The following is a 288,358-nucleotide window of genomic DNA, read 5'->3' on the forward strand; positions in this document are numbered from 1 at the left end:
CCAGCACCCTAACCCGCCTCCCACATCCCCTCCTGCACCCCAATCCCCTGTCCCAGCCCGGAGCCTGCACCCAGCACCCAAACTCTCTCCCAGAGCCCACACCCAAACCCTCTCCCAGAGCTTGCACCTCAAACCCTTTCCTGCACCCAAACTTCCTCCCAGAGCCTGCAGCCAAACCCCCTCCCGCACCCAAACTCCCTCCCAGACCCTTAGGCAGGTGGGCGGGGGGAGGAGAGCAGGACTTGAACCTGTTCTGGGCCCCACCATAAATTATACAAACCTGCCAACCCTGGGTAAGGAAACTGTTTCTGTGCTTGTTTCATTTAAATTAAGATGATTAAGAGGAGCATTTTTCTTCTGCATAGACGTTTCAAAGTTGTATTAAGTCTATGTTCAGTTGTAAACGTTTGAAAGAACAACCATGACGTTTTGTTCAGAGTTACAAACATTTCAGAGTTACAAATAACCTCAATTCCTGAGGTGTTCATAACTCTGAGGTTCTACTGTATAGAGGTTAGCGAGGTTACATGACTTGTCTAAGGTCACATAGTGAATTGTGTAGAAGTGGGACTAGAAACTAAGCCTGTGATCTAGCCACTAGACAATTGTGCCTTTCTGTCATGTCTGATAGTGCAGGGGTTCTCAACCTTTTTCTTTCTAAAGCCCCACAACATGCTATAAAAACCTCTATGGCCCACCTGTGCCACAGTAAGTGTTTTTCTGCCTATCCGGTAGATTAAAAGCCAGGGCTGGTGTTAAGGGGTAGCAAACAGGGCAATTGTATGTGGCCCCACACCACAGGGGGCCCTGCAAAGCTGAGCTGCTTGGCTTTGGCTTCAGCCCCATGTGGCTTGGGCTTCAGCTTTTTACCCTCACCCCCAGGGATTTGCTCTCTGGTTTATTTTGGTAGACCCCTGAAACCTGCTTGCGGCCCCCTGGGGGCCCCGGACCCCTGGTTGAGAACCGCTGTGATAGTGGGTGATTTGATTCATTCTTTTAACTTTGCTATGTGGGCTAACTTGTATTTCTTTGTTTTAGAACTTTCCATTTAGCACGTTATATAATGTTTTATGGTTGCTGCTTTCACTTTTAAAAAAGTATGGAAAAATCTGATATCTTTTAGGTAAAATTACTGTGAATAGTTATGAATAAGGCTACAATTTAGTCATGGGTATTTTTAGTAAAAGTCAGGCCATGGACAGGTTATGGGCAATAAACAAAAAGTCATGGCCTGCCCCGTGACATGTCCATGGTATGTACTATATAAATACCCCGACTAAAATGTAGATGCTCAGGGGAGGGACCTCCGGCGGTGGCTGCTGCTGAGGGCAGGGGATGGCTCGGGGCCCTACCACTACTGTTCAGCCCAGGCCCTGACGCTGCTACTGCTCCTGGACCGCTCCTCCGGGGCAGCGCCTAGGACCAGCTGCCTGGGGTCTCCCGAGCAGTGTCCGGTGTGGCTGGCCCTGGGACTGCCCCAGCGGCCCTGGTGTCAGACTCACCGGCCACTGCAGAAGTCATAGAGGTCCTGGAAAGTCACGGAATCCGTGACTTCTGTGACCTCCGGGAAAGACTCACAACCTTAGTTATGAACATAGGAAAATATTCCCTTGTAACTTTGATGTAACTTTTAGCTAAAATTAATCTTGTATTATCCCACAAACTCCTGCTAAAATCTTAGCATTTCTATTTGATTATCACTAATATATTACATAAACAAAAATAGATCTGGGACTAGGGTTTTTGATTTCAAAAGGGCTAACTTTAAAGAATTAAGGAAATCAGTTAGGGAAGTGAATTGGACTGAAGAACTCGTGGATCTAAAGGCGGAGGAGGCCTGGAATTACTTCAAGTCAAAGTTGCAGAAACTATCAGAAGCCTGCATCCCAAGAAAGGGGAAAAAATTCATAGGCAGGAGTTGTAGACCAAGCTGGATGAGCAAGCATCTCCGAGAGGCAATTAAGAAAAAGCAGAAAGCCTACAAGGAGTGCAAGATGGGAGGGATTAGCAAGGAAAGCTACCTTATTGAGGTCAGAACATGTAGGAATAAAGTGAGAAAGGCCAAAAGCCATGTAGAGCTGGACCTTGCAAAGGGAATTAAAACCAATAGTAAAAGGTTCTATAGCCATATAAATAAGAAGAAAACAAAGAAAGAAGAAGTGGGACTGCTAAACACTGAGGATGGAGTGGAGATTAAAGATAACCTAGGCATGGCCCAATATCTAAACAAATACTTTGCCTCAGTCTTTAATGAGGCTAATGAGGAGCTTAGGGATAATGGTAGGATGACAAATGGGAATGAGGATATGGAGGTAGATATTACCACATCCGAGGTAGAAGCCAAACTCGAACTGCTTAATGGGACGAAATCGGAGGGCCCAGATAATCTTCATCCAAGAATATTAAAGGAACTGACATGAAATTGCAAGCCCAGTTCTTAGCAAGAATTTTTAATGAATCAGTAAACTCAGCGGTTGTACCGTACGACTGGAGAATTGCTAACATAGTTCCTATTTTTAAGAAAGGGAAAAAAGGTGATCCGAGTAACTATAGGCCTGTTAGTTTAACATCTGTAGTATGCAAGGTCTTGGAAAAAAATTTGAAGGAGAAAGTAGTTAAGGACATTGAGGTCAATGGTAATTGGGACAAAATACAACATGGTTTTACAAAAGATAGATCGTGCCAAATCAACTTGATCTCCTTCTTTGAGAAGGTAACAGATTTTTTAGACTAAGGAAACGCAGTGGATCTAATTTACCTCGATTTCAGTAAGGCATTTGATATGGTTCCACATGGGGAATTATTAGTTAAATTGGAAAAGATGGGGATCAATATGAAAATTTGAAAGGTGGATAAGGAACTGGTTAAAGGGGAGACTACAACGGGTCATACTGAAGGGTGAACTGTCAGGCTGGAAGAAGGTTACTAGTGGAGTTCCTCAGGGATCGGTTTTGGGACCAATCTTATTTAATCTTGTTATTACTGACCTTGGCACAAAAAGTGGGAATGTGCTAATAAAGTTTGCGGATGACACAAAGCTGGGAGGTTTTGTAATACAGAGAAGGACCGGGATATCATACAGGAAGATCTGGATGACCTTGTAAACTGGAGTAATAGTAATAGGATGAAATTTAATAGTGAAAACTGCAAGGTCATGCATTTAGGGATTAATAACAAGAATGTTGGTTATAAATTGGGGACACATCAGTTGGAAGTAACAGAGGAGGAGAAGGACCTTGGAGTATTGGTTGATCACAGGATGACTATGAGCTGCCAATGTGATATGGCCGTTAAAAAAGCTAATGTGGTTTTAGGATGCATTAGGCGAGGTATTTCCAGTAAAGATAAGGAGGTGTTAGTACTGTTATACAAGGCACTGGTGAGACCTTATCTGGAATACTGTGTGCAGTTCTGGTCTCCCATGTTTAAGAAGGATGACTTCAAACTGGAACAGGTACAGAGAAAGGCTACTAGGATGATCCGAGGAATGGAAAACCTGTCTTATGAAAGGAGACTGAAAGAGCTTGGCTTGTTCAGCCTAACCAAAAGAAGGCCGAGGGGAGATATGATTGCTCTTTATAAATATATCAGATGGATAAATATCAGGGAGGGAGAGGAATTATTTAAGCTTAGTGCCAATGTGGACACAAGAACAAATGGATATAAACTGGACACTAGGAAGTTTAGACTTGAAATTAGACGAAGGTTTCTAACCATTAGAGGTGTGAAGTTCTGGAACAGCCTTCCAAGTGGAGTAGTGGGGGCAAAAGACATATCTGGCTTCAAGACTAAGCTTGATAAGTTTATGGAGGGGATGGGATGATGGGATAGCCTAATCTTGGCAATTAATTGATCTTTGATTATTAGCAGGTAAATAGGCCCAATGGTCTGTGATGGGATGTTAGATGGGGTGGGATCTGAGTTGCTACAGAGAATTCTTTCCTGGGTGCTGGCTGGTGAGTTTTGCCCACATACTCAGGGTTTAACTGATCGCCATATTTGGGGTTGGGAAGGAATTTTCCTCCAGGGAAGATTGGCAGAGGCCCTGGAGGTTTTTCGCCTTCCTCTGCAGCATGGGGCACAGGTCACTTGCTGGAAGATTCTCTGCACCTTGAGGCCTTTAAACCATGATTTGATGACTTTAATAACTCAGACATAGGTTAGGGGTTTGTTACAGGAGTGGGTGGGTGAGATTCTGTGGCCTGCATTGTGCAGGAGGTCAGACTACATGACCATAATGATCCCTTCTGACCTTCAGTCTCTGAGTCTACATCAGGGGTCGGCAACCTTTCAGAAGTAGTGTGCCGAGTCTTCATTCATTCACTCTAATTTAAGGTTTTGCGTGCCAGTAATACACTTTAACGTTCTTAGAAGATCTCTTTCTATAAGTCTATAATATATAACTAAACTATTGTTGTATGTAAAGTAAATAAGGTTTTTAAAATGTTTAAGAAGCTTCATTTAAAATTAAATAAAATGCAGAGCCCCCCGGACCAGTGGCCAGGACCCAGGCTGTGTAAGTGCCACTGAAAATCACCTCGCGTGCCGCCTTCGGCACCCGTGCCATAGGTTGCCTACCCCTGGTCTACATAAATGCAACTCAATACTTTAAATGTTAGTAACATGAACTAAATCATGAACATTTTCTAGTGCTGCCACTAGATGATTCCCTATGCTCTGGAAAGAAAGTAATAATGATTCTAACAGCAATGTTTTTTAAAAATACCCAGTCAGTCAGAAGGGGAGTTTGGCAAGTTACATGGCCACAGAAATGCTGTGATTGCAATAAGAGCAAACCCACAAAGATATTCTATTTATGCTGTCCAGTGGAGCAAGGCTATGACTACCTCAGTTAGCATAATGCTCATGGATTTAGTATGAGAAGGAAATTATAAATAATTATGACAGTTACATTATGAAATGATACAGCTAAGTCTTCAGTTCTTTTGTAGGGCTGTAAATTACCAATGCCTGAGCTGCACATAAAGTTGGAATTTTAGTATAAAAAAAAAAAGATACTGTATTTAAGAATCTGTTAGGGCCCACTTACACGTCTGCAAGCACACAAAAGTCAATGTGGTGACAGGTGTAAAGGTAAGCAGATTCTGTTTCCTTTGTGTGGGACTCCAGTCAAAGAGCAAATAGAGACATTTGGTATGAATGACTTTTAGTTTAAGTGAAAAGCTACACAAAAAAGAAAGAAAAATCTCCATGAGAACGAATAGCATGTACATCATCTGACAATCCATAAGGAGCTCAGCTCCAACAACAAACTAGCAACTGAACTATGAACACAGGAAGAGTGGTTCAAAAATTTACAAGTGCACTACAAGATGTCACATTTCAGGGCAACTGCACCTGTATTTCCCCTAAGTGGTCTGGCAAAGGCACCCACTTCTAGGCTTCCTGCTCCCCAGCCATTGCCTTTCCTGGGTGGAGATCCACATCTCTCTCCCTTCTGACTGGGGTACTTCCAGGCTGCACAGTTCCTTGGCTTCACTGTATTACTCCCATCACAGACAGGTTGCCCAAGGACACCTGCTCGCTTTCTCCTCAGAGGTGGTTAACAGATGTAATTGCTACAGTTATAAGGCACCACACAGCTCTTTTTATGCAAGACTAATTTTATTATTAGGGTAAAAGCACTACAGAGAAAACATATTAAATACAATTAAAAACCCTACACACTTGCTAATAAGCTCACCAGACATCACCCCAGCTCTAACAGGGGCTGTAGCAGGAGTAGTCCTTCAACACTGCACCCAAGGAATTTTCTTTGTGGTCACAAGTTCATCACAGCTTCAGCTGAGAACAAGTACTCAGTCCGTTCAATCCTTCCAACCCTACCCTAAGGAATGGGGCCCTCCATGGATCAGGGGTCCTGTTCATTTGCTGGACAAGGAAGAAGGCCCTGAGCCAGGCTATTTATCCAACAATTCTTTCTGTTAGTTCCTGAAGAATACAATTTGAACTAGTATATGTGGACCTTTCCAGGGGCGTGGCTGATAAGGGAGGAATTACATTAGCATCCTTCTCCCTACTGGAGAAGATAAATACAATGCCACAATAACACATCCACAATTGCATTTTTAATATAATGTAAGCCAAAGTTATTAACCCTAATTCAATAAAGTTTATCTTGATTCCATCAGGTTTATTCAGGATATTACAGTATATTGTCACTCTGTCACACAAGGCATAACTCTAGCTATAAACACTACACTTTAACATTCACCTTAATTTGTTCTCAAACTGGGGGTCGGGACCCCTCAGGGGGTCACAAGGTTATTATATGGGGGGTTGCGAGCGGTCAGCCTCCACCCCAAGCCCCGCTTTGCATCCAGCATTTATAATGGTGTTAAATACATAAAAAAGTGTTTTTAATTTATAGGGGGGGTTGCACTCAGAGACTTGTTGTGTGAAAGGGGTCAGCAGTACAAAAGGTTGAGAACCACTGCTATAGCCTATCCAGCCATTGCGTAAGTTATGGTATAGTACGGGGTGGCCAAACTGTGGCTCACGAGCCACATGCGGCTCTTTTACCGTTAAAGTGCGGCTCGCGGAGCCCCCCAAGGCCCTCCCCTGTTCTCTGCCTATTAAACTGGAGGGGGAGCTCAGGACCCCGGCCTAGCAGCAGGGTGCTGGAGTATGGGCTTGTGCCCAGCAAGGAGGGGAGTCTCAGGGCTTCAACCCTGTGGGACACACTGCCTGGGGCTTGAGGCTGAAGCCCTGAGCCTCAGCCCCCGGCAGGTGTGCCCCGGCTTGTGAACTTCTGAAGATTGTCGGATGTGGATTGGCGGGCCAGTCTGTTTGACCACCCCGATATAGTATGTAACACTGGTAGGACAAGCTTGTTTAGGATGAGATCAAGTCAGAAGTTCAGCCCGAACTCTAAATATATAGTGTATTTATTTTACAGATATACTAGTATATCTGTAAAAGTTATTGGTTTGATCTGGATGTTGCTATGCAATTTTTAAAATCAATGTAATGATCATGAAAGATGCCCGATTCTTCACAGCTGTAAACTGAAATAACCTATCTACTGTAGGCAGTTGCAAAGTTCCTTGCACAGCTCCATTAATGTGCCTTAGTGCTGTTCTTTATCAGACCACATCTAGGACTCTGAGAGTGAGTCAGACTGAAAATCCGCTGAGTCTTAACTGGCCTTTCTGCTAAGACTGCCAGCAAACTGGCCAACTGTAATCTGTCCATTGAGAATGGACTCAGGCCATTAACTAATTTCACATAGGCCCCAGATAAAAAGAGCCATCAGACAGTAACAACTTTCAGTCACTAACAACAATTTGGGTCAGATTCAAATCATTATTCATGAGGTAAAAGGGTTTAAATCCCACTACCAGTTCCCTAAATCACACTTCACCATTTTGAGAAATGATATCACTTATTCAATACACTTGTCACTTGTATTTATTGGAATCATGTCTCTATGAATTAAAACTCTAAATTATAGGGGCTATTTAGAAATGCATTTTTTGGCCTGATGTCCATTACAGACTATTGATTAAATCACTCTTAGTTCATGAATCACTGACCAGATAGATCGCAATGACTCTGAATGGTATGAAGGCGAATTGGTCACATACTTACAATATTTAACATTTTGTGAAAATTAAAGAAGTGACGCACATATAATAGCCAATTTTTAAATCTCAGTCTCTCAACATTCTAAAATGGCTTTATTATATACCAGGAAAACCTTATCATCATATTCTGAACTAATCTCTAATGAAAAGAAAACGTATAATTATTTAATATTTATATTATTGTAGTTGCCATAAAATCCAGTGTGAATCAGGACTCCCTTATACTAGGTGCTCTACAAACATATATGAAGACAAAGCTGATATTTATATTACTATATAATGCCTTCCATCTGCTGATTTTAAAGAGCCTTAAAACCTTGACTGAATTAAGCCTTACAACAATATTGTAAACTAGGTGGGGATTATATCCATTTTACAGATAAGCAAGGTGTAGGTGTCAAAGTCTTTGACAGCACCAAGAATAAACTCAGGTCTCTTGGTACCAGTTCTTTGCTATTTTCAGGGACTGGATGGCTCAGAGGGTGGTTATAGATCAATATTTTCAAATGAGGGTACCCAAAGTTAGGTACCTAAATACATATTTAGGTGCCTAAATAAGAGACTGATTTTCAGAAGTGCTGAGCACCTGAAATTCCCTTAGACTAAGACCCTTGTTCAGTAGTCCATCTTTATGCTTACCTTTAGGCATGTGCTTGTCTCATTAACTTCCATGGAACGTAAGCACATGCTTAAATGTTCTTTGCTGAAATGTGCCCTTATGAGATGCAGGGTGCTCAGCACCTCTGAAAATCATGTCACTTTTATTTAGGTTTGCACTACTGTTGCCTTGTTATATGGATACATTATGGATTTGGATCTCCAGGGTTGTCAAACCAGTAATTTCAGGAGCAGTAAATTCACTAAAAACCATGAGCTTTTTTGTTTTAATGAATGCCAATTTTGGATTATATAAACTAAAAAATTACAATAATAAACTGCTAATTGTGCTAGAATATCCTAACTGATGTTAAAACAAAACAAAATAAAAAAACACCCCAAAACTCCTTAGGAAAAATATTTGCTTCTGTCCTAAGTCTCTGTGTCAAATTAATGTTCACCCGGAAACAAATTTTTATACAATTTCTATAAGAGCATGAAAAATGGGGTTTATAATAGAAGTGGTGACACAACCGTAACTGTGGAAGCTAGAGTTCACCACTATAATCAGTCTCAAGTGCTAAAACTTTTTTGATTTTCCAAACTTTTATTCAAGGATTAAAAAAAGGCAGACATTTTCAGTTATTCCCCAAACCTGTAGAAATAGACTGTAACATTAAGCAAACTAGAATGTTCAATGTTCCATAATTTATGTGTATGGATGATCATTGGAAACTTTTTCTGGTCCACAAAACTGGGTGCTGGCTTAGTCACTGTAAGCTATAGAGTAATATAACGTGTTAGCTCATGCTTGATGGCAACAGGTTTGTTTTCCATAATTGTGTAATCCAAATTCCTTTTCAAAGAGAAGATTTTTGAAAAGGACTATTAAATGCAATCATTAACGAGCACATAGGGCACTAGACAAGTAAACTTGTCTTAATTATGGTAAGCTTAAAAAAAATGAAAGTACCAATTTACAAAGTACAAATATGATTTTAGGACTAAGAAGCTTCTCCCAGTATACTGCCTAAGCTTTTGTCTTCATGACAATTACAGCCAAGTCAGGATACCCAGCACATGTCCCAGGTTTTAGAATAGTTAGGGAACACAGTTAAGGTCATATTTACACTACACATTGGAACTGTGTTGCAACTGTGTCCTTTGATTTGATTGTAATGTAGATGGTTGTAAAGCTAATTAAACCTCATCTACTGTTCTCAGAGCAAACCGCCAGATGTTGCTTAAGCACAGTTTAAAGGGAGTTTTGTTGAAAACAGGTTATGACATGGTTTTACCAACAAACAAGGACTGAACATTTTCTGTGTTATAACAAGATTTTAAAAATTGCTTTAGCCCAGGATAAAGATTTTGGAAGTGTTTAAACACAGGTGTTACTAGGCGCTAGAACTATTTCAAATCTCATTGTAAACTATATCCAAGTCCCATAGACACTGTACATTTTACTGTGCAGGGACCCAGATAAAAAACAATAATCCTCTGATATAGTTGACACACTATTCGTTCATTATGGATGGTACTGGATTATGTTTTCACTATCTTTTTGAGCCATGTTACAGCTCTGCTTAGTGCCAGACTTTAGCATGGTTTAGGAACAGACTTAAAACATGATTCAGTCCTGTCTGCGCTGCAAATCCAAACTGTATATTAACTTTGTTAGGACTACTCTGCTGCAAAAGGATCCCCAAACAAAAAAACACTTTTTCCAGGGCAGATGGGATATTAGAGAGAGAAACTCCATAAACCACCATATAAAACCACTAAGTCCCATCTGTAATAATATTTTAAATGATGGGAACACCTTTCTAGCAAGTGTTATATTTAATCATGGTGTCTAGGAAGCTGGTAACATGTTTTCTTAATCCGCAGGGCTGTATGCTCCTTTCCACTCTGTTTTGGAGAACAAAGGAATGGCAACAAGAATACAATGGGTCCTACACATGCTGAAGGTGAGAGTGGTACCAAAGTGACATACCTCTGCTCAGAAGCTTCTCTGTATTAACAAATTGTGTATTTCTTAAAGCACCTCTCTCCATAGTATCTAGGAGCCAAATACAGGTATTAATATTTGTATTAAGTCACACAATAGGCAATGCTTTTCACCACGCCTTGGTTCAACAGCTTTTACTTATTTGGGCAGGTTTTCTCTTTGTGCTACAGCTTGCCATCGCAGGCAGAGCTTTGTAAAAGGGTCAGCTCTGTAAGCTGCTGTGTTTTGGGGCATATTTTTATCTTCTCTTGGACTCTTCAATATTTCAGAGACTGTGCTGGGACAGGAGAGGCAGGAGCTGGGATTCAGCTCCCATTCAAAACTAGCAGAAATTTGAGCCAGTATTTGCCACTGTGTTAGTGCTGCTTGCAACATTACCATATGCTTGCACTTAAAACTCCTTGAAAGGAAGAGCTCTGTACAGGTGCAGTGAGGTCTATAGGAGGAAAAAGGGGCCAGGAGCAGTACCTGGGGCCCAACAAAACCGCAGAGGTGGCTAACACCCTGTGGTGAGGCATTAAGATACGCCTATGAATGCCAGCCTCCACGGTGTTTAGAAGTGAAGTCTTCTGCCTGCTTGATAGGACCTCAAAGTTGTGGAGAGAATCCAGCAGAAACTTCAGGAGTTTCATGCCCACTTTCCCACCCCATCCTCTGTGTTTTTCTACTTATGAGGTGGGAAAAATAAAAAAGAATCTTACGGATCTGGAGTAAGGAAGCTCTAAACTCCTCTGTGTTCTCCTGCTTTGCTACCAGCTGTAGCTACTCTGCTCATGGTATGCTACCTACTGCTATACTGTGACTGAATGTGTCTTTGTAGTTCTGCAGTTGGGTGCTATTCACAGCTCCATATCTGTCTCAGTGTGTGACCTGGAACAAGAAAAACCTTTGAATGCAACAATTTACCATAAAAAATAATGAGGATTTCTTGTGGCACCTTAGAGACTATCATGGCCTAGAACCCACTTCATCAGATGCATGGAATGGAAAATACAGGAGCAGGTATAAATACATGAAAAGATGGGAGTTTACTGTCAGTGACGCTTCTCAGCATAACCATCTGTAAGATGTGGATACTATTTACTTACTTCACTAAGCCTCACAGCACCTTTGTTAGAGCGTTTCAGATAAATAGGACTTTCTCTGCAACGTGTAATTACATTTTACAATGCCAGGGGTAAGGCACAGACTTGTGACTCCACATACGGTACTTAAGCACAATTATGTATCTAAATTGAGGAACTGTGCTATTTCTCTCTCTTTTAAGGGCTTGATCCTATTACCTTTACTGATGCGAGTAATGCCCACTGACTACTCATGTACTGAATGAGTATTGCAGGACCAGGCCCTTCAATGAGGAGAAAAGTATGTACGAATATGAAAATGTGTTACATAAATGTAAAACAAACAAACAAACCTCCAATTTTCACCCATTTTTTAGAAATGACTGCTATTAGGCTCTCTAACTCCAGTGTAGGGAATTTTACAGTTTTAGGAGCATATTCTGTGCACGTCTCTAACTGACACCAAGAGGAATTCTGTGCCCTATTCTAGGGTTGCTCCTACCCTCCATTTGATTCTCCCCTGCTCTGCTAACTCAAAAATGGATAAACAGATTTTACTCAAACTACCCTCCTAAACAATCTCCCATGGCCTGAAATCAAGCATAGAAAGGTGAATTCAAGAGCTAAAAGTGGTTTAATATAAGGGTTCAAAATCTGGGTTTAGGTAATTTCCTCCTGATTTTCAGTGTTGATTTTTAGGCAAACAAGAGCTCTTTTTAAGAGTAAAAATTTTGTGAATTTATTTTAATGATATATTATTTAAATACCCAACACGTGTAAAACTCTATAAATATCTGGGGAATTGTTTGTAGGGTCTACATATTCTTAACACCAGCCAGCGCCGGAACCCTTATTACATACATTGGTGGAAGAAGGAAAGAAATCCATCTTGACAACAAGATTGGTTGAGTTCAGAAGAATGCGAGTTAAGTGAAATGGCTTTTTTCCTATCAAACCTGCTCAGTAGAAAATCACTGAGATGACAATATTTACATTGCAGAGTAGAACTAGGGAGGTGGTGGAGTCTCCTTCCTTGGAGGTTTTTAAGGCCTGGCTTGACAAAGCCCTGGCTGGGATGATTTAGCTGGGAATTGGTCCTGCTTTGAGCAGGGAGTTGGACTAGATGATCTCTTGAGGTCCCTTCCAACTCTGATATTCTATGATTCTATAACTGATTCATCATCTTGGCAGAAGCTGCAGCCTGGCTTTACAATGTGACCCAACCATAGGGTTACCATATTTTGTGCCTCCTAATGGAGGACACTCCCGGGGGCCCCGCCCCCGCCCCCAGCCCCGCCCACGTCCCCCGCCCCAACTCCGCCCCTTCCCAAAGTCTCCGCCCCCTCCCCTGCTTGAAGCCTGAAGCAGGTAAGGGGCAGTGGGGGGAGGGGAGGAGGCGCGGCCCAGGCTGGCCCCCGGCGGCTCCAGCCTGGGTCGGCTCGGGCCCTGGCCGACCACCCCCGGCGCACCCCCCGGCTCCCAGCTCCGCGGGCCCGGCTCCCGGCTCCCCGACCCCGGCCCGGCTCCCAGGGCCCGGTTCCCGGCTCCCCGACCCCGGCCCGGCTCCCAGCTCCCCGGGCCCGGTTCCCGGCTCCCCGACCCCGGCTCCCGGCTCCCAGCCCCGCGGGCCCGGCTCCCGGCTCCCCGACCCGGCTCCCGGCCCCGCGGGCCTGGCTCCCGGCTCCCCGACCCCGGCCCCCGGCTCCCAGCCCCGCGGGCCCCCGGCTCCCAGCCCCGCGGGCCCCCGGCTCCCGGCCCCGCGGGCTCCCGGCCCCGCGGGCCCGGCCAGGCTCCCGGCCCCCGGCTCGCGGGCCCGGCTCCCGGCCCCCGGCTCCCCGGCTCCCCGGCCCCGGCTCCCGGCCCCCGGCTCCCCGGCCCCGCGGGCCCGGCTCCCGGCCCCGCGGGCCCAGACCGGCCCGGCACTGCGACCCCGGCCCAGCTCCCGGCCGGGCACCATGCCCCCGGCCCCGCACAAAGAGGCCCCGGCCGAGCCTCCCGATTTTCCCGGACATGCCCGGCTTTGGGGGATTTCCCCCCGGACGGGGATTTGAGCCCCCAAAAGCCGGACATGTCCGGGAAAATCCGGACGTATGGTAACCCTACCCAACCATGTTCCTCAGCCAACCTTAGTGCAGCCACTAGACAGGCCCTTCCTGAGTCACCAATTGTTATGCTTCTGGCATGACATTCCCATCTGTGATACCCCATCGCACATCTGGGGGGCTGCAGGGTTTCTTCTGCTGTTTCTCCTCCAATTACAGTGGTGCCAGCGTCGCAGGTAGCCAGGGTGCGTTCCATCTGCTCCCCCTGGAGGATCCGAGCATATAGTTGGCAAGGAGTTGGGAGAACTGGCAGCAGCTGGATTCCCCAGCGCCCTGCAACTGGACAAGTGTGGGGGGCAGAGCAGAGGAAGTGGGGCTGAAACGGGGAGGCGGGGCACAGAAGCTGGCCTCCAAAAGACTCCCCTGGGCTGCCTCAGCCCCCGCAGACCGAACACACACCCTAGGACTGACTCAGCCCTTTCCTCCCCCTCAAACATTCCCGCTCCCCACCCCCCAAACCAAACCCTTCCCTTCCCTGTGGACTCAGACTCTCCCTGTTCTCCCAGCCCCCGGGTGCCCCTCGCTCCCTGCCCCCTCTCTTTGGGCCTGTCTACACGGGCTGGAAGAGCTCGGGAGGAGGAACTGGGTTGCAAAGGTAGCGCAGGCAAAAGGGCGCGGCGGGACTAGCGCAGACAGGGGGCTCCGAGGGGAAATCAGCGAAAAACCCGTCCCGCGGCTCTGTCCCGACCTTGGCAGAGTTGCAGCAGGCGGGATCGCCCCTCCCCTTCCTCCCGCGGACTGGGTTCGTTCCTCCTCTTTTGCAAAGAAAACAAAACAACAACAACAAAGCCCATGTCAAGTCCCCGACGTCTCCAGGCCCTGCAGTAGCAGCGGCCGCTCCGCATTCCTGGGATTCCAGGGCTGTGACTCCGCGCTCCAGCCCCACGCTCCGCACCGACTCCGACACGCACTCGCTCTGCAGCCGCCGCCTCCGGCCCCATTCGCTCTCTCGGGACAACAATCCCCTCCCTCTCTCCTTCCCCCACCCCCGCGGGCTGCAGCGGGAGCCCACGGCTCCCTTCCCCGCCTGCAAACTCCCCTGCCGGCCGCAGCGTCCTGCCTCCGCCTCCCCAAACTCCTTCAAACTTTCCCCGCCGCAGCGGGGACAAGATTATTGGGTGGGGGCGGGGGTTTAGTTTCCCTCCCTCTCCTCCGGGAGCCCCCAAATCAGGCACCACCCTGATTTCCCCTCGCCCCGGGGAGCAATCAGGTCTTCCCAGCAGCGCCGGTTCCTACTTTGTCCCCTCCTCACCAGTTGGGATCCCTCTCCTGGTCAAGACGGAAACCTCCTTCTCCACTGGGAAACCCTCCTGGGGGATTTTGAACGAAGCCTGAGCTACCGAGCCTATTCCCATTGCCACTGCCCAAGAAGAGAAGCGGCCTCGACATGTAAACGTAGGTAAGCAGCAGCAGCAGAGTTTGCTGAAGTTTGTCCGGTTTGTTTTAATTTAGACCTTGTAGTTGCTTGTACCGCTGATCGCAGCGCCCGAGCGGTAGTGACTTTTTCAAAACAGTCTTGACATAATGTATGGCGTATGTGTGCGTATAAAAATCTGTTCCCATCCATTATAATTTATCATCCGCTGTAACACAATTATGGACCCATTACTGTATGTGTATATTTATCCCAACTAAACGTGATTATGCTGCTACAAATGAATGCTAATCCGTGAATTATAATAAAACACGGTCACTTTATGTAAATATAATTATAAAAGTCCTAATCCAGAAATATACTGAAGCAAATGTCTAAACAATATATGCTTTATAGATTCAGTATAAATATGTATTTGTAAACAGATGGGGACAAGCTAAGCTTTCTGCTTTCTTATTTACACTGCAGCATGACTCTGTTTAGCTTTCAGGATCCTCCTCTCCCCTACCTCATCCCACCGGATGGATTTACCTTGTTCTTTGTTAGTTACAAGTCAAGTCTACACGGGCCATTCCTCTATAGCAAATGCTATAACAAGTTGGGCAGAAATTACAATATTACAAGACTATGTGAGCATTGTGACATCTCTTCTCGTTTCTAATGTGCCAAAGTCCATGAATCTTAAAAGATTCAAAAGTAATCTCCCTTATTAAAATCCATTTGGGGACATACAGTAGGTATTTTGTGTCTGCATGTGTGGGCATTACAGTGAACTCTGTAGTTTTGGTTGCAAAAGCAGTTTCAGTATAAGCACCTCTCTATCTATAGTGGCTTATAACTTTAACTTTATAGAAACAAATAGTTACTGGTAAACTGGACAATAACAGTGAATGATCACTCAGAGATTGTTCCTGAGATTGTGGTATATGGCCCGAAATCAAGGGCAGTATTCACAGTTGATTGGATTGTTTTTACTCTGTTTCTGCATAGACATTTGCTATTAAAATGTGTGAAAACTAATACACTTACTGTATGCTGAATTCTTTAGTGCTTGTGACTTCAGTCTATAAAATGGCTCCCTTAAGCAGGAGCTCTTGAAGCCACCTGTCCACCTTGTGACCGTGGGAGAGATTGAAGAAGACAACTACATTTTTAGGAGACACTTGCTGGAGGTTATCACCGTTGTCTGGTCTCTTCTGACCATTTATTTGAAATTGCCTGTATCAAATATCATAATGACATACAGACTCCAGGGTTTGCTATTGCCCTTTTAGGAAGGCTGTTGCTCATATCTACATTGGTCATTGGTTTAAAATATAAGAGGTTAATGTAGTTTTTATATATGCATAGAATGGGATTTGGGCAGTGATCTGTAAATGACTGTGAAGATGGACCTCCCTTGATTTCAGTGGGTCTCTGCACAGACACAGGGCGTTTGCCTGAGCAGAGTTTCTTGCAGGATTGGGGCCTAAATCCAAACCCAGTGGGCATGATATAGAAGTTTTTGAGCCATGCAAACTGCTGATTTGGGCCCAGTCCCAAAGTCCTTATTCAAATGATAGTCCTTTAAATCCATGGGATAACTCCTGGGTCCACAAGCCTGCCATCACATCTGTATGGGAAAACCCTTGTGCCCATGTAAAGGTCCGATGGCTCTGTATAATTACAAGAGGTCTGTCTGTGCAGTTCTGACCTCAGGATCAGGGCCTGCATGGATGAAGATGGCAGGATGGAGCCCTTAGTGCTGCTTTGTAAATACAATGTGTCTGAAAAAGAGAACATTTAAAATCTGTGACTTTCAAATGTTTGCATCCCAGTTGTTACAGCTATTATAATGCAATGGTGTTCCTTGAGGATTAATTAGCCACTGTTGTTAATGGCTATTCATGTACTTCTCAGCTGGTCATTAAATGCCTGCAGATGCCTTGTGCCTCAGTTGTTGTTGCTTAAATATGGAACAGTCTTCCATGAATTAGGGTTTTTTTTTGTTTGTTTGTTTGATTTTACTCAAATTTGCTCAAACTTCTAAAAAATGGCTAAACCAACCATGGAGAAAGTTTCATCCCGAAGAAGGGTCAGAGGTGCTTTTGAAAACTGTCTGATACCAGTGTAGTCAAAGGACCACAGATATTTTTTCATCTTATTTGTCCTTACTTTGGGTCTGGAATTGATTACATAGTGCTAAAGCACAAGTATATTATTTGACTCTGTAGCATGAAAGGCACACTTAAAAAAATTAATAAATCAGGCTCCTTCATTGGTACAACAGAACTGACTTGCCAAAGTTGTAGTTAGGTTGTTGATATAAATAACTCTTGTAAGAATGCAGTTATTTAATATGTCTTAGAAAGTTTTTCATTAGGCTTTCATACTCAGTATTTTAATTATAGGTCCCAGTTCTTCAAAGACTTACCCATGTGGTTAACTTTATGTAAATATGAAGTATGTGCATAAGTTTTTGCCATAATAATTAGGATGTAAATAGTATGATTGTGTGTACTTATCAAGCACAATTACCAAAATAGAGATTGTTATAGTGTAGGGATACTATAGCAATCTTGATTTAATCCTCTTGTGCCTGAAAACATTGATGTCAACAGAAAGTTTCATAAAGGCAGTTTTTTATTGTTCTTGAAACAAGCTCTAAAGACCATTTCTCCGGTGAGAAAACTATTGACCATCTGTAGACTTTGAGGGAATTTTATAGAAAAGCATGTAGTTTTGTATTAAAATCTGTGGGATATTTAAGATAATTCTTTATTAAACAGGTGGTTCAGAGTAATTTCCATAGAACCCTATTGATTTAATCTCCATTAAGTTCTAAAAGACTCTTTTGTAAGATATTGTAATAAATAATTTTTATTTTTATAATACTTTCTATTTAGGGATCTCAAAGCATTTTACAAATACTGTTGAGTTAAGTGTCACAGAGCCTCATGAGGTAGGCAAATATTATTGTCCTTAGTTTATAGATTGGGAAACCGAGGTACAGATATTAAGTGACTTGCCCAAGGTTACATCCTAGTGTGTGGCAGAGTCAGGAAGAGAAGCCCAAAGTTAATTCTAGAGCACAGGATTGTGCCCTGACCTCTTAGTCCTACGCTCATGTCTAATTTTCCCCCCCCCCCATGGAACAGGGTGGGGCGGCAGAAATGAAGCCAGTTCCAAGGGCCAGCCATAGGTGTCTTGCCAACCTAAATAAAAAGTGTTTTTGCCCCTTATTCCCACCAAGTAACTGAGCCCAAAAAAGAAAAAGGTTGAAGGAGGTCCCCCCCATATGCTGATTTGGCACCCCTACAAGTTAGAACCCAGGGTGATCACCCTGATTACCAACCATACCAGCTCCCTCTCCTCCCAGATGGATTCCCTCCTGCAGGTATTTCTTTCTCCTCCCAACTAGACTATTCTCCTGCTTTGCTCCTACTGAACCAACTAATTGAAGCCTGTTAAGGAGACCAATGTGCCAACACTCCTCATCTCTATACTCCATTAGCTATAGGATGCAGCAGAACCGCAGGGAAGTTTGAGATGAATCCCTCTCACACACACCTTCCCCCCCTACCCCCCCGAACAGCACTGAGTTATGCCACAAGTGATTTTTCACCAATGGTTTCCCAACCCCTTGAAGCATCTTGTGGCCTGCCTAGAGACCCCTGGAGAATGAGGAAAGTTCTGGAACTCCAGGAGTGTGGACTCCCAAGTGGATGCTTTGAGGAGGAAGACTCCTGGCCCCAAATGAAGGAAAACAGTGAGAAGAGGGCACTCCAGAAGACAGGTGGGAATAGGTTGGCCAGATAGCAACTGTGAAAAATTGGATCACTTTTTTTTTTTACAGAGGGGATGGGTGGTATAGTTGCCTATTTAAGACAAAGCCCTGATATCAGGACATCTGGTCACCTTAGGTGGGAAGGACTGAAGAGATTGTGGTTGCAGATGTTGTGGAATAGGAGGGAGGAAAGAATTTGGGAGGGATGGTGATCCAGGGAAGGTGAAGGATAATAGCAAATGTGCATCGGTCTGGCTGACTTAACAAAAGTGGATGGAAGAGCTGGGAGAGAGTGAGTGTGGGGTGATTCAGGTGAGGGAAAGCCCAGTGAAAGAGTAAAGAGTGAGTGTAGAGACTACCCAGGAGCAGTCCTTCACACGCTTTGAGCCAGTTTGTGAGTGTTTTTTCCCAGCCTGAGCCTGCAGCTGTTTTATGAGGTGGGCAGGCTGAAAGGAGGGCACTTAGGGCTGGTGGTTGGCATGTGCACAGAGGGGAGGAAGGGTGGGTTTGGTTCTGGGAAACTAAATACTGGGAGATAGGGTTGTGGGGGGGAGTGTAGCAAGTTTGTATTTCTGAGGTGTTGCATACCTATTGTTTGGTTATTTTCTGTCTGGCTATTGATAGTCTTTTTTTTTTTTTTAGATTGTTCTTTGGGGCAAGGATTATCTTCTCTCTCTCTCCCTCCCTCTCTTTTTTTGTTTTGTTTTTTTTTTGTTTAAACAATTGCCTAGTGCAATGGAGACCACTTCAGATTTAATAATAATTACTAACACTAATGGTGGGAAAAGCACAGAAAACAAGAACAAAAATAATAAAACCACAAGAAGAAATCATTAAAGCATATGGAAGTTTTTCAAATAAAAAGATCTGTAATAAAAAAATGGCCTCTTCACCGACAATATTATTCATGGACTTTTTCTTTGTTTTACAATTTTTTTTATCAAAGTTGTTAAGGAAATTTATATACATTTTTCCTTTATTGAAAATTGTATTTAACTACACTAGAAGGTCTTCAAATGCATTCGCCTCTTTTTAGTATGGTTTCTGTTCTATTTCCACCTCTTTTTTAAAAAAAATAAATCTCTTGATTATGTTTGTTACAATTTATTATAAATTGAGTGATAAGCAAAAAGAATTGTAAAGTTTTGTGGTGAAAACAAATTCTGTGAAATTCAAAAAGATAAAAAATCGCTCCATTTCAAACACTTTGAAATGAAAAAAAACCCTGAAATTTAAACTTTTTTGTGAAAAGTTTTCAATTGTTTTTCCACCTCTTAAAAAAACAAGAAAAACAATTTAGAGATTAAAATAATTAATAAAAAGCTTAAAGAAAATAATTACAATAAATAATATATCAAAATTTTGTTTAAACCAGGGCTTCTCAAATTTTTGTACTGGTGATCAGTTTCACATAGCAAGCCTCTGAGTGCCACCTGCTTATAAATTAAAAACACTTTTTATATATTTAACACCATTATAAATGCTGGAGGCAAAGCGGGGCTTGGGGTAGAGGCTGACAGCTCGTGACCCCACATGTAAGAACCTTGTGACCCCCTGACGCGTCCCGACCCCCAGTTTGAGAACCCCTGGTTTAAACTGAAGAGATGGAAATAGAAAAGGACCGGAAGAAAAATGGAAACATACATTGAAATCAACCTAGAATAGATAAACAAATGCCTATTCACCTCGTTTAGTCACTCCATTGGTGAGCTACTACTGTTACCCTAGAGTTATTGCACTTGAATAGTTCTGTTCCATTTTATTAAGTCATGAGTCACTGGTATTTTTGGCAATGGTGCAATACTCTTAGAATTTTACAGATTTCTGAAATGAACATGGGAATCAAGATCTCCTGATTACCAAGCCTGTGTTTTAGCCAGAAGAGCAAATAGGCAGTATGCATTCAGTTTGTGTGTGTATTTTCTCTCTTCTTTGTATGTTTCACCCATATGGCAAAATAAATATTTGCTTCTCAGTGAAACTATATTGTCATAGGGTGCTGGACCTTCTGATAAGTGATTCCAGTGAGTAGTAAAGGACAACATGGAACTATGACTCGGAATTTCCTTGGGCTTTACAGTGTTATGTCTTAATATAGTTTTATTGATACATTTCCTTTAAGATAGTGCAAATGGCACATTTTTCTTTTGAAATCATAATACAGTCTCCATTGACTTTATCTGATATGTTGGATTTGTACTGGATAATCTACTATAACATTGGTCATTTTAAAAATCATTCTCATTGAGTTCAAGGGGAGTTTTGTGAGAGGAAGGACTGCAGGATCCTGGTTATTATAGTTGTCTTTACTTGCAATGACAATGACATGATGATATTGTAATGAAATTAGATCTACTCTAGTGAATTAGCAACATTGGTAAGATTAGTGTGACATAACTGTGTGTGCACAGTGGTTTGCCTTCCAACCCCTTCATGGGGATTGACCCTTTTGGATTTTGTAGATTGCATCTACATTTATAAGTTTCTTTCCTATGCTTGGGCTTTGTATTGTGGCATCTCCTCCTGTTCAAGACCACATCCATCTCTAATCACTGCTTAAAGTAACTGAGAGATTGCTTAAGGACAAGAATTTTAAAGCTCCTCTGGCTCAAGTGTTCATCCTCCACTGTTTTTCCTACTTCTGCTAGCCTGGTTTTGAAAAATTGTGGTTATTTTCAAGCAGCTATTGAAAAATACTTTGTTTGATAGTTAGGAATTTAATGAAATAGTAATCTTAAAACAGATCCATATGAAAGACATTCCTCTTAAGGGAGTCAGCATGGTATTTGAAATGTCAAACCTTTGGTATTCGAGAATTAACAGAAACCTTGAGTAATTTAATCCCAATTTGACATTCTTTAAGGGACTTTCCTGGTGCTCTGCTAATGTGAGGAGTAAAACCCAAACTTTGAAAAGTTAACAGACTGCCCAGGCTGCTTTCTTCTCTTACAATTTTTGTGAAAAATAAACCAACATATATATTTCTATTATTATTTATTATGTTTATTACTCTAGTGCCTAGGGGGTGCCAAGATTGGTGCCCACCATTAGTTAGGTTTTTGTAGTAGTAATAGAATTATGATAATAGTCTAATTGAATTAGACTCTGAGCAAAAAAGAACTCTGGAGAACTGTTGTTTAATGTTAGGTTTCAGAGTAGCAGCCGTGTTAGTCTGTATCCGCAAAAAGAACAGGAGTACTTTTGGCACCTTGGAGACTAACAAATTTATTAGACCATAAACTTTCGTGGACTACAGCCCACTTCTTCGGATGCATCCGAATAAATTTAGATAATAAATTAGTTAGTCTCTAAGGTGCCACAAGTACTCCTGTTCTTTTTGTTGTTTAATGTTGTTAGTGATCTAATAAAGAGGCTGAACAGCAAGGTGCCAAAATTTACTGCTGATGCAAAATTATTTGGGTTAGTCAAGACTAGAGAAGACCAAGAGGACCTAACAAAGCCAGATGAAAGGGCAGCACGATATCAACGTTGAATTTCATCCATTAAAGGCAAGATTATACAAGTTGGAAGGAATAGTTGAACTGCTCATACATGTTACTGGGTTTTAAATTTATTATATCCACTAGGAATAAAAGACTTGGGTTTTGATGGGTTCAGTGAACTTTCTACATCTACTTAATGTGTTGCAGTGAACAGAAAAGGAAATAAAATAGGGATGTATAAAGACTAGGATAGAATTTAACATATTTAAATCAGTGGCCACATTCTACTCAGAATACTGGTCACTCTATCTCAAAAAAGGTATAGTAGAATTAGAAAGGGAAGTAATTAAGAGACTTCCATATGAAGATCAGTTGAAAACATTGGGACTGTTTTAGGGGGAAAACGAATAAGAGGGGACATGATACGGATATAAAATAATAAGTAGAATAGAGAAGGTAAACCAGGTTCTCTTATTTACCCTTTCTTATAATGCATGATTAGGGGTACAGCCAATGAATGTAAAAAGGAAGAAATTTAAAACCGATGAAAAGTTTTTTTTTTTTTAACACAATGCACAATTAATCATCGGAACTCAATGCCACACGATATCATTGAGGCCAAGTAGGATTTTTTTTTTTTTTATAAAAGGATTTTATATATACTGTATGTCAACCACTCTCTGACCTGGTGTAGGAAGAAACTTCCCTTAGGGGTTATTCCATAATTGTCCACTGTGAGATTGCCTGTACCATCTTCTGAAGCGCATAGTATATAAACCACTGTCATAGACAGGATACCTAGGTGGACGGCTGGTTTGACACAGTATGACAATTGCTGTGTTTCTGTGTGATGATGGTTTTTAGTTAAAAAATAATGAACCCGTAATGAGAGGACTTAATATAGCTATACCAATGCTGGAAAGGAAAGCCTATTTTGGGACTTCCATTTGTGGTCCTGAAATAAACATAACGATGATGTAAGATAATATTGTATTATGTTTTATGTATTATGGAGGGCACACTGGGCTGTGGTGAGGATTAGCAGAGAGGGGAGAAGAGCTGGCAGTTAGGTTCTATTTAAAATACCATGGGGGCAATTACCATTGGCACCTGTCACTGAAATCATGTTATCTACTTGGTATAATTTGTTCATTTAAAAAAAAATTCTATAAAACTTATTGTAAACTACTCATGTATTTAACATATGCATAATATTCCTGAATTCTCTCTTGAAAAAGAGGATTGGGATAATTGTTTACATCTGGGTGACAGTGGTAAATGTGAGAAACATTCTAAATGTTAGAAACATGTGAGCCATTCTCTGAATGTAAGGAGCAGACCGTGGTGTAATTTAGTGAGTGTGGGTTTTTCAGAAAAATAATTCAATAGTTATAGCAATAGAGAACACTTCTTACTCTGCTGAATTATCTCTGAAATTTTAATACAACTACAGACTTTTTAAAATTCTGCATCTATGTCAGATGTGAAAGTGAACAGAAACAGTTTAATTATTACGTCTCCTCACTTCTAATTTGTTACATTATTAAGAATAATTTTTTCTGTGCATATTGTAACTTTTAAAAAAAGTACAAGAATAAGAAATATTTGAAAACTGTATTGGTGTACTCAAAAGGAAAACAGGAAGTGCCAAATCCATCCCTTTATCTGAGGGCAGAAATACCCTTTTTAAATCAATAGGAGTTGCAGCTGTTTCTGCAGACAGATTGGGTCAATAGTACATAACTGCTTATAATACCAGTAAATCAGGAGTATAATGTGTTAGACACTTATATGAAGACTTACCAAGAGATCTGTTCAGTGCTTCAGAATAAAGGACTTGGCTAATATTTGCAAAGATTTGTCAAAGTTCCTGTATCTGTCCAAACTGTGGAGTGTGCTAATTCTGCAAAAGAGAAGGGATAAGGGTTCTTACAGATTGAGGTAACATGAACAGTGCTGCCTGTTCATGCTGCCAGAGAAAGGATTCTGTTTGAGAACTTACCTATCATAAAGTGTATCCTATCTAGCCACATTCACAAACTCTGCAAAGGTCCCCAGAGCCAAATGGAACTAAGAGGATCTGCTGCTAAACTGTGCCCTGCTGAGTCCACTGAATAAATGCTTTCTCAGTATCATGGAAGAGGGGACTCTCCCAGGCTTTCCTTCCAATTCCCTTATTTTAACATTATTCACAAAATAAAAGTGAAGTTTGTTTGCTGACTTCATGTTGGCGGTGAGGATGAAGCCCCAGGTATTTATTAAGATGAATATCTACAATATTTGCCTTAGTTTCTAGTTTCCTGAGTTTGGGAGACACCAGCATTCCTGTACAAATCTGAAGGGTGCTTGTCCTCCTTTTAGGATGACATCCTTTTAAAAACTATGGACCTTATCCAAGGCATATTGGCTTCAATGGGCACGGGAGCAGGCCATAACCCAGGATAAATCAGGCAGAGAGGGTGAGGTCAACAGTAATCCTTCTAGCTTTGTGCTTGTGTGTTTTTTCTTACCAAGAAAAAATAGTTTACATTCTTCAGGTTTCTTAGATTAGCTCTTATCACAGGACTTCGTCTTTTGAGAAAAGACACACATTGACTTGTAGATAAAGTTGGCTGCAGCCTTTTATTGATGAGGATGATAAAGCTAGCTGTTTGGACAGGCCTGATCATGGGGGTTTGGCAGTCTGAGATTCGGCTACTAGTAGCCAGTTCCCTGCTCGAGTTTCTTAGTGCCTACTGTATGTTCTCTCCCCTTAGAACTTCCCCTCACAAGACTGGGCAACCCTACTGGAGAAGCCTGCATTAAACCCCCAACCAATGGGTAAGGCTCACTTCTGGGGCTGGTGAGACAGCACTTACTTCACCTACATTGCCACAAGCTTTGGCCTCATTGTTTACTGTGACACAGAATAAACTGCTAAACATTAGAGCTGGGACTTTCAAAAGCACTAACGGTTGGCTTAATTCTGTTCCCACTGCAGTCAATGGTAACACTCTGCCATTGAGAGTAGAGGTAGGCCAGTGTTGAGTGCTTTTGAAAATCACACCCTAATGTAGATGAGGAAAGCAAACTCCACTCTTTGTGGGAAAACTACCTGATTGTTCAGTATAGATAAAAATCCCTGATGAACTCTGAGGTTGGTTGGAAGTTAGCTAGAGGGGTTCTGAACATGCTTCATTTATGACCCTCCTGGATCTTTCTCTTGGCAGGCATCTTTCATTAGTTGAGTTTCCCAGCTACTGGGTTAGAGCCACAGAGTTGGGTCAGCAGTTTGGTGACTTCCTACCCTCTGACCAGTATGTTGAAGGTTTAAGCTATCTAAGAAAACCTCCTGGCCAGTTGGTCCACTCCAACCCATAAGAACTCTTGTAATTAACTTATTGTAGCTCCTGTTACTTGCCACATTGGACCCTTTGTTTGCAACAACTGATTTGCGATAGCTGTGTGAATGTGCAACATCAAGGTAAAGCCAGACCACAGCACTGTAGCCTCTCTACATATGCTAGTGACTGCTGTTGCTTTGCAGTAGTTATGCTTGCCTCTGGCACGCCGAGAACAAAGAAAAGAAGTGGTGGAATGATTATCTCAAAACTTATTTCTTGCAGATGCATGCAGTTTAATCCCTTTCCTCTCCATAGTTCAGTGACACTTAGAAAATTCATTTGTGCTTAAAGTAGTGTCTCAGCCATAAAAGTGAAAACTAAAATATTACAAGAGAGTATTATCCAGATAATGTAGTGTGTAACACCAGCATACCAAGTGTGTTCGTTCTTTGCTGATGGTTGGGTTTCAAAAACTGGTTTTATGCAGTTTCGTTATGAAATTTAGGAAATATAAACTACTCTTAAAGTATAACATCTATCCTAGACACTGCATTTTATCTCTTGTGGATATATTTTACATGTAATATTATTGTATTGCAGCATTTTCTTGAGAGGCATGTTGAAAGAAGAGTTATTGTAAGGAAAAGAGTCTTATTTTGCCATGTACTCTATGTTCAGATTTCCTTCTATTTTTCTTATTTTGAATTATTTTTATATTGCAGTAGCAGTCAGCAGGTACCGGGCACTGTACAAATATAAAGACATGCACAGTCCTTATCCCAAAGGGGGGTGGGGGAGAGAGAAAAAGGAAGAGTATAGGAACGAATACAACAAGCAGGCAGGGTAAAAGCTGGCACGTGTATTTTAGTTTTATAGGTTTGTTTGAATAAATTGTCCTTGTCTACTCTTCTCATTAGTGATTAGCTGGCTAGTTTCGTGAAGGTTTATTGGTTGGAGAAGTAATTTAATGATAAAACTATTAAATGTACATTTAGAGTTGCGTATTTTTACTGCAATATATTTTGATTTCAAATTAAATGATTTTGGGGGAACATGGCTTATGAGAGAAATTATTTACTGTCATAATGCCTGGTCTTGTGAAGGGATGAGCACATTTTAAGGAGTCCTGACCTCCCTCAAATTCCTCTGAAGTCATTTGGAGCTGTGGCTGCTTTGCAGCCCTCAGGAGGCACTCAACATCTGAGGCCTTGGCTACACTTGGCAATTCACAGTGCTGCTGTCGCAGCGCTGTGAAGCGCGAGTGTAGTCGTGCCGCCAGTGCTGCGAGAGCTCTCTCACAGCGCTGTAAGTACTCCACCTCTCTGAGGGGAGTAGCTTGCAGCGCTGCGAGCGAGCGTGCAGCGCTGCAGGCGCTGATTACACTGGCGCTTTATAGCGCTGCACTTGCTGCGCTCGGGGGAGGAGGGCGTTTTCACACCCCTGAGCGCAGCAAGTTGCAGCGCTGTACAGCGCCAGTGTAGCCAAGGCCTCAGAGGATCTGGCCTGTAACTTCTTACTATTCTTTCTTCTTCCTACCAACCATGTTCTGCTTTGCTGTAGTTCCTTCTATTATCTCTTATGTCACTGACATAACTAAAAAAATATTTAAGTTACTATTATTACAGTACAACTCCATATTTTTGTAACATAAAGTTGTGAGTTTGTAATGCTGCACTGCTGATGAAATAAACAAGTAACGTAGATGAGCTATATTTCTGCAACTTTCTAAACTTTTTGTCCAGTGATGGGTATGATGTTACCTCCGACATACAAATAATTTTATCCACAGAGGTTATAAATGTGGTTTGTATAGGTTTCTGGAAAGTCTGAGTTGGCTTTCTAGATTGTCACCCAGGTAGTAATTAATCTGTGAAAATATCTGACAAGGGGTGGGCATGAGTTTGAGGCAATTTGCACTTCTTTGTTGTTTGAGTCAGTAATGTTAACCTCTGTTAATGTGAATATAGGATTTCCTGGCATGATTTACAAATGCTAATTTTGGATTTTAAGCTTGCGATACAATAGAAGTTTGTTAACACATAGCTTAGTCCTCTGGTCATGCCTGAATGTTTAGTATACTCAATAACTGTCATTAAGTCTCTGGGAATTGCTGTGAAATTTCTCTTTCAATTCTTTTAATATAAAATATATTTGAAGTAAATATTCATGTCTAGTGAGACTGTGTATTCAGGCCAATGGAGCAAATGTCATGTAAGTCCCTTTTATATTACAGATTTAACTGCAAAAGCTAACTTCAAGGAACAGTGCATATTATTACATGCCACTTAGCTTTGGTTGTTCTTTGCTCCTAAGTAGCCTCATTTATATTTAGGTTGGCAGAATTCAATTTTTATTTTTTTAAATAATTTCAACAGATATCAATGTTTATTTTTATGCATTCTTAAATTTTTATCTATTTAAATTTTCACAGTTGCACAAAATTATGTGTTTTAAGCATTTTGTTATCAATTTAAATGTTCACAGTTGCAGGAAATTATAAGGGGGTCAGACAATTATTTAATGGCAGTAGCCGTTGAGAATCAAAAAGTTAGTTTTATAATAATTAAAACCTATATTTTGACATATGATAATGACAATTTACTAAGTAAATATCCTTAAATCAAATTCTAATAAGTTCTCAAGCAGCATCTTTTTTACTTTGCCTGTCTGTAAATTTTGCTTATTGTCAAATAAGCAAATATTTTTCCTTGATTTGTGTGTGTCTACGTTAATGTTTACCAACATTTACTGATAAAAATCTAATCCTTCCAAGCCTATTGGAAATCTAATCTTTCCAATGAAAAAATGTAGCTATAAAGGGGATGGAAGTGAATGTACTTCTCAACATCTCCATGTGGTGTTTTGCAGTCCGTCAGAATGATATGCTACCTTCCAGATACCAGTATGAAGGATATAACAGTAACAGTAAAGGAAGTCATTAATTATCCTGGAATATTCCAAGGATGAAACAAATAGTGTGAGTGAGGGAAGATTTTATGAAATCAGGGATAATAACTTCATTCATGGATGAGTTTGGAGAGTCTTCTTGTGTCAAGTTCAATTGCAGGAAGAAGATAGATACGAGAGATCGAGCAATAGATTTTTTTTTCAATATTGTAGAGCATGATTTTGAATTCACTGAGCATGGGGAAGCCTTTTTTAGAAGCAGAGTGACTGTTTAGAGTATAGTCTTTACTTTAGCAGATGTAGTACCAAGCTTCTGGGTTTACCATATGCAGGACTTGTTAGTTGTGCTATAAAGGAAATAACAAAACACGATTCAGTTTAGAAAAGAGGTACACTAATATGTCTAGGGAAAATAGTCTGAAACACATTCGGCAGAAGGGAGAAACCTGTGAAACTGTAATGTTGGCAGAGACCTAGTGATGAAAAAGAATAGAAAATAAAAGGTGTTTCATGGATATTAAGAGAGGCAACCTAAATTTCTATCAGGCAAAACTTCCTGATATCAGCTCTATTAGGCTGTGGAATAATTTCTCAAGAATGTCAGAGGGAATTCCATTACCCACAACACTAATAACAAGACTGGACAAAGCACCAGTAATTCCATACTGGAAGAAAGATGGAGTAGGGAACCTAACAGGCTTCTAATTTTTGTAACTGAATAGGTCTCCCACTTGGTGGTGGTGTTGAGAATATAAAACAGATTTTATATGACATCTGTGTTCACAAGCTTTGATAATTCTTACCATATGCAAATCTATAGCAGTGAGGGAGATTCATATTTAATAAGAGACTGGAATAACCACTTATAATAACAGTATAAAACTTAGCAGGAGACACTTAAAGTACATATTTATAGGTAGTCCAGTTTCTTGGTGAATCAAGCAATCTTTTTAGTAACATAATTTTGTACTTTTGGTTACACTTAGAAGTTTGGTATGCGACTACCATTTGGACTGCTTAGCATGCCTTGAACAGTTCCATAGAAATGCTCCCAGTGGTGCACAGGTGACCACATCTCTGTTTTGGATTAGACTTGCTTTGAGTAAAGTTCTTAACTCCGCTGGTGTAGTGCTGTTGTGGACAGAAATCGATCACACAGTATCACTTACTGTACAAAGAGTCTTTTAATCACTGTCCTGCAGTGCACTTCACTGCTTAAGTGACCTGTGTGGTCTACTTTGTTCACAAGAGTCAGGTCTGCCCAAAGCCACTTACCTGTGGGAATAGCACTGCTCACACGCGGGCAGTTTGCTTGCTCTTTTTGCCCACCTCAGGTTCTCAATAGCAATCCATTCCAGGTGTAGCAAGCATGCCTTGGAGGAGGTTTTCTTATTAACTTGCCGTCCACTGGACGGTAGCAGAAATGCATAAACAGGATTGCCCGGAATTACTGTGGTGATCAAGACAAAGTTAATATTCTTAAATATACTTACTTTCAGCAAGTATAAATAGCTGCTCAAGATGCAAAGAAGTGGAGAATTGGGACCATTATATTGTTGATAACTCCTATAATTTTATTAGCAAAAAGAAGAACAGGAGTACTTCTTCTTTTTGCGGATACAGACTAACACGGCTGCTACTCTGAAACCTATAATTTTATTGCAAGTTGTGTGTTATTTGTTTGTAAGCCTTGTCTACACTACAGTTTTGTCGACGCAAGTTATGCCAACATACAGCCACTGCTGTAATTAAACCACTGTTGCATGTCCACACTATGCTCCCTGTGTCGGTAGAGTGCATCCACACTAGCAGCTCTTGCATTGGCACAGAGAGCAGTGCACTGTGGGTAGCTATCCCAGAGTGCAACTGGCTGCAGTGCACTTTGGGAAGGGTTTGAAATGCCTCATGGGGGCAGGTACAGTGTCACGTGATGGTTTCTCAATCCCATCGTTCCATGGACATTCTGTTAGATTGCCAGCCGTTTTTCAACTGCCCCGGTAACATGGATCCTGCGCTGCTGTTCAGCATTGTGCTGTGCGTTATGAACACAAGGCTATAAGAGGAGCCCAACAGGGGGCTATTCGGCTGGGAGATGTCTTGAAGGAGCATATTAACACTGAGGGCTTGTCTACACTGGCAAGTTTTGTCGCCAAAAACTGGCTTTTGGTGACAAAACAGCGATAGCATACACACTGCAATGTATCAGGAGATAGCCGTGTTAGTCTGTATCCACAAAAACAAGGAGTCCGGTGGCACCTTAAAGACTAACAGATTTATTTGGGCACAAGCTTTTGTGGATAAAAAACCTCACTGCATCTGAAGAAGGGACGTTTTTTACCTACGAAAGCTTATGCCCAAATAAATCTGTTAGTCTTTAAGGTGCCACCGGACTCCTTGTTGTTTTTACACTGCAATGTGACTTTTTTCGGGGGAAAAAACACCTACTTTTGGCGACAAAAAACTTCCATCCCTGCAAGAGACTTTTGTCTTTTCGCCTCCCTTTATTGTTGACAAACATGCAATGTAGATGCTATGGTTTTTATTTTATTTTATTTTATTGGCCTCCAGAAAGTATCCCACAATTCCCATGCTGCCGCTCTGGTCAGCGGTTTGAACTCCGCTACCCTGCAGCCAACCCGCCCGTGCCCGGGAATTTTAAATCTCATTTCCTGCTTGCTGACTTCCCAGAGGAGCTTCCCAGGTGAGCATGGCTGGCTATCACACCAAACGTGCTCCCGCTTGGACCACCGCTGAGTTGTTGGATCTGATCAGTATATGGGGAGAGGAATTTGTTCAGACGCGGCTGTGAGTGACCCATAGGAATTGGGACACATATGGACAAATTTCTAGAGGCTTGTGTAAAAAGGGCTATGATCGAGACATGCAGCAGTGCAGAGCAAATATAAAGGAGCTCAGGCAGGCGTACCATAAGGCAGTGGTCTCCAAACTTTTTTGATCGCACACCCCTATCAGTAAAAAATTTTTGAGCACGCACCCCCTGCCGCACCGAAGCTCCTGCCCAGAAGCAAAAAAAAAAAAAAAAAGCTGCTCGGACTCCCGCCCGAACTGCCAAAGCAAAAAAAAAAAAAAAAAAAGGTGCTCCTCCTGCCACGCACCCCCAAGGATCCTCTTGCGCACCCCACTTTGGAGACCACTGCCATCGCTCTGGTAGTGCACCTAAGACCTGCTGCTCCTATAAGGAGCTGAATGCTATCCTCGGCGGTGACCCCACCTCTGATAGCCCTGTGGATACTTCACATGCAGCTGAAAGAGGGGGTAGCCCTCAGGCTGAAATTCTGGATGAAGAATTCGAGCTAGAAGAGGATGTGGAGCTCCGAGCGGGGTCTCCCGGTGGGGCAGGCAGCCAGGAACTTTTATCCACTCTAGAAGTGCTCAATGGGGAGCAGGAAGCAGATGAGGTGCCAGGTAAGTGGCTGTGACTTGTGTAGGGAATCGAAAAGTGGGAGGCAGGTAACGTTTTCTGTGAGCTGGACATTGCCCTGTGTAGCTAATCTGCGTGGCCAAGCAGGGTGTCGACGGACATCGAGACCTGCAGGGAATCCTCCAGAGAGCTCTGGAAAGTTTCAAAGAGGTACTTTGTTAATCCTCTGCCACAGAGTCCAAGGGATTGCAGCCTTGTTAGTTTCCCCCATTGTAGGAAACTGTCCCATGCCATTTAGCAATCACTGGAGCTGGGACCAAAGCGGCACATAGCTGAGCTGCATATAGACTGGGGTGAAAGCCGCAAACATTCAGCAGTTGTGCCCTGGTTTCTCTGGTCACCCGTAGCAGCAAGATGTCAGCCAGCAGGCTGGCTACCTGTGAAAAAGTAGGGAATAATTTTAGAATGAGTTCCCTGCAAAGCTGCCCTGCAAGCCGTGACCTTTGCACAACCACCTTCCCCCCCACTCCTGACACTCCCCATTATTGGGGTGCTCGCGGAGCTGTGTGCCTGCCTAGAATCTCAGAGAGAAAGTGATTTCTACTAGCAAAAGGCCCTTTTTACTAAAATGTTTCAGTCATTCGCTGGAATGTAACAATCCCTCTTCTGTTCAGCACAGACCTTGAAGAACACACCACGCACCCCGCGGACCGGCTTTGGCAGATAAGAAAAAACCCTAGGCGCAGCAAAGAAGACATGTTCTGGGAGGTGCTGCAGCGCAATGAGAGACACACCAGGGAATGGAAAGAGTGCTGGGAAGCCGAAAGGCAGGACAGAAAAGAGAATGCTGCTTTTGCTAGGCAAGCGACAGAGCGGATGATAAAAGTTATGGAGAATCAGACAAAGATGTTCAAGCCTTTGATTCAGCTGCAGACCGAGCAGCTCCATGGTCAACCTCCACTGCAACACATGCAGATGCACAATTCTTTGCCAACCCCACCCCCCTCTATGCCCACACATTCCTTTTCACTTCACAGCACTTTTGAGTTTCCCCATCACTCCACCCCCTCTCACAGCTTGCACAATGATAGCTGGAGCTATACACAGTTGTGAGGTTTTACCCCCTTTTAACAATAATTAGAGCTAAGGTATTTAATGGTACAGCCCTTTTATTCTGTGTTCTACAAAAGTGTATAGCAATCACTTCACTCTTGGGAACAGGCTTCTAAAGCATTGTGTTGCACGGATCTTGGGCCCCAAAATTGTGCATGGATGCACCAGGGAAGCAACTCCAAAGCAGACGTGTTACTGCCCATCATTGTCAAAGTGGTTCCTCAAAGCCTCTCCGATGTTAATAGCAGCCCTCTGGGCTCCTCTGACAGCCCTAGCATCTGGCTGTTCAAACTGTGCAGCCAAACGCTCTGCCTCAGTGCTCCACACCTGAGCAAACATTTCACCCTTAGATTCACACAGATTATGCAAAGTGCAGCACGTGGCTACGACCACGGGAATATTATCCTCGGTAAGGTCTAGCCTGCCATTTAAACATCTCTAGCAAGCTTTCAAATGGCCAAAGGCATATTCGACTACCATGTGGCACCTGCTCAGCCTGTTATTAAGACGCTTCTTGCTGCTGTCCGGGTTCCCTGTGTAAGGTTTCATGAGCCAGGGCTGTAAGGGGTAAGCCAGGTCTCCCAGGATTACTATGGGCAGGGGCGGCTCTATGTATTTTGCCGCCCCAAGCACGGCAGTCAGGCAGCCTTCGGCGGCGCATCTGCGGGCGGTCCACTGGTAACACGGATTCGGCGGCATGCCTGCGAGAGGTCCACCGGTCCCACGTTTTCGGCATACCCGCCGCCCAATTGCTGCTGAAACTGCGGGACCGGCAGACTTCCCACAGGCATGCCGCTGAAGGCAGCCTGACTGCCGCCCTCCCAGGGACTGGCAGGCGCCCCCCTGCAGCTTGGCACCCCCCTCCCCCCCCCCGCAGCTTACCGCCCCAGGCACGCGCTTGGAGTGCTAGTGCCTGGAGCCGCCCCTGACTATGGGCATTTCCACATCCCCCACTGTGAACTTGTGGTCTGGAAAGAAAGTCCTCGCCTTCAGCTTTCTGTACAGGCCTCTGTTCCTGAAGATGCATGCATCATGCACCTTTCCAGACTAGCCTGGATTGACGTCCGTGAAATGCCTCCGGTGATCCACAAGCGCCTGCAACATCGTGAAGTATCCCTTCCTATTGATGTATTCAGAGGCAAGGTGGTCCAAATTGGAATGTGTGTGCCATCAATTTCCCCGCCACAGTTAGGGAAACCCATCTCTGCAAAGCCATCTATTATTTCATGCACATTTCCCAGAGTCATGGTCCTATGCAACAGGATGCGATTTATTGCCCTACACACTTAGAGTAATACAGCCCCAACAGTGAACTTTCCTACTCCGAAATGATTTGCAACTGACTGGTAGCAGTCTGGATTTGCTAGCTTCCACACAGGGATTGCAACTGAAAGGGCAGCTCTCAATCTGGTGTCCTTGCACCGCAGGTCAGGGGACAGCTCATCACATAACTCCATGAAGGTTGCTTTATGCATTCTAAAGTTCTGTACCCATTGGTTGTCATCCCACACCTGCATGACAATGCAATCCCACCAATCAGTGCTTGTTTCTCTAGGTCAAAAGCAACGGTATACCATGTGCAGCTCCTTTGTGAATGCACAAAACATTGATAAATTGCTGCTGTCCATATCACACTCGGGTGCCTGCGGTTCATCCTCTGCAAACTTTGCAAGTAATTCTGCGAGTAACTGTGCTGCCATGTGCGATGTCCTCACGACAGCTAACAGCACATAGGAGAGAAGTGCAGGATCTATCCTCTCTCACTGCAGATCCTGGTGTGCACTACAAAAGAATGATAGTTGGGAAAACGGCGCAAAAGGAAGCCAGAAACCTTTGGAGGGGTGGGACACAAAGCGGTGCATGACGGTACATTTTGCACATCCCAGGATGCGCCGTGTTTCCGCATTCCCACAACACCTAGCGACGGATGGTGTTGCCAGGCACTGTGGGATACATACTCACAGTCCATTTCTCTCGCTATCGACAATGGTGCCCCGAATGTGGACAGGATCTGTCAACAGAGGGAGCAAATGTAGACACACTTTGGCGACTTTGCTTTTGTCAATTTCCCTCCTCCTCCCCCCTTGGTGACATTAGTTTCATCGAAAAAACTTGCCAGTGTAGACAAGCCCTGAGCCAAAGTAATGTGTGTTGGTGTACATTTTAAATCACTTTTTAAAGTAGCACTCAGTAATGTGACCAGACTGACACAGCTGAACATGCATACTTTTGCTGGCTTCTTGTGTTAATATGTTTTTGTGGTGTGTGTGTGTGTGTGTGTGTGTGTGTGTGAGAGAGAGAGAGAGAGAGAGAGAGACGGGGAAGTGTGTGCCTTGGGGGAGACTGAGTGTATCAGCGTGCTGTCTCTCTAAGTTCAGGCAGCAGCCGGAAGCAACCAATCCTGAGGCTGAAGCTGGTGCACAGATAGTTGGTGTCCCCCTGTTCCCCTTTCCCCCCCCACCTCCAGCTCAGCAGAGACTGATACACCAGCCGGGGGAGAGGGACACCCCAAATCAGCCCCTGCCTCTCTCCTTGGCCCTGCTTCTCCCCCCTCCCCTGCCCAGAGCAGCAGCCTACCCTGCCTGCTTGCCACTATGGTCCTAGTGCTGGGAAGAGCTGGATTCCGCGTTAATGTTTTGATTCCGTGACTCCCTCCGAGTTCTCCCACATTCTCCTCTCCCCACAAACCAAGGAGATCCACCCCCTCCCCTGTAGTCCATGCAGGAGTGTGTTTGCTGCTGGGAGCTGGCATGCGCAACTGAGCAGTAGCTATGTGAGCTCTCCATGCTGAGCAATTTCAAAACTTCCTGGGGCTTTGAAAGGGGATGGGCGCATGTCTGTGTAGTTGGATGCAGGACAACAGAGTTCAAAGCTGTGAGCCCAGCGGTCATGGTGGATATTGTGGGATACCTCCTGGAGGCCAGTTATGGTGATGTAACGAATGCAGTGTCTACACTGACACTTTGTCGATCTGACTTTGCCACCAAAAGCTCTATGCCTCTTGTCGAAGTGATTTGATTTTGTTGGCAAAGCAGGAGAGTTTTGTCGGTGGGAGGAGCATTGTAGTGTGTGCATCTCCACTGTTTTGTCAACAAAAGCTACCTTTTGCCGACAAAACTGTGTAGTGTAGACAGGGCCGTACTTAAAGCCTCACCTCCTGGAGATGAATAATTATATGAGAATCCTTCTTTTGTTTGTTTTTTGTTTAATACGAAAGCTAAGTCTCTGGACCTCATGGCTGAAGAGAAAAACTTGGAAATGTCACCTGCATGCCTCCTAGTGGCTCAAAAACCAAAAGGCAAATAAACTTTATTTATTACTCCTCTCTTGATTGTTGAACATGTAGGATTGACAATATTACCAGTATATTTCATATATCCACCGAAACCCAGAATGCTAACTGTCTCAACAGTGCTGGGTTGTTTGAAGCGTCAGTCCTGCAATGAACTCCATGCAGGAGGAGACCTGTGCCTGCATGGAGCCAGCGAAGTCAGTGGAGCTTTGTTTGGTCACGGGATCGTCTGTGTGCAGAGCTCATTGCAGGATCAGGGCTTTATTTTGTATATTTGATACCTTCTCTTCTTCTGCTTCGGTAAGAGAACAGCTTGTCAATGTTGGCAACTACTTACCTTTTTTTTAATTAAAAAAAAATTAGCAACTATTTTGTGCGGTAGGAGGAAGCTTCTCATCTAGCAGCTGTTTTATTTATTTTTGTGCCTTCAGTTTATGTAGCCAACCATATTTACTTGCAACACAAGCCTTTGTTCTTTTCTATGTTTTTTCATAAGCCTGCAGACTAAAACATTTTGTTACAGACTGTAGGCAGTAATATTGTTTGTGATAGCAGTGTCATGTTGCCTATTGACACACTCATTGTAGGGTTCTGCCTTGAAAAAGTAGTGTCTAGACTTGCCCAGAAAATATATCTTCACAGTTCTATTTCCTCTGCTTGGGATCGTAAACACATCAGATAATGAAATAATCATTTTTTCTCTGTGTGTGTAACCTTGAAATGTTAATTAAAATTATCACATTGGATTTTATAACATATATGCCCCACTAACATGCACACCACGTTTAAAGGCAGAGTGTCAAAAATGCACTTGATAGCAATACCTCTGAGTTTCCTTGCCCTTTGATCTTTGTTTAAAAAAAAAAAAAAACCTGTAGGAATAAATTACAACGCTGTGTGAAATTGGTGGAAGTGTGGGCAAAGGACATTGTCAAACATCTGTGGTAGTAGTTGGTGTACAGAGCTTATTTAAACACAGATGTGTTGGTTGACATGTAGTGAGAAATTACAAGGACACACTCTAAGGGCCAAAGGTGGTGGTGGTGGAGATGATGATAATAATAATAAATCAAACCAAATACCTGGCTTTCATGCCTGGTAAGCCTGAAAAACTGATTATTCTGTCCTTTTCCTGCCACTGTGGGGCTGCAGCCCGCTGTATTTTTGTCCAGTCCTAAATGAGTGACCAGTAAGAGTGTGAGCTGAGAGTGAACACAGTTTGAAAGATGTACATTTGAGAGTTGTATTATTTAGACAATGACTATTTGAATGAGACAGTTGTAGAGCAACATAATTAAATAGAGTGGGTACAGCACCTGGTGCAGGAGATACAGATACAGTTCAAAATGCGGACTCTTTCTAATGCTATGTAAAGGCTAAGTAATATTGTGTTAATAGATGTAATATATTACATTGTAATACAGTGACTATGTACTAAAATATCTAACAATTGAACTGTCAATCTATTTTTCCTATTTGACGCATCCAATATCTCCGTGACCATGAATGAATGAGATGTGTGTCATGATTAGTTGCCTTGGTACGGCAGCGTCTCAGCAAGAAGCGCAGTCTGCTGACATAGGTCCCAATTCCAAAAAGCCTTAAACATGCTGATAGTTCTTACTCCTGCAGCTAGTCCCATTGAAGCCAATTAGGCAGCTCATATGGCAAAGGTTTGGCGGATCAGCACTGTACTTTATGACAAAGGAAGTACTGTTTAGCTCTCGAAACGCGTGAGAAAACCTGGAGATTATTTTAAGGACAAATCTATAATTGTTTCACTAATTATTTTTTATCATGTTTAAGATAAAATAAAAAAGTGATTTACTCTTCTTTGTAATTAATGAAGTGATTCTACGGGTTTTACTTAACCTTTTGATTTTTTTTTCTTTTGATACTTTAGGATATAAATTCCTCCCCCCCCCTTTTTACAAACAGACCTTCACCTTTCTACCTCTGTGAAATTGCCCCAGGCTTGTTTTTTAATGGCAGTAGCCACTGTGGTGATAACCCTCAGGCTAGGAAAACATGAGACTATTCCTCTCTGTTCAGTGGCTTGTGCAACTGACAGAGCTAAACGAGTTGTTCAGCTGTAATGCCCATTTAGGCGCTCTGACCCCAAATTCACTTGCAAGGACCTGATCCTGCTGTTTGCTGAGTGCCTCCTATAGAATGCCTTTCCGCTCACTCCACTCACACCTCCTAATTCAATTGAATAAAGTGGAGGTTGAGAGCTCTGAGCATCTTGCAGGTATAGTGCCTAAGTATAGCAGGCCAGCCTTCGGTTGCAAAACATGCCTGAACTGGTTGTCCGGTATTTGAGATGCATAGTTTGTTTGTGATTCACATCCAGGTAAGAAGTTTGGAATATGCAGGTACCTTATATAGTGGGCATAAGGTTTTGTTTGGTTGGTTTGGTTCAATTGATTGTTTTTTGAAGGCACCATGCTTTAAAAGGATGGGGGGGCTTAGACATACTTTTTTTCTTTTATAACACTTCAGCGTTTTCAGATGAGATGCTGTTAGTGTGAAATTGGCTAGGTTGAAGATAGTTGAAGAGAAGGGACAAGTTTCAGATGTGGTCATGAACAGTAGATAAGAATGCGAGGTCTCTGACCTCTAGAAGCCCAGAGTTATTTCTGAAGCCTTCTGATGCTATCAGACATTGCCTAAGGCACGAACAAGGTGGCACTATCCCTGTCTATCATGGGCCGCTCTTTGCATGTCTTCTATATTGTTAAGTCCCATAAGTTTTCCCTCTCTAAATACTATTTCCTTTTACAAGTTCTTCCAGCTGCCTAATAGCTTGCCTGCCATGCTGGACAATCGTTTGGTCTTGGCCTGCTTGTTGGTTGAGCTGTCATTTGGGGTTTATCTACACTGCAGGAAAAAAAAAGTTCTTAACTCAAATTAGCTAATCCAGTTTAAAGTAGCAGTGACGCCACAACAACTTGGTTTAGGATCTTGAGTTCAACTCAAGCTGCTAACCTGCTAAAAGTCAAAGCACTGTGTCTGCTATGCTTTCTTATAATGAAGTCTATGGCAGTGTCAAACAGGAGAGCTAGGAGAAGGTTTCACACCCTATTCACTCAAGTCTGTGTTGACTTTAACTGGGTAAGTTGCCCCTTGATATAAAGCCTTCATGATGCAAATTATTTTTATTTCCACAGCAGTAATTTTCTTTACATTGTGATTCTTCTCCTTTCCTAGTTACTAAGGGCTTGTCTTCACTGTGGGGGTAAGTCGACCTAAATTATGCTACTCCAGCTACGTGAATAACTTAACTGGAGTCGACGTAGCTTAGGTCAACTTACCCTGGTGTCTTCACTGCGCTGCGTCGACGGGAGACGCTCTCCGGTCGACTTCCCTTGCTCTGAGAGCTGGAGTACCGGGGTTGACCGGAGAGCGCTCTGCTGTCGATTTAGCGGGTCTCCACTAGAGAAGACCAGCCCTAAGTACACCGGACCCTTGCTAGAACGCGCGTCTATATAACACGAATTTGGATATAACGCGGTCGCAGCCATGGATCCCAATTTTAAGTATTGTACAGTACAATTTTTTTGAGTATAGACGCGATAAATGGACCGCTGAATGCTCTCCTGTCGACTCTAGTACTCCACCAGAATGGGGAGCGCAAGCGCAGTCAAAGGGAGAGCATCAGCTATTCACGTACTGTAGCTGAAGTTGCGTATCTTAGATCGACCCCATGCAGTAGTGTAAACAAGCCCTAAGACGATTGCTGTAGTCGTAGAACGCCATACAAATGTAATGTGATAAAAATTTACAGGTATTTATCTTTAGAAAGATGTCAAAAACGTTTGGTAAAAGGAAGGCTTACTCGGTGCAGGAGAAATTGGATGCTATCGAATGACTTAGAAATGGCGAAACCCAGGCAAACGTTAGCCGCGATATTGGCATTAATGAGTCCACCTTTCGTGGATAACTAAAGAATGCTGACAAGCTCGGAACTTACATTCATAACCTGGATGAAGAGCATGGCCTTCAAAGAAAAAGAGCCCGTTTAGCGAATGATGCTGATCTTGATTCTGCGGAATACACGTGGTTTGTGCAAGAACAGCAGAAAGGCATTCCGATCTCTGGTCCGCTTATTGTCATGCAAGCGGAAAAATTCAACCAGGAACTTAATTGTGAATTCAGTAATTTTAAGGCGAGTTCGAGTTGGCTATGGCGATTTCAGAAAAGACACGGAATCTCTCAGATTGCAGTTTCGGGAGAAGAACGCTCTGCTGACGCCGAAGCCGCGCAATCGTACCCTGCGAAGCCGAGGGAAACTTTACAGGCAGAGGGTTACTCGGAGGAACAGGTTTACAATGCAGACGAAACAGGAATTTATTATAAAATGTTGCCCGATACATTCATCTGTTCTGATGAACAGGGTTTTAAGAAAGAAGGATATAAACAGGCAAAGATCGTCTTACTTTATTGTTTTGTGTGAATGCAACAGGCAAGCATAAATTAAAACCATTGTGCATTGGAAAGTCTCGCATGCCTCGGTGCTTTCATCACGTAAATGTGAATTGCCTGCCGTTTTCGTACAAGAACTCCAAAAATTCCTGGATGACGAGAGATTTTTGAACAATGGTTCTTCACCGAATCGGTCCCTTCTGTGTGAAAGCATTTGTGGGCAAAACGCTTAGAAGAAAAGGCCGTTCTTTTGCTAGACAACTGTCCAGCGCATCCTCCAGCCAAAAGACTCAGAACCTGTGACGGTAAAATGCGGGTTGAATACTTACCTAAAAACACGACTTCCAGAATCCAGCCACTTGATCAAGGTGTTATCGCCATTTTTAAGCAGCACTGTCGACGGAACTTGGTACGACAAATGATAGAAAGCGAGTTGTCTGTCACTGATTTTCTGAAGAAGTTGACTATAAAATACTTTTTACATTGGCGGTGATTCCTGGAATTTATTACGCTCTGAAACGATAAACCACTGTTGGATGGTGGGACTGAGAGAGTCGTTTGGCCACCTGCTCCTGAAAGAAAATGAAGAAAGCAGATCATGGTCTGACGAGGAATTCGACTTCAAGGGATTTACAGAGGAGAAAGTTGGAAGAACAGACATGGAGTGGATGCAGGAGCTGTGCCAGCAACTGTCCAGGCTCGGGGTAACTGTTCTGCCACAAAATATCGAGTCCTGGATAAGAGGCGACGATGAAGCAGAAGAATTTTGTCCTGTTACTGAAAGTCTAACTGATGACCAAATTCTTCAGGCAGTATAACCAAACAACATTCCAGAAGCTGAAGAATTGGCTTTTGCCGTGGAAGAAGAAGAGGAAGATGAAGTGGATGTCATTCCAACGTCAACTGCGACCGTAGCCGGCTTAGAGACTGCTTTGAGGTGGTTTGAGATGCAAGACGTTGAACCTATAAAAATTATGCAGCTACGTAGTCTTTTGCAGTTTGCTAAGTGGAAGCAGCACAGCAGCAAGAAGCAAAAGCAACTCACCAACTTTTTAAAGAAAAACTAGACCTGTTTATTGTAATGTCTACTTTAAATCTCCAATAAAGCAACACTTTTTTTCTTGTTTATTGTTTCCTTCAAGTAGGAGTTTATTTTCTAAGGTTTTCTATACTTTATGGATGTGATATTTACTGTATACAGTAATTTCATTTTAATGCGGTCCATGCTATAACGCGGTACTTGGCATGGATCCCAAATCCCGCGTTCTAGCGAGGGTCCGGTGTATCATCATTTAATTCATGTAGACCTAAAAAGGAAATGTTTAGTAAATGACTGGTTGAAATCTTCTAGTTTTTTTTTTTTAAATCAAGTCTATAACCATAGTAGCAATTTAAAAACAAACAAACTTTTGAATCATCCTAACTGGCTGATTGAATTGAGTTGCCCAAGTTATATTTTGCATCTACACATTCCTGCCTCAGTGGTAATTTACACAGCAGAAAGATTTGCATTCTACCTACAAGATAGTCTGCCAGAGTTTGACAATCAGAGAGAGCAGGTTTCATAGACAAGGTCTTTCAATGATAAATGCCTGGTTGAGGTTTTCAAAGCAGTGCAGGGAATTTAGCCACACATCATTCATTAATTTTAATTTAATGGAAGAAATGTGGCTAAGTTCCCTGCTCAGGACTGAAAAATCCTTACAATGCCACTAGACCTGGAAAAATAGTTTCCAAGTATTGACAACATGAGTACCACCACCAGTGTGCCTCAATGCTTACATTTAAATCTCTCAAATATTAGAACCTAGTGCTTTATAATAAGGATTAAAGATGAATTGGGAATTTATTTTTTCTTTACACAAAACAAACCTCTCTAAATCCTCAGATTCATAGTGATATTACTCTTAATATTTTTGTTTTAAAAAGCTGTAAATCCTTCACCACTGGCTCTCTTATAAGAAGAGGAGGATCTTTAAAATAAATGCTTTGGAAGAAAAAATGAAGGGAAGAGGGGGATGCATTAAAGTTGTGGATTGTCAAGTTGTGGTTTACTTAGCTTTTGGTGATTGTGATCTGCAGAATGAAACATTTTGGAAAACCAGACGGAAAGGGTTAGGTTTGATGGTGAGGAAATGGTCCATGAGAAGATCCTGCCCCTACAGAAGTCTACAAATAACAGTTGGAGAACCACTGCATTAAAGTATGAAAATGTATACATTGTTCGAATATAGGAAAAGGAATTACAATTCAATCCCAATTTTACTCCCCCACCATGACTTTTTTTTTTAAAGTAGACAGTTCTATACTACAGTAAATCAAAACCAAGACCGTAATTGTCGTCAGTTCAAAGTATATCCACACATTTTTATATTTGGTGTTTTTTGTTTCCACTGAGCTGTACATACTCTGTACTTACGACTAGCCAGTAGCTTTTTACTTCTTGTGGACAGGAAAGCTGTGTTTAATGCTTTGTAAAATGGCCATCGGTTCCTCATTTTTATCTCTATTCAGCATAAATTATTCCAGCAAGGCCACAGAACACTTTTGGCCAAGATCTGCAGGTGACCCTCATGGATAACTGTTTGGGGATAAAGGTTTAATCTTAATGCTTGTCTTCCCTCTTGTTGAAGAACATTAATCCTGAATGACAGGAGCCCACAGTTTTCCCTCTGTGGCTGACGAACTGATTTGTTTTCTTTTTTTAAATTAACCAACTCCTGAGCTGAAGTCATATAATCATATTCTCTTACATTTCAGCATGGAAATTCAGCATAGACTGCCATTTGAATATTTCTGGAGGAGAATTCAGATCATAATTATCAAATTAGATGCACATTCTGGTTCTTTGGCATGACTTCACTCCTGCCCATCTGTTAGATTGGCATTGTGCCCACTCACAAAGTAGCCTACTAGTTTCAGCACAGCAGAGGATCCAACCGAAGATGGGTCAAGAGGGGCAGCCTGCAGAACGCTTCATGTTCAATCTCTCTTGCCAGAAGAATCTCTCCTCCTGTTTGCAAACAATGCCAGTTTAAGACCATATGTTTCATTACAGGGGATCACATCTGTCTCCACAGATGTGGACATACAAATACAAATGACACTTGATAGGGAAAGGTAGTATAGTTGCCTAAAGCGGGCACCATTGCAAGTTTCTAAGGCCCTGTCCTTACTGTTGATTTTATTTTATTTTTGGTACTGCTATAGCTATTCCAAGACATTTCACTGATGCAACCGCCCAGCGTAGATAAACTTCACTGGTTGGTGCAAACCTATGCTTGCACCAGTACAGTGGATCTACACTTAGGCCTCATCTACACTGGGGGAGGGGAGGATCGATCTAAGTTACACAACTTCAGTTACGTGAATAACGTAGCTGAAGTCGATGTACTTAGATCTATTTAACAGGGTGCCTTCACTACGGTGAGGCGACTGCTGCCGCTCCCCCGTCGACTCTACCTGCGCCTCTCACTGAACTGGAGTACCGGAGTTGACGGGAGAATGCTCGGGGATCAATTTATCACATCTAGACTAGACGCGATAAATTGATCCCCGCTGGATCAATCTCTGCCCGCCGATCTGGACGGTAGTGAAGACATACCCTTAGGATTTGCATAAGTGTAACTACATCTATGTGGTTATTTCAATGCAAATTTTTGTTAGTCTAGGCAGGTCCTTAGTTCAACATCCCCTTGGTGAGCTCCTTTTTTGAAGACTGAGCTGCCAAAAGTGAGATGCAGCACACACTTTTGTTGGTATCAGGCATGGGGAGGGTCCAATGCATTTTCTGGCATATCCCGTTGAAGAGTTGAACCACCAAATAAGTGGTCTACCAGAATGCCTTTTGAAGAACTCAGTACTAATAGTATCTTTCCCGATATTAGTAGGACATAAAAAACTTTTTCATGCTTCAAGAGGATGTAATGTCTCCTCTGGTGCACTACAACCTGTAGGAAGGAACTGTTGCCTACCTTGCCAGTTTATGCTGGCTTTTCAGATGAGGCCAAGTTTTGGTCCATAGCAAAGTCATTATTTTTCCTATTGGCCTGTACTATTTGGAGGCTCACAATAACTTGAATTGCAATTTTCACGTTGGAGTTTACTGAAGCAAGTCAGGACTTTAAAGGAACCCTACCAACTTAAAACCTAGTCAGTTTTTAAAATGAGCCAAAAGTAGTTTCAGGGAGTGAGGGCTGGTCTTCACTACCCGCCCGGATCGGCGGTAGAAAACACTAGTCTACAATTTTTGAGAAGTCGTCTGCTTCAGAGATAAAATGTGCTATTTATTATGTATTTTGATGTGCTGAATTCAAATATGACAATTCAAACAACTGATTGGCTACCGTTTCTAAGATATTTAAGTTTTTACATTTTATGTCTTATGTGTATTGTGTAGATAGTAGAGTTTTAATCATAAATTGTAAACCTAGGTCTTTTCATGTGTTTATGGTTGCTTTACATGATAATATTTCACCTGTCCTGTTTATGTAACACTTTAAAAATCAGCAAAAGGGTTATATAAATAAAATGTATTATGAAACAAAAGGCAAAAAACTATTATGTACATAGTTTAGTCCTATTCAGTGTCTACTTGGCGCTTCTTGGCTTGTCTCTTGTATTCATTAAATGGAGCATCTCTTGTCACTGTCCAGCTATAGTCTGCAAGCATTGATGGGCTCCATTTGCCCTGATAGCGTTTCTCCATTGTTGCAATGTCCTGGTGAAATCGCTCGCCGTGCTCATCGCTCACTGCTCCGCAGTTCGGTGGAAAAAAATCTAGATGAGAGTGCAAAAAATGTATCTTTAGTGACATGTTGCAACCAAGGCTTTTGTATGCCTTGAGGAGGTTTTCCACCAACAACCTGTAGTTGTCTGCCTTGTTGTTTGCGAGAAAATTTATTGCCACTAACTGGAAGGCTTTCCATGCCGTCTTTTCCTTGCCACGCAGTGCATGGTCAAATGCATCATCTCGAAGAAGTTCACGAATCTGAGGACCAACAAAGACACCTTCCTTTATCTTAGCTTCACTTAACCTTGGAAATTTTCCACGGAGGTACTTGAAAGCTGCTTGTGTTTTGTCAATGGCCTTGACAAAGTTCTTCATCAGACCCAGCTTGATATGTAAGGGTGGTAACAAAATCTTCCTTGATTCAACAAGTGGTGGATGCTGAACACTTTTCCTCCCAGGCTCCAATGACTGTCGGAGTGGCCAATCTTTCTTGATGTAGTGGGAATCTCTTGCACGACTGTCCCATTCGCAGAGAAAACAGCAGTACTTTGTGTATCCAGTCTGCAGACCAAGCAAGAGAGCAACAACCTTCAAATCGCCACAAAGCTGCCACTGATGTTGGTCATAGTTTATGCACCTCAAAACTTGTTTCATGTTGTCATAGGTTTCCTTCATATGGACTGCATGACCAACTGGAATTGATGGCAAAACATTGCCATTATGCAGTAAAACAGCTTTAAGACTCGTCTTCGATGAATCAATGAACAGTCTCCACTCATCTGGATCGTGAACGATGTTGAGGGCTGCCATCACACCATTGATGATGTTGCAGGCTACAAGATCACCTTCCATGAAGAAGAATGGGACAAGATCCTTTTGACAGTCACGGACCATGGAAACCCTAACATCACCTGCCAGGAGATTCCACTGCTGTAGTCCGGAGGTTTTCTTAACCATAGTGGTTATACTGCGCTTTTGTGATGCAAAAGTCACTTCACCACAAACATAGCAGAAGTTATCTGCACTGTTCACACAAGTACGAGGCATCTCTGCTCACTTTGGCTAAACAGAAATGTGTCCCTTTGCAAAATCAAACACTGACAAATAAGAGAGCACGACACTGTATGATTTCTAGAGCTGATATAGGGCAATTTGTTCAGCAGAGTGATGTAAGCTTCGTTATGATTGCATCATCCGTGGCTTCTAGGAATAACATGATGCAATTCATATCATGTATGACGCAATACCAGCTTCAGATTGCATCATTCATTGTTTTGCCTAAAAAGCAAGTACTGTCCAAATCTAGTCATAGATTTATTCATAGATCCAGTCAAAGATGTATTTTAGTCATTTCTGGTTTAAATTGAGATGCTTTCCCTTTATAACTCACTTATCCTCCGCCATTCCCAAGTCAAGGGTCATATATACTGACCCAATAGCATATCTTGAAAACTAGAGCCAATCAACAATTTTAAGCATCATTTTTGTTCCTTAGTGACCCAGAATTAGTAAAGTTTGACTACATTTATTTCAGAAGCATTTTGGCTGTAGAGCAGTGAAATCGATCTCTCGGGGATCGATTTATCGCGTCTTGTCGGGATGCGATAATCGATCCCCGAATCGACGCATGTACTCCACCAGCCCAGGTAAGCGCCGTTGACGGGGGAGCCGCGGCGGTCGATTTGCCTCCGTCCTCACAGTGGGGTAAGTCGGATCAGATATGTCGAATTCAGCTACACTATTCGCGTAGCTACTATTCACGTAGCTGAATTTGCGTATCTGAAATCGTTCCCTCCTCCTCCCCCCCCCCGGTAGTGTAGATGTAGCCCAAGCTTGCCCTTGAATCCTCCTGCCAAATACTGTATTTTGGTTTTACCGTCACACTCACCTATTTTAAAAATGTTTCTCCCTTGTTGCTTTGTTTAAAAGCACACATGACCAACAAGGGAAACTGCGTGAATGTATAGACAGAGCCAGTCCTAAATAAGTGTCAGACTTGTGGCTGCACATGGAGCCTTTTAGGCCTGTCACATGGAATAGCAATGGCATATACAACCTCATCAGAAGAAGTAAGAAGGGCCCAGAACCTCCTAAGAGGAGTCCATGGTGAAGAGCAAAAGGAAGAGGGAGGCCATAGGATCCCCAGTCACCAGCAGCTGCCCAAAGGAGGGGAAGGACGACAGGAGCTCTCCAGCAAAAGGAGCTTGAACTGACCACTGCTGCTATTTCCAGGAATCTTTAGAGCTGGTAGCCTCACGTGCCTGGGGTGTTTCTGCACTAGCTGCTCAGAAGCTGGAGGTTCAAGGAGCTATAGAGAGAAGCCTCACCAGATGCCACTATATGGAATAGGCGATGGGCAGGTAAGCTGTATCGAGCCCTCCTCTGTGGGTGGAATGGGGTTTGGGCATGGTGTTTGTTTGAGAGCCTGCTTCTCTGTGTGGTGGTACACATTCAACAGTTTGTGGGGTGAACATGGGAGAGTCCATTATTGGATCTGTCCTTAGGAAGGAAGTGGTACCTCTCAAGCAGTTCTCTGATTTCCTCTGAAAATTGGTAGGACGGGGGAAACAGTGAAATTGACTATAGACAAGGCTGTCAAATGACAAAATAAACGGGAAAAAAATCTTTTCTCTGATCTCTTTCAAGTATAGTCACCTTTGTTGTTAATTGTGACAAGGGTATGTAAAATATTTTCAGACAGAAGTGTGATTTGTCAGGTTGACAGTGTCCCTTTAATTCTAGTGTTTTACAATAGACTGAATTTCTCTTTCAGTTCAAAACATATTTTATTGGATATTTTCATGTAATTGTAAAGTTTTACTCTGAATAAATAAATGCTATTGTAGATTTGGAAAACAAATGATATAATTTATTGCATAGCATTTTAAGATATTTGAAATATGTAGCTGTGCTTGGAGACTAATATATTTTAACACTTGACAAGTGGAAAATATACCTTTCCTGAAAAGATAGTTATTAATTTATCTATTGAAAAAAGATAAGTCCCCCTTCCAAGCATGTATTATATTTTCTCTCATCCCTTTTTAAGGGGATTAATATCTGGTGTCCCCTGTACTGGGAACTGTTTCCAACATTTTGTCCAATTTGTGTTTTTGGATAATATTTAATATATTTAATTACACGTTCAAGTATAAAGTGGGATTTTTGTTGATGCGGGAGTCAGCCTCATTCCTCCAGCAAATTGTCCTTTCAGACGTTCCCTTGTAGAGGCAAAATTTAAAACGCTTTTAGCTTCTATAAGGAGGTAATTATGGGTTGAAAGAAACAAAGTTAATTTCTCAGATTTAACATTCAGGCTTGACAATTTTTGAAGAGTAAGTGATTTTACAAACTTGATTGATTGGGTTTTAATTTTTGAGAGTTTCCTCCTGAAAGAGAGATCCTCATTATTCAGTGATTTGAGCCCAGTGTTATACCAGGCCATTGGGGAACTGGTGAACTTATACAATGGAGGCTGATTGAGCTGAGCATAGTGAGACCTTCACTTTTTCAATAGAATACTTTTCTGTACAATTTATTCTACTTTTATAGTAGAATAAGTTGACTGACTATAGCTTTCAGTGTGGACAAAATAATCTTCTTAACTGTAACAGAGCCCCCCCCCCCCTTTTTTTTTTTTTTTTAATGTTAGGAGGTGTTTTCTGATCATAATCCCGAGAGCACGGTTAAAGATGTAAAAGTTGCTTAGGCTGCATGTATGATGGTTATAGGATGTTGAGATTTGAGACTAATCGTGGCCTGGATTCTGTTTCTGAAAGTCACTAACTTGCTATGTGATATTGGGCAACTCATTTGAACTTTCTGTGTGGGTCTCAGTTTTGCCATTTATATTGTGGGATTAACACTGCTTACCCACGTTTTGTAAAGCACTTTAAGATCTTGGTATGAAAGGTACTAAGTTGTTGTTTCTTCTGAAATTACATTCCGTGCCTGTTTTTCTTTAAAAGAATTTCAACTTATCCAAATAGAGACACTTTCCTACTTTATTTTGAAACTGCCTTAGTCACTGCAAACTGAGGAAGTATTTACAGTTTCTGATAGCTATATGGACTGTCTATTCTAAACTACCTGTACTGACATTTCATCTAAACTATGCATACCACATCATGTACCAGTATGCATTTTGTTACAGTGCTAATCTGCTAAGAATGTGGATGCTGGTTGGAAAATCAACATGGCCATATTAAACCATCGATTTTTAGAGGAATACAAGTACAATATATTCTGGCACATATAATATCAGTTGTATGTATTTTACAGAGATTATTATTTTTATTGTTGTTGAAATGGGACATTGAGGACAGTCTTGTAATTCATTATCAAGTATTGTATTTGGCCTACAAAGTAGTGGTTCAGTCTACCTTGCTGTAAATTATTTCTGGAGTTACAAGTATAATTAATATATATATAAATATAAAAATGCATTGTTGCCATTAAGTGATTTTTTCCCTCTAGTTCCAGGATAGCTGCTTCAAATTGTTGTACGGGCAGAGTAGGGAGTAGGAGAGGTGAGGATTCTGGTAAGTCTGTGTACTGTGTTAATGATGACATTGCTGTACATTATGGACTAATGTCAATGGGAGTTAGCTTGTTACATGAAAAATTATTACTGTAACTTCTCTCTTTTTCTGAGCAGCTAGTCTATCTTATTGATTTCTTCAGAAGACAGCAAATTACTTACCCTACTCAGTAACTTGATTTGTTGCTTTTACTTAGTTTTGTGCATTACTAGTCTTTGTTGTTGGTGTTTGTTTGTTTTTGAAAATTTTGCAGCAAAGGGGTCAGTGACATGGAGTTTTCTGGGCATTTTAGCTTGATTGGCTTTCCCTTTCCAGTAATAGAAACCCCATGGAGCCAGTCATTTGAGAGACCAGTTAAGGTGGAGTAAAGGATTATGGTCAGTTTATATTCTGCTTTAACCCCGAGGCCTCCTTCCCTCGCTCTTCATTTCATATAGGTATCATCAGCACACCCTTCTGTTGCTATTATCACTGTGGTGAAAGCTGAGCTAGCCTATGCCACTCTGTCAGTGCTGGGGGGTAGGAATCCCAAATTAATTCCAGAACACAGGTATCCAGGTGAGCTAAGTTAGTAGGCTAACTTGTGGTTAAGCATCAGCAATTTAAATTATTCTGAATGAACTCAATGATTGGTGGCTACCAGCCTGGTTGCTTTGTGAAAGTACAATGCTCCATCAGGCACCTACAGCACATATCCCATCAGTCGCTCTTGGTGCATTTAGATATTGGGAACATTCTTGGGTATTCCATTTCCAATAACGATGATTTGATTGAGTCAGTAATTTGACTGCTGATCTACAGTGCTTAATCACTTACTCTGAAAGGATCATTTGCCCAACCCTCTTTGCTGGAAAATAAGTGCAGCAGTGACAACCTGTCTAGAAGGAAAAAATGGGGCAACATTGCGACACCATCTGGACCTGCTTGCAGATCAAAACAATCTCATCTGATACCAGGGAGTACTGAAGGAGATTCTGACAGGTGGGGGATGCTGGGACTCACTAAACAGGTGGTATATGATTGCTGAATATATTGGATACCTGTGGAAAGCAATTAGTTGTAAGAGCAAGTTACTTTTTCTTTCTTTTGGAACTTGTTACAGTTTAAAAGAAAGGAGTGCAACAAATTGCTTAAAACAACTGGCATCACTGAATTCACCAGAAAAATGAAGATGGCACCTGCTATGCCATGACTGATGGGTGAAGAATTGCCAAGAGGAAGATCGTGTGAAAAGAGGATTGTCAAATGATATACACATTTAATTTCTTCCCCCAAATTATTTTCTTTTATGAGACAAGACCGCTAGTGACTCAGTTACATATGAAAAGATATGCCTGTTGAAAGACTCAAAATGATTAGAAAGAGACAAGGTAGGTGAGGCAATATCTTTTATTGGACCAATATCTGTTGGTGGAAGGTACAAGCTTTCGAGCTACTCACAAAGAAGATGAGCTCTGTATAGCTTGGTATCTTGTACCTTCCACCAACATAATTTGGTTTCAATATATATTTATTTATATATTACCTGGGACCAATACACTACAACAACACTGTAATCAAAATGACTATGGCACGGAGTCTGAGGATTAACCCTACCAGGCTACGATAGACACCTGCAGACTCTACCTTACTGTGATCATTTGTTTCCGATGTTGGAAGGGGAGGAGGGAAGAAATGTCAGTAGCCAGAGGGTTAACCTGAGCAACATGCCAGATTTAACACTTTATCTCTGGTGAATCATCTGCTAAGAATGAGAAGGGGGTGGCTAACTGATTACTATAGTTACTGATTCACTAAAACCAATTGGGGAATCTCAAGTAGAACAGAGAGATTATTTTACCTCTGTCTGGCACTGGTGTGACCAGTGCTGGGATACTGTGTCCAGTTCTGGTGTTCACACTTAAGGAAGGATGTTGAAAAATTGGAGAGGATTCAGAGAAGAGCCACGAGAATGATTTAAAGGATTAGAAAACTTCCCTTAAATGGATAGACTCAAGGATCATAATCTGCTTCACTTATCAAACAGAAGATTAAAGGGTGATTTATCACAGTCTATAGCAGTGGTTCTCAAACGCTTGTATTGGTGACCCCTTTCACATAGTTAGCCTCCGAGTGCTACTCCCCCATATAAATTAAAAACACATTTTATAAATATTTAATACGGTACTATTATAAATGCTGGAGGTGAAGAGGGGTTTGGGAGTGGAGCCTGACAGCTCGTGACCCCCACATAATAACCTCATGACCCCCTAAGGGGTCACGACCGCCAGTTTGAGAACCCCTGGTCTATAGGTACCTATGTGGGGAACATATATTTAATAATGGACTCTTCAATCTAGCTGAGAAAGGTACAACATGATCCGGTGGCTTGAAGTTGAAGCTAGATACTTTCAGACTGGAAATAAGGTGTAAATTTATACTAGTGAGAGTCATTAATAATTGGAACAACTTACCAAATATCAAGGTGGACTCTCCATCACTGGTAATTTTTAAATCAAGATTGGATGCTTTTATAAAAGCTATGCTCTAGAAATTTGCGGGGGGAGGGAGGGGAGAGTTCTATGGCCTATACTATAAAGGAGGACAGACTAGATGATTACAATGATTCTTTCTGGCCATGGAATACATGGATCGAGAATTTGCAATACCTAACTCTTGCAGGCTGTAAATAATTTTAAATCTTAAATGCCTATCACTTACAAACATTAGCACTAAACAGGCTGTGTTACAAAGTATAATTAATCATTAATATTTGCTCACCTGTTGAGCAACAATGTTTGTTGCTAGCAAATCTTTCCTGCTTTTACATTATCTTTGGGTTTTTTTTTGTTTTTCCCCTACACTTTCAAACTAGTGTAGCTCTAAGTGAGTCAAAATTGCCAAACCTGGATGCCTAAAGTTAGGTTCCTAAATCCATATTTAGTATCTAAATAAGAGGCGTGATACTCAGAAGTTCTCAGCACCTTTGAAAGTTAGGAGACTTTTATTTATTTAGTATGCATCATCCAGTTTAAAACTTCAGACCAACCTGCAAACATCAAAATATAAGGTGGTTAGACATATTCAACGAGTTAAGGTATACACTAATACCAATTAACCAAACTTACTGACATGTCTTTTCCTTGCTATAAAAGTGTCCTCTTTTCATACTAATACTAAGTTTCCATGCTTTTAGCAGCAAGAAATATGTATGTAGTTTAGCACATCATACCTGATGGTATTTTCTCTATCAACTGCAATGTGCAAAATCTTGTTATAAATCTTCAGAATGTATTTTTGATCAAGGTGAATGTGGAGAATTCTGATTTTTTTGTCTTAAATCCCTCCCCCAAATCTATGAAAAGAAATGCAAATTTTGTAAATAAAAAGGTTTGTATACCTATATGCCGTATGATTAGAAAAATCAGACCCTGAGGCGAATTGTATGATTCAAGAGATTAGTTATTCAGCACAGAATTTTGAACCAATGCTGCAGAAGTGCAAATTAAGACTAGATTAGTAGTTAACAAAAGCATTGCTTGGTGGTGGTTCAGTGGCCCATTCCTATTCCTAGTAATTTTGTGAACACTTTATCATCATAGTTGACACTCTTGTTGGCAGTTTCATCAGACAGGCCAGGCTCTGAATGTATATAATGACTGATGAAAGATGGATCTAACCTTCCCTTGCTATCTTAAGTGCAAAAACCCTTTTCTGTGCTTTGGTGGCTGTGACATTATCCTTTCTGTCCTTCCTTCATCTCCTCTGTTCCCTCCAATATCTCAAGTGCTAATAATGCTTTAACTCTTTCTTGTACTGCACCAAGCAGTTTGGTTTAATACATTTAGAAATGAAAATTACATTCTTATTTTAAAAATATTGTGTTTGGGAGAGTATACTGATTTTTTTTCTTTCTCTCTCATGATTTACAGAGCAAGTATCTGTGTACTTCCTGGTGTATTGGAATTGACATTGGTTTAAAGGGAACATAGGGGTGCACATTAATTCTGAATACCTTCAGCTACTATTGTTTGCATTGTTGATATCAGGGTCTCAACTGTAAACTTCTTAAACAAAAATACTTCTAAATTATTTATTAATTTCTGGACATTATTCTCTGTGTCTTGAGCTACAATCCCAAATCCTTCCCTAAAGCAACTTTTCATGGCTGGGGGGAAGAGATAGCTCAGTGGTTTGAACATTGGTTTGCGAAGCCCAGGGTTGTAAGTTCAATCCTTGAGGGGGCCATTTAGAGATCTGGGGCAAAAATCTGGGGATTGGACCTGCTTTGAGCAGGGGGTTGGACTAGATGACCTCCTGAGGTCCCTTCCAACCCTGATATTCTATGATTTGATTAGAAAAAGAAAAAAAGCTCTCTCCCCAACACAAGAGACAGAGTCCAGGTACTATGGGGACTATGACGGTGAGTTACCAACATCAGTCAAACAGAGTTATATTCTGCACTGAACAATCCCATTGCACTTGTCTCAGTGGGAATGTGTAAGGTGGAAGTCGAAGCAGCTTTGGCTTAGTGTCTCTGGAACCAGCTAAATGGAGAAATGCTATATGAATAGAAAACTGAAGAGAGGATAAATTTTGGGAGGGAATAGTAGCTACATTATCCAGACTAAAATTGTTTTGCATTCCAAAGCTTAATTTTCTCATATTTGCTTTTGAGAGAGAGAGAGAGAGCAGAATGACACATCCCAGTCAATTAAAATTTTTAATAATCCATAGAAAATTCTTGTAGGTAACGAATCATTTCAAAATAGTTTGTGGACCTAATCCTGCTACTGTTTGCTCATGTGAGCAAAGGGCTGGAGGACTGGGGCACTAAGCAGTTTCTAAAGTTAGGCTCCTAAATCCATATTTAGTTACCTGAATAAGTGCTCTGATTTTCAAAAGTGCTGAGCACTCAACACCACCCACAAACTGATGTGTGTGTGTATGTGTACCACTTTTGAGAATCAGGCTACTTCCTTAGGCATTTAAATATGGTATTAGGCGCCTAAATATGGATTTAGGAGCAGAAGACAACCTGAAGGTACCTCTGAATTATAGTGTGTGTTCATAATTGAAATTGGCCCAGTGCCTGAACCGCTCACAAGGCACACTATAACGCTATTCAAAGCACCTCTGAGAATCCATATATACCAGTGATGGAGTTGTGCCAGTGATGAATGCTGGGAGCTCATGAAGGAGCTCGACAACTTTCTAGGCTAATTAAAGTTCATTTCCTCACCCCTTAGTTCTGGCATCAGTTTTCCAACATGGATATTACATTTATAAAACTGTTTCCTAGTCTGACTTTCTACTCCAGAGCCTCTTTGCATACTGTGGTCCTGCATTTCCTGTTTTTTTTTTTTAAATTGTTTTAGTAAAAGCCCAGAGACTTACTATTTTGGACATTATCTGAAGCAGTGTTAATGGCAATGGTATTTTGGATACAAAAAGTTCTGTGACAATACACATAGCAAGTTTTGTGCTGGATTCACTAGTAATTAGTCACTCCCAGATTGTGGTATAAATCTAAAATTTTACTCATCTCTTAGAATACTTATATATGGTTTATCAAAACTATGAAATTGGTTAGGATATGGAATTCTGCAGTGACTAATAATGAATCCTGCATACTACTACTATCGTTTATGTATTTTGTAAACATTTTTGTAATTTTTGGAAGAAGTTACACAAGTATTAGTTCTAATATTCTGGACACTTACTGCACAGGGCTTTTAGTAAATGAACAATGTAGGCTTGCATTTTTTAAACAAGCATAGATTGAAACGGATTCCAGGCTGTAAAAGCAACCACAAGCAAGCCAACTGGTGTGTGTGTGTGGTGGTGGTGGGGTGGGGTTATATATCATTTCCCCTCCGGTATTAACATCATACCTTGCAGTACTACTTAATTTGATTGAAAGAGAGAGAACCTTGCATGCAGAAGAATAAAAACACTTGGACTGTAATCTCTTAATCTCCATAAAATGTTTGAATGAAACAAATCTGGTGGTCCATAACATTTCTGAAGTGCATTCTCTTTTTGGAAAGAGAAGAAAAACTAAGCAGACATAAAACAACACATGATAGATGGGTTGATGTTGGTAAGAGTTAGCCCTCAAGCATGAAGGAATTCCATGGCTGTAACTCTGTCTTTTAACAATTGAATTGAAAGGCATTGTGGTGGCTTGAGATGATGATGATGATGATGATCTGCTTTGTATATAGCAACTTTCCTCCGGAAGTATCCCCAGTCACTTTGCAAACTTTTATAGGGTACTATCTGTACTACAGAAAAGACAATGCAAGGAAACGGTTTATAAAAACAAAGGTTTTTTTTAAACTGGCATGGCTTTATCTGTAAGTATGGACAAGGCATCATATGCTTTTCAGAAACTATTATCAAGAATAGATACTAGTCTTAACTCAAAATGAGGCACTTGGAGTGAAAGGTTCACACAACAGTTGTGGATGCAGCAGTTTCCTCAGTTAGAACACTGATATCATGGAGGTAGAAAGAATGCATTTGCCCAAAGTAGAGAGAGAAGAACTTGAGCTTTGGTGTAGCTGTTTTCTATTTCATTAATTGTTTATAGTAACTCAGATTCCACAGTGGTTTCAGCTATCTAAGAACATAATTTCAAATAAAGAGCCTCCTTGTCTCCTCAGCCAGAATAACCTACATAAAGGAGTGGAAATTGTAGGGAACTCCATGAGTTGAAACACTCTTCCAAAGGGGATGTGGAGTTGATTTCGGGCTCTTATGCAGAGGGGTGAAGAGCACAGGATGCTAATGAGACAGAGCTCCCTTTCCTCTTGCCTTCCATTGGTAGCCACTGAGGAGAGTATTGGGCCCAAAATTTGTGCCAAATAGATGTTTGATATTCAATACTGGTGCAAGTGTTTGCAACTCCATTGAAATGACCTGCTTGCATCAGGGCTGAATATAAACCATTGGGGTTGGAAGTACTTACTTTCTCCTGGATGCTGCCATCAGACCTTTGTATTTTTGTTTTTGTAAATATTTCATACAAAAACTGAATACCCAACTGAGAAATATCAAGTATATCTTTAAACAAAGGCATGGAATAAATGGTTTGGAGACTTCCCTCGGGGCTCTTCTGGTGAACATTTGTCCATTGAACAAAAACAGTTGTAGTCAGTTTCTTTCTTGCCTACATTGACCCAGACTGAGTGTTTTTAAAAATGGATCCAACATAAAATTGTATTCTGTGCATGAAGAACGTCTGCAAAGGAGCTCCTATGACATCATCAGAATAACAAACAAATGCAAAGACATTGCTGACTAATGGTTAGATTGGGCAGGAAATAAGACTGAAGAGTCACTTACACCTCTGTGCTAAAAACAAACAAATCCTCAGACAGTTTAAAGAAATGTCATAATCTTTGACCAGATCTTCAGTCATTTTCATAGACTGGGAGAAATGTCATCAGAGGAGTTATAGGTATCATTTGGATGCAGAGATCACACAAAAGGAATACACAAGTACTATCAAAGTCCCTGATTAGATTCCTTGGGACTCCTCAACCTCAGTGCACTGACTTAACTTTCTCAGTGACACATTTTTGCCTGCAGGCAGCAATAAACCATCAGAAATATAACAGGATACCCTGCCATGACAAAAAGAAGATCTTAGGGCTCCACATGTCCAAAGGCTATGGCTGGCTGATACAGGGTCAGTTATATCACCAAGTAGAAGTTGCAGTTCTAGAGTGAATTTAACTTTTTTGTTTTAAAAAGAAAAGAAAAAAAGCTATCTGGTCTCTTACACACTAACAACTGCTCATCCAAGATAAGAAATAGCAGCGGCCGGAGCTTTAGATTTATTGCTAAAGTCAATTTCCTGTTTTTTAATAGGATATGATTTCTCCACTTTCTAAACTACTGAGTTGTATCAGAGACCAGATCACATTTCAGATACAATGTCCGTCAGTTCTTGAACGTATGCTTATGACCTGGGTCTTAGCTCTCTAGGTTTGGCATTATAGCTTTTATTCACTGACCTTTTACCCTTTGGCTACAAGGATTTGGGGTCTTTAAGTAATGTGTGTTCAGTCAGTACTGTTCCTCTTTGATTGGCCCAGAGTCTCCTGATTTGCAAGGTCCATATAGAATTTAGGCATCCCAAGGAAAAGCTTTGTGCCTAAGGACAGCTCTCCTTATGATGATTAAACACCTAATTTAAAGTTTTTTTTGCATTTTTAATGCAATTGTCATTCTGTAAGTGAAATTCATTATTGTTTAGCAGCTAGTTCTACAGCCCAGTAAGATCACAATAGTATTGTAAACTTTTTAAGACTACTCCAATTCTTAAAATTATTTTTTGTTAATAAAAATACAATATTCCTGGGTTTTCATAGGTCTTTTGGTTTTTGTTTTGTTTAGCATCAGGCCAATTTTTAATTGCGCCATCATTAATGGGTAATCCAAGTTTAAAATTTGATGTTTAATAATGCGTTTTATTAACATTAAGATTGTCAGATTGCTCAGTTGGCTGAACATTCATAACGTAATTAAGAAAACATGCATCTCATACAATGGGACAGTTCCAATAGGACATTTCTATTGCATTTGCTCTGTAAGGGCAGGGAATAAAAGTAGCACTGTTCTGAGATCTGGGACTTGCTGCATTCATTCCTGGACCAGTGCCAACAGGAGGACTGTTAAACCAGAGGATCAAATGCTCCTGTGGTCCAATAGCTTGCAAGCATCAGGGTCCGAAATGCATATTTGATTCATTTGGGAAGCTAACCTTAGCTTTTCAGTGAGAGGAATTATTTGTTTATGGCCATGGAAAGTCTTGATAGTGGGATCTTTTAAGATCATGGTGATCTGATTACTATTTTGCTTTTTCCCATGTCGCTTTGTGTTGAATGTTGCAAAAAATTAAAAACTAGTGTTGAAGATCTGGAATCACTGATATGAACTAATCTGCAATGGTTAAAATTTATGAGCTGTTAAGAATCATGTGAAATTGAAGTGTAGGATGGGAAGCAACATCAGAATGATAATGCTTTTAAAAGTCCATATGACTTTGCAGGATAAGAGATGGTTTGGCTCACTAGTGCAAAAGCTTTCAGGAGCAGTAAACTTTTCCTGCTGATCCTGGACATGTGATCAAAGACATGAGAAACAACAACAAAAAATCACTTCCTAAGGTGAGATGGCAATTCTTGCTTCAAATATTAAGTTAATTATTTTTAAAAATAATGTAACAATGCTTTATAAATTGCACAACACAACCTGATGGTACCTCTGAATTATGGTGTGTGTTCATAATTGAAACTGGCCCAGTGCCTGAACTGCTCACAAGGCACACTATAATGCTATTCAAAGCACCTTTGAGAAACCATATATACCAGTGATGGAGTTGTGCCTGCAATGAATGCTGGGAGCTCCTGAAGGAGCCCTACAACTATCTAGGCTAATTAAAGTTCATTTCCTCACCCCTTAGTTCTAGCATCTGTTTTCCAACGTGGATATTACATTTATAAAACTGTTTCCTAGTCTGACTTTCTACTCCAGAGCCTCTTTGCATATTGTTGTTCTGCATTTCCTCTTGGGTACCTTTCTTATTTGTCTGCTGGGCCCTAGTTATGCAGAAGCACTACATACTCAAGTGAGCATAAATATTTTGTTTGAGGGCTGTTATTACATTCATAAGCTTGCATAAAACTGAAGTGGAAATTTGAAGTGATGTATGATTTGTTTTACATTTAGAAGAATTAGGTAGTTCATATATGTTTATCTTTAAAAATATTTGAAAATACTACTGTCTCAAGAAGCTTTCTGTACTTGTAATTATACCCACAGAATGTGTGCTCCCCATAGAAGACTCTTTCAGTGCCATTCATTATCAAGAAACTTCTTGATTGCAGAAAGTTCTTGGCTACCTGCCATTCAGCCTGCCATCCTTTTGCTTGCAGCTAGTTTCTTTACAAATGGAACTGAAATCCTTAAGAACAGGAGCTTTCACTGCCCAAGTCTCATCAGTTTCGTCACATCACCACCTTGTTTTGGGAAGGGGAAGAGCATGTAGCACTTGCACCAGTCAGCTTACCTACCAGCCTGTCCCTTAGAATGCTGGATTCTGAATTTCTCTGCCTTGTTGCTCTGTAGTATCTTCATCCTTCTCTAACACCTCCATAGAGGACCTGGAACACTCGCTGTTTGTGCATTAGCTGGCCCATGGTGTTTGGGCATGTTTAACCTTTACCTGTCTGAAGGCTGGTATTCTGAATTGCCTGCTCAGCTTTGTTGGCTGTTGTAATGCTGCAGAGCCAGCTGGGTTCTTATGTGAGTTTTCTGTCTTGAGCATTACAAGTGAAATCCTTACCTGAGAAGAAAGGCTACAAATTTGAAATAAGGACTTGTGAGGGTTTTGGTCTATATATCTCCTCCTCCTAGTAAGTTCGAGGTATAATTTAGATACTGGATTTCATTTCCTTTTTGTTGGTAGCACTAGTAAGGAAAGGTATTATTACACCCAGCACAATATATATTGTTCTCTCCTTCAGGTCCTGGGTATGAACAGATCCTCAAACAAGTTTACTAAAAAATCTGGCCAGATTCTGTCCATATAAACATGACTACTGGACAAAACAGTGTTTAACTACTTGCATGCTTTAGAGTCACTGTCATGCAGTTAGAGGCATGCCAGTCTCAGTGCTTATACTCGTGGGATGAAACATGAAAATGTGTGGAAAGCCTTTAAGGCAGGGATGGGCAAACTACGGCCTGGGGGGCCACATCCGATCCTCCAGCCTGTTTAATCTGTCCCTCAAGCTCTCGCTGGGGAGTGAAGTCTGGGGCTTGCCCTGCTCTTGCACTCCAGCTGCGGAGTGAGGTCGTGTGCATGCTGAGGCTCCCGGAAGCAGCAGCATGCCCCCTCTCTGGCTCCTACATTTAGAGGTAGCCAGGGGGTTCCATGCACTGCCCCCGCCCCAAACACCTCCCCGTAGCTCCCATTGCCAGGGGACTGCAGCTAATGGGAATTGCAGGGGCAGCGCCTGCGGTCGGGGCAGCGCACAGAGCCTCCTGGCCACACCTCTGCATAGAAGCCAGAGGGGGGACATGCCGCTGCTTCCAAGAGCTGCTTGAGGTAAGCGCCACCCAGAACCTGCACCTCTGACTGCATACCATGCCCCAACCCCCTGCCCCAGCCCAGAGCCCCCTCCCACACCCTGAACTCTTTATTTATGGCCCAACCCCAGAGCCATCACCCCCTCCTGCACCCCAACCCCAGTTTCGTGAGCATTCATGGACCACCGTGCAATTTACATACCCAGATGTGGCCCTCGGGCCAAAAGTTTGCCCACCCCTGTTCTAAGAGCATCTTGGCTTTCCTCAAAGAGAGGATAGGTAGCTGGCTTCTCCAAGGGCTGCCTGGCTCAGCAGGACATCAGAGCAATGCCTCTTTATGTACTGAAGGATGCTTTCTGCACTGAAGTCCTTCTGAGCTGGCCAGCATACTGTACCAATATAAACAGCTTGATACTGGTGTAACTGAGGCCACGTTCAGGGGTTGTCCTTATTTAATTAAATTAGTGCCAGGACTGGGGTTGTGTGTAGAAGCCCACTTTTTTTCTTTGTATGGGCCTAAGTGCAGACCTTTCAATCTATTTACTCATTTATTTGGCATCTTTCTGTTGCTGCCAGCATGCTGACATTTACCATTTCCAGTTCATTTTAACTGCAAAGTGTAAATGACCCTTTTCTCCCCAGCATGTGTACTTGCCCTAGTGCTGCTAGTTCTTAGTCTTTTAATACCTCCAGTGCCCTATTCACAACATATACCATGACAGCTCCTTCTGTATGATTCTTAGTAAGTACTGATTTCCTACCATCTCTTTTTCAGCTGCAGCAGGAGAACTGTTTGTATTTCTAAATTTAGATATCCATGGATACATATAATATTTTTCTCTGTTTAATCTTGGCAGTTTAAATTGCATATGGAAAAGAAAAGTGCATTCAACTACAGGAAGTCTGCATGCTGTACACTTGATTTGCAGAAGAATAAAATGTTACATGGAATATTTCACTCATTGTTTTGTAGAAAAAACATGCCTAAAATTAGAGGCTTGCACTATTGTTTGTAGATTAACTTTCCCTCCCTATTCTGTTGTACTGTATTTTGTCTATCACTCTTGATATGGGAACTGGCTGTATTTCAGTGGTTCTATTTGTATACAGCTGTAAAGCAGTTTGGTTCTCATGTAATTTAAAATAATTTCATTATTCCTATCAGATTGCTCCCTCCATCCTTGTTCATCAAGTGGACCAATCTTAATACAGAGATTGTCTCATGGACACCTCCCTTCACCTTCCTTCTGTTCACAATAGCATGAACTATCTCCCCTTCCAGTAGCACATACCATCTCCCCTTCCATTCACAATCGTGTGACACCCCAGTGGCAACTACAGCAATTGGAAAAGTAACAGTAGGAAAGGGGGGAGGGATAGCTCAGTGGTTTGAGCATTGGCCTGCTAAACCCAGGGTTGTGAGTTTAATCCTTGAGGGGGCCATTTAGGGATCTGGGGCAAAAATCTGCCTGGGGATTGGTCCTGCTTTGAGCAGGGGGTTGGACTAGATGACTCCTGAGGGCCCTTCCAACCCTGATATTCTATGATTCTATCTCTATATTTTTGTTGAGGTTTGTGAATTGTTCCTTTTATTTTCTAGCAAGCTGCTAGATAGACAAGGCACAGCCAAAAAAATGAGATGTATTTGGCCTTTTCCATATTGTTGCCAACTCTTGAAATTTTATTGTTAGTCTCATGGTATTAGGTGTTTTACTTTAAGTCCTGGAAGACTCCTGGAAACAAGTGATCATATGCAAATCTCACTTTTCTTTCTCTTTTTAAGTAAGTTTCTGGTCCTCAAGCTTATGGAGAAAAGCTTGAAAATGTGACCTGAGTGCACTTTAGAGTAAATAAAAAGAAACATTATTATTATTATTATTATTATTAATAATTTTATTTAAAAATCTCATGATTTTTAAATCAGTCTTGTGACTTTGTTGGGGACTGACCCATGATTTGAATGGTTTAAGTTGGCAATATTGCATATGTTAGTCTAGATGATCGTTTACTTTCACCAAGCTTGGTGAAATTTTGAGGAGCAAAGGGACAACGTGGTGAAGGAGACTTATAGGGGCCATAGGTGACCGCAGCTCAAGTGGATTAGAGTTTTTCGTGATGTGTGCACCCTATTGTTGGTGTTGGTGGGAGACTAGTCATTCAGTCCTGCTGTCGGTACTCCTGTGTCTGTCACATATGAAACAGATGATATGAATTAGACAACATTTGATGGTCCTGACAATCTGTTCAGAATGGGAAGCAAGCAAGAAAGGAAGGAAATAAGGTTCCCTAGCCTTAGGAGCTTACAGAAATCTTGGGGATGAATGGTCTCCAGTTATAAGTTTGACCATCAGCTTCCCCAAGCAGGATGTTAATTGGAGTATTTTCTAATGATTAGAGCAAGGAATTAGAGTCAAGACTCTTCGATTCTCTTTCTAGATTGCTCTAATAAATTTGTTAGTCTCTAAGGTGCCACAAGTACTCCTGTTCTTTTCGCGGATACAGACTAACACGGCTGCTACTCTGATCCACTAATGCAGTGTCTGATCTTAGGGGTGGTCAGTTGCCTTTTCTGTTCCTCAGTTTGTTTACTTGTGTATAGCAAACTCCTTTATTACACAGGGGGCGTAAGATTTAATTAATGCCAGTGGAACACTTTGAGAACTTTTGGACAAAGTTGCTGTATATTTGCAAAGTATTCTTCATCTTATTATTATTTTCCCCAGAAAATGCCTTGCCTGTTGATTATAATTACCTAAAATAGTTGTACCACTTATATGTTAGAACCATAAGAGTCATCTGATCACCCATGACCACCTTCTCTTCTCCTTATATTTCTCTGTCAAACTGCCGGACAGATTTTTTTTACTATTTCTCCAGATACAGCTTTTATGTGAAACAGTCTCCTAAGCTTGAATTTTGTTTTTTGTTTTTGAGATGATCTTTTCATGTTTAAAAGCCTGCAGACAATAAAGTTCCAGAGTTCTAATAGATTTAGATTCCCCCTCTCCCCGCCCAACGGTTTCCATTCATGATGATCAACTTCATTACTTTTCTGTCAATTTCATATTTCTGAGTAATACACTGATAACAGGTGTAAGATTTTAGTACTAAAAAAGAACAGGAGTACTTGTGGCACCTTAGAGACTAACAAATTTATTAGAGCATAAGCTTTCGTGGGCTACAACCCACTTCTTCGGATGTTGTAGCCCACGAAAGCTTATGCTCTAATAAATTTGTTAGTCTCTAAGGTGCCACAAGTACTCCTGTTCTTTTTGAGGATACAGACTAACACGGCTTCTACTCTGAAACCTGTCATTGTAATACTAATGAGTGCCAATAATAATAATAATAAAGCCAAGAAATCATGTAAGGATGCAAAAATCTTCCACAAGCTTTTTTGTGTTTGTGCGTGATGAAGACAAAAAGCCCTGGGAAGAGTCTGTTAAGCAAATGTCATATTCTTCACCAGCTTCTACATACTTGTTTGTAAACATTCCAGGGCATGCTAACAGAGTAGTGATCGTTCCAGGGACTTCCTGAGTTTGACATACTAATATGTTGCCACTTTCAACATGACTCTAAAAAACTCAGCATGTTTTTGGGGATGGTCCTTCAGAAGGATTCTTCTGTTTTCCCCACCATTGTATACTGATGCTTTGTTTAGTCTTAGACACTGACTGTACTCTCGGGAACTAGTCTAACGTACTCCATTATGCCCACCAAAGGGAGAAATTATTGGAGAAAAATAGTGTGTTCCTTCTTTTACAAACATGAGGCTAAGTATGCTGCCACCACTGAGATTCCACCGGATCTGAATTCTGTCACCTGCCAATCCCCTCCTGTGGCAGCATTTTATGCTTCCACTGGACCACAAGGCACCTCAATGATTAAATAAAATATCCCCCAGGAAACCAGACAGTTGTTTGTGGTATAGCTCTTCAATCTGTTGGCTTCTTAAAGAGTAGACTGGTACTGCGGTACATACTTTAGGTAGCGTGTTCTGAAACAACCTTCATATTGATTATATTACTAGGGCTGTACTGAAATTTAGCCTCTGAGGGGTAGTCACCTGAATTATGGCTAAAGTTTATAACATTCCCTTTCAGCTAAATAACTTTTCAGATGCCAGGAGGAAGAGGCACTGATCTTTACTTGTGGTATCTGCAACATCGTTGGCTTAGTCGCTGCTTCTTCTCTCCCTTGTGGTCAGATTGGATGTAGGCCCAATGTGAGCTAGGAGGTGAGGGTAAAATAGGCAATCCGGCTCCATGTCATTGGCCATTACGTCTCCCCTCTTCTTGTGGCCTATTATCAGATTCTCTCTTCCATTCAAGAGTGAACTCAGGAATTCTGGGAGAGTGCAGGTTTGAGATGTGCCTGTAGTCTCTGGGGAAGCTGTTTATTTCATTCCTTACTCTAAAACGACCATTTCCCCATTACTTATTGGTTTAGCCTTTTAGATCAGTGTCACAAGTAATCACGTTATAGGGTCTTCACTTTTTTGGAGTGCATTAGTTCACCTTAAACCTTTTTAAAAACAAAAAGGATATTTTTTAATAAAAAGCAAATAATTCTGTTAAGATTTAGCTGTCAAAACCTTATTACAGAAAATGGGAAGAGCAACCGTTCGTGACAGGGGTTCAGAATTGAAATTCTAGTGAAACTGTTTTAATCAGAAATAAATTGTACTCTATGGGGCAGGGACTGCATCTTCCTGTGAGTGATGGAAATTGCTTACCACAGTGTAGATGTCACTAGAAGACAAATATAGAACAATACATTTTTATTTGCTATGCTTCTCTGATGCATGATAATTATTATGCCAATATAATAGGAAAAGTAATATCAAATATGTGTTCTGTTTTGTGATGATATGACTATTATTTTCTTATTACCAACATCCTGCTGTGGTAAATGATCAGGTGTAATACAAGTCACTATAATTTATTGCTCTGTCCACTATTTGGTTTCTAATTCAGCCAAAAGCCATTTACCAGTAGTTGTCCAAATGCTATAATTAGATATATGGTTACAGATACTGATCAACACATTTCAAAGCTGTTGGGGGTCACACAACACCACAATGACTTCAGTGGAGTTGTGTATCTAGGATTGAACTTGGTGATTGAGGTCTTGTCTATTGGTTATGCACCATTGTCTACTTTTTATAGGAGAAATAGTTGTCATGGAAGCTGGTTTCCTTTTGATTTCTTTTTTTTTCTTCAGTAGATACAGATATAAGGCTTCTTACCCTCTAATTTGTAGATTGTGGGCTTGCTACACTAAATCATTTAGCTTCTTTAAGACACTAATGTATTCTGTTGCCCTCATCCTTGTTAATTTACAAAGGAATCTACATATCAGGCTTCAGGTCAAAGAATGCTCTGCTTCCAGCTGACTAGCTCAGAACAGAATTACAGGAAGAGCACTATCACATGGTGTTTCCGCACTTCACTTTTGTTTCTTCTCGTGGTATTCATTGGATTCAACTTACTCATTTGTTTCTTAGACTACTAAGAGTGCACTTATGTCAGCAGTGGGAAAACTTTTTGGCCCGAGGGCCACATCTGGGTATGGAAATTGTATGGCGGGCCATGAATGCTCACAAAATTGGGGTTGGGGTGCAGGAGGGGGTGAGGGCTCTGGCTGGGAGTGTGGGCTCTGGGGTGGGGCCAGAAATGAGGAATTCATAGTGCGGGAGGGGGCTCTGGGTTGGGGTGTGGGGGTGAGGGCTCTGGCTAGAGGTGCGGGCTCTGGGGTGGGGCTGGGAATGAGTGGTTTGGTGTGTAGGAGGGTGCTCCAGACTGGGACCAACCTTCAGCTTTGCAGCATCTTTAGTGCTACTGTCAGAACCAGAAATCGAGACTGACTTCTCTGTTTGAATTATTTAAGCTAACTAATGTGCAAAAAATGCAAATGAACAATAAAATGGGGAAAATTAAATTACCTGTTCTTTTTCTACAGTTTTAATATTCAAATATGTTGTCTGCAGATAAGAAAATACGTAGAGCTAATTCATTATTGCATTGCTCCAGTTTCATGCCAGTTATAGACTCCTCCTCATCATCATCCTTATGTACAGTTATATACTGGTATAAAATTGGAGTAACTGGTGAAACAAGCTCCATATTTTAAAATAGGATTTCTAGCTTTCCCATGACTTTATTTATGTAAAAAAATTATGTAAAATGTTTTTCCATGGAATGTTTTGAAGGCAGTTGTTTGAATAGCAAGGACAGTTAATAGAAAAATGTAAGCAATGACAATAGGTCTACTAGCCACGTTCTGTGAGACGATAAACTTTAATCACATTAAAAGATGAAAGCTTTCTTTGAGGTGGTGCTTCAGGATAGCACCATATTCAAATGCCAAATATCATGCCAATTACTCCTTTGGACAGTGGTTGTAGAGGGCTTATTACATACCCTTATAACATGTTACACTCAGCAGTAAATAATATGTCACACTTTTTTCAATTGATTTTCAATAGTTTTGTGTACAATGTTTTTTCAATTTACAGTTTGTATTTCAGATTATTTTTTCTGGCCTTTACTGCAAAACTGTTCTCTTGATAATAATTAAAGTTGAATAATATATGTTAGAGGAAGTAAAATATAAACAACCTGCGGAATTGGAATGGGCAAGTTCTTCTGATCAGCCATAATAAATCAGAATTGAGAAGGACACTATTACATTAGGAAACAGTACGTAATTACAACTTATACAGTTGCCTCATCTGTAGATGAGGATAACAACAACATATCTCATGGGCATTTTGAGTCTAAATTCATTAATGTTTGTAAAGTGTTTTAAGATCTTTTGATGAAAAATGCTCTAGCACTGAAGAATTGCTATTGTTTGTTTATGCAGTTGTAAAGGAAATCATACCACTTTCTCTGTTTAACATTATTACAGTAATGGACATCTGTTTTCAATAACATCTGCATTCTTATGTTGCATTCATCCCTACTGATGTCCATTTAATTACTTTCAAACATTGTTTAGCAATATAATGATATGCAGTGGAGATGAAGGAAAAATGTGAAAGGGTCCTTTTGAAGCTTTGTAATTCTGAGACACCAGTCAAAGAAGTCAGTCACTTCAAAGAAAGATCCCCCTCATTTCAGCCATAAATCTTCCTTCTAAATATTTTGGCTGTTTCAGGCTGGAGTTTTTAAGCCTACACAGTGCAACTGGAAAATAATCCTATCATACAAAAAGAACTGTACCATTATCTCACTTCCGACTGCTACTCAGTATTGCAAAGGAGGTGGTGTTCTGTTATGTGATTTGAAACAAATGCAGTTATTCATAAACTGTTAGCGGCATGATTTACATCAAGGCTTTTATTCAATTAAAGATAACAGATTCACTTTCTTCATGCATGCATACACAATATACACTTTCTCTGATGGGACTTGAAAGATTTTTTTTTCAGCGATTGGTACAATTCACATTTTGTTGAGACCAGGTTGAGAGTTTGCCACTCTACCCAAGTTCGAAAGTTCATGTTGTGAGTTTGCACTAAATAGCAACTTATCTAACTTAAATTAGGTTTAATGTTTGCAGTACTGCCTCTATGCTCAAATTCAGCTGTTGGTAAGCATTCCCAACTTTCCTGTCCTCCCATTTAAATAAGCTTGCCTATTCAATTAATTAGGGCACTCTGACACATTGGGAGGTGGTCTTTTACTGTGGGTATCCTGAAGACAGTTGAAGCTTTATTACTAATACCATAAATACTCAGGGGCCTAATCCTGAATCACTGCAGTCAATGAAAGCAGAATTGATCCCTTAGTCTCTAAAAGACAGATAAGAATCTTTTCCCCTTATCATGCACAAGTTTGTTTACATCAGATTATTTAGTACATGGAGTGTGTGTGTTTTTGTTTAGTCTCTTTAAAAACCATATATTGCTGGAATGGTTACCCCCTTTTTTTAGGCTTTACATTGAGCATAACATATTGTGACTTTGGTTCTTTGAACAAATAATTTGACTTTTTTTTGTTGTAATTTTAGAGGTATATGTGGCCTGGTGCATTTTAGAAATCTGTAATTGTAAATCTAGCCCTTCTTCTTTGAGTAGTGTCCCTATGGGTGTTCCGCTTCAGGTGAGACTGCACCTGTGATTGGAGATTTTCTGAAGAGTGCCTGTTCAGCCTGCACATGTGCTCTAGTCTTCCTTGTGCCCCATACTGAGGATAGCTGCGTGGGCGAGCTTCCCTCAGTTCCGTCTGTACCACCCTCGGCCTGAGACGGAGCATCTAATGTGCCCACATTGTGCTAAGCCTCTAGTTTAGCATTACTGTTTTAATTTTAACTAGTAGGTTTTGTTTAGTTTGAGTTCACTTTACTTAATCTGGTAGTGATTTCACAGGGGGGTTTCCATGTGATAACCCCTCCCCACCCTCCGAGGGGAGTTCGTCAAGGGTTGTTTTTTGCCAGGATTCCCAGGATTCAAATGTTGCCTCTCCTGCAGAGAATCCATCCAAGTCAGTGATGGACACTCTGCAGAGTGCAAGAACTGTACCTCTTTTAAAAGCTGATTGAAGAAGAACAGAGAAATCAAGTTTAGGCTCCTGATGGTGGAGCCAGACTCTGTGACCAGCCTCAGGGAACCCCCATCCACCCCCAGTACATCAGCCTCTTAGTGCCCTTTTGACCTCTGCTTCTCAGTCACTGAGATCCGTGACAGAGAAGACTGCAAAAGGTATTGACAAGCTCCTAAGAAAAGTACCAGAAGCTCTTTGAAACACTGGTACCAGTTGTACTTTGGTACTGGATCCAGCTCGGGTACCACTGAAGCATGATAGACCTAGCAAAGTCACCAAACATTCTACTTCACGGATGCCTGTACCATTTTCAGACTCCTCACTGAAGAAATATCCCAGACATTGGCACCAGTACAACAGAGGCTATCTACATCCTTGGTATGGAGGCCTGTATCTCTACAATCACTGCCTTCGATACTTGTCCCATCTTCCAAAATGGGACCACCAAAGCAGGCAGGCTCTTTAGTATCGACACAGATTCCTGTGGAGCCTCAACTGACTTTGGCTCATTTATACCTGGTACCACAAGGATTTAGATATTCTAGAGACTCGGTCATGTCAGACAAGCCAGAATCCTGCTCATTAGTGGGTACCCAATGATTGTCAGTACCAGGATCTACTGGGTCACCAAGATGGTATCTTTCACCGGAACCTTCTAGCTTTCTGGTACCCATCACAATGGACAGGCAGTTGCATTTAACTTCAGACAGTGCTTAATTTGTAATTAAAGAGGTGCCAGGGCTCAAGAAATTAGATGCTGGGGCTCATACAATTTTTTTGCATTCATAACTGATGCAGCAAGTCCAGATCTTCATATAGGGTTCCGCTGACTATTCTACAAGAGACATTCCCCCATATTTCTATCCTCAGAGGGAAATCTCAAGGTACAGACCATCTCATGTTCTTCCTTATTGGCATGACCAGCATTGAATACTGTTTCCTTTGCCTTATGATCAGCCTCAGTGGCCCTGCTGGGACCCGTAGGCTGTATACTGCCTGCAATTCTCAAAGCCTCCCAGTTCCTCCCATGGGGATCATTGAGGGAGACACTCCCTGTCTCATCACTTACTCCTCAGCAGCCTCAGGAGGAGTCTTTTGCAGACCAGTAAGCTACAGCGGACAAGGAGGTGACACCGCAAACTAAGATTTCATCATCCTCACCAGACAAGACTTGTAATGCCACCTCCACCTTCTGTTGCTGATGACTTTAAGCAGTTTCAGGAGCTGATGATGAAATATATTGCTAAATCATTACAGATTGTGCTAGTAGAGGTCCAGGACTCTCAACATAGGCTTTTGAACATTTTACGTATATCAGCTTCTGGCAGAGTAGCTCTACCAGTGAATGAAGTGATACTTAATCCTGCCAAAACCATCTGACAAATTCCAGCCACTGCACTGCCTACTTGCAAACAGGCAGACAAAAAAATATTTCATATACCAATGAAAAATACATTCTTCCACCCTCAGTCAAATTCTTTGGTTGTAGAGGCAGTCAGTGAGTGTGGCAGATAACACCAGATGAAATTCATACTCTCTGTCATGGACCAAAAGCATCTGAACCGATTTGGATACAAGCAACTCTGCCGTTCTGAATCACTAATTATCAAGTCTTGATGGCAAAATATACCTACATCATTTATGACACATTCTACAATTTTATTCATCACCTCCAAATGGAACATCGAGAACAGTTCAAACCATCATTGACGAAGTCCGCTGTTAGCAGGAATCTCTCTACAAGCTTCCCACAGTGGCCCACTCCATCTCAACTGCTGTTATGTGTAGAGCATCTTGGCTGTGACTGTCCGGCTTTCCTAGGGAGATACAAAATACTGTAGAAGACCCTCCTTTTGATGGGCTTAAGCTCTTCTCTGAGTCCATGGATGAATCCTTTCACACTTTAAAAGATTCTAGGGCCACACTCAGGTCCCTTGGCATTAATATTCCTGAAAATAAGAGAACATTTAGCAGGTTGTACACAGCACAGAGATTTCATCCAGCTCAGTACTCATCCTACCATAGATCTACTGAACCAAGCAAGAAAAGGGTATTGTTAAACAGCTGGAAGACTTCTGCACAAAATACTTACTCTCAGAAATGCAAGAGATTTCACCATTAGGGTCTGTGATGACAGACTTTTCCTGTTTTCACTCTTCTCAACTACCTGTTGGAATTAGAAAAGTCAGTTCTTGCTATGAGATCTGTCAAGATTCACTTGGTGGCTACCACAACCACTCATTCATCTGTAGAGCGTTTTTCAATTTTTGCTTACCCCATGACAGCAAGATTCCTCCAAGGATGTATGAATCTTTTTCCACAGATTAAGGAACCCACCCTAGTATTCGGAGTAGCAGCCGTGTTAGTCTGTATCCGCAAAAAGAACAGGAGTACTTGTGGCACCTTAGAGACTAACAAATTTATTAGAGCATAAGTGGGCTGTAGTCCACGAAAGCTTATGCTCTAATAAATTTGTTAGTCTCTAAGGTGCCACAAGTACTCCTGTTCTCCTTCCACCCTAGTATGAGATTTGAACTTGGTCCTTAACTGTGATATGAAGCGCTCCTTTGAAACACTGGCTATCTGTTCATTACTCCACCTTTCTATGAAGACAGCCTTCCTGGTGGCCATCACTTCTGCCCAAAGGGTTGGAGAAATGGGGACTCTGATGGCAAACCCTCCCTTCACAATGTTCTTCAGGTACAAAGTTTCATTATGACCCCAGCCTAGATTTCTACCGAAAGTTCCTTCTGAATTCCATATGAATCAGGTTATTCACCTCCTGGTTTTCTTTCCAAAGCCACACCAGACCATAGAGGAAGCTGCCTTACGTTTATTGGATGTCCGAGCAACACTGACCTTCTATTTAGATTTAAGCAAAGATTTTTTTCAGAAAGTCTCATAGACTCTTTGTGTCAATTGCTGACAGATCCAGAGGTTCTGCAATTTCATCCCAAAGATTCTCAAAGTGGATCTCTGGATGTATTATCTCTTGTTATGACATTGCCAATGTTCAGCCTCCTTCTATGATCATAGCCCATTCTCCAAAGTCCCAGTCTACTTCTGTGGCCATATTGAAGGATTTCCCAGTTATTGAAATTTGCAGAACTGCAACCTGGACCTCAATACGTACTTTTCCCAAACATTATACTCTGGTTTATGCTTCTAGAGCTGATGATGTTGGCAATGTAGTCTTCAGTGCTAGATCTGACTCTGAATCTATCATCTCCATCAGGGGTTATTGCTCGGGAGTCACCTGAAATGGAGCCATCTATAGGACATTACTCAAAGAAGGAGGAGAGGTTACTCACCTTATGCAGTAATTGGAGTTGTTTGTGATGTGTGTCCCCCTATGGGCACTCCATTACCCACCCTCCTTCCCCTCTGCTCCCAAGTCTTGTCTCTTGGCTAGAGAAGGAACTGAAGGCAGCTGTATCTGTCCTCAGTACAGGGTATGGGGAGAACTAGAACACACATGTGATGCCTTTCTGATGAAAGGCACATGGGTGCATGTGCACCTGAAGTGGAGCATCCATAGGGACATGCATCTCAAAGAACTCCAGTTACTGCGTGACTAATCTCTCATTCCTACATTCCTGTTTACTTGAGAGGATAATTCCTGTAATTTGGTATCCTCCAAAAATGTTGTATTTAAAAACAAAACATATGAGCACTTTTTTTCTTTTACACAACTCTGAATGGTAAAGGCTCTGCTGTATTTTCTGTGTAGAAATCTGAGCACAAATGAGAGAATGACTTCAGAGCAGGATTGGAATCTGTCAGTCAAATGAATAGCTGGTACCAGGTTCTTCCCTTAGACCCAGTTACTTTTTTGGGGGGTTGCTCACGTGATCAGGAGTGAAATTAGCCTATTCTTTCCAGATGTTAAACTACTGTTTGGGCTGATAAAATGGCAAAGATTTTTCAGAAAGTCTCGTAGATGCTTTGTGTTTGGGCTGATAAAATGGCATGTGCTAAAAGTATGTTGTAAGCACACTTGTGGGTTTTTTGTTGTTGTTGTTCCCGTTTCCATTTGGATGAATACATTTTAGAGATCTGAGTAATTTTTGTACAGGTTCATTTTTAGGCTTATATCCCAGACTTCTATTGTTGTACCACAGTACTCGCTATCCTGTGTCAGCTCTAACTGGGATTATGGAAGAAGTTGGGTTTTCAGGAGGGATTTAAAAGACAAGGAATGGAATCTAGGATCAGGACTGACACTCCAGGCATAGACGGTATTCATGAGACAAAGGGACAGGAGGAGGAATAGGAACAGAGGCGTCATGGAGAGTTATGGAATTGGCAGTGCGTGGGTTCAGAAATGAGACCACACTAGTGATACCAGTACAGAGATTTTAATAATTGTTGGTTACATGAAATTATGTGACACACATTTGTCATCTTTTCACAACAATTTTAGTTGCTGTACTCTTAAGCAGGAAAGCTCTGGTGGTTTATAATGTCTGAGAGACACTTGACAAAATTTCAGCCTTTTAATGGACAATTGAATATGCACTGAACTTTTCAAGAAATTTGGTGATGATTTTTTGGTCTAGCTTTGAATTCAGCAGCATAGATACTGTTCAGAAATTTTGTCTATATGATTTGTAATTCACTTTTGATTGCGTCAGCTGAGATTATGCAACACCTCAGCAGCTAGCACCATTTGTACTGTTTTTTTGGTCATTCTTATACTTGATCCAACTGCTTGATTCTTCAGAAAATTTATTGCTTAGACTGTTCATAGCACTTCATTAATCCACATGGTATTATTGACTTGCATACAACATGGCCAAAATTTTCCAACTTGGGTGTCTAAAATTGGCATCCAAATCTATAAATCACCTAAATACATCTAAATCAGTTGTTGCTACAAAGATCAAGTCTTTCAAACTTGGATGCTAAAGTTAGGCACCTGAATAAGTGGCCCGATTTCTTCCCCCACCTCCCAAGGGGCTGAGCACCCACAGTTCCTGTGGAATGTAATAATAGTTGTGCGTGCCCAGGCCTCTGAGTCAGGTTTCTAACTTTGGCACCCAGCCTTGCAGATTTTGCTTGTGTAACAGCTGGCTTGGATTTGTGCAACTTCTCCTTTGTGTGTATATATTTTTTTATTAATTTTCCTAACCTGTAGTCCTTTGTTCTGTTACTGATAATTATTGGTTTATATGTTATAGATTGTAGATTCTTTGGGGCCGGGGTCTTGACTGTTTGTCAAGTTACATGCACACCGGTTGCAATATATTAAAAGTGTATTTATTATTAATAATTTAATTGCTTCCTTCTAAGGCTCTTTCTTATAACACACTCTGATGAAGAGCTGCTGCACTTTAACTCTATAGATGGTTGGTAGGTGATTGATGTTCTAAAGGCATATTCATTTACAGAGAAGATTTTGCCTGTGTCCTTGCAGTATGAAAGAAATGTGAAAACAAACACCTGAAACTATTCTTCATTCAAACACCATTTCGTTGCTGTTCTATGATGTTTTTTGCACATTCATTAATTAATCAGGAACTCTTATTTATGTAGCACCATTCACTCGGAAGGATCTGAAAGCAATTGACAAATATAACTAACTGAAATACGAAGTCTATGGCAGGAACACTTCATTACGGTTGAATGTAGCCACCCTGAAGTGGAATGTGGAAAGGGTTTAGCACTGAAGCATATGTTATCCAATTGAAACCACAAGGGAAATTTAAACAGGCAGAATGTAATTACTCAAAATTATCATTTGGCCAGGCCCCTGGGGATTACAGCCCTCTCTTCTTTGCAATAGGACAAGAGGATATACAACAGTCCAGGATCTTGATATTGTGTCTTATCGAAAAATGGTTAATGGTACCTCCAGCAACACAATGGACCATAGTGCTACACTTTAATTTGAGAGAATATAGTATGCCAGACTTCAGAATTGCCACCCCCACTTCTGCAGCACCAAAGGTCTTGTCTATATGAGGAAATTGACCAGAATAGCTATTTCAGAACAAGCTATTCCACAATCATTATTCCAGAACAGATCTCCCTGTGGCCACTCCATTCCGGAGCAGATCACTTGATTCTGGAATAATTAGTGCACTTTGTGAGCACACTGATTAATTGGGAATAAAATATGCCCACCAGAACACACGGTGAGCTGTTGTGGAATAGCTTATTCTGCAATAGCTATTCTGATCAATTTCCCCATGTAGACAAGCCCCAAGTGTTCCTTAGAGGCCCTCCATCCAAGTACTGCCATAGGTGCTGGCACTGGGGGTGCTGCTCCACCCTCTGGCTTGGAGTGGTTTCCACCATATACAGGGTTTACAGTTTGGTTCAGTGCCTCTCTGCACCCCCACTACGCAAATTGTTCCAGCACCCAAGTACCAATCACACTCACCCTTGTTTACTTTGAGATGTGACCACATCAGATCTTATAAGGTTATAAAGGGTTAACTCTGCTGTACTCTTTAGCATTGCATAACTCCCTCTAAAAGAGGTGGAGTTGCTAGGAATGCATTCCTGGCATGAACAGGCAGAGTATGCTTATTCAAGGAGGAAAACAATTCAGGGTATTTTTTTTCCCCCCAGATATGAAGTCGTACAAGTTAGAGAGGCAAGAAGAGAAAGTTCCTGCTTCATCACTGGCAGTTTTAAAGAGATTTCCTACTCTGAGATAAAGAAAAGCAGAAATTAATTACAAAGATAACTTGTGTCATTCACATGGATCACTTCATAAAAGCATTAATGCTAAGGTGACCATCTACTCAAATCCAAGAAGAGCTCTTTATGCTACAATGGAATCACAGTAGTTATAGACTGGCGGGGTGGAGGGGGGTCACACGTCTCACAGCTTCTGTCAACCAAACTTATTGCATACCACAGGGGCTCCTTGCATCCCTCCATTGCACCCCACAAACTCCCTGTGTGCCACGTTTCCATCCCCCTCAATTTCAAGTACTCCCTGTAATGCTACTCTCCACCCCTCTCCTATACCAGGGCCCCCCGTTGTGCCTCCCCCCTACCATGGCTTTTTGTGTGCCTTGATTCCCCCCATTCCTTCTATGTCCCCCCCCATTCTTCCTTTTCCCCTTTTATTATTATTCATCTGGGAGATAAGTCATTCAGTGTGTTCAAATCTATTGGGAGGATGAGCAGGGGTATTGTTATGCTGGAAGGCATTAATGGGTACCATCAACCGGTTGTTTATTCTGTAGACAATCAAGAGGTGTCTAAAGCTGCGGCTGTGCTATACAGATGACAGGGTATGTCTACACTGCAATTAGACACCTGGGAATGGACCATGCTGACTCAGGCTAAGAGGCTGATTAATTGTGGTGTAGACAATCTGGCGCCAACTGTAGCCTGAGCTCTGTGACCCTTCCACTTTGCAGGGTCCTAGAACCCAGGCTCCAGCCCAAGCTCAGATATCTACACTGCGATTAAACAGCCCCACAGCCCGAGCCTTGTGAGCCTGAGTCAGCTGGCACTGCCCAGCTGCGGGCTTTCAATTGCAGTGTAAACCTAGTCTTCCAATTTTCTCCCTTTTAGTTTCCAATCTTTGCCCAAAATCAGTAATGTTCTGATAGTTGATTGCTTGAACGTTCTCTGAAATGTTGGCATTGATCGGATGCAGTGTTAGAAATGTCATCTAGTTGATCACACAGCTTTCTCAAGCTCGGCTAATAAAAAAAGACCTGTTAGGTTATTGAGTCCATCCCTCAGCAATGAGGAAGAATGGTCTTGTGGTTAGGACCCTCATTTGATGTTTGGGAAATATACGTTCAGTTTCCTGTTCTGCCACAAATGTGCTGTGTGACCCTGTGGACAAGTCATATAGTGTTTCTGCTTAGGTTTTCATCTGTAGAATGGGGCTAAGAGTACTTCCATACAATGCAGGGGTGTTGGGAGGATACATATATTAAAGATTGTGAGGCGCTCAGATACTGTGGTAATAAGTGTCATATAAGTATGGTAGGTAGGTAGAAGGCAACGATAGGACACTCCGCAATAGAGGACATGATCAAATTTTTGAAAGGATGTGACATTTGATTTTAGATGAAAGGTGAAAAGATTAACAAAAAAGCGATATTGACATAATTGAGGGAACTTTTAAAAGCCTTTTTCCTCACTTAACATTGTGGCTAACATTTCACTTCTTTTCTGGTATGTTATCTTAACGTCTCGTCACCTTCTAGTCTTCTCTTAACAATAAAAATGAGAAGAAACAAAGGATCGAATTCTAATGTTATGCCTGTATCAATCTAGAATGATTCAGTTGTCTTCAATGGAGTTATTCCAGATCTATAGTGGGGTTACCAAGAACAGAGTCTGGCTTAAGGTGTGCAGTAATTTGTGTTAAGGGAAATGTGGTAGCTGCAAAGCACGGAGAGCATAGGGTCTGTTAGACGCCTCAGTGGCACAAGATCAATCAGAGGTGGAGGTGGCAGTGATAGAAACTGGCTGCAGTTTCCTTTGTGCTAGGTGACTTAGGAATCTGAAGAGGACACCAAAAATGGGCGGTGCTGGCTGGGACACTGCATGGCTTGGTGTCCAAGTAGAGCATTGATTGTATGTATCTTCTCCGGAGACTGTGCCATCAGAACCATTGTGGAGTACCTGACATGAGTTAAAGAGCCTCCTGTGGGAGGGCAGCAGTCATGGTCCCTCCACCTCCTATCCTTTGGGTTGGATCCCCCAGTGGAGTGAGAGAGCCATGCTGGTGCAGAGAGGTGTATGGTGAATCGGACCTAGAGAATGTTCCATGGTACAGCTCCTGGGTAAAATGCCATTTTAATTGATAAAATGAAACAAAATGGTAAGTTTAATTTTTCCATCAACCAGAAAAGTTAGGTGTGGATATTATCAAGTGTGTATGGCTGTGGCGCAAACCTAGTATTTGTTTGTATTATGGTACCACCTAAGAACCCAGTCTCGGAACAGGGCCCTTTGTGCTAGGCATTGTACAGAGAAGAAACAAAGAACATAAGAACGGCTATACTGGTCAGACCAATGGTCCATCTACCCCAATATCCTGTCTTCTGACAGTGACCAATGCCAGGTGCTTCAGAGGGAATGAACAGGCAGTTATCGAGTGATCCATCCCCTGTTGTCCAAGAATACAGTCTTTGCCCTTGGGGACTTACAATCCTAGAAGAAAAACATTATTTGTCCGTGACTGTATTTGAGTGTTGAGCATCTAGCAGAGTGTATCCAAATCCCACCCACTTCCTAGCATGGAGACACCTCATCGACTACAAAAATGTATTCTGCCTTGGTTGTGTTACTTGGATAGACTGCAGTGTAAAAACTTCTGCAGGAAAAATTCACATGACAATGGTTAATCAGTGGAAAGAATGTTCTCTTTCAAAAACCTGTGAAAGAATTCTTGTTAGATGAATTGTTCCAGGTGAGTCCTGTCTCCCTTACACTTATTTTTACCCTTCCCTAAAACTGCAAGCTCGCACAGCATAAGCAAGTTGCATCAATTAGTCCCTTCTCATGCCCTGCCCAGGGTTAATAACAGACCTAAAAGTGGCAATTCTTCAACAAAAAACTTCAAAAACAGACTCCAATGTGAAGCTGCAGAACTGGAATTAATTTGCAAACTTGATACCATTAGATTAAGCCTGAATAAAGACTGGGAGTGGTTGGGTCATTACAAAACCTAAACTTAATTTCCCCAATACTAATTTCTCCCTACTGTTACATGCACCTTCTTGTCAGTTGTCTGTAATGGGCCACTCTCTTACCACTTCAAAAGTTATTTTTCCTCCCTTGATATCCTGCTGCTAATTGATTTATCTCATTAGACGGACCTCACACTTGGTAAAGCAACCCCCATCCTTGCATGTATTTATACCTGCTCCTGTATTTTTCACTTCATGCATCCGATGAAGTGGGTTCTAGCCCACGAAAGCTTATGCCCAAATAAATGTGTTAGTCTCTAAGGTGCCACAAGGACTCCTCGTTGTTTTTGCTGATACAGACTAACACGGCTACCCCTCTGAAAATAGTTCTGTTAGGTGTGCTGCTGCTCTGTAATATATGGAATGCTGAAATTGTTCCAGAGGCTGGTAGTAAATACAGGCCACAGTTTTACAGTAATTGTTTTCTTCCTGGAATTTTAGAAATTAAATTCAAAAGCAAACGTAGTTGGAAAAGTATTTTTAATATTATTTAATTACACATGTTAAGTGGTCAGTTTTTCTCATTAGAATACAGTACATTAAAGTAGTTGAAGCCTATAAGAAGAGGAGCAGAGCATATGTCTGGAATATCCTGAGAATCTGATTGGCCTTAATATATAGACCCTTCTTCAGTGCTGATATTAAATATTTTTAGGGGAAGTGAGAGAACTGCCTGTGATTGGAGCAGCAGTTGCTTCTGTGTCCTTCACCGCACAAGAAGACTTCGGCTGCTGACTCCCTGTACTCCAAATCCAGAGTTTTCCATTGCTCTTGCCCCATCAATCTTAATAAATAATATTTTTTTTGACTGCTCGTCCCAGACCCAGAATGCTGGCCATTGCGGAACCAGGGCAGCACTTCCTAAATGGAATTGGTCTCCTTGGACTGTTCATATGCACATGCAGCAATGGGTGCAAAGTATTCTGTTGTTTGTCCTTTTTGCTTAGCATAGGTCCTATATCAACTTTGCTCCACTGTAGTCTTCTATAGAGGAAAAAAAAAACACATGATGTTGGAAAGATACATTTGCATCTGAATCAGAACTTAATCAGCAGTAACCCTAGAAGGTGATGTATGTTGTAGATAAGGCTATCAGAAACCACAATTAAAATAGAAATGCCCCAGAACCATAGACTGAATTGTAAGCTTATATTTAGTCCTCTCACAGACAAAACTACCACTGAAGTCAAAAACTTCAGCGTTTGGCCAGTTATTTACATAACCATAGTGCTCTAAATCAGGGATTCTCAACCTTTTTCTTTCTGAGCCCCCTCACCCCCCAAAATGCTATAAAAACTCCATGGCCCACCTGTGCCACAATAATTAGTTTTCTGCATTATAAAAGCCAGGGCCGGCATTAGGGGTTAGCAAGCAGGGCAGTTGCCTGGGGCCCCATGCCACAGGGCCCCCTGCAAAGCTACATTGCTCAGGCTTTGGATTCAGTCCTGGGTGGTGGGACTCAGGGCCTCGGGCTTCAGCCCCAGTGATGGGGCTTAATCTTTCTGCCCTGATCCCGAGCAAGTCTAATGCTGGCCCTGCTTGGCAGACTCCTTGGGCCCCGGACTCCCAGTTAAGAACCACTGCCCTAAATGCAGTGTGGCTACTTTTCCTCAACTTTTGGTTAAGGCTGCCGTTTTCATTTAGCACCATCTTTGCCTTGAAGAAGAGTGCTCTGATTCTGCACCCAGGTTGTGCTTTGAATAAATTCTTCAGTTTTATCCAGGAGGTTTTATTTCAGCATGCACTTCCCTCAAAATGTATTATTTTCCAGTATATCACCTATGAAGTATGCGTGGATATAAAACATTGGGCTTGACTAGATTGTTTAGGAACAATTTTCCAGCAGGGAGAGGGGGCTAATATTTTGCCTGAGTGCTAAGGTAAAGAAGAAAAATGCATTTTGTGGTTGCTGTATATCTTTATATTTCTCAACCCCATATGTGTGCCCCCTGTTCCTTTGATCATATAGTTTATACGAGTTCTACCAGTCTCAATATACATTGAAAATTTCCAGATTATATGTTATGTGGATTAAAAAGTAATCCACCACTTTTAAATTCTAGCTTGTTAGGAGTCCACTTCTGCAAAAAGGAAATAAAGCCATCTGTCTCTTCCATTTCAAGGAGACCAAATGACCTGATGTCATCTTTAAGTTAAACTCCAGCAGATACACAGAAGAGTAGGGAAGTGTGCTCTTTGCAGTGAGAACCTGCAGATTTGAAAGATCTAGGGTTTGTCTGCTCTACAGGTTATGTCAGCATAATTTATGTCGCTCAGGGGAGTGAATAAGCCACCCCCCCCCCCTGAGCAATATGCTCCGGTGTGGACAGCACTATGTCGGTGGGAGAAGTTCTCCCGCTGGCAGAACTACTGCCTCTCGCAGAGGTGGTTTAAGTATGTTGACAGGAGAGCTCTCTCCCGTCGGCATAGAGCATCTTCACCAGATGCACTACACTGGTGCAGTTGTGCTGCTGTAGTGATTCTAGTATAGCTTAGTCCCTAGTCATTCTCTAGGCTGTGTTCGCATAGAGGGGCTATTGTTGTGTTCTTCCTGCAGAAAAACCTAAGATTTAGGACAGTAGGTCCATGTTGCCTCTTTAGCGATTAGAAATATGCAGCAAGCCAGTTGCTGCATGCACCATTGTCATTAATGGGGATAGCTCCAAGTGTCTTCAGCACCAAACAAATAAGCCTAAGTTACTGGACCCAAAGTAGTAACTCGCCAGTGAGGAGGGAGGTAGTTCTTCCATGTGAGCCAGCCATTGGAGGGAGACATACAGGCATGCACAGTCAGTACAACAATTCTGGGTCCAAGTGCTGTTTTCCATTGTACCAAGGGTGATGGACTGATATCTTTCCACTCTCATTTGGATTCATTTATATAAAAGTAATGGCTGCAAGAACATTGTCCCCCTTTTTTGAAGTGGGCTAGTAATAGTGGTGTTTCTTGTCAGAGTCATGGAAAGGGTGCTAGAGTAATTTAGTGTTTCTGCAGTGTGCATCCAGGTTATTGTCCATGTGTGGGAAGTATTCTGGCAAGAGTAAAGAACGTGTGATAGCGAGGTGGATGAACAATCACATCTCCAGGAGGACACGGAGTCCAAAGTTAGTAGCCTGGAACCTGGCAGAGGTCCAGTAAAAACTATTAGAGATTTTATTTTGGATTGGGAGAGGAGACTGTTTGGATTTACGTTGTGCTAAATCTGTTCTCACACTTTATTCCCCAGTGACTTTATCCACATGGCTTTGCAAGTAAATAACATGCCATATCCAATTTAATATCCATGGTAGCAATGGATTGGTTTAATTATTTTCTTCAATATTTCTTGGTTTAATCTTTTCTGTCTAGCTGAAGTTTTTTATGCTTCACTGGGTCACCTCTAAGATGGTGTCTTTTCAGCCTTTGTACTGAATGGTCTGCGTTCAGAAAAGACATTCTTGGATAGGTTATTCCAACTTTATAGATGACACATTTGGCATCAATGTTTTACAGTGGTTTGGGCACAATATTTTGTAGGACATAGTTTGCCTCTTCAAATGAGTGGATGCCTAAAAGTTTTAAAAAGTTTAAATTGAAGTCGGTACACTGCACTCTGGCTTAGCCCTGAACCTAAAAAAAAAGTGTTTTTTTTTATATAGCGCCTTTCATCTTCAAAAACCTTTGCAAACATTAAATAATATGCAGTAATTCTGTGAGGTTTTATTATCCCCATACATATTTTAAATTTTTTAGTGTCACACCATTTCAAAGGGACCTCACTTCAGCCTACAATTTTGGGACTTCAGTTTTGAGTTAGCAGTCAGTTGCAGGCGCTAGTAGTAGAATTTAGAGAGTTTACTACTTGAGGATTTAATACAAACCTCAATTCAGATTAGCAGGATTACTGGAGTGATATTTGTGGTCTTGTTGGTATTGTTGTTTGTCTTTCTTTTGTCAGGAGTCTCACAACTTTTTCCTAAACAACATTTTGAACAAAATCTGAGTCAGCAAAACACTTTTTTATGAGAAACGAAACTTTAAGTAAAGAACACAAAGAACCTCCAATTTTAATTTAGATAGATAGATAAATAAGGTTCTAACCTGGACACTGCCTTTCCCACCTGAAACATATATAGGGTATGTCTAGAGTGGCAGAGTTACAGCGCCGGCAGTTACAGTGCTGCTCAGAGAGCGCTGATGGGAAACCGCTGTTGTGTGTTCATACTGTCAGCTGCCTGTGCAAAAGCATGTTCACACTTGCAGCATTTGCAGTGGTATTTGGAACGGTGCACTCTGGGCAGCTATCTCACGGAGCATCTCTTCCTCTTCTGCCACTAAGAGTTGTGGGAAGGTGGAGGTGGTCGCGGGGCATCCTGAGTCCTGTCCTAATGCCCTGTGATGCATTGCTTCGCATCCCAGCAATCCCTGTGCTTCCGTCAGCATTTGGCGCCATCTTTCAACAGTTTGTGTACTGCCTGCTCTGCCTCTTTGTTCACAGAGGTGCTGACCACAGTGGAACACCGCTTTTGGGCTCGGGAAACAAGCACTGAGTGGTGGGATCACATCATCATGCACATCTGGGATGACGAGCAGTGGCTGCAGAACTTTCAGATGAGGAAAACCACATTCATGGGACTGTGTGATGCGCTCACCCCAGCCCTGTGGCGCAAGGACATGAGAACAAGAGTTGCCTTGTCATGGGAGAAGCGCTTGGCAATTGCACTGTGGAAGCTGGCTACTCCAGACTGCTACCAATCGGCCGCTAACCAGTTCGGAGTGGGAAAGTCGACCTTTGGACTCTTGTTGATGGAAGTGTGCAGGGCCATTAATCGCATCCTGCTCCGAAAGATCGTGACTCTGGGCCACATGTGTGACGTTGTGGATGGCTTTGCACAAATGGGCTTCCCTAACTGCGGAGGGGCAATAGATGGCATGCATATTCCAATTCTGGCACCAGACCACCTAGCCACCGAGTACATTAATCCAGAGGGATATTTCTCTATGGTTCTCTAGGCACTTGTGGATCACTGTGGGCGTTTCACGGACATTAATGCAGGCTGGTCTGGGAAGGTGCATGACGCACGCATCTTTCGGAACACTGGCCTGTTCAGGAATCTGCAAGCAGAGACTTTCTTCCCGGACCAGCAGATCACCATAGGGGAAGTCGAAATGCCCCTTGTGATCCTGGGAGATCACGCCTACCCCTTAATGCCATGGCTTATGAAGCCTTACACGGGGCACCTTGACAGCAGCAAGGAGCGGTTCAACAACAGGCTGAGCAAGTGCAGAGTGACTGTTGAGTGTGCTTTTGGCCATTTAAAGGTCCACTGGCGCTGCCTATATGGGAGGCTGGACCTGGCCAATGACAATATTCCTATACTTATAGCCGCGTGCTGTACCCTCCATAATATTTGTGAAGGGAAGGGTGAAAGCTTCACTCAGGGCTGGACCGCTGAGGCTCAGTGCCTGGAGGCTGAATTTGAACAGCCAGAGACCAGGGCTATTAGAGGGACACAGCACACAGCGTGGGGCCATAAGGATCAGGGATTCCTTGAGGCAGCAATTTGAAGCTGAAAGCCACTACTATTTGTTGCTATGCTCGGGAGTGCAGTGCTTGTAATGCTAGGAGGTGATTGTGATGGTGCAGACGATGCACTATGAAGTTTTAAGAAAATTGCCAGTTGTTTTGCAGGGTTCTGTTTGCTTTCAATTAAAGAAATGAAGATTTGTTTTCAAACCAGAACAATTCTTTTATTAAAGAACAACAACCAGAGGAGAGAGACAAAAATTAAATCATATCAGCACTGTGGGGGATGGAGAAAGGAAGGGTCCCAGGAGGAGGTGGGGTCCCGGGATGGTGAAAGATCTGTCTGTGTCGAGGTATCATATGCAACCTTATCCTTTGGAGTACAGTGCAGCAGGTACTGTACTTCAGCAGGGCTAAACGCAGAGGGATGGGTGTTGAGTGCAGTGGGTACTGGGAGTCCACAGGGCTGGACTGTGATGGGGCAGGATTGGAATGCAGCGGGTACAGACTGGAGCCAGGAGGTTGATAAGAGTGTGTTGGCAGTGTCTGGGAGGCACATGGGAAAGAGTTTTGCGACAGCGGCTGCAGGAGCGGGCGGACATGGAGCTGCTTGGTTTGCCGTGCTAGTAGCGCCTGGATCGTGTCTGCTTGGCCCTCCATAATGTTTAAGAGCTGCTCAGTAGCTTCATTCTGACGTGCCGTGTTCTCCTTTCGGTCCCTCTTCTCACTATCCTGCCACTCCTTCGAGTCTTGTTTTTCGGCTGTGGAGTGCATCATGACATCACGCAGAAAGTCCTCTTTAGTTCTTCGTGGTCGCTTTCTAATTCTGCGCAGCCATTCAGCCGGTGATAACAAAGAGGGAGGCTGGGCTCCCAAGGTTATCTCTGTGAAGTTTAAATGCAACATTTTACAGAAACAGTATTGTTTACAACACAGAGACCACTGATTCAGTGATTTAAAACACAGCCAGTATTCACATACCTCTCACTAACTGGCTGGCCCCAGGCAAGCACACATGAGCCACACGACCCCCAAAGTGGTGAGTAACCACAGGGGCAGGGTAAATCAGTGTTCCAGGACCCTACTGTACACTGGGCATGTGGCTCTTGGGGAGAGCCAGCATTGTAGGGTTTTTTTTTTATAATCATTACTGTCCCCACATTTTCCACAGGCTGTCTTCATTATGGAAGATCTCGCTGCTGAGGATGAGCAGGGAATCAAGGGAGAATCTTCTCCAAGACTGCGATTTCCGCCCTGGCCCTTATGCGGCTCGCCTGTGTGCAGCAATGGTCATCCACCCACCACGATGGTAGAGTGTCACGGGAAAGTTACCCTTAATGGGGCAAGAAACAAAGAAGCTCTGCCAAAGACCTGCAGCAGCAGATTGCCCAGTATCTCCATGAGAGTTTCGTGGAGATCTCTGAGGCAGATTTGCATGAAGTGAGGGGGTCAATCAACAGCCTGTTCCACCGCTCAGACTAGGCATGTGGTGGTACTCTCATCATACAGACACAAGTCTGCTTTCTGCAATCCTGCCCCCAACAACTCGTTTCAGCAATTTCCAAAATCAAAGAACTTACCAGGGGCCTCCTCTCCTGTTTCCACTTCGCCAAAATCCGACAGCTGTGACTGGGTAGCCTCCTCCAGGGTAGAGAAGAGCTCCTGGCAGCATGCATCTCTGACCTCCGAGTTGTCCTCTGCCCCTGGGTCCCCCTCCACATCCTCGTCCCAGATTTCCTCCTCCTGGCTCAGTCCACTCTCGACTGACACGTGAGCCACCAAAGTATCCACACCACAGTGGCCTTCACAGTGGAGGTGGGGTCGCCACCGAGTATCACATCCAACTCTTTGTAGACCCGGCAGCTCGTGGGTGCAGCACCGGAGCAGTGGTTTGCCTCCCGTGCCTTGTGGTAGGCGTTCCGCAGCTCCTTCACTTTGACCCTGCACTGCAATGTGTCCCAGTCATAGCCCTTTTCTGTCATGCATCGTGAAATCTGTCCATAGGTATCATAATTCCTTCGGCTGGAGCACAGCTGGGACTGGACAGCCTCCTCTCCTTTCAAAATTCCAAAGGAATGAAAGGGGTGGGGCTCATGGTTGGTCACCTGAGGGCAGGGCAGTAGAGTTCAAACCGATGACCAGAGTGGCGAGAACAGGCATTGTGGGACACCTCCCGGAGGCCAATCGCAGCTCTGTAATCAACCAGAGTGTCTACACTGGCACCGCAGCGCTGTAGCCCCGGCACAGAAAGCTGTACGCCTCTCGTCGGGGTGGGGTTTGTTTTTTTTTTTTTACAGCGCTGCAACTGCACAGTTTCTGCGCACTAAGGTTGGCAGTGTGTACACCTCAGGAGTTACAGCGCAGAAAGCTGCTTTACTGCGCAGAAACTTGACATTGTAGACAAGGCCTTAGTCATAACGAGGGGGCTTGTTTAAAACAGAATGAAATATGCACATAGTATTTATTTGACCCATCACTTCTTGGTTTCCTTAATTGATCTAATTGAAAGTCTGTAGGCTTGTGAATAGGAATTGGTGTTACAAACACCTCTTTAGTTTGTTAATTTGGCTAGGAATATTAACTCTCTTTTGATAACCTTGTAGCTGGGAAGCAGTGGTGACCCTGGCATGAAATAAACAGGCCAGCATTAAAGTGTGTGTATATGTATATATTTAACTCTTATTGCTGCCCTAAATTTTTTTTCCATAATTAGTTTGGTGCATGTGCAATTAATTTGCTGTAGAAAATAATACAGGGGCTGATTCTGGCATCCTTATTCACATTTGAGGTTTATCTTATTTATGAGATTTCCCATTGTTTTTAGTGAAACTAATCATGGAATAAGATACTACTTAATGTGAGTAAGGGTGGCAGAATATAGCTCACAGTAAGTACGTTAGGCTACTGAAGCCAAACCGGGAGATTTTAGGTCACTAAAAGTCCGGCAGCGCAGTGGGGCTAAGGCAGACTCCCTGCCTGGCCTGGCCCCACACTGCTCCCAGAAGCGGCCGGCATCCCTGAGGCCTCTGGGGGCGGGGGGATGACAGAGGCCTTCACGGGCTGCCCATGTCCCAAGCGCCAACTCCACAGCTCCCATTGTCCGGGAGCGATGCAGGCTTAGTGCTGCACTGCTAACTGGGAGCCGGCCGAGATAAGTGCTGTCCGGCCACAGCCTGCACCCCAACCACCTGCCCTAACCTGATTCCCCTCCTGCCCCTCAACCCCCTGCTCCAGTCCAGAAACCCCTCCCACACCCAAACTCCCTCCCAGAGCCTGCACCCTGCACCCCAATTCCTGCCCCAGCCCTGAGCCCCCTCCTATACCCCAACCTCTACCCTTGCCTGGTGAAAGTGAGTGAGGGTGGATGAGAGTGAGCGATAGAGGGAGGGGGGGATGGAGTGAGGGGGGCTGGGCTTTGGGGAAGGGATGGAGCAAGGGCAGGGCCTCAGGGAAGAAGCGGGGGTGGGGCAAGGGTGTTTGGGTTTGTCAGATTAGACAGTTGGCAACCCTAGACTGAAATACTGGGCAGGGATAGTCTTTTCATTCTCTGTATGTATAATACCTAGCACCTGGGGTCCTCTAGGCATGCCCACAATACAAATAATAATAATTGAGAAGGAAAAGATGTCTTTAGTTAACTGTTTCAAAATGCTGTAGATTTTTGTTTATTTAATCCCAGCTTCTGACAACCTTTTGGGAGAAAAGCTCTTTTTGTAAAAAAATTTAGCACTCCTGTCCTTTTAGTTGAGGCTGGAGAAAATTCTTCCTGCAGTTCTTTACTCCTCAGACTTCTCTAGGAAATATGGGTAGACAAGAATGGATATTCCTGGTACTTCTAAGGATATGGCCCGGGGGTGGAGGTGGGGGTGGGGGGCGGGGGAGCAGGAGAAGAGAGAGGAAAATAGAATCTTTCAGGCCTTTCTTATACATCCTAATGAAGGAAGTGAGGCAAAAGCACAATTCCTCTATCCCTCACCCTGTATTTGAAGATCACTTTTAAGGACCAAAAGTGACCAGGGTCTCTGTGTTGTATCTTATTCAGAAAGTTTTATTTAAACCTGCAAAATGTCATCTTAAGACAGTGATGAAAGCCAAAGAGCAGATTTGCCTCGCCTCTTGATATGTGACCAAACAGGAATACTAGTATTGTGCACAGAATCAAGGGTAAAGATTTTCCTTGGTTGATATCACTGATTTTGTCATAAAATGGTTCTGGTTGGCTCAGCATAAGCTCTCTGGGAAGCGGGCGATGCGGGGGGCGGGGTGTGGAGTAAAACTGATAGATTTATTTTTTGAGTTTAGTCTTTATTTGCCAAATAATTTGGTTTGTTAAAATTAATAAAATAAATTAATATAAAAGAAAGGTGCCATAGGGAATCCATGTTTAGTCAACTATTGATTAATATGAAAATATAGTGAAAACAGCACTTCACAAAGTCTGTGTACTTCTTTTTTTGAAAAGAGTGCAAGCTAATCTCCATTGATAGGATGAGAGAGGATGGCGGTGGTTCTAATTAATGCTATGAGCTGCACTGGCTGTCTGTTGACTTCTGGGTGGACATGAGGATGTTGATTCCGACCTATAAAGCCCTAATCGGCTGGGACCATCCAGCTTGAGAGATTGCCTCTCACCTTGTGCCTTACTGCTGCAGTTTAAATCTGAAGAAGCTCGCAAGCTGGAGCTCCCTTGGTATATAAGAGAGGGAGCGGCTGGCAGGATGGTCCCTGTAACAGCCCCATAACTTTGAAATTCACTGTTCATCTTGGTCTTAAATAGCCTGGTACTCAGGCAGTGCTGCAAAGCCCATTTTCTTTAGTAAGCATTAGGGGAGGATAGAGGTGGCAATGCCTGGATAAGTGGGTGAGTGTATTTTTGAAGTCTTTTTTGTAATGTTTATGCATTGTATTTGTAACGGAATGCAATGATGCTTGGAATGGATACGTGTTTTTACGTGTGTTTATTTAAATATAGTTATAAAAATAATATTTCCTCCTCTCCCGCCCGGCAATATCGAGTTTTAGGAGAGCAGTTTTGTGCTGTGTTTTAAGTGTGTGTGTTTATATAGTATTAAATTTTTCTTATTGTAAATTGTTATGCAGATAATACTCCGAGAGCCCTGGCAAGTGTTGTTTTAGAACCAGGATTTATTATATAATGATTAAAATGTTTGTAACATGCAATTATTATATAGTAAGGTTGGAACATTCAAAGAAGCTTAAGGGCGCTGGATGTCCAGTTGGACATCTGACTGCCTTAGGCCCCATGGAAAATCTCACTGTACTTGCACTATATTTGCACTTCTATTGCACTTTCCATTTGTGGAACTCAAAGGCCTTTCAAAGCCCGTGGTAAAGCCAGGAATTGAACCCATATCTCCTGACTTCCAAATTCTGTCTCATCCATATAAGGTCTACATTGCTTTACCTCTCTAAGTTTTTTATACTGATCCACCACTCTTTTATGAGCACCTATTATCATATTAAAATTGAATTTTTGTTCTTCCTCTTTGTGACTGCTTAATAATAATAATAAAGTGAAAATAATGTTGGTCTTTACAGGGAGATTGACTGGAATAACTATTGTGAAATAAGCTATTCCCGAATAGCTCCCCAGATGGACACTCTCTTCAGGAATAAAAGTCACTTTTATGCTGGAATACCAACTCTGCTTTGCGAGTGGAACTATTCCAGAATAAAAGTAATTTTTATTCCAAAAGAGTGTATCCACATGGGGAGCTATTCTGGATTAGTTTATTCTACCATAGCTATTTCAGTAAATTTCCTTGTGTAGCTAAGGCCTATTTAAAAAAAAAAAATTACTAAATGAATATACTGACTTCAGGATAAGGGCTCTCTAAAGTTGGATTGGCTAATGAGAACAAAATCAGAGACCAAACAAAAATATTTGATAAGGCATGGGTCTATAATGCCTAGGTTGTGTCTGTGATTTCTTTTTTTTCTTCTAATTTTTAGCTTCATACTATTATTTTGGGTTTATTAATGGGAAAAATAACTCTCAGTTCACAAGATTTGAGTGTTAAGGCATTTGATTGAACTCCAGATACAGATTCAAATCTCCGATCTTCTACAGAGTTCCTAAATGATCTTGGGCAAGTCATTTTAATCTTTTTGTCTCCATTCTCCATCTGTAAAATGTAGATAACACCCTTATGAGGCCGGGGAGCAGTATGAAGATAAATTTTCTGTTTGAAGTGTTCAGATGTTCTGATGATGTGAGGGCGTATAAATACACAGTAATGTGAATATAATGCACACCTTGTGTGTGTGTGTGTGCACGCAGACATTATTTATAATTGTAAGTAAGATGGTTACTTACCATATACATCAGTAGGCATCTCTAAGTTCTGTGTGTTTCATGGTAAAGTTATCATACTGCCTGGGCAATTATGAAAGCTGGATAACAGCAGCTATTTTTAGCTGCTAGTAAATGTCAAGATGTAAAGTGGTTTGAAAAATAACTTTAACCAACTGTATGGTGGTTGCATTGCTGAGCAGTGGTTATCGCTTGCGTCTTTCTAATAATCACCATAGCAACTTAGTAAAAACTGAAAATAACTGATGACTGCAGTTTCATGTCAAATGTTACATATGGGCAATGTACTATCAATTTAAAATGTCACTATATTTAGCTAAATGATGCATAATTTGATGAAAGCACTTTGTTACTTCTCTTCAGCAGAACGAAAATGATAGCTGGTTCTTATTCACTATTCATCTTTCTACAATACTTGTTAAAAGCAAATGACCTTTTTAGCTGTAAGTGCAGCCCTCAAAAACGCACTCACCAAAAAAGAACCCAGGGGAATTTTGCTACCAAGCCTTTTCATTTTTAGTATTTAAGCCCAGGAGAAAGTTGTACCTTTTTAAATTAAACTGGGTTTAAACTAGCTTAGTAATAGCCGAGCAAACCCCCTTATTTTGGTTTGAGAGGCTTCTTTTGCTTTATCTTAAACCACTTCCTAATTGATTTTAGCTAAACAGAAATAAGCTCTAGCCCTCAAAATTAAATAATCACTTCATTATATTTTTTGAAAAGTCTGTCTCCCCTTTTCTAACTCCATTATGTTTTAGCCCAAGAAGACAAATCTTGTCAGGGATGTGTACGACTGTTAAGAAGAATAGTTTAAATTAAAAAATAGTATCTAAAATATGTGCTCTTCTCCTCCCATTTGGCTTTACCTTCTTTGTCAGCTGGGATTGTCCTTATTTAGCCTAGCTCAGAGTGGGACATGTAACTATTATGGAGCTGAAATTAGTAGAATGGCAGGAATTGCCCCACAGGAGGTTTCTCTAATGTTTCTGACACTTCTTCCCTTTCACATGCATTCAATCCACTTTGTGCCAGATTTTCAGTGGTGCTGAACACCGGCAGCTCCTGCTGACTTCAGCATCTCTGAAAATCAGGCCTCTTTTGAATAGTTCAGTTACATAGCACTTCAAGCCAGTATTCAGGGCTGGCCTGGGGGCACCAAAGGTTTAGAATAAGGCTAGGTTATAGGTCCTTTAGTGGAGGTTAATTGTGGGAGAGTTAGCACCTCTGAATGGGGCTTGGGAGAATTCAATTTAAAAAAAATATAATGTTGATGGATAATATCAATGTTTATTTTTAAGCACTGTTTCAATTTTTATCTATTGAAATGTTCACAGTTGTGGGAAATTAGCGGGGAGGAGACGTCATACACTGGGAAGGTCCAGACAAATAATTTAATGACAGCAGACATTGAGATTCCAAAAAGTTTAAGCTTTATAACCATTAAAACACAAACTGTCAAATCACATGTCAAAATATAGAAAGTAAATATCCTTAAATCAAACTCTGAAGCATGTTCTCGGTGTCTTACTCTATGTTCTCAAGCAGCGTTTGGCTTAGTTTGTCTATCTGTAAATTTTGATTATTATTAATGGAAACGTATGTATTTTTTGTCAGTGTGCGTATGCATGGGGAAATCAATGTTTACAGACAATTTCTGACAAAAATCTAATTCTTCCCCTACCTATACAGCAGCTGCTTCTGGAGTTCCTTAAAGATTGTCTACGACATTCAAGTTGCATTTAAAATTCAGTGCTGGAATATAGTTTTAAAAGATTTTGTTGTATATTTTGTTTGTTTTTGGGGAGCTGTAGAATGTGCTTTGGAATCTATTTTACTTGTCAAGTGTAAGTCTTTCTTTGAGTTCAAACCTGTTAAGATTCATTCATTTTCACTGATCTTTAGTAACATCTTATCCTAATTCATATTGTTAACTATGCTTCGTGTTTGTGTTACAGGGATCCCTTGGAGTTGGCCCTGGGCATGGACAACTATTTCCAGTCCTGGAGGAGAGTAGTAACTAGTGGAGTGGCATTCAAGACAAACCAGAAAACGTGCTGAGGATATCCAAAGTGTGACAGGAAGGGGCAGCCTTCCAGCCCAACAACTATGCCTTTCGGGCTGAAATTGCGACGGACCAGGCGCTATAATGTCCTCAGCAAGAACTGCTTTGTGACACAAATCCGTCTGCTGGACAACAATGTGATTGAGTGCACGCTCTCAGTGGAGAGCACAGGGCAGGAATGTCTGGAGGCTGTGGCCCAGAGGCTGGAATTACGTGAGGTAAGGGTGACCCAGGGAAGGCCATCTGTCGGTTGTAATTGAACATATTTTTAGCTCAAGCAATTTGTCATTTAGAATCTGTTTATTAGAATCATTTATTCTTTGTGTTGGCCTGATCTTATCAGTAAACGGAACTTTGGCAAACGTAGTCTGGTTTAATGAAAACTGAGGACAGCACACTGCCTATAGTTTGTACTGTGATTTACATTCATCCTCACTGGGAAGAAATCTACATGATCTGAAAGAAAGCTTTCTTCTTTGCTTATGAAAATAAATGTGTATTACTTTACCTTTGAGTGGGTAGCTGATAATTTCCACATTTGGGCATCACATCAAAAATGTTAAAACTCCCACTTGTGGCAGAGCCAGTAGACTAATGTTCTTTTGTTGTTGTTGTTGAGAAAGGACTAGCTGTTAAGGACCAAAGTACAATATATATTAATTTAACTGTGCACATTTTGGGCCAAATCCTAAGGTTTTTACATAGTCCTTAGTAAGACAAACTGGAAATAGACTTCAGGATTTGTTTCTTTTTCATTCTTTATATGTATAATTGAATTTATTTCTTGGTAGCATCCCTGTTGTGTAGACAATATGTGTGTGTATATATAGTTTCAGTATTTGGATGTATTAAAAAAGAGATTATTAAAATACATGATAATCAGATCCTTCCATCAGTTTAGCATAGTGACATCTCTGTTTGGAACCCATGTTTTGTTTCAGTCCAAAAGAAACATGATTGAGAAAGTTGAGTGGGTAAAAAATGAAGTTTAGAAGAACTTGACTTACACCTTAACTAAAGCTACACGTGATAGCTATGTAATGGCTGACTGTTCCTTAAGACACATCTTCCTGCATTAGGCGGTATCTTTGGTCCTGGTTATGTTGGTTTTATTTTGATGTAACATCATTGATTTCAGTGACTCCACTCTCTGATTTACAATCGTGGGAATCTGGTCCATTGTCTTTTGAATTTGGACAGCATATAACACTATTTTAATATGAGAATAGGCATTGGTAGGAGCAAGTTACTTATTTATTAAAACATACATAGAAATTGAGTAGTGTATGTGGTGAAATCCTATGGATATGTGAAGAGCTTCTTTTGGCAGCTTTTTATGGTGTATAGTTATTCTCAAAATTTGTTGAGAGGCTGAGCCTTCCCATCTTATATCTCATCCTTCTTTATTTTCTACTTTGTGCAATAAGATTGAATGGGTATTTTTTAGAATTGATTTAATAAGAAAGATACTTTTTTTTTTTTTTTTTTTAAGTTTAGATACTGTGGGCCAAATTTTGTGCTGACTTACATCCTGTGAAGCCCTGTTGACTATGGTGCACCTGCACAGAATATAAGTCAAGGCAGGGATTGGCCCGTTGGGTTTGGACTTCCTCTGTGAAGTGTGCACCTTCCTGTCCACATTTATCTCCAAGTTTCTGTTGCAGAGACTTGCTGATTAGTCCTGGGTCTTTCATTTACAATCCATATTTCTCCAAGTCCTGCATAGCTGGCAAGTGGCTCCAGTGCTTTGTGAGCCTATGTTATGTCTTAGGTTGTGCTAGGGTGGAAACCAATTCTCTGAAGGCATGTAGGGCAAAATTCAGATGATCTGTAAACAGATGCTACTCCAGAGATGTCTATCTTAGGTACTTATATGGTCCCTATAGTATCTGAGCACGTCACAATCTTCAATGTATTTTTCCTCACAATACCTCTGTGAGGTAGAGAAGTGCTATTATCCCCATTTTACAGGTGCAGAACTAAGGCACAGAAAGGTTGTAACTTGCCCAAGGTCAGAAAGGAAGTCTGTCAAGGATCAGGGAATGGGTCTCTCAAATGTCAAGCTAGCACTCTAGCTACTGGACCACTTAGAGTGGCAGCTTTATGGCCATTTTCATGTTTTTAGTTGAGTTACAGCAGTAATGAATCTGGCCCTTTGAGTCAATGTCCAGATGACGATAAGATTTACCATTTACATTGCTCTGGCATTTGGGTGTTGGAATGCTGTCTAAAGTGACCTCGTTTATGGAATTCACTTTTGGTCTTACTGTCCTTGCTGGTCACCTGACAGTGCTAAAACATGAAGCAGCTATGGCTTAACCCAGTTAAACATTTTGCAAGTTAACTGGATAGGAGTCAGGACATGAGTTAGAAAAACACTTAGTTTGGTGTCAGTCTGTCTCCACTGAAGAAAAAAGAGGAAGTCAGGGTGTGACTACCCCACACTCTGGTTCTCAGAATCTATCTAAACCATCCTTGAGGCTAGACGGACTGGAAATCTTTTAATTCGATAGAGGGACAGGAAGAAGGGTGTTTCAGCTTCTCTAAATGGATGGATGCGTGAGGGAGTGAATCAAGAAGCCTGAGTAGCTAAAGGCAGAGCCCCTACTCTTAGAGTTCTGAGGCATTCAGCCATTGGCATTAGCCTAATTCTTGACCCAAAGGGGAGGTTTCTCCCCTTGGGCAGTGCTGGACAGCCATATCAGCATCCTTCTGTACTTCTCACCATGACAGGCTTAATGTCCAGCCTTTGCTGTCTCACTGCTTTTGGCAGGGGTGGGAGATTTTCAGGGGTTTTCCTTCTCAGATGCTCCCTATACCCCATGTATCGATTTGGGGTACTGCATTTAGCGTTCCCAATATTTAAGCTGACCCAAAAGACGAAGAAGAGAGGGTACTGTGGTTACCTTTAACTTAGTTTTTCCTAGTTTAAACTAGTTCAAATGAACATCTACCCAGTGTCTGAGGATAAAAGTGTCAGACCAGTATGCTTAGTCTTTGCAGCTCTGAGACTATACCATTACTCCCATCTAGTTTCAGCATGCCTATCCTTGCATGTCTTAACTTAATCTGAGCACAGTGTTGTTAGTAGTATTCACTTATCGTTCCTTTTTGATCTATTTCTCATGGTTTTCTTATTACACTTTTTAAAAAAATGGTGTAATTAGTTTTTTAATTTCCTTTAGTGAAGTTCTTTACTGCTGGGAAAGTTTCTTAATCTAGATTCCTCCACCAGAACTAATGTTCTTAGTTGATTGATAGTACAAATGTCATTGGAATTTCCAATTTTCATGTCTCCACCTGCTGGTAGGAGGTCATATTACTCATGTGCAGGCTGACAGTTTTCTTAAGTACAGCTGGGAAATCTGATAACTTATCACATTTAATGTGACACCATCACAAATAGTTTTTCCAACAGCAAGTTGTGATGTCACAAATGGCAGATAGGATATAAATAGATGGAGAAGATGAAAATGTATAGACAGTTTTCATACAAATGTCAATAGTGATAAAGAATGAAGGAAGAATCCCCTCTGTGCGTGTGTGCACACATACAGGCAGAAAATGTGGCAGGGGGAAATAGTCTATATAAAAGTAGTTTCAAAACAAAAAAAAGCATTTCTTTCTGAAAATGTCAGAATGCCTCAGAAATTTTTCCTCCATTTTTTTCTGAAATAAAATTCTGACAAAATCAGCCCAGTTTCGCAAAATCTTTGGATCTATTTAGAGCTGCCCATTTCTACAGAATATAGTTCTGTCACTTTTTCTTTGACCAGCTCTGCAGCCAGCAAACTGATCTACTGCTTCCTCTGAATTGTGGGGCAAGCCTTCTAAGCCTTAACAGAACCTCCATGCATCAAGATGCAGTGTCTCAGGCTAGGCATGGGGAAAGTTTAGGCCAAAGAGCAGTCTTGTTTCTTGTCCTGCACCAACTCTGCACAATGTCTCCTCCCTGAAAATTGCCTCTCTTCTCTCTCACTAACCCTGAGTATTACCCTCACCTTGCCTTTATCTAGATAGTTTTTGTAATCCTGCTTTAATCTCTTTTGTAAAATTGTATATTTTTGTGTCTATCTAAAAACCACTATTTTAGACCTTGGGGTGTCTAGTGATGTTAATTGTATGAAAGACTCTATTAAAAATAAACTGTAATTGTGTTTTTAATTTGATATACTTGTACTAGTTCTCCTGTTATATAACTTCCAGGTGTTTTGAAAATTGTACCATCAGGATCAAAAATAAACACACCTTTCAGTCAGGCTGACGTGTAAGGAAAATATTTTGTTAAAAACAAAACTCAATTTGCTTGAGTTGACTATGTGTGTTGTTGTGGAAGAGCTGTCAATCACTGTACCACACATGACTGAAAAACAGAATTTAATGGGTTATGCATATTTTTATTTGATCTCCAGGGAATACAGTTCTTTCCCTGACTGAGTCAGGAGTCAAGTATAGGTCAGCTGAAAATGTAGCCATGTAACTACTATAAAATCAGCTTGAATCCTTTCTAGTAAGCATCAGCTTGAAGACCTGATTCATTTTGAGTTGTTGACAGTTATCAGTTGCAATAAGATAAAGTTTTTTGTAAGCCTTGTAGGCCTTAATTTTTTTGTACTTTTAGCATTATATCATCTTCCACAAACACACACACACACAGCAGGAAAGGAATTTAGCATAATAGGACTTACACCAGTTCTTTTATTGGAGAGGAGTATCTGTATTAACTATTACAGAAGAATTTTGCTGTGCTAGCTGGCTATGAAACTGTTTCTTTTTTATTTTGGTTAAGGATATGTAAATCAATAATGCACTTTTTAACTGATTAATAGCTTAGTTGGTTGATATTAAGCATGCACTGCAAACTTTACCTTGATATTATGCTACTCTCAGTAGCCAGGCATAATGGGGTTGGGTGTAAGAAAAATGGCACCTCTAGCACCATATTGTGCCACAGAACTTCACATGGATCACTGGTTCAGTACCGAGGCAGAGGGAAGAGTGCTACTTACTGAATCATCAGCACCTCTTACTACAGTACTCTGGGCTTCTCTCTGAAGAGTTCCCATCCAAGTACTGGCTGGACATAACAGGAAGTCCTGCATTCTGCAGTCCTTCTGCCTCAAATGTGTCTGACTTGTCTCAGTCTCAGACTAAACAGGATTATACCCAATCAGTACATGAATGGGAGAACCTTCCAAGAACAAGCAGCTGTAGTAAGTGGTGATCTTCCCTCTAAATCAGTATTGAACTGATGCTGATATCCTAGCATGGGATTAGGGGGAACTCTTCTATTAGAGGTGTGCTGATGCTTTATGGCTAAAGCAGCAGGGACTCTTCCTCTTGCTTAAAGTTCAATTTATACTTGGCTTTATAGTTGAATATACCAATAAGTGTTGAGTCACTAGAGTCTTTTGATTTAAGTTAATTACTTCAATAGGTGTTATTAGCCTTTCTCCTCCAGGCATTCCCACCATGGTGTCTGACAAATGAGTAGGGACGTCTCTATTATAGACTGCAGGTTACAGTAGAAGTTTAGCGTTAGGAACCGACCAGTCAACCACACACTTCATTTGCAATCAGGCAGCCACAGAGACGGGAAAAAAAAAAAAGGCAAATACAGTACAGTACTGTGTTAAACGTAAACTATTAAAAAAATAAAGGGAAAGCAGCATTTTTCTTCTGCATAGTAAAGTTTCAAAGCTATATTAAGTCAGTGTTCAGTTGTAAACTTTTGAAAGAACAACTATAAGGTTTTGTTCAGAGTTACAAACGTTTCAGAGTTACGAACAACCTCCATGCGTTCCCAAGATGTTTGTAACTCTGAGGTACTACTGTATAGCAAAAATTTATTAAACTGAAAGTTGTGGAATTTTTAAGCCTTTACAACAAAGTTTTGTATTATTAAAGGTCTCATTGTTCATTTTTAATGAATTGATTATTATATCTTTGAACCCACCATGTAAAGTGCATTAATGCACTTTAACTTCACACCTTCAGTTAATTTGGCTCACCTTTGTTGTGTCCCTGGGTAGACATGTCCTCAGTGAAAACTTCCCAACTGTAGGACAGTGGAACAGACTGCCTAGGAAAGTTGTAGAATCTCCTTCACTGGAGGTTTTCATAAAGGAGGCTGGATAGCCATCGGTCTTGGATGGTTTAGACACAACAAATCCTGCATGTTGGTAGGGGGCTAGACTATATGACCCTTGCGGTCTCTTTTAACCCTATGATTCTAAGAGGCCAACAACTGAACAGATATTGAAATCCCTTTCATCCCTATAGTTGGGGTCCCTCCACGTCAGGGTTGAGGTACATTAGTAGAACAATAAGAGGAAGGGTTATACTGGTACCCAGTTTAAAGTAAAACTAAACATTTCAATAAAGTCTTTGATAAAAATTTCAATAAAAATATATGAAATATATTAAAAAGTATATTAAACCCTGTAAAATGGAAACAATGTTGAAAATGTTGGAACTTTTTGCAACTTTTTATTTAAAGAAAAATTCCAACCACCTCAAATTCTGATGAAAAAGTGTATTTAAATAAAAATGTATAATACGATGTGTATTATAGGCAAGGGTGTTTGAAAATTGTGACTTCTGCCCTACTCTTTACAGTTGTTTGGTAAGGTGAGGCAAACGGTCCCTGTTTTGTTTAAAATCAGTGTAGAATTTCCATCAAGATTTTAAAGGAATGGGCAGAATAAAACATTTAGAGGCAACAATGCATCCCAAAGTATAAACTTAAAAAAATAATAATCACACAGTTAAAACTAATTTCCTGCTACATAATCATTCCATATATGTAATCATCAAATGAATGTTCCTTCCTTACTAATTCATTGCTAGGTTAGATTAGATTTAGTTGTAAGTGGGAGGAGAGGAGAGATTGCAAGGAAAAGGAATGTGTGGGAGTAGAATAAAGTATAGTAATTTTACCACCTTTCAGAAGAAATCTTTTAATACATGAACTCTTGAAACTGACTAGTTCACATTCAACATGAAATGAGACAGGCCTTACTGAAGATACTGTACTGAACTTTCAAGTTATTAAAGGGCTTGCAGTAATCTGTGTCATCTTGGATTTCCAATGTCAGTGATCTTAAAAATCACCCAAATAACCAAGATTATTTGTAGTCTAAAGTTTACATCTGTTATTCAAAGGCTAGGAAAAAATATATAAATACTGTGAATAAGAGGCTTTGAACAGCAGAAGTCATTTTACCCTGGGAATAAAAACTAAGAAAAAAATAAAATCAAACATTTTGAACTACTTTAAACTTTCCAAGGAAAATGAAGTGAATTCACCTCTGACTTCTAAACTTCTGGCATCTTCTGGTAGATGTAACAGGCAGTCCAAGGGCAGTATGCATCTCAGATAATTGAATAATGACCTGTGGAAGAAAAGGTGGAAAGTACAGTGGGCATTTATGGAATGTAGAAGAAGTGATATGCTAAATGCTGTAAGGGAGGAGAAGTAAGTCACAAACTGAAAGGCTGGATACACTTGTGAGTGCACAGAGTAGTTTTCTATGTATGTGATAAATGACTCATAAAAAAGCTGTACCAATTAACTGAATCTCAGCTACCTGACTTAAAAGAAAAGAAAGTTCACTGAGGCATTAATTCTTGACACTTTCAGATATTTTATAATGCTAAAGGAATTAAACAACCTGAAGATTACTGACCTCCTGTATAGCAAGGTTTATAATTCACAAGTACGGAGACTCTGCCTTCTGGGTATTGTCACGGAATAGAATGCCTTTCATTTCTAGGCAAATGATTCAGAACAAGCCCAGATATATCATTCCCAAAAGTTGGTACCCTCTGATGGCTCTTTGGATTAAGATAAATAGCTCATTTCACACAGATCACCAGTTTTCATTGGACAAGTATCCACATAAAAAAAACCACAGCCACAACTAGCAGAAATTGCAACACTGTAGACTATTTCAGCAAAGAGGCCAGTAGTGGCTGAAGCAGCACTTGCAATGAACTGTACTTCAAAGTGGTACTGTGAGGGGAAGTTTGCGATGGCACTACCCCGGGTGTACCCATTTTGTGGATAGAAAGAGAACATGTTGCTAGAATTCAGTCTGGTACCTTTCACACACATACAAAGAGCCGTAGTGAAAAAAAAGTTGGTATGGTTTTCTTCCAGAGTTTTCTAAAAATTGCCTTATGTTCCACATGGCATCAGGCTTATGTACATGACATGGAATTTCTTGGAATGTACATGTGTTATTAGACAGTAGATATACATGCAGAAATATCAATGATTTCTAACACATGCCAACATCACACTTTAAGGGCTTATTAGTACTAGAGTTGGCCAGAAAACATTTGTTTTGGGGGGAAAAATTGAGCTGTTATAATGTGTTTTCATATTGATACAGAAAGAATTCGAGACCTTTCAAAACTTCATGAAAAAAGTCTTAATGTGTATAAAATCTTTTACTTTAATCCTAAAGTTCCATGTGTAGATTCTTTGTATCTCATTGTGCTAAATGGGGGAGGGAGGGCCCTACCACCACACCCCTCTCAAAACCCTCCTATAGAAGAGGTATTTTTCAACTTAGCAGTTGGCATCTACTTTCTCTGCAACAGATGCATATCTACACCGCAGTTTTACAGCCTCACAGCCCAATCCTGTGAGCCTGAGTCAGCTGACACAGGCAAGCTGTGGGTATTTAATTGCTGAGTAGACATATCCTTAATGTTCAACCCTGTATAGACAGTAGTGAAAAGCAAAAAGAACAGGAGTACTTGTGGCACATTAGACACTAACAAATTTGTTAGTCTCTAAGGTGCCACAAGCACTCCTGTTCTTTTTGCGGATACACATTAACACGACTGCTATAGTGAAAAGCACTGATCCTGCATTGTGATGTACACTGTATTTCAAAAATTATTTGACATCTTCTTCAAATTAGTCTTAAGAAGTAAGAGCGAAAGCAAAAGACAACTTTGGCCTTGCATCTGGGTTGGGAAAATTGACACACTATTGCCTTCCATTCTTATTTGTATTGATGACCTCAGTTGTGTGTGGGCTTGGTAAACTGGCTCAGAAAATAAACTGTCTCTATTTCACTTCTTTATCTAGACACACTACTTTGGCCTTTGGTTTCTCAGCAAGAGCCAGCAAGCACGATGGGTAGAACTGGAAAAACCTCTGAAGAAACAGCTGGACAAATTTGCCAATGAGCCTTTGCTTTTCTTTGGGGTAATGTTCTATGTGCCCAATGTGTCCCGACTGCAGCAGGAGGTCACAAGGTATGTGAATTCCTTCTGGTCGTGCTGTTAATAGTAAATCTGTGGCATACCTGGGTATGAATGGACAATTACTCTTTTGGGTTTTGATTTTTAAGATTTTGTGTCATTTATTTTGTTCCCTTCCTGTCCAGTTCCAAGTAAAACCAGTGAGAGACATGACCAGTTGGCATATCCATTTGAAAAGATTTACTCTGTGTGTTGCATCAGCTAGTGTTCTGCAAAAACAAGATGATAAAATACACATTAAAAACAGGAGATAAAAATGCTACCTGCCTGCATCAACTGGCAGGGGAACTTGATGGGGCCAGCTGCGAAGAGGGACAGCCCCAGCAGCGAGGGAGGAAGACACTCACTGAGGGGCTCCACGTAGCTCCTCCTTGTCCATTGGATCTCTGGCGCCCATTGATGGAGAGAGGGGCACTGATCTGCCTAGCCCAGCTCCAGGAATTTAACATGGAGCATAGGCAGTGCAGAGCCTCTTTGGGCTCCATTCCAGAAGCCTGCCCTACCCACCCTGAACTAGAAATGGGAATCTGGCCTGGCAGATGCTGTGAGTCTAACCTGTCGCCTGTTTGGGGATCATGAAGGAATTTTATCTTTCACAGGGCCAATTGGCAGAAACCCAGGGAGCATTTTTGCCTTCTTTTCAGCATCTTGGAGTCACAGTGGATTAAGTAGGAATGCGCTTAGTACCTAACTGATGTACTTGGTAGAGTTGTTAATTTGTAACAATTTACTGCTGGTTTCCAGTGCGGTTAAAAGGGTACAATGAATGGGCCCAGAGGAAAAAGACCTGGGATTTTGCTGATGGGCCTTGGGCTCATGGCATAGGGTCAGATCTTGTGGCCCTTATGGGACAAAGTCCTTACTCTTTGGCATCCTCTGACCCCCTCATCAGTGCGGAGGGGCTAAGACTCAGAGCAAGCTGAGTCCTGGGGAATTGGCTGAGGAGAGCCTACCCCGAATTATGGATTATATGGTAGGAGCCCCCTAACTCCTGCAGTGGAACCACTTAAATGTCTGGTATAGGAGAGTATGGGTCACGCCCCTCCCTTGTGTTTGAGTAATAAAAGTTGCAGTCTGCTGCTTCAACTCTATCCATGTGTCTGTCCCCATTTCACCTCTGTGTCTGGATCAGTTGGAAGGGTAATATAGTTGCCAGATCTTCATGTGCTTTCATGTGTTCTTCTACAAGCCTTACACACATAACATCTGTTTACATTTTTGGTTTCTACTTTATATTCTTTAATAACTTCTGCTGTAAATAAATCTTAGTTTTGTTTTCTAGACATATTTTTCTTTCTTGTGATTTTCTTTCTCCTCCTGCAGTTCATGACAGGATTGCAATTAATTTCAAACCTTATTTTATATAAGTTCACTATTTATGCGTTACTTTCCACCATGATGACAGCAAAATTCAGGAAACCGTGGCTAGCTTTTGTAGAGCAAGTGAGTGAAGGGGGCACGTAAACCACTGAGTTTTACATAAGTTCTACATGAAAATTGGGGATTTCTTTCTTGTCAGGGGAGTGGTGGATTTAATTTGGGAGGTTTTTTAGTTTTAAATAGGGCTGTCAATTGCAGTTAACTCAAGCGATTAACTCAAAACAAATTAATCTTGATTAATTGCCATTTTAAGCGCACAGTTAAACAATAATAGAATACCAATTTAAATTATTATAAATATTTTTGGATGATTTTCTACATTTTCAAATATATTGATTTCAATTACAACACAGAATGTGAAGTGTACAGTGCTCACTTTGTATTATTCTTGGTTACAGATATTTGCATTGTAATAAAGATAAACAAAAGAAATAGTATTTTTCAACTCACCTCATATAAATACTGTAGTCCAATCTCTTTATCATGAAAGTGCAATTTGCAAATGTAGATTTTTTTTTTTTTTTTGGTTACATAACTGCACTCAAAAATAAAACTTTAGTGCCTACAAGTACACTCAGTCCTACTTCTTGTTCAGCCAATCGCTAAGGCGAACAAGTTTGTTTACATTTATGGGGTCCTACCTGTAATGGACTTTCATGACTAAGATTATTAAAAATAATACAAAGTGAGCACTGTGCACTTCGCACAGTGTAGAAAACATCCAAAAATATTTAAATGATATTCTATTATTGACAGTGCAATTAAAACTGCAATTAATCGCGATTAATTTTTTAAATCATTTGACAGCCCTAGTTTTAAAAGGAACATCTTTGCCACCCTGTCCTTTCACCATTGGAAATTTAGACTCTGACAGATCTTCCTGCCAAATTGGTGACTAGACTGACAATAAAATCTGCCCTGGATAAGAGGTTGCCTAGAGAGTGAATTGTGACTCAGTCCTAATTTATTCCCTGGTTCCCCACTTGCTTCAGGGTAGGGGAGAAGAAACTCATGCCAGCCCTTCAGCAGGTCTCATTCCTCTTAGTGTACACATTGGGGGACAGACTTAAGGCACTGTCTTTTCTTCACGCCGGCCTGCCCACCTGGGTGGAAGGGGCAATAGTGGCCCCTGGGATATGTCTACACTGTAGTAAAAAAACCCTGCAATGGGCCCATGTCAGCTGCCTCAAGCTTTGGCTGCATGGCTATAAAATTGCAGTGTAGATGTTTGGGCTCAAGTTGGAGCCTGGGCTCTGTGACCCTCCCATCTCACAGGGTCCCTGAGCCCAGGGAGGAGCTCCAATCTGAGCCCGAACATCTACACTGCAATTATATAGCCCTGAGAGGCCAAGTCAGCAGACGCAGGCCAGCTGCAGATGTTTTACTGCAGTGTAGACATATCCTTGGATGCTGTGACCTGCAGTGGTGGTAGCTCTCACAGAGAAGAAGAGAAACTACCATGCACAGGTGTGTTAGGCATTTGACAGTCTTGCTGTAAGTAATTTTTTTGGGAAGGTAATTGAGGCCTTTTAAACCTCTGTTGTACTTGCGAGTACTGCAGGTTTGAGTGGCTGTGGATTCCTATAATTACATTTTGTGCTTTAAGCTGTGGTTGACAGTTTTTCTCATTAAGTGGCTACAGTGAACATAGTAACTCACTAATGGATCTCTGGTACATTATATTATATTTATAAAGGCATTAAAATTATGGAGGATACAGTGGAAATAGGTGGCTTTTGTCTTTCTATTATGTTACTTGTTAGGAGAACAAAGAGCCTGTGGAAATTAAAGGGCAGTAAATTTAGAATAAAAAAAAGGAAACACGACCCCCTACATCATTCTACAGTGGTCTGTCAAGGCAAAATTGCTCCTAGGTATCAAGGAGCTGGAAAATCTTATTGTACCTAATGTTTAGCTAAGCAAATCCAGATAAGGACAAGAAATTTCGTTTTTCAGGGCATGGGATGCTCACTTGTGGGGATCAGGAAGAATTCCCCCTTCCTCCATGGGAAGTGGAGGATATCTGTCTGAAGCATCAAAGATCAGTTGGGAGAAGACTAGCTAGGCAAAGAATCTAATAATTTCTGACAAATCTTGAATAACCGGATGGTTATGGAGAATAGTCAAACTTAAAGTAATGACAACAACCCACAGACAAACAGAGAACTTCATACGACCACTGCTCCACGTGAGGCAGCTGCTCCCCATGATGGGGATTTGACTACCCTATTTCTAGGAGAGGCAGCTTTAACTTCTAGCCAGTGCTCCATAGGATCAGTGCTAGGCCATCTTCCATATTTGAGGGTGTATTGGCTGGCTGTGGTCCTCCTGATGGAGTTCCCAGAGCTCCCCTTCCTGGAAGTACTGCTCCTTAGTGTATGCTAGCAGCAACCTTGTATCTGGCCTGTTAATTACAAATTGTATTAATTGGAATTTGATTTTTTTCGAGTATCTTCTTCTGATCAAACACTCCATTTAAAGGTGCAAAACTACCAAAAATAAACCAAAAATGTTACTGCCTGTGAAGCCAATGAGAGAGCCTTGCTGGTGGTGAGCACCTTACTTCAGGAATTTTGCTTTTGCTTGAAATATGTCTAAGCCTAAGCCTGGTCATGTTTAGAGTGTGATCTATAACTCCTCTCTTAATCTAGGCTTTCAACTAACTGCAGGGCCTGGAATTCCTGGCTTTGATTAATATTCCTGGATTGTTATATAAAGTGTTCAGGGCAACAAATATACACATAGTCCACAAATATTCAAAATTCCAGGCATTTCGTTTACTGACACAGTTTTCTCTGCCCCTGCTCTATAAGATTAGGAAGTGTGGTTCTGCAGTGGTTTATGAGCCAAATGCCCCTCCCGACTTCCAGGAGTGAAGGGACAACCAAGAGCCCAGATCCCACTCCTTGTGGTATGGAAGAGTGGGGAATCATCCTTGGCCTTTGGGCTGTGTGGGTGGAGGAAAGGTAGGATATCCAATTGGCTGTGTGCTCTCCTGCACTCTCCCTGTGACACATGGACTCTGATATGACAGTACTCCATACATTGTGAAAACACTGGTGAGAGGAAACTATACCCCAGAAATGTAAATTCTGTCACTTTAAAGATAAAATGAGCTTGCCGCCATCTAACACCTCCAGATAGCGACAACTCAATTGCACATCAGCATCCAGTAACTGTGACTAAGGAGCAGGCAAGATCAAAGGGGAGAAATGCTAGGATTTAAGAGGAAATTGGGAAATAGTTCCCAGCTAGGTGGGTGAAAGTTAGGGGAGACGGGAACAAATTGCCACTGTCAGTATTACGCTCCCGCTGGTCCACCCAAGATGGCACAGCTGACCAGACATTTGCTGGTTGGGTTTTAAGAAGCACTCAGCAGTGGCATAATTGAGGAGTTTTACCATTGACTTCAATGGGAGCAGAGTTAGGCCAACACTGAGCGCTTCTGGAAATCCTACCCGGGGGTGAGAGGGCAAGCCGTGGAATGATATAGGAAGGCTGTTACGCCTTTTAACATAACAATTGTCCATCGGTTAAAAAGGACTGGGATCCGCAGGGTGGGGTAGAGGCTCCTGAAGCCCTGCCTTGCCTAGAGAGGAGAATTAGTAATAAACTGACTACAGATCAACTTATTAGTCACCTAAACAGGGCCCTATATTTGGGAAGATGATATTGACTCTTCATCTAAATCACGTGAAGTGAGCCCATGAACTATGGTGATGGTTGCCTTTATAAATGCACATCATGATAACTCATCATTGGATGAGTGAGTAAGATAACAGAAAGTCCATGGTGGCAGAAAACTACACCAAGAAATTTTTGGTAAAAGTTCCTTTCCAGTTTAGAAATTCATAGCAGAGTCTAATATAAGTGCAGGCTCTTTTTGCTGCGTAATCAGTGGCAGTTTTATTATTTAAGTGTTCACGCAGTTTTGCTACCTGGTTTATCCACAGATTTTTCTAGGATTTCTCAAACTATCTGCCCTTAATGGCAACTATAGCAGAAGTAATTGGGTTGGGAGTAGGGGTCTTGGCACATTTAGCAAAAGATTTATTCATGGCAGGCACTATTTCGATTACAGGCTAGTTAAACAACAACTTTTCCAGTCATCCAGCTGTTCTCCGAGTTACCAGCCATCACAGGTGGAGATGCTGTGTCTGCTTTGGATATTTAAAGCGCCTTGGATTTGCATGGGGTCTGATAAAGCAGTCTTTGTGATGCCCTGCAGAGTAGATATTTGCATAGATTAGAAATTATAAATCTGCCTTTTATTTGCTGTTAACTCAGAGGAGGCACCCTTCCAACCATTTGTGCTTAAAAATAAGCCTTTGTATAATGTCTAGAGCAAACCAACTTGTTCTCATTGTACTGTTGTTCTGCAAACAGACCCCACATGCTCTCATGGCTGCTTCTCACGTGGGTGTAATACTGTTTTCTGAACAAGTGTCAGTCAGTGCCCACTCACTGCAGACAATTCCAGGAGAAGTGTGGAGATTGCATTTTTAGTCCCTAGATCATTCCAATCTTCAGGCATGATCTTGCATGGTGGTGTGCATCTTGCAGTGCCTTTTTTAAAAATTCCATTTTGCAGGAGGCATTAAGTACCTTGTAGAATTTAAGCCCATTGTTTTGAGTGGTATTAGTGTTTGTCCCCTTGCAGAATTGGGCCTCTGGGGCCCAATCCTGCAAGATGCTGAGCACCTTTCCTCGCATTGCAGTCAGTGGGGTTCGAAAGCATACAGCACCTCACAGGCGGCATGCTGCACCTTAGAGGATTTGGTTTATTGTCTGTGTAGGAAGATCAGAGTACTCTGCATCTTGTAGGGAGTCGCTCAGCACCATGGTGGATTGTGCCCCTAATCTGAATCCCACTGCCAGCTCTGCATTTTCCTTGAGGAAGGCAATGTACAGCTTTTATGCAGGGACCAAATTTGGAAAGGGACGGCCACAACTGCACCTGCAAAATTTGGAAATGAATGTGTTTGCAGATGGAAAAGGAGCGTTTGTGGCTGCCAAGCATGTTTTTGGAGGCCTTTTGAAAAACTGGCCCCAGCACTACCCTCTTTTAACTCAGTTTACATCCATTTCTTCTTATGTTTCACCACCTCCTCTTTTTTTTCTTCCAGCTTTACTGTTCGTGCTTTAAACAAAGGTTTCTTCTTCACATCCTTTCTCGTCCTATTTTATTTTTCTTCAAATACAAAGTGAGGAATTGATAATGTGCTGTTACCATTAACATGGCAACAGACTGTTATGAACGGATGCTTTTCACTTCACTGGAGAATAGGGCTGGGGAAAAATCTGGGTTGTGACTAGATGTGGAACATAAATATATTCAGGGGGAAAAACAGAAGATTGCTGGCAAGATCAGTTTGTTTTGATCAGGTCTCTTTTTTTTAATCTCTCCTTTCTGATTTTTTTTTTTCATCGAGGAAAAGTCCCTCTCTTAAATATCTCAGCTATTTGAACTGTTTTGTTTTGTGTTAAAGTTAAACGTCATCAAATGTTGAGGAGTGTAGTTACTGTTTTTACAGTTTTTAATACAAATACCGTTTGATTGTTTTTGCGTTAGTCACTGTTGTTTTTAAATGGTGCTTTTAATTGCCTTGATAAGGATAACACATTTTTCTATTCCAGTCAGTCCCTCTTTGTGGCAAACTCAGTGATGTGGAACGATTTTAGCTGTTAATGTGGTACAGTACATAAACTGCTTTTCTTTTCAATTTTGGTCACATCTGTACCTTGTGGCTGAGTGTCTGTCTGCTTCAGAATTCAAAGTGGAGTAATGGGTTTGAGCAATATAGCAATGCCATTGGCCAAAATAGATATTCAGAACATCATATGTATGTCAAGAAAACCATGGGGTTTGTACCATAGGATTGATTCAGGATAATCAAGAGTGCATTTTCCTGACGTAATGAGACATGACAGGCTGTATGGCAGTGCTGATTAATGCACACCTCTGGTGTGAAGTAAGGCATGAGGCAAAGAAGTGCCACATGCTTGTATCTTATTGTGATTTTACAAGAACAACAAGAAACATAGAAAGATCCTTAACATTAATGTTGTGTAAAAGATCATCAGAATTTTTATATACAAATAATTTCAAATGTAAATTTGTAAAATAAATAAAATGAAATGAAACATCTTGTCACGTGATAGGCTGGGAGAAATATGCAAGAACTGACAGTGAGGGGAGAAAAGATACAAGGAGGGGAAAGGAGGGATTTAAATACACAAGGCCTGAGTCTGAGCTCTCTTACATCAGTGTACACCTAGGTTAACTCTACTGAAGTCACAGTTGTTAATTTAGAGTTACCATATTGGAGCCCCTGAAAGAGAGGACACTCCAAGAAGCCCCGGCTCCGCCCCTTCCCTGCACAAGCCCCGCCCAACTCTGCCCCTTCCCCCAAAGTCCCTGCCCAACTCTGCCCCCTCCCCTGAACGCTCCCCCCCCTGCTCCTCCCCCTCCCCTGCTTCCCACGAATCAAATGTTCGCAGGAAGCCTGAAACAGGCAGGCAGCAGGTAAGCTGGGGCTGGAGCTGGGCGGGGGGTGTGAGGAGACGCGGCTCAGTCCGCCCTCCCTGGCCGAGCGGCTCCCTCCGGCGGCCAGCCAAGAGGCTCTTGCCGAGCACCCCCAGCCCTGGTCGCTCCGGCTCAGCTCGGGCCCCAGTTCCGGCCAGCGGCCGAGCACCCCCGGGCCTGGTCGCTCCAGTCCAGCTCAGCTCGGGCCCCAGTTCCGGCTGCCAGCCAGCGGCTGAGCACCCCTGGCCCCACCGGCCCTGGCCGAGCTGCTCCTGGCCAAGCGGTGCTGGCCAAGCACCCCCAGCCCGGTCGCTCCGGCCCAGCTCAGCTCGGGCCCCAGTTCCGGCCAGCAGCCGAGCACCCCAGCGCCTACCAGCCTGGCTGAGCTGCTCCGGCCCGGCCCTGGCCAAGCGGTGCTGGCCGAGCACCCCAGCCCCAGCCCTGGTCCCAGCGGCTCCGGCTCGGCTCGGGCCCCAGTTCCGGCCAAGCGGCTCCGGCCCAGCCCTGGCCGGCAGCCGAGCACCCTCGGCCCCACCAGCCCCGGCCGAGTGGCTCCGGCCCGGGCCCAGCCCTGGCCGAGCGGCGCCGGCCGGCAGCATCCCAGCTCACAGCCGCCTCCTCCCGGGCTCCGGCTGCTGCTGCGCTGGGGAGAGCGGCGGGAGCCGGGAAAGTTGAACCCCAGGGAGGAGGCGGTCCCCTTACCATGCCTCCCTATTTTCCCGGACATGTTCAGCTTTTTGGAAATTCCTCCCAGATGGGGAATTGAGGACCAAAAAGCCGGACATGTCTGGGAAAATCCGGACGTATGGTAACCCTAGTTAATTCAGATTTAAAACGCCTGCCCTCACAGCCAAGGTCTTAATCATTGAGAGCCTGATGAGGCTTTGCAAATCCTACATTTAGTTGGTGAAGTCCGCACTAATATATATAAGTGGCATTTTAAGTCTCAAACCAGTGGCAGAGTGTTAGACATCCCTCATCTGTCCCACCTGAGAGAAAGTCTCACTCCAGACAATGTTGCTGCACCTGTTATTCTTAAGAGCACCTCATTTTCACAGTGGACTGTTGCGGAAGCTTCTGGCATTGCAGCATCAGCCTCTCTCCGAAGCAGGTTGTTATCTCATACAGCAAGTGAGCATGCTTTGATTTCTCCTTCACTGCAGACTTTATCCGCTCTATACAACTTTGCCTGTCTGGAGTTATCATCTAGCCATTGGTATCTCTAGATTCTGATGTCTCAGTTCTGTAGCTTTTCAGTGCTCTAAGGGAAAAGACTGTTTGTTTTTAACTGTTTGTTGTCCAGTTAAGTAACTTTGAAGGTCTCCAGAGTGTATTGTTTTTGTGTTACCTGATAAGGCACTGGGCCAGATTGTCAATTGCTGTAGCTCCATTGACTTCAGTGGTAGCGGTTCCAGTTTACACCAGCTGCAGGTCTGGCCCACTGATTGTAACTTTAAAAGAAGTAACCATTTTCAGATATAGAGATCATAGTGAAAGAGCACAATAAGCGTTATCCTAAACAGCAGGTATTAGAAATGGAAAAGAATGACTGAAGTCACATCTATCATCTCCTTCTCACTGTTTTCAGGATTGCCATGTCTAGTTTTAAAAGTTCCAGCAGTCAGACATCTATCACTTCTCTATTGGGGAAACTCTTTCATAGCCTAATAGATCACATGGTTAGGAAGATTTTTTTTTTCCTGACCTCCAGTCTAAATGCCCTCTTCTTAGTTTTATCTATTTACTCTAGTTAAACTCTGTTGTCCCCCACTCAATAATTCCCTCCAAGGAAACTGAATGATCATACACGTTAAAGAGATACTATAAAAGTTGTTAGTAGGCTCCACATAGACTTACTTTGGCAATTGTCTCATAGGCCTTACCTGAAGGATTACTCCTGCTATAGTACTTGGGATCAATGTGATGAAATAAAGAAAAGGAAAACTTAGGCTTCAGCATAAATATCTTAATAATGAGATTGGATTCTAATACAGTCTCCCAAAGGAAGCAGCAGAAACTTTAATCATATAAATTCATAGTGGACAAAGCAATGAAATTTACCTTAGGGAAGAATCCTGTATTAGACTAGATAATCTGAAGTATTTTCCTTTTCCTGTTTCAGTGTTTCTGACACAATTTTTTTTAAACCATTGGATTTCTTTAATACTGATAGTTACTGCAGCTTTCACCAGCTTTATTGCCCTTTCCTATTGTAAACAAAGCAATGTTTAAATGGCTTTAATATTTTCCTTTAAAAAAACAAGCAAAATATGAGTGCTTCACCTTGTTATAATGTGATGGGTTTTCTTGGTTTTTTTTCTTTAACAACATTCAGTGGGATTCTTTCCCCGTTTTTTATGTTAGCTAGAAATGTTTTATTGGCTGGTAAACTCGCTTGTGGACTTAAAAATAAGAGCTTCTTCAAGGACTTAAGATTCAGCATTAATTCCTGTTTATAAAATAATTTGCTGAGGATGGCAAACATTTCTCCCTGCTGACTCCCTCCAGTGAATGAGGAGCTTGTTCTCTCTGTGTGTTGGTTATTGAAAGCTGAGCTTTTCATGCCAGATATTCTCAGAAGCCGTTGACACCCAGATCTAATCTAAAACATTATACTATGCTTTTAGCCTGGAAAGCGAGTATGTTTTCATGCGTGTGGCAGGGGTGGAGTTGAGTACATATTTAACCATTCCATGGAATAATGTGTAAATATAAGTGTTAAGATCCAGGCTACTTTAAAGCAGGAAAAAAATGCTGGTTATTATGTTTTGAAGGTCAGAAATGTTGTATCGGCAATGTCCTGGCATTAGGAAGCATAATGTTTTCATGTTGGTCATTAGGAAATATTACTTCATTTTCGTTTGGGGGCTTAGTCTCATATTCATGCATATGTCACTCCCCTTGGGACTTGTGTATCTTTAAAATCAGCTGGGTGTTTGTATAGTGCCTTGTTAAATGGCAGCATTTCCCCAAGGGTTAGGTTTTGAGTTCCTAGTATTCTAAAGTTATACATCTTTATCATAGATATTTAAAGACATGGGGCCAGATCAGCCTTTGCTATGCTGGTGGAAACATTCACTAGTGAGAGAGGGTGGATGGCCTGGGCTGAACCCACCCACATTGTGTGCTTTGGCAGCTGGCTCTCGGCCCCTTTGCGGGAGAATGTTTCTGACTGAAGTAGCATAGCTGGGGCCTACCACCCAGGAATGACTCAAGCCCATTGTTAATACGAATACATAATTTTACAGGTATATTACACCTACTGTACACTAATGTAGGAAACAGTCTTGCCAACTCTTGTGATATCACGTGTCTCACAATAGTTGTTAAATCCTGAGCTCCTGGAGTCATGCAATTCCATGAGAATTTCCATTTTAATTTTATAAAGAGTAACAGATTTCTAGACAATGTGGTTGCAAAGAAAAGCTTGAAAATGTGACGCGAGTGCACCTTAAAGGCTCAAAACCCAACATGAAAATAAAAAGAACCCCAAATGTATTGTTTTTAAAAAATCTAATTGGTTTAAAAATAATCTGATGAATTTCTGGGGGCCTGACTCAGGGTTTTTTAATGCTTGGGCTTTGGCAATACTAGAATCAGCCGGCCGCTTTTGTGGTGGAGGGCAGCCAGCTGGATAGAGGGTATATGCACACTGCACAACTGTGAGAGAAGTGGAAATTTTGGCCTTGAGCATGGAAGCAACTCCCTAACATTATGAACAATGCTGTATGAACCACAGAGAACAGACAAGGGCTTCCTTCTTGGGACTTTGTTTCACTCTGAAGGAGGACTAAGATTCAACATTTAATTCCCTGTTGGTAAAATTTGCTGAGGATGGCAAACCCTTCTCCCTGCTGACTGGGCTTCCATAAGACTTTTCAAGCCTGTTGCTCAGATCACACTGCCATCCTTGCATAGGGAAATAATAAAGACGCATTGTGACAATCATTTTAAATAGGGTTACCATACGTCCGGATTTTCCCGGACATGTCCGGCTTTTGGGGGCTCAAATCCCCGTCCGGGGGGAAATCCCCAAAAGCCGGGCATGTCCGGGAAAATCGGGAGGGCTGGGTGGTGCTCGGCCGGGGCCGGCGGTGCGGGGCCGGTGTGGGGCCGGGGGCATGGTGCCGGGCCGGGAACCAGGGGCGCAGTGCCGGGCGCGGGGCCGGACGGGGAGCCGGGGGCGCGGTGCCGGGCCGGGGTCCGGGCTGGGAGCCGGTCAGCCGGGCCCGCGGGGAGCCGGGCCGGCGGGGAGCCGGTCAGCCGGGCCGGCGGGGAGCCCGGGGGTGCGCCGGGCCGCCGGGGGCCGGCAGTGCTGGGCGGGCCGGGGGTGGTCGGCCAGGGCCGGCACCCCAGGGCCCGAGCCGACCCAGGCTGGAGCCGCCGGGGGGCCAGCCTGGGCCGCGCCTCCTCCCCCCCCACACCTCCCTTAGCTGCTTCAGGCTTCCCGCGAATCAAATGTTCGCGGGAAGCAGGGGAGGGGGCGGAGACTTTGGGGAGGGGGCGGGGTTGGGGCGGGGGTATGGGCGGGGCTGGGGGCGGGGCCGGGGGCCGTGGAGTGTCCTCCATTTGGAGGCACAGAATATGGTAACCCTATTTTAAAGAGCTGCTCAAGTTGTGATATTGTGCTACAAAGGTATAGGATGTGATCATGTTGATACTGGCTGGCCCCAGTGAGGATAAGGGCCTGTCGTTTACTCACTAGGGGCTCAAGTTGTAGGGGCTTGTGGTGTAGGTGCTGCAGGTCCTGGCCTGACAAACTGTTGTCTGTGTATATGTTGTAATGAGTTTGTTGCACTAGCTCTGAATGACCGCTTCCTTCTTGCACTTATCTCTGAAGCAGCCGTTGGGAGATGGATCACTAGTACGATCCAGTACATAAATTCCTATGTTCCTCTATTTCAAGTATGTTATGGCTGTCGGCTTTTCTCCATTAGATTTTTCCAGTACTCCCCATAAATTTTTCAAGCACCTTCCAGCTGAAGTCTGCTTATGTGATCTGAATGTGTTCCTTTGTTTTTGTTTTATGCTTGATTGAGACTCTTTTAAAACCACATTTTGGCACCATTGTAAATTTCCTGTGATGTTCTGAGGCATGCATGAAAATTAAACTTTTTCCCCCCTTTTGAAATTACAAGTCTAGCTTTGTTTACGCGACACACTATCTTAGGGAAATGAATGGCCTTCTGAATAATGAACTTTAAAAAAAACTATAGCCTAAGGGTTTGTAGAGGGAAGTGGTCTTTAACAGCAAATCTAGCTAGTCATGTAGCATTTCAGATAAGACTTGTTGCATGTCTCGGAGGCTTTGTCAAAATTTTGGTTTGGGGTAGGGTAGGAAAGGGGGGGGAAACAAGCTTTTTTGTTTATAAAGGCCTTCATTATGTTAGATATCTTGATGATGGGTGCAATGTAATTTAAAAAAATATCAACATGTAACCCTGGTGAGAGGACATGGTTTGCGATAATTTCCCATGAATCAGTGTGTACAGCACCTAATTTGCTAGCCTAAAAAGAGCCCACATTTTAATGATTTTATGAAAATAAACAAGCCTAAGAAGCTGGAACAGCAGAAAAGTGATTTGTTAGAACTAGATATATTTCCTTTGTAGACTTTTTCCTGCCTCCTTCCCTCTTTTCAATTAATTCTCATCTCCTGTATATTGGAAAGGAAATACTTTAATTAAAATGATCCATGTTACAGCACAAAGACCAGCTTATGCTTAATCATGAATTATAAATGACAGTTTCTCATCAACCTATCTGAGACAGCCCTACCAAAACCCAGGCTAGTTTTTGGTACATTAATGTAATGTTCATTACGTCTAAACTTCTCCAGGAGAAGGATGTTGTCATGCTATATGAAAATACAGATTTTTCAAATAAATAAATAAATAAATATTTAAATACAGACAGACAGACATTTTTAGAGAAATATTTGTTGAACTGACCTGCACCTTTCTTGTCCTATTTATACGTTCTTCCTTATGGCTGGCAGAAAGGAATTTGGTCCTAACGGTACTAAAAGTAAGCGAGGTTAGTGAATGGATAACCTATGTTAATTAATCTGATGTTGTCTCTTTTCTCCCCCAATATGTTGTGCAAAATTTCAGTATAGCCGGCATGCAGATGATTAACAAATCAGAGAGGGCTATTTTTTTTTTCCAAGGGCAGTAGTGCTAGAAGGCTATCCACTGAATTTCTTGTGCTAGGAGTGAGAAGGATAACTTTGTAGCAGTTTTGGCCATCGGCCCTCCCTTTCCTCTACATTTGGTGAGAAGAATGTGATCTTTCAGGCGGAGGAGTTAAGGCACGATGATCTCTGTAATAGCCTGAGTTTTAGGTGACTATGTGATTTACGTGGGGTTATCCTAAAAAATAAAAATACCTCTTCCAGTCAATACAGAACAGTGTTGCCTGCTCATTAGATAGGCCTTGGCTACACTTGGCAATTCACAGCGTTGCCATGGCAGCGCTGCACTCGCTGCGCTGGGGGGGGGGCGTTTTCACACCCCCGAGCGCAGCAAGTTGCAGCGCTGTACAGCGCCAGTGTAGCCAAGGCCGTAGTGTTGTGTGCAGAGTGAATGTTACACTGCTCCATATCCTACACTGCTTCCAATTTGTCTTCAGGTGTAGTTGAAGGAACTCTTTTTTTGACACACATATGCCCTAATGATTTGGGACTAGTCTTCTCAAGAGCTTAGCTCTTCCTGTGAGAGGCTGCTTCATCAGCAGACACACACTGGGGCTAACAACATTGGTTTCAAGATACATCTTCATTGCAGAGTTAACCTGAGCTCTTACTTGGGTGTTGTCCCTAACCCTCTCCTGTCCATACACAAAAACCTCTCACCTGAGTTAAGTGGTGCTTTCAACCTGACATGCATGGGGGTGGGGGTTAGAGCCTGGGTTCTGCTCACTCCGGCTGGTAACCCACCCACTTTGCAGTGAGGACACAGGCTAAATCACTCAAGTGCTAATATTTCTCAAGTGCCTTCCCACAGTTCTCCCTGTGTGCTCAGCAAGACAGAGAAGTTCTCCAATTATTTGGTGGTAAAGAATCATAGAGCAGCTCAGCTTACTGTAGTGCAAAAAACCATGGGATGTGCCCACAGAAGTCCTGGTGACATACACAGGAGCATGGCATCAGTGAGTACACAGTAACTCGGGTATAGCTTGGCAGTGTGGCTGCTCACGCATAGGCTAGCTAGGCTAACCTGGGTTCTCAGACGTGGGTGCAGATCACACAGTCTCCCTGCTGTGAAGATATACCCCATGAGAATGCTGGCAGCAGGGGTTCTGCATGAGGGAACCTTGACCCCAGAATTTATTCCTAGCCTTTGGCTTAGCAGAGTCTGGAATTGGGTGGGATATTCAGGCCACACTTAAAGATTGGCTACGTGAAGGGGCAAGCCGGGGTATGAATCTGGCCCTGTGGAACCTGCTACCATGCACTAAAAGTACTGCTGTAGCAGTAACTCAGAGCACACTAGGAAACTTTTAGTGCACAGTAACAGGGTCCCTGCAGCTAGTTAGTGCATGGCAAAACAGTGGACTGTAGATTTATCACCACTTGCCTCATCCTACATCTGTCCATAGACAATGCCTTTCTCTAGTTTCATTGCTTTTATTGGGGAGTATGCTTTACAGTTTGTGTAATGGTGCCAGAGTGGTATTTATTTATTTTAAAGAGTGCTATATCCTTTGGCTGCAGGGATGGATTGTTATAGGGTGACCAGATGGGATGAAGAAAATATCGGGACACATGGAGGGAGGGGGAGTCCCGCCAGCGGAACAACAACAACAACAAAACGGGAGTGGGAAATATTGGGACAAATTGCCTCCCGACCAAACGTCGGTTGGGACGCGGAACAAATGCCTAAATATCGGGACAGTCCCGATCCGTCAGGTCACCCTAGATTGTTATGAACACGTCTTTAAAGCTGAGATATTTGTCCTTAAATTCTGAACATTTTTTAGATTTCACACAAATGCCTGTAGATTGGGATAGATGTTTTTTCAACCCAAATAAATAAATAACAGTACTCACATGCCTAGGCACTTCATTTTTCTTGGTCTTACCATCCCCCTTTATTTTCCATTAAAAAATAAACCAGAGAAAATGAAATGCCAAAACAAAACAAACCCACTCCACCTATTTGGAATGTTACATTAAGATTATATATATAAAAAGACAGAACAATCAGGAAATGCAAAAATTGAAGTATTGTTCTTTTCTGGGGTGGCTCTAATAATTATTTGTATTAGAGTAGCACCAAATGACATTGGAGCCCCATTGTGCGAGGTACTGTACATGCTCATAGGGAGAGATGCTCCTTGCCCCAAAAGCTTGTGATCTAAATATAGACAAAGAGTGGGTGAATGGAAATATCATCCCCATATGACACACGGGGAACCGAGACATAGCGAGATTGTAATGTGTTCTGGGTCAGAGAGGAAGACTGTTGAAGAACTGCCAATTGAATCCAGATCTCCAGAGTCCCTGTCCAGTGCCGTAACCCTGAGACCATTGTTCCTGACTAGGCATTGTGTGGTTCCATGTTTGTCTCTCAATGAATTCTATATCCATTTTGCTGTTAAATGCCAGAGCTGTAAATTCAGCCTGGGATCTGGAAGCCCTGCTTGTTTCTATTGGTTTGTACATCTCCACAAGTAATAGAGATACTGGGAACCAAATGAAGCCCAAATTTACATCTGTTCAAATCCCACTTTCCTCAGATTATACCCTCAGCTATGCATATGCAGCTGCACTGAATGCTGAGGTGTAACTACACAGTTTGAAGACGATGGTGTTGTACAGGTGACTCTGCAATTGGGAGCTAGTTAACAATTCTGTTTTTGTGCAGTTCACTTCCCAGACCTGTGCTGGTTTGGTGTATTAAAGAAGTGGTATCTTTTTCATTGCAGATCTGACTGAGTACACACACACTGTGACCTGAAGAAGAGCTCTGTGTAGCTTGAAAGCTTGTCTCTCCCACCAACAGAAGTTGGTCCAATAGAAAATATTACCTCACCCATCTTCTCTCTAATATTCTGGGACTGACACAGCTACAGCAGCACTACACACACACACACACACACACACACACACACACACTGAGCAGACCTGCTGTGTAAGAAAGTGCCATTTTTACAATTACATTTCAGAATAGATGACATTTGAAGGATCACAGTATAACATTCTCACCTATCCTGTACATGTGTAATAGTGTAGTAATGCTCAGTTACTGAGTCAGCTAATAAAGGAACCCTGGATATATTACAGTGGGCCTGTGTTTGAAACCGGAGAGTCCTGAGGACCCCACGCATTTTTGACACAATTATGTCATTCACACGTAATTGTGCAAGAAGTGTCATGCAAAAATGATGGGCTGTTCCTTTTAAATTTACTCTATCAAAAGTCAAGCAGCGAAAACCTCATTTGCAATAACCTATCTAATCTTTATTAAAAATTGTTGAATGTGGTAGTTATACTGCAAGGTATGGCAAACTTTCTCCTTCTCTAAGATATAAACAAATCATGGAAATAGTTCTAGAAGCAGCTTCTTCTTGAGCCAAATACCTTCAGCGTTTTTCCCCTCTTGGCAGGATATAAGGCTAAAAAATCTGCAGTTGGATGTCAGTTCAGTCCTGGGGACTTTGAATGAGTTTAAAAGAAGTGTTTGTGTGGCGATCCTTATGAAAATCTCAACAAGAATTTGGCAGAAATACCAGTGTAGGAAGATGGCAGATTCTTGTGCAGTGAGATGTTTACTGGTTCACTGTTTTATCTTTGGCAGCTGCTGTGGCACTTGGTATCTTCAGTTGTTTCTGAAGGTTTTACAAAGAATAATTACTCACTTAATAAAACAAATCCACTTCACCCAGCAGGCAGGGCACTGATTCACATAGTGTGCTGGCAACATCCTGCCTTTAGTAGAGCACTGTTCTCTAACACAGGGTCATGTTTGCTGGGATGTTAGAATTTCCCTGTCTTCCACAGTTTGATCCATTATATCCTGATAAGTGGGGACTAGTTTATATCATACCCATGGAGGTGTGAAGGTTTCCAAGGTCTCTGCGAAAAATAAAGACAGAGAGTTGAGTGAAATTTATTGCTTTCTGCAGGATTGCTAACTATTAGTTACTACTACACAGGGGAGGGTATTCAGGCAATCTTTTTCACAGGAATGTATCTTAAGATATACTGATGGTGCTGAAGCCAGATAGTTTTATCTGTTTTGTAGAAGCTTCTGACTCCTCACATTTCATTTTAAGCAATATTTTCATGCAACATTTCCAAGATAAGTCGGTGACAAAGGCACTGTGCAGTGAATGGGGGCTAGATGCTGATCTCACTGCAGGAAAAAAACCCTCTTAAAATAAATAGGTTTACACTGTTCTGAGTTTGGAATCTGATCCAAAGGCTCTACTGATGGCTTCCCTAGTTAGCTGAAGATTTGTGATCCTGTGTCTCCCAGTATTAATGATAGAATACGTAGAGGTACATTTTCAGCTTGGCTTTAACCCAGCCCCCATTTGTGCATGAGCAAAATTCTGCTTCCGGTACCAGGGCCTGCAGTTTCCAAGTGCAAACACCTGCATGTGTTCTGTAAAAGTTTGAATGCATACTCACCCTTTAAATAAACTAGCACCTGAGTACACAAGTCAGAGTTTGTACCCACAAACCCCATTATTTTGAGATTGTGAACTCACACATATGCAAGTGCACAGGTGCTGTTGTGGGGTCACAGATGTTTGCATTGCTAAGTGCAGGAGCAGTGATGTGTGAATGCAATTTTACACAAAGGGTGGCTGGCCTTTGAAAATCAAGACGTTAGGTCTCTTCTAGAGCAGAGTGCTTTGAAAAAGAATTCCGTAAGTGACTTGTTTGTGCTTAAGGAATAAATTAAGAGCAGTTGCAAGCTATTTCTGAATTAAAGCACATTTTTTTAAAGAGACTTCCTATGCAGTTTTTACCTTCCAGGCTACATAACATTTGCTCTAGTCAACTCGTTACATTTTTTTAGCATGACACTCAAACCTACTTGACCATTAACCTGGCTGGCTACCAGAAAAATCTTCAAACTGTTGACTCATGTTGCTTCTATATGTAACTTAAGCCATCTTTTACCACAGTGATGATCATTCCTAATGTTAGTCGCACTTACCTTTCAGGACTGGCAACAGCATATTTTGAACGGAGTCAGCCAGTGTTAGTGGAAGAAGTAGGCTGAGCTATAGACATCTGTATTTTAGGGCAGAATCTAATGTAAATTTTTTCATGGGGGCTGGGAGGGGGAGAGAGCCAACTGCTTTGAACTTGTGGTCCTCTTCTCCTAACAAGATACGTATTCCTCCACATACACAGCCATGGGTCATCTTTTAGTTTCTATACTTATAAAAATAGAATTGCAGTTATTCAGCTTAAATCAAAGAATAATTGAACTGCAGAGTCACAAATAACCCATTGAAACCTGCATTTCTCTCATCGCTTATAGACAGACAAAACACAACGAAGAAGGTTTAGCGAGAGAGATTTTTCACATCAGATTTGAAATCCACTTGAGTTTGATAGAGGAGGCAGTGTAGCCTAGTGGATAGGGCAATGGACTGGGAGACAGGAAACCTAGAGTCAGTTACCCTCTCTGCCGCTGCTTTGCTGGGTGACCTTGGGCAAGTCACGTCCCTCCCTGTGCCTCTGTTTCCCTATCTGTGAAATGGGGACAGTGATACTGACATCTTCTGTAAAGCACTTTGAGATCTATGGATGAAGTGGTGTATGTTATTCATTATTGACCTCATGAGTAATTGGGCTACAAAATATTGTTCCATTTGATTTGTTTATATTTTAATATTCTATGTTAAAAAAAAGAATAAATGTGGAAAGAAAAGGGGAGGAATGTTATCAAAATAGAATATTTTGTCATCAAGTACCTATATTTTTTTTCCCTTTACAACCAGGTCTAAAAGAAATCTTAAAATGGTGAAGGCTCTGTTTGTCTTGTCCAACAAGGAAGAAAGAATCACAGAATATCAGGGTTGGAAGGGACCTCAGGAGGTCATCTAGTCCAACCCCCTGCTCAAAGCAGGACCAATCCCCAACTAAATCATCCCAGTCAGGGCTTTGTCAAGCCTGACCTTAAAAACCTCTAAGGAAGGAGATTCCACCACCTCCCTAGGTAACCCATTCCAGTGCTTCCCCACCTCCTAGTGAAAAAGTTTTTCCTAATATCCAACCTAAACCTCCCCCACTGCAACTTGAGATCATGACTCCTTTTTCTGTCATCTGCTACCACTGAGAACAGTCTAGATCCATCCTCTTTGGAACCCCCTTTCAGGTAGTTGAAAGCAGCTATCAAATCCCCCCTCATTCTTCTCTTCTGCAGACTAAACAATCCCAGTTCTCTCAGCCTCTCCACATAAGTCATGTGCTCCAGCCCCCTAATCATTTTTGTTGCCCTCCGCTGGGCTCTTTCCAATTTTTCCACATCCTTCTTGTAATGTGGGGCCCAAAACTGGACACAGGCCTCCAGATGAGGCCTCACCAATGTTGAACAGAGGGAAATGATCATGTCCCTCAATCTGCTGGCAATGCCCCTACTTATACATCCTAAAATGCCGTTAGCCTTCTTGGCAACAAGGGCACACTGTTGACTCATATCCAGCTTCTCATGCACTGTAACCCCTAGGTCCTTTTCTGCAGAACTGCGGCCTAGCCATTTGGTCCCTAGTCTGTAGCAGTGCATGGGATTGATTCTTCTGTCCTAAGTGCAGGAGTCTGCACTTATCCTTGTTGAACCTCATCAGATTTCTTTTGGCCCAATCCTCTAATTTGTCTAGGTCCCTCTGTATCCTATCCTTACCCCCCAGTGTATCTACCACTCCTCCCAGTTTAGTGTCATCTGCAAACTTGCTGAGGGTGCAGTCCACGCCATCCTCCAGATCATTAATGAAGATATTGAACAAAATCGGCCTCAGGACCGACCCTTGGGGCACTCCACTTGATACCGGCTGCCAACTAGACATGGAACCATTGATCACTACCCGTTGACCCTGACAATCTAGCCAGCTTTCTATCCACCTTATAGACCATTCATCCAGCCCACACTTCTTTAACTTGCCGGCAAGAATACTGTGGGAGACCATATCAAAAGCTTTGCTAAAGTCAAGGAATAACACGTCCACTGCTTTCCCCTCATCCACAGAGCCAATTATCTCGTCATAGAAGGCAATTAGGTTAGTCAGGCATGACTTGCCCTTGGTGAATCCATGTTGACTGGTCCTGGTCACTTTCCTCTCCTCTAAGTGCTTCAGAATTGATTTCTTGAGGACCTGCTCCATGATTTTTCCAGGGACTGAGGTGAGGCTGACTGGCCTGTAGTTCCCCCGATCCTCCTCCCCTTTTTTAAAGATGGACACTACATTAGCCTTTTTCCAGTCATCCGGGACCTCCCCCGATCGCTATGAGTTTTCAAAGATTTGGGCCTTCTTCATTCAGGCCCCAATTCAGAAAGGTACTTAAGCATGTGCCTAATGTTAAACGCATGAGTAGTCCTATTGGGCCTGTTCATGTGCTTAATATTAGGCACATGGTTAAGTGCTTTGCTGGATCAGAGCCGCAGACCTAAGTACGCTTTCAAATAAATATGGTTAACAAAGTGTTAACCACCAAGTCTCTTGTACTAGTGTCTCCGTAATATGCATGTGTGCATCAAACACATCATTTTCAACTGAAAACCTGCCAAAATGTACATTTCCCTCATCCCTTTTGATTCAGTTTGTGATTTGCCTTATTTTTCCCATTCCACTCCAAGCTCTAGAAACTGGGCTAGCCAAACTGAATGCTGAGGTGTTTATGTTGTCACTTAAGTTTGTATTCACTGAAATTTATGAAGCCAGTTCAACTTAAAGAAGTCAAGTTCAGCCTATGTGAAGATTAGACAATACCACAAATGTTTACTTTAAAAAGCATGTTGGTGTATTGTATTGAATAATAACTCTGGTATTTTGGATTAACCCAGATTAAATTATAGGTGGTTATTAGGGAGTTTATTGTGCTTATAAATTGTACCTAGTCTCCCTGTAATTTGTTATAATTAATTCAAGAGTTCAAGGACAGTAAATAAGGATCAGGTTGTGGCATGCCTTTCTCTCTTGCAGAAGCATGCTATTACTGATCTTTATTATTTAAGGTTTAACTTCATATTTAAGGGGTTATCTTAACTTAGAGTATCCACAAAGTATAATATACTATTAACAAACAGAAAAGATTCTAGGTTGGAGGTTAGACTTGTTGTGGCTGGGGTTTCCTTCTTTCTAAATATTGTAGAAATTGATGGATAATGAAAGACCAGTCTGCTGGGTAAGCTTTTCAAGAGAGAAGTATGTGTTATGAAAGGCTTGTATCATGCCTACAGGCCTTAACAAGGCCTAGGCACATGTAGCAGCTTGTGGTTTGCAGGAAGAACAAAACACTTGCAGAGCATTTTTCATCTGAGTTTGTGTTTTAGATATATCTTTTTCTTTCTTTTTTTTTTTTTTTCTTTCCCCAAAAGAATTTAGTGCTGGTGAAAAGTGCTGAACTGACAGGCCTAGAGACAAAAGGAGTCCTCTGTTAATGAACAGAAAAGGTACACATGAGCAGCAGGGGGCCTACACTGTCCTGCCCATGTACTTCAACCCTCACTAGGAGGGAGAATTTGTAGGGCTGAGTTAAGTCTCCAAGCATATTCAGTTAGGGTTACCATTCGTCCGGATTTACCCGGACATGTCCTCCTTTTGTGTGCTAAAAATAGCGTCCGGGGGGAATTTGTAAAGCACTCACAATGTCCGGGATTTCCCCCTCCCCCGGCAGAGCGAGCGGCTGGGAGGGCTGCAGGAAAGTCCCGGGCTGGACTCCGGAGCAGCTTCCTCCTCCCACCCCCCCCCCCCTGCATTCTGAGCCGGCCGGCAGCTCCTCCTCCTGCAGCCCGCTCCGGCAGCCCTGTGCAGGGCCAGGGACCGGGTTTTGTGTTGTGCTGGGGAGCTCAGCCATGTGTCCGGCTGGCACAGAGCCCAACACCCTGTTCTGAGCAGCAGGGTAAGGGGGGGCAGGAGAAGGGACAGGGAGGTTCTGGAGGGGGCAGTCAAGAAACGGGGGGGGGCTTTTGGAGGGGAGTGGAGAAAGTTTTGGGCAGTCAGGGTACAGGTAGGGGGTAGGGTCCTGGGGGGCAGTTGGGGGGGGGTCTTAGGAGGGGGCAGTTAGGGGACAAGGAACAGGGAGTCTTAGGTAGGGGGTGGGGTTCTGGAGGGCAGTTAGGAGCAGGGGTCCCAGGAGGGGGCAGTCAGGGGACAAGGAGCGGGGGGTAGGGGGCTGGGAGTTCTGGGGGGGAGCTGTCAGGGGGCAGGAGTGGGGAGAGGGATCGGAGCAGTCAGGGGACAGGGAGCAGAGGGGTTTAGATGGGTTGGGAGTTCTGGGGGGGGCTGTCAGGGGGTGGGGAGTGGTTGGATGGGGCGTGGGAGTCCCAGGGGTCTGTCTGGGGGTGGGGGTGTGGATAAGGGTTGGGGCAGTCAGGGGAAAAGAGGCAAGGAGGCTTAGATAGGGAGTGGAGTCCCGGGGGGCAGTTAGGGGCAGGGGTCCCAGGAGGGGGCAGTCAGGGGACAAGGAACGGGGGGAGGGTTGGGGGTTCTGGGGGGGCGGGAAGTGGGCGGGGCTAGGGCGGGGCTCCTCCCGTCCTCTTTTTTGCTTGTTGAAATATGGTAACCCTATATTCAGTACTTGGGCCTCTCTGATGATTCATAGATTCTGAGGCCAGAAGGGACCATTGTGATCATTTAGTCCAGGCCTGCACAACTCGTAAAGCGGCGAGGGCCATATTACTCCAAAGAAAACAGCTGAGGGCCGAAACCTCCCGGCCCCACCGAAACACTCCCCTCACCATATTGCTGCACACAGCAGTCAATCAATGCATTTTTGTATAACTTTTATATGACTTTGTATTGAACTTTGGTAATATATTATAGCGAGCCCCTAAGGTAGTATAATTAAGATAAAAGAAAAATGTCTTTTTGCCCTGTTGAATGTATGAGGTGTGAATGAGGAAGGCGCGGAAGGCAAGCACCTCCAGACAGCTGCAACCCTTGGAGAGGGGATGGGAGCCAGACCAAGGACAATCAAACTTGTCAAGTGTGTTGACTAGAGAAGAGCAGACATACTGACGGCCTATCAAGCACCTTCCTTTGGGAACACTTTCTTTGCAGCATTGGGACAACCCCCAGCGTAGAGAAAAGCAGCAAAATGGACCAATTTTTGAGAGACAAGATCAGTAGAACAGGTCAGCCACCGACTTGCCACTCGCCTCCTCCCCTCCCCCCCCCCAAGTATAAAGCCCCCATGCCACTGCCCCGGTTCATCATTCCCCCTAGTCCTCCACCCCGTCCCCCCGGGTCGCCTATTCACCCCCCGCCGCCAGCTCGCCTCCTCAGTCGTCCCTCCCCCCCCCACTGCCGCAGGCTCACCTGCCACCCTGCCACTGCCTGCCCGCTCACCTCCTCAGCCTCTTCCCTCCCCCCCGGCTCGCCTACTCACCCCCTGCCACCCGCTCGCTGCCTCAGCCCGCCGCCGCCGCCAGCTCACCTGCCTGTCTGCCGCTGGCCTCTTACCTTCTGCCGCTGCCCCCGCCCCCTGCCGCTGGCTCACCCTCACTCCCCAGCCTGCCACTGGCCTCTTCACCATCTCACCGGCCAGCCCAGCCGTTGGCTTGCCCCACCCCACCGCTTGCCTACTCACCCCCCGCAGGCCGCACAGTGAGCTCATGTGGGTCACATGCGGCCCACGGGCCATATGTTGTGCAGGCCTGATCTAGTCTGACATCTCATATAGCACAGGCCAGAGCACTCCCCCAAAATAATTCCTAGAGCATACTTTTAGGAAAACATCCAATATTGAGTTAAAAATTTTCAGTGCTAGAGAATCCACCAAGAACCTTGGTAAGTCGTTCCAAGCGTTAATTACTCTCACCGTTAAAATATTTATAACTGATTTCTAGTCTGAATTTGTCTAACTTCCACTTCATGTTATATCTTTCTGGGTTAGAGTGAAGAGCTCATTATTAGATATTTGTTCCCATGCAGGTACTTACAGACTGTAATTACATCACCCGATAAACTTCTCTTTGTTTGAGCTCTTTGAGTCTGTCACTGTAAGGCATGTTTTCTCATCCTTCAATCATTCTTGTGGCTCTTCTCTGACCCTTTTCCAATTTATCAACATCTTCTTCAGTTGTGGACCACAGGAACTGGACACAGTATTCCAGCAGAAGTCTCATCAGAGCCAAATACAGACTTAAAATAACCTCTCTATTCCTACTCAAGATTCCCCTATTTATGCATCCCAGAATGACATTAGCTCTTTTGGCCAAAGCATCACACTGGGAGCTCATGTCGAGCTGATTATCAACCATGATCCTCAAATCTTTTTCATAGTCATTGCTTCCCAGGATAGACTCCCTCATCCTGTAAGCACCTATATTCTTTATTCCCAGAAGTATACATTTACATTTGGCCATATTAAGATGCATATTATTTGCTTGCACCCAGTTTACCAAGTGATCTAGATCACTCTGATTCAGTGACCTGTCCTCTTTATTATTTACCACTCCCACAATTTTTGTGTCATCTTCAAACTTTATCAGTGATGATTTTATGTTTTCTTCCGGGTCATTGATAAAGGTGTTAAATAGCATAGGGCCAAGAACCAATTCCTGTGGGACCCGCTGGCAACAGACCCACTCTTATGATTCCCAGTTTAGTTTTAATTTGAGACTTAACAGTTAGCCATTTTTTAATCCATGTAATGCATGTTAATTTTATGTTCTAGTTTTTTTTAATCAAAATGTCCTGCAGTACTAAATCAAATGCCTTACAGAAGTCTTTATATTACATCAACTCTATTACCTTATCAAACAAATTTGTAATCTCATAAAAAAAAATTAGTTTGACAGGATCTATTTTCCATAAATAGGTTTATATTAATTCCATAAATAGATTTGCATTAATTACATTATTCCCTTTTCGTTCTTGATTAATCAAGTCTTGTATCAGCTGCTCCATTATCTTGCCTGGGATCAATGTCAGGCCTATAATTACCTGGGTAATCTTGTTTACACTTTTAAAAAGTTATCACATTAGCTTTCTTCCAGTCTTCTGGAACTTCCCCAGTGTGCCAAAACTTATTGAAAATCAACGTTAATGGCCCAGCAAGCTCCTCAGCCAGCTCTTTTTTAAAACCCTTGGATGCAAGTTATCTGGACCTGCTCATTTAAAAATGTCTAACTTTAGTAGCTTCTGTTTAATATATTCCAGAGATACTAATGAAATGGAAGGAATATATGATGAGACTGCATCATTTGTTTTTCCCCAAATATAGAACAGAAATATTTATTGAGCATCTGCCTTTTCTGCATTATTATTGATAATTCTACCATTTTCATGTAGTAATTGTCAAGATTCTTTTTATTCCTAATATATTTTAAAAACTTATTCTTATTGTCTTTAACTCTGTTGGCCACAGATTTCTCCTTGTGTCTCTTGTCTTCCCTTATCAATTTTCTACAATTCCTAATTTTTGATTTATACTCATTACTGTCCATTTCCCCTTTCTTCCATTTGTTGTTTGTTTGTTTGTTTGTTTATTACAGCTACCTTCACTTCCCCTCTTAAACCAGTTTGGTTTTTTTAACCAGCATAGCTTTCTTCCTTAATTGTGGCTTTGTGGCATCTAGTGAAGTATACTTAAATGATTCCCAATTATCGTTCGCATTTTTCTGATTCAATTCTTTCTCCCAATTGATTTGGCTCATAATTGTTTTCAGCTCTGTGAAACTGTCCCTATTAAAGCATCAAGTATATAGATGACTGTTCTGGAATTTATTCCGCTTGCACATTATAAAATGTGATCAAGTCAAGATCAATTCTACTTAAGCTACCATTAACCTTTAGTTCTGTGATCAGTTCTTCTTAAGACAAGGTCTAATATAGAATTCCCCTGTGTTGGCTGCAGCACTTTTCGAGTTAGGAAATTGTCCTCTACATTTAAGTACTGGCAGCATGAGACCTCCAGCATATGACACTCAAATTGAAGTTCCCCATGATTACACAGTTAGAGTTGCCAACCCTCTTGGTTTCACCAGGAGTCTCCTGGAATCGGGCTTTATCTCCCAGAGGCTACTGAAGCCAAACTGGGAGATTTTTAGGTGGCTAAAAGTCGGCGGCACGCAGGGCTAAGGCAGGCTCCTGCCTGCCCTGGTTCCACGCCACTCCCGGAAGTGGCCAGCATGTCCCTGCGGCCCTGGGGGGAAAAGGGGGACGGGCAGGAGCGGGGGCAGAGCGTCTCCGCAAGCTGCCTCCGCCCTGAGCCCCAACTCCGCAGCTCCCATTGGTTGGGAACTGCGGCCAATGGGAGCTGTGAAAGTGGTGCCTGCAGGCAGGGGCAGCATGTAGAGCCCCCTGCCCCCCCCCCCCCCCCCAGGAGCTTCAGGGACATGCCGGCCGCTTCAGGGAGCCTGCCTTAGCCCGGCTGCGCTGCTGACCAAGAACCGCCCGAGGTAAGTGCTGCCTGGCTGGAGTCTGCATCCCGAACCCACCCCCCCCCAGCCCTGAGCCTCCTCCCGGAATCAGCGCCCCAAACCCCCTCCCACACCCAAACTCCTTCCCCAGCCCTGAGCCCCCTCCCGAACCAAAACTCCCTTCCCGGGCCTGCATCCCGCACCCCCTCCTGCACTCCAACCCGCTGTCCCAGCTGGAGCCCCCTCCTGCACCCAAACTCCCTCCCAGAGCTGGCACCCCACACCTCTTCTGCACCCCTGCCCCAGGCTCAGCCCAGAGCCCCTTCCCACACTCCAGACCCCTTGGCCCTAGTCCAGAGGCCACACCCCGACCCCAGCCTGGTGAAAGAGAGTGGGGGAGAGCAAGTGATGGAGGGAGGGGGAATAGAGGGGACGGGGTCTTGGGGAAGGAGCAAGGCAAGGGTGTTTAGGTTTGTGTGATTAGACAGTTGGCCACTCTACACACAGTTCTCCCCCCTCCCCCTGCACTTTATAGATAAGTGCATAAGCAGGCAGTCATCTTGTTCCTTAGTGTAATTTTGTGGTCTGTAGCAGACGCCAACTGGTACCTCATTTTGTGCTTTATCTGTTAAGACATTGCTTCATGATCATTCAAGATCATTTTCTTCCGAGTTATCGGTGACTTGGAAACAGGTAATGCCATTTTTTTGTAGAGCGCTACTCCCCATCCCCCTTTTGCCCACTCAGTCCTTCCTAATAGCTTATAATAATTGATTTTAACATTACAGTTGTGCAGATCATCCCACCAGGTTTCAGTAATGCCAGCTAGACTCAATTTATGCTCATAAATGAGTGATTCCAATTCCTCTTGTTTGTTACCCACACTCTTAGCATTGATGTATAGGCAATTCAGGAATTTCTTCTCTTCATAGTTTCTTGATTAAATTTGTTCTCAGCATCTCAATTTTGAGCTGAGTGCTCCTATATTCTTTCTTTTTGCCCTCCTTTTTGCTATTAGTTTAGCCCCGTGGTTCTTGCAACAATTTTTTTGGTGGCCTCAAAGTACGGCCACCAACTCTTGCTGGTGGCTGCTCTGACAATTTTTCCTAAAATGCTTAATTAACTTTAGGAAAGACAAATAAATATGCACATACATGTCCAAATCATTGTAATTAATTTATGTAGGGGTTTTTTGAAGACTCAATAATAAAAATAATATACAGTTGACTGTATTCTTTACTGGACCTAAACAGAATAGAAACGCAAATAAGGTGCTTTGTACGTTCTTGTCTTTTGTTGTTCTTGATTCTTTTACTTTTTCGGTTGCCTTTTTTATTTTAGACTTGCTGGCTAGTAAGTGTGCTGCTGTGAAAAGTGATACTTGTATGTTAATATCCCTTTTCACAGCCACCCAACTAGCTACTAAGTCTACTGTGAAAAGTGATATTACAAGCATACAAATACCACTTTTCACAGCAGACTTACTCAGCCCCAGCATGCCAGGGAACAAATTAAGCCCTGGATGGGGAAGTGCATAGGGAGACAGGAGGGCCAGGGGTGATAGGGGCAATGGATAGGAGGCTGGGGGAGGCAGCGGGGGCAAGGGGTGATGAGGGGGTAAGCATGGGCCCAGAGCCCACTGCCGCACAGCCAGGGGCCAGAGCCTGAAGCCCTGCGCCCAGGGGATGGGGCCTGGGGATGGAGCCCGGGGATGGAGATGGAGCCCGAAGCCTCGTGGCTGGAGACTGCTGCCTACCATGCCAGGGCTGAGCCTGACCCCTCTGCCCCAACAAGGTGGGGAACTCACTGGCTGCCTGCTCTTCCAGTGTTTGTGTTTCCAGAAGGGAGCAAGACCCAACCCCTGCTGGTGGCCCTGGGGGAGGGGCCACTGCTTCTCTCCCCCCTTCTCTGCCTTCCTCCCCTCCCCCAAATCACCACCCAGGAGGTTGTGGCAGCATGAAAAGCCCCTAGTAGCAGCACCTGGCCATGGTGGCTGCATTTGAGATACACTGGTTTAGCCCCCTCAAGCCAGCCTGTCCCCACAGAGATTGGTCCCCTTTCTACTGAGGTGGAGGCTATCCAAACTATACAGACCCCTCTCCCCGCAGAAAGTGAACCGATGTTCCATACAACCAAAGCCCTACACCACTCACCTAGCCACAATTCACTTCCAAACACATCTGGCAAAGATGCTGAATGTGATAATGATTAGCACCTGACCACTAGGAATTTCACTAGCAATTCAATTCACATTGACCACCAAACGGCAACAGCTTTTGATCCCCAGTGAATTTGGCTGGATTTGATTTGAACTAGCAGTTTACACAAGAAAAAATTCAAATCCTGTTATTAATCCCTCGAGCCATCCAGTTCCAAATCCCAATGTCTATACTTTTTTTCTTTCTTGAATGCCTGATTCTATTCTTACACCAATTTGATTCCATTGATTTCCCTAGAATTACTTCTGATTTACAGCAGTAGGAGAGTAGAATTGGGCCCATGATGCCCGAAATGCATGTTTTTGTTTGTAATCTGGTGGTGCTTATGTACAGCGTGGAACAAAATAGATCTGAAATCTTGATGGGCAGTCTTTTTTAAAATGCATAAATAAGAACAACTTTTAAGCAGTAAATTGAGCAAATGGGGCTTGCAAGTAACATGAGCAATGCAGCACTATTTTTTAAATAAGGATATATCTTTAATTAGTTGTGCTAGGTTTTCAAATTCTGCTGCCTTTAGATAAGTGATTATATTGTAGCTGGGCTTCAATTTGAAAAATATTAAGCATCTTTTTTGGGAGCTTGAATCAGTTTGGTCTGGTAACTTGCCTTTGCATATGCTTCTTACTGCTACTGGCAATATGAGTAGGTCAGTTAACAGTATGTATTATCTGAACATATGCCCACAAAACGCCCGCTGAAATGAATGGAATGTGACTCTCTGTGAAGTTGACATTTTTGTTAATCAAAGTCGTTCATCTTCTGCTATCCCACACACAAACCTCCTTGTCCTTTTCAGTAGGCCACTTACCTATAACTGTGGATATTTTTTGGTTGCTTGGAGGTTCCCCTCCTCAAAGTCCAGTTGGCAGATTTACTACATGAGAGATTTGCTAGCCTGCAGGATAGTGTTGGCCTAGTGGATCCTCTGAGCTTTAAGGGATGGAGATGCACCTAGAATCCCAAGGAAATTCCCCAACTGACCGTGAAAAAACCTTTCTGAGAAGAGTTACAATAGCAGGTTTGCAAACAGGTGCCTTTAAAGAGTTTTGTTTGTTTAAGTAGGCAGAGGAAGGTGATAGGAGTTGTGTATTTGAACTATCCTCTCTTTTGGTCCTGTGAACAAATGTCATGGGAATAATGCTGGCCCAGCAAGGACCTTTTGTATCAGTAGGTAGGGCCAAAAACTCCCAGAAGATGTTTTCTTTTTCTTTTTTATTTCACAAAATGAAATGTTATGTTGTTGTTTTTTTCACCCAGCTCTAGAAGGCAATTCTGATTCTGGTTTTGCCAGGGTTTGTTGATCAGTCGCCTGCAGTTAACCTGGAATTTCTTGATGAGGCTGTTCAAGCTCCAGGATTTTCTGACCCAGGAACCTTTTATTTATGACTGCACTTAAAAGTTGGCATGGACAGCTTGAGTTTCTAAAGGGAGGAGTTTGATGGGTACAGTACAGGCTCTTCATTTTCCTTCAGTTTTTCCTGGCTAGCCTGCTGAGGGTCCCGTCTCTAATCCTCCCACCCCCCTCCGTTACAGGGTGTGGTGGACTTTCACAAAATGACAATCTTCCAAAATATTACTCTTTAGTAGTGAAACACAGCTACTGTATTTGATATTCTACCACAAGTCCTAGATAAATGGCTGGCATTAGTATCCAGAAACTTCAGGCTACCATTGGTAAATTGGTTGGTGCAATTCCAGTGGAGCAAGTTAGAGTTATTCTGGTATTTGTTATCAGAATCTAAATTATTCCAGTGACAGAGATGAAGACTTGCCATACTCTCGCCTACCATAAAATCATCATTATATACATTTTTATTTTTAAAGTGCCTTTAGATTAAACTGTACTGATTGAATTACAGCTTCTAAAATCTGTTTCAGCACATCCAGGACCAGAAATCATAACCCGATATATTTATGTCAATATACTAAAGGTTGTATCTGGATGCCTGAAAGGACTGAGCATTTCCCTTTTTTCTATTATTATTTCAAACCCTATCTAGGTCTGCAATGAGGAAAAGTTATTGCCCTCTCTTGGATGCTGTTGGCTTACCACAAACTCATTTCACATGGGTATCCCCTCAGACTGGTGGAGATTTGTCTACATTACAGAGATTCACCATTTCAGTCAGTGCTAATTAGCACCTTCCTTTGCACTCTCAGCACGTAGGCCAATGATTGAATCAACATGGAAGATGAAAATATAAGAGACAAATGAATTTAAAAGGAAAGAAAGGAAATACTTTTTAAAAAACACACCACACGCAATCTGTGGAACTTACCGCCACAAGATATAATTGATTTCAAGAGCGTAGTAGAATTAAAAAGATTTAAATTGTATGGACAACAAGACTATCCATATTGGAGATGCTAATATTTAAAAAATAATTCTACCGAGGGATGCAAGCATGCTGTTAAGAAGAAACTTCCCTTATAGGCAGGCTATTCCATGATTGCCCACTGCAGGGTTTCTTGTTTCTTTCTCAAACAGAATCCTGGACTAGCTGGACCAGTGTTTTGATCCAGCGTGCCACTTATGTTACTAATTTGACATTACAGCCATTCTCTTCTTTCCTCCATTAAAAAAACCAAAACAAAACTATGTAGTTTAGCAGTTACCCAACAGATCGGCTGGCTCCAAAGAGGTACCTAATGAGTTATGAAAAACTGCTAGTCAATCCAGTAATTACATCATTAGGGACAATTCTAAAGGCGTTGTACCTCTTGAGTAACTAATGCACATTTTGCAAGCTACTACCAAGAACTTGTGGTTGTTTTTCAAATACATCCAATGTAATCAAATTTTAAAAAATCTTTCTTTTTAAAACATTCTTTAATATATTTATTTATACTTGACAAAAATTCCCAGCAAAATCAGACTTGCATTTATTTTTAAAAAACTAGAAATAACGCTTGCCAGCCCTCCAAAACTGATGTGTCTGGCAAAAAAGCCCACATCTTTGATGCACAGTGGAGGCAAGTAAAATAGAAATATTCAAAGTACAATACTGTTCACAGTATCCCCTTCAGTACATAATGTATTTTATTGTTCTCTAGGTGACTTAGCCAAAGAAATGAGATTCTCTGTTGCAGACAGATGCTGCAGGAGTGTAAGGAAAGTAGCCTGATTGCCGCTGATCATGCTGTTTTCTTTTCTTCACAGGGGGATTGTTAAAAAGAAAAGAAATAACGAAGAATGTTTGAATCTAACTTGGTGAATGTGTATGTTACGGGGATGCCCTCCCTATCCCTATGTCAAATAATTACGCACACTTGGGGAGAATCCCTTTCACAGTAGAAAAGATCTGCTGTAGCATCTCCTGAGGACTGGAAGCCAGAAAGAGGAGGGAGGGGTCCTGATTGATTTGTACAGCTTCCTCTGTCCAATGCCCATTCTTCTCAATGCTTGTGTACTCCACCCACCTCCTGGGTGTGGCGTTCTGTCCCATCTAGTGGCATCAAGACCACTTAGAGAGAGAGAGATTAATGAGTCTGTTCTACAGCCTTAGCTAACAGCCAGTTGGCTTTTAGCTCGTGCTGTAGAGCAGGGGTAGGCAACCTATGGCACGCAAGCTGATTTTCAGTGGCACTCACGCTGCCCGGGTCTGGGCCACTGGTCCGGTGGGGCTCTGCATTTTAATTTAATTTTAAATGAAGCTTCTTAAACATTTTAAAAACCTTATTTACTTTACATACAACAATAGTTTAGCTATATATTATAGACTTATAGAAAGAGACCTTCTAAAAACGTTAAAATGTATTACTGGCACGCGAAACCTTAAATTAGAGTGAATAAATGAAGACTCGGCACACCACTTCTGAAAGGTTGCCGACCCCTGATGTAGAGGCTCATGCACTAAGCTCCAGAGATGTCCCCGGTTTGGTCCTGCCTGCTGACTGGGGTCTGTCAGCATTACCCTTGTCTTGCTGCAATGCCAGTTTATAAGCACCACAAGTCTTGAAATATTCATTTGGTTTAAATTGAAACATAAGGGCCTGTATTTTTGGCTCTGGTTTTCCTGGATTCTGGCTGTAGTGTAGCTGACAGCCATTTATGGGTATGTCTACATAGCCCGCGGAAGCGAACCTCTGAACCCAGGTCAATGGACTTGGGCGGGCGCTAGCGCTCTAAAGATAGTGGTGTAGACAGTGAATTGAAGTTGCAGCTTGGGTTGGAGCTTGGGCTCTCTGAAGGTTGGGGAGCATCAGCCCTGCTAACCAAATCTGTCCACCGGAGCAGTTCTCTAGATGTGCAGCAGTTACATTGTCCTCTGCCGAAGAAGCAGAGATCAATAGAGTGCTTTGAATGCAATGTTTTCCTTACAAAGTTCTATCTGGGAGTTTGTAGCAAAAAGGAGAAGGACCCAACACTGATATGGCTCTGCGGGACTGATTCACGTACCTGCTATCTTTGAACGCCCCCATAAACTTCTCAGGATGATCTCTCCTCCAATATTCACCATGCCTGTCCCTCCTTAGCTTTTGAGATTTAAGAAGTTCACCACCCAAAATAACAAAAGTCTAATACAAATGGGGAACCTGATTATTTTCTTGTTATAATAGGGACATCGGTTATGCACCAGACAGAGTGTGGTGGTTGAAGCATGCCAGTAGGTGAAGTCATGTTGCGAATACTAAACCAAAAATATTGTAAACAAACATGACAATGAAACCAGTATGAAAGATAGTGCTGTGCTAAATTTGCAATGCAAAATTATACAGTCAGTTGGAGTTTCTCGAGATGAACGCAGCTGTAGCTAAGACAAACTCTGTATCATGGAATGAAGTTTTAAGCCTGCACCCTTTTTCCACGTTTTTAAGCTCATTCGTTTTTTCTCTTTTGTGGTATTGACTGATTGATATTGGCAGGTGCTATATTTTAACAAAGTTCAGATCCTTTCTGATATCTAATATCTGCTTGCAGTTTTGTTACTTTTTAAAGAACAGGGCTCACTTATTGAAGCAATAGAAACAAATATACTCGTAATGGTTTCTATGTTTACTGAATGGAGTTGTGGGAAATTATATCCTTGTAATTATGGTTTTGTTCAGACTTGTTGTCCACTCCCATTCCCCTTGGAATTAACTACAGGCTGGCAAACAGCGGTAGCCTTTATTAAACTTTAAAAACTATGCTCAAAAAATGTTAACCCAAAATGAGCAAAGAAGATTGAACCTCGGTTCTCAATTCATGTTTTTGTTCTCTCCCCTTTCCCCATAACTCTGAACCAGGGCTTCATAACTATGAACTTCTTGGTTTCTGCCATCTTGTGTAACAGTTTGTATCAATGTGCAACCATGTTTTTGTCTATTATATTTGCTTATTTCTCCAACATATAAAACATTGAAAGTTTATAAAATACATATTTTTATCTACTTTTCTGAGACAGTTTCTCTGAAGTGAATATTTGTTTAGGCAATTTAAAAAAATGTTTTATTCATCTAGGATTCTAAGTAAATATTTAATTTCAGTTAAAACAAAAAACACATAATCTTGGCTAGTGATATAATAACGTTTAATGAATATAATTTCATATGAAGGAGCCCTAAGGATTTCACAGCTTGTGGGCCATAGCCTGACTCACCTGCTGAACGGGCACAGAGCCAGACAGTGGCCTTGCAGCATGGATGAGCTGAGTACCTACGGAGCAGTAGTGGAGTCTCTCCTCTATTCCACCCCTTCCTAGAAAGTGGAGCCCATGACTTTTTCCTCCCAACACATACAATCTAGTGTGATTTCCCAGGGACCCTGCATGTTGGAGTATGACCATCCCCTATCCTGGAACAGAACCAGAGCAACAGTCCCAACATTTGTCCAAAGAGCTCCCATGATTCCCCTGTCAGGGGCCTCGTATTATCTCTCAATCCCAACAGGCTTCTCCCAACCCTAGCAGCCTCTAGGTTTTACTCTGTTCCTGTCAGGGCTACATTTTTCTACTATACCCTTAGGGATTGTACATCCATATTATTCTCCTGCAAGCAAATGTTTTCTACACAAAAAGAAAATGCTGTGTTTATAACTTTTCTCTAATTTCAGATAGCCTTTTTTTTCATGGTAGCTTTTATGATACACACCCCCAACAATCAACCCCCTTTAAAAACAAAAACAATCACCAAAAAACCATCACCAACCAAAGCTAAAACTGGAATTTTCGGCTTAAACTCAGCAGTTCATATTCCTTTAAAGTAGATCAAAGAGCGGGCATGCCACACGTGTTTTTTAAAATTAACAAAGTGACTTTGGAATTGTACCCATCCAGAGCCTGTTAATTTCCTTTTTTTAAGAAAAGAATGATTGACTGAAAATTGTCCAAGCAGACATTTTGTTTTGTAAATATAAATAAATAATTTGCTCCAGGTTGAGCCCTTGCATGCCAAAGTCTCAGCCCACAGCATACGTTTATGACCAAGTTATAAATTCTGAAAATAAGGATTTATAAAGAAAATGGTGACCACCTAGTAGAAATAACGTAAGCAGCTATGACTTAACTCTTTGTGCAAGAGTACTATACAGTGATGGTACTTAAAAACTTGACAGATGCTTTAGATAGGCAAGGGCATGATCTAAAGCACACCTTCTATTGACTTCAATGGGCTTTGGAGCAGGGCCTAAATAAGAATTCTTCTTAGCATATGCCCAACATGCCTCAAGTGGCACATGATCAGGATTCATCACCAAATTTGGTTGCTGATTGGGTCATTAGCTTGCCCGGCCTGGGCTGGGTATTGACGGGGGGAGCGTGACATGAATGCTGGTCCATGCTCCCAAGCTAAGAATTGCAGTTAGCTAACTTCCATATCTGTAGCATGTCATACAGCAAATATGGGGAAGTACAAGGGAATATTCTAATAAATACTGAGTTAAGCGTGTGTATTTTAGATAAGGTTGGTAGGTTTTATATTTCTACTGCTTTTATTTATTTATTTATTTATTCATTCATTTGGATTTCTTTCTTTTTACCATAGGTATGGTGACCAGATGTCCCATTTTTAAAGGGACAGTCCCATTTTTTGGGACTTTCTTATATAGGGGCCTATTACCCCCCATCCCGTCTCATTTTTTCACAGTTGCTATCTGGTCACCCTAACCATAGGTGTGTGTATATCGGAAACATTAGCAAATATTACAAAAGAAATAAATAACCAATCTCCATACCCAGCAGCCAGTCAGGTTTAATATATGCTATCAATTTAATACAATTCAGCACCGCGCAACATTGTGCCTTATACAGGTGCTGTAAAAACATTCAGGTCAAGATTTTAAAAAGTGACTTGTGCTTGTGGCTGTCCCCATTTTTTAGGGTTACCATACGTCCTCCTTTTCCCGGACATGTCCGGCTTTTCGGCACTCAAACCCCTGTCCGGGGGGAATTGCCAAAAAGCCGAACATGTCTGGGAAAATGCCGGCCAGGCACTTCCCCTCCCGCGGCGGCTCTGCTCCTCCCCTGACTCTTCGGCTCTGGTAAGAGCCGGGCTGCCCGAGCGCTACCGGCTTCAGGCAGCCCCCATGCCTCCGGACCCTGAGCCGCCGGAGCCCGGGAGGGGAAGTGCCCGGCTGGGGGCGCAGGGTCCGGAGGCAAGGGGGCTGCCCGAAGCCCAAGCGCTACTGGCTTCACGGTTTGCTGGGCAGCCTCCAGACTCTGCGCCCCCGGCTGGGTGCTTCCCCTCCCGGGCTCCAGCTGCGCTGGGGAAGCGCCGGCCGAGGGCGCAGGGTCTGGGGGCTGCCCGGCAAACCGTGAAGCCGGTAGCGCTCGGGCAGCCCTTTCCGCGTGGCTGGGAGTGGGAGGGAGGAGGGGGCGGAGTTAGGGCGGGGAAGGGGCGGAGTTGGGGCTGGGGGTGGGGAAATGGGCGGGGCCAGGGCCAGTGGAGGGTCCTCTTTTTTTATTTGTTAGATATGGTAACCCTATCATTTTTGGGTGTTCAATGTGAGATAATATAAAGGAACTTGGTTATCAGAAAGGTGGGTGCTAAGAACTTTCCTAAAATCAAGCCTTTTAAAGGTGTTGCAAGTTGAACACAGAACAGAGGTCCCCAAACTGTGGGGTGCGTTCCCCGGGGGGGGGGGGGGGGCTGGGGCGGAGGAATGTTCAGGGGGCAGGAAGGGTGCACCACCCAGCCCCACTCCGCTCCCAGCTCTGCTCTGACCCAGCCTCAGCCCCCAACCATGGCCTGGCCACGACCCTGGCCCCGGCCCCTGGCTGCGGCTCCATTCCCGGCTCCAGCCCCACCCTGGTTGTGGTTCCAGCCTCAGCACTCCTACCCCGTCCAAGACTCCCCTCCCCCCTGGAGCCGCAACCCTGTTCCTGGCCCTGGCCCTGTGGGTCAGGGGGCACAGACAGGCAAGGAGGGGCGTGACACTGAAAAGTTTGGGGACCATTGATCTAGAATTTTGAGGCACCCAAAATCACTAGTTATTTTTCAAAATCTTCTCATGACTTCTGATGCAGTAGCTGTTGTATCATCATATATTTTCTGCTGTTCATGTATTCTGCACTGTGGCTTATCTATAGTTTTTGCAGGAACTGTGGTTGAAATCCTGGCCCCACTGACGTCAGTGGCAAAACTCCCATAGACTTCAAATCATTTAGTGTGCAGATGTGAAATTATAAGCATAGTGTCCCCCTACCTCCATTTAAGGTGATGGCAAAGGCAAGTCTGGCAGTCTTTCTGCCTGGCTCTGGTGCCATTTCTTTGCAATTTCAGATTATCTATGTTTTGCACAGTATGCTGAATTCCAGGCCACACAATCCCAGAGTTGTGAAATTTGAGATTGGAGGCAGAAAGGCCAAGCAGAGAGGCTGTGTGCTATTCTCATTGGTTTCATGCTTTCCTTTCTCACAATCAAATTGTTCAGAGCACATTGAAATTAATGTGAGTCTTTCAATTTTCTTGCATGCCAAATCAAAACTTATAAAATGAAACTGGTTGTGAGTTACCAGAGCACAAGAAAATGCGTGAAAATATTTTAGCTTTTATTTTATTTATTTTTTTAAATCTAGTAACCCAAAATTATCTGCAAAGGTTTTTTTCACCCACTTTGCCCAAAATTCAACTTTGGGCTTTAAGTAAACTTGAAAAAATTCAGCTCGAAGGGGAATTTCTCTAATTTGAAGGAAATGAAAATGGGCTTTACACTGAAAATGCCTTCTTGATCAAATTATAGTGTTGCTACTATTGCTGTAATCCTGAGAATGCAGGTCTCACCAGAACTTTGGTGCTGTCTAGTGGCAAGATCCTGAATCTCATTTGTGCTGATTTAGGAGTTCACTCTAGAAGAATATGAAAGGTTTTATTAGATTAAAATGGAATTCTGATTTCTCTCTTTTGTACAGTTGGGAACAATGGTCCTGATAGGGATCACATTGGTGATTTTAAAGTGCTGTAATTAAGATTGTATGTGTGGCATCTGCAACATACACAGTACAATTTAAGTACACAACCTTTGCGTAAAAATGTTCTGTCTTCAGCAATTGTTCTGTAGAAAATATCCAAGTATATAAACTTTGGGTCTCGTTTTGTTGTTTCACTTATTGACAGGTATCAGTATTACCTACAAGTGAAAAAAGATGTTCTTGATGGTCGATTGCGTTCTTCGTTGGATCAGGGGATCCGGCTGGCTGGCTTAGCTGTGCAAGGTAACGTTAAATTACCTGCTAGTTCTCTTCCAACATTGCCCTCTAGAAGTGTTCATTTGACACTAATTAGGCCCACCGCAGTTCATGTTAACGATCATTAGTCTTTCCATTGATTTCAATAGTAGTAGGATTGGGTTTTTGATGAATTACTTGTACTGTCAGGTGTAGAATCATGGACTGGATCATAGATACCATATAAGCATTGTTCAGCTCCAACATTGGATTTTCTGGATTAACAACAAACAAATCTAGATTCTTCTTCTAATAATAGTGGACTACTTTGTAAAATGATGGGAGCTGACTGTTTCTCAAATTTTATTTTCAGTGTAATTCTATTTTCAACCTGAGCTTAATTTTGCCTTTAATTAAAAATTCACTTTGCTGTAGCGGGCACTTCCTATCAGTAGTACTATAGAGTACATAATAGTGGTTATTACAGCTGTAACCTAGTAAGTAGTGAGATAAAAAGTATGCTTATAATATAGAAAAATAAACGTGTATTAGGGTATAATATCTCTCAGGCCATCTAGTTCTAATAGACTTTAATAGGCAGAATTTCAAAACTTGATGCAACAGATGTGCCTGCTGAAAAGAATCCAAATGTAAATGTTCAAATCAGGTAATTGTACATACAAATAGTAGCTAATATTATTAAAATAATAGCACAGTTACTGGCTTCTCAAAAATTAAAGATTTTTGTGGTACAACAGGTCCCTAGGTGTTTTTGAAACCTATTTGAACATGTGACCATCCTGTGTCTTCTTATTTGTAGAGCATTCTGTTGCTGAAATGAAATTTTCTAGAGCTTAATTTGTGACCTTCTGGAACTTGAATTTCTGCATGGTCTAGTAGTTAGGACAAGGACCTAGCAGTAGAGAACTTGTGTGCTACCTCTGACAGCCACTGACTTGCTCAAAGGCCTTTGTAAGTCTCTTGTGGACTGATTTTCAGATCTGCTGAGCATCTTCCATCCCCACTGACATCAGTGAGAGCTGTGGATGCTCACCACCTTGAAAGCCAAGTCATTAACTTACTCTTTGCCTCAGTTTAGGAATACTAATATTCACCTGCTTATAGCACTTTGAGCGCCCAGGATGAAAGCTGTTGAATGGGTGAAGAGTAGTAGTATTCAGTAAGTTAATCTGATCTTTGCCAGTGCTGGTAGAAATACCTTTGTAATGTCCTATAGGGTGTTCAAAAACAAAAGGAAAAAACAAATCCTAATGTGTTCTGTGACCATTGCCCTGAAATCTTTTAGTATAATTGAATCTTTAGTATAATTGAAAAGAGATGTCCACCTTGAACTTTGCAGTACGGTTTAATGAGGTTTTCCTAAAGTACAAGTCCAAGAATTGGTGATGGACAGACACCAAATTGGATTACACTGTCTCAATTTGGGATCTTTCCAGTGGCTTTGTGCAGGCCTCACTTACCATATAATTGTCCATTCTCCTGTCTCTGTAAGTAGTTTGAGTAATAATCACTTCTTTTGTTGTGAATTTTCTGCATAATCTGTGATCATGATAGATAGCTGCATCTGACACTTACTCCAATTTTTGTTGCTTACTCATGACATTGTGTTGCTGTCTTTTATCTTTTGCACATGATCCTGTAAAGAGACTTAGAATATACTCAATTATTTTGAATTGCGTTCTTTGTGTTTTATGTCCATTTTGATTCCCTGTTTATTTTAAAACATAACTCTGAGGTGAAACAACACGAAACGGCATTTTTGGCATCCTATGCTACGTGAAATTGTCTAGAAGCTTAGCAAGAATGTTTGGCTACTGTGATTTATAGTGGGGATTTCCAGCTTCTAAAATACTAGTATATTGTAGATGGCGTTTGTTCTGGTTCAGTTAAATAAAATAACTTTCCAGCAAGTTCATTCTTTAGTTATAAGCTGTTGTGTATTTAACAAATAGATACAGCTAGATGTGGCTTTTTTGGGGTGGGAGAGGTTTTTGTTTGGGGTTTTTGTGTGTGCATGTTTCAGAAGAAGCATTTTAATTTTTAGGAAGCACTTTCAAAACTGCAGTATTTTAAGAACATGTAAACCATAATAATCCTTTGGGTGTTGCATGTGGGTGACTAAGAGCAGTGCTGTGAGTGCCAAGATTGTATCCACTCCTTAATGGATAGAGAGAGAGAGGGGGCAAATGAGAGGGAATTGCCAGGATGAGGGAATAAAGTATTAAACTAGCGCCCCTGGCAGGAACTTTTGGCTAGCCTGGTATATATCAGTCTGGGATGAGAAGGAAAATCCAAATTTACTTAAACCTCTGCTGTTCATTGACATTGTTAATTTTCAAGGGATTTCAGCCTCCTGGGATGTTAATCCAGCACCTTTCACACAGGTCTTTTGTGGTGTTTTAGCAAAAGCTGAGTGAAATGTTAAGGGCCACTCTGTACTGTGTGTTAGGGGAGGATGGGAGCTAATGAGAAGCAAAATGCCTACCAGAGGCCACCCTATCTCTTTTTGGGGTGGCAGCAGCCAATGAAGCATTAGTACGGAGTACCAATCCCTGCACTCCAGGGAGTGGGGTACTGCAAAAAAGGAGAGGCTCCTTGTGTAATTGTGCCCAGGTCAATCTTTAACTGGTCTTTAGTGACACCATTATCTCATGCATGGACATAATTTTTTAAACTGGTGTTGAAGGCCTAAGTCCTACAAACAGTTGGTTTCTGTGGGAGAACTCACACACTTAAAGTTAAGCATGTGAGTCAAAGGTTCACAGGATTGAGGCTTTAGTATCCATGGAAAGTGCTATGTAATATGAGTAAATGTGGTGTTGTTTTTTCCAGCGGATTTTGGTGACTATAATCAGTTTGAATCTCATGATTTCCTCCGAGAATATGTTCTGTTTCCTATGGTGAGTTACTTTTTTCCCCTCTTTATTTCATTGTCTCCTATGAGTAATTCCTCCATCCTTCAGAGATGGTGTTGTTGATAGCTCAATGAAAAGTGTTAGTGCTAAATTTTTAAATGACTAAAGTAAGCTTTGCCTCCAAAGAGATTGTGTTTCATATGGTTTTAGCTAAACAACTACATGAAGCATGGATTTAACCCTTCATGAGCTCTATTCATGCTTATTTCTCCCCTAGGAACAGATTTCAGTAGAAGAAATATATTTACTTGAACAAAGTATAAAGTTATACAGCATTTAACATATTCCTGATGGGAGTCTGTGGGCAGTATTGCAATAAAAACAGTAAATAATAATGGGATGTGAGGACTGGCTCATATAACAAATGCAATCTTATAGAGCAAATCATACAGTCCTTACTAAAGAAAAATTCCCATCAAAATGGATCAGCCTTTTGCCTGAATAATAGGTGAATCAGGACTTCAGGTTTTGGCCCACAGTGAGTGTGCAGTAAAAGTTATTCAAATCTAAATCTGAAACTATCAAATCTTTCAGATATTTAATGAACTATTTTATGTTTATTGATAAATTCTGCAGAGGAATGTAAAATTGCTGCCATAAAAGAGAATGAGGTAAAAGATACCAGCTACTTTGATACCATAGCAATGAGCAATTGATGGGAGAATGGATAACTTTAAGAAGTTGTTGAGGCTAAGCTAGGCTTTAGCTAAGACCAGCAACCTCACAACCACAGAACTTCAGCTCAACCTTCATAAAATTTTGATGATCAGGCTCTGATCTTGAAATTCTTTCTGAGTTGAAATTAAATTTGTAGGGATTGTAAAGCTATAGGCGTTTTCATCAGATGGCATGAGTGGTTGAGAAATGGCAATTGAATGTCATTTATGTGTGCCGGGAATTCAGATGTATCTGAGAGAAAACTGCCAGTGGAAGGGGAAAATAACGAGCCTACGTAAGTGTAAGAAGCCTTATGTTGCATATGTCATGGCAGATGGTATTTAACTTCCACTGAGAAACGCATGTAGAGTGACTAGCAGAGTTCTTGTTTTCATGAGGCCTTTTTTCCCATTTACTACTAGCTATTTTGGTGTTACTCCATGAGGGGGATTGTTTATCATATTGGGGGTAACAGCTTGGGGCAAGATTATGGCTGCACTGTGGACAGAGAGATTTGCAGTGAATCTACCACTGTGTACCCACATTTCAAAGGACTGCGCTCCTGAGATTTTCAGTACACTGCAATTAGTTTTCTGTCAGTAGAAAAAATAAAGATGGGTCTCAAAATTTGGATATGGAGCTAAACTTCTCCCTAGTTTGAGGGAGTTTGAATCCAGTGTTCTGGATTGGGCCTATCAGTTGATATCTTCTTTTTCCGTTCCTGCCCTCTGTTGTTGTTTAGACTATGTTGTCTGACTTCTGCTTTGTACCTGTCATCACGCTGTCTCTTACCTCCCTCTTATGCTGCTACTACTACTATTATTCTATTACTTATTAGTTGTATTACCGTAGTGCCTAGGAGCCTCCTCATGGGCCAGGGCCCCATTGTTCTAAGTACCGCACAAGCACAGACATCCTCCAAAGCTGAAGAGGTGTATTGTTTCTGCCACTTCCAGCCAAAGCAGCTAGCCCTTGAGGCATGTTGTCCTCCAGCATTGAGTCACCGATTCTACTTCGTCCTTTCCCCTGGGCAGGGTTAGGTAACATAATGGTAAAAATCCCTACAGGGCTGAACTACTGCTAACTGTTGTAGACTGCCCCAGTGCTAGAGCAGCGGTCAGGAGATTTATGCAGCCCTTGGGAGTAGATAAGGTCTCAAAGTGGAACACTGATTTGCTGAAAAATATATTATTGCAGTGTGCTGGTGAATGGGGGAGGGGTAGCTGCATTTGGACTGTGTTTGATCTTGTAAGGCTACATTATGTGTCAAATGGCATTTCTTCAGTGGAAAGAACAAAGTTATGTACACAGAACACCCCACAGGTGTGTGGCTATGTACAGGCACGTACCATGCCATTTTTCATTAGCATGCTACCACTTTGACATTTTTCTGTGGCAGAAACAAATATTGCAGGGAGGCCTCCTTTGAGCAAGAAACAGGCAGTTTAGCCACATACAATACACACAGCCTTGAGGCGTATTTTTTTTATATGAATATAATCATTTTGAGGTTTTGCTAGGTAACTTTTTCATTTTCCTTTTTTTTTTTTTGCTTTCATTTTATGGGCAGACTTCCTTGCCCCAATTGATTTCAGAATTATTCCTACTATACACACACTATAACATTTACAAAATGTACAACAATTTCCTCATCAACTGTGTGTTGAAAACACAAGGCAACCTTTACTATGCACTTAAAGGAACAGCAAAGCTTTTGATCCTCCTTTTTTGAAACAGTTATTAAAAGAAAGGTGTTGGGTCTTTCTGTTCTGTATTTGGGAAGATATTTCTAGCCCCCTTTTCGTTTTGAATTAACAATCTTCTTAAAATTTCCAATCCCCCCAAGTTTTCCCTGAAGCTCTGGTATCTTACCCTCAGAAATTTTTTGGTAATAACAAACGAATCCAGATTTCCATTGCAATCAGTATTAGGTATCATCACTGTCCTGCAAGCTTAAAGACACGTAGCAACCTTAAAACATACACCATCACAATGTATCTGTTCTGTGTTTTGCTTTGTTTCTTTCCTGATTAGTATCCCTCAATAAACAGAGTGTTCTTGTTTGTATTCTTACAGGATTGGACTCAAGATGAAGCAGTCCTGGAAGATCTGACTCAAAAGGTAGCTCAGGAACATAAAACTCACAGGTGAGTCCCAAAATGTTAAGATACAGCTCTGTTCTGTTTTCACTTGCAGTAGGAAACTGATACATATGGCTATTCTTCTGCTACTTTAAGTTGGGTTTTTATTTAGTTTGTACAGAAGTTAATCAGCTTCTCACAAAATTTTACAAATATAAAATAGCCCTGGTTGCCAACCTGTTTTAGACGTTGGAGTAGAAAGTGCCTCTCTGTCACACTGGTTGCTCCTCTCTAGATTTGGACTGTGCTTTCTACCTCCTACTAATGACAATATAGAGAATGAACTAAAATGTCTATCCCATCTTGATAATACAAATAATGATCTGTTTTAATTATATTGTACATTTTCTTCAGAATCTCAGTAGTATCTAAAGTGAGTCAATCTAGATTATTCTGAATCTGCCATTTTTTGGCTAGAACTTTTAATATGACTTGTTGTACTGAACAATTTCTTGCTGTCTTATGTTGTTTTAATTGTAGTGGCATACCAGCAGCAGAAGCTGAACTTATGTACATCAGTGAAGTGGAACGCCTTGAAGGGTTTGGACAAGAAAGCTTTCCTGTGAAGGTATGGGGCTCTAGTTACTATTATTTACATAGCCTTCTTACAACCCCGATCCAAAAAAAAAAAAAGGAGACAATTGAGGGGTATATGGTGATGTGTGTATAACTCATGTTATTGTAAACAATATGTGTATATCCAAATGAAGAATTACCAGATTGGAATGGTAGTGTTTTAGATCCATTTTGCACAGGGATAAATGACTACATCAGGTGCATGGCAATGGAGAATCAGGACCCTGATTTTATCCTGGCACAGCCGTTGATTTGCTGAGTTATTGTTGGCAAAAGTCACTTAACCATCTATCTCAATTTCCCCATTTGTGAAATGAGTAGAACAACACTTGTTCACTTCACAGGAGAGTTGTGAGACTTTATTAGCTAAGGTAGGATGTTTAGATGGTGGTTTGTGTAACTGTACTAGGTTCTGTCAGCTGAACAAAAGCAAGGTAATGTTAGGCTAACAACTGGTTGTTGTTTTTTTTCAGGGTTTTTATGCTGTATTTTTGTCCTTTTTATTCTGTATTCCCTTGAATTTTTAATCAGTTTTCCTTGTCTTAATGCCCCGTGGTGCCATCTGCAACCTGGTTAAGTTTGAACAGCACATGTCACTATGATCCATTGGGTGGCTAAAACATTGAACACTTTTAGCCCGTTCTGCAATTGCAAACTCTCCTTCTGTGCTTATTTGTTATAAATACTGGACTGCTCAACAATTCTCCTTGTCCCCAACCCCAGGCACTTCCTAGTAAAAGTGTTTTTCTGCCTCTCCTGCTACTGAGATAAAAAATAAGAGAACCCTGAAGTTAGCCTGAAGGGACAAAAAAACTAAACAGATTGGCTGATTGTAATTTGGATCTTGTGATGGTCTCCATTGAAGTTAATGGCTTTTTCCCTGGAAGGCAGAAATTATGTGGTCTTCTGATGTCAAATCTTTATGCATCTAAAAGAAATAAAAGGTTTGTTCTGGGATTAATTCCCATTAAAACTCTATACTGTGGCAACTTGTTTTCTTAACAGAATTTCTCATTCTGCCTGATTGTTGTTGGTGGTTGCTGGGTGAAGCACAGTTGCAGATGCAGAAAAACCTCCACTGCCCAGGAGAGCTGGCAGGATAGATGTATGGACAGACACAATGTATTGAGAGACCCTCTTTTGGAGATGGGCATTCGAGAGCTGATTCCTTTTTTCCTTCCTTTCTTCCTTCATTCTCCCTCCACCCCCCCTTTAAAAAAATCTTCACCATTTCTTTGCTTATTACAGCTCTTCCCATGTTTAAGCAGAGAACGTCCAAACCACAGCAGATTTGGAGTATAATTTGAAGAATTCTGGTGTATGCAGCGTTGGGAATCAGTGCATGTACAGGGCTTGAAAAATGTACCAGACATCTACTTACTGGGGGATTAACCCTTGCTAGCTAGAAATAAATACAAAATGCACGCATGGGGCACACTACCAATGAATCTTTGGGACAAAATCTAGACGCCTGCTCATCCAAAGAGCCTGAGAATGAGAAGATAGCTAGGATTTCTAACAGGGTGTTGTCTTGGACACTGCCAAGGGAATTAATCTTTTTGTATCACCCTGTTGGTACTAGGCATCTGATAAATGTGAAGCTTTACCACTCTCCAGAAGCTGGAAGGGATACAGGATTCTCTCTCTTCGCAAAACAGCAGTGTAGCGAAGCAAGACTCACCGGCGCGGCACCTCCTACTGGTCGTCCTGGGAATTAGCTCTTTTCCCATGTACGGAACGCCCTCTGCTGGCTGGTGTCTCACCTGTCACTGGCCCCATGTCCCTCCCGGACCCCGGTGCCCTTTACCTCAGGGTTCTGCCCCAGCAGTACCCCCACTCTCTGGGTCTCCCCTCTCTGGGGAACCCCCAACTCTCTAAACCCATCTTGCCTCAGTGGGCTACTGCCAGTCATCATCTAGCTCACTGGGGCAGATTGCAGTCTGTAATAGCCACTCATCATTGGCAAGGGGTTAGGACCAGCTGCCTCTGCCTAAGCCCGGGCTGCACCTCTGCAACCCCTGTACCTGCTTTGGCTTTTAGCCAGGCCTGCAGCCTGGAGCTCCCCAGCTCCTCTTGCCTTTCCCCAGCCCTGCTCTACTCCCTGTACGCTGAGTTCCCAGGCAGCCAGGTCCTTCTCTCGCCACAGCTAGAGAGAGACTCCTCCAGCTTCTGGCCCACAGCCCTCTTATCAGGGCCAGCTGGGCCCTAATTGAGCAGGCCACAGCTGAGGCTGCTACTGCAATCAGCCTAGCTTGGCTGTTTTAACCCCTGTTCTCCAGGAGTGGGGCAGCCACCCCACTACAAGCAGTCAATGAAGAGAGATGGGTTAGGGAAGTCCACCTTCTATCTCTTTTCCAATATGTCCTGAATGGTGTGAGGGTGCTGGTGAACAGAAGGGAGTCTCCAATATTCCTTCCCCTTCTATCTGTTTTGGTCCCTTTGGTCCAAATACTGTGCGTGTGTCTCAGCCATGCCTGCCTCAGTTGCAGCTCATAGAATTCTCCCATAGCAGCAGCAGAGTGATAGTGTCACTGTGGCCCACCTATCACTGAAACTCTTACTAATTTCATGTGCTGAAGCTTTGCAAACCAGTAAGCAGCAGCTGAAGCACTTGGACTACCTGCCTACAGATTCAGGAAGACAACACTGCATCAGTTTACATTTGGCTCACGTTTGGATTTATCTCTTGGCAATCAGAAGAGCTATAGACAAATTTCTTTTTGTAAAATCTTCAGAAATGTGATGGTGTAAGCACCAGCCCTCCCAGGGAAAGCTTCCCACTTGGCACTAGCAAGTGAATTTTTTCAGGTTTTGTATATGGGATGTCCCTGTTTGGCTATTGCATGTCATTCTGGACCATGTTAAATAAGAAGCCAAAGTGCCTATTCTGTACAAAATAGGAAAAACAGAAATGTTACTTTGTATTTCAAAGAACTGAATTCATGTTCTCTTCAGTGAATGAAGGTAATATTACTTATTGTAAAAATAATTATTGATATTTATGCAGTGATTTACATCTTAGAAGCACAGTATAAATAGCCCTGTGAGGTAGGTAAGTATTATTTCTTTTAGAGAAGGGCAAACTGAGTCACAGAGGATCAGATTTGCAAATACAGATACCCTGTTTTGCATCCACAGATAGAAGGAATAATTCTTTTGGGATCCAGTTTAACATTTAAATGTATGAGTACCAGATTGTATCCACAGATCAGATATTTAGACATCTAAGCTACCTAAATTGTGTCCCTGGGTATTTGCACCTATCAAAACGGAGGCCCATTTAAGAACAGTCTGAAAATCTGTCTCCAAAAGGTCAAGTGAATGGTCCAAATCCATATAATATGAATTAAAATGCAGGAATTTCAGACTCTGTCTAGTGTTTATTCCACTAGAGCACACTAATTTCCCTTGTGTTGCTCCATACAGTAACCCTTTTAGCCACGTGGCTTATATTCATATGACATTTATTTTGAATTACTGTGTAAATACCTTGTAAATAAGAAACAATTGCTTATTGCTATACAGACTGGGTGTTTTTTGGTTAGTTAAACTACAGACAGACTCCTGAATGCCTGATGTGCTGTATATCTTAGGGGATGATTTTGATTTAAACATTTTATTGTAGTTCCCTGGGCGTTCTTCATGGAAAACCAGTTTCTGTATTAATTAACTAAATGTTGATGTGTTTTTTGTGCAGGACAATCATGGAAATGATATGCATCTTGGCATTTTCTTCATGGGAATCTTCATAAAAAATAGAATTGGAAGGCCAACAGTGATATACAGGTACCATCAAGGGACTTCTGCTTTTAATGTGAATTCCTTTTACAGGAAGCTGTGCTTTTTTCCCTGTGACTTAGGCATCAAGTGTGGCTTCAGTAGGACTATTTCTGTGAGTAAAGGAGTACTGACATGAGTAAGGATTTTCAGGATTGGCCTCTTGCCCATAAAAGTCTACGCAGCAAAGGATAGTCTGTGATAGATGTCTGGGAATGGGGTTGATGCCTAGAGAGACAAGGCTATCGTGTACACTTGAATTGCTTATGAGCTTTTGATGCCTTTTCTCCTCTTGCCGTTCTAGGATCAATTTGTGCTTAAATCACTTATTTTCTTGCATCTGAAAGCAAATAAGTTAGACTTCAGTGGGGACTGCTAGGTGCGCATCACTTCCATAGGTACTGGAACTAGAGGTGCTGGTGGTGCTGGAGCTTGAAGTGATTGCCACTTATATACAGGGTTTACAGTTTGGTTCAATGGCTGTCAGCACCCCCACTAAACAAATTGTTCCAGCATCCCAAAATCAGGTCACTTATTTCGGTGTCTCAATAAGGATAAAGGAGCTGAATTTTAGGCTCATTTTTTCAGTTCTTGACTATTGTCTTTTCTTTATGTGTGTGCCACTATGCTTATTTATGGAGCTAAATAATAATGTGACATCTGTCCATGAGAAACTAGGTTGAAACTAACTCATTTTGCATAGGACACCGAGCAGCCTTTAGATAAAGAGTTTCTCAGATCAGACTTTGATAAAGCTATATCTGAATTTAAATTTGGCCCTTGTTTTTCTCATTGTGGGATTACCCAGTGTTGCTAATGCAAAATATGAGCGTCTGGGCAAAGGATTGTTTTATCAATTCCAATAATTGTTTACATTTTGTTTCTTTGTTATTCTATAAAAATAAATCTTTATTACTCTATCAAAAAAAAAAAAGTAGCAAAAAGCATCGAGTCAAATCCTTGTCCCTTTGAAGACCGTGGCAAAACTCCCATTGATTTCAGTGGAGCCAGGATTTCATCCCCCGCCCCCCTCTTTTTTAATTGTTTCTGTGATTTCATGGGTTATTTTTGTTTATTTCATTGTTATCTTAGAATGATAAACCACAATCTGTGAGATTTTCTGACCAGCGCTCTTGGTGTGTGAATATTTGTATAGCACTTACAGTAAAACAGATGTTTTAATGAGTCACACTGTAGTTTTTAGCCAGTGGTTGGAGCTTTTTTCAAAGACCTTAGCATTTATTTTAAAGAGCTTAGATTATTTTTTTCCAACATCATCAAGATTCCCATCTGTTTTTGCATTTTTCATGTATCTTTCATTCTTGAATGTGTAGTTTTATGAAGAAATCAGAGTAGATTTCTTTTAAATTGTGCCATTCCTAAGATTTCTTGAAAACGTAGGTTGCAAAAGTGAGACACCTCTCAGATTTTTATTTTATTTTATTTTATTTTATTTTAAGGTATAGATGTCCTCAGAAAATGCTGGTATCCTTGTTTGTTTTGTTTCAGCATGCATTCCCATGCATGTAATGTCAGGATGTATCCAAGTACATTTTCCAGAAGACCAAGTCATTTCCATCCCAAAAGTTTTCATGGGACACATGATGGACATGATTTTCATGATGGACACAAACGACGCCAACAACTAGTTGTAAAAAGATCCTAATACTGATCTTAATCAACCTGACAGTCACTGGAGGAAAGAATAAGTTAACACATGGCAAAAAAATTAGGAGCATAAAACACAAAATAGTAACACGGTATCTTTTGCTTGTATAAAAACACTAATGGGTAAGGGCTTATCTACACAAACAATTAAATTGTGGTGAACTGGTGTGTGAATGTACCCTGGACTACCCTGCTGTGAACTAACTGTCTGTGTGGGCCCTGCTGACGTTCATTAAAAATTCATTAGTGCACTTTAGTCTTGTTTCAAAAAGGACTAGATCAAAGCACATTAACAAACTGTAGCGATTTAATGTAAACACTACCTATGCTGACAGGAGGGATTTTCCTAATCCACCTCCCCGAGAGGCAGTAGCTAGGTCAATGGAAATATTCTTCTGGCAACCTCTTGCTGTCTACATGGGGACTTAGGTTGGTTTAACTGTGCTGCTCAGGGTATGGATTTTTCATGCCCCAACCAACGTAGTTAAAGCGACCTAATTTTCTGGTATAGACTAAGCCTCAATCTAGGAAATTTGGAAACCATTTAGGGGGAAAAAAATCCAACAAGAACTGTACATATTTCCCTGCCAACTAATCACAGTCAAATAATAATTAAATTGTGACACAATGCAATTCAGTTTACAATTAAGCATTCATATATTTCCAATCGTATCTTTTATTGTAACCCTTAACATTGCTGTTTTTGAAGAAGAAATGTTTTACTCTAAAATCTGGGGTGTTTGGGGGTGGCTTTTTCTTTAATCACAGCACATGATTTTTTGCTGGCTGTGTTTTCTTCATTAAACAGCTAGCATTTCTCACGTAAAATGAGCCTGCACATTAACTCATACATTCCTAACATGTCTGTGAAATGTTTGCCTGTGTGTCTTGGCAAAGTCAGCAGCATTTCTTTTCTACAGGTGGAATGATATTGGGAATATAATACATAACAAGTCTTCAATCATCGTGGAGTTGATCAACAAAGAAGAAACCGTGCTCTTTCACACAGTAAGCAAAGTACCTAAACAGTATCAACAGAAAAACTTTACCGTATATCAGAAAGACTGAGCTTCAAGTCCCAATGTTTGAATAGAGGTGTCACCTCACTCCCCTGCATTTGGAGGGTGGCAATCACAAATTCAGTCTGTCACCTGCTCACCCTTTCCAACATTCCCATCACCTGTATTTGGGGGGAGAGGGGGAATCAGTTTATTTTTTACTTTTCAATTTATTTAATACCTTCTAGACAGCCTGAAATCCACCCTATTGGGAGCTCTGTCTTGACTGTCTTTTGGATGAAATGTCCATGGCCCTTTGCCACACCATGCTCTCATAGCTGCAGCACCCTGAGCAATGGTGGGGCCTGTATACATGCTCTCTGGAGCTCTAGGAGGGACTGTGCAGTGCTCTGAGAAAACTGCAACTCCACATAACCCCCAGCACAGGCCAGTGTGTAAATTACACAGCCTGGCTCTAACCATTCTTTTTGTTTTTTCACTGTCATTAGCAGCGAAGTGGCAGCATGTAAAGACATGCTGATGCACTTCAGTGGTCCAAGGTTTGAGGGCACTGCATATGTTCTTGGCAGCTGACTTTGTGTGTGGCATCCCTTAAAAGGCATTATTGCTGTTGAATTTTTTAGAACACTCTTTCAGTTGCTGAAATCAATTCATTGTAACAGCAGCAGAGTGAATAATCAGCTGGCTTTTCCAATTTTTCTTCTTGTGTTTTAAAGGATGATATTGAAAATGCAAAATATATTTCACGGCTGTTTGCTGCAAGGCATAAGTTTTATAAACAGAATAAAATCTGCACAGAGTGAGTATGCATACTTCAGATTTCTTTTGCAATACACTGATTGGAAGTGCTCTGATTTTCGGCTTGTCTCTCATTTAAAAAAAAAATTTGTGCCAATTACTCTTTACCCTGTCCCTTTTTTTACCAAGATATAGCAAAAGAATAATTCCTGTTCCATATGAGGCCTATGTATCACTATGTGCCACTGAAGTCTATTTTGAGCCCTTAGTAATGCACAGGCCTTGAGCTGGCCCTCTGCACAAGGGTGGATTTCACCCTAATGAAAGAGGAATGGGTGGAGTTTCGGTTGTATAGTGTAGGGACAAAGGCCAGTTTATTAGCTGCAAATATCTCTCAGCATATATGTACCTATTGGAGTGGAGAGCTGTGATTTTAGAGTTTGACATTTTTTGAATAATGCTGGGTTATAGAGCAATGCCACACACAGAGAGAATTCCCTGTAAAGTATCCAACACATTGATTAGTTAACTGTAAAGCTGCGAAGAAGCTCCCATTATCATCATCACCACAGTTCTGTTTACCCAGATGGACATCCATCCGTTCTGTTGGGTGTTGTCATCTGTTGGAAAATGGAAGGCCAAAATAAAGGAAGGAAAGACTAAAAGGTGTGTTGGGGAGTGTGTGCACACGTGCACGAGCATAAAATAAATTTTCAAATGGGATAAGTTAGTGGAGGGCTCATGGAGGAATTCTAAATGTGACCACTGCCTTATCACCCAAAGAAAAAGCTTGTAGTTAATCAGATTTCAATTGCTATCTACTATTCTTGGGAGATGGACATGTTTCCTATTGATTGATTGATTGATTGAAATATGTTTGCACTTTCATAATCCAACATTGTGGATTTAATTTTGTCTTGAACAGTTTGAGGAACAAGTTCAAAGGGAAGGTTTTGATTCTCTCCTCTAGAAAAACAAAAAACAATGTGATGGGTAAATGGCACAGAAGAATCCTATGCACTGCTACCGACTAGGGACCGAGTGGCTAGGCAGCCGTTCTGCAGAAAAGGACCTAGGGGTTACAGTGAACGAGAAGCTGAATATAAGACAACAGTGTGCCCTTGTTGCTAAGAAGGCTAACAGCATTTTGGGCTGTATAAGTAGGAGCATTGCCAGCAGATCGAGGGACGTGATCATTCCCCTCTATTCAGCATTGGTGAGGCCTCATCTGGAGTACTGTGTCCAGTTTTGGGCCCCACACTACAGGAAGGATGTGGAAAAATTGGAAAGAGTCCAGCGGAGGGCAACAAAAATGATTAGGAGGCTGGAACACATGACTTATGAAGAGAGGCTGAGTGAACTGGAATTGTTTAGTCTGCAGAAGAGAAGAATGAGGGGGGGTTTGATAGCTGCTTTCAACTACCTGAAAGGGGTTTCCAAAGAGGATGGATCTAGACTGTTCTCAGTGGTACCTGACTACAGAACAAGGAGTAATGGTCTCAAGTTACAGTGGGGGAGGAAATATTAGGAAATACTTTTTCACTAGGAGACACGAATGGGTTACCTAGGGAGGTGGTGGAATCTCCTTCCTTAGAGGTTTTTAAGGTCAGGCTTGATGAAACCCTGGCTGGGATGATTTAGTTGGGGATTGGTCCTGCTCTGAGCAGGGGATTGGACTAGATGACCTGAAGTCCCTTCCAACCCTGATATTCTATGATTCTATGAAAAAAACTTTGAGCAGATCCTAAAGAGGAACATATTTCTACTTTGAAACTATATATCAGGGTCAACACAGAAGATTCTTCTATTACAGTAAAGGCTGCTTAAATTCAGACTTCATAAGCAGTGGCGTTTGCTCAAGTTATTTATCCCTTGACATTGAGGGGTAGGTGCTCAGATACCATAAGTCCAGTATAGAAACACACTTCAAATATATAACATCCTAAAAACACTTGCATTTTTCTGTCCTCAAATAAAAATAAGTAGCAAAATGAAGTTGCTGAGAGAAATAAATAAGACTAAATACAGTTACTAAGTTAACTGGTCTTGTCCTTGCAGGAGTCTCCTCTGCTACCACCATTTGAGTTAGATGTATTGATAGCAAGCAACATATTGCAGTGTGTTTTCTAACTGAACACTTTTCCCAACCTCTGTGTTAAAATGACTCTGTTGTTGTTTGTATTTCCTCTGTGTGCATTTCCTCTAATCGCACATAACATCATTCACCAGATCAGAAATTGTAAGAGGAGAAATTCCACCTTTCCTCTCTACACGTAAGCACTATATTTCTGACTCCTCAATGTTTCTTTTCTTTTCCCCCTTTCTTTTTAAAGTATTCCCACTACATCTGGCTATTCCAACATTATACCTGCCTCTGCTAGAATTATTCTTCAGCCGCTCTTTCCTCTCTTGATCTGTGTGCACTGCCTTTTAGTGATTTGCTGTGACTTCTCTAAGATGCCGTCACTGGTTTTTCTGTTCACCTGTATCTTGAGAGCTGGCCCATGCTTCCTCAAGAGACTTCTACTTTTTACGTTTGTCATTTTAAAACCAGAGTTTATTTTCTTTCCCTTGTTTCCAATTAGGCCAAATAGGATAATGACCAGATGGCATGTTTATTTTGGAATAAAAATACATCTATACTTAGAGCAGGAAATGAATTATTTCCATCTGTTTTATTTTATATGTATCTATCTATCAATAAGGAATACCTTTCAGTATCTTAGGCTCTTATTTTCTTTAGCCAGTCTTGAATCAGAATTTAAATTTTGTCATAAGACTAGTTCCTAGTATCTCTCTCCACTTTTCCCCACAGACAATCAAGTTCTCCTCCCCCTATCAGACGGCGGCCCACCTGGAGTAGGTCATCCTTGGTATGTAATATAGTGGGGTCTTCAATAATAATGCTGGTATTGCTGCTACAGGGATGGGGCAGTACATGAGATGGGACATTTTCTAAAGTTCAAATATATTAATCGACTAGACATTGGCATTCTTGAAACTCATTACTGCCATGTCACCTACAGGAAGTGTGTTAATTTAAATGGAATGTATTATTACTACTGATTCTAAAAATTACAGGCCTTGGGGCTTTAATGTTTCTACTTGTCCTGCAAAAATGGAACATCTTTTCTGCAGGAATACAGTGATGTTCAATGGGATTTGTCCTGCAGGATAAGAAAACTCCTTAGAGTTTGAAAAATCTATTACTGTATACGTAACGGAACGTCAAAACATACATACGCCAAAACTGAATCACTGCATGATTTTAGAGTGTGTTGCCCTGAACCCTTCCTCCATCCTCTATTTTTTGTCACTCTAAGGTGTCAAGTCTGCATTTAGACTGTGAGCTCTTTGTAGTGGGAACTTTATCTTGTTATGCATTTCTGTGAAGTGCCTAATATTTCTGAGTAAAACTTATAATCAGTACATGATTCTGTGAGTCAATATTTTCTTTTTTGTAAATCCATGTGACTAAGTAGAGATGCTTACAATTTTTGACAATATTTTTTAATTGAAATTTTCACAAAAAGAGAGACAATTTTCCTGGAAATGTTTGCAAACATTATTATCCCATTTTTCAATCAGCTTTAGGGATAAGCTTTCCTTTGCTGCTACATTTTTCTCCCAGCACCCTTGAACTACCCTAAGAAATATTGAATTCCAGCAGAAAACCTAAGAGAGAATGGCAAGGTGCAACAACATTGCCAATCCCTTCCATAGAGGGCAAAGATTATCATGGCTGTATAAAATGGTTTGCTTGTGAAACAAAAAAAGATTGGTTTCCTTCTTGGCTCATTTCAAGCCCAGTGATGAAGTATAGTTTTCTTGCTTTGTAGCACCTTCCTGAAGTAATAAATCTTATTAGCATATGTCTGTGTAACAGAGTCAGTATTGGTAGTTCTGTTTTTGACATCTCTTATCCATGCACAGCAGCTGTCCCTTCTTAAGATGGGCAGTCCCTGTGTTTTAACAAAATCTGTACCATTTATTCATTCTGTTCCTTCTACAGATCTGTTCTAGTCCATTCTACTTCAGTGGTTTTAAAAGTTGTCATATTTTCCTCTCTAAAAGCTTTTAATAGTTTTCACATGTGGGCAGGTACCTATGTTTTAAACTAATAGTCCTGCCCAGTTTCCTTTCCAAAACTGCCTGTCATTTTCAGCTTACTTCCAGAGAGCCAGTGGTTAGCACAGTTTGCTTATTGCACTGTCTGTGTTACATTCTTTAAAATAGAAAATTCTTATTAATTGCTAATTTGCTTTGTGAGCCCTGATGTGAAATATCTAATGTAAGGAAATGAAAGGGCCCTTGAATGCCTTATGATCTGATCAGCCTCATCTTTATTGCAAAGAAAACAAGACCCTCTTCCTATCAGATATGGAAAATGGAAGCCTATATTTTAACAGGAAAAATGAATCATGCCTCGTCTGTTTAGATTCTATGTGTAAACCTTTGGCAAAGGAGAAAATGGATTGGGAGCAATGAAAAGAGGAATAGGTGACTCTCTTCTCTAAACCAAACTGGTTTTCTCTCTGTTCAAATGAACCTTCATGCGCTTTTTTTAAAAAGTAGTTTTGCTCACTTGTTAGAGTAGTTGTTCTGTAAAGTATACAGCAGTTCTAGATAGCACTATCCGTGTACTCCTTGGCTTTTTATGGTAGCCTTGTAATAAATCAGTAGGCATAAGTGGGATAATGAAGTGAAGTCTGTGGTGCGTCTCTGACATTTGACAAAATGGCCTAGATTCTCATTTACACTAAGGCATCCTTGCTTTGGCAGCGTAATTACATTTACACCCACTTCAAGCCCCTTTTATACTACTCTGTCATGGTCTTAATGATATGATAATAAATGAGAATCAGGCCCATGAAGTCTGTACCTTTTTAATTTCCATTGGGCAAAAATCTGTTTACTCTAGTCAAACTTCCAATGACTCTCACGTAGGTGGAACAAAGCCTGTAAGAGGCCCTAGTGTGGTTTTGTTTTTTAACCCCCCTCCCCTCCCCCCCAGTGATCTCTGAAGTGGATTTCTGACTCCTCCAGGCTTCAAGCTGCTCCCCAACTACTTCAGGGTAGACTGTTTTGCCTGGTCTCTCAAAAAAGTCCTGCTTTTCCAATAACAGAAGAGTCCTTGCAGACCAGTCCCAAAATAACGTGGGATTCAGCTTGTTTCCTATATTTCCTAATATATGAGATACATTCCTAGCAGGAGACCCGTTCTCTTTGCTGTGAAGGCTTTTTTTCTGGCTCAGACCTTTGTAGGCTCCTTCAGTTCTTGCCAGACTAAGTTCTGCCTCTCAGGCTGCCAATAGAACCATTCTTCTGCTGACTAGAGCCATACTCTTCGGAACACCCTCTTCTGTAACTGGGTCCAGCGGGAGCATTTCCTGTTTTCCTCTGCCATATTGCATGCAAGGATTTATATGCCTCATCACAGTCACTTTCACTTCTTTTCTATTCCCCAGATCCCATAGAAAATGTAGATGTAAGCCGAGCCCACTTCCTTTTTTGCCCGTTCAGTGGCTAGCTGTCATTGTGGCCCTTTGTCTCTGCACGAAGGCGAACTGTGCCTCTTCTCCCCTTGAAGCTATGGGCTCAGTCAATATTTTGCTCTCCTGGAACCAGCCTGTGTGAGATGTGCCTCTGAGGTGGTTCTGCAGGTATATTCGCTCAGAAGTCAGGGCAGTTTGCCTCTCTCTGAACACACCAGTGTGTGCTTGCATAAACTTCTTTACTTAATTACACCCACCAGGGCCGGCTCTAGATTTTTTGCCGCCCCAAGCAAAAAAATGTTTGGCTGCCCCCCACCCCAGCCCTGGTTTACCCCCCACAGCCCTCTGCCACCCCAGCCCTGGGCTCTCCCCCCCCCCCCGCACCCCTCTGCCGCCCCAACTCTGGGCTCCTCCCTTGGCCCCCACCAGTGCCCCCCCCACACACACACACACCCTGCCGCCCCAGCCCTGGACTCTACCCTGCCAACTGCACCCTCCTTCCACCCCAGCCCTGGGTCACTGGTAACTCGCTCCCAGGGCGGGTCATTCAGCAGATGTGCACAGAACACAAACAGGATTGATTCCCATATGGTTACAGAACTGCAGTAAAGTGGAACAATTTTCAGCATGTGTGATTGGAGGATATCTGGATGCATATTATAAGACTGTCCTCCATAAATGAGGAAAAGTTGAGGTGCCTTTATTATTCTTTTGTTCCACTCTTTCTTTCTATGGGGATTTGCCAATGCAATATCATTGTCTTCCTTTTAAACAAATAAAACTTAAAAAAAAAAAAGGCAATGGCTGTTGAAAATAGCAATTCCAGTCCTAATAACCACTGGGAAGCATTTCTTGCTCAATTTATTCTACTTTTTCTACAGCAAGTTACAGTGGATCACTATATTTGATTTGGGAGAAATGAAGTAACAGCTGCCCAAACTGAGCTTGAGCACTCCTGAATTCTGAGATGTTCAAATCTGGACGGCAGGTGCTAGATTCCCTTTCTGAATATTAGCTAAATCTGGAAAGGAAAAGTCAATTTCTGCTTCCATGGTTCAGAAGTGGAAATCCTCCTACGTGCCTGGTACTGTATCTAAAGCTGCCCAGGTCCAGAGCCTCCCTTCCCTTACTTTTCATTTTAAATTCTAGTGGGATCCACGTACCTCCCTTGCTAGGCTTCAGATAGAGAGGGGCACTGTCCATTTAGTGCACCCAATTCTTTCTTTGGGGGCTGCAAGGTGAGGTCACACCAGTATCCCTAATCCAGGCTGGGGATGTCTTCTGAAGGGGATATCTGGGGCAAAGCCTTCTACTCCTTGGGCATATTTGTTCCCCGTTCACAGTGCCACCCCATTCTAGCAGTGAGCTCTCCATTCACAGCAAGCTGCAGCATAGCTCAGCTACCTCACTCCCTCCCCCTCCCTTTCCTGTTGACAGCGGCCAAGGGAATGCTGGGAAATGTAGTTCTTTCCCTGCTCCAGGGCTGGCTCTATAGGCAGGGAGCTAACCAAGGAACTACAGCTCCCAGGGCCCCCTGTTGGTTCTCAGCTCCCATGCTGGCTCTCTGCCGGCTGCTGCCCCTGCAAATGGGCTGCCCCAAGCACCTGCTTGCTTTGCTGGTGCCTAGAGCCGCCCCTGACACCCACAACCGAGGTGGCTGCAGTGCCAACCTCCAAATACTTCACTTTATGCCTGGACAAAACTGCTGATTATGACCTCATCCATGCTTTATATTATTACCTTTAAATAATCCATTGATTTAATGCTAAAGCATCCCTGTCCCTGATTCCTACCGTATCACAATGCTAGCTGCAATATTTATCAGTGGGGGGTTTGCCCACTGAAATTCTGCATTCAAGACACTGCGTGACTCTGCTGAGTCCCCTCATGTTGCTATTGCCTTTGCCCTCATCTCCCATCTACTACTCCTTGTGTTTTGGTCTCCTCTTGTTTTTGTCAGAGCCTCGTTTCTAGGCTATTCAGAGGCAAGGACTCTGGGTGAAAATGTTGAAAAGTAAAGAGAGCGAGGAGCCTTAATCCCATTTTCAAAAGTGACTTGTGTGTTAGAGAGCTTAAGTCCCAGTGATTTTTCAATAAGAACCAGGCTCCTAAGTAGCTAAGTCACTTTTATAAATGGGATGTAGGCGCCTAAGTCACGTAGGCACTTTTGACCTCATTAGCCTGTGTCTTTTGTTTTGTAAAGCTCTGTACACATCTGCAGAGCTCTGTAAGGAAATGTTCTGTATTGTGGAAAGAATCTAGAATAATTTCTTCGGCACTTCATCTTCAAAAACTGTGGCAAAGCTCCAGTTTGCTGAGGTTATTCATGTTTCTCTTTTTATTTCAGCCAAGACAGCACCCATTTATACTGCCACCTATGCATGTCCAGTGCGGAGAACACTACACTGAAACAAACAACTCACAAGGTATTTAGGGGGTACCTTTTTCCTTTCAGAGATCTGCAGCTTAATGTGCCAGCAAAGGGGCTCTTGATCATCAGATCTTGATTTCCAAAATGCAGTCCTGGTCAAATGGGAGTTAGTATTACACCTCCACAATAACTTCATAGTTAAGGTTTCAGCAGGGTTCTGTTTAAAGCCCAATTTTCAAACTTATCTAAAATACACATGCGCCGTTAGATGGGCTTGGAATATGGCCTGCCAGTTCAGTGCAGTGGGTAGAGTTTATAGGGCATGTCTGGGGTCAGTTGGTCAAGGGGTTGCCAAGTTACAGGTCTCCCCAAATGGCCTGATTTTAAAATTGCAACTTTCTTATAGTGCTTTTTTCTGCAGATCCAGTGAAACTGGGGAGGTGAGGGGGGAGTAGACCCACATAGCCGGTATATTACTTGATGGCCTTTTCTCTGTTCTAGTTCCTGCCACCAGGGTCAAACTTCAGAAGTGTGTGAATAAAAAGTTGTATTTTTTGGCTCTGTGCAGGGTTAGCCTCAGAACTGTTCTCTGAGGAAAGTATGGTGGCTGGAATCTAGGTGTAGAGAGAGATTCCCACAAAATATCCTGTAGCCTAGTGCACTGGCCTGGGCATGAGAAGACCATAAGTTCTGCTGACGTCTGTTTGTGTTTCTGTGCATTGTTATTGACACACCTCTACACTAGGGAGACACAACTATTATTTCTCACCACCCCTTTTGGCAGATGAGATGATGGAGATGTTGCACCAAGTCACTTCCAGTAGAGCTGGAAACAGCCCAGGCCTCTAATGTGGCAGACTGCATCTCGTTCACTTAACCACACTCTCTTTTGAAATGATTTTCTCAAAGCTATGTCTGCATACTGTGAGAGACACAGCTGAAGTGCCCTAGCCAATTGTCACGCATGATGGAATCTTAGTGTAGTGTTTGTGTGTCGTGAATGAGGCAGGGGTGTAGATAGGAATCGACTGAGATGCAGCAGGAGTGGACTTTACCACAGATTTCTCATGTGATGTTGGACAATTGCTTACACCAGAATCATTGGAGGTGGCCATCCTTCTGAGTCCTGTGAGATTTAGGAGGAAGGATAGTCCTATGGTTAAGACACTCAGCTGTGACTCAAGAGATCTGATTTTTTTTATTCCTGCCTGTGCTGCAAACTCCTTTTGTGACCTTGGCTAAATAATTTAATTTCTGTGCTTCAGTTACCTGATCAGTAGGCTGTTTTGGTTCCTCAGGGGCATGATCAGCCTGTTTTGGCTTGCTTAGCGTCCTGGAGACAACAGATTGGTTTGATGTTGGGGAACCTGCTACAGCCCTGGAGGAACCTCTCCCCCCTTTCACAATCTCTGCCTGCTTGGGGTGGGGAGGGCAGTACTTCAAGAGGAGACCTAAGGGAATATTCAGTGGTACAGTAGCTCTGGGGCCTAGTGCTGCCAATGGTGGGATGTATCTTTAGATAACAGCTGTGAACCTGCTGAGAGACGGATGGATGGAGAGGGCAGAGAGAGTTCCACAACTACTTCCTGTGCCTTAGGAACCTCCCAGAGGGTCTGGATCTGAATTGTTTCGAAGCCTGGGCATGATTTGGATCTAGAATGTAGGTTCAGCCAATCATGCAGGAGTGTTTGAATCTGGAGTTTTGTTTTGATCCCATTCTGACACAATTAACAAACTACAGTGTGTAGGTGTATTACAGAATTTTGGACTTTTGGGGAAGGGGAGGGGGCAGGACAGAAAGAGCACAATGGATTCTGGAATGTGAGGCAAGGTAGAGAAAAGCTTGGGGTATTGGGTCCAGGAGTAGCAAAACAATCTGAAAGGCCAGTCCTGAGACCACACATCCTGCACGGATGTACACAAGGCTGCCTCTTAAACACTGGTTCAGAATGCATTTGAAGTTTTGGTGGTTTTTATTTAAGAAAGGTTTTGAGGATCATGACATTGCATGTGCCCTTGTTGGTTAAAGTGTCCTTTTCTTTATCTTTACCATACACAGACAGCATTTTCCATGGAAATGAAGAAACATTCTATTGTAGATCTCAGACCAGCTTGGACAGGTGTCCCATGGACTTCAGCTACTTAAATGGTAATGGGCCAAATGGCAGTATGTGCAGTGCCCACAGCATGAACTCTCTCAACCGTTCACAGAACTTCGTTCAGGCGTCTCCAATGTCGTCCAATCTCAGCATCCCAGGAAGTGATATCATGAGAGCAGACTACATCCCCAGCCATAGACATAGTGCCATCATAGTGCCGTCCTACAGGCCAACGCCAGACTATGAAACTGTCATGAGGCAAATGAAGAGGGGGGTTATTCACATGGATAGTCAAAGTCAATCTTTAAGGAACCTCAATATTGGAAATACACATGCTTACAACCAGCCAGAAGACCTGGTTTACAGCCAACCTGAAATTCGAGAGAGACATCCCTATACTGTTCCTTACGGGCCGCATGGTGGTTATAACAAACCTGTTGCCCCATCTGACCAAATGAACCCTAATAATGCTGTGCAGAATAAGGCAGCAGCCAGTGCCATATCCCACACAGTTAGCACGCCAGAACTGGCTAACATGCAGCTGCAGAGCAGTCAAAGCTATAGTACTGTCCATATGTTAAATAACTATCTTTTCAGGCCACCACCTCCATATCCACGTCCACGTCCTGCCACCAGCACGCCTGACCTAGCGAGCCACCGTCATAAATATGTCAGTGGCAGTAGCCCTGATTTGGTTACTCGTAAGGTCCAGCTCTCAGTGAAGACATTCCAAGAGGACAGCTTGCCAGTGGTTCATCAGTCACTCCAGGAGGTTAGCGAGCCACTCATGGCAGTCAAGCATCATGCAGCTTTGCACAAGCGCCATAGTTTGGAGGTCATCAGCAATATGGTACGTGGTATAGAAGCTATGGCTTTAAAAACTTTAAATGCCCCTCTGCCACGTAGAAACACCTTGCGAGAGCAGGTGCAGCCAGAAGAGGCAGCGCAGATGGAACACGCGGTTCAGCAGCTCCCTTGCTACCATCACAAGAAGACGTTCTCGAGTGCCACGATGCTGATACACAGCAGTGAAAGCGAAGAGGAAGAAGAAGCTTCAGAATCAGTGTCACAGATAGCACCGCTCCACGAAAATGTGGAATATAGTGCTCAGTTGCAAGCTGCTTTGGCTAGAATACCAAATAAACCTCCTCCTGAGTATCCCGGGCCAAGGAAAAGTGTTAGCAATGGAGCCCTGAGGCAGGACCAAGTAAACATTTCAGTGGCTGTAGCCAGGGCCAAGGCCATGAGGCCAGGGCCGACCAAGGCCATTAGCGTGTCTCGGACTGATCAAATGACAATGAATGGGGCCTCACTTGGACCATCTATCTCAGAGCCTGACCTCACGAGTGTAAAGGAGAGGGTCAAGAAAGAACCAGTGAAGGAAAGGCCTGTGTCCGAAATGTTTTCTATCGAGGACAGCATTATAGAAAGAGAGATGATGATGAGGGTAAGTATCTTTCTCTAATGCAGAGGCTTCTTTGAATCAAAGAACCAACCTGTTTGGTTTTTTTTAATATCCCAAAATGCACAACTGAAAACTGTTATAGCCTAAACAATGAGGAATGTAAAACAGCCTTATGCAGAAAAAAGAGTTTTTGACGGTCATAGGATTAGCTGGAAGGTAAGCGTGAGTAAAAAATGCAGGGTCTGATTCTCCATTGCCTGGCTGCTTGTGCAGTCATTTAGAGCTCTGTAATTTGAATGGGTTTGCAATGCCATCACCAGTACGAGTGGAGAATTCTGGGTCAGTAGCATATTCTCCCCACTTTGCAGGGATATAAAGCAAAGCACTGCATAATATGCAGTGTTAGTGTGGAGAATCCAAACCATGACTTTTAAATGGCTTTATCACTTAGGATTGCTGCTTTTACATTGATGTAGCATATGCGTAACCTACAATTTTATGAGACTGAGTTTTATGAGGAGTAAACTTCGGTGGCAATAGAATTTGGATTGCTGCTTTTCTAAACAAGTGACTTGTTGCACAACAAAAGGAACAATACTGCTAACTTGAGGAAGTTGAGATGCTGTTTTTCTTTCCCTGAGGTATGGGGAATGGGAATCCTTAAATTCTCATTCCGTTTTCCTAGAACAAACAGATGATGCTGACTCAACTGCTTTTTCCTGCACAGCTGCACACTACAGCTGTTTTCAGATGAATGTACTAGCCCACAACACTCAGTTAATGAATTATGCACATACCTGGCGAGCAGAGCGTTTAAAGAGATTAAACTGATAAGAGTGACTAACTGTGAAATACTATTTTTTTAACAACTTAATTTAGACATCCTGCATTTCTGCCATGCCTTTTTGAAAAGACTTATTATTGAGTGTCCATCTCTTCTGCTTGTTGTAGGAATACATAATATGTTCCCTAAAATATAATCTAATAAATGGACAAATACAAAGTCTGGTCTTCCATAGACCTAAATGATAGTCAGCAGGGAAGGTATCAAAATATAAAGACTTAGTCATGGGCTTAACTTTATAAACTGTGAATAGTCCTATTTAAGTCAAGTTAGGCAAGTACGTATCTCTTTTTCAGGATGGGTTCTAGAGCAGAAGAAACATTGAATCCATTTACATTAATGTGATGTCCAAGTGATCTGGGGGTGTTTAGAAAATAATACTAGCTTTGCTGTTAATATTCTTCACGGCAAGGCTATTAGTCAGCAAATAAAGTGAGGTTACTTAATGTCTACATTTAGAATGAAACACTTCACTATACCCCAGGGGATTTTTTTAAGCTTGTTTAGAAAGCTGCCATTTTGTTATTGCTGATTCTTGCATTTGAAGTAATGATTTAGAAGTAGTGAAAACAAAATTATTTGTTAGTCTGAAAGTTGACAGGCCCTCTATTTCCTTTGAGTTCTGCTAGAACAGGGGCGGGCAAACTTTTTGGCCTGAGGGCCGCATTGCGTTTCCAAAATTGTATGGAGGGCTGGTTAGGAGAGGCTGTGCCTCCTCAAACAGCCAGGCATGGCCCGGCCCCACCGCCTACCTGACCCCTCCTGCTTCTCTCCCCCTGACGGCCCCCCTGGGACTTCTGCTCCATCCAACTCCCCCCCCCCATTCCCTGTCCTCTGACAGCCCCCAGAACCCCCACCCCTGACTGCCCCCCACCACCCCATCCAACCCCTCCTCTCATTCCTGACTGCCCCCCCGCCCCCCCGGGACCCCTGTCCCATCCAACCACCCCTTCTCCCTGTCCCCTGACTGCCACCGGAACCCCTGCTCCTGACTGCCCCCCGCTGCCCGGGACCCCTGTCCCATCCAACCACCCCTTCTCCCCGTCCCCTGACCGCCACTGGAACCCCTGCCCCTGGATGCCCCCCACTGCCCCATTCAATCCCCCTCTCTTTCCTGACTGCCTCCCCGAGACTACTGCCCCCATTCAACCCCCCTGTTCCCCACCCTCTGACCACCTCCCCGCCCCCGACTACTATCCACCTCCCCGCCCCCGACTACTACCCTGAACTCCCCTGCCCTCTATCCATACCCCCCCCTGCTCCCTTACCGCGCTGCCTGGATCAGGCCGGGCTCTGCAGCTGCGTTGCCCCAGGAGCTTGCAGCCCCGCTGCTCAGAGCATTGCACCGGCGGCGGGGTGAGCTGAGACTGCAGGGAAGGGGAAACAGCGGGGCTAGCCTCCCGGGGCAGGAGCTCAGGGGCCAGGCAGGAGGATCCCATGGGCCAGATGTGGTCTGCGGGCTGTAGTTTGCCCACCTCTGTGCTAGAACAAATGCAAAAATGGATCTCTCAAATCCTGAAAACTGTCAATTCCTAGATTATTGGTTCTGATTCTTGGGGGTCAAGGTCTAAAGATGCACCACAAAGCTGTATCCTAGAGGTTGTGTTATTTCCTACAGAATCTAAGCTTTTATTTAACCAAAAAAAAAAAGAGTTATTTCTAACCTTTCTGCTTGTGTAATATAACCTCTCACATGTGAATACTGCGGTAGTAAGGCTTATTAAATGTGTAGCATCCCAGAATATATTCAGTAAAACTATCTGAATTACATTTTTTGATCTCTTTCAGATATGAAGTGATCAAAGGGACATGCATTGAGTGTAATTGTCTTCCTTAGCTATAGACAACCCATGGAATTCAAATCAAATTAACGTGTGCGTGTGTGTGTGTGTGTGTTACAGCATTTTTGGACTTTTGGGGGGACCAAAGAAGCACAAAGGATTCCGAGACAGGGCACAGAGGATTCTGGGATGTGGGGCAAGATAGAGAAAAGCTTGGGGTATTGGGGCCAGGAGTGGCAAAATAATCTGAGAACCTCCGTTCTGGATATTCATTGAGTATTAGATCAACTTTGTTCACCCCATCAACACCGTGTGCACATTTGCTTTTTGGAAGTGGGCGGTTATTCTATTTTTTTATGCTCAAATTGCTTTTAACATGTTTTCCAGCCTAGTTCAGGAATCACATGACATTTCTACCTCTCTCACCACGGGCACTGAAAACTATCAGCTAACCATTCGTGAATTTGGTGCCGTGGCTGATCCCGTAAGCACAGAATGAAAAGTTTGCAGGCTGGCCCGTTCCAGAAACAATCCATTTACTAAACGCCCGTGGGGAGTGCTTTTCCAGTAGGAGAGCTTGGACTATTTTGTAATAGCAGTTTTCAAAAGCAGCTGTGATCCAGACAGCCTTTGTGCATTGCTTTCCCCCAAAATCAGGTGGGAAGAGTCGCCAAGAGAATGAAATAAAATATTTCCCCCTCTTCACCTTCCTGGAGTTGTGGCCCTCCACCTCGTAGATGTATCATCTCCCACTAGCCACAGAACTAAATTAAAACTCAAACGCTCCATACAGCAGTGTAATGTACTACACAAATATGATGTAAAGCAAGTTCTGTGCATCGAATGATATTAAAATCTGTTTTTAAACACCATGAGATCATTCTTCGTACAGTGGGCACCATTAACAGATGGACATTTACCAAACACGGTAGTTTAAATTTACCAAAGTATTTCCCATTCTAAGCATTAAACAAACACCCCAGCAAAGATAAAATGTGCAGTGGGGCAAGCAGTGTATATTTTTCATGGTTTTCTGCTGCAGTAAATGGAAATGAACACTCTTTAAAACAACTATGGGATATGTTTGCATAAGTATTGCCATCATGACATGGTGGGATTATGTCCTGATAGCAATTTACCATTACAGAAAGGATACCCAAGATTTGTATTTGCAAGTCTTTTGATAGCAAGTAAGCTATATTTTACCTTTGGATTGTTCCTTTGAAATTAAAATTCTGTGCTCATGTAGGAATAGGCCCTGGGGAATAATAGGAAGAATCGGAGGTTGTATTTGAATTTACTCTGCTAATGGTGATCATCTGCATTCCTTGGCCAGAGAGTTGCAGATTTTGGAGATTAAAAAAACATTCCAGTGTTTTACTGGCATTATAGATAACAACACAGAGATAAAAAACATGCCTTTTCTTGCCAAAAGAATCTAGAGAAGCAGAAGATGGCAGGCCTGGAGGCCCAGAAGAGGCCCTTGATGTTGGCAGCGTTAAATGGACTCTCCGTTGCTAGAGTTCCAGTGCCTGAGGATAGCCAGGATGAAGTAGCCAAGGTGCCAATGGATGAGAGGGTAAGAGAGAGGTTCACGAAGTTTTATTTATTCCATTGTTTCTAGCAATGTACACGTTTTGAAGTTTTAAAAACTGGAAACTATTACTGGTGGCCACATTGAGAGCAACATCCGTGATGGAGATCTTTGGTATTGTCACTGCTTTGGTGACGCCAAAAACTTGGGCGTTGAACCATTGTAAGAGGTTCTGAATGCCGTCATCGCCCACTGAAGTCAGTGGAAGTTGAAGGTGCTTAGCACCTCAAGAAGTGTTCAGCGTCTCACAGGATCAAGCCCTAAATCTAAAATATTGCACATCTCATCTTGGCCAGGACGGTTGATACAGCAGTCACTCTTTATTGTAACATAATGTGCTGAATGATGCATGTAGGTTGCTGAGAAGACCACTAGTTGCAGTCCAAGAGACAAAAAAAAATCCATTCTTAAAGATTTCTCTGTGAATTTCTGTCTATGCACATGCATGTAATTAAAAAAAAATTAAAATATCTGCTGCCATTAACTTTTGGGGCACATGTTCAAAGAGGCCTCCCTCTTGATTATGTGCATGGAATTTTGCGCCCTATACAGTTTGTACAAGCAAATGACAGTAATTACATATGGTAAGCGCATTTCTCCTGGATACACATCAGAGGTGGTTCGAGTGATTGCTCATGTCCATTCAACTTAAGTGTGTGTGCTCGCCATATGCACCGGTGCCGGAAGTTTTTCCCTCAGCAGTATCCATAAGGAACCGGCTCTGGCACCCCCTGGAGTGGCACGTGTATGCCACGGCATATAGAGCACTACCAGCCCCCTCCACCCTCAGTTCCTTCTTGCTGCCAGCGATGGTGCATGGAACTGATGCTGCTTCAGCTAGAGCTGTTGCTTTTTGTTGGTTCAGACTCATTTGCCTCTTGCAAACATTATTGTATATAGTTTCGCTTTAGTTTAGTTCAACCTATTTGTTAAGTTAGAGACTTAGGTCCCTAAAGGGACTTCGCCTCGGGATGAGGCATGCCCCAGTCCCCAGGCTTTAAACCCTGCGATCGCTGTAAAAGGCCCATGCCCATTGGTGATCCACATAATAGTTGTTTTCAGTGCTTGGGGGGGGGGGGGGGGTAGCTCAGTGGTTTGAGCATTGACCTGCTAAACCCAGGGTTGTGAGTTCAGTCCTTCAGGGGGCCACTTAGGGATCTGGGGCAAAATCAGTATTTGGTCCTGCTAGTGAAGGCAGGGGGCTGGACTCGATGACCTTTCGAGGTCCCTTCCAGTTCTAGGAGATAGGATATCTCCAATCACATTAGTGATAAGTGCAAAATCTGCAAGTCCTTCAAGCCCAGGATGAAGAAGGAGCGTGACATTCGTTTGAAGGCGCTCCTGATGGAGTCTGCCCTTACCCTGATGCCAGAACAGTGTTCTCATTCGAGCACCATAACCTCGGTACGCAGTACCCCACCGGTACTGTCTACGAGCCAGCACCGGTCTCCTTCCATGGCTCCAGCCAAGAAGCCCAGGAAGACAGGGTGAGGAAGGTCTCCAGCTTCCTGCAAGGAAAAGGACAAATCTGGGGTGGACCTAGGCCCTGTCTCGGGTGCCTCTTCACCCCCTTCGGGATCCCGGGTCCCAGCTCAGCTCGAGCAGTGTATCCTAGCCCACTCCCCGCCTGGGATACACTGGTTGGGGTCGGATAGCATCAAAGGTCCTCGTCAGCTCCGGAGTCGGCGCCCAGAAGCTCCCCGGCACCGGTACCGCTCAAGGGACAAGTCAAGGGACCAATGGTACTGTTCCCTGGACCGTCGCCAATCCCCCAGGGTGGCGTCACCGTGTGCAGCTACATCTTCACGATGCTGAGCCCGCTCTAGTTCCCACTCCACATCCTGGTACCATTCGTTAAGTGTGAGGCGTAGATCACCAGCCTAGGGCTGTCACAGATCCGCCAAGTGCCGCCAGTCGCCAAGGCCCTGATCCAGACGCTCGTCGAGGTCAGCCAGATCCAGCTTCGGGAAGGGCGACCGGTACCGATTGGGACAGAGCCACCAATCAGCCCCATCTTGGTCACAGGGGAGCAACTGCTCGGGCTGTGGCTCAGGTTCGGAGCAAGGTTCCCTAGTGGCAGGACAGGCTCCGGCACCTACGGTGCAGACTACGTCGGCGGCACTGAAGCCAGGCCCGTGGCCTTATACTCTGTGACTGGCACAGTGGTACCCATGGGGGTTCGCTCAGCCCTCTCAGGCCGCCCACTCAATATCCAGAGCTTCGGAAAGACTGGCTATCGCCCTCTCTCACCCCCCTCCAGCCCAAGAGGCCTCGGCTGCAGGCACAGGAGGAAGTGGGCGAGCAAGCCACCGGACCACCTATGGTTGCAGAGGACCCCTTGCTACTGGCTTCCTCCTCCTTGTCACCAGATGAGGCCATAGTGGGGCCCCCTCCATCGGTGCCCCAGGATGATGCTAAAGCACATCAGGAGCTGTTAGAGAGCTGCCACCAACCTGGGCCTCCAGGCGGAGGAGTTAGAGGAACCCACAGACTCCCTCTTTAATGTTCTCTGCCCCGTGGCCCCGGCCAGGCTAGCTTTGCCCCTACATGAGGGGGTCACTAAAATTACAAATGCCCTCTGGCAAACTCCTTCCTCCTTGCCTCTGATCTCCAAGAGGATGGAGCGCACGTACTTTGTGCCATCCAAAGGCCACAAGTACCTGTCCCCTGTTCCTAATTCCCTAGTGGTAGAGGCGGTGAATCACAGGGAGAGACAGCGTCAACCGGGGGCTACCCATAAGAATAAAGACTCAAGGCGACTAGACTTGTTTGGGTGTAAAGTTTATTCGTCCTCCAATCTACAGTTGTGGAATGCCAACCATCAGGCCTCACTAGGCCACTGTGATTTTAATATGTGGCAGGCCGTGACCAAGTTCAAGAGTGCCCTTCCTGAGGCTTCTAGGAAGGAGTTCCGGACAATCCTTGATGAGGGCTCGACTGCAGCCAGAGCAGCTCTCCAGGCAGCATCGGATGCTGCAGACACCGCCGCCCATACCATGGCATCAGCCATCTCGTTGTTCAGGGCTTCCTGGCTGCTCCTTTCTGGTCTTTCCTCGGAGGTGCGGCAGTCAATGCAAGACCTCCCTTTGGATGGGCACGCTCTGTTCGCAGAACAGGCAGACATTAAACTTCATGGCCTGAAAGATTCATGTATGACCCTAAATACACTGGGCCTGTACGTCCCCGGCCCTGCCCGCAAGCGGTTTAAGCCACAGCAGCCTCAGAACCAGGGGAGCCTCCCCACAAAAGATCCAGGGGCAACAAGAGGTGCTAGGCCACCAACCCCCATCTGCATCACAGGAGGGCTTGACCTGCAGTAAGTAGATGGGCAAGCGCCCGTTTTGAGGGTACGCCTGAGGGTGACCTACCGCACTGTTCCCCAGATCCTTCCTCCCCTCTGTTTGCCAACCGCCTTTCTTCCTTCCTCCTTGCGTGGGCGTCTATAACATAGGACCAATGGATCCTCAATACAGTGGCGCAGGGTTACACCCTTCAGTTACTTTCTACTGCCCCTTCCGGCCTCTCCTCCCTGTTCCTCCTCAGGGACCTCCTCACGAGAATCTTCTCGTTCAGGAGGTAGAGGGTCTACTACAGCTGGGTGTGGTGGAAGTAGTTCCTGTGGAGTACAGGAACAAGGGGTTCTATTCCCAATACTTTTTAATCCCCAAGGCCAAGGATGGTCTGCGACCCATACTACACCTGCATACTTGAACCACTATTGAGCGAAAGTGAAGTTCTGCACAGTCTCCCTGGATCCAGGAGACTGTTACGCTGCCCTCAATCTGAAAGATGCATACTTCCACATTGTCATCTTCAAGGGACACGGACGTTTCTTCCGGTTTACGGTAAGTTCCAACCACTCTCAGTTCCCGGACTTTCCTTTTGGCCAAGTGATGGCACCGGGGGTATTTACCAAGTGCACGTCGGTGGTGGCGGCTTACCTCAGACGTCAGGGTATCCAGATCTACCCATACCTCGATGACTGGCTCATCAAGGGCAGCTCAAGGTCCAAGGGGATGTTCCAGTGCTGCTAGCCATGTGCCGTGGCCTTGGTCTGTTTGTGAACGACAAAAAATCGACCGGCACACTGGAGAGTCAGGGCACTGATAGACCTCATCGTGGAAGTCTCCACATTTCCCTTGACCATGGCCAGGGTTTGCCAGTGCATGCTAAGTCACATGGCAGCATATTCATATATATGGTGCACCACACCAGGCTCTAGATGCGACCCTCAGTTCCGGCCCCACACGGCTTTCCTTCCCACGGTGGTGTCCACTTTCCACATGAGCCAGGACATCTTTCTTCCGGTCTTCTGCCTTAAGCCCCATAAGACTAGTGAAGAGAGGCGCCTTCACGCTTTGGATGTAAGAAGAGCTCTGGCTTTCTACCTAGATTGGACAAAACCTTTCCGTAAGTCGACTCAGCTTTTCATAGCTGATAGGATGAGGGGCCTCCCAGTGTCCATACAAAGGATTTTTAACTGGATCACCTATTGCATTCAAACCTGCTACGAGTTAGTGGGAGACCCTCCGCCGCCAATCATCAGAGCCCACTCGACTAGAGCGCAGGCATCCTCAACGGCCTTCCTGGCACATGTTCCAATCCAGGACATCTGTAAATCTGCGACGTGGTCCTCAGAATACGCGTTTATGGCCAACTATGACATCATGCAGCAGGCCAGAGACCACACTGGGTTCAGCAGAGCTGTATTGTAATCTACATGTCCTGCCTCCAGAGGTACTGCTGGGAGTCACATAAGTTGAATGGACATGAGCAAGTACTTGAAGAAGAAAAGACAGTTACTTTTTCCATAACTGGTGTTCTTCGAGATGTGTTGGTGATGTCCATTCTACATCCTGCCCTCCTTCCCCTCTGTTAGAGTTTCTGGCAAGAAGGAACTGAGGGTGTAGGGGGCTGGCAGCACCCTATATGCCGCAGAATACACGCGCCACTCCAGGGGGCGCCGGAGCCGGTCCCCTACGGATACTTTTGAGGGAAAAACTTCTGGCACCGATGCATGTGGCGAGCAAACACACCTAAGTTGAATGGACATAAGCAACACATCTCGAGGAACACCAGTTATGGAAAAAGGTAACTGTCTTTATTTGTATGTGCACAGAAATGGCAATGTACAAATTAAGGCCATGTTTTGAAAATGTGAACCTAAATTCATTGTAACAAAAGAGTGACTATTTTTAAAGACAGGTTTCAGAGTAGCAGCCGTGTTAGTCTGTATCCGCAAAAAAGATTTTTAAAGAGAATTTTTTTCAAAAATGTACTTAGATAAGTCCATTTATGGAATCAGGATTGTAACTAGAAGATTTTTGCTTTATCTAGCACCAGAATCTGTAACTATAAAAAGAGAATGTGCTAGAAACATAAAATTCTCTGCTGATTTAACTACACTGAAGCAGACAGAGTTATGCATTCTCAGACAACATAAAACTTTGTATAGTAAGCAGTATAGCTCCAAGCAAAAAGACGAGAACATCCTAGTTTGTTTGATGATTCGTTTTGTATTGAGATAAAATACTGCAGTGTGATACTTCTGCAGTCATTCTGTCTTGAAAAATTACTTGATGAGAGTATTCCTTTCCTTCTGTTAAATCACAGTGCAAAATCTTGAAGAGGAAGTTGGAAGAGGGGATGGTATTCACCGAATATGAGCAGATTCCAAAGAAAAAGGCAGATGGGATCTTTACCACTGCAGCATTGCCTGAAAATGCTGAGCGCAACCGCATCAGGGAAGTCGTTCCTTATGAGGAGAACAGAGTAGAGTTGGTACCAACCAAAGAAAATAATACAGGCTACATCAATGCCTCGCACATAAAGGTAAAGGTTTTTGAAGCATCACATGGCATATGAAGAAACAGGGGAGTGGGTATGTTGTTACAGGTATGGCCATTGTTTTCTATCATTAGAGGACTTGCAAAAGGTCATTTACTCACATCTATCTAGGTTTCTTTAAAAAATGGGCAGGTTGTTTCACCTTGGACAACAATGTCACTACATCACATTCCTAATTTCAAGGCTCAGTGAACAATCATGAATTGATGTATTTATTACATTTCTGAGACCTAGAAATAATTGTATAGAAATTTCCTTATCTGTTGCAATGTTGCATAGACTAGCGGCTGAATGCTTGTATTAAGCTAAAAAGGGCACCCAACATATCTTAAATTTAACTAATGGGCTAGCTCTACCCATATTAGTTCAGACCAATACAATTTGCATCACCCTGATCCTGCAGGAGCAGCTGGACCAGCGGGAATTTCCTCTCAGGGGAGGAGGATAGGCAGTGGTTCCACCAGGAGAAACTTTAAATGGAAACCTGCAGGGAGAAGGGAAGTGCACTGAATCAGTAGGAGGCCTGGCCCCAAAGCTTCTATCTTATTTTTAAAACTTACGGGGCTTGATTTTTAAAATATAGGGTGTTAAATGCATGTTTGCCTTTTGAGCATGTCCAGCACTCAAGTGGTCTAGTAAATCAGACCCCTAAAATAATGGCTCTTCCATTTAGACTGGTCATGTGAGCATTCATATTGCCTTGTTTCAAATGGGAGTTTTGTAAAATGAACTTATGTTACTGTTCAGAAATTCATTGTATGAATGGTTTAAATACAGTCTGACCCTCTTGTAAGCCTGCTGTATAGTCATTTTCAGCAGAAAGCTGTTTCAGGGTGGCTGCAAATTCATTTTTATCTTCTTTGTTTCCAATTACAGCTTTTCAAGGTCCCTTGGTGATTATCACTCTGTCCTGAGAGAAGTAGTGGTACTCAGTTCATGCCAGGCTGCCATGTGGCATAACAGGGCTGCCTTTTCCCATTGTCAATAACAAAATGGGGGAAAAAATCAAATTAGAATAATAAATAAAACATTCTGTTCATTTACATCTTCGTGGAAGAAAGGCCTTTAAATCCAAAGAGAATAGCTAATCTTAGTCATGATTTTCAATATTAAATACTGTTGATTCAGAACACCTTTCTAAACCAGAATCCTGTCGGGTTATCACTTTCCCACCAGAGTCCTGGTGGGTAGCAGATACTGGTTTTTGGCATCATCTGCCATTGCTAGAATGATGGATTATTTAATCAATTTTTTTTTCATCTAATTTGTGGGAGAAAAAAATTCCTAACAATATAAATTGTGCCCATAAGTTGGTATCAGCTAGAAAAAGAATTTTCCTCAGCCAGTTTTAAGAGTCCACATTTAATTTTTTGTGTCACTTTTGTTCGCGCACCCATTTGAGATCTAGAGAGCATGCACGAACATGCACTCATGTTTTAGTATCTGACACTTTGGCTCTTGCCAGTATTTTCTCCTTGAACTCCAAGTGGCTGTTACAGAAGCCAAGCAAGTGATCTTTTTGCTTAGAAGGTGAAATCGCATCTGTGAAATTTACCTCTGTAGCATAAAGTGTGTGCTTGCAGCCCAATACTCAATTTTTAATAACCTGCAGTCAGGGCATTAGAATGCAGTAAACATTCCAGGTATCACTCTCCCTCCAGACTATTTATGGTTCTATCCTATCAGATGCCAGGAGGCTGGATATTTGGACCAGAAGTCAGAAGACAAAGACAGCTCCTATATCATTTTGATAAGATCCGTGCCTGGAGGATCATGACCCCACCACCACTAAGCCTGCTGTCCCTGTGGGTTGTCAGCACTTCTCTGCTTACTTAACACTGGCCTATCCTGTCAAGATGTTAAGCACAATCCAAATACGGAGACACAAATCATAATTTAAGTTATGGATTTAAAAAAAAACCTCTTGCTTTTTGCTGAACATAGAGCAGGGGCAGGCAAACTTCTTGGCCTGAGGGCCATATCGGGTTTCGGAAATTGTATGGAGGGCCGGTTAGGGGAGGCTGTGCCTCCCCAAACAGCCAGGGGTGGCCCGGACAACGCCCCCTATCTGACCCACCCCCCCTGCTTCTCGCCCCCTGACGGGCCCCCCCAGGACCCCTGCCCCATCCAACCCTCCCTGTCCTCTGATGGTCCCCCTGGGACTTCTTCCCCACCCACCCCACACCTGCTCCCTGTCCGCCCCAGCTCCCTCGCCCCTGACTGCCCCCTGCTACTCCATCCAACCTCTCCTCTCATTCCTGACTGCCCCCCTGGGACCTCTGCCCCATTCAACCACCCTTTCTCCGCCTCTGGAATCCCTGCCCCTGCTGCCCCATCCAACCCCTCCCTCCTTCCTGACTGCCCCTCCAGGACCTCTGCCCCCATGTTCCCCACCCTCTGACTGCCCCGACCCCTATCCACATCCCCGCCCCCGACCACCCCCCTGAACTCCCCTGTCCTCTATCCAACCCCCCCTGCTCCCTGCCCTCTTACCGTGCTGCCTGGATTACCGGTGGCAGGCGGCGCTACAGCTGCGCTGCCCAGAGCACCAGGACAGGCAGCCGTGCCACCCAACTGGAGCCAGCCACGCCACCGCGCAGCACAGAGCACGGGGTCAGGTTGCGGCTCTGCAGCTGCGCTGCCCCAGGAGCTCGCAGCCCACCGCCCAGAGCATCGTGCCAGTGGCGCAGTGAGCTGAGGCTGCAAGGGCGGGGGGAACAGCGGGGGAGGGGCCAGGGGCTAGACTCCTGGGCCAGGAGCTCGGGCTGGGCAGGAGGGTCCCGTGGGCCGGATGTGGCCCACGGGCCGTAGTTTGCCCACCTCTGACATAGAGCATAATCCAAAGATCGTGAAAAAGATTCCCATTGATTCAGTGGACTTTGGATCAGGTCCATATTACACAAAAATGCAATCAAATAAAAAAAATCATATATTGAATACAGCTACATATACAAATACAGGGCCAGATGTCGAGTTTTTGAAATTTCAATTGATTTTAAGCACTGTTCATCAATTATCTGGATTTGGCCCACAGATTGTAGTTACTGTACATACAGAAGAGTGGTGTATATGATTGAACAGGAAACAAAACAAGGAGCTAGATTTAGGGGGGAAAAAACCTTTCCTGGTATATTCAAAACAATTATTTAAATACAGCTCTAATCATTGTGGCATCTAAGTGCAAAAGCCAAACATCCGAGTTTAGTGCTGCTGCAGCAGTACGAGCTAAACTGACATTCCTTTCCTAAAATTTATACAAAGACTTGCATCTCAAGCATGGTATGCACTTAGTTTTGTCAACATTATTGATTGTTCTTTATAGCATTGGCTGCCAGAACCTTGATATCTGTGTTTGTATCAGCACTTAATATAAATCTTTTTCTCTGGGATTTATAACTTTGTCAATAAAAAGTTGCTCTGGACTGAAACTTGGAATTAGAGGTCCCAGTCTCTGAGACACAGAAAATATATATAAAACTTTGTCATAATGGGTTCACCTGGTTTTGTTTTTAAGCTGCTAAAAGTAATTTTTTTTTTAATTAGATTTAGTGACTTTAAATGTTCTTGGGTTTTTTTAGCTGTAGAATTGAAAAATAGTTTGGATATGAAAAAAAAGTGAAATTTAGTAGGTGATAGTGTTAAAATGGCAGATTTTTACACATACCAGCAAGTAACTTTTAAATTATCTAAATATTTTAGAAGATTTACTTCATAGGAGAATTACAAATAATATGTTGTAAATGGGAATTTTCAAGGTGATCTAACAGTACATTTTAGTTATTGCACAGTATAGAGCATGTAAATTTTGTTTCAAATATTCTTTTTAATTACCTATTTATATGCTGCAGTGCAAACACACCAAAAGTATTTTTGCAAGATCTGTTACGTCAATTATATGTATTGGAAAAGGATTTCCATAATTTACTCTTGAAAAACTGTTAAATGTGCCATATCTATTGATAGACTGCAACCACTGAACTGAAAACCTAAATTAGTAGAGGAAGAGAAATTCAAAGCAAATTCTGACATTCTATCTGTATTTCATTGCTAGCTGGCTGCTGGCGTATCAGACTAATGTGTTATATGCAATGTGTGGGCATAACTGGATGATTTGGGAACAGGCTCAACTGCAACTTTGAAAGTGACAGAACAGGACTACTTTCTAGAAATAATTTTTGTCCATTATAAAATAATTAAGCATAATCAAATCTAGTGACATCAGAGGACTAATCAACCTCTGGCTTTCCTGATGCAAAATGTTCAAATGGTGCTTACAAAACTGTATGTTATTTGCAGCCGTGCGGTCTTTTGAAATACATGTAGAATCTGCCTAGTGCCCAGACTTTCTTTCAGCGCAATCACTGAGGGCCTGATGCAAAGCCCATAGGAGTCAACAGGAGTCTTTCTAGGGTTAAGTCTACACTGCAACTGGGAGTGAGCCTCCCGTCCCAGGTAGACAGTTTTGAACTAGAGTGGCTCCAGCTAGCATGCTAAAAATAAAAGTGTGGACATTGCTTTCAGGCTGCAGCTCGGGCACTCAAACACATCTGAGGCTCACTCCCAGCAGCAGTGTAGAAATATCCTTAGTGATTTCAATGGGCTTTGAATCAGGCCCTTAAGCAAAGATTTTCCTTTTTCCATTTTATGCACTGCATGGTCTTAATTTTCTGCAAAACAGGAAGAAGTATTCCTCGCGAGGGTTTGCTCATGTCTATTCCATTCTAGGTGTGCGCGCACCCACATGCACAGTCATCGGAGGTTTTTGCCTTAGCAGTATCTGTAGGGTCAGCTATAGCGCCCCCTTGAGTGCCGCACTCATGTATTGGTATATGAGGCACCGCCAACCCTACGTCCTCTCAGTTCCTCCTTACTGCTGTGACGGTTGGTCGGAGCGCCTTGTCTTGAATCGCACTGCAGAAAAGTCTGGCATTAACTGTATTTGTTTTTTTCTGACTCCTAGGTTACTGTAGGTGGGGAGGAATGGCACTATATAGCCACACAAGGACCTTTGCCACACACTTGCCATGACTTCTGGCAGATGGTGTGGGAACAGGGGGTGAATGTTATAGCCATGGTCACAGCTGAAGAGGTACGTAAAATTACGTAGAGCAATTCTTTCCGAATGTGAGCAACTCTACCATTAAAAGAAGAACAGGAGTACTTGTGGCATCTTAGAGACTAACAAATTTATTAGAGCATAAGCTTTCGTGGACTACAGCCCACTTCTTCGGATGCATACTCTACCATTGTCACTGCTTCCCATTCCAATAATGTTTTTCTTTAGCAGCCCTTTTATTTTCTCCTTTTATTCCCCTTGAACAGTTGTCTGGAGATAATCTACTGCTGTGACCTTGTCTTTTATAGCACTCTAGTATTTAGCTTGTCATTTACTAAAACAAAAAACAACCACCACCAAGCTTCAGTTCAGTTGTAAGACTTTGGTTTGCCAAACAAAGCAAAAATGTTTCCATTGGAATGAGAACCCTGAACTGCTCTTGGTTAAAACGACATTTATTCCCAGCGCATCCAAGGCCAGTTCTGCATACCATCATTCTTATCGCTGAAAAGAGACCAGAAGCTGTTGTTCCTGGAGAAGTGTCCATTTAAAAAAAACCCTTTTTATTCCTATGCCAAGCAAAACAGTTATTTTTATTGCACATGTTGCTAACTAACACTACATCCAGCTTTGAACCCTGCTGCCTTATCAGAACATAGGAATTAAAATACCACATTAGCCCAGTGTTCTGTCTAGTCCACTTTCGCATCTCTGACATAAACCAGTACCGGATTGTCAGAGGTTAGAGAGACAAATACTCTTAATGGACAGTTATGAAATAACCTGCCTATGGGGAAGTTTCTTCCTCACCTGTTGCAATCAGAAGTTGACATATACCCTGAAGGATGAGAGCTTTTCCCTTAGATTTTTTTTTTTTTTTTTTAAGTCTCTTTAATGCAGGCCCGCTGACAGCAATTCCGAATCCATCACTTCCAGGACCGACCACCGTGGCCAATCGCACTGGCCCGTAGCACAGGGCCCACAGCGGTCGCGCGTGCCTAGGAGCCCTGCAGCCTGCCTGGACAACTTTTAGATCGCCCGAGCTCCTGGGCAATTGCCCCCTTTGTCCACCCTGTCAGCAGGCCTCCTTTAATGAAACTGTGGATGTTCTTAGTACCCATCTAAATGTTCAAGCCTTGAGCCTTCTCAACCCTTGGACTAAATATTTTTTCTGGCATTGAGGTTCCATTCATTTAATGCCATTCAGTTTCTTGGGAAGCCCCTTGTTCTTCTCTTACGAGAGAAGATAAAAAGGAGTACCCAGTTTAGCTGCACAAGTGGTTCTGTTTGTGAGAATTATAATCATGACACTACAAGAAGAATCATTTTAATTTTGCTTTTTGCGGTTCAGGAAGGAGGAAGAAGCAAGAGTCATCGCTACTGGCCTAAACTGGGCTCTAAGCACAGCTCAGCCACTTATGGGAAGTTTAAGGTGACAACTAAGTTCCGCACGGATTCTGGATGCTATGCTACTACGGGGCTGAAGGTCAAGCATCTTTTGTCTGGGCAGGAGAGGACAGTGTGGCACTTGCAGTATACTGACTGGCCTGATCATGGTTGTCCAGAAGAAGTCCAAGGCTTTTTGTGTAAGATCCCTTAATTAATGCACACGTTTATGGTCACTGAACATGTTTAAGACCCAAAGGAGCATTGCACACTTTGTAGCTTCTGTCAGCCAAACTCATTGCACATGCCAGGGGCTCCTGGCGTCCCTCCTTTCCAGCCCAAAAGCTCCCTGTGTGCCATCCTCCTATCCCCCTGTATTTCAGGGGCTCTCTGTAACTTCCCCTCTTCTCCCCGCTGCCAGTGGCTTTGTGTGCTCCTTGCCCCTGCATTTCCACTTCACCCCCATCCTAGGGTTTGTGTGCCCTTCTCATTGCAGGGCCCCCCATTCTTTCCCTCAAGGCAGGCACTCTGTCTGCACCCTCTCCCACATATTTCCCCTTTCCTCCCATGCTAGGGGCTGTCTTCAGTAATCTTAACTCCCTACCTGCCCAGGAGGTGTTTTAATTATCGGACTGTTAAAGTGTGGGAGGTTTGGGTGAGAGGCAAAATTCTCAACCATTGTATTGACTTCTATTAATTCAGTACTGTTCCTTACTACTTTATGACTAATAAACACTTAATATGCCAGTAATAGTAATGCTACCATAATGACCCTAAGGAATGCATACCCGTTTTATTTAACTTTACAACTGGAGGGAGGAATATGCAAATAGAATTTTCAGCTTTGCCAAGGAAGTGACTCAGGGTATTATGGGTTAGTAATGGAGTTTTCACCCACCACTTTAAGTTGGGCTATTCCTGTTTCTCATTGTATTTCCAAGCTTTTTATTTATTTATTTATTTATTTTTAAAAGGACAGTCTTCCAACATTCAAACGCAGCAATTGGGAAGCTGTAAAAATTGAAACCTAGCTGTTCATAGATACAGCTGGACATGCAGGTCATGATTCTCCACTGCTGTACACCTAATGAAATCACTTCCACTTGTGCAAAACAGGTGTAAAATGCCACCTTTCTGATTTTGCTTGCACAGGTGGGAAGGACTGCACAGGGTGCAGTATAATGGTGAATTAGGCCCAGAGACTTAATTTCTGCGGTTCAAACAATTCCTGATGGAATAACCTTGGGAGAGGCCCATACCCAGATCAGAACCTGAGTGTCCTGGTTTGCATTGTGTTTACCCAACCAGCTGAGCACTAGGATATCTGAAATGTTTATACTTTGATAAGCAAAAAGCCACTATTTTGGAGAGCATTAGAGCTAGACGAGAGGACTCTCAGAGATCCTTACACTTTACAGTCGTGATTACAGGAAAGCCACAGAGAACTGTGTCCAAAAAAAAGTCCTAATACCTGCTGAAAAACAAACAAAAAAGTAGAGACATGGTTGACATTCTCACTCATTCTACAAGGGAAGGAAAGAAAAGGGCAGATGGATGCTCACTTCCCATCCGCTACTGGCTCTGGCAGGCGGTAGTTTCAAGGGGACTTAGCTGTTGTTTTTGATCCCAGCCTGTTAATAGCAGGAATTGCTGTAAGTAATGTCTAGAATCATCTGCTTTGGGGAGCTAGGGATTTGCAGAGGGGAAAACAGAATTTAATTTTTTAAAAAGAACTATTTAATTTAAGAGACCAAACTCCCAAGTAATAATTGACACCCAGCTGGTACTCGCTGGATTCAGTGCTGTTCAGTACACAGTGGCCAAATAATTAGTGTCTTGTAGGAACTGTAAATTATTGTCACTTAAAAAGAAAACTGACTTTCTCATAAATTTTTCAACTTTTATGTGAAGCCATATAGGATTTTACAGCATAATTTGCATTTTATCTTACAGCCTATTTGGAGGAGATACAGTCGGTACGTCGCCATACCAACAGCGTGTTGGATGCTAGCAACAATTGCAACCCGCCAATCGTGGTTCACTGCAGTGCAGGTGTAGGGAGGACAGGGGTGGTTATCCTAACAGAACTGATGATTGGCTGCTTGGAACATAATGAAGTAAGTAAACTTCCCCCTTAATAATTCTTTTCCCTTAGCTGGTCCATTGAGTAATTTACTACATTTGTGTTGGGGCAAACTAGTCATAAAATATCATCCATCTCATTGCATTACTGTACCCAGACACAGTGAGCAGAGATTTGACACTAGCTGCCATATGTACCTTGACAATTTTGTAGGTATTGTTTTTATTTTTATTATTTTAATAAAGCACTGCTGAGATAGGACACTTGCCCCAAAGAGTTTACAATCTAAATTAAGATGGTCTGTACCTGTCTTAATTAATCAATCTGGAGACAGAACTGTGTAAAAGAGCAGATTGAGAGCCACTGGAAAAGCATGCTGGCTTCCAAACTGGTTTGGACTATTGATTTAGTTCTCTAGCTTCTATCTTCAGTTTCCTCTCTCTCTCTCTCTCTCTCTCTCTCTCTCTCTCTCTCTTTGGCTTCTAGACTGGAACAAAGCTCAGCTGTGACTCAAAAATAACAGGAAAAAAAGGTTGATGGGTCACAGCCAGTATTATGAGACCTATTACACAGGCTGGCACTCTGTTAGACTATCAACAACATAGAAGTTACAGTATGTAACTACTTGTTGTTCTGCTGTATTCTTTGTCATTGGGGAACAGTGCAGCAAAAACACTACGTCCTGAAGAAAAATATGATGTTGGTGTACAATGCCAACCTCAGGAAAACAGCTATTGAAATGAAGGGGCTTCCTTCATCGAGTGAACTGCTGGAAAACTTTAATCCCTTGTGCCGGATCCAGCCTGCGGGCCGTAGTTTGCCCACACCTGTACGATAGCAATCAGCATAGTCAGATCCGAGTATACCTGAATCTAGCACTAACCTGGCACTCTAACGTGAACCAGTGATCCTTGCCGCAATGCCCCTTACGTGAGAAAGATGTTTGTAGTGTGGAAGGCAAAGCTAGTAATTGTTTTAATTCTGTATCTTACTAAATATCACCTTTACAAAGCATTATTAATCTCTTGTTGACAGATGCACTGTGGTGGGTTTTGAATGCAAAGATTCCCCCATTCCTGGAATAAAGTGGTTAATTAAGCTCTCCTGAGATAGGTCGGGGCTGGCCTGTTGTACATCCTTGTAAGGCTGACTATAAATATAGACGTTAGATGTGTGCTTAGTGTTACACACACACACACAAAATAGCTCTGAGATTAATCAAAGCCTGACCCATGTGGTGATGACACAGAAAGTGACTGATCAGCAGATGTTATTGGCCCAATAGAAATCAACAAACTGTCAAATGCTGAGACTGAAACTTAGGTTGTGCAGGCCCAAACTGGTTTGCTGTCCCCCCCCCCACCCTTTTTTTTCTTTTTCTTTTTTTTTTTTTTTTTGGTCTTGTCGTCGTTCAGGCAAGTTCTGACATGGCTTGGCTCAACATGACCCAATTGCTTTTCTAACCATCACATTCCATGCTGAGGCATTCTGTGGTTTAGCAGTGTAAACCCAAAACAGGAGCTTATGCTCTCATCTACACAGATTTGAAAATAAAATGAAAATCCTCATCACAATTTCTACCCTTCTTGGTATTTATGTGCCATCTATAACTACTCTCTGGTTAGGGTTGCCAACCCTCCAGGATTGTCATGTGATGAAACCTCCAGGAATACATCTAACCAAAACTGACATCCCGTCTCCTGTAACAGCTCATTTGTGGAATGGCATAAATATGGCTCTACTTTAAAAGCTGTGATCACCGGTGTTGCCTGTGAACTGCACAGCCGTGCAGCAGTCTTGTATATATGGTGCAGGTCAGGCACCGCCGCTCTCATCTTCTCTGTGGTGGCTCCAGCAGGGATGTGGTGTAGTCCTTTAAGAACCTGTTCTGCTCGCCCCACCCCACCCATGACAGAACTTGTGCAGGCGTGCTGCTGTGGGAGTGGAAGCGCCTCTGATCTCAGGGACACACTGGCTGGGAGGAAGCAGTGGCAGCTCTGGGGTGCCCCTTGTGCAGGAGCTTAAGTGAGGGGCCTGATTGGGCTCTGCAGTGTACTCATATGTGCACCCATGCACGCACACAACACCCACTTTGCACGCCTCTCACCATACGCACAGCCCCCTTCCACACACCCGCACAAACCTCCCATACACATCCCTCACTCCAAGTGTAAGCTTGCCTAAGGACAAAAATATAGTGTCCAGTGGAGTTTGTAACCTGCTCAGTACAAAACAAACACACACACACAACATTTAGAGGGAACATTGGTGATCATGTCAGTTTGGGCTTATTTAATTAAAACTAGGGGCCTCCATCATTTTACGTAAATACACAGAAATGTATATGAGAAAGTGAAACACTTTCTAGAAACAATTCTCATAATGCATGGAAACCACACTAGTTTCCTAACACAGAGAGCCTCTGGTGGCTAAAGGCTGAACCAATTATATCCCTGTCCCTTTGCCCTGACCTCATTCTCATAATGCTGCTGACTTCAGCCAAAAGATTTTTAGTTTGTTCCAACTTGTGCTTCTGGAATGAAAAGTATAGTATAGCATTGCTGTAGAGAGTCATGGGTTTTCCTCTTTCGGCATGTAAGAAACAACACACAGCTGTTGTTCCAGGAACCTGGAACAGGGTCCATAGTAATGTGGAGGTTGAATGCAAACCTCTTGGCTGTTATCTTCTTGAGGGTTCTTGCTAGTTTTATTCCCTAAATCATCCACATTCCACCCAATTTTGATGCTCCCCCCCTTGTTAATGAAAATAGTTTACATCAGAAATAATGAACCTAAGGTTATGGAAAGAATTATTTACACCAAATGAATGAATTTCTCAGTGCTTTAAGTTTCCTGCATGAATAGTACTTTGGTACCTCAGTTTGGGCCTTGGTAGTTTTGAGCGCAATAGCTCAATGATTTTTGAACTACTCCTCACATACCTGTTCTAACAAGTTACCTATGTTTTTTCTTCTTTTGCTCTCTCAATGCAGGCAATAAAATGCTAATACTTCATATATTTTCCAGTGAATTCTAATGCTTCATCTTGCAAGCCTCTCTGTGTTTCACATAATCTGGTTCATGTCTTGGCTTTGATAATTAAAGAAGGTCAGAGCTTCTCTGTCAAGTGTCGGGTTTCTGGGTCTTGTGGACATTGCCAGTGACTTTCCTCTTTTTTGGCAAGGAACTGAGTGGCCTGAAAAGAGGGAGCAATAACTGCATCATACGGTCATGATATATTTGCCAATCCTTCTGTTCCGGCCAGGGACCCAATGTTGTTTGGACTCTTGGTTGCTTCCCGTGATTTGTAGAACCTTAATGTCCTTCTTCTATAAGTAAAATTGACCATGAATCACAGTGCAAATGGCTTCCATGCCTGCATGCACAGTGGATGGCAGAGGGGAGTTGACCCAAGAAATAAAATTTTGATTATTGAAATTCTCCATTTTCCCAGCATATGACTTGTCAGGTAACATGACACAATTAGTTAATTTTGGACAAGCTGAGTGTGGCTATATTTAACAAGAAGCCACCAGGTAGGATTTTAAGAGATTGCTCAGTTTCCTGAATAACCTTTCACTACACACTCAATCAGTGGTACCATATGAGGTAACAGTAATACATAGCTGGAAGACACCAAGTGTTCAGTGTTAAAGCTATTGAAGTTAATGTTAAAATTACCACTGACTTCAGTGGAAGCAGGATTGGAACCTTGGTTTCCTTTCATAGTGTGTATAATATATATGTATATTCCTTGCTATAATGTGGAAGGTAAGGCCAAAACTATAAATGAGTTATCTTTGTTCTTTCCTTACACTTAGTCAAAGGAGGGTTCTGGTGATGTTGGGTTTGATTAACACACAGCCTCACATCTTTGTCACCTTCACTTTCCAGAAAGTGGATGTTCCGGTGATGCTGAGACACCTACGGGAGCAGAGAATGTTCATGATTCAGACCATCGCTCAGTACAAATTTGTCTATCGTGTGCTCATCCAGTTCCTACAAAACTCTAGACTCATTTAATCTCCTTAGAGATCCCAGACGCAGTATTGTGGATTGGACTGAACCTTATTGGCAAGACAGACACATTCCTTTGACAAACGTGTCTTTTATCATGGTGTGCAAATATTGCACGTGCTCAAGTTGCCTCAAAAGTAAGGAGTCCTTGTTCTTCCGTAGAGAGTACCACAAATTATTTTGTACAAGGTAATTTATTTTTCATGGAATAACTTCTGAATTTCTTGAACTTGTAAAACTTGTGGTGAGGTTTGAATTGACATAACTGATCTGCGTTGCCAAGTATCCATAGGGAAGGTGATCCTCTCCAGGGGAGTTCTGTTGACCTGTATTCTGTTATATGGTTTATGAAATGAACAGGTCTTCAGGGAATGGCTTTTTTCCAGTAAGAACATTTTAGAGCCAATTTTGTGGCTTTCACAATGAAAACAAGACCTGCTAAAAGCCAGTTAAGACTCTGTAATGGGCCAAATCTGATGATAAATACAGAGAAGATACAATGCAGAGAACCCAAAACATGCATCCATAAATGAATGAATGGATGGAATATTACAAAGTAAGCAGTAGGGTATTTCAGGCAGGAAAGCTGGGTATGTGGCATTACCCCTTGGCTTGAAGTGGTTTCCATCATATACAGGGTTTACAGTTTTGTTCAATGGTTCTCCGCACCCCCACTATAAAAATTGTTCCAACGCCACTATAATCAGGTGTACAGAGACCTCAGATGTTCAAAATTTGGCAAGAATTACCATTGCAGCTTAGTACTTGACAAGAAGCCATATTACACTTTTGTTAATATCCACCAGCCTTTGATCCCTTCCTAGATAAAGAGCTGTAATACTCTGGCTAGGGCCCTGAACCCAACCACATTGTAGTCAGTGGGAGTCTTTCCATCAACCTTAGTGGGCTTTGGATTGAGCAATAGAAAAATGTCAGCCAATTGCAGCCCAGAAAATAGAAGTCAGACATTATGTTCTCACAAATGACTAACCCTTTCATTGTTGTCACAAGGCCAAATCCCACTCACCTTATTCAGGCAAGGAATGTCATTAAGGTTGAGACATCTCATCTCCAATCGCAGAGTTTTGTTTTCTGCACAAATCGTTCTCAGTCACTTAGATGGTTTACTTTCTAGCCCTTCGTGCAGTGCCCGTGATCTGTGCTCTCTGACCGATATCCCTGTGTTCTGTTTACTATCCTGGCTGCTGCCAAAATAGTGAACTGAAGTTTTTCGCTTACAGACTGCTCCTGCCCTCAGATTCTTTCCCAGTCCATGTCTCGCAGTTTGACCATATCACACCCCAGCCCTTCTGGCACTGGCAAGCTTTATTTCTTAGCTTTCATTCCCCCCACCCGGCCCCCTGCATTAAATTGCAGAGGCCATTTGCCCACTCAGGTTACCATTTTTATCCCAGGTCTCTTTGTATCCTTTCTCTCCTTTTATTTATATTCCAGTAGCCACTGAAAGCCCCAGTCTGCTACATCACATAAGGAGAGAAAATCCCTGCCCCGAAATGTTTACAATCTGAATAGACAAGACAGACAGATGGGGAGAGAAAGGAAGTGTTGTTATCCCCATTATACAAGTGGGGAGGTGAGGTACAGCTACTTTAAGTGACTTACCCAAGGTCACACATGAAGTCTGTGGCAGGAGACATGGGTTCCATTCGTGGCTCTAAATCCCAGGCCAGAACCTTAACCACCAGACCATCACTTTCCTCTCTTTTCCCTCTGCCTTCCCTTGAGACTGGCTGACTGTTCCACATCCTTTGTGCAAGTTCCCTCCTCTAGATCATTAATTTATTTCACTGAAGCCACATGTTCACTGTGGATCACTTTGTCCAAAAGTGATAGCTGCTGTACTTTAAAAAAAAAAAATGTAATTAACAGTATAGCTGGGTGGTGCTGACTCGTAAAAAACCAAAGCCCCCATATCTTAGAAAACTTGGTACAATGGGTCAAATTAAAATCCAGTGTAATGTACTGAGCTCAGTGGAACTGCATTTGCTTTCATCAGCTCTCAATTTTAGCCCCATATGACTGACAGCCCTGATCTTGTAGTGCAGTCTTCATGATGCACCCCCACGGCAACCCCCAGAAGCCAGGGGCAGGAGTCCACTTGTGTACATCACCCTGCAAGGCCCACGCAGGCTTTGCTTGAAATACCAGAAAACATTAAAAGAATCCATGCATAAATGTGGTTTCAGTCAAGGGTTTGCTTTAAATGTATGCTAGTGACACGCTATTACAACACTTGTGAAAGAAATGGATGGAAGAGCATTTTGAGTCTGGTATAGTCACTTGGCAGTACTTTAGATGGGGCAATTTTCTGTTAGTTTTGAGCAGAAAAAAGGAAGCTTAACTTTAAAAAGTCTGCTCAGGCCGTTGCTATTACCTGACTGAGCTTATACAATGTATAAATCAGGGCCAAATCTCCCCCCCTCCTCCCAAAAGGACACATTTACCTGCTGTCATCTGTGTTTTATTTGCTTTATCCTGCCTAGCCATGGCCCATTATATAGCTTCCACCTATCTTACTCTAGAAACAATCTAAACTGGACGGGTACATAATGACTGTAGGTGGGTTTAGAGCCATGCTGCCTAACCCCTAATCTGGAAACACCCCCTGTAGTCCAGCAAGCAGAGCCTGCAGTGTATCAACTTTATAGGAGAGCCAGGATTAGGGTGAAACATTGCACTCAGTATGGTCACCCCCAGCTGCTGCATTTTCAGAACTTGTCTTCCGGACTTCAGCAGCCAAATGTAAGCTCTTGTTTGTTCTGATTAAAGCTGTTTGCAAAGGCCACATAATTGTTTTAAACAAATGGTTAAAGGCTCACTCCTACAAGATTCTGAGTGCCCTCAACTTCAGTTGGGAGTTGAGGACACTCAGACCAGATCCTCAAAGGTATTTTAGATACTTAACTCCCATTAGGCACCTAAATAAATACCTTTGAGGCTCTGGCTGTGAGTGCCTTACAGATGTTGCTTATGCTGGTAGCTTGGCATTTACAGTAACATACTAGGGTGAAGGCATAATGGTGAGAAAAGAAAAGACAGGTTTCAGTTTCAAGCCACCAAAGGATGGTTAGGAAAAAAAAAATAGACCTAGTTAAACTATCTTGATATTATGTTTAAGAATCAGCTGATTTTCAGTCATCTTTAGTTTTCCTCTAATGCCTTCTGCCAGTGCCAATATCTCTCTTGTTAAATTAGCAGCAACCATTTAAAGTCTTTTCAGTGGCATCTGCATGGTAATTGCACAGAGATGCTTTATATCTGGGAATCAGGCCAAGGAATAAACCTTGAAGCAAAGTGTATTAAATTAGTTATCTCGTTATAGCTTTTTGAATAATTTCCTAATGATGAATTAAGTTTGAACTCAGCGCTGTCAAGTTCCATTGCTCCATTTGGATTTGAAAGGTAGAAAATCAGAAGGGAAAATAATTGTTCCTAGGTCGTCTTAGTCAGGTATCTTGGCGGAAATGTATATGACTACTGCTTCTTTGGATCTTCTGTAAGCACAGGAAAAAAAGTTATGAGAGAGCATAAATAGCTGTGTTAAAAAGGAAGAAAATTCAGCACCATTGTCGTTACGTGGCTTTTTGTAGTGCAAAGGCACATTACAGGTTTCTTTAAAAAAAAAAAAAATAATAATTACAAAATGGCACCAAAAGCCTTTCAACATTAGCAATAGGTGCCTATTAATGAGCCAGATAGATGGTCACATAACAACCACTTTCAGTCGGCTACTAAAATGGTAGCTGGAGTTTAAGGTGACTCACTCTTTCCCTTTTATTGAAAGCTTGGTCATTTTAGACTTTCCTTTTGTCTGACTTCAGTGTATTTTTCCTGCTAGATTTTATCTTGACTAGATCAGCTAGTATCTTAGATGAACTGAAATGGTGTATGTCTCCAGAGCTGCCTCTCTAGTCCCATTTGTAACGGTAACTTCATTATGCCAGGGTTTTACAGTTGAGAGAGGTGAATCTACTCCATATTGTAGAGGAAAAACGGAATATTCCGATGCTGAAGGACTGCAGCTTTATCACACCCAGGTTCTTTGGAACATATTTTCTTCATCTTAAGGGAAGGACAGGAATAAGCATTTTCTATCCAATTTCATTTGTTACAGTAGAAATGAAAGCATGGGACTTAAAGGAACAGTATCTTTTCATTTCTCTCCTACAGTTTTAGCATCTGGGTCTTTTAAAAGGAAAAGGAGAATGAAAACTCTAGTTATATTTGTGGTTTTCATGCTGTATTCACATCAAAGCATGGGCAATGGGTAGTTCACAAGAAACCACTTTTAAAGCACCAATTGAACTGCACAGCTACTTGAAGCAGTTCTGAAAACTAACTCCAAATAGACTTCTTCCAACTCTTGCCAGTTTCTATCTGACACACTCACCCATGTTATATCCCTGTGGATGTCTTATGCTCCTCATCTACTTCATAAAAGGGAATTTTAAGTAGATCAATAAGCCTGCATTCATTTTTTTTCTAGATAAAATGTTACTGTTTAACAGCCATAACTTTTGTGGTTTAATATTGAACACGTTGAACTGCTAATAGTTAACATTGACCCCAAATTCCATAGTACCCAAGTCCCCAGCTCATGGGTAGAGTTCATGCTCTTAACTATATATAGGTCAGGGATGGGGAAAATGGCTTTGCTAAATTTAGAATTCACTTATAAATAGTTTGATCAAAACTTACGGAGTTCTGAAGTTTGCATTCCACCACACTTTGCGGTGCAGAAGGGATGGAGCTCTGCCCAGTGCCTGAGGTTCATCTGCTCTGTCCCTGGCTGCCTCAACTGACCTGCCACAACACGCCATGCCAGCAGCTGGCTGCTGTCTCTGCAGAAACCCTAATCGTGAGGGTTTCCTCTGATGATTTGAAGGTACCGGCTGCAGAATTTGGGGCCATTTTGCCATGCATATAAATGGTAGATGGGCATGTGACCAGGCACAAGTAGGGCAGGGCAGGGCGAGACTCTGCATGCAGGAATACCCAGCTTCACAGTCTGATACAATGCTCTCTAGTGGGCTGGAAATTGAGTTGCATCCCCTTGGGCACTGGCAAGGTCCCTAAGCACTGAATGGGGTTTCAGAGTTAGTGGAATATAGTCTTGAGGCTTTCATACTAAATCTGATGTAACTTTGTATTGTAGGTGGTATGTTAACAGTGGTCAGATGTTGTTTGATTTGTTTTGGATTGAGAGGATAGCAGACTGGTTATTCTTTCACTAATTTCACCTGCTCACATTACTAATGCAGTCCAGACAGTCAAACCAAATTCACTGAAGGACACTTCTGCCCCATTAGCTGTGGCTTATTTATCTGTTGTCCCAGCTCTAAGTATCATTCTGTATTTATAGAATTAAAAACATTCTGGACTTAGAAACCAGAGGCTTTAGGGTAAATTCTTTTAGGAAGTTTTGTTTAACTTTTGTTTTAATGTCAACTGTTATTTACCAGACAGACAATGTGTGTGTCAAAAATATATTTATATTCATCCAATTCTTCCAGCAAATAAAACCATAACATGCTCTACCTGAAACCACTATGAAATTCCCCAGCCTATCCATGCATTTGCCAGTTGATCAGTATTTCATTGTATACAAAGGACAGCCTTTCTGCATCTGATGCATATCAACTCTCGTGCGCTTTACAGGCACAAGAAATGCAGGACTGTGCACCTTGGCAGCAAATGGAAATTTAGCAATATACCAGCAGCCCTAATCGAACAATCCCAGCACCATTTCGAAATAGTGGAAATAAAACTAACATTTCTAAAAACAAATAAATTCTTTAAAATTTGCAATTTATTTTAATGTCAATATTCACCTATCTAGAGCCTCAGGTCAGCACTCCTTATACAGGTAAGAGTCCTAAGCAGTTCAGGAGGACTGGTGCCTGAGTGAAATGGAGAGGAATTGATTAGAATTTAATAACTGCAGTTTTGCTTGCAAAGATCCATTCTCTTGCTGCTATTTTTTAAAACAAATCAACAAAACTAGAAGCATTTTGTTAATGGGATAATTGGCCTGTTGAGGTTGCGCCTTACAGAAGACATTTTCCCCACTAGTAAAGTATCTTACTGTTGATATTTTTCAAAGGAAAAAAAGTTTACACATGTATAATTGTGTGGGACATATGTTACATAACATGTTAAATTAGTTTTACATCACTGGACGTTCTATTTTACTTCAGTATTTCAATGCTTGCTTTTGTATTTGTTCTGTAACTCTGTACATTACAGTTAAGTCCAAGACAATGATTTAACAATTTCTCAGCCTCATAGTATGTATACATTTTGTAGACAATTGAGGTCAATTTCCACACCCCAACCCCTTTTAATTCAAGATGAATGGCATACTCATTTTATACTATTGAAAGTCTTTTAAAAAAAACTATGCATGCTATTTTATATTTTAATGTATATTATTCATATCAGTACATAAGCTTATGCTTATCAGTTTTATCTTGTGTATAAAACTGATTACTTTTGACAGTATTTTTGCACTGTTTCTCTTCTCTTTATAAAAAGAACTATTCAGCATTAGATGACTGCAATAACTTTTTTACATCTTTCACTGCCTTTGTGTAAATAGTTTCCTATATGCCTTTTCGGATGTGAGACTCATGACTCACTAAGCTCTTTTTTGTAAAAGATTGTCTATCCTTTGTATTCATAGTATGCAATAAACTTTTTTTTTCCCCCTGAAGGAAATTCACTTGTTTTTCTTCCTGTCTAGCTTAAGGTTTTAAACTTGCACCCTTCACTGCAGTATTTAAGCCCCTCCAATGTTTCTTAGGTTGGCACACCAACGGCCTTAGTGGACTTCATAGAATTTTCTACTCTTCTTCCTTCCCTGACTCTGCTGCTTGGGGTAGGATTATAAACATTGGTAGTAGTCAACATCATTCCAGTTATGGTGAGAAAGCGCTATCAAAGAGAGGTACTGTAGCAGTTCCTGGAAGTGGTTACACAGGATTAGTCTAATCTTCTCGTGCTTACAGTCAAGAACAGCGGAGAGGAGAGGTGGAGTGTCAGCCTGCATTGTGTGTGCCACTTTGTGGATTTTTCTGTCAATTAAGGCAGCTTACGTCAATCTAACTTTATGCATCTACACTAAAATGTAGCTCCTACTGATACGACACGCTCGCTCCACTGACTTAACTCCACCTCTTAGGTCGATGTAGTCTCAATGTAGCTGCAGATGCTGTATTGCTTACATCAACAGTTAAGTCAATGCAAGTGCTCCTGGTGAGGACATGCACCACTGACACAAGGAGTGTAGTATGGATATGCAAAAGCAATTTAATTACTGCGGTGGTTGTAAGCTGATTAACTTACATAGACTTAATTTTGTCATGTAGACTTTCAGAAAGGACTTGAAAAACTTGGTGTGGTTAGCCCTTCCTGGACTGAAGAAACAAGCCTGCTTACACAGGGTGGAGAATGAAGGCAGATAATCAGCCCTGGAACTGAGGGGAAACTGAGGCAGCAGCTAGCCTGAAGCCAGACGGGGTAGGTGGGGTGCTGCTACACAATAATGACCATCTCTGATTTCTCATGCCTGCTCTGCAAGCTGTAAAAATGGTACAATATGTTTATGTAATTTAACTCCATACCTGATAGACTTTAAATGTGTAACTAAGAGGGAAAGGGAGCCTCCTGGATTCTTAAAGACAGCCAACCCATCCCCCTCTGTCTAGCCTCATTTAAAAACAAACCCCATGTTTCAATTTGAGTTTCTTTTGGATTCTTCTGGAGGTGGGGAAGGGGGTGCAAGTTGGTCTCCAACTCAGCAACTAACAGACAGGGATGTTCTGGCTCCTCTGGCGGCAGCTCCCTGTAATATGCTGGAGACAAAAGGGCTTCTCTCTAACAAGGCAAGGCGTGTCCACTTCAGACCAGCTCACTTTACCCCCAGCCAGTGTCCCTGTTACAGGCTTCCTGCAGCCAGGTACTCTCCAGCCTAAGACTGTCTATGGAACCCGGGTTCCAAAATCGCTAAGGGATAATAGCAGCAAGTTATGGCACCTTCCCTTGTGGGTTCAGCATGAAGGCGAATCCAACTTCATCACCCTCCAAACCCATGGAACTTTAACCTTAGCCCCTGGCCTATGCTAGGATAACCCCTGTGACAGAGGGTATAGTCCAGCTTATGCCCCTGAGTGGACAAAGGCCTATATGTGCTACCTCTATAGAAGCTGCTACTGTGCCTACAAACACTCTGAGTTGAAGTACATTGGGGTGGGAGCCTAAAACAATTCCTCTTAAGCTCAATGTTTTTGAAATGGAATAAAATTGGTAGGAATAGAGACATTTTCAAGCTCCTAAAGAAAAGTACTGGAAACAATGGATATAGGAAAAGTAGCTGCTCAAAATATTTAATTCTTCAGAGAGTAAGAGAAAATTTGTCACAAAATTAGGGCAAGCACAAAGCAAACAAGTAGGGCCATGACAATGTACCACTTTTATTTACTTTACACAGCTAACACATTAAAATTTGTAGAGGAAAAAAATTGGTCTTCTGCACATGAGCTGTCGAAGGCATGAACTGTATGAAACCATGATCTTTCCTTTTTTAAAAAAGCATTTGAGAATTTGCAAAGGCTCAAGATGTTTTGCATAAGCCTTAGAGAATGCAAGATGCAAGGCCCAAGTGCACAACATGTTTGTCATGCCACTTATATTACAGACGTGCTTTCATAAGACAGCGATTTTCAAAGCACTCTTGTAGGTTTGGTAGCAAGGCTTTTAAATAAAGGTAGAAGGACTGCATAGATTCAGAGGCTCAGTGGTCCTTGAATTCGTTTTTGATCTCTGAAATGTATGGATGATCTTTCCCGTGTGCTACTTCCATAATAGCAATTGCCTGTGAAAGGAAAAAATATTCACATAATTGATTCATAGTTAGCATTAGGCTAGAAGTATTCTCCTCAGGGGTATGGAACGGAGATACCTCTTGCTATTATCCCTTTAAAGTTATCTCCTCCATAGGAAACCATATGAATTCCATTTTATAGAATAAGTTTTACATTCATACAGCACTTTTCATCCTGAAGGATCTCAAAGCATTTTTCAAAACTATGTACATACAGCGCCACTGGAAATGCTGCCAACTCTAAGATTGAAAGCTGCAAGCTAGGGAATAGAGTAGGGCAGGGGTTCTCAAACTTCACTGCACCGCCACCCCCTTCTGACAACAAAAAAATTACTACATGACCCCAGGAGGGGGGACTGTAGCCTGAGCCCTGCCACCCTGGATGGGGGAGCCAAAGCCCAAGCCCCACCATCACAGGCAGAGGGGGCAGCCAAAGCCCAAGGGCTTCATCCCTGGGCAGGGGACCTATAACCTGAGCCCCACCACACCAGCCCTGGAGACTCCAACCCACAGTTTGAGAACTGCTGGAGTAGGGAATATTTTGACAGATGTTCCAGAGTGATGAGTTCAACTCCTCTCCTATACCCATGGTAAATTGCCTGGAACCCAATTTATTTATCTCAGCAAGTCAAAAGGGCTTCAGTGAACATAACATGATCAGATGTTTCAAGCCTGGTGCCTTAGACCACTAAGCCACTCCCACTAGCACATAATCAAGTAATCACACCACACATCAGAAAGGAAAATAGTGCTGAGACTTAAGCATTTATGCTGCAATAAGATGTAGAGGCTCTACACAGGACTGGGGCCTATTGTATAAGGTGATCTACACTCTCCATCTGAAGACACACCGCACCCCCAGGAGTTTAAAATCTAAAACTGTGAGTAGACAAAACCAATTGGTGCTATTGACAGTGTCCAAACTGCTTTAGAATGGGTGTATTGCACCAATGGAAAAATGGGGTTTTAAAGTGATAATTGAGGGAGACTATCCATCTGTGAAAGAGTAGCAGAAAAATAAGTAGCCTTAGGTGCAATAATGAGGACAGAGAAGAAAGTGAGACTGGAGAAGTGGAATGCATAGATATGGGGGTGGAAACAGTCAGTGGAGAGTTTAAGACCAAACTTTGCCAAGGACAGAAGCCACCATGGAGTCAACGGTTTTCAACAAAATCTAAAGACAGGGCCATCTTCTTGGATTTGACCACTGCTTATGACACCGTTTGGTACACAGGTCTTCTGTGTAAACTCTCTCGAGTTGCCCTGCCTTGGGTGGTCAAAGTAGTAAAGCTTTTCCTCAAAAACAGGTGGTTCAGAGTCCACATGGGTGATGGTTGCAGTTCCTGGAAGTGTCAGATTAGTGGACTTCCTCAAGGTTCCGTTCTTTCACTAATACTGTTCAATGCGTACATCGATGACTTGCCAGCAACACACTCACACAAGTTTATCTATGCCAATGACATTGGCCACAGCTAGCACGCTCAATCCGCCTCAGAAATTGACAGGGTCCTGAATGAGAATATGAAGCTCATGGCAGACTACTGTAGTCTGACAGCTGCAGCCAAGCTTTTCCGGTTTCTATCACATTTTATCTGCATAATGCAAGCCTATGCCATGAGTTAAATATTTTCTTAAATATCCAACGCCTGCAGCACAACCCAAACAAACCCTGTTTACCTCAGCATGACACTGGATAGGTCATTGACATACCACAACCACTTGAAGACAGCAGCCAAAGTTAGCCCTTGGAACAACTTGCTTAGAAAACTGGCCAGCTCAACCTGGGGTGTCCAGATGCTTAGAACATCAGCCCTTGCCCTCTGCTATTCAACAGTAGAGTAGTGTGTTCCTGTCTGGTGTTGTTTCACATGAGGCTGGTAGACGTAGAGCTTAAAGCTATGCGCATTGTTACTGGGACTTTGCGTGCAATTCTGTTGCCATAGCTGCCAATACTTGGTAACATAACACCACCTCACATTCACTGTGGGGATGCCTCCATGATGCTCCTGGCCAAGATCAGTGAGAACAGCAACTTGCCTCTGTACTCAGACCTCTTCAACCATCTTCAACTCTTCGCATGTCTTATAGACGCCCTTTTTGGTCACTTATGCCACCACAGGACATGACTGTGGAATCTGCTTGGCATAACAAGTGGGCAGTGATGACGGTCATTAATCATGCTCTTGTTACTGACCCAACCACCTGCCCACCAGGTTTTGACCAAGGCTCCTGTAGGCATTCCTGAACTGGTGTTGAACAGGACTGGGCAATTGTGCGGCCAATTTCTTCAAATGGGGTTTCTGTAATGACCTGCAATGTAGATGTGGTCAACTTCAGACTGTCGCATATCCTTGACGCGTGCCCGCTGACTTAGACTGCGGGTTCCCAGTTCTTCACCGGGCTGGTGACAATGCTATCAAATGGCTGGGCACACTGTGCATAGCCTGAAAGACCATGGAGTAAGAGCTCACAACATCTTAGAACCCATTTTACCGAGGGAATATTGACTAGGATTATCCCCTACTGTTGGCTTTAGAAGATTTAACTTCCTCGTGAACAGCAACAACGACCCGTGCGTTCCCATCTCACTCAAAGGGTGAGCTCTACAGATCCCGTCTGAGCTATTTCCAAAGAGACAGGAGAAGACAATTGTTTTGTTTTTCTAATAAGCCTCAAGAGTATCTGGGATGCTTTTGCCAGTGTGTTCAAGTGTTCCTGGAGGCTATTTTTGGAAATGAGACTTTAGAAAAATATATTTATGTTGGGAAACTGACTGCCAACAGATCTACCTGCACTGTTTGTATTCTGACCAACATTAAATTAGTTAAAAAATACATTTAAAATATAATTTATGCAGGCTCTTGTAGGCTGGAGATGTGCTTTAATACTGGCTCAAGTCTGTCTTACCTAAAAAACCTCTACAAAAATCAGGGAATTCCAGACCAAAGTAACAAAAAAATCATTGAGGTTAAGGAAACCAAAAGGGTATTTACTTGTATCAAAGAGGGTATGCATCCAAAAACAACAGGGGGAAGAAAGGATCATGAAACTCACTACAGATTAGTAATGGGACGAGAGGAATCAAAGAAAAATGTGAAGGGTTTGCTATCACAGCACAATATAATCTATCATATGCATTAAAAATTCAACCCATCTAATGAAAATGAATCTGCCTGTGTCTTATTCCAGAATGAGTGAGAGCCAGAAACATGTTCAGTTTTTGAGCAGCTTAACAATATATGAACCATAGAAATAAAGTATGTGATGCTTCAGGGGCCAGGACGGGGGGCGGGGTGGATGGAAGGAAGAGACATAGCTCATTCGACAAGCATGTAAATGAAATGCAACTGCACCTACAGTTACTTCTCTAGCTGAAGTGGAACTCTGACTCAATGAAGGGAATAGGCAGGGAATATGACATACATACATACGATTTTGCTTCTGAAGTATTAAAGTTAATTGTGAAAAGATCAGGAAAGACCTGCTTTGCATAACAGACAGTGAAATGATGTAACAGCAGTTGCATTGCATCACACGTTGAATTAAGGAAAGGATGAAAATCAAGTAACTAAATACAAGGCATGATAAGTTTTCTAGCAAGTCATTCATTGGTTAAGAAATGGTAACACTTCAATGAGCACGTGCCTAGCTAAAATTGCTAGTTACTGGGTAAGGGTGGAAATACCTTTTTTAGAGCTTTAACTCCAGCAGTTGTGTTTTCAAGTCCCATATAAAGCCTTCCTAACTTCAGCCACATGGAGGCAACGTTCAGAGAGTATAACGGATAATGCTTACTGCAAAAGAAAAACTTGGCATAATCAGATCCTGCCAAAAAGGTTTCCACAATATTTCCCCACAACCCCTCTCCCTGGCTCTAGGTGTGAGAAGCTGGCTCATTCTCCCTGCCCATTCAATCCTTGCACTCTCTGCTGTGGCTGCCATGAGTTAGTATCTATTGTTTGTGAGAGGTGGACACAACTGCGAATTGGACTGAGATCACAACATTCATTTCACCCACCCCAGGCCTCTGAACAGCCACCAGGTGGCAGTGACTTGCGGTCACTGGATTTAGGGTGAAAAGCTCTGCATCATTACCAATTCCTTGAGCCACCCCCGCCCCTAAGCACCAAGGATTCTTCTTATTCCAAGGCACACTGTCAGCATTGCGTGTATGGGGGTGGCCGAGGGGGTGTACAGAATACGTATTTGGAATGCAGCTCTGCAGTTGCAGCAAAGGAAACTACAAACTGCAGGAGCTAGGTTCAGCGGCTGACCTGGAATGCCAGGCTCCGAGCCAGTGGAAGCTGGGCAAGTCACAAGGATGATCAATACTATTCAGCCCCCGGGGAGAAAGCGAGTGAGCCAGCACACTCACAGCTCCCTGCCAGCCGATCTAGGACTTTACACTGGCATCCAAAAGGAGAGGTTCACTTGCACTCCCGCAGCTGCAGAGCAAATTACACCTTTAGATTAGAATTTCCTGGGGAGACCTGTGGCGGGGTCAGACCCATGTGTAATGTACTGGCTGTCACAAGCTAGGGAAGCATGGCCCAGAAAAGAAACCCAACAACAGAGAGAGATTCTTTGTTTTCCTCTCAAAGGTAACATCTGGGTGGTGCTAGCTGTGCTGCACTGCCCTGTCCCGGTGCAAGAGCCCTGAGTTTGCACATTCTCTCAGGCTCTTGCTCCAAGGGAGAGGTAGCCAAGAGCAGCAAGGACTTGACAAGCTCAGTCTGAGAATCAGGAGGAGCAGAGTTCAAGCTCCCTCTGCTGCCCAGTCCATTCAATGGGAAAAGAGCCTGGTTGTAGCCATTTACCACAGGGGGTGATGAATGAAGTGAACCAACAGGACGACTGGAATCTCTATTAATATGCAAGGACCAGGATATTAACTACAGTATTCAGACAGGGTTAAGATTAAAAAATTACTCTTAGGCAAACTATCAATACCATATTAGAGATGAACACATGTTTCAGTAACTAAGCAAGATTAGTACAGTCACCAATATAAGGAAAGACAGCTGGGGGTGTAAAGAGGTCCTGCAATTCTGTGGCAGGAATTTGCAAAAAGCCAAGTATTGTTAATACCTTGGCCCTATTCTGGTCAAGTAAACACTATCTGAATCTGGACCTGCATTTCATTCTAAACAGGCCATAAACATTCACTACTGTACAGTGCATCTATATACAATGTGCAATCAGATTAGTGATGCCTGCCCCTATGTTTTGTTTAAACATGTGTTCAACTTCCTGCATTATATAATTAAAAATAAAAGCTCCTAAGTTTACCTGTATGGTTTGATAATTTTTTCCCCGTAGCGCAATGCACCATCCCAGTCTTGCATGTACAGACAGACTCCCATGGCCTGATACATCATATGCAGCATATAAACATTACTGTCTTCAAACACGGTGCCCATCTTGTCCAGACTAAGCTCACAAACCTCCAGTAATTCACTAGGCGGTACAGTGGAGTCAAGGAACACATTAAATGAGTGGTTTCCAACTACATACCTGTGTTATACGGCTTGAGGATACCCACCTTATGGTTGTCCAGTAAAGAATGGTTTTGAGAAGCTTTTCTTTAAGTACAGCTCTTCTTTGAAAAAGGAACTATTAAAAATGGCATCAAGGGGTTCCAGGTCTGAGCAACTCCAGATCAGGTGTGCTCAGTTCGCATGTTCTCCCCCTCCCCCCGCCCAATTGTCAGCTCTGCAAACCTGGCCTTGAGACCAGAGTGGTTTTCTTGCACCACTGCTGGTGTACTTTGGGGGGTGGGAGGTGCAGTGCAGTGTGGCAGCAGTGGCTAGTGAAGAGTGGAATTTTCCACAACTCTTGCAGAATTGCCCATCCCTGCATCAAGGCTGAGAAAAGGATTGGGTCACAGGGTATGGGGGACTACAAACTGCATCTGGCCACAGGGGGAATATAGCTACACCTCCTATTTCAACATCTCTCCCCTAAGTGCTTCCACATCCTCTACATAAAGTTCTCATGGCCATGCTCTACAGTGAGTGATGGAAGTTATTTCTTCTTCTGCCTTCAAAAGACTAAGCACGACCATTTTGCAAAGAGCCCGTGCTACTCCTGGACCCTAGCCTACTCCATGGCAACACACAGGTATTCCTGCTGAAGTGGATAACAGCAACTGAAGAAGCAATGCTTTCAATTTCACAAGTAGAGGAACACCAAGGATTTGGTGGTGAGTGCTACTCTGTCCCTAAGACACCCAGCCCTTGTGACTGCAGACATCCAGAGTGAAGTCTTGGCCTCACTGACGTCAATGGTAAAACTCCCATTGACTTTAGTGGAACCAGGATTTCATCCCTAGACTATTTTTAACAATAGCTGGTGGGAGCTATTTTGGCACGGCACAATTTTTTCATTGCCGTGTGAACGGAAAGCCTCTATTACGCAGAGAGGCAGTGTGGTCTAGTGGGCTGAGCATACGACAGGAACTCCAGCGTTCTAATCCTGGCTCTGTCACAGACTTGCAAGTTGGCCTTGCTGCATCACCTTTCCATGCTCCAGTTGATCCAAGGGATAAGACAGTACTTGTCTCCTTCCCAGGGGCATTGTGAGGATTAGTGTTTGCAGAGCACTTTGAAGAGCTCTGGAATTGCACACACATTTCCCTCTTGCACACACCCTTCTGAGCATTCCAAGAGTAATTTTTAAAGGAAACAATTTAAGTTTCATAATCTACAAACGTTATACAAGACCACCCCTCAACTCACTATTCAATGGTATTTACCTGTCATTTCTGGTCTTCCCTCAATTTTTATAGTAAGACCAGCTTGTCCTTAGTGTGAGCATTAGATGATCTTATGTTTGGGTCTGCTCTCTGCACCTCTCTCACCCAGGATGTCAGGTGGATGGTTAAACTGCTCAAGCAAGCTTTTTGTTTTTAAGATTAAAAATACAAACAAACTCCATCTAGTTTTAAAAGCCTTTTGAAGGGTTTTCCTCCATGGCTCTATGCCATGCTTATTTTGCACTAGCAAACGCAGATCCCAGTCACGACCAGGGAATGGTTCTGTGCAACACACATGAAGACACAATCCCTGCCTTCAAGAGTTTACAATTTAATTATCAGTGGAAACAGATTTCTGTGGGCCACACCTATCTCCTCTTCTGCAAAACCAGGCTCAGCGTGCAGGGTGGGACGCTCAGCTGAGTTTTATTTTTACAGATGTTTGCAGCTGCTGCTCTGCAGAGGTGCTGCAACCCTGTGTTGCACAAGCACAGAGACCCCCCCTGATTAAGGCCTCGTAGCCACTCCTTCCAATGTTTAAAATCAAGACTATTCTATCATTAAATCTTCAGACCTTACATGGCCCTTGACATTGCTGAGTTCAGCTAGGGAGACCCTTTAACGTCAACCACCGGCCCCTACTACCGCCACATCCACGGATTCTGGTGCCGAGTCTCCAGATAGTCTCAAGGGCTAAATTGTCACATGTGACAAATTGGGGCAGGTGCAGCCAGAGGGCCAAATCCAGACTTGGTATAAAGGGGTGAAAGTCCATTGAGTGCACCCAGGGCTGAGGCTGGCTCAGATGTAACACTTTAAAAAAACAACAGACACAGACCTGGCCTGGACCCCAACAGAAGGAAACTTCTGGCGGTGTGCAATTAGCCTGTACGGCTTGGCTAAGGGCCACAGCCACTGCGGTCCATTGGACTAGTCCTTAACTTCAGGACAGTAAGACGAGACTCTCTGTAAATAGTATCACTAACCTTCCTAACTGCTTTGACATTTTAAGGGTTTTAAAATCATCCCGCTGTTGGCTCAGTTCTTTAGTTTTCTACTCATTATGAGTTAGAAAGTATGGGCTTCTGCACAAACACAGATTGGCCAAAAAGCCATCCAGCTCTGGGATGTGGTGGATCTACTTGAATATTTTCTACCTGTTAAAACGTACCTCACTCAAGACAGGAAACATTTTCAGTCTAAAGGGAAACAAACATTCTTCAGCATAACAACAACACTTTTTGTAAAGAGAAGGCAGCAACACAATGTTCTGACAATCCCTCTCATACACGCATGCACCCACTTCAGAGAAAATTCTCTCTTCACAAACAAAGAGGAGAACAAGACTGTCTAGTTTCTAGCTGCCTTCAGAAGTGCATTGTGGGGGGTAAGGGCAGTCTAAAAGGAGTGAGCCTCAGGATATCAGAAAGATTTAAAACTTGCAAAAGCAAGCCAGCAGGGGCAAGAGAAAGGCAAGGCAAAGGATATATTTGTAGTGTTTGGCTCTCCTGAATTCCTCAATCACATTTCGGGCATATTTGATCATGTCTCGGACAGTTTCTGCTGATGGAGGTTCATTCAGTTTGCGTTTTTCCAATTTATCTTTGTCCTGAAAGGAAACAGAAGAATTACAAATGCAATCCCAAACCTCACATGTAAAGGCACATCCACACACACAGTTTAAAAGCTACATAAAATTAATAAAATAAAAGGCATGGTTGGAATTTTAGACTCCCACAAAGAAACCACTGAAATCTGTAGGGGAGAAAACAGATAAAGTAGACTATTCCTCTGTAATTTTTCTCTAAATCTTCGGCTGGAATGCTCTGAGCTTGCAAACTCCTGGATGATGACGGCATCCACAATGCAAGAGCTATCCCAAGGCATTTTATAAATGTCACTTGTACCAGCTGGTTGCAACATCTGTGATAAGGTCTTCAACTCAGATCCAGCTGCCATAGTTTCTCCACAGTATTGGTGGGAAGCTACAAGCGGCGCAAAGTGCACCGATTCAGCAGCGCCTCTGACTCCATCTCACAAGGCACTGCCTCAGGACAGGACTCAAAACCCCCTGCTCTCTCTCCAATAGTGCTGGGCACCATACAATAGGTGCCTCAGAAGTACGAGAACAACACTGGTACAAGCAAGGATATAGTTGCTACGGGGGATGACGTGGCAAAATGGCTTTCTCAGAAACAGTGCTGGTTTGTGGGGTCATGCTATAACGCTACAAACCAGAAAGCTACTGCTTGCTCTCGTTATCTCTGCAATGGCTTCCTCACCTAGTACAAGCACCCCTTGCAGGTCAATTGCCCCTTTGCCTCTCCAAGAAGGTGAAGAGTGTGTCCCCAGTTAGACACTATGATGCTCTCCAAGAATTTCAAAAGCTCGGAACTGCTGCCTTGTGACGTTGGGTTTTTAGAAGCATCCAGTGTTAACCCCAGTGTGAACTCTAAACTAAAGTGTGAGCTCCTGGTGTCAGAAGCCTCTTGGTCCTGGCTATGTGAGCTTTGAGAGGTGGGGGAAGACTGCCGGTTGTGCGTGGGTGATCCTTAGCATGCACACTAATGAAGGGCGGATTAGCAGGGTTCTACTGTACATGCAGTACATCTGGCATGACTGGAACTAATCAAACTTCTCTAAATTCACCTTTCCAATCATTTTTATATATGGCCAAATTCTGCTTTCAATCACATTACAGATTTCACAGATCTTAAGGCCAGATGGACCATTCTGATCATCTAGTCTCACCTGAGTAACACAAGACACAGAATTTCAAATAGTCTGGCCCCATTGTGTAGGAATAACAGCAGATTTTGTCCACTGTTCTGTATTTGCTTGATCTGCTCATCTGACATTGCCCTCCTTTGTCCATAAACCAAGAGAGTTTTCCAATATTGTTTTTACACAGATTTCTAAGGTGTCCATCACTGTAGTAACTGGTCGCACTGTCAGTCATTAACCCACTTCAAAATAAAAAGTTTCACTGCTTATTTGACACAAGTTTTCTAAATTCCCCTACTAAAAACCCAGACACTTTAGGCCCAAGAAACTTAATTCAATGGAAAATGAATCCCATTCCATACTTCCCCTTCATGTCCTTTTGACTGTAGATACTTCCATAAGAGGTAGAGCGACAGGTTGTTTTGTGAGTGGTACATTGTTAAATGTTATGGGTGAAATCCCAGCTCCATAGATGCCAGTGGCAAAAACTCCCATTGACTTCAACAGGGGCAGGATTTCACCCTATATTTATATTATAGAAAACTGAGCGTGATGGTCATGGAGTTCCTATATAATAATCTAAGAATACTGAGATCCTACCTAGTTAACGAGAATCCAATTTATATTGGGGTTGTGGAATATTTATTATAGGTCTGTAATGCTTAAAATCAGTGGGGACTACAGCGAGACTAAGCAGGAAAGAAACACAATGGTCCCAGCTAAGAATATCCAGGCACACCTTTGACAGACAACAGGGGAAGCAATTAGTTTCATCCTGTCTCCAAGGAGGATGCAAGTTTTATTTTGCCAGGCTGGGAACCTGGAGATCAAAAGGACTAAGCAGCTTTGAAAGGACATTCTCCCTTAGGGGAGTGTGGGGGTGCGGGAGAAGGATGGTTTGTGAGTTATGGGAACAGACTTCACTAATGAGACTCTCAGGACGGGTGTCAGCAATGACCGACACAACCTTGTACAAAGACCCAGCTCAAGCAGCCTAGGTCAGTCCTGGACCTGGGCAACAGTGGCATAAATCCAATCAGCAAGAAAAAGAGGCCAAGTCCATAAACATCACATGAAGGAGTCAAACCACCTTTGGTCCTTAAGACTCCCGTCTCCAGCTACCTCCCTTGTACTTCCAGGAGGGAAGTAGTCTCTCAGAGGCAGGCAGACACTAGCTTCTCTAACAAAGAGTTTTTACTCCCTTGAAGTCTTGAGCTCTTCTACCTGGTCTCTTCCTCCCTCTTTATACTTGGGTTCGCCCTCATTAGCTACAGCAGCTGGGGCCTTCTCTCTCCCTAATTGAGATTTCTCACAGCTGAGGTAGGGTGGGACTGGTTTTGCTGTCTGCAGGCAGGCAGGCAGGCTTCTCACCCCCTGCCTGCCTTCAAGAAAAAACAGGTCTTAAAACAATAAAACAGACTGTACTCATGTCTAGTTTACCAGGTATCTAACTATTTTCCACATAGGGATCCTGTAAGTCTAAGAGTCTTATGGACCCCTTGTGAGACGGGGTCTGCAATCCTACACAAAAGGAAGGCAGGCAGGGGGTGAGAAGCCTGCCTGCCTTCCTTTTGTGTAGGATTGCAGACCCCGTCTCACAAGGGGTCCATAAGACTCTTAGACTTACAGGATCCCTATGTGGAAAATAGTTAGATACCTGGTAAACTAGACATGAGTACAGTCTGTTTTATTGTTTTAAGACCTGTTTTTTCTTAATGCTTTTGTTATATTAAATATGTTGCTTTAAAGAGACGCTGGTCACTGGTTACCACTGTCTTTGCCTTAGAGAGAACAGAGCTGCAGGTGCTGCGCACAAGTCAGGCCTGCTGAGTAATCATGGTTGATCACAGGGGCCTGCAGCCCAGTATCTGATCTGAGTGGGAGAATTGTGTAATTTCACCCTCAGAAAGCTGATCGCTACAGGCGAGAGACCTGAAAGAGGGTGTACTCAAAGAGATCAAGAGGAGTCAGAGGGGCAGTCAGCCTGGTAATTGTGACATATTTCTTACTAAAATAAAGTCATCTATATATAGGTCTTTGATTAATTTGTACAGTTAACTGTAACCTACAGTATGTAACGAATCAATTATTTTTTCTGCCTAACAAGATTTCTTTTTAATAAAGAGCTTTTATTGAAACTTTGTTCCCACAGCTACCATCATAATGCCTTTTTTCTCTGACTACATATAACAAGGGTAACACACAAGGTCATGGAAGTGATACAAAAGTTAGCCTATCTGATAGTTAGTGCCACACATGTATTGTCACATTAAAGCTGAGCTGCAGCGCAAATACAAGAACTCAGTTAAGCAGAGATTTGTTTGCTGAAAATCCCCAATTATCAGGCTGTGGGAGCCATTCAGCACAGAATTAGGTTTTAATTAACTCTTTTAACTGAACTCTTTGAAGTCAGTGGCAAGCCAGGATTGACACCGATGGGTTCATGATCAAGCCCTAAATTCCCCCTGTGAAATCCTTGTGGTACTTCTTGGTTCACAGAAGAAAGACCAGAATTAATCAATCATTCAGTACATCACTGGTACCATGAACTGCAGAGAGACTTCTGGTATTTGTAATGTTGCATCCTGGGATACTTTCAGAAAGCCAGGAAGAACCAAGAGAATTTCACAATATGCAGGGGGGGGGGGGGGGGGAAGAGGGGAGGAAAGAATACCAAAGTCAGAAAAAAAACTGATTTCTGTGCAAAATGCCCCATACATCCAGTTTGTGGAGACACTCAGTACAAAAACTTGGGTCTAACAGTTTTCATATTACCTTTAAGCAAGTACCCACCAGGCTATTCCAGGATACTTCACGATTACAGTGGAGAGAAAGGGTATGAGAGAAGGTCTCAGACAGAAAGCACTCCCTACATTCCAAATCTGATTAGTCAGATAGAAAACAGCATGAAAGCCTCTGGTATGTGGGTAGGTCACCAGGAACATACTTCTATACATGGTTATATTACCTTTTCTTTAGTAATGCATTCCCTGCAGTCACAGGTGAAAAAATAGGAGTCTCTTAACCGATCATTTCTATCTTCTGTAGGGTACAACAGATCAATATAACTAGTAAAAATCTAGAGGAAAAACATACAAAATCAAATAAAAAAAACTTACTTTATTATGCAAGTGCACCCACATTTTATAACAAACACCACATACACACAATCCATATATTTCAAATATCTAATATAATCAGATCACCATATACCTGTACAACAGATCACATCCCTACAATCACATCACCTGTCCACTAATCCCACTTCCCAGGGACTAATTCTTACATTTAAAACTTCTCAGCAGCTCCAATCAGTCGCTATTTCATTAATTCAGTCTGCCAGAGAAATGCTTCCTCCTTCTAAGGGTGGAATTTCCCCTCTAATGGAGGCTCAGGACAGGCAAGATTCTGGACTGGGCAAGAGAGCTTTTCTGTACCTAAAAATATCACGGCTTTAAGTGTGCCATCTCGGCTCCTGCCAGGCTAGAAATTGGGGCCTAAGTGATTACTGATTTGGGGTGCCCAACTTGAGAAACCTTAAAGGGGCCTGATTGTCAGAGGCTGGGTGCTCTGCTCTTTCTGAAAACCAGGTCCCTTTACGGTGTCTCCAGTTGGGCACCCAGAATCACTAGCAGTTTTGGAAAATTTAGGACAAGAGCTTTAATTTATTGAGGAGATTTCCACTTTCCAAAAGGGATCCAGTGCTTCAGTTCTGGAAGGGTATTTAAAAAAAAAATTATCAGGATTTAAAGCAGTGATATTTTTAAAGTACAAAAAAATTATTATAGTTCATTTACAGGCATTTCTCATTCATTAGTTTTAATTTCCCTCTACTTCTGAGCCCTGCACAGTGGAACTCTTGGCACTAACTAAACTGTTTTGTGTTTTAAAATGGTATCCTCCCAAGAAACATCCTAAATACACAACACAGTTGACCACTTCATCACTGAAGAGCAAGAAAATAAACTATAAATAAGAAAACTGAACCAAGTCTTAAAATGTTGTGCTAATCTGATCTAGTCTTTGCTGGTCTTTACTCTCTCTGAACAGCAGACAATTTCACTTACACCTGTTTTTGTTCTATGCTGGCACTCCATTTAGTTCCCCAGGCACAAAACACACAAGATGCAGGAGCTTTAAGTGGAAACTGACAGTTTTCTGTTGCAATGGCTACACTGAACCAGAAGATGGAGACACAGGCCATGTGACTGTAGTACACAAGCAAAGAGATTCAGTCCAACACACTTTGTCCACACACTGCACATTTTTTACATGTTAAAAGACCAGTTATGGGATACAAAATTCCGGTTTTGGGAATTTTCTACCAAAGAATCAGCAATCATTTTGTAAATAACAATCCAGCCTTAAAAGTCAAGATGTCAAGAGATGTGTTCTATTTCTCATTTTAACCCCACAAACAGCAAGTCCATTATAAAAGATACTACACCTCTACCCCGATATAACGCGACCCGATATAAAACAAATTCGGATATAACGCAGTAAGAAAGCACTCCGGAGCGGCGGGGCTGCGCACTCCGGCGGATCAAAGCAAGTTCGATATAACGTGGTTTCACCTATAACACGGTAAGGTTTTTTGGCTCCCGAGGACAGCGTTCTACCGGGGTAGACGTGTATGTCCAGGATGTCACACTAAATAGCCAGCTTGTAATTATCTCATGTGCATTAATTAAACTTTGTTTGCAATGTGTGCTGATGTTACTGTGACCAACTCCCCTACTGAGAATGAGGAGGAATTGTACACCTGGGTTGTCCCATTACTCAGGCAAGTAAATCTTTACCCATTGTCAATAAGGAGTGTTCACAATCTGACCCCAAACAGCTTTCCTCCTCTTAGTGACTTCAGTCACATTATTTTCATTACACTTAAATAAAAAGCCCAAGCAAATAAATAAATAGGCAATTGCCACCAAAATTAACCTCAAACTTATTTTAACATGATTAGCCATTATCATTCATATGCCATTATCGAGGTGTAACAGTGAAATCATACACAAACTCCATGATTATTTAGCAAATGAACCATTGTTGTCACTCAAGATTATGGTTGAGCACCTCCCCCACCCTGCCCAAGATAAATTTAACAGATAAAGGTGGTCTTTGCTGATGAAGACACATTGTCAAAGATCAGTGACTGACCCAGATTGGCTTGACGCAACCTAAAATGCCTTGTTCTAGTCATGGGAAATTCAATCCAGCCTTCATTGACAGTCTTGCCCCTCCCCCCCCGGGGTCATAGAGGTCAAAATAACTTCATTCTTTCATGGTATAGTCCTGTTTTACCCAGTCTGGTCTGGATGAGCTCCATGTTACAAGAACACTCTGTCCAGACAGAAGTAGGATAGCAGAGAAGTGATCAGTCCTCCTTTTACTTGGTCTTGTTCTGGCTACCTCCACATCTTCCTTACAATACTATTATATTGGTAATGGTAATCATTACAGTAATAGTTTACATTCATTTGACCCCTTTCATATGGGGATCTCAAAGTATCAGCTAAACATCAATAACTCAAGCCTCAAAGCTACCTTGTGAGGTAGCTACTTATACCCATTTTACAGATGGAGCAAGTGAGGCACAGAGGGGTCAGGTTCCTGTGTTGAACTGGTGGCAGAGATATGCCCTGCCTCACACTCCCCTGGTTTAACCAACAAAAAGATACTGTCTCCTCTTGCCCTACCCCTGATTTTTTTTTTTTTTAAAGTGAGTTTTCAGAATTGATTGAAAGACAAGAGACATGAGGAACAGGCTTCCATTTTAACTGGAGTGATGCTTGACAAGCCAAATTCACCCCCACTTTACCACGTGCATGCCCACACACCACCGCATTTACACTCACATGATATGCATATTTACCTCATCTCCAGGTTCAATCTCTTGAACAGCTCTGACTTCAGCTAAGGTCCCTTTGTACGTTACAATCACATTTGGGCAACAACTATGGTTCATCAGTGCAACACTGTAAAAGCAAAAGGGCAATTTTTGTGTCTGAAAGCAAAAAGCATCACTTCAGCATCTCATAGCTCAAGTCATCTTGCTCTGCAAGATGCGTCTCAGCTAAAAACATAGGTAACCTTAGGAAAACTAGGGTGACCAGATGTCCCGATTTTATAGGGACAGTACCGATTTTTGGGTCTTTTTCTTATATAGACTCCTATTACCCCTCACCCCCTGTCCTGATTTTTCACACTTGCTGTCTGGCCACCTTAGGAAAGGCTATAGTATTGTTATTATAAAATTACAACGAATGGTCCTGCTAATGAATAGGGTAGGATCAGACAAATGGTCCTTCCATCCCTTGTTGTGCAGTGTGCTAAATGCTAGTGGGTAGCTGCTTTCCAGAGGTGACTATATTACAGTGGTATGTATAATGGGAGCAGGAGCAGGCCTTGTAAAGTCAATGGCAAGTCTCAGTGGGACCAGAGCCAGGCTCATAGCTTGAGAAGTGCCAGGGGATCCCTTGGGGAAGAGAAGCACTAAGTATTATACTTGAAAGCAATGCAGACAGAAACTTAGTACACAAAAGGCCACTTGTTTGCACTGGAGTCCGAGACCAACTGTAAAACTCCTATCAACTTCAGAGAGAGCAAAAGCAGGCCCCAAGTCTAAAAAAAAAAAAAAAAAAAAAATATTTTTCAGTTATGCACACAAAGTGTGCAAAAAAATTCTAATTGCTGGGGGAAAGCATGTCCTCCAGCACTCTGGGCTCTGAGAAAATTCAGTTCGTCTGTTTTATTAGACATAGTAGCTAACATACCTTCTTTAACCCACCCCCCACAAAATAATAATTGCATCTTTGGTCAGAGATCAAAAAGGAGAACTTTTAGCTCAAAGGTCTAATTGTTGTTAAATTCAAAAGGCCTAATTCACAGAGTTGCTGAGCACCCTCAAACAGAAAGGATGGTCTTACAGTTAAGGCACTGGACTGGCACTCAGAAGCTCTAGATTCAATTCCCTGCTCTGCCATAGATTGCCTCTGTGAACTTGGGTAAGTCTCTCTGTACCTTAGTTCCCCATCTGTAATAAGACAACAGCATCCCTGCCTGTCTCTCACCCTTTGCCTTGTCTTTTTAGAGAGTGTAAACTCTTTGGAGGAAGGACTGTGTTATTCTGTTTATGTACAACATAAACTGCACCTAGCACAATGGTACCCGGTCCTCAGCTGAGGACTCTAAATGTTACTGTAATACAACCAACCATCACCCTGTAGCTCCCGCTGATGTCGATGGATGTGCTCAATACCTTAGAAAACTCAGATTAAGCAATGCTTTCAATATGGGCTATATTGTCAGCAGCAAGAGGGGAATTTGCAAACCAACTCCCTTGAAGGGGGCACCTTTCTTCCTCTTGAGCACTAGAAAGACCCATGTCTCCTATTCCATGAACAGCACTTTAATAACATCTGTGATTTATTTCTAGAGTTGACAGAGTCTGTACATAATTTTTCACTGTCATGGCAACATAACACATCACACTGTTAAAACATCAGAGGAGGTGGTTGGAGGAATGTAGGAAGGAGATCCGCTACTTAAAAAGGAACAAAGCTTGGGAGATGGCATTGAACAGAGACTAATCACTTGCTCAGAGAGCACCAGGTTAAGGACTCCACCAAACTAAAACAAAATGGAAAGATTTTATGGGGGAAGTCATCTATGCAACTATTTTCAATTTATTTTGATCATCAGAAGCCCATTGATTCAGATCAATCTGGATGTGGTTCACACCCTGAGTTTCATGGTTTCAAAACAAACTGAAAGGGTAACTCTGCTGAAATAATAAAGTTTTTAAATCAAAGCAGTCTAAAATCATAAACTGGTTCACAGCCACCTGAAACTGTACCCTTATCAAAAGGTAGGTGGACTTTATTGAACTCCTTGGCAAAGATGGCCTGACTTTTGGGTTTCCAACAAAAGCAGGTGAAACTTCATTATAAAAAGTTTGCACAACTCCAGTGCACAGTACTATACAGGTCCCTCTATATACACGAAACAGTTCTTTGAAGCCACTGTGCTACATCTCCAGTATCTTGGAGTATTTCATTAGAGACAGAATCATAACCATGGGTTAATTCAATTTACCACGTCTGTTTAAAAAATAAAATCCAACCTACTCAGGAAATATTGCTGATCCCAAGTGAGACAGTTCTTCATCTTCAATTGTGAAGCCATTACAATTAACCTAAGGAAAAGAGAGAGTGATTAGCTCAGATCTCTGGTAATCACAATCTTCTGGTTTAATATTCCATGTTTACATACATACTCTGGCTATAAGGGACCATGCTGAGCAGTAAATTGCAGTAATCTGGTTGCAATTTTGTTTATTCTTAGTCAGTATTTATACAGAGCTACTAGTGTTCAGAGTCCTCATGTTGAGGAGTTTACAGTCCTCATGTTGAGGAGTTTACAGTCTTTTAGGCAGACTAAATGTAAAGGATAAAGACTCGTGCACCAGAGTAGGATCAGATCACAACACAGAGGAAATCAGCCTTTGGATAGCCAAGGACAGGACATGAGGCTTAAAGAGAGTTTGGAAGAAGGAGAGACAGGTTGCCTGTATAGAGCGAGACTATTCCAAGCAGAGAGGACATTGTGAAGCAAGGCACAAAGTTGAGAAGTGGCAGAGGAGAGAAAAGAGGCCAATCCTGCTTCAAATGGCAATTTAACTACGAATGTTGATGGGACCAGGATCAGGCCCAGAGGAATGCTAACAACAGAAGACTGGACAGAGCTATGTGCACAAAGAAAAGGGAGGGTGAACAAAACCAGACAGACAGTGAAGGGCCTGTGCAGTGCCTTGAATATGATACACAAGGCCTGGCACAGTGGGGCTGCAACCTGGTCAATGCCTCAAACTGCACCTGCAGTACAAATATTTATTTATTTTGAATTATTAGTAATGGACGAAGAACTTGAACTTTGTGGCAAAAAGAATAGAAGCTAACAATGGGAATAAATGACGGTGGAGACATAGTGGGAGGGGCAGGAGCAGATAGGTTTAATTAAAATACATGGACACAGGACAAGGCCAGATATCTGTCAATACACTTGAAAGAAAGGAGTCAAGCAGGCCATAAAGCCATGTCCTGAAATCCCTGCTCATGTTTTTTCTCTCATTGAGCTCAATGGGAACTTAGGGCTAGTCTACACTACTGCACTGCTTGGGTGCAGCTGTGCCGCTGTAGCGCGTCTGGTGAAGACACGCTACACCGACGAAAGAGCACTCTCCCATCAGCATAATTACTCCACCTCTGCAAGAGGTGGAGGCTACGGTGGGCCGGAGGTGCTCTTCCACCAACATTGTCAGGTGTGGACACTGCTTTAAGTTGATGTAACTTGCACTGCTCAAGGGGTGGCTTTTTCACACCCCTGAGTGATGTAACTTACATTGACTTACGCGGTAGTGTAGACAAGCCCTTAGTCTAAGTAGGAACTTCAGGATTTGGCCCACAATAGTCTCAGTGTCAATGCATGTGCACTAAACAACATTTAAAGCTGCACTTCCCGTCTATGTTCACAGTCATTAAAATCCATCTCAACCCCAATCAAGTAGTTTAGGCCCCATGTTGATGATAGCTGCATTTATGCCCGCAGAAAGTTAACCCTCCATATATCTCCCTGCCAGTATCGATAAGCTCTCCTTTCCATGCTGATACCAGAATGGAATGAACACAACTGTTGTCTCACAAGTGCCAAATGAAGACACAATAGACCCAGGTGTGGCCGATCAAGTATAGACTAGTAGGATTGTCAACTACACATGAAGCCCCCTGAAAGAATCCCTCGTCTTTTCTCTTTACTAAAACTACTGGGAACATACATCTATACTCCACTAGCCACACTACAGTGAGAACTGTACTTTAGAAGCAGTGTGAAACCCCACCCCCAACCCACCTCGACCATCCTTCAGATAAAGATCAATGAACTACATAAGCAGAATTCATAGTTCTAAATAAAGAGTCCTCACCACCACCTTCAGAATGGTAAAATAACTTCTAATAATTATTACTTGTAGTGTGGCAGTATCCAAAGGTCCCAGTCAGGATGGGGGCCTCAGCATGCTAGGTGCTGTACAAACATCCTGCCCCAAAAGCCATCAATCAAATTTAAAACAAGACACAAAACAGGTGAGCATAAAACAGGCGGGAAGGAGGATGGGGTTAACAGCAATAAGAACACAGGGCTACATAGGCTGGTGACGGACACAAAACTTTATGGTTCCAATTGATTTGTAAGTTGTTTTTTTAAATAAATATATAGTCGGGTACCTCCAACTACTCTCAGCCTAGTCATCGGTAGGTGCCTCTTTCTTGTAAGCATCATAGCAGAAATGGGTCAGGAGAAGGGATTTGAAGGATAAGAGGTTAGTGGGTTAGAGTTTAATTCAGGGAGAGCGTTCCATGTGTAAAGGGAAGTTTGTGAAACTTGAACGGCATTCAAGGCTGGCATCAGTGATACAATAGAGGATAAGAGACAAAAGCAGGCAAGAAAGCTGGGGGCAGAGTTATGCAGACTCTAGAAGAAGGGGACAAGCCCCTTGAGCATGATGTGATCAAGAAGGGTTGTCAGTGGAAGGACCTGGAGGAATATGTAGCGCGTAACATGGACGCGGTGACAGGCTAGAACACTGATCTCATTAGCTGGGTTTTGTAGGGACAGAAGGGAACAATGCGGATGTCAGGGATGCAGGGGAAGAGAGCTTTGCAGTACCCAAGGGCAGGAAATGGGGGGTCAGCAGCATGCAGAAAGTAGCTGAATTTTGGATGCATCTCCTTCTAGATCACTTGACAAGCTGAAAAGGTTTAAAAAAAAATAGAAAGAAAACTTTTCAATCGCCAAAGAAAACCAAACAAAAACAAAAAGTGAATCATGGGAAACCAGATGGCTTAGAGGATAAGTAATGGAATACAGTACTGGAACTTTCACCTGAAGTACAGCAGTTTAAACACTAATTAAGGTAATAATAGCAACGATGACCTCTTACTGCTAGGCACTGGCCTATACAAAATGAGTGGGCAGTCTCAGTCCAATAGTAGGCAGTTGTCCATATCTCAAAAACCTACCACCACAGACGGCATGGCACCCTTTGTTGGAGGCTTAAACACACAGTCCAGACAGAAAGATAGAGTGATGCTTCGCAATTCTGGATTAAAATGTGCATTCACTTTGGGGGGGGGGGGGGGGGGGGGGGGGGGATGAGAGGACGCAGGCATGAAGGCGAAATGTCACTCTTAAAGCATCACAACTACTACTATGTCCAATAAAATACATGAAGTCTGGATATATGTGAAATTCAAGATAAAAGACAGAGGTAAAATTAACCATTTTAAGATTTCAAAATGTTATCCAAAATAACATTCTGCTTCCTTGCCACCTGTCCAGAGCGGTGATAAATGAACTACTGGATCACATTTAGAAACTTGTGCCTGGGAGAGAACACCATAGCAATGCTTTACCACTACCCCCTCTGCTGTGGATACAAGGAAGGCTGTTCTCATTGCTGTCTTTTGCTTCTTTCACGAAGTCTAGATTCTCACAATACCCACCTACCTAAATGGATTTTATTCTAGCCAACTTACTTGTGCAAAGAGGACTACAAGGGCAGCGTTGTCAGGGTACTCTATGTGCTTTGAATAAAAGTGATGAAGAGCAGCAATGTCATTCTGAATCAGCTCTCTCTTTTCATTGTCTAGTTTATCAAGGTCTGTGGATAAAGAAGACATCCTGTTTCAATACAAGGAACTCTCTTCTGGTTAACTGCAGCCATAGCTAGGTTAGAACAGGTCATAACTTGGATGGGAGACACCCAAGGAACAGCTGTATGGAGGTATTGCAAGAAGTGGTTGTGATTGCTTCTCCTTCCAAGGCCACGTGTATACACTGGGAAAATGCATGAGGTTAGAAAATGTTGGCTGATACTTTTTTATTAACAAGAGATTAAACACAATATCCCTGAGGACAAGAACAGTAGTATTTAAAACATGTTAGCTGATGGTTAACTTAGCCCTAGGGTTAACCAGGGCTGTGAATATGTTCTTATACACTACTTGGCCCCGTCTACAAAAGGTGCTAAGCCACATTTAGTATCATGCTAGTGAAACATTTCCCAACATGACAGACCTTCCCCATGTAGACGTGTCCTAGTCCGTACTGAAAGTGTCCCAGTAGAATACTAGAAGAGACTGTTCTGCCCCTCATCCAAAAGACAGGATCTCTAACAGCAGAGGTCCTAACCACTTGCAGACATTGAAGATCTCTACTATTTGCAAGGCTTGGGGCATCAGCAGTGGTGTCTTGGCATATTTGTCTGGTCCTGTCCTGGTATTTTATATCCAGTCCCACTCATGGTTCCAGACAAAACCCTGGGCAGCTAAGCCATCTGACATTTCGAGGGGGCTGTGGACTGAGCATTTTCCCAGTCCCTTCTCTGCTTGAGACACTTTTTGCTCTCACTCTAACAGAAGCAGAATGGAGTGCCTAGCTGTTACCACTGTCGTCCTCCCTACTCTGCACAGTAGCAGGAGTACCAAGTCACACCTGCAAAGCAAAGTAATGCTACAATTCCCCTCTGCACCCCCCAAAATATGACAGCAGTGAGAAGAGAGACTACAGGGAAAAGAGCTGAAAAGGAGGGGCACAAATGGGAGACACATGTAAGAGTGGGGACAACTGAGGGGAGACACAGAATAGTGGGGACACTGAAATGGGACAATTTCAGGATGAGAATTAGGGGGAGCTCAGGTGTAAGAAAGAAAGATGAAGCCTTCCAATGAAAATCCTATGCCATTTCTTCACTCACCCATCCCTGGGAAGAGAGTGAGGGCGGGGGGCAACTGCTGAAGATGCCAAAGGGGGGTGGGTAACGGGCAGCAGAGGGGGCTTCTCATCAAGACAGCCAGAAATAGCAAGGGAGCCTTTGGGGGAGAAGGGCAGAATTGTGGTGGCAGAGCATCTCAGTGCTTTAGGAGGGCACTGCCACAGTTTGGATAAGCATCCACTGACCCAAACCCCAACCCTTTTGGGCTTCCAAATGAGTAAGATATTTATATTAACGCAGGCTAAAATTCAGCAGAATCCACAGAAAACCCTCTATGAACACCCACCTCTCGGTTCCCACCATTAGCTTGTTTGACAACTTGTCCTCGAAATTCCTCTCTGTGTAGGCTGCTCTGGCTTGGACAAATGCCAACATTTTACCTATTCCATTCCCCCTGGCAGTTCCAGTTGAGGCAATCTCATTCACCTTCTGTACTAAAGCTGTCCTGTAGTCTTGCTGGGCTTGGTTAAATAACTGCCACCTCTCACTCCATCAATGACAGCATTTGTCTAGCACTTTGTCAAGTGTTTGGGAATCCTTCAGGATGAAAGGCATGTAAGCCTACAATACTATCGCCTCATCCTCTCAAATGTATGTGCACATCAGCTTCTCCTTATTACTATCAATACCAAGAAAGGGAGCAACACTGCAACGCCATGTAGACTATTCCAGGCCGGTTACTCTTAACAGTTGCTCAATTTCTAACTGCCTCAAGGGCGCGGGGGTGGAAACAGTAACCTTCCAGATAAAAGCAAGCCACTGCCTTCTCTCCTTCCTCAGATCACTTTGGAGCATTCAGGACATGGAATTTCAACACAATCATAGAGAACATGTCAAATTTGACTGGCAGTGACAGACACTGAACTGCAGTCCAGAGGATTCTGCAATTAGCCCCATAGTCATTGTCACCATCAAACAACTGTGCTGTCTCTGATTTTATGCCTCCTGGTAACAATACCAGCTATTTTAATTTTGCAACATTACAATTCAGAAAAGTCACCAGAGTGCCAGGAAAGCCATCTGATGGATGAACACTACATAATTAATCTGTCTAAAGTTTCACCCTCACTTCCCCACTCCCCCAAGCTACCAACAGAAAAAGAAATTAAAGCATTACAAAAAATTTTGGAAATGCAGTTCTCTTTTTCACTCCCTCCTTCTATAACAGAGATGCTTGGAGAAGGTTTTGATGAAGGGTAATGAAGCAACTCCTAAATGCACTATGGAAAAGAGCTCCTGTTATCTGCAAGTCTTCTCTACTTACGTGATTCAAACTCTTTTACAGCAAGCAATTTTTCTGATTGTGTTCTTTCAGGGTGGGTTTTCTAGAAACAGAAAAAGATTGCAATGACACGAAAAAAAAGTGAAACTATCACATATTTTGTCAATCAACGCTTATATTGAGGGTTTTTACCCATAAAACAAAAACATAAAACTCTCACTGTGTTCAGGCTTTATAAAGGTCAATGAACAGTGATCTGGTCAAACTGACTAACCTTACAAGCCATAAAAAAAAAAAAATATTGCTGTGCCAAATAAAGCAGGCATAAATTGACTCCAATCAAATATACACACATAACCAGTACAGTATTTTAAAATATGTCATTTACTTTGTTCTAGAAACCCAGAAAGCTACTAACAGCAGCAAAGCAGGCAAGAGACAGGCTTCGCTTTGAGGAAAGTGAATAAACTCACTGTTGACAGAGTTCAAAAGCAGTGCTCTATTGTTGGCCTAAGGCCACTTCTTTGTAATCCTGGCCATTATATATGGCTTTGCAGGTGGCCCAGCAGCTGAGGTTCAGGGACTATGGTTTGCATATTTAGCTTTTATATGACATGTAGGTTCTCCCCTCCCTCAAGCACAAATTTATTCCAATGACTTTTAATCATTAAACATCTAATTTTGTTTGTGGATCACCACTAGACTGTGCTTTAATTAAAAAAACTAAACCCACACACACAGGCACAGAGGGAATATGCAGGCTACCTTCCCAGCAGGCCATCAAAATCCTCTCTATATACAGTATCCGGGTTGCCCTTGTCATATACGCAGACCTCGATCATACAAATGTGCTTCAAAGAGGATTTGTTTTTGCAGAGAGCATTTAGAGCTTTGCAAAAATACACAGTGTAATAACCTTGAAACTTACAGGTCCAATCTCTTCCTTGCAAACACTTCTGCTATGCCCTTCCCACTATCACAAATTCTGCATTCCAAGGAATATTACAGATGGAGTTAATAATGCAACATCAGAGCAAGCACACTAGCGTAGTATCTTCCTATAAATAATCCTTCTCTTTCCAAAGACGAAGGGACTGATTTTCCTTCCTCCAACACTGGTTTTACATCAGGGTCACTCCATTCATTCTAATTGGATCACTCAATTACCTGTTCTGTTCATTCCCTCTGAAGCAGCTGGCATTGGCCACTGTCAGAGACAGGATACTGGGCTAGATGGACCATTGGTCTGACCCAGTGTGGCCGCTCTTATGTAACTATATGCATCTGTCTGAATGAGAAGAGAATCAGGACTTATGGGGTGCTTACAGAGTGAACGGTGCTATAACTATACAATGCTATACAGTACAATCTGAAGGAAGTTCTGTTTCACACAAGTCTAACAAAAGTGGCTGCCATTAAAAAGCCGGTGTTTGCCAACAGATACCACGTGTGGCATCCATCAACTTAACCACAAACACTGAGTCTGATCCCCCTCTCATTTATGCTACTTTGGCCTTGATGCTATGCACTGACTTCTTGAGCCCACACTGCACTGGTTCTACTAGGACATCAGCTTAACACCTCTCAGAACATCCAACTGGACGTTATGCCGTCTTAGCCATTTCAGCCGTCAGTTTTTTCAGCTGCTCACACTCAGCACTGCAGCCAATCTGTATACAGGAAACTAACACGAAGCTGGGACAGTTACTGTAGGTCAAATTTTCATTTTTCTGCTCTTCCGGCTCCTCGCCTCCACCCCCCCCCCTTTGAAAGCAGACAAAGTCTTGCGTTCTGCTCACCTGTTTGGCAAGAATCCTCGCCGTCAGTCTCACAGTCTCTGAGGGATTCCAGTTCTGCCCAAAAACACACATAGCAGAACATTCCAGCTTGTGCATAGCCCAATCTGCTTTCTGGAAGGTTAAAAAAAAAAAGAAGCACAGTAGAATAAGAGATGAAAAAAAGAGGATGCAGCAAGTCCCACCAGAACCTGGAGGTCAAGTGAAATGTGTTTCCTTTAGAAAAATAAAATGATACTTGCTAAATCGGAACAAAAGCTGGAGTAATTTTTAAGGGACAAAGCTGTCTTTTTCTTTTTAAACATGCTCGCCAAGGATGAGTCAAGGTCATCCTATCTTCATTTATTTGGTGGAAATAAAATATAAACTCTGAAGAAACAAACATGAAACGCTGTTTCTAAATCAATCCTTATTGTTCAGAACAAGCATGGAAGGGGAGAATAGGTTCTCGCTTAATGGTTAGACTGGGTTCAATTTCCATTTAATAAATACATTGGCCCCGATTCAGATATGACCCTGGTATAAATCAGGAGTAAGTCCTCTGAAATCTATGAGTTTGCATCAATATAAAGACAGTGTATATAAGATCAGAATCAGACCTATTGAATAGATTCTTCAGATTTATTTTGTTAGTTAGCAAAGTGTAATAGAATACGCCTGGGGCTCTCCAATGCAGTAGTAGCAAGATTAGTGGCTGAAAGAGGACAAACACCCTTTAGTTAAAATTTAATGTTACATACTTCCCTTAAATACAGTAAAACATTTCATGTAATTAATTTTTTGCAATCAAGCAAAGTTATGAACAGCTGTTCTCGGGTGTATGAGACTTTCCTGAACACTCTATGGATGAAATGGATGCAGGTCATTAAGGCCTGCACAAAGAGATCCACATTAACAGATTTAAGTGATACACAGGCTGTGGTTCAGGCCTCTCCTGGACTGGAGTGTATTTCACCTTATTTGTATATTTAGAACATAAATCAATGTTCAATTTTATATCATATAGTTCTAACATTCATGCCCACAGGACATATGAAGTGGTAAAAACCCACACAATGGGTTACATTTATGCATTTGTCCCTTAATACTTAAGAGGCAATCAATCTCTATCCTCAAATAAAACACCTGAGCCAAGGAAGGTGTGGGGTGGAGAGGAGAAAAGACAGGGGAGCATACCATAACAAGTCCCACAAATTTATCACTGAGCTAAAGTGAGAACATAGAAGCCTTTGGCTGCCCCTAGAGGGATACTAAGGTTTCACTCTGACACATACTCCAAAGTCACAACCCTGCACATCACCCTTGAAAAATTCCAGCATGGGGACCATCATCACCACCCTCAAGTGCCATGATAGGATTTGGAGCAACTCAATGTCCCTCAGGTAGACTGACCCATGGCTATTTAAGGCTTTATATACCAAAATAAAAGTCAGACCCACTGTCTCATCTTGATGCCTCAGGAGTTTCCATTGGAAATGGCCATTTGTAATTGCCCCATACACTGAGATAAATTTTAGGGACTCGCCGTGGGAGGGAACAAAGGCCCTCAACTCACACTGGAGGTTCAACGGATTGTGAAAGGTGCTCAGCACCTTGCCAAGTTAGGCCCATTGCCCTTGGTTTCTTTTTTTCAAATCCAAAATTGAGATTTTACATGTAGCCTACGTGAAGCAACCCCAAGGTCTGACCGTTCTAAGAGGCGACAACAATGTAGAATTTTAAAGTATTTTACATTTTAGTCATATCATTTAAAAAAATATCTTGGATGCTCCCACTGATGCAGCAGTCACATTGCAAAATTTGTCCTTGGAAATACTGAATTCCTATGCACTTGAGAGATGGTTGGAAAATTTCTATGGGCCCTTAGTCTTTAGCCTGTGTGTTCAAGAATTACACAATGAGGACCCAGTCCTTCATTCTTTGCACATCCAAAACTCCCACTGACTTCAATTTGATGAGTTTTGGGTGTGCAAGAAGAAGTGTAAGATCAGACCCTACATTTTTTTTAATACAGACTTATGTTCACATATACTGTTTAATTAATAAGAATACTTGAAAAACAAAGCCAAGATACAAAATTATATGCCTGTCTCAAAATAATGTTTTCAAAATGCATTTGTTTCCTTTATTCTCTAAGCATTGTTAATTAAAATCTTTCCTCAGGCAGACTCATACTGAGTTATGTGAACTAGTAGGGAGGTTAAAGGGACAAGATACGGCTGGATTGTGCAAAGCAAGATAAAAGCCTGAAACATTGCAGGAATAGAGAACAGTGATGACTGAGTAATACCTGGTATAAAAACACTCAGAGAGCCCTTCTCTGCAATCACAGCAGGATTGCATTTAGCATTCTTTTCCACGTTTTCTCTGAGTGGTTTGAATTATAGCGGGTATCATTGTTCTAGCTGAATCCCCAGTGCTGTATTCATGATTTTTTTTTCCTATTTTCATTATGTCTCCTGTATTTTTCCCCTCATTTAAGGCAGAGTGACAACACTTTTGGAAAGGAAGTTTGCTAAGCCTTGTGTTTTCCACATCAAAGAGAGTGGAAAAGTAACTTCCTCCACCAAGTTCTTCAAAACGATTGCATCAGCTAGGACTACTGGATTATTTGCCTGAAGACTAGACTAGTGCAGCATACTACAAAAAAAACAGTACTCAATACAAGCCCAAAGGGAAACATTGTTCAGTCCCATGTAAAATTACTATCGTTTGTTAAATGGCAGTGATGTGCTTTGTTGGTACAAAAGAAGACACAAATAAAAATAGTCTCTGTCCAGTGGAGCTTAGAGAGTCTAGAATACAGATACACAGATAAGACAAAAAGGTCCTGGGAAAGCCAGTGAAAGGGTTAATGGAGCCCAATCATGCAAACACTTAGAGCCTGATTCTACCACTGATACTTGGGTTGGGCAGTGCTCCTGCCCCCACAAAGAATCCCACTGATTTCAGTGGGACTACTTGTGGTGTATGTTACTGTTGAGCTTGAGTAAAGGTATTGCAATATGGCCCTGAAGTGCTTCACCCAGTGATACGTGATTCAGGTTCAAGCTCTTGTGTCTTCTTTCCCTCTCGTCCCCATTTACAAAATGTTGGGCTGGAGAGGATACGAGATTGACATGGGTTAGCGTTTGAAGGACTCCCAGAAGAAGTGAGTCTTTTTATGACAGATTTCAATGAGGAAAGGGTGAGGGAGTGGCCCACCGGAAGCGAAGATCATTCCAGGCACATGGAGCAACATGGAAGGAGACATGAACATGAGAGTGGGACTGAGAAATGAAGGGGATAGTGAGGCTGGTAGGGCAAAGGGGACAATGGGGCAATATTAGCAGAAATAACATGAGAGATCCAGGTGGAGCTAGTCACAACCTAAATTAAATGAGTCCTGAGCTGACAGGGACAAGAGACTGAGAAGCAAAAACTTCCATATACTAACACTTCTAACAGTTTGACCAGTAAGGTAGCTTCTCTATGCAAGGAATGAGATTTGATTACCATGAGTGCAGCCTTAGCTTGTACAGCTGCCACACAAAATACTTTGACTTAATAACTTGGATAAATATGGACTCAACGCTGGTTATTCACATGTGGGAGACAGGAAATCTCAGAAGTAGATACAGCTTGTTTGAGCATTCCATCAGAGTGGTGCTTGATCTAAAAACCTGCAGATCTCAGGTGATCTGTTCAGAAGCCCAGGATATCTACCTGAATGCCTCACACCTCCATGACCACAGAGTACTACAGTGGAACCCTTCTCCCTACACCTCTCCCAGTTCTACCCCAAGTCCAGTGCTTTTTTTGCTACCCTCCCCTCTTGGAAGCAGAGGGGAACATTTGGTCTTTTATCAACAATGGGCCAAATCCTGACGTTTTTACTCAGTCAAAACTCTCATTAAAACCAATGTGAATATGTCTCAAGTAAGGACTCTAGGAACTGCCCAACTAAATGTACACAAATCACCTAATCCTTTTAAAAAGTATTTTCAAAATGATCTCCTGAGAGTGAAGACCACACATGGACTTTACAATGTATATAAATTACGGTAGCATTTCCCTTTATTTTAAACCTACTGCCTTAAACTTCCATCAAGTGTCCCCTTGTTCTCATATTAAAGGGAAGGGTAAGATAGGAGCTCCTGATCAGTTCTCACTATATCCATAGTAATTTTGATAACTCAAGGATTGTAAGTCTCCTTTCACTCTCCTTTCCCAGCCCAGAGGCATGTTCACTTAAATGAAATTTGAACATAACAGAAACATTCCAAAGTTATATTGGACTTAAATCCACCTCCTCAGCATTCCCCTTACTAATAGGAATGTCCAGGTGGCACAAGGCTGGTTCAGTGGACCCTTGCCACTTGGCCCCTGGAGTGGAGGCATGGACAGAAAACAGGGAATAGCCAGGTCACTGTGCTCTGGTGATACCTGGCTGTCAAAATAGCCCCTTGGAGCTCTGGGCAGCTGGGTGTAGTTTAGAGGAGCCATGAGGTTACCCTAAATTGCAGTACCGGGACCTGGATGGGCTGGGATCAGGAAAGGGAAGAGATAAAAATTGTTTAAAATCATCTTTGATCCCCACTTTCTGAGGCTGTGTGGCTGTGTTGCCCAAAATTGTACTCCAAGATCTTTCTTGAGTGGTAACAGCTAATTTTGTATATAGAAGTGGGATTATGCTTTCCAGTGTGCATTACACTGCACTTATTGCATTGAATTTCATCTTTTTCCCCCCCTGATTTTTGCCCTACTTTTGCATCATTCAAATATATAAAAAATAACTTGTTTTATTAGGAAAATACAATACATTGCATGAGATATATGAATTACGATAATACATTAGTCTGTATGCAAGTTTAAAATAGCAAACAAAAGGTTTTGGATAAGTTTTTCAGAATTATGGATTGAGTAACCATAGAAATTGTTTTGTAATTAACACAGATGCTTACGAACAGCTGGAACAAAGCTGTTGTGGAACCAGTCGTCAAAAATGTGTCTCGTCATCCAAGCATTTTTGCTGTTAGCGTATATTACTGGTAGTTTGACTCTGCTGAGGTGATTAAAGCAGTGAGGGTTATGAAAGCAGCCAATGAGAAGAGGAGTAAGCTTATGGCTGCCTGTCTTATTACTACAAAAAAGAAGAGTCAGACGATCTTTTATCTTTTTAAATCCAGCTGTTTTCTGTGTCTCGTGATTAAAGGCTAAAGTCTTATCAGGTAGCAGTTTTGCAAATAAAGCGGTTTCATCACAATTATAAAGTTGTTCTTCGTGGTACTCTTCATTTTGTACAATAGATTTTAACTCGGTGGGAAATGCGTTTGCGGCTGAATCATCGGCTTTCTCCAGAAATCTACACCTGCGCTATGCTATGATGCTTTTTAAAATGACTTAGAGACCCCTCGCTGGCTTGGAATGATTCATCCCCGTTAAATTTCCAAATTTTGTCGCTTGGGCTTGAAGAATTGGCCCACTTAGTGGCATTCCTTGCAGCCTTTCCTGAGCAAACCATGTGCGCATGGCTTTGTCTATTGTGGGTTCTGCTGAACAAAGCACATGTTTTCACTTAAGCCCCGCAGCAGAATCAATATTTTGTACAAAGCCATTCAGTTTAGATTTGTTTTTTAGCCATCATCAGAGAGTAGATTCGGCAATCCCAATATCTTTTGAAACTTTGGCCTGGGTTTCTCCACTATTTACTCGACCTATTGCAGCTAGCTTGTCTTCTACAGTGTAGGAACGCTGATGCTTGCCCTCTGCCATTATATTATGCCTACGGTTAACATTTTCTAATGTAGTATATATACTGTATTACTATACAACTACAGTACTACTGTATATATTATATATCTCTCTAGCGTGACAATGACTAAGCGTGCGTGATGGTAAAGACATACAACACATTTCCGCTCTGCACTTCCTGTCGATTTCTATGTCAGTGAGTTAATGAGCGAATCTGTAGTGCTCCATAGCAAGTCCCTGTACCGCGTGTTAATGAGTCTCGCGTGTTAAATAGGTAGCACTGGGAGCATGACGCTACCGCGCTTTAAGTGGATTCGTATGTAAACAGGTCACATGTAAACGGGTCTGTACTGTAAATATCAAAATGCCTTTATATAAATCCATGGTACACCCACACCTTGAACATTGCATGCAGTTCTGGTCATCCCATCTCAAAAAAAAGATATATTAGAACTGGACAAAGTCCAGAGAAGGATAACTGAACGATTGGAGTTATGGAACAGCTTCCATATGAGGAAAGATTAAAAGACTGGGACTGTCCATCTTGGAAAACAGAGATGATTGGTATGGAGGGGAGGTATGGTAGAGGTTTATAAAATTATGAATGGTGTTGAGAAAAAGTATTATTTACTCCTTCACATACAGGAAGAAACAGGAGTCACCCAATAAAATTCATAGGCAGTAGGTTTAAATCAAACATAAGGAAGTACTTTACTTCTTCATACAACACAGAGTCAATCTGGGGAACTTGTCATCAGGGGATGTTACGAGTGCCAAAAGTATAACTGCATTAAAAAAAGAACTAGATAAATTCATGGAGGATAGGTCCATTAGCCAAGTTGGTCAGGGATGCAACCCTACACTCTGGGTGTCCTTAGGCCTCTGATTGTCAGATGCTGGGACTGGACAACAGGGGATGGATCACTCCCTGTGATTTGCCCTGTTCTGTTCATTCCCTCTGAAGCAGCTGGCATTGGCCACTGTCAGAAGACAGGAACTGGGCTAGATGGACCATTGGTCTGACCCAATATGGCCGTTCTTATGTTTTAAACTGTTTTAGAAAGGGGAGTGTGAATTGAAGTGAAATTGATTTCATGTCCCACATAGTACACCGAATGTGACAAACAGCTGTCAGACTGAGTGATTTTCAGATTATGTTTATAGCATTGTATCTATACCAGGTTCTTGTTGGCAAGGGCAATTTTTAGTTCAATTGGGCAAATGGGTGTGGATTCATAGAGTACTAAAAATATCAAATGAACAATGCTATAAGAAAGCTCTTAAGTGCAGCTCCAGACTTTCATCAGTTTGGTATGAAGAAAGCCAAAGCATGAGGTCCCACATCCATGGAAGCTGAAAGGGAAACATTTACTGTACACCCCACTGTTACAAGTTCAATATCAAGGCACAGATGTCCTTCTCAGCTTTGACAGAGAATTGCTGAATTGGTGAAAAGTGCCTTTGAACAAGACAAGGATGAAGATGTGATGTAGATTGTCTGTGCAGCATATACAGTCAGTGGGGACCGGTTTCTAAAGAATGTTGTGCTTGAAGATAACGTTGAAAGAATGTCAGAAGAATTGAATCCCAGCAACGTTCCTAAATTTCATCTGAGTGATTCAGAAGGATCCAAAACACTGAAGATAGATTTATGCCGAGAGAGCAAGAAGCCCTAAGCATTTCACATGTAGTGATGAAGAAAGAGCCAATGCTGGGGCACATCACACTACACTCAAGACATTGAAACACTACTGAATGATTTTATATACAAAGCATTATGTATACATATGTAGGAAGGGTTTTAATTATCATTAGCTTAGCACACAAACAGCTCTTCTGCTAAATGTTGTCTCCTGAAGTTTTCAGGATGTTCTGTCTTCCTGAATGGATGGTGAGAGGACTTTTTCTCTTGGAAGGACATTTCATCATAATAAAGGGTGTTCTGGTCCTTTAAAAACATTAGAGATAGCAAGATACAAACACTACCTCACACTGTAAAAAATAATGAGAGATCTACAATACATTAATACCTGTTCTTGGGGGGCCAATGTGTAAGGGAGGAGAGGAACCAGCTCCTATTCTATAAGGCTCCTCAAGTCTGGAGTGTAGATTCCAGAATACTGGAAGGCAGAGGATGGACTTGTGGATAACGCAAATGACTCAACGTCAGGAGATATAGGTCCTACTACTGCCTCCGATGTGCACTTGCTGTTTGATCTGGGCCAAGTTGTTTAACTTCTCTTTACCTTAATTAATCCATCTGTAAAATGGCAACAATAGCCATTATCTACTTCACAGGAGCTTATTTCCTTGTTTGTGAAGAAACAGATTCTCAGATGGAAGATGTTATAGACCACAAAGCAATTTTATTGCAAAAATTATTGGATTCTCTCACATGAACTGTACAGGGTTGGTTTGAAACAATGTCTCCCAGCATGCACTTCTTACAACTAAGTGCAAGTGCTTCTCATGATGAGATTATGGGTTGTCAGAGGATTTACCTAGGCTTCCTATTAAGCTTTTGCAGGACTTTCACCTGGATCCTTAAAGATGCTAATTTCACGAAGCTTTCACTTTCTGCTCTATGCAACTACTTTCCTGACAATCTCCTCCAACCTCTTATGTAAGCCAATATCAGTATTTACATTTTTAAGCTGCCTTTGCTAAAAGCTTTCCAAACCAGCTTGTGACTCAAAAGTAGGAGGCCATTTGAAGATTTTTACTCCCGCACACTAAAATATGGGGCGGGGGGAGAGGGGAGCCTGATCTGAAGAGGGATAGTTCATCTGCATTAACAGGTGTGTTGTAAGAAAGACACGAGAAGTCGTTCTTCCACTCTACTCTGTGCTGGTTAGGCCTCAGCTGGAGTATTGTGTCCAGTTCTGGGCACCGCATTTCAAGAAAGATGTGGAGAAATTGGAGAGGGTCCAGAGAAGAGCAACAAGAATGATTCAAGGTCTAGAGAACATGACCTATGAAGGAAGGTTGAAAGAATTGGGTTTGTTTAGTTTGGAAAAGAGAAGACAGAGGGGACATGACAGCAGTTTTCACGTATCTAAAAGGGTGTCATAAGGAGGTGGGAGAAAACTTGTTCACCTTAACTTCTAAGGATAGAACAAGAAGCAATGGGCTTAAACTGCAGCAAGGGAGGTTTAGGTTGGACATTAGGAAAAAGTTCCTAACTGTCAAGGTGGTTAAACATTGGAATAAACTGCTTAGGGAGATTGTGGAATCTCCACCTCTGGAGATTATTTAAGAGTAGGTTAGATAAATGTCTATCCGGAATGGTCTAGACAGTATTTGGTCCTGCCATGAGGGCAAGGGACTGGACTCGATGACCTCTCGAGGTCCCTTCCAGTCCTAGAGTCTATGAATCGCCTCCCAGATGTTGTCATGAACAAGTCTGGTCATATTACCACCTCCCAGGGATCTTTCCATCCTATATAAATAATGGAAATAAAGAAAGCGAAAGGGGGGGGGGCATGAAACAAAGCTAATAGGCAAATATACCCTTGTCCACTGTCCTTTGCAGATGAAAGAAAATCAAAGGAGACCAGATCCTGCTGCCCATTACTCACATTGATTAGTACCTAACTCTGGACCCTTACTCACATTGGGTAATGCCTTATTCCACAAACAGTCCTACTGACGTGAGTAAGGTATCAGAAACCGGCCCTCTGGGGGTGAGGGGACGATGACTACTAAGGGAAACATAAGGCGCATGGTTACTTTAGGTCAAGCTGACAGCATGCAAAGGCAGGATACTGGATTGGCTAGATTCAGTGAATTAGATAAGAACAAGCTCTCCCTCCATAACAAAAGAAAAAATAGAATTATAATTGAACTGGGGTGTTTTTCAATGAACCAGTCCTTCATTCTATTCTACTTTAAAGCATATTAAAGCTCCATAACATGAAATTCAGAGAATGGCCACTCTGGTTATCTCTGCCTCTTAGTAGAAGTGTGAGAATATAAGAACATAAGAGTGGCCATACTGGGTCAGACCAAAGGTCCATCTAGCCCAATATCCTGTCTTCCGACAGTGGCCAAAACCAGGTGCCCCAGAGGGAATGAACACGTAATCATCAAGTGATCCATCCCCTGTCACCCATTCCCAGCCTCTTGCAAACAGAGACTAGGGACACCATCCCTGCCCATCCTGGCTAATAGCCATTGATGGACCTATCCTCCAGGAACCTATCTCGTTCTTTTTTGAAGACTAAGAGAAGAAGCACAGTAGGTTTCTAAACTAATATACACTATTATTATCATCATCAACAGTAACACTTGCAACAGATTTTGAAAAAGCTAACTCAGATATTTATTTTTGATATTTCAGCTAGACAGGGACTTCTTCACCAGTTTAGGGGACTAACGTTAAATCTGAGTATATTTAAAGTAGGCTGGTTACTGAAGTAATTAGTGGGCTGGTAGGCTGTACTAATCAAATGTCTCAGTAATACCATGTCCCAGCATAGCCCATCTTGAATGACTTAATACGGACATGTCTAAATCCTGTAATTGTCCAAGACACAACTCCATTCTCAGCATCTGTGGGATTCTGAAACTGACCAGTTTAACAGTAGATGTGATTACAGCCTGTCAGTGCTGTACTAAACTAATGATACGTGCAGCTTACTGCGTTAGTGAACCCTTACCCTCCTCACAAGTTGTTGTAACACATACCTGACATTCCACATTGCAGTAAAATGCCTGTTTACATCTTCCACACTTGGACAATCCTTCTTTCCTTAAAAACATAAAACAGAAGTTATATCTATCTTCTAATAGTGAATTTAATAGGGAGGCTATACCCCATAGCTTTGACATACACTCATGACTTAGTGAATATGCTCTGGGCGACAGGAATGCACTTATTTTTAAATAGTTTTGCACAATACACAGTATTTCCCTAATCAAATGACCTTCTGTCCAGAATATTCTGGTTACAGCTTGAACCTAGTCTATTTATTTTTGTTTTATTTATTTAGCATTTCAAATGCAAGTTTTCCTAATAGCTGTTATTATGTAAAAGACTTTACTATCCTAATCAAGCCACAGTTTCAGAAACATGTTATTCTATGCTGCTACTTTGTAATTACATCCCACACACTGATATATTGCTTTTCCTTCTTCTCTAAGTATTGGTTGCTTGATTGATTTAATCCTGGATATACACCTCTACCCTGATATAACACTGTCCTCAGGAGCCAAAAAATCTTACTGCGTTATATCGAACTTGCTTTGATCCGCTGGAGTGCGCAGCCCCACCCACCCGGAGCACTGCTTTACCGCGTTATATCCAGATTCGTGTTATATTGGAGTAGAGATGTATATCTTTTGCGTCCTAATGTTTTAGTTCTATTGCTTGTCTATCTAATAGTTTTTGTGTGGTTGAAAATGTTCTTATTAATCAACAAGCCCTCTGAAATCTAAACACACAACATTTTAAACATTTTGTTCAGTATCCTGTTATCAAGTGTCTGAATGCTGAGTACAGCATCTGCTCTGCGCTCAATGTATTATGAAAGTTTCCCTCAACCCTCCACAGTCCCTTTTCATTTGTATACATCCATAACACAGCAAATACCATAGGGAAGTCCTCATTCTGCTGCAAGGTGCACTGTATTCCCTCCATTACCCCCCTCCCCCCAAAAAAAAGTTGTTGAGGTTTAAAGGTCACCACCATCAATAAAAAAATTTCCATCTGAAAACTGTATGCCTACTATTGAGTAACCTTTAAGAGTACTATATCTAAAAGTCATTAGCATTTCCTCTATATATTTTAGTTCATTAGCTTTGTGTATCTGATAGCACTCTGCAGATCAGTTTTACTGTTTCCCCCATGTATAATCAGTTTCCACCTATTTGAGTGTTTGGCTGTGGGAAAGGCTCCCCCCCCCCAAAAGCAATAGAGGAGGGAAACATTTAAAAACAAACAAACTGCCTAAATTTAAAAAAAAAAAATGTGCCGGGATCTGGGTCAACTTCACCAAAAGTATTTTAGTTAATTTTGCTGAAATCGACAGTTTCAACTTAATGGTGTCCTTTCAAATACGGTTTAGGAAGCATGGAGATTGAAAGGCATCGGCCAGAGAACAGAGAAGACCCATGAAAAGTACACGTTTAACTACATCTTGCCGAACAGGTGAAGTTTGGTGAATGTTTGTTTGAGCAACATTTGGTTAGATACATTCTAAAGTTCCTGAAAAATGCGACTAAGTGAAATGATGTTAAGCGAATCCAATTTCCCCATAAGAACGAATGTAAATGGAGGGGTTAGGTTCCAGGGAATTTTTTTTTTGGTCGTACAGTTCAGTACTATAGTTGGGAGGTGGCCCCCGCCTTACCCTACACAGGCACAGCCCACTGGCACTGGAGACAATGAGGCAGGCAAGGAGGCTGAAGGTGCTCTAGGCTAGGAGAAGCACGTTGCGCAGCAGCAGCGGCAGCTTCCCCTACTCTGCAAGCACCAGGGGCAGGGGGCTCAACCCTCGGCCCGCCCACGCCACACCTTCCCCCAAGCCCCCACCCTTAACCTGCCTCTTCTCCCCCCCTCCCTTTACTCTGCACACCGTATCCTCGCTCCTCTCCCGCCTCATGCCCATGGCAATCAGCTGGCTTGCAGCGTTCAGAGGCAGGGGGAGGAGCGAGGATGTGCCGCGCAGGCTCCCCCTCCTCCCCTGCCTCCTGAACACCACAAGCCAGCTTATTGCCGCGGGCAGGAGGCAGGGGAGGGAGGGGGGGAAGTGGGCCACGTCCTCACTCCTCCCCCCTCAATCTCCTGCCCGTGGCAATCAGCTGGCTTGCAACGTTCAGGGGGCAGTAGGGAGGGGGGAGGAGGGAGGACTTGGCGCACAGGCGCCCCCCTCCCTCCCCTGCCTCCTGCCCACAGCAATCAGCTGGTTTGCAGAGTTCAGGAGGTAGGGGAGGGAGGGGGAACCTGTGTGCTGAGTCCTCGCTCCCCCCCCCCCAATGCCGCAAGCCAGCTGATTGCTGTGGGCAGGAGGCGGGGGGAGGAGGGGGAAGGCACTGATCCCCAGGGTCTGCCTGCGGGCAGGAGGGCTGGGGGGTGGGGGCGCGGCACAGAGGAGCTGATGGGGGGGTGCGAGCTGTGGACAAAGCAGGCAGCCAAACGACGTTATAGTGAAGCACTGCACAACTTTAAATGGAGCATCTTCTGTAATTGAGAAGGGACATAAGATCGAAACAATGTTAAGCGAGAGGAAGTTAAGTGGGGAGTTACTGTACAGGCCCTGATCTGTAAAGACTTAGGCATGCATGTAACTTTAGTCACACTGAATGCAATACAATTATTCACATGAGTAGTTATTCCTCAGCCTAAGAGTTTTCAGAATCATGCCACAGAGTATGAGAATATTCTCAAGAGGAAATGGGACACTTTTTTGGGACACTTGAAGGAACAAACATACAGAGCAGATGTTAGTCATTTAGTTAATGCATTTCTGAAAGGTGCTCAGATACTATGGTGATGAGCACGATAGAACAACCTACACAGAATTGAACATGGAACTGAAAGAAAAACAGTTTTAAGGAAGAAGTTTAGTAACAGTGCTGTACTCAAAGACCCATATAAAGTTTATACAAAGAAAGAAACAATTCTGTAAAAAGGAAAACTTTTTAAAGGAGGATCCTGGAGTCCACAGGAAGTTGTAGCCCATATTTGGAATTATTTTATGAATGTATTTATAGGTCTGTGGTGCTCACCTCCACGATTAATTAATAAAAAGGAGGGAGTAAAATCGGGACATAAAGATCAAATTACAGTGTAATAATGACAAACTTGGATGTCAATGGATCTTCAGATGAGTATAGACTTGAGGGAGAGAAAATCTGAGAGAATGAAAGGCTGGGGAAAGTGTCTCAGCAATGTAAAAGCCCTTGGCAATGCCAATCATGGATGCAGCAGTATTCACCGATGCCCCTGCTATCTAAGATATAGAGCCCCCCCTTTACCCTAATATATGAGTGCTTTAGCCTTTAACATATTTATGCCAAATATGGTTGCCAAATTTGGTTGGATAAATTCCAGTGAAGTTTCATCATATGACATTATCTGTAATTAAAGATTAATCTTTAATTCCTAGTGCCTCCAGGACAATGCTGGAGGGTTGGCAACCCTAATTCATCCATGTGAAATAGGAAAATACTATTCCCATTTTACAGATGGGAAAAGGAAGCAGAGAGAGAGAATAAGTGAGTTGTTCGTGGTAACACAGGAAGCCTATGGCAAGGCACAGGATTGAAACCAAGTCACCCCCAGAGGCCTAATCTAAAGCAGTAATTGTCAACCTGTGGTCCACAGACCCCTGGGGGTTCAACATCTACATCAAAGGCCTCTGTGAAAGATTGTCACTACCATAGAACAGTGGTTTTCAACTTGGGGTCTGCTGACTGGGGGGGGGGGGGGGGTCCACAAACTAGGAGTCAGCACCTCCATTTGAAATTTTTAGGGAGCCACAAATGAAGAAAAACAAAAAGGTTGAAAACCACTAGTGTAGGCCAACACCCCCCACAGCTGGACTCCACCCATCCTCTCTTACCACTAGAAACCCACGTGTTCTGGGGATCTCACCTCCCCTGCCCCGCCCAGGCTCAGTCTGTTCACAAGATCCATCCACCCTTCACTTCTAACCTCCCTCCCCAAGCCCAACCCATCCTGGAGATAGCCCCGCTCCCCACCAACCCCCTCTCGGGCCCAGGCGTGCCCAGCCCCCGCTCGGCCGGGCACTGCCGCGGCCCCACAGCAGGCGGGCGGTGCTAGGACCCGCGGGGAGCCGCTGTCCGGCGCCGAGCCGGGCCGGTCGGTACCTGGCGAAGCAGCACTCGCAGTGGTTGCCCCGCTCGCTGACGGTCAGCACGCAGGTGTAGGCCGGGCAGCTGAAGAGCAGCTCCCCCGGGGCGAAGCGCTGCCGGGCCCGCAGCCCCCGGCCCTTGCCCGGGCTGGTGAACCGCTCCAGGCCCTCCTCGCGCGGGCCCCCCTCCGCCCGCATCCTTCCGGGCCAGGCGCGCGGCTCCCCGCCAGGCCGCTACTAATGGAGCCGAGTCAGCCGCGCGGCACCACGTACATCGGCAGCCGACTCCCCGGGAAACCGCCGCAGGAGCCCACCGGGTCCTAGAGCCCGCCCTGCCAGGCAGCACCCTCCTCCCCCGGGCGGACCCCGTGCGCCCATCCTCCGGGGGCGCCCCGCTTACCCGCCCCTCGCCCGCCACCGGGTGCCCACAGCCCTGGAGGAGGCCAAGCTGCTGGGCATGACAGGGCGGTTGCTTCCCGCCGCCCCACCTCTGAGACTGAAAAAAGAGGCCGAGGGCATCATGAGACATGCAGTGTACCCGGGCAGCGCCATGGCTCAAAACTTGGGGCCTCCCTGCAGGGGACTTTTCTCTCTGATCCTCCCCTCTTCTGACAGCTGTGCTTGTGGCATCAGCACTGGGGTGACCAAGTAGCAAGTGGGAAAAATCAGGACATTGGGGGGAGGGGGGAACAGTTGCCTGTATAAAACAAAACCCCTAATATTGGGGAGGTCTGGTCATCGGAATCAGCACTGAAAGTCTTCTCCGATTGCTGGCTCAGCCTTAAGAGCTGCAGAAATCCCTAGGGCTGCTCTGCACTCCAAAAATTATAGCAATAACTATGTTGGTTGAGGGGGTGGGTTTTTACAGATATAATTATAACACTACATGCAAAAGCCATCTAGTGTTGATCCAGTTATACTGGTATAAAGGACAAGGTGCCTTATACCAGTGTAGCTTATTCTTCCTGAACCACAATAAGCTGTATATCCACACAAGGCAGGTTTTGCTGCTTTAACTATTCTGGTCTTGCTAAAGCAGCAAAACTATCCAGTATAGATAAACCCTTAGTCTCAATCATAAACCTGATCCTGGGCAGGTATAATGGACAATGAATCCCAGAGGACCAGTATTGGCTAAGGCCAACCTCAGGTTCTCTATCAAGAAGAGCAGCTAAGCATGTAAAGAAAGATGCAGAAGATGTGGTCATGCTGAGGATTTTTGCTGTGTAGGTCACACGCAGCCTCTAAATTTGTTGCTTGCCTTATAAACAGAGCTAGTGAGCAAGGTCATGTGGGTCCCATACAATCATCAATACTACAGGCCTTGGGGAACTTCTTGCTATCTCACTCACAAAGACGCTGAGCTATTGGAAAGGGTTCCAATATGACAAAGCTTCCTAATCTAGAAAAACCCAGCAAAATGGTACTTAACAACGTCACTCTACGTGCACCGCCATGTAGTTGTGAACCCCATGGAATCCATGAGGGAACCTTAGGAATTGAATTGCAGGGACTGCAGATGCTTTGGGAAGCCCTACTTATAAAAAGTATACCTCAATTTTACATCCATGCAACTCCACTGACTTCAGCAGAGTTATTCCGTATTTACACCAGTGAAAATGAGAAGTGGAGGACCATGGGGGCATTACTCTAGAATATTGCAATATTTTGATAGCTTGGAAGGAAATATGTTGAATTAATGGGGGTAATTATTTGTTACCTACAACTAGTTAGCCTCCTGGGTGAGGCTTGCCCATTTATAAACAAGAAAATTAGCAACAAAACAAATAACAAAAAGTTCCAGTGCAACAGAAGAAATAATGTCAGAAATGTGTCTAAAAGCCATCAGAGCTAGGAAATGTTAAATTTACTCAAACTAGGAATAAGTGTTACCTTTGATTACGTTAGAAATAATAAATGCAATAAATCTATACTAAAGTTATCTTCAAGATAAGGCTCAACGCCACAAAGCTCAAGAAAGCTTAGTTAAGGCTATTATAATGCTCTTAACTCACACATTTGTGCCTAAGCATTTCAATACATGAGTTTTTTTGTTAGTTATACAGCAGTTGGACTTACCACTGGAAGGATATTCATTTCAGAAATACGAGTTAAGCATGCAGATGGATATAAATATTTTCTGCATCACTTGTAGTACGTGTGTACTCTAGATTAATACAGTCATCCAAGGTATGTTATCTGTGCTATAAATAGGTGGTCATTTAGTTTTACATGACATTATTTGTACAATAAATTACCTGGAAACAGTTTGTCTATATGTGCAGATTGGAATATACAAAATGAAAAATTTCACAAGGAAAAGTAAATGAATAAACTAGAAATCAAAGAGGGTGCAAAACAAGAATAAAAAAATTAATGTTGAGAAAGACTTTCGTGAACTAAAAGAGTAAACTGAGTCCCATTCATTGATTTTAGTGCCAGTAAAACTGAAGGGCCATTTATACCCTGTAAAGTTAGAGTCCCTTCCTTGGTGTTAGTCTATTGTAAATGAGATCCGAAGCGGTCCCTAAATAAGCACTATGGGAGTGGGCCATAGAGTTTTAATACTAACCAAAATGTTCCAATCCAGTCCTTGCACTGGAAGATCTTAACCAAATAGCAGCAGAGAAATGTGAAATAATTACCAGTAGGTAAATGTAAAATGCAAAACATTCTCTCACCACTGCACTTTTTGAACAAAGGGCATTCTGTGCCTGCAGAGCCTTCCGGGGGGAGGGCTCAAAAGGGAGAAGGGCTGAAGCAAGCAAGTGTAAGTGAGTCTAACTAAATGTAGATAGAGTCCAAACTAGTGTAATCCACGTGCCAAAAGAAGATACGCTCAAAACTCCCACTAGGTTTACTTAGACAAATTTTGATTTACCTCTGAATTTGGCTCAAGCTGGTATATTAAGAGTGTACAGTTACACAGAAAAAAGGAAATAACTGAATGATTCACTTTCTTAATGATTATTTGATTTTTATTTTATCATTATACCTTTCTTCAGGGGTGCTGGAACAATTTGTATAATGGGGGTGCTGAGATCCATTGAACTAAACTGTAAACCCTGTATATAATGGAAACCACTTCAAGCCAGAGGGTGTGGAAGCACCCCCAGCACCTGTAGTTCCAGCACCGACGTCTTTCGTGCACCAATATTGGTGCATAGGGCAGAAACCAGTCTCTTCCATCCCTCTCTGTAGTTAGCTGCCACTTCCATCTGCTCTATGGTGTTAATATTGACTGTTCTGCCCTCCCTGCCAAGGGTTCTTCTTGGGCACTCTCGTTTCCTCACACCAGTTCGTTTCCAGTTGACAGCTTCATGTGGGAGTCTCTGTGTTGGCGTCCAGAGTACATGCCTCAAATACATGCAGCACTTCCTTCTAATTCTAGTGAAGACAAGCTGCTGGCTGGTAAGTTCTCAGATCTCTTCACTGGTAATACAGTCTCAATGCTTAGAATCTTTCTAGGCACTTAGTTTCAAAGGCAATTCGTTTTCTATCTAATATTTTAATAGATCTCCCACTCTTGCAGCCGTAAGTTAGCATTGAGATTATGTTTGAGTTGAAAATTCTGTTTTATTTTGGTGCTGTATACCTTTGATTTCCATACATTGTTGAGTTTAGTGAATGCTGTGGATGCATTTCCTATCCTTGATGTTACTTCTTTTTTGAGGTCTCCATTGGCAAGTTTGGTGCTATCCAGGTAAATGAACTGTTCGCTTCCTTGATGTTTGTGCCTTCTAATATGATGCAACAGCTTGACAGCTGGGTTTCAATGATATTTATTTTGATATAACTGACTTAGCTGCTTATAAAAAGAAATGAAGATAAATTAACTTTCAAATTGCCATGATAGAAAAGTCTTTCTGTATAAGCTATTAAATATAAACTTCAAACATTTTTATGTCAGCATCCATCCAGTTATGGTTCTTGTTTTTCAATGTTCTCTCTCATATTAACACATTGAAATAACTGGAGCATTACAAAAATAATTCAGCCCTCTGGGTCTAAATTATTTTAATTATGTCCAACTGCTACATCTTTTTAAGAGGAAAGGGTCAGCAACCAAAATGGAAAAATATGGCTCAGTAATTAAAAAATGTAATACCACTCCCTCCTCCTAAATGTTAATCATGCACCACCGTAGATTTACGGGTACTGAGTATGGAATTATAGTCAGTTAGAACTCCAAAAATAGATTCTAAATAAATATCAAAAACTAAAATATTTGGGATAATGATTGTTATTTACTGTTTATTTGTACAGTATCTAGCACAATGGAGCCCTCATCTGGTTGGCCTGTAGGCACTACTGCAATATAAATGTTAAATAATAATTAATAATGCAGTCCATGGAATGAAGAAACTCAACATTACTTGAGAAACTGGTCTGGTGTTCAATCCAGTATGATTCATAGATTATAAAGCCAGAAAGGCCTTTAGTGATAGTCTAGTCTGACTTCGTACATAAAGCAAGCCATAGGACTTCCCTGAATTAATTGCTGTTTGAATTATAGCATATCTTCTAGAAAAACATCCAGTCTTGATTGAAAAATTTCCAGTGATGAAGAACCCACCATAACCCTGAGTAAGTTTTTCCAAGATTAATTATCCTCAATGTTAACATTTTCTGTCTTATTTCAAGTCTAAACCTCTCCAGCTTCAACTTTTAGCCATTGGATTTTGTTATACGTTTGTCTGCTAGATGAAGAGCCCTCTGTTATCAAATTTCTGATTCCCCACGTGGTGACATATATACTTTAGTGACATGAAAAGTGGTCCATAACTTGCATAACAAATCTCATAAAATACTATTATATAATCCAGGGGTGAAATCTAGGCCCCATTGAAGTCAATGCCAAAACTTCCCATTGATTTAAATGGGGCCAGAATTTCACATCATGTCCTTACTTGTACCAATGAGCCTAACCACTTGCTAAGCTTGTGCTTAACTGGCTTATGTCCCACAGAATGCTCAACATCTTGCACCATTAAAAATATAGCGTCAGTGGAAGAAGCATATTCATCGGATCATGCTGAGGATAAAGAGGCAGAATCTGAAATTCATTGGCCCTCTTCCAGAGTAAGCATCTGTATTTCTATATTTTAAAAAAATATATTTACTAAATTGGCTTTTATTCAGTTCACCCTAGATAACTTAGCTTATAGTACAAACTTTCTAAGAGTTAATATATGAATCTATTTACATAGGGTGAAACTTACCGTAAGCCCTGAGCTCCATTTAAATCATTAGGGAGAAATTCACCCAGTTGCCTGGGTAGCTTTAACATATTTTGGATGTTTTCCAAAACTGGTTTGACAGTTTATTAATAAAAATAACTTTGTAAATATCTTGTCCTTTTCTCTTTCTCCCTGTTATAAAATTACATATTTAAACTAATAAAACATAGTGTTCTGATCTGTCTAATTTATCTAAAAGTTTTCGTGCCATGCTCATTCTCATGGTATGTGAGTTTATATGAATGGATCTTTGGGAATCAGTCGGAATGGCAGAATGAATAATTACCTGGAAAGTGATATTCTAGCCAAACACTAGCTTCCAAATATTGTGTTTGTATTGAAAAACATAGGTTAATCAGTTTATACTGATTCTCAGTAAGTTAATCGTATAAATATTTGTGCAGTTGCTGTTCAAATAACATTCCTGTGAAGTGTTAGGTACCCATGAGAGCAGCTGAGGCCCAGATCCGGTGCGGTATTTAGGCACCTAACTCCCATGGGAGCTGGGCCTGAGTGCTCTCAATTCCCAAAACCTACAAGGGGTGTTGAGGACACCTTGCAGGAATGGTGGGTGATAAAATCTCTAAATGGTACCATGTGTCCCAGGACATTTCTGCTTCTCTATCTTTTTTATAAACTCTGAAGTTTTTGTGTTTTAGAACTGAAAGACGAAAGCTCATGGAAGGATCTGAAGTGTGGTATAGGTTTAAGAAAGTCAAAGAACAAAGTGCGGTGTCTGTTCTTTGAATTTCTTAAAATGAAGAAGTGCTTAGAACCAAAGCCATTCACCTTCATGCACAACCTTGGAACTGCTCTGTGGAAAACTGTGAGCATTTTACTGGATGATATAAAGATTTTTAGTTTAGTTAGTGAATCAATACAGTTATTTTAACATGATCTGAATTCCTGAGAAACTTTTGAGCAGCCTACATTGAAAGCTGTATTTTTCTATTATGTACCATGATGAACAGACCTTGCCAAGCAAGCTCCTTCACTTGGAATTTACAGGGAGTCAGTCACTAAGACCTAAAGCCTCAAGTGAACTGTGAGTCAAGAGTAAAAATCAGCTATGGGTATGTGTAAGAAATGATCATAGCTAGAGCCCTACCAAATTCACAGTCCATTTTGGTCAATTTCATGGTCATAGGATTTTAAAAATCGTAAATTTCGTGATTTCAGCTATTTAAATCTGAAATTTTCACGGTGTTGTAATTATAGGGATTCTGAGCCAAAAAGGAGTTGGGAGGGGGGGTTGCAACATTATTGTGTGTGTGTGTGGGGAGGGGGGGTTGCAGTACTTCTACCCTTACTTCTGCACTGGGGCTGGTGATGGCTCTGCCTTCAGAGCTGGGAAGCTGGAGAATAGGGGTTGCTGGCTGGGAGCCCAGCTCTGAAGGCAGAGCCGCCACCAGCAGCAGCATAGAAGTAACGATGGCATGGTATGGTATTGCCATCCTTACGTCTGCGCTGCTACCTGCACATCTGGTTCCTCATTCAGCAGCCGCCACTCTCCGGCCGCCCAATTCTGAAGGCAGCAGCACAGATATAAGGGTGGCATGGTACGGTATTGCTTCGCTTACTTCTGTGCTGCTGGTCATGGGGCTCTGCCTTCAGAGCTGGGCACATGACCAACAGCCTCCACTCTCCGGCCACCCAGCTCTGAAGGGAGCACAGAAGTAAGGGTGGCAATACTGTGACACCCCCAAAAATAATCTTGTTACCCCCCCTGCAACTCCCTTTTGGGTCAGGACCCCCAGTTTGAGAAACGCTGGTCTCCCTCAGTGAAATCTGGTCTTTTGTGTGTTTTACCTTATACTGTACAGATTTCACGGTCCGTGACGCGTTTTTCATGGCTATGAATTTGGTAGGGCCCTAATCATAGGCCATCAGCCTGTGAGGAGAGAAAGGACAAGAAAAAAACAGATATAAACTCTTCTATATCAGGTGCTGTTGCTTCCAGAGAGGTCTGGTTTGGTAACCTTGTCTCTTCTTTGAAATGCAGTATAAGAGTGGTAGGTACTATTATGAAATGGAAATATTCTAAATCCTGAGCCCCCCCCCCCCCCCCCTTACTCAGATTTTACTCACTCCTTACTCAGCCAAACTCCCACTAGCTTTTAAATAATAATGAATAGGGTGGCCAGGAAACAGTGAGCTAATGAAAAAGATAGGGAGCAAGAGAGATTAGTAACTGCCCACTGTTAATCACTTATTAGCTTTCAGACTCAACCAAGCTTTGAAGATAGAAATAATTAAGGCCATCTTGCTCCCCATAACTTCTTTATGCACAGTGAATCACAGGATCTGTCTACATTGCAAGCAGAGGTGTGATTGCAGTTCAGGTAGACATACCCACACGAACTTTAATCTAGCTGGCACAGCTAAAAATAGCAGTAAAGCTGCTATGGCACAGGCTTCAGCATGGGTTGTATAAGCCTGCCTGGTTTCCTTGACACATACTTACATTCCTAGTCTGCGCTGAAACCTGTGCCCCCGTGGTTTCACTGCTGTCCCCATGCTAGCTAGATTAAAGCTAGGAATGGATGTGTACCTGAGCTGCAATGATACCTTCAATTGCAGTGTAGACATACTCACAGCTGACATAATGAAGGAAATGGGGAATGCTACCTCTGTGACATACTCCTTCCTTCCCTTCAACACAGGTACCTAGATTCTAATGGGGCAGGCTAGGTTGGGGGAGCAGCCAAACGATATCAGATTCTCCTCCCTCCCGAACTCCAGGGCTAACACAGATTAAGGCTATGTCTACACTGGCACTTTCATCACTAAAACGTTTGTCGCTCGGGGGTGTGAAAAAACACCCCCCTGAACAAAAAATGTTTTAACAACGAAAAGCGCCGGTGTGGACAGCGCTTTGTCGGTGGGAGCCGCGCTCCTGGCAGCAAAACTACTGCCCCTCATTGGAAGTGGTTTTATTTTGTTGCCAGGAGAGCTCTCTCCCAGCGACAAAAAGCGGCCACACAGCGCACTTACAATGGTGCAGCTGCAGCGGCACAGCCACACCATTGTAAGCTGCGCTGTGTAGACATAGCCTAGTTACTACACCATGAACGAAGAAAACTCCTTTCCCCACTGCCCCACGGGAGAACTCCCATAGAACTCCACAAATTTCAACTCTCCAAGTTTAGATCCCCAGTGCAGGTTATTACTGCATATGGGAGAATGAGGCCCTGGCCTGAAAGTTGCAAAGATGTGAATTTTTGTCTGTTGTATGGAACTAGTTTGCCTGTAGATTAATGTATTTCAATCCACTAAGTGAAGTTTGCAAGCATTTTTGATATGTCAATATCAAATTACCAAAGACAAAAAGTAACAGCAGCGCAAATGCAGTTTCAGGACCTTATCAAGCTGACAGAACTGGATGACTACAGGGAACAGGCAAGGGCAGCTGCTAGGTGTGAAAGTGACACTCAACACTCAGATGTTTGCAGTTCACACAGAATCAGCAACCTCATAACTGCCATTCTGTGTTAACTCCAGCTTGCCCCTGCCAGATCTGCATTACCTTCTGCTTAAAGAGCCACTGCAGGACTCAAGCAAATAAAAAAACAATGAGCAACCACGGGTCAGATATTCAACTGATGTAAATCAGCATAGTTCCAGGGTCTTCAAAGAAAATACACCTATTCACAACAGATAAGGATCTGGCCCAAGGTTACCACAACCTCATGAAGTTGCCACATACTTTCCCTTTTGCTGCTTATCTGCAACTTTTGCTGTGCTGTGGACTTGAGCAAGATCTTTGACCCATTGAGCACTTCCTGGGACCAAATCTATCCCACAGATTCCTGGCCAGGATAGTGAATGAGATACCCAGGGTCATCATATCTATCCTATTACTTGTAAAGGCATTGTAGACAAGGGAAATGTCTGCAAGTCCCCAGGGACACAGGTGAATGACACTAAATGAATCCCACTATCTGTAGTAAGCCACCTCACCCTTACTGACATGTGGGTATATCCCAAGGCCACTGAACTATGCACTATCTCTCTTTCTAGTTACATGGACATAGTGCCCTCCTCTGTAATCCCGGACCCAAGACTAAGCAAGGCCACATATTTCCCCAATCACAGTCTATTGAGAAGAACTATGTCCTTATGTGCCTACTTTCCCAATAAAAAAGTTCACAGAGGGGGTGGGGGAGGGCTGGTGGCTCTCCCTTATATTCTGGGTGAGTGTCCTTTTTGGTTCTCATTTTAGCATGCCCCTAAAAACCCACAACTATAGATTCCTAGAGTTTAAGGCCACAAGGCCATTATGACAGGTTTCAGAGTAGCAGCCGTGTTAGTCTGTATCCGCAAAAAGAAGAACAGGAGTACTTGTGGCACCTTAGAGACTAACAAATTTATTAGAGCATAAGCTTTCGTGGACTACTGCCCACTTCTTCGGATGCATATAGAATGGAACATATATTGAGGAGATATATATACACACATACAGAGAGCATAAACAGGTGGGAGTTGTCTTACCAACTCTGAGAGGCCAATTAATTAAGAGAAAAAAAACTTTTGAAGTGATAATCAAGCTAGCCCAGTACAGACAGTTAAGAAGTGTGAGAATACTTACAAGGGGAGATAGATTCAATGTTTGTAAGGGCTCAGCCATTCCCAGTCCTTATTCAAACCGGAGTTGATTGTGTCTAGTTTGCATATCAATTCTAGCTCAGCAGTCTCTCGTTGGAGTCTGTTTTTGAAGTTTTTCTGTTGTAATATAGCCACCCGCAGGTCTGTCACTGAATGACCAGACAGGTTAAAGTGTTCTCCCACTGGTTTTTGAGTATATTGATTCCTGATGTCAGATTTGTGTCCATTAATTCTTTTGCGTAGAGACTGTCCGGTTTGGCCAATGTACATGGCAGAGGGGCATTATGTCATCTAATCTGTTCTCCTGTATCTCACAGACCTTTAAATATCACCCACTTACTCTTTTGATGAGTCTAATAATTTGTGCTTAACTAAAGCATAACTTCCAAAAAGGCATCCAGTCTTAATCTGAAGATATCAAGAGAGATAAAATCTACCACTTCTTTTGGTAGTTTGTTCCAATGGTTACTTATCCTCACTGTTACAAATTGCTGTAAAGATGTCTACTTGTTTATTAACACAGATATTTAATATTGGACTTTACAATCATGGGAAGCATGACTATTTTCTTTGTGCCTTGCAGGAGGAGAGGAATGACAGAATCAAAGGTTGAGGAGCTTTGGTTTGATTGAATGTAGGAAATGTGCACGTTTCAGGAACATAGGAATATAGCAATCACCATACCTGCTCAGAGCAGTGTGCATTTAGTCCAGTAGCTTGATTCCTTGACAATAGCCAGTACCAGAAGTTTGAAGGTACAAGAAACCTTCCAATAGGCAGCAATGGAATAGCCTGGCCATAAGGAGTTTCTTCCCCATCAGCTGGAGATTGGCATATGCCTTGTTGCATGGGGACTTACATTTCTTCCAAAACTCTTGTTTTATCATTCTGGATGTTCTTATTAACTATATAAATGTCAATTGATTATTTGAAACCTACTAAGCTCTTAGCCTCCCATATCTTGTGGCTCTGAGTTCCAAAAGCTAATTGTGCATCATGTATAAAAGTATATCCTTTTATCCTCTTTATCCTGTTGTTGCCTTTCAGTTTCATTGAATGTTCCCTTGAACTTGCATTATGAAAATGGGCATGCCTATTCACCCTATCTACTTTCTCTATACCATTCATTATTTTGTATGACTTTGTCATGTCCTTCCTTTTTCATTTCCTCTCTAAACAGTCTGTGATGTTCTGTACCTCGTGGGAACATTCTACGCCCACATGTCATCCTTATAAAATGATTGTGTGGTATCCAATGCAAAATTTGTCATGTTGGGTGTCTTCGGAAGGCTCATGATGCACTGAGCATTGTTGTTATAGTAATTGTTGTTACGGTAATGTTATAGTAATGTTATAGGTTATAATTTCATGTTTATAATTATGAGGCTGTAAATGTATTCTCATGGCTTAAAGCAAGCCCAGGAAAAAACTCTCTAAGAGCAAAGGGGCAGTTCACACCTCATCAGGGCATGTATGGGACAAACCCAGCCCAGCCTCACAGGAACAAAGGACACTGGCCTAGGCAACAACAAAGGATCTGTTGGACTCTCGAGTGATGAAATGCTAAGGGAAATTAGAGAGGCTATCAAAATTAAGAACTCAATAATAATGGGGGATTTCAATTATCCCCATATTGACTGGGAACATTTCACTTCAGGACGAAATGCAGAGATAAAATTTCTCGATACTTTAAATGACTGCTTCATGGAGCAGCTGGTACGGGAACCCACAAGGGGAGAGGCAACTCTAGATTTAGTCCTGAATGGAGTGCAGGAGCTGGTCCAAGAGGTAACTATAGCAGGACCGCTTGGAAATAGTGACCATAATACAATAGCGTTCAACATCCCTGTGGTGGGAAGACCATCTCAACAGCCCAACACTGTGGCATTTAATTTCAAAAGGGGGAACTATGCAAAAATGAGGGGGTTAGTTAAACAGAAGTTAAAAGGTACAGTGACTAAAGTGAAATCCCTGCAAGCTGCATGGGCGCTTTTTAAAGACACCATAATAGAGGCCCAACTTCAAGGTATACCCCAAATTAAGAAACACAGTAAAAGAACTAAAAGAGAGCCACTATGGCTTAACAACCATGTAAAAGAAGCAGTGAGAGATAAAAAGACTTCCTTTAAAAAGCGGAAGTCAAATCCTAGTGAGACAAATAGAAAGGAGCATAAATGCTGCCAAATTAAGTGCAAGAATGTAATAAGAAAAGCCAAAGAGGAGTTTGAAGAACAGCTAGCCAAAAACTCCAAAGGTAATAACAAAATGTTTTTTAAGTACATCAGAAGCAGGAAGCCTGCTAAACAACCAGTGGGGACCCTGAATGATCGAGATACAAAAGGAGCGCTTAAAGACGATAAAGTCATTGCGGAGAAACTAAATGGATTCTTTGCTTCAGTCTTCACGGCTGAGGATGTTAGGGAGATTCCCAAACCTGAGCTGGCTTTTGTAGGTGACAAATCTGAGGAACTGTCACGGATTGAAGTGTCACGAGAGGAGGTTTTGGAATTAATTGATAAACTTAACATTAACAAGTCACCAGGACCAGATGGCATTCACCCAAGAGTTCTGAAAGAACTCAAATGTGAAGTTGTGGAACTGTTAACTAAAGTTTGTAACCTGTCCTTTAAATCGGCTTCCGTACCCAATGACTGGAAGTTAGCTAATGTAACGCCAATATTTGAAAAGGGTGATCCCGGCAATTACAGACTGATAAGTCTAACGTCTGTACCGGGCAAATTAGTCGAAATAATAGTTAAGAATAAAATTGTCCGACACATAGAAAAATATAAACTGTTGAGCAATAGTCAACATGGTTTCTGTAAAGGGAAATCATGTCTTACTAATCTATTAGAATTCTTTGAAGGGGTCAACAAACATGTGGACAGGGGGATCCAGTGGACATAGTGTACTTAGATTTCCAGAACGCCTTTGACAAGGTCCCTCACCAAAGGCTCTTATGTAAATTAAGCTGCCATGGGATAAAAGGGAAGGTCCTTTCATGGATTGAGAACTGGTTAAAAGAGAGGGAACAAAGGGTAGGAATAAATGGTAAATTCTCAGAATGGAGAGGGGTAACTAGTGGTGTTCCCCAAGGGTCAGTCCTCGGACCGATCCTATTCAACTTATTCATAAATGATCTGGAGAAAGGGGTAAACAGTGAGGTGGCAAAGTTTGCAGATGATACTAAACTGCTAAAGATAGTTAAGTCCAAAGCAGACTGTGAAGAACTTCAAAAAGATCTCACAAAACTAAGTGATTGGGCAACAAAATGGCAAATGAAATTTAATGTGGATAAATGTAAAGTAATGCACACTGGAAAAAATAACCCCAACTACACATACAATATGATGGGGGCTAATTTAGCTGCAACAAGTCAAGAAAAAGATCTTGGAGTCATCGTGGATAGTTCTCTGAAAATGTCCACGCTGTGTGCAGAGGCGGTCAAAAAAAGCAAACAGGATGTTAAGGAATCATTAAAAAGGGGATAGAGAATAAGACTGAGAATATATTATTGCCCTTATATAAATCAATGGTACGCCCTCATCTCGAATACTGCGTACAGATGTGGTCTCCTCATCTCAAAAAAGATATACTGGCACTAGAAAAGGTTCAGAAAAGGGCAACTAAAATGATTAAGGGTTTGGAACGGGTCCCATATGAGGAGAGATTAAAGAGGCTAGGACTCTTCAGCTTGGAAAAGAGGAGACTACGGGGGGGATATGATAGAGGTATATAAAATCATGAGTGATGTGGAGAAAGTGGATAAGGAAAAGTTATTTACTTATTCCCATAATACAAGAACTAGGGGTCATCAAATGAAATTAATAGGCAGCAGGTTTAAAACAAATAAAAGGAAGTTCTTCTTCACGCAGCGCACAGTCAACTTGTTGAACTCCTTACCTGAGAAGGTTGTGAAGGCTAGGACTATAACAGAGTTTAAAAGAGAACTGGATAAATTCGTGGTGGTGAAGTCCATTAATGGCTATTAGCCAGGACGGGTAAGGAATGGTGTCCCTAGCCTCTGTCTGTCAGAGGATGGAGATGGGTGGCAGGAGAGAGATCACTTGATCATTGCCTGTTAGGTGCACTCCCTCTGGGGCACCTGGCATTGGCCACTGTCGGTAGACAGGATACTGGGCTAGATGGACCTTTGGTCTGACCCAGTACGGCCTTTCTTATGTTCTTATGAGTCACCCCTCCCCCTTTGGTCTGTTTGGGACTGCGATGAGGTAATGCTCACCTGACTCTGAAGAGGTGGGGGCAAAGCCAAGAGGAAAAAAAGGGCATGATAAAAGGGAGACATGTTTGCCATGCTCTTTCTCTCTCTTCTGCCTACATCTACAGACACCACCACACCAAGTGACTGAAGCGCTGATCAAAGGGGAGAGCCCTGGCTGAAGAGCAACCAGCCAGCCTGTGGTCAGAAGCATCTAAGTTTGTAAAGGCACTGAAAGTGTTAAGCTCAGCTTAGAATGTGTTTTGCTTTTATTTAATTTGACCAAATCTGACTTCTTGTGCTTTGACTTCTAATCACTTAAAATCTATCTTTATAGTTAATAAATCTGTTTGTTTATTCTACCTGAAGCAGTGCATTTGGTTTGAAGTGTGTCAGAGACTCCCCTTTGGATAACAAGCCTGGTACATATCAATTTCTTTGTTAAATTGATGAACTCATATAAGCTTGCAGCATCCAGCCGGCATAACTGGACACTGCAGGACGGAGGTTCCTAGGGTTGTGCCTGGGACCGGAGATATTGGCTAGTGTCATTCGGTTGCACAATCCAAGGAGCAGCTTACATGCCAGAGGCTGTGCGTGAACAGCCCAGGAGTGGGGGTTCTTACAGCAGAGCAGGGTAAGGCTGGCTCCCAGAGTCAAGGATTGGAGTGACCTAGCAGATCACCGGTCCTGATAACACCAGGGGGGAATGTCACACAGTCCCAGTCTTTTCAATCTCTCTTTATATGGAAGTTTATCCATCTTTGTAATCATTCTCATCACTTTTCTCTGAAACCCCTCTATTTATACTTTGCTGAGTTCTAGATAGAGTACTGAACACAGTATTCCAGGTGAGGTGTACCATCGATTTATATAATGGCAGCATAATAGCATCAGTGTTGTTTTACATTTACATTTAATGAAATATTTGTTCCAAAATAGCTATATACCTAAGACTTTTTTTAAAAAGTATTGAAAGTGATTTTAGGAGCCAGACTGACAGTCCTGGAGTTATTTTTAAAGCCCCATGACAGATACATTTTGATCAAGCTCCCAGCACAGCTTCTACAGTTTTCTGTAGGGATCACCTCTAAGAGTGCAATTAAATGATGATGATTACTGTTAATGTTTGGTTTCCCTAGCTCATTCAATCCTTGGCCTTTCTGCTGAATCTTCCTAAAAGTGTGTCAATTAATGTTAATCATGGAGTACTATGCACACCTATCCATTGGGAAAAGGACTCAGACCACCAAAATAATTTCACGTAAGCCACCAAATAGCAATCAGATGATATGAATTTTCTGGAATAGAATGGATAGTGACTTGCAGTCTAGTGGCTATAAGGCTTTGTCTACACTGGCAACTGAACGACAAAACTTTTGTTGTTCAGAGGTGTTAAAAAACCACACACCCCGAACGACAAACGTTTTGTCGATGAAAAGCGCTGGTGTGAACAGCACTTTGTTGGCAGGAGAGCTCTCGGTAAAAGGTACATAGTGTAGAAAAAGCCTAAGCTAGATCCCCTTATTTAAGACCTGATAAAACGGATCCAGATAAGATGGTTGCTTCGGACTAGTTAATAAGGTGATAATAAGTAAGTGTGACAGACCCAGACCGGTTGGGTGCAGAAGTCTGGTAGAAGGAAAACACACTGGACACTGGATGAATAGTTTTCTCTTTCCTGAGTGACGAGGGCAGGAGCCAGAGCAGTCAGGAAGGTGCTAGAAGCAATTAAGTCAGGCAGACTCCATAAGACACCTGGAACCAAATAAGAACTGATTAGGGAAACAGGCTAATCAGATCACCTGAAGCCCATTTATAACCGGCTGGGACTAGTTTAAAAGGAAGCTCCTTCAGAGAGACCGGCTGGTAGAAGCTGGGAGTAAGACGATGTGTTGTGGGAAGACTGGGAGAAAGAAGATGTGCAGTAAAAGACCCAGAAGAACAAGTATGGTCAGGTACCAAGGAGGGTGCTAGGAGGGGCCATTTGGGGAAGTAGTCCAGGGATGGGCTATAGCTCCGGTAGTATAGGAAACAGGTACCTGTTGCCGGTGCCATTAGGGTCCGTGGGCTGGAACCCAGAGAAGAGGGCGGGCCCGGGTTCCCCCTACCCTCCCACACCTTTACAGAAACACTCCCTGAGTAGGAAGACAGGGACTAAAAAGGGTTCTTTAGGAGTGAAAGTAAGGCGGTATGGACCGGTACGGTGTACTGGTAAAAAGTAGCCACCAGTACCAGCCCGTACCGCTGACTTTAAAGTGCAGGGCTGCCAATGGGGGAGACACAAAAGGGGCAGTGACTTAAAGCCACGGCAGCGGTGGCCGGAGCCCCGGGTTGTTTAAATCGCCACTGGAGCCCCGGGTGGCGCGGGCCAGGCAGCGCAGATGGGCTGGCTGGGGAACACTGACCCCAGCCCCGCCCCTTCCGCCTGATGCCCCGCCCCTTCCAGGGTCGGGGGAGAGCTGGCCCCGTACCAGTAAGTGCTCCATTTTACTTTCACCCCTGGGGTTCTTACACCAAACGCATTGACTGGCCATTGATGAAGTTGGAGCAGTAAGCTGTAACCCTTGCCTCTAGGAGGGGAGAGAGGCTACACTGAAGGTCACAGCAAACCTCTGAGGCAAGCCCTAACCGCCTAGAAGCGCAGGACCCCCTAAGGCAAAGCCGGAGCTCCAGCACATAAGGCATAGTTAATATGTCGTTCAGGAAGCTATTTTGTCCCTATCAAAGATAGCCTTATTAGCAAAATAAGCAGTTGGTGATTCAAAGCTACCACATGGGATGTTGTTCAACACTTTACTGAGTCAACTGTCTCAAAGACAGTTGCTGTAATTTGTAGCTTATATTTTGTTAATCTCTGAATCATTTTCAGCTATTTTCACTTCAGCAAACCCTTGTGGGCCATGTGATGGATGTGTTCAAGCCACAATAGCTGGCTTCTTTTTGTGCAAAGCATCAGCAGTTAGAAGGAATTGCATTTAGTTAACATGACAAATCCTGCCATCTTCTACATCCAGGAATCTGATGCTTCTGTCCTCCCTCTGTTCTTAATGGTTATCCCTATGTCAAGGCCATAGAAGAAGAAAAAGACAATAGATCATAAAACTTTAATTGAAACTCTAGCTTTAGCTTCCATTGTTCTCCATGTCTCCCTTATCATAACCAATGCTTTGCTAAATGGGTGTCAAGTTGCTTATTTCATTTACTACTTCTGTAAATGCAGATGTCTGAGTACTTGAATGTTTTAACCTATTGCAGTGTTTCTTCAATCACTTATCTGTGCAGACTACACCAGAATTCATCCTATGCTCATATGGAATTTGTTGCATTCAGCTTACATTAAGAGCCAAACTTCAAGACACTTTAATTTTTGTTATCTCTTGGAAGTTAAACAATAGGTTAGTGAATCCAGTGACACTATAACACAGTTTAGCAGTGATGGTTAGAACCAAAAGTTCCATTTAATTTAGCTGTTTTCTCCAGTGTGATTGTAGGATTTTTTTGGTCTGATAGTTATCTAGGACAATAATTAGGATTACACTGTATGTTTGTTCACAATGTGGTACCGCTTTTAAAAATATATATATGTGTCGAATCATGGTATTCTTATCTCATTAGGACCTGTCTTTTGTGTTGGAATAATGGGATGGTAATAAGAATAACATGAAATAATATCAAATTACTAACTTCATCAAAGAAAGGTAGAGCGACTTCTGACCTTTTTTCAGTTCTTTGGAGAAGGAGAGAAACTTGTTTTCACTGATGACTAATCTTCCTTCTTCAGGGTTGGTTTTATGGTCACATTTGCCATCATATTGGCAAGCTTTTCCATGCCAGTTGCTTAAGTGTACCATCTCTCATATCTAGAACACACTCCTATTCGTTATTTCATATGATTAATGTTCTTCCCTCTAGCTTTGTAGGAGTACAGGCAATACCTTCTGGGCTGCCAGACAGGGAGTCATGTGCAGACCTGACAAATGTCTTACCTGACACCTGCAGCCCACCTGAGATGTCGAGCATTCATCTGGGCCATGGGAATGGCCTGCGATTAGGGCTCATGGACACCATAGCAGGTACCATGGCTGTGGTACCTGCTATGGTACTAGCGGCTCACTCTGCTGGATTGGAGAGAGGAAAGAACAACAGGAGGAGTAGGCAGAGCAGAGGTGGAGATAGAAGGTGAGTGGACCCAGTACTGGCCCTAGGCTATCTGTCCAGCTTTCGCTCCATACACTCAGCTTCCCTCAACCCTCAGCTGCCATCGTTCCTTACCTCCTACAAAGCACCTCTACAGTTCTCCTCCTCTACTGGCCACTTGCCTCTGGACAATCTCACAAACCCAACTTTCCCCAGCTTCTCCTTCACGAGCTACCTAGCTATCCCCTGAACATCTCCAGAAAGCCACCCAACCATTTATCAGAAAATAGCTCTCTTATGAAAAAGCGCTGTGTAACTTAATTGTCATGAAACCCAGAGGGTTCTATAGAAATGTTACGGGGTTCTACAGAAATGACTCTAAAACCGATAGAGAATGATACCCTTTATATATCCTTTTTTGAACCATTGTAATGAATTCTAGATATCTCTGCAATAGGATGGTTTAAAAAAACCTGTAGAAACTGACCATTTTGTATTAAATTCTGTAGGAGTGTTCCGTAAGAGTTGGGCAGTTTCTGAGATATAGGCTCTGTGTGGTTTTTTTGACTCCAGTGGCTAGTTGAACTTTGGTTTTGGACTGCAGCACAATCTGAACATGTGAGCTGTCTTTTGTGGGTAAAAAAGAAGATACCAGTACTTCTCTGGCCCATTAATCTACAGCAGGGGTCGGTAACCTTTCAGAAATGGTGGGCCGAGTCTTCATTTATTCACTCTAATTTAAGGTTTCGGGTGCCAGTAATACATTTTAACGTTTTTAGAAGGTCTCTTTCTATAAGTCTGTAATATATAACTAAACTATTGTTGTATGTAAACTAAATAAGGTTTTTAAAATGTTTAATAAGCTTCATTTAAAATTAAATTAAAATGCAGAGCCCCCCGGACCGGTGGCCAGGACCCAGGCAGTATGAGTGCCACTGAAAATCAGCTCGTGTGTCGCCTTTGGCACATGTGCCATAGGTTGCCTGCCTCTGATCTATAGATTCATGGGCAAGTGTGTGCTGCCTTAAACTTCACCGGAATGCACCATACAGCTGCAGGGCAATTGTGTTTGATTTCTAAATGGAACGTACAATAGGAACTGTGCCTTCTGGAGTAAAATACAGTATACACAGAAAATCACATGCCATTTACACAAGTAACTGTGATTTTGTGTTATTTCAGTGATCTGAGGGTTTTTTCAATGCATCAGGGAGATAAGAAGGTACTTGCCAATAATTTTGATAGTGTCCTTTCCTTGACCTGGTAGAAATGAACATAGATGGCATTGACAAGAAATAAAACTATTTAAATTAGGCAGGTAAGTTTATGTTTGAGCCAAGCACAAAATTTAACCTTAGATTGTAAATGTTCTTTTCAAGAAAGCCATAGCAGGTCAGACATTGAAAGCTATCAGTCACACAGTTAAAAACATAAATTGGGAAGATTCATGCTGAAGACAATGACAGCAGAGATTAGAAATGACAGTAGGGGGAAAGTCCTGCCTAACTTAGGAAAGAGGAAAAATGTCGAAACAGTAATAAACTACAGTGAGGCCAACAGGTCAACCCACATGAGAAAACCAACAGGTAACAGAAGGGCCTCTGAAACTTCTGAAGAATAGAAGATCAGTAGGAAAGCATTTTTATGAGAAATAAAATGCGCCTTCCTGTCAGGGAGGAAGGGAGTTGCAGAGTGCTTGAGAAATGGAAAAAAATGCAATTAAAACCAGATATGAATAAAGATCAGGTGAAAGAGGATGTCACCTTATGTCCTTTGGAACTGTATTTCTGCTGCCTCCTGAAATTATGTTTTCCTGAAACAAAGGAACAATGTTATGGAAAAGTGGGTGCCAGGTACTTTAGGAAAATGAGACACAGCGAAGCGGATAAAAGAGACAAAGACAATAGCAATCATATGCAATAAACTGAAGGCAGCTGAGGTCTGAGACAAAGGTGAAAATTCTGAGCCAGCAAGATGAGTGAAGCAGGGGAAGGAAGGAGGGAAAGGTGATTCACAATAACGTTTGAAAGACATTGGCTTGAATATTCATCAATGTCACAGCAAACTTAGCTTGGCGGCCTTGGTGACTGACTTTGTTCAGTTAGCGATTTCCCATTTTTAAGATGATAAACAGGAAAGTGGCTTGATATATGGCTTTTTAATGTTTGCTGAATGCAACAAACCTAAGCTCAGGCTTTCATGCCAATTGGATAGACATTGGCATACAATTTTATTGTTTTTGTATAGGCATAATTGAAATATTTGTTTGTGTTGGTATCCACTCCAAAATTAGACAATGTAGACTCCTGTATACAAATATACCTTGACATGCAGGCAGCATGGGTACACCACACAATGGAACAAGTGGAGTAAGCTGTGCAGTCATCTGGAGTACCTCACTCTCCATTAATTCATTCATATGAAAACCTAGTTCCCAGGCCCTGGTCAATTACTTTATTTCTTTTACTTTAGAAATCGCTAGAAGGATTGTGAAGTGATTAATGTAGCTTGACATGATGAAGAATCTGAAGGTACTTAAGGTAAAATATTTTAGCTGATAGTGGTACAGTCTATTTCGTGCTGCTTTTGTGAGTGGTATTTCAATATATTATACAATGGTCTTCTGAAGTGACTGGTTTGCTGAAGATTAAGCTGCCTGTACTATTATATGTGTTAGAGCGGGGCCCAAGCCACAAAGTTCAGATCTGAAATCAGATCAGAATTCAAACTTTCCCAAAGCTTGGGATGGGAGTTGGATCTGAGATTATCGTTCAGTCTCATCTCTTATACCTACATGCAGATATAATATGTAAGACATATTATATAAAGATACAAGGACCAAATTTTGTTCTTGGTTACACCTGTATAAATATTTATTCCGGATGTCACAGTGTTGTAACTGAGAGCAGAATTTGGCTGCTCATTTGAAGTTGGTGCCAAATGCTATCAATAAATGCCTGCCAAAAATAACCAACTAACATATAGTAATTTAAACAGAAAATTCGGAAATCAGTTGCACACTGAGGGCATGTCTACACTAGAAACATAAGTCAACCTCACCAGGAGCACTTCCACCAACCTAAGAGGGGCAGTGTGGGGAGCTGAAAGCCTGATCTCTCAGCTCGGCTGGAAGCTTCCTGCCAGGAGCTAGGCTGTCCCACAGGCTCCTGGACTCCTGGAGGGCTGCCCCCATTCCCACCAGAAGTGGGGGAAGCCACCCAGGGCTTCTCACTCCTCTCCTGCCTGCTCGCCAACGGGAGTGGGGCAGCCTTGTCAATTGCTGTGAAATTGACAAGACCACCAACAGCTGATGTAAAGGATGCAGTATCTACACAGACACTGCATCACCCTAACTACACGGACATAAACCATATACATTTCGTGAAGGTGGTGTTATTAAGTTGGTGTAGTAGGGAATTTACATTGGCGGCAGGAAGGTTGTAGCTGTAGTGTAGACACTGACATAATTAGGTCGACATAAGCTGCCTCATGTTGACGTAACTGTGTAGTATAGACCAGCCCACAGTTGCTGTCAGGGTTCCCTCCCTACTCTGAACTCTTTATTCCAGGTGGGCCTTGAGTGGGCCTGACTGGTATATAAGGGCAGTCAGCAGTGAACCAGCTGAGCGGTGAACAGCAGAGGCTAACAGCGGGAATTTGCCTGGGAGTTCGCTTGGGGAGAGCGCACTGAGGCTTTCATCTGCAGGTTTCTCTGAGTAGTTCCTGCAACAGCTGAGGAAGCTCTTAAGAGGAAGGTGATATGGAAGGTGAGCGATCAGCTGTTGTAACCTGCACAGGTTGTGCCATGTTTGTCTTTCTTCCCCAGGACAGAAACGACTTTGTCTGTACAAAGTGCAAGCTGGTCTCCATATTGGAAGAGAAGTTTCGAGGGCTGGTGAAACGAGTATTGACTCTGCGTTGCATAAGGGAAAATGAAGATTTCCTGGACAGATGTCAGGAGATGCTTCTACGGCCACAATGTTCTGAAGATTCAGAGCAGGCGCAGCAGGGACAGAAGGATTGTGAAGAGGTTTGGCAGCATGTGACCTCCAGAAGGAGAAAGAGGAGGGTCCATGCACCAGCAATGGAGATACAGGTGAGCAATCGTTTCCATGTTCTCTCTACAGGTACTAATGCGGAGAGTGGACTAGATGACCCATCTGAGGGAAGGGAGCAGAAGGAGACTCCACCGATTGGAAGGCGAAAGATGCACTGTCCTAGGGATGGGGGTTCCACAACCACCACTCCCAAGAGGAGGAGGAGGGTGGTGGTGGTCGGGGACTCCCTCCTCAGGGGGACTGAGTCATCTATTTGCCGCCCCGACCGGGAAAACCGAGATGTCTGCTGCTTGCCAGGAGCTAGGATACACGATGCGACAGAGAGACTGCCGAGACTCATCAAGCCCTCGGATCACTACCCCTTCCTGTTTCTCCACGTGGGCACCAATGATACTGCCAAGAATGACCTTGAACGGATCACTGCAGACTACGTGGCTCTGGGAAGAAGGATAAAGGAGTTTGAGGCGCAAGTGGTGTTCTCGTCCATCCTCCCTGTGCAAGGAAAAAGCCTGGGTAGAGACCGTCGAATTGTGGAAGTCAACGAATGGCTACGCAGGTGGTGTCGGAGAGAAGGCTTTGGATTCTTCGACCATGGGATGGTGTTCCAAGAAGGAGGAGTGCTAGGCAGAGACGGGCTCCACCTAACGAAGAGAGGGAAGAGCATCTTCGCCAGCAGGCTGGCTAACCTAGTGAAGAGGGCTTTAAACTAGGTTCACCGGGGGAAGGAGACCAAAGCCCTGAGGTAAGTGGGGAAATGGGATCCTGGGAGGAAGCACAAGCAGGAGAGTGCAAGAGGGGAGGACTCCTGTCTCATACTGAGAAAGAGGGACGATCGATGAGTTATCTTAAGTGCCTATACACAAATGCAAGAAGCCTGGGAAACAAGCAGGGAGAACTGGAAGTCCTGGCACAGTCACGGAACTATGATGCAATTGGAATAATAGAGACTTGGTGGGATAACTCACATGACTGGAGTACTATCATGGATGGATATAAACTGTTCAGGAAGGACAGGCAGGGCAGAAAAGGTGGGGGAGTTGCATTGTATGTAAGAGAGGAGTATGACTGCTCAGAGCTCCAGTATGAAACTGCAGAAAAACCTGAGAGTCTCTGGATAAAGTTGAGAAGTGTGAGCAACAAGGGTAATGTCATGGTCGGAGTCTGCTATAGACCACCACACCAGGGGGATGAGGTGGACGAGGCTTTCTTCTGGCATCTAGCAGAAGTTGCTAGATCACAGGCCCTGGTTCTCATGGGAGACTTTAATCACCCTGATATCTGCTGGGAGAGCAATACAGCGGTGCACAGACAAGCCAGGAAGTTTTTGGAAAGTGTAGGGGACAATTTCCTGGTGCAAGTGCTGGAGGAACCAACTAGGGGCAGAGCTTTTCTTGACCTGCTGCTCAGAAACAGGGAAGAATTAGTAGGGGAAGCAAAAGTGGATGGGAACCTGGGAGGCAGTGACCATAAGATGGTCGAGTTCAGGATCCTGACACAAGGAAGAAAGGAGAGCAGCGGAATACGGACCCTGGACTTCAGAAAAGCAGACTTTGACTCCCGCAGGGAACAGATGGGCAGGATCCCCTGGGAGAATAACATGAAGGGCAAAGGGGTCCAGGACAGCTGGCTGTATTTTAAAGAATCCTTATTGCAGTTGCAGGAACAAACCATCCCGATGTGTAGAAAGAATAGTAAATATGGCAGGCGACCAGCTTGGCTAAACAGTGAAATCCTTGCTGATCTTAAACACAAAAAAGAAGCTTACAAGAAGTGGAAGATTGGACAAATGACCAGGGAGGAGTATAAAAATATTGCTCAGGCATGCAGGAGTGAAATCAGGAAGGCCAAATCACACTTGGAGCTGCAGCTATCAAGAGATGTTAAGAGTAACAAGAAGGGTTTCTTCAGGTATGTTAGCAATAAGAAGAAAGTCAAGGAAAGTGTGGGCCCCTTACTGAATGAGGGAGGCAACCTAGTGACCAAGGATGTGGAAAAAGCTAATGTACTCAATGCTTTTTTTGCCTCTGTCTTCACAAACAAGATCAGCTCCCAGACTGCTGCACTGGGCAGCACAATATGGGGAGAAGGTGACCAGCCCTCTGTGGAGAAAGAAGTGGTTCAGGACTATTTAGAAAAACTGGACGTGCACAAGTCCATGGGGCCGGATGCGCTGCATCCAAGGGTGCTAAAGGAGTTGGCGGATGAGATTGCAGAGCCATTAGCCATTATTTTTGAAAACTCATGGCGATGGGGGGAGGTCCCAGATGACTGGAAAAAGGCTAATGTAGTGCCCATCTTTAAAAAAGGGAAGAAGGAGGATCCGGGGAACTACAGGCCAGACAGCCTCACCTTAGTCCCTGGAAAAATCATGGAGCAGGTCCTCAAAGAATCAATTATGAAGCACTTAGAGGAGAGGAAAGTGATCAGGAACAGTCAGCATGGATTCACCAAGGGGAAGTCGTGCCTGACTAACCTAATTGCCTTCTATGATGAGATAACTGGCTCTGTGGATGAGGGGAAAGCAGTGGATGTGTTATTCCTTGACTTTAGCAAAGCTTTTGATACGGTCTCTCACAGTATTCTTGCCGCCAAGTTAAAGAAGTATGGGCTGGATGAATGGACTGTAAGGTGGATAGAAAGCTGGCTAGATCGTCGGACTCAACGGGTAGTGATCAATGACTCCATGTCTAGCTGGCAGCCAGTTTCAAGCAGAGTGCCCCAAGGGTCGGTCCTGGGGCCGGTTTTGTTTAATATCTTTATTAATGATCTGGAGGATGGTGTGGACTGCACTCTCAGCAAGTTTGCAGATGACACTAAACTAGGAGGTGTGGTAGATACACTAGAGGGTAGGGATCGGATACAGAGGGACCTAGACAAATTAGAGGATTGGGCCAAAAAAAACCTGATGAGGTTCAACAAGGACAAGTGCAGAGTCCTGCACTTAGGATGGAAGAATCCCATACACTGCTACAGACTAGGGACCGAATGGCTAGGTAGCAGTTCTGCAGAAAAGGACCTAGGGGTCACAGTGGATGAGAAGCTGGATATGAGTCAACAGTGTGCTCTTGTTGCCAAGAAGGCTAACGGCATTTTGGGCTGTATAAGTAGGGGCATTGCCAGCAGATTGAGGAATGTGATCGTTCCCCTTTATTCGACATTGGTGAGGCCTCATCTGGAATACTGTGTCCAGTTTTGGGCCCCACACTACAAGAAGGATGTGGAAAAATTGGAAAGAGTCCAGCGGAGGGCAACAAAAATGATTAGGGGTCTGGAGCACATGACTTATGAGGCGAGGCTGAGGGAACTGGGATTGTTTAGTCTCCAGAAGAGAAGAATGAGAGGGGATTTGATAGCAGCCTTCAACTACCTGAAGGGGGGTTCCAAAGAGGATGGAGCTCGGCTGTTCTCAGTGGTGGCAGATGACAGAACAAGGAGTAATGGTCTTGCAGTGGGGGAGGTCCAGGTTGGATATTAGGAAACACTATTTCACTAGGAGGGTGGTGAAGCACTGGAATGCGTTACCTAGGGAGGCGGTGGAGTCTCCTTCCTTGGAGGTTTTTAAGGCCCAGCTTGACAAAGCCCTGGCTGGGATGCTTTAGTTGGGATTGGGCTTGCTTTGAACAGGGGGTTGGACTAGATGACCTCCTGAGGTCCCTTCCAACCCTGATATTCTATGATTCTATGCTTCTATGAACTTTGGTGTACAGATGTGGGGACCCACATAAAAGACCCCCTAAACTTATATTCCACCAGTTTAGCTTAAAAACTTCTCCAAGGCACAAATGCCTTTCCTTGTCCTTGGACGGTATTGCTGCCACCACCGAGTGATTTAAACAAGCATTCAGGGAGGGGCCACTTGGAGCCCTGTTTTCCCCCCCCCAAATATCCCCCTAAGCCCCTTCATCCCCTTTCCTGGGGAGGCTTGAGAATAATACACCAACCAAATAGCTTAACAAGGTGAGCACAGACCAGACCCTTGGGGTTTTAGGACACTAAAAACCAATCAGGTTCTTAAAAGAAGAACTTTATTATAAAAAAAAAGTAAAAGAAGCATCTCTGTAAAATTGGGATGGAAGGTAATTTTATAGGGTAATAAAAAGATTTAAAACACAGAGGATTCCCCTAGGCTCAGCTTCAAAGTTACAAAACAGGAATAAACCTCCCTCTTGGCATAGGGAAAATTCACAAGCTAAAACAAAAGATAATCTAATGCATTTCCTTGCTATTACTTACAATTTCTGTAGTTTTAGATGTTTCATTTCAATAGGTGCTGGATTACCTGCTTGGTCTCTTTCTTTGTCTCAAGAGCGAACACACACACAAGAGAACAAACAAAGTCCCCCTCCCCCAGTTTTGAAAGTATCATCTTTCCCCAGTGGGTCCTTCTGGTCAGGTGCCAACTAGGTTAATTGAACTGATTAACCCCTTACAGGTAAGTGATTCTGTACTTCTGGCCAAGAGGGATTTTATATTACTGCATACGTAAAGGTTGTTACCCTTTCCTTTATATTTATGACATGCCCCCCAAATCACAGACTGTGCTGGACAGCCTGTTCCACACTGGCTGTGATTTCTTCCTGGAGCTCTAGGAGAAAACAGAGTTAATAAGACACATGCACCTTTAGATATACTACTGATTATATAAAAACTAACAGTTGCAACATGGGCCCACTGGATGCTGATGCAAAGACTGATAATGGCACTACTAAGTGCCAAAAAATACACTGGAACCCCACTATAACGCGCCCCGCTATAACACAAATTCATTTATAACGCGGGGTGAGTCTGGCTCCAGCGGCTGCAGCAGGTGCAGGGCGAGTCTGGCAGGCGCAGGGTGTTTGTGGTCCATGCCCCAGCGGCTGCAGCAGGCGCGACTCTCGCTGCAGCCCCAGCGCACCTCTGTCCCCGGCAGGGTCGGCTCCAGCCCGCGTCCTTCCCTCCCCGCCGACCAATGTAGGGGGCGGCAGCGCAGAGGAGGGGAGCGCCCTGCTGGGAGCGGGCTGCAGAGTGGCGCGGAGCCCTCCTGGCAGTTGGCATGGCAGGCCGGCGGCGGTCGTCTTCGGGGGCCCCGCTCCCCTGGCCAGAGTGCCGGCCGGAGCGCGGCTAGCCCCGTGGCCCCGCTGTCCCGGCTGGAGCGCCCCAGCTGAAGGAAGCCCTGGCCACTCCCCTTCTCTCTCTCCCCCGCTCCCTCCCTCCACCTAGCCCGGGCGCGGAAGCTGGACACAAGTACAGTGGAACCCTGCTATAACGCGACCCCGCATTTACCACGATTGAATTTTTTGGACCCCAATGATCGCGTTATAGCGGGGTTCCACTGTACCTGAAAAGTGCTACTTCTGTGTGGCAGCCAATAAAGCTGCTGCACACACCCCTGTTTTTCAGCAATTAAATATCTGTAAATGGAAGCTCTCCCTTTTCCCTATCCCATGTCCGAAGTGGCCAAAATATAGAAGTTTTTCAGTGTGGTCCCTCTGCACAGCAGCTGTTTCACAGTCTGATAGCAGAGTCTACAGCTGTTTGCTTCAGTTTGCTCCTGTCACTGCCATAGGTTAATAGGAACAGAGGCAGAAGAAGGGCCTAGGCCAGCATAAAGCAGGAATAACAGGATTTTCTGCCAAGAAGGAGTGTGAGATAAGAACTTTAATGGGCAAGCAAATAAAGAATGAGTCCGAAGCCTGAGGCACTTCAGTGTGTTAGAAACAGACAAGCAGTCCTGGAACAAGTACAGCCAGGGCCGGCTCCAGGCACCAGCTTACCAAGCAGGTGCTTGGGGCGGCCACTTCGGAGAGGGGCGGCACTTCCAGCTGTTTGGCGGCAATTCGGCAGGGTCCCTCACTTCTACTCAGAGCGAAGGACCTCCCGCCGAATTGCTACCGCAGATCGCGATTGCAGCTTTTTGTTGTTGTTTTTTTTGTTTGTTTTTGTTTGGCTGCTTGGGGCAGCCAAAACCCTGGAGCTGGCCCTGAGTACAGCCCAAAGTCTCAGTTTGAAATGATTGTGTGGCCCACAAGCCAAAAAAGTTTGGTTCTGTGTATATATGTGTGTATGTGTATCTATAGCCCCATGCCAAATATGCACTTGTGCTAATCCTAGAATAAATTACAGAGCCATACGATAAACTGCACGCACCTTTGACCATCTCACCCGCACTCTGCTAACTAATCCATCACTACTTGGATTTATTCTAGCATTCCAAAGCAAGGCTGCAATCCTGTAAACACTTATGTACATACAAAGAATCCCATTTAAATCAAGTTTGGCTGCATATAGTTCCAGACCTGAGTGTAAGTGAGATCATGGTCTTCCCTCTTGCATTTATTATTAGCAGTGAACTTCTCCAGACTGTGATTTATTTCATGCAGTATAACAACTGCTCCAGTACTGGTGTTGATTACCAGTTCACTGTAATTGTCCGTCTTGTAACACGGGTCATTTGGTGTATATGATTTGTTTGGTTTAAAGGAATCATGCTTTGATGTTCAGTCGAGGAGAAATACCTTAGAATCTAGTCTGATCCTCGTACCAGTGTACAACAAAATGTCAACTTTGCAGTTTCATGGAATTATCTCTGGCAGATTAGGGACATGCAAGAGAAAGTGGTTTAACAAACAACATTATAATATAAATTAGTATATAGAGCATTAGAATATAGCATATAGCTGTATAGTTGCAAAATACCAGTCATAGATAAATATATCAATAATTATTAGGCCAGATGCTCATTGGTGTAAATCTGCCCCATTGACTTCAGTTTGCCCTAACTGAAGATCAGGCCTGTTATTTCTGGAAGTTCATAACTATCACTGACTTGTTTTGCAGTCACCTACAGAGATAGCTTACAAATATAAAATGATGGTGGGCTGTGTAATAAACTTCAAATTTTCATGAGTTGGGAATGATTGATGACAGTGTTGCCCCATCCTGTGACTCCTTAACTCATGAAAATACCAGTGTCCTTATAGTAGCTACTGTCACTTACCTCTCATTGCTTACTCCAACCCGCCGCTACAAATTCTCTCACTATCCCCTTCCATATACTGTACAGAGAGAACAAAATGAAAAGAGGGAGAAAGAGAGGAGTGTAATTGTATAATGGAAAATAACATTCATAAGTCACCCAAACACTAAACCCTACGTATAATGAATCTGTCCTTTAGGGACAATCTTTTCCATGTCATTGTCTGGTACTTATGTTGTTGTTCATCTAGCTAATTACCGCTTTGAAAGGTATAGTCCTGCTGTCATGCCTAGATTAGCAGCAAGTGTTTGGCCAGCTACTTTCTTGTCACAGTTGATAATTATTTAATGAGTTCTGTTCTTCCCTAGGAAAGAAAGATTGGGATAGAATTGGACCTATTTTATCACAGTAGCATTGCTGCGCCTGTTGGCAGGTTTGACAGCAGCAGTGCTGGATTCCAGTAAAACAGGAGAAGAAGAATTTCAATAAGTAGTTCCTCAAGCATTTGGGAGCAGGGGGGGAATTAATAGTGATTAGCAAATCTCAGTGGAAACAGGCTCATTACTATGTTTGCCGCCAGTCTTTTCCTACAGCGGTAACCTTGCTGGGGAAATGGGTGATGCTGGAAGGTCCTTCTTAGCTAAAAGAAAAGCCAACATAAGAAAGCACTGTGTGTTGCTAAGCTGGAAGGCCTGACTTCCAATCTCCAGATTATCTTTGTCATGCTGGGGGCCCCTGAAGTAGCACTGTCTGTTTTTGATGCGCCGAGTAAATCAGCGCAACCTCTATTGGAAGATACAAGAATGGCATCAACAGGACCTTATGGGTGCCCCCTTTATGGAAGAGTGTCACTTCTTCTGTAACTGAACAGATGCACGCTGGCTAGCCCTAGTCAGGGGCAGGGGTATAACCTGGGGTCAGGAGAGCCCAAATCCTTAAGGGTATTTAGGCTCCTAACATCCATTGATTTCAATGGATGTGAGGCATAGGATCTATGAAGGGACTCAGGTGATGCAACACTCAGCATGATGGTGCCCAATTTTTAGGCCCCTAGATAATCACAGAAACAACATTGTGAGCCACAAAGCTTGAGTTAGGTGCCTAAGCTCCCTATGGGGAGAGACGGGCACCTAAGAATGGGATCCACAAAAGCCAGCATATTAGCCTCCCAATTCAGTTAGCCAATGGGAGATGCCAAGCCCCACCCCTCTCTGAGGTAAGCGTTTATGTCAGCTTAGCGATCCACCAAGGGAAACCCACCACCTGTAGTCAGACAGCTTAGGCACCTAAAATGCTCTTTGAGGGAATGAGCAAGGTGCCTGTCTGCTCCACACAAAATGGAGGGTGGGGGAGTGGCTTATAATTTTTAGCACAGTGGTTAGAGCACTCCCCTGCAACATGGGAGATGCAGGTTCATTTCACCCTTCTTTGCCACAAGGGGATAGAAGATTTGAACAAGGGCCTTCTTCCTTGCTAGAGGCTGATGGTAACCACTAGGGTTACCATATTTCAGCGAGCAAAAAAGAGGATGGGAGGAGCCCCGCCCTAGCCCCGCCCCTGCCCCTCCCACTTCCCGCCCCCCCGACCTCTCAACCCTCCCCCCGTTCCTTGTCCCCTGACTACCCCCTCCTGGGACCCCTGCCCCTAACTGCCCCCCAGGACTATCTAAGCCTCCCTGCCTCTTGTCCCCTGACTGCCCCAACCTTTATCCACACCCCCACCCCCAGACAGACCCCTGGGACTCCCACGCCCCATCCAACCACTCCCCACCCCCTGACAGCCCCCCCCCAGAACTCCCAACCCATCTAAACCCCTCTGCTCCCTGTCCCCTGACTGCTCCGATCCCTCTCCGCACTCCTGCCCCCTGACAGCCCCCCCCAGAACTCCCAACCCATCTAAACCCCTCTGCTCCCTGTCCCCTGACTGCTCCGATCCCTCTCCCCACTCCTGCCCCCTGACAGCTCCCCCCCAGAACTCCCAGCCCCCTACCCCCCCCGCTCCTTGTCCCCTGACTGCCCCCTCCTGGGACCCCTGCTCCTAACTGCCCTCCAGAACCCCACCCCCTACCTAAGACTCCCTGTTCCTTGTCCCCTAACTGCCCCCTCCTAAGACCCCCCCCCAACTGCCCACCAGGACCCTACCCCCTACCTGTACCCTGACTGCCCAAAACTTTCTCCACTCCCCCCAAAAAGCCCCCCCCCGTTTCTTGACTGCCCCCTCCAGAACCTCCCTGCCCCTTCTCCTGCCCCCCTTACCCTGCTGCTCAGAACAGGGTGTTGGCCTCTGTGCGAGCCGGACACGTGGCTGAGCTCCCCAGCACAACAAAACCCGGTCCCTGGCCCTGCACAACAAAACCCGGTCCCAGGTCCGGACCGGGTTGCAGGGGAGAGCTGCCCTTGTATCAGCACAAAGTGCTCTCGCTCCCGTTTTGCTACGCTGCATGGCAGAAACCGCTCCCAGTTGCAAAAGGGGAGGGCTGCACTTTGTGCTGAGACACTTGCTCAGAATGCAGGGCGGAGCTCCTCTCCAGCTGCTCCAGAGTCCAGCCCGGGACTTTCCTGCAGCCCTCCCAGCCGCTCACTCTGCTGTGCCGGGGGAGGGGGAAATCCCGGACATTGTGAGTGCTTTACAAATTCCCCCCGGACGCTATTTTTAGCACAAAAAGGAGGACATGTCCGGGTAAATCCGGACGAATGGTAACCCTATAACCACTGAGCTATAAGGTATTCTGATATGGGACACCCCCAGTCTCTTCTATTGAAGCTGTTATGCTCTGGATAGCTAAAGAAAGAGTGGCTGGAAAAGGGACTCAGGGTTTTCCACCTCCCCAGTGGATGCCCTGTAGTTAGAACACTCTCCAGAGAGGTGGCAAATCCTGTCTTCCCCATTGGCAGAGAGAGGGTAATTGAACCCTAACCACTTGGCTAAAAGTTACAACCTGGCATCTCTTTCTTCAGCTGGCACCTCTTTCTTCAGCTGGTTTTAGAGTGGGATCTGATGCATGGCCTCTGAGCACACCTGTTGATGTAGGCAAGCAATTTAGGTGGCTGAACACCTGTCTTCCCCTGGTTCGTGAAGTGATTTGAGGCTTAGGCATCCCGATGCCTAGAGTGAGGCAGCAGTGCACATGCCCAGAGGCAGGAACATAGATTCATAGGGAACTTTTACTCTGAAAAAGGCACCTACAAGGTTTGGTGGGAGTTTTGTGGATCACATTGGAGCCAAAACTGAGATTTAGGCACCATCATGGATCCCACCCTAGGAGCCCAAATACCTTTGAGGATCTGCGCCAAGATAATTAGGCTTGGGAGCCAGGAAGGGGGGGGGGGGGGGGGCTAATCGGCCCAACCTGAGACATGTGGAGCAAGAGGTAGTTTTCCAGGGAGGGGCTTAAAAGAAGAACCATGCTCAGTGCTGGGAGTCTGAAAAGGGCTGAAGGCTCGGTGAGTAGTGGAGGAACTAGCCTGCTGATGTTTCTGAACTGGAGAGCCAGTGTTGGGAGGCTGAAAAGGGCTGAGCCATTGGACTGTGTTTTGGGGTTTTTATGAACTATGTGCACTGTGTGTGGGGGATAAACAGACTGTATTTGGGGCTTTCAAGGACTACTTTGCACTGTGTGGGACAATAAACTGGCCTCAGTTAGGGATAATATTGGACAGAAGAGAATGTATGGTGGAATTTTTAAGGAGTTTTTGAGGGACACTTGAGGCAGTAATCCCAACATTACCATGCCAATCTACAAGGGGGTGCTTGAAGGTGAGGGGAAATTATGACATGGTGCTTCCTCTAGATCATTTGGCTGGAAGAATATGTGTGTGTTTGCAGGGATGAAAGATAGCTAAAGAGAGTGACTAATATTTTTAATACTCCTTGTTGGCTAGAAATAGTGGGCCAGAATAAAAGTTCGTGTAAGATGGTGCAACCTCACAGTGTTTGTGACTGAGTTAGACCCACCTAGATGATGGTTGTTGCATGGGTAGGGAAACACCAAACTGGAAGTGAATTACATTTTAGAGGCCTTTTGATAATTGTTCACAGCTATTTCCTAGAGCTAGCTGGAAATTTTCTGAAGCAATGTTTTTCTGACAGAAAATTGCAATTCATCAAAAGTGAAATGCTTCATGAAAAAGTCAGTTGCAGCAAAATTTTATTTTGGAAAAGAAAGTGTTTTGAAAAGGTCGAAATGTTCTGTTTCAACATTTTGGGAATGAAGTATCAGGGGTTAGTCGTGTTAGTCTGTATCCACAAAAACAACAAGGAGTCCAGTGGCACCTTAAAGACTAACAGATTTATTTGGGCATAAGCTTTCGTGGGTAAAACACCACTTCTTCAGATGCATGGAGTGAAAATTACTGATGCAGGCATTACATAATGACACATGAAGACACGGGAGTTACCTCACAAGTGGAGAACCAGTGTTGACAGGGCCAATTTGATTAGGGTGGATGTAGTCTTAAAACTACAATACCCACCTCGGGAAGTGAGGAAACAGATTGACAGAGCAAGACTGGTACCCAGAAATCACCTACTACAGGACAGGCCCATCAAGGAAAATAACAGAACACCACTGGCCATCACGTACAGCCCCCAGCTAAAACCTCTCCAGCACATTATCAATGATCTACAACCTATCCTGGAAAACTATCCCTCACTCTCACAAACCTTGGGAGGCAGGCCAGTCCTTGCTTACGGACAGCCCCACAACCTGAAGCAAATACTCACCAGCAACTACACACCACACCACAGAAACATTAACCCAGAAATCAATCCCTGTAGCAAACCTCATTGCCTATTCTGTCCCCTTATCTATTCTAGCGACCAGGGCCAGCTCCAGCATTTCTGCCGCCCCAAGCAAAAAAAAAAAAAAAAGTCGCGATCAGTGGCGGCAATTGGAAAAAAAAAAAAAAGCTGCGATCGGCAGTTCAGTGGCAGGTCCTTCGCTCCTAGAGGGAGTGAGGGACCTGCCGCTCCCGAATTGCCGCAGGTGCCGCCCCTCTCCCTTGACCGCCCCAAGCACCTGCTTGTTAAGCTGGTGCCTGGAGCCGGCCCTGCTAGCGACACCATCAGAGAACCCAACCACATCAGTCACACCATCAGAGGCTCATTCACCTGCACGTTTACTAATGTTATATATGCCATCATGTGCCAGCAATGCCCCTCTGCCATGTACATTGGCCAAACCGGACAGTCTCTACGCAAAAGAATAAATGGACACAAATCAGACATCAGGAATGGTAACATACAAAAGCCAGTAGGAGAACACTTCAGTCTTCCTGGACATTCTGTAACAGATTTAAAAGTAGCTATACTTGAACAAAAAAACTTCAGAAACAGAATTCAAAGAGAAATAGCAGAACTAAAATTCATTTGCAAATTTAATATCATTAATTTGGGCTTGAATAGGGACTGGGAGTGGCTGGTTCATTACAAAAGCAGCTTTGCCTCTCCTGGAATTGGCACCTCCTCATCTATTATTGGGAGTGGACTACATCCACCCTGATCGAATTGGCCCTGTCAACACTGGTTCTCCACTTGTGAGGTAACTCCCGTCTCTTCATGTGTCATTATGTAATGCCTCATCTGTAATTTTCACTCCATGCATCTGAAGAAGAGATTTTTTACCCACGAAAGCTTATGCCCAAATAAAACTTAGTCTTTAAGGTGCCACCGGACTCCTTGTTGATTTTGGGAATGGAAAGTTTTGGAGGGTTTTGTGTTGAAATGTTTTACATTTTATATAAAAAAGTCAATATCTAAACAAAATGTTTTGATTTTATTGAAACAAAATGTTTTGGTCAAACCAAAATATTTTTTTCCAGAATTTGATTTTGCAGGAAATTTCAGAATGTTTTGGTTTTGCTCCTCTTTAGAAAGGAAAACTTATGAAACTCTCAGAATTTTCCACAAAACAGAAAATCTGTTTTCTGCCCAGCTTTACTATTTCCCTGATTTCCAGCTTTTCTTTTTTTCTTGTACAATCTCCTAACTTTTCTTCTTGAAGCTTTTAAATCTTTCTAATCCTAATATTGAATTCTAGGTTATTATCTTTCTCTCAAGCCCTAAAGCCTTTTCCGGAGGCTCTGTTTCTCCTATAGTCCCAGAGTCCCGCTGAGGCCCATACAGTGATGAAGCTAAGGGATGGACAGGCACTGACACATGCAGTTCATTCTGTTCTCCGTAGGTATCCCTATACTTGACCTACTTGTGTATATATCGGATACACTGCTAGGTTTGTCTGCCACTCTGAGGCCTTGTCTACACTGAGAGATTCCCATTGACTCTGCTGGGCTTTAGCTCATGCCTTAAGTATTCAATAGAATTATTTGTTACTGTACATGCGTCTTATTATCAGTTGTATAAAAATGTAACTTGACATGATAAAAGTATTTCAGCTTTAAAATGAAGAATGTAAGATTTCATAAACTCACAAACTGAAAGGGAATTAAAATAAATGTTCAAGTAATCCTCTAGGGAAATTAGTTGTGGATTAAATGATGTTCCTGCGAGGAGACATAGAATTCTTACTAAGAATTGAATGACATTCTCTATGAGGTACTGTACTAAGCACTGTTCCTAGAAAATATAAATGAAAACATTTATATAATTTAACATTCATTATTTTGGCTAGATTAACAGAGGTAAACATTCACTGAAGTGCTGAAACCCGTAAAGCCAAAGTACAAACATATTTGTTTCAATATGGACTATTCGGTCAAGGTCTATTTTATTTTTAAAGTGTAGAGTAATAACACGAGTATTTCCTACTTATGTTAGTGGACATTACTAAATTCTACATGCACCCAACAGTCTGGGAGCCTAATGTAGTAAAATCTTATTCCATTGGCAAGTTAGTGAGAGAAAGATAAGAGAGGTGTCATTTGATTCAGAAAAATCTACAGAATCATAATTTCTATGTTGTCAGCCTCTGCAGCATGGCAGGGGGGAATTGCTGCCCCAGCCTCCCAGTTCCAGGTCCTCTAGTTGGGGGAAATTTTGATACTATAATGTTATCAGAAATGGATCAAGTTGGGTATCATTCAAAAGCCCTTTCTCACCTGAACACAATTGTACCAAACATGATGAGCCTAGAACAATGATGTAGATATACATTCAAGAAAATATTTAAAAATCAAGCTTTTAAAAATTATTCTTTAACACAAGGATGCATTGCTTACATAAAAAGACATGGATTTTTGGTAATCCTATAGGGAAGTTAGCATTGACATGTAGGACTGAACATTTTTTATTTATCAGTTATCATCAGTGTCATCTCCATCTAGAGTGCCACTGCTAGCCACATTGTCACGTTGATCCTTGTCCACGCCGCACTCACATGTCTCCATACAAGACAGGCTGCCAGCCAAACATTTGCAAGGTGGTGAGCATCTGGTCTTTGCACATGAGCAGTTGATTAGCTGAAGGATTAATTCAGGAGTGCATGGTATTTCACGCATAACTGGTGTGATCAGTCTATCCTCCAAGACCCCTCCATGCCCGATAGGGATGATAGTTTTGCATGTGCTCGATCATCTCAGAGCCATTCCATTGCTTGATAATTTGCCCTCTTGATAGCAGGTATAAATGCATCCATTGGTGGTGGCAATTTTTCTCTGCTTGTCTGCTTCTTGGAAAACGTCCACCAACATAGCTCTGAAAGTGTCGTAATGTTGGTCTTCAAATGGTAAACATGGCATATGAATTCTTCCAGTGCATTTATGACCTCATCAGTGACTGTCTCAGCCATTTCAAGCACCTTCAGAGTGATGAGGGAGTCTTTGGAGGTCAAATCAAATGCCTTTCAGTAAGATAATTTGGTCTTTCCAGCCAATTTGCCAGTAGCGTCACATCCAGAAAAGGCATGGAAACCTGGCAGGGTAGCAACTTTTAATGGTTGGAGTGATAGTAATAACTCAATTTCCTTTTCAAAATTCCTCCCATATGTCAGGGAGGTACCAGGCAATCATCACAGAATAGTTCGTTAAATCTAAAGCAAAAAGGTATTTCACAAAGTCTTCCAGTGCTGCAAGGTGCAAATTCCAATTACCAGTCCTAACAGATCAAATAAAGAGCAGCAAAGACTCAAACATCTTCATGTATTGCCACATCATCCTGAAAGTTGGCTGTGTCACTGATTCAACCTCACTGAATTGCTTGATCTGTCCTGTGAAATTGCAGCTCTCCATTGTGTACAATAGGTAATTGAGAGAGACTATACACTAGAGGTGTGGAACTAGTCTTGCAAGAGACTAAATTGTTTTTGGTTAGGGTATGTATATATACCAATTTCTGTGTATCTTTTTCCTATGCTGACTAACCTGACAGATTACCACCCTATATAGATTTATTTAAGGGATTTTGTGCAAAACCATGTTTAAAATGTTGTCTTTGGTTGGTGACTCTGCCTTAGCAATATAATGTACTCAGATTTTTCTCATACATGGGTATTGGGACAGATCCCTGGCTTTGCTATGGATGCTCTGTGCCACCGCAGTGGGGAACAGCTATAATGCTTGTGTAATTGGCATATTCCCCCAGTGTAGAGGTTCACTAGCTTGAGTTTTATGCCACACCTCCTGGCTCCCTGGGCCCTGGAGTAGGGAGCATGTCTGGATGGAAGGGAGCATGGCTGGGGCATATCTACAGCTCTATGATGAGGCCAGGGCCAGAGGCAGCCAAGCATATGTTGAATCAGCCCTGAGGCTGATTATCCCTGGCTGGTTCTAGGATCAGTAAGTGAGGGAGGGCATAAAGGTAGTGTAAAGTCTCCTTTTGGCCTCCTGCCCCATTACCCACTTGAGCTGTACTCATTGCAACAAGGATAAAACACACGACAGGGGCCATTCATTCAAGAAATGGCCATGAAACAAAACCCTAAATCCAAATATCCTCTGACTTTGGGCAGTTCAAATCTGGATTTGGATCTGATATTTGAAGCCAATTTCAAATGCATATTGTGACAGACCCAGACCAGTGGAGTACAGGAGTCTGGCAGAGGGCAAATATACTGGTCACTGGATGAGTAGTTTTCTGTTCCCTGAATGACCAGAGCAGGGGCTGCACTAGAGTAATCAGGAACCTGCTAGAACCAGTTAAGGCAGGCAGGCTAATTAGAACACCTGGAGCCAATTAAGAAGAAGCTGCTAGACTCAATTAAGGCAGGCTAATCAGGGCACCTGGGTTTTAAAAGGAGCTCACTTCAGTTTGCGGTGCGAGTGTGAGGAGCTGGGAGCAAGAAGTTGAGAGTATGTGCTGCTGGAGGACTAAGGAGCACAAGTGTTATCAGACACCAGGAGGAAGGTCCTGTGGTGAGAATAAGGAAGGTGTTTGGAGGAGGCCATGGGGAAGTAGCCCAGGGAGTTGTAGCTGTCATGCAGCTGTTACAGGAGGCACTATAGACAGCTGCAGTCCACAGGGCCCTGGGCTGGAACCCAGAGTAGAGGGTGGGCCTGGGTTCCCCCCAAACCTCCCAATTGACCTGGACTGTGGGTTCTTCCAGAGGGGAAGGTCTCTGGGCTGTTCCCCAACCCTCATGGTGAATCTCTGAGGCAAGAAAATCCGCCAATAAGCGCAGGACCCACCAAGATAGAGGAGGAACTTTGTCACAATACACATCTCCACGATAATATGCTACTAGTGAGTGTCTCTCCACCCTCCTACCATGTATATATGTACACAGTCTTCTACTAGAGGAGTGTCAGTATATGGATATATGGTATGTGGGCAACAATTATCTGTGTGCTAATTATATTGTGTTATAAATATTTCTGCCCATTATAATTGCCTGCGTTAGAGACGAGTGTCAACAAAAACCCCAGATCCAAACATCCATAAACTTTGGGGTGTTTGAACTGTTTGCATGTGGATTTTGGAACTGCTCCCATCTCTAGCACTTTACAGAGTATGGCCTGAGATTAGGATGTAGTTCATCAGTGCACACTGTAGGTCTCATAGCTGCAGGGTACAGCTCTACTGCCTATTCTGCAACTGTCCATGGATGTGATAGATGGGGTTTGCAAGCTGTCAGAATGAGTGTCTTATCTACCCCCATCAATGCAAGACATTCAGGATAGTATGTTTCTTGGCGATTTAATTTCAGTGGAAGTTCTGCACAGAGAACAAGTGCAGGACGATCATGAGCAATAGGTAATTGTTCTGGGGATAAAATAATCCATGGTGCAAACACAGGGTAATTTCATACTTGCATTTGAGATGTTCCTGAATTTAACTAAACAAACATTGGTAAGGTTTTAAAGCAGTGAACGTTTAGTCACTTGACAGAGTGACACAGAAATCAACATCTTGTGAGCAACAGGAAAAGAAAATAAATGAAAAACTCTCTCACTATTCTGATGTCATCTCCCATTGCAATTGTTGTTTATGGTAGCAAGACCATAAATCTCAATGCTCAGCATTGTCTCATTCTGAGATCAAGGTCCTTGTTGCTGATTGATTCATGCATTTTTCATTCGCTTGGCTAACATGCTTTAAATGGAACAGACACTTAGGAATGGAAACTGGAGCTACTCTCCTCCCGTCCCCCAGGAGGATTTAGCATATAAATTGTGCAATTTTTCAGACCCTAGAAAATACTATAAAGATTAATTTTATTCATCTCAAAATGCTAAAATTAATTTTCCTCTCAATGAGCCCAGTCCTGAAAGGTGTTGAGTACACTCAACTCTCAGGGCTTTAAAGTGATACCCTTCCTCACTAACTTACTCCTTGAGTTATCCCATTGAAATCAGTGGGACCACTTGAGTAGTAAGGTACCACTCAACCTGGGTGAGAGTATTGCACTCTAGCCTTTAGTAAAGTCTGTAGGAGCTGACGGTGCTTCTTATCAGAATTGGTCAATCATCCATATTTTTCTTTTTTTACAGATACATTTTACTCATTTTATATTCTTTAGCTGATCATACAGTATATGGAAGTGTACCAAATAATGGGGGCCTGATTTGCTATATCATATGAAGTTATTTACACCATTAACTAACTACATGACATTAGATTAGAGCTGGTTGAAAATTTCAAAAGAAATTTTTTGGTAGAAAATATGCCTTTTTTCCCAAAATTGAACATTTCATTTTTCACTAAAGTGTGCCTGTGATGGGGTGGACTAGGCCTGGAGACCTCAGGGTCCTACCACACCCCGTCCCAGAGAGGAGCAGAAGAGACTTCCTCCAAGCATCCTAGAGTTGTTGAGGGGAAGCAGCAAATGAGAGAGGCCACAGGGAGCAGGGAATCAGGGCCCCATAGACTCACATAAAAGGAGTTGCAGGGCCAGAGTCAGCCAGTTGCTGCCTGGAGCTGGAGGAGAAAAAACTGTGTTCCTGGCTGGCTGAAAGAGCTGCCACACCATGGACAGCTCAGTTCTGGCAGGGGCTGGGGTAGCAAGAGAGAGCTCCTGGATGGCTGCTGACAGGGTCTGGGGGAGCAAAGAAAGGACTCCTGGTTGGCTGCTGGGACTGAGTAAGGACTGACCCCAGGGAGGGACGCAGGAAGACAGTGTCTCCAGGGAGGCAGCTCTGGGGGCACAGCATTATACCAGGACAAGTTAAAGGCTTGTGTATGAGACTTGGCCAGAGGGCTGAGACACTGAAAACCTGCCTGAGAAACCACCGAGAGGGGTCACCACAAACTGAGAGAGGGCAGGCACACAGACTCGACCCGGGGCTCTTGTGAGAGGTGAGTGCCACCCCATTACAGTGCCTTTTGATATTTTTATTTGTTAATCAAAAACATTGTCAACATTTTCATTTATCAAAACCCCTGTAAAATAGCAGTACCTTGAGGCTTTAACTGAGATGATGTTAGGCACTGTACAAACACAGAGTAAGAGACAAAGAAAAGCATCTACCATCTAAGCAGAAAAGACTTTTTATAGCTCAGGGGCAGAGAGATTAAACAACTTGCCCAGTATCCCACAGGAAGCTGTGGCAGAGTTGAGCACTGAGTCCGAATCTATTGCTGAGTCCGAATCTATCACCACAATAGGAATTTGACTAATGACTGCTTGAGGGGTCAGGATTTGGCCCTACAGAAGCATATAATCTATTATTAAAAATGCACATTGTATTTTAGAGTACATTACTGGTCATTTAATAAGATGAAGAATTTTGCAACAATGCTTGATTTTTGTGTGTCCTGTGGTGCAATTCAAAATCATTCTAGATTAAAGAAAAAGCTGTAACTCCTTCTGGTTGATCAGAAGAAACTTCCATTTATATTCTTGGATTTGCTTGTGTTAGCATGGTGTGCTTCCCCTGCAAAAATAGGCAGGCATAAACAAACCCTTCTATAAATAGTTGATAAATTACAGCACCAAGTGCTGCGTGTGCAGTACTGGGAAAATCAATGACATCGTGCCGATTGGTCCCTGGGTTGCCTTCAGCTGCTGAATAATGTTTCTTGCAGATGGAGGATTTCATGATTCAACTTCTTGCAGAAACAACTGCCATTTCCCAGTCAAGGGGAGATGATTGTTTCAGGTAACACGTAGGTTTCAGCCAACTGTGTTGAGGAAATAGACACACAGAGTCTATCTAGCTATTTAGCATGTTCCAGATTACATACATGCCTTTTCATAATTCATAACTATACCTGCCTAAATAGTACATAGCTATTGGCCAGACTGCGGCCTGTCTTGTGTGCCCGTGCAAGGGAGTAAGGGACTATAAGTCACCCCTTTTCTCCTCTGTATTAGTCACCCATACTATGGGTAGCTGTGCAGAGGGGACAATAGCCACCACAGAGCTACTTACATGACCTCCCACCCCCATACACGAGGGCGGGAGAAGGCAGGGAATGAGTGGAGACTTGGCCCTGCGTTAACCATATGCTGGTCAGTGTGGCTTTACTGGTGCAATAGGAGATGACTGCAGAGCCAGCTGGGTACATCCCCTCTGCAGCAAAGGAAAACTGACTCAAATTCACAATCTGCTGATAGAGCAGACTGCAGACCTTGTCCTGTGACATCTTTGAAATGTACATATCAACAGTTTCTTGCAATGCTGTTAAGAACAGAAACTTACAGGGCTGTGGCCTTCTTACTCAGTTTTTACTCAGCCCTTACTGAGGTGAATGCCAGTTGATCTCAGAGTTTGGCTAGTACTGTATCAAAAATGTAAGATCACTCTTCTCCATTGATCCTGCTTCAACCCTGCCAAATTTTGTTGCTTGTTAGTGATTTGAGCTATTTTTTTTTTCTTGAAAAGAGCTCACTGTATAATAACATCAGGACTTCTTGGACATGGCCTTTGAAATAGGTCCCTGAGACACCGAGGCAGCCTTTTTACTCAGCATGATTTGACAGTATTATACACTACACCATAAAACAAAGCCAAGAAAATTGCTCAGATTGCACCTTAGAATAGGCTGGATCTAAAGGGTAAAATTGAAGGGCAATGCGCAGATATAAGATTGAAACAGAAAACTCCTTCCATTCTTTCAGTGATGTCCAACATTTTTTCCTGCGCGCACAAGAAAATCACAGTTTTTTTAAAGCTATGTGGCAATGGATGGTATGATCCTAGCTTCCAGCATCCATTCTAAATAGCCAGTTGGCATTTATGTTTCTGGAGGGTTCCCATATCCCTTTCCATTTCAATCCGTTAATATTTCACGCTTCATGTTGCACTTGCAGATCAGCATTCAAAATAACACTTTTGGACTTCAGCGGGAACTGCATGCATCCCTCTTTCTGTCTAGAAAAATGAGACTATGAGACGTGAAAACAGTTGAGAGAAGTTTCTATTAATGTTAATTTAGGCATCAAAAGAAATGGCTGACAACACAAAGAAAGTAGCAGTGAAAGATCTAAATTGTATGAATAGAGAATAATAAGTTAAAATTAAAGTGTTGTAAAATGCACAGGGTTTGGTGCCTCTAGAGAACAATGCTACAGTTCCTCCTGCCAGTTGTCAGCAAACATCTCACTAATAAGAGGAGTGAAAACGTGATATGAAGGGAGCAGGAGAGGATAACTGATTGTTTGGGGTTATGACTCAATGTAACTTGGATTTAAGGGGGAAAACTATGGCTGATATTTAAACTGAACTGAAGCAGGCTGCAGAGAATTAATATAATGAGAGAATGATGGATGGGCTGCAGTGTGATACAAGGAAATAATTGCACTCAGAGTTGTCAAATGAGCTAGATGCATCTCCATACATTAAAGGAAAAGCAGCAGCAAAACAAGGAAAATTGTCACTCGAACAGAGTTCTTATAGACTGTGCTGGGTTTTCCATGTGGAAACAGGAGTGAGATGATTGGGTCTGCTTCCTGCTGAGCTGCAGAGGTGATTTCCTGCTTTGTCAGAGCACTGCATGTGACATGGAGATGTGCTGGTGTGTTGGGAGAGATTGTTTCTGAGATGGATACTGGAAAAGGCATTAATCTTCTGGAAACAGAGGATAAAATTGGTAAGAATAGAGCTTTAAAGGAAAACTATTTAAAAAAAAAATCTTTTTAAGGGGGCAGTTGGGAGGTACGATTTGCTAAACTCAACTTCATACATACATCTTTAGTTTAATCTGCAGATTGTCACTGCACACTGAGAGAAGCTTCATATTTTTCCGGTCCCAGTTCAGCAAAGCATTTAAGCACATGTTTAAGTCGACCCCTATTCAACAAAGCAATTAAAAATGTGCTTAAATTCTATAAGCACACACCTACATTTAAGCTGAATAGAGATGGACTGCAGGATCAGGACCAAAGAGCATAATTCAAAGCCACTGAAGTTAGTGGAAAGACCTGCATTGATTCCAATGGGATTTGGATCAGCCATTAAAAGAACAGGCCTTACAAGCAACTGCGAGAATAAATATGTCAACAGTGGTGACCTACAATAACAAATCAGTTTGTGTGTATGCACATGCTTGGTTTCAAGCTTTCAAGGGCTTATTGCAAATAGCAAGGGAAGAAATATTTGAATAATTGTTTAATGTTGGGTTATTTAATGGTCAGGGTGGGAATCTGCATTGTTCTTTTATTCCTTTTCTTAGTTTTGTTCAGATTGGTTGTGTTTTGGAGGTATCATTTGTTAATGCACTCGAGGTCTTGGGTATGGGAGCCCAAAAACTAACTATTACTATAATCAATAATAATATGAAAAAACAATTAGAAGTGTCCTTTAAACTTCATGTAATTTCCATATTGATTTTCACCTTTGCTTTTTACTTAATTTTCCAGTCTTCTGCTCTCGAAGTTTTAGACCTCAATGAAACATCTTAACATGGACTACTGTTTGGACTACCTTCCTCATCTGAATTGACCTTTTTTCACTTTTAGTATCACACACATTACTGGATGACCCCTATAACCTTTGGCCACATTTCCTATTTTCCCTTTTCTCATTCCATCCATTGTTTTACACTATTTAATTTCTCCCAGAGCTTCCTCACTTCTAAAAACTTCATTGCTGAATTTCAACATCCTTACTCTCACCCATTTTGACTCTCATCATTGGTTCAGGCATGGACTAAATATGCTAGAGTTGAGCTACCACAACACAGTTGGACAACCTTCTGGGAAGAGCTGGGTAGAAGACTTCAGTCTTACTTCACTTTTTTAGGAGCTTGAATCTCCTGCAGGCATTCCTTTCAAGCTGAAATTTGCTGTGATTGTTTTCAGCCCAGAGGTGAATTGTTCGAGTGAAATTGGCTGAGCTATTTTGGAGATATTTGAGTGTGACAAAAATATTTCCCCATATGATTGAAGTTAGAAGCCTCAAATCTGGGGCCTAATACTGCCCATCTCATTCACACAAATTATGTCATAGAAATCAATGGGATTGAGTTGTTGCTATTTGAGACTTGAAAATCAAATCCAGTTTGAAGAAAATAGGTTTAACAATTTTAAAGTTTTAGAGCTAAATCCTGAGGTCCTTTCTCAGACTTTTACACAGGGCTAGACTGTGGCAGTCCCTGATATAAATTGCTAGGGATGGATGCAAAGATCTTTCTTCAGCCCTTTCACAAGCACCAGCCACAATCACAGTTCTGCATTCTCCCTTCCTTCGCTGACTTTGAGTATGTCAATGCTTCAGTCATGAGGCGCTAAGGCAGCTTGTGTAGAGATACCCAAACTAGTTTTAATCTAGCTAGCTCAGGTATGGAACAGCAGAACCATGGCAGCAAGGGCTTCAGAGTAGACTAGCCACCTGAGCAATTATCCAGGCCCCCAGGCAGCCTGCTGCCAAGATGACTAGATTAAAAGCTAGCTCAGGTATGTCTACATGAGCTGCAATCACACCCCATAGCTATACCCAAAGGGCACATCTGCCCTGCAATAAAAAACCCACAGCATGGCCATGGCTCAGGCTGAGGGGCTAAAAATGCTGTGTAGACTTTTGGGCTCAAGGCTGGAGCCTGGGCTCTGAGTCCCCACAAGGGGGGTGGGTCTCAGAGCCCAGGCACCAGCCTGCGCCCAAATGTCTACACTGTTATTTTTAGCTCCGCAGCCAAGCCTCGTGAGCTCGAGCCGATTGACCTAGGCTCTGAGACTCTGCGCCGCAGATTTATTGTAGTGTAGAGGTACCCACCGTACCCTTACTGACCCCCAGGAGGCTAGCCACCCCGAAGTGGACAGGGTGGAGACTCCTGGCCCTTTGCCACACAAAGAATACATTCTTCTATGCTGGGGAGCTCTGGAAGGCGTTGTGCATGCAGCCACTTCAAAATGATCCCCACCAGAGGTTATCAATGGGGATAGAGCCCTAGACTTCCAGCATCAAAAGCACAGGCCTCTCCCACTTGAGCTAGAGAAATAACACTGATAGCAAGTGTTCTCCTGGGGCTGGGCCACCCATGCCAGTGTGTTCCACAGCCAGCTTATTTACATATGAATAAAGTGGTTAGAAGTGAGGTGCAGAAAGCCCTGATAGTGGGCTTGAAATCTTTTTAAAGATATCTGTATTATACTAGGGATCTGATTCACCACCGTATTATATCACATTTACTCCAGGACAATTCTATTGACATTAATGGAGTTACACTGACATGAAACCAGCAGAGAAGCAAGCCGTAGTGCTGGAGTGGACAGAACATACATGGCTGGGAAATGGCACACACGAAACTTAAAGCTTTGTTTCCGTTTAAAAAAAATTCCTTAATTGCTTATTAGTCAGGTGCCATTCTTCACTAAGCCCTGGAAATAAAATAAATCATGACGACAATGTTACCTGTGGCCCCAAGTGAGATAAATAGATATTTTTTTCCAATGGTCTACAAAGGAGAGTTTAAAAAAAAAAAAAAAAAAAAAGTAAAACACTGGCTCTTTTGTGCATGTTGACCTGCCTGCCTCCAGGATGCCTCTACTCAGAGGTTCGCTTTAAAGTTCAGCTGCAGGCATCAGGCCACTGGAATTTGTTCTACTTTGCTGGAGGCCTGTAGAGCTAAGTACAGACACAGACAGTTCAAAGCTCAGTTGTGAGGCTTTCATTCAAAATTCCTCACAACAGCATAGTAACTTTCCATATGCCTGTCAACACTCACACGCATTCAGTTTCCTCAGTGATGGGGAGAGGCGTTTACCCAGAAGAGAGGGAAACATGGCACTAACTTTTCCTGCCTCTCTCCAGCCCTGCTAGTGAGATTGGAAGGGGAATAAACAAGCAGCGAGTACCTGGGAGGGATGTTTGCCTGGGATCTCGCTCATGTTTACTAGCCCTGGCAGGAGTAGCAAAGCTACACTAAGGACTTGTGTACACACAATTTTTGTACCACTATAACGGTCAGTTTAGAAATTTATGGGACTAAACTATACCAATATAAGCATCTCTACACTGGTCTAACTGCATCCACACTACAGGGGTTGTACCATTTTAACTATATCAGTTTCTAAATCATAAACCTAATCTAAATCATAATAAATCATTTCTAAACTGATATAGCCATAGTGGTACAAAAACTGTGTGTGGACTACCCCTGAGCAAAGCTAACCTCTATGAACTAAACATGACAAATGGTGCTGATCTCCCACAGAGGAGTTCTAGGGGTGTAGAACTAACAGCAAATATGCAGAGAAATCCAACAGTTATTTGTGGCACAATACTTTTAATGATAACCTTGTTTTCAGTCACTGAGATAAAGGCTTGAGTATTTTCCTTAATAAGGGATTCAGGATCAAGGCCTAAGTTTTTGATCTTTTGGTTCCTGATAACAACAGTCCCAATCGTGTTCCTGAGATCCACTTTGGGAAGGGATTCTCCTGAATGGATCTTCTACTCCTGGACAGAAAGGGAGCTCAGTGCCTCACCCTTTGTGTGGACCCCACAGAGGAGTCTCTCCAGGTCTAAGGATCTGTCTGGGTAGGCCTGGGGGAGGAGCGGGTAGGCCCATGGTAAGGAGACACATATCATCATGCCAGTGCCCAGGTCAGGTTAGAGTTCCCCTGCCAGCCATGATGAAGGTTTCCCTTTAAGGAGCGGCCCCAGGAACAGCTGCCAGAGCCATGATGACTCCACTGGAGCCCCAGTGCCAAGCAGTGTGGAGGACTCCTCAGGGACCCAGATCTGAGCTGCCCCAGCAACACCTCATAGAATAGCTGCATGAGGTGGGGCATGGACATCACTCTACCCTCTGCAGACTGCTCAGCACTGGTATGACTGGTATGCTAGGGGGAGCGCGTGCTACACCTGCTCAAATGTGTACTACGTGCTGTTTAGTGCACTTCCCCGCTGCACCTGGAGGCATTATGCTTATTTCTGGCTTCTGTGAGCAAAAACTCTTCCGACACCACTACTTGGGTGGTGCACTATCTCTCCCACGCTACAGCAGGATTCTAACTCCTGCAGCCTTAATTTGGCTTCCAAACAGTTATCTACTTGGTTTTCTCTTTGGCATCTGAGAGCTAAACTACAGCACACAGAGCAGGAAATTTGACACATTTGACATCGTGTTTGCAGACTATGGCAGGGCAGAGCCGTGCCATCTGTGTATTTATTTCACATTCAAGATCGGTGCGTATTTCAAACAGAAATAAACCCCTATTCAGTGGCAGTTCACTAATGCATGAGAGAGTGATGCAGCCTCTACGCAGGCCAGGGTGCAGTCGAAGTGAAACTTGTAGCAAGGATCTGCAGCATTTGGTACAAACCAGTGTTTTATTATCACTTACTGACATCTACTGGCTACAGCATGCATTATTTCTGAAGGCTTTAGAGAGTAGAGACTTTAAGTAGGACCTGATTTCCAGAAGAGATGAGCATGTGGAGCTCCATTTGAAGTCAATGGGAGGTCTGAGTGCTCAGCACCTCTAAATATCAGGCCCTAAACTAAACGAGTCTTTGCATCGTTAGCCTGAAGGATGAGAGTGGTAGCAATGTTCAGTGTATCATTTGGAGCACCAATGTAGCCCTACCCAGCAAAACTACATAGCCTCCAGGGCCTTGTGTTTCGTGGTCCATGTATGCTGAAGCTCTGGAATTAAAAGCAAGGGTGGGGTGGCGGGGTGTGGGGAGGTTATAAAATCAGGCCTGTTCTCAAACTCCCCTCTTTTGCAACATTCTTAGTTTCCTATGAAAAAATATCATTAATTTAGGGGCACATCCAGCTCCCAGCTTCTTTAGCCAGGCTGGGTACAGGGAAGATACATGGGGGGTGAAGAGGAAACATCTCACAAGCTGCACAGAGGCTCTGCAGAGGGTACTTTGGCTCTTAGACTGAAATGGCTTTATATAGCTCCCCAGTAGGTTCAGGAAACAAGAGGATCCAGAATGGACTAACGGCCTCCCATCCTTCCATTAGACTTAGGGGCGGCTCTAGGCACCAGCAAAGCAAGCAGGTGCTTGGGGCAGCCCATTTGCAGGGGGGGCAGGGATCCAGCATGGGAGCTGAGAACCAACAGGGGCCCCTGGGAGCTGTAGTTCCTTGGTTAGCCCCCTGCCTATAGAGCCAGCCCTGGAGCAGGGAAAGAACTACATTTCCCAGCATTCCCTTGGCCACTACCAACAGGAAAGAGGATGAGGGAGTGAGGAAGCTGAGACCTCCTGCTGTAGCCTGCTGTGAATGGAGAGCTGCACTGTGAGTAGGGATTCCATATTTTAACATTCAAAAAATAGGACACTCCACGGGGAGGGAGGATAGCCCCCATCCACTCCCTCTGACTGCCCCCCACAGAAACCCCAACCCATCCAACCCCCCTGCGCCCTGTCTCCTGATCACCCCCTCCTGGGACCCCTGCCCCTAACTGCCCCGCAGGACTCCACTGGCCCCACTGGTCCTTGTACCCAACTTTCCCCTTCTTGAGACCCCCCCCAACTTCCCCTCTAGGACCCCACCCCCTACCTGTCCCCTGACAAACCCCTGGGACTCCCATGCCTATCCAACTGCTGCCTGTCCCCTAACTGCCCCCCCAAACCATCTAACCCCCTCCGCTCCCTGTCCCTTTACTGCCCCCACCCTGGAATGCTCTACCCCTTCTCCAACCCCCCAACTCCCTTACTGTGCCACTCAGACCACCGTGTCCGGCTTCGTGCAGCGCCAGACACACTGCTGCATACATGCTGCCGTGCTCCCCTGCGGAGCCACAGGCTCCCTTCCCTCCCCCAGCACCTGCCTTCCAGATTTGAACACCTCAAAATTCAGGAGTGCTCAAGCTCAGTTTGGGCAGCTGTTACTTCATTTCTCCCAAATCAAATATACTGATCCACTGTAACTTGCTGTAGAAAAAGTAGGATAAAATTGAGCAAGAAATGCTTCCCAGTGGTTATTAGGACTGGAATTGCTATTTTCAACAGCCATTGCCTTTTGTTTGTTTGTTTAAAAGGAAGACAGTGATATTGCATTGGCAAATTCCCCATAGAAACAAAGAATGGAACAAAAGAATAATAAAGGCACCTCAACTTTTTCTCATTTATGTAGGACAGTCTTATAATATGCATCCAGATATCCTCCAATCACACAAGCTGAAAATTATTCCACTTTATTGCAGTTCTGTAACCATATGGGAACCAATCCTGTCTGTGTTCTGTGTACATCTAAAATTCCTGCTGAATGACCTGCCGTGGGAGCCAGTGACCCAGGGCTGTGGCGGAAGGATGGTGCAGGTGGGGGCGGTGAGCCCAGGGCTGGGGCGGCACGAGGTGTGTGTGTGTGGGGGGCGCAATGGTGAGGGGGGGTAGGAGGAACCCAGAGCTGGGGCAGCAGGGTGTGTGTGTGGGAGAGCCCAGGGCTGGGGCGGCAGGGGGGTGCAGCGAGGAGCCCAGGGCTGGGATGGGGGGCAGCCAAACATTTTTTTGCTTGGGGCAGCAAAAACCATAGAGCTGGCCCTGATTAGACTCATGCCCCACCCACTTATGGTTACCCCCATGTGTCGTTATAAGGGGGACTCCATAGAGCAGGGCTCCTCATCATGAAGGGAGTTGATACCTCGCATGGCACCCATGTCCAATACCTTCCACAGTAACGACACTTTGAATATCTCAGCGTGGCTTACGAGCACA

At 42.9% G+C, this 288,358-nt stretch overlaps 2 protein-coding genes and 1 long non-coding RNA gene across 6 annotated transcripts; 1 reads left to right on the forward strand and 2 right to left on the reverse strand.

The window, feature by feature from the left end:
- Positions 1–14,188: 14,188 nt before the first annotated feature.
- PTPN14 (protein tyrosine phosphatase non-receptor type 14) lies at positions 14,189–197,308 on the forward strand. 3 transcript variants are annotated; one of them, XR_008444559.1, is made up of 20 exons: positions 14,189–14,780; positions 92,785–93,109; positions 101,995–102,164; positions 141,380–141,477; positions 144,283–144,350; positions 147,099–147,169; positions 147,644–147,731; positions 151,437–151,525; positions 154,105–154,192; positions 154,920–155,002; positions 157,757–157,814; positions 162,784–162,862; positions 164,867–166,353; positions 170,372–170,515; positions 176,144–176,362; positions 181,338–181,466; positions 182,785–183,019; positions 184,773–184,936; positions 188,797–189,108; positions 196,308–197,308. XR_008444559.1 is itself a non-coding variant. In XM_054024345.1 (19 exons), exons 2-19 carry the CDS (start codon positions 92,936–92,938, stop codon positions 188,923–188,925), a joined length of 3,573 nt encoding a protein of 1,190 aa, XP_053880320.1. In that variant the 5' UTR covers positions 14,189–14,780; positions 92,785–92,935; the 3' UTR covers positions 188,926–193,234. The 3 variants fall into 3 exon arrangements, 2 of the variants coding, with proteins under 2 accessions (XP_053880320.1, XP_053880321.1); XM_054024345.1 differs by lacking the exon at positions 196,308–197,308 and having other exon boundaries at positions 188,797–193,234; XM_054024346.1 differs by lacking the exon at positions 196,308–197,308 and having other exon boundaries at positions 14,189–14,776; positions 188,797–193,234.
- LOC128835040 (uncharacterized) lies at positions 79,452–116,052 on the reverse strand. The gene is made up of 5 exons (XR_008444560.1): positions 116,028–116,052; positions 111,425–111,527; positions 100,200–100,285; positions 93,400–93,520; positions 79,452–79,972 (listed from the first exon to the last, which is right to left on the reverse strand). It is a non-coding gene; the product is annotated as an uncharacterized LOC128835040 (long non-coding RNA).
- Positions 197,309–197,391: 83 nt separating the features above from the next.
- On the reverse strand, positions 197,392–239,793 carry SMYD2 (SET and MYND domain containing 2). 2 transcript variants are annotated; one of them, XM_054024348.1, is made up of 12 exons: positions 239,775–239,793; positions 233,566–233,629; positions 223,150–223,260; positions 221,393–221,453; positions 218,891–219,015; positions 215,426–215,493; positions 213,172–213,274; positions 210,268–210,378; positions 206,064–206,184; positions 203,111–203,285; positions 201,507–201,615; positions 197,392–197,812 (listed from the first exon to the last, which is right to left on the reverse strand). In XM_054024348.1, exons 3-12 carry the CDS (start codon positions 223,243–223,245, stop codon positions 197,732–197,734), a joined length of 1,050 nt encoding a protein of 349 aa, XP_053880323.1. In that variant the 5' UTR covers positions 223,246–223,260; positions 233,566–233,629; positions 239,775–239,793; the 3' UTR covers positions 197,392–197,731. The 2 variants fall into 2 exon arrangements, with proteins under 2 accessions (XP_053880323.1, XP_053880322.1); XM_054024347.1 differs by lacking the exon at positions 239,775–239,793 and adding an exon at positions 237,712–237,982.
- Between the last annotated feature and the right edge of the window lie 48,565 nt (positions 239,794–288,358).

The sequence above is a fragment of the Malaclemys terrapin genome, chromosome 3 (genome assembly GCF_027887155.1).
Source record: "Malaclemys terrapin pileata isolate rMalTer1 chromosome 3, rMalTer1.hap1, whole genome shotgun sequence".
NCBI lineage: Eukaryota > Metazoa > Chordata > Testudines > Emydidae > Malaclemys > Malaclemys terrapin.

What these genes read in the sequence shown, in the direction of transcription:
- PTPN14 (XM_054024345.1), top strand. Translation starts at nt 92,936, where the DNA reads ATGCCTTTCGGGCTGAAATTGCGACGGACCAGGCGCTATAATGTCCTC. An exon ending in GGCTGGCTTAGCTGTGCAAG is followed by an intron (nt 141,478 to 144,282) that starts GTAACGTTAAAT and finishes TGTTTTTTCCAG; the next exon opens with CGGATTTTGGTGACTATAAT. An exon ending in AAAGAGAGATGATGATGAGG is followed by an intron (nt 166,354 to 170,371) that starts GTAAGTATCTTT and finishes TCTTGCCAAAAG; the next exon opens with AATCTAGAGAAGCAGAAGAT.
- SMYD2 (XM_054024347.1), bottom strand. Translation starts at nt 237,893, where the DNA reads ATGCGGGCGGAGGGGGGCCCGCGCGAGGAGGGCCTGGAGCGGTTCACC. An exon ending in TGCGAGTGCTGCTTCGCCAG is followed by an intron (nt 233,630 to 237,711) that starts GTACCGACCGGC and finishes TATGTTTTTAAG; the next exon opens with GAAAGAAGGATTGTCCAAGT. An exon ending in ACTGCAATGTGGAATGTCAG is followed by an intron (nt 223,261 to 233,565) that starts GTATGTGTTACA and finishes TTAACCTTCCAG; the next exon opens with AAAGCAGATTGGGCTATGCA.